General features: G+C 44.0%; 2 protein-coding genes across 2 annotated transcripts; one reads left to right on the top strand and one right to left on the bottom strand.

The window, feature by feature from the left end:
* Nucleotides 1-9,893: 9,893 nt before the first annotated feature.
* LOC121004399 (serine/threonine-protein kinase 4-like) lies at nt 9,894-114,012 on the top strand. Its single transcript, XM_040436597.1, has 11 exons — nt 9,894-10,061; nt 21,457-21,537; nt 23,833-23,961; nt 27,925-28,039; nt 39,553-39,717; nt 40,448-40,615; nt 74,071-74,208; nt 78,712-78,840; nt 79,734-79,929; nt 97,736-97,887; nt 113,462-114,012. The coding sequence occupies exons 1-11, from the start codon at nt 9,925-9,927 to the stop codon at nt 113,618-113,620; spliced, it is 1,569 nt and encodes a 522-aa protein (XP_040292531.1). The 5' UTR covers nt 9,894-9,924; the 3' UTR covers nt 113,621-114,012.
* Nucleotides 114,013-116,379: 2,367 nt separating this feature from the next.
* Nucleotides 116,380-150,278, bottom strand: LOC121004255 (potassium voltage-gated channel subfamily S member 1-like). The gene is made up of 3 exons (XM_040436416.1): nt 150,142-150,278; nt 146,134-147,125; nt 116,380-117,510 (listed from the first exon to the last, which is right to left on the bottom strand). The coding sequence occupies exons 2-3, from the start codon at nt 147,097-147,099 to the stop codon at nt 117,121-117,123; spliced, it is 1,356 nt and encodes a 451-aa protein (XP_040292350.1). The 5' UTR covers nt 147,100-147,125; nt 150,142-150,278; the 3' UTR covers nt 116,380-117,120.
* Nucleotides 150,279-262,701: the final 112,423 nt, after the last annotated feature.

The raw sequence follows: 262,701 nt of genomic DNA on the forward strand, positions 1-262,701 counted from the left end.
AGTACTTGGAGGTATGGGGGTTCCTGAGTGCTCTATTCTTCCTCACTTCCACAACCTTGGTGAGTAGGAGTTACCGAAGCAGCTGCGTGAAAGAGGGGGTGCGGAGGAACAGGAAGCACAGCAGTGCTGCCCCCAGGGATCTAACATTTGTCACCTATGCTGTGGATAAGGCTACATGCACACGACCGTATGTATTTTGCGGTCCGCAAATAAAAACAGATGGCATCCGTATGCAAATTTTGTTTTGCATGTAGCCCAAGTCATAGTTTGTGTGGGAACACGCCTATTAAGGGGCTCTCTTGGTTTCCTAAAGAGAGTCAACTAGACTGAGCAACGCAAGGGATCCAGCTTTATAATTAAAGTACCAAATAGTTGCTCACAATCTAAATTTAAAATTTATAAGTACAGTATGTTTTGGAGTATGGGAGGAAACTAGTGCAAACATAGGGAGAACATAAGATCTGCATGCAGATGTCCTGAGCGCTCACCACTGATCTACTTGTATGACGTGCTCTCCGTTATGATTTTATCTTGTACAGTCTCTGGGTCTCTCAAAGAATTTGAAAAGTGGAATAGCACAGTCCTCATTAAAGAGGACCTGTCACCGTTCCTGACATGCCTGTTTTAATAGCTTCATGCATTCCCCATGTAATAATAATTCTAGAGCATCTATTCTTATGTCTGTATGTTGTGCCATTCCTCTATTATTTCTACTAGACATTATGAATGAATTGCTAGCAGTCTGCAGTAAGGGTACAGAGGGGTGGTAACAAGTTGGGGGGGGGGGGGGGTACCTGCACGGTCTAAAAATGGCAGCACTGATTGGATAGAGTTATACTGTGCAGGGACACCCCTCAGCTTGTTACCATCCTTACTGCAGACTGCTAGTAATTCATTCATAACTTCTAGTAGAAATAATTCAGGAATGGCACAACACAGAGCCATAAGAATAGATGCTGCAGAATTGTTATTATATGGGGAATGCATGAAGCTACTAAAACAGGCATGTCGGGAACGGTGACAGGTCCTCTTTAAGTCAGGTAATCGGCTGAGGAATGCCCTGAGGATCATGAGGCAAGTTTAGTCAGGAATAGCTCACTTGCCAGTTGTAGTAAAAGAATCCAAATCTGCTACCTGAGGGGGTATTTTTTTTTACCTATGATAGTACTTGGATAAATGCAGTATTCGGTTTTGTTTGGCTAGGTTATTGATAAGTCCTCCCTTGACTTGCCTTTTTGGATTTGAGGTTACTAGGCTTCAGCTTCAGAAAAGAATTGCCAAACCAGACAGGTTTTTCACCTCCAGGCTTCTCTCATATGGGAAACTCTGCTCGGTGGACTCTGTGGATAGGGTATAAGTTGTCATAATGGGACCCCCTTTTAGTGGGGTTACTCTAAATCTAGTGTGCACCTTTAATAAAGTCTGATTTTTGCTTTTAAGGAAAAATTGGAGGAGATTTATCAAAAGTGGTCTAAAGGAAAACTGGCTTATTTGCGAATAGCAACCAATCAGATGCCACCTTATATTGTTCACAGCTCTTTTGGAAAATGAAAGGTAGAATCTGATTGGTAGCTGTGGACAACTAAGCCTGTGTTCTGGATAAATACCCCCCATTATCTGCATATTTCTCACTTGAAGACTCACCTTTTCATTTTATGTCTCCGACTCCATTAGTAAAGATGACTGCTCATAACTAACCTGATGCCTAGATTTTCAACATCTTGTCTTAGCAGTTTACTTAGTGTGGGCATACACATTATTAGGCCCTGTTCACATGTTACTGTTATCATGTATGTTGGGGAAAAACTCCTGGTGTACATGCTAAATGCATCCATAGACTTTGTTCACTTGACTAGTCCAAATGAATGTTATTTTGGCCTCTGTCAGGCTGGTATATATCGGTAAAACCCCAAAAAAACATGCTATGTGGTATACATTTTTAAATGGGACACTATGGCTGACATATCCCAGTGTAGGCCTATATAGTGGATAATTCACAGCTGTTGGCAGTATATGTGAAATGTATTTATTTTTTATTTGTTTTATGCTCTTATATAGCGCTGACATATTCCGCAGCGCTTTGCAGACTTTAGCCTCAAGCTGTCCCCGATGGGGCTCACAATCTGCGGTCCCTATCAGTATGTCTTTGGAAACCGGAGGAAACCCACGCAAACACAGGGAGAACATACAAACTCCATGCAGATGTTGTCCTTGGGTTTGAACCCCGGACTCCCAGTGCTGCAAGGCACCAGTTCTAACCACTTAGACGCCGTGCTGAGACGAACAGTAAAGGCCTCTTGCCCACAAATGTAAGGGCTCCGCTCCCCTGCTGCGGGCCGCATATGGTGGTTCCGCAATACACGTGTGTATTCCGCATCACGGATGTGGACCCATTCACTTGAATGGGTCCGCAAATCCGGAGATGCGGAACGGAAGCACGGCACCCCACGGAAGCACTACGGAGTGGTTCCGTGGTGTTCCGTTCTGCAAAAAAATAGAACTTCTATCTTTTTGCGGAACAGACGGATCACTTCAAGTTGAATGGGTCTGGATCCGTCCCGGCCGCCGCATGGACGTTGCCCGTGCATTTAATGCACGGAACGGAACCAATACGTTCGTGTGCAAAAGGGCTCAGTGTTGAGCGAACTTGTGGTTTCAAGTTCGGCATACAATATTCGGGTTATCTAAGAATTTTGTTACGGATTCCACTACCACGGACCATAAGTTATGGTTCGTGGTAGCAGAATCCATAACGGAATTCTTAGATAACCCGAATCTTGTATGCCAGACTTGAAACCACAAGTTCGCTCAAAACGAATCCTTATGCAAATGAGCAGTTAAAGGGGTTCTGCAGTTTGTTTAAACTGATTATCTATCCTCTGGATAGATCATCAGCATCTGATCGGCCGTTTGAGAAGGCAGCGGCGCTCCAGGACTAGGATCAACTGGCCTGGGCGCGGCTAAACTCTGTTCACTTGAATGGAGCTTAGCCCTGCCCAGGCCAGTTGATACTAGTCGTGACGTCACTGGGCCTTCGGTAAACAGTGAGAGCTGGAGCGCCGCTGCCTTCTCAAATAGCTGATCGGCGGGGTGTCGGACCCCCGCCGATCAGATGCTGATGATCTATCCAGAGGATAGATCATCAGTTTAAACAAACTGCAGAACCCCTTTAAGTGCACTAAGTGTCAGCCCAAGCCGATCTGTGCACCCTGGCTCCTTCTCTGCCAGTCCCTTCCTCTTTTTCTTGATTGACAGAACCAGGTTCCTGCCAATCAATAAGAGGAGGGACGGACTGCCAGAGGAATCACCGGGAGCTAGGGTGCACAGAGTGGCTTGGGCCAGTCCTCTGTGCCCTTAATTGCTAATTTGCATATGGATTACTTTTTCTCCAGAATGAAACAACTGATCACTAAGGCCCCTTTCAGACGAGCGAGTTCCACGCAGTAGCTCCCGTCCTGACCTCCCAGCACTGCCGGGGTCACATAGCATTATATTGATTTATGATGCTATGTAACCTTTAGACCCCTTTGACACAAGTGAGTTTTACGCACGGGTGCAATGCGTGAAGTGAACGCATAGCACCCGCACTGAATCATGACCCATTCATTTCAATGGGTCTGTGCACATCAGCGTTTTTGTTTTTTCATGCATCAGTTCTGCGTTGAGTGAAAATCGCAGCATGTTCTATGTTCTGCGTTTTTCACGTAGCCCTGGTCCCATAGAAGTGAATGGGGCTTCCGTTAAAATCGCATTGCATCCAGATGTAATGAGTTTTTCACTGATGGTTCCTAGGAGATGTTGTTTGAAAAACGCATCAAAACTGCACGGAAAAAAACTGAAACACTGAACACAATTGCAGACAAAACTGACTGAACTTTACTTGCGAAATGGCATGAGTTTTACTGAACGCATCCTGAGACAATCCGTATTGTTCGTGTAAAAGAGGCATATAATAACAATCCACAATCTCCTAGCAGCCATCAGAGAAAAACACATTGCATCTGGATGCCTTCCGTTTTTCACGCAAACGCCATTCACTTCTATGAAGTCAGAGCTGTGTGAAAAACGCACAATATAGAACGTACTGCGATTTTTCCTGAACACAAAGATGATACGTGAAAAACGTGTACACAGACCCATTGTAATGAATGAGTCGGGATTGAGTCCAGGTGCTATGCGTTCACTACACTATGCATTAGGGATCGACCGATTATCGGTTTGGCCGATATTATCGGCCGATATTGAGGATTTTGAACGTTATCGGTATCGGCATCTATTTTGCCGATATACCGATAACGTATTGGGAACACAGATCGCGCTGCTCTCAGCGCTCTCTGTGTTCCCTCCGCAGCACAGGGGAGAAGGAAGCAGTGTCTCCTCCCCCTGTGCTGCTGCTGCCGCTGCCGCCAATGAGGGGATAGAACATAAGAGGAGGGGAGGGGCTGTGGCCGCTGCGCCACCAATGAAGATAAGCCTTTCATTCATTCATATATACAGGAGGCGGGAGCTGGCTGCAGAATCACATAGCCGGCTCCCGACCTCTATGAGCAATAGCTGCGGTCCGCGGTAGTTAACTCCTCAGGTGCCGCGGATCGCAGCTACTGCTGATAGAGGTCGGGAGCCGGCTATGTGATTCTGCAGCCAGCTCCCGCCTCCTGTATATGAATGATCGAGAGACTTATCTTCATTGGTGGCGCAGTGCGCCCCCCCAAGTCCCCCAGTATTAATCATTGGTGGCGCAGTGCGCCCCCCACCCCCATCCCAATCCCGGCCAATAGTAAAAACATTGGTGGCGCAGTGCGCCCCCCCCCCCACCCACCCAGTATTAATCATTGGTGGCAGTGGCCACAGGATCCCCTCTCCCCTGCTCCTCCGATCGGAGCCCCAGCTGTGTAAGCCTGGGGCTCCGATCGGTTACCATGGCAGCCAGGACGCTATTGAAGCCCTGGCTGCCATAGTCAGTAACCTTGCTGCTGTGTGCACAAAGCACAGAGCAGCAGGGACAGTGTGAGATCCTATTCACCCTGATAGAGATCTATCAGGGGGAATAGGACAAGGGTTCTAGTCCCTAAGGGGGCTAAAAGTTAGTAAAAAAAACCCCACAAAAATATTAAGTATAAATGAAAAAGATTTATAAAAAAAAAATACACATTAACAATAAACAAAAAAAAATACACATTAACAATAAACATATTAATTTTCAGCAGATTTGTGTAGGAATTTTTTTTTTTCTCAAAAATGAAAATTCCCAGAATATCGGTATAAATTATCGGCTATCGGCCTGAAAGTTCACAAATTATCGGTATCGGTATCGGCCCTAAAAAATCAATATCGGTCGATCCCTACTATGCATTATACACTGCTCAAAAAAAATAAAGGGAACACTTAAACAACACAATGTAACTCCAAGTCAATCACACTTCTGTGAAATCAAACTGTCCACTTAGGAAGCAACACTGAGTGACAATCAATTTCACATGCTGTTGTGCAAATGGGATAGACAACAGGTGGAAATTATAGGCAATTAGCAAGACACCCCCAATAAAGGAGTGGTTCTGCAGGTGGTGACCACAGACCACTTCTCAGTTCCTATGCTTCCTGGCTGATGTTTTGGTCACTTTTGAATGCTGGCGGTGCTTTCACTCTAGTGGTAGCATGAGACGGAGTCTACAACCCACACAAGTGGCTCAGGTAGTGCAGCTTATCCAGGATGGCACATCAATGCGAGCTGTGGCAAGAAGGTTTGCTGTGTCTGTCAGCATAGTGTCCAGAGCATGGAGGCGCTACCAGGAGACAGGCCAGTACATCAGGAGACGTAAAGGAGGCCGTAGGAGGGCAACAACCCAGCAGCAGGACCGCTACCTCCGCCTTTGTGCAAGGAGGAACAGGAGGAGCACTGCCAGAGCCCCGCAAAATGACCTCCAGCAGGCCACAAATGTGCATGTGTCTGCTCAAACGGTCAGAAACAGACTCTATGAGGGTGATATGAGGGCCCGACGTCCACAGGTGGGGGTTGTGCTTACAGCCCAACACCGTGCAGGACGTTTGGCATTTGCCAGAGAACACCAAGATTGGCAAATTCGCCACTGGCGCCCTGTGCTCTTCACAGATGAAAGCAGGTTCACACTGAGCACATGTGACAGACGTGACAGAGTCTGGAGACGCCGTGGAGAACGTTCTGCTGCCTGCAACATCCTCCAGCATGACCGGTTTGGCATTGGGTCAGTAATGGTGTGGGGTGGCATTTCTTTGGAGGGCCGCACAGCCCTCCATGTGCTCGCCAGAGGTAGCCTGACTGCCATTAGGAACCGAGATGAGATCCTCAGACCCCTTGTGAGACCACATGCTGGTGCGGTTGGCCCTGGGTTCCTCCTAATGCAAGACAATGCTAGACCTCATGTGGCTGGAGTGTGTCAGCAGTTCCTGCAAGACGAAGGCATTGATGCTATGGACTGGCCCGCCCGTTCCCCAGACCTGAATCCAATTGAGCACATCTGGGACATCATGTCTCGCTCTATCCACCAACGTCACGTTGCACCACAGACTGTCCAGGAGTTGGCAGATGCTTTAGTCCAGGTCTGGGAGGAGATCCCTCAGGAGACCGTCCGCCACCTCATCAGGAGCATGCACAGGCGTTGTAGGGAGGTCATACAGGCACGTGGAGGCCACACACACTGCTGAGTCTCATTTTGACTTGTTTTAAGGGCATTACATCAAAGTTGGATCAGCCTGTAGTGTGTTTTTCCACTTTAATTTTGAGTGTGACTCCAAATCCAGACCTCCATGGGTTGAAAAATTTGATTTCCATTTTTGAATTTTTGTGTGATTTTGTTGTCAGCACATTCAACTATGTAAAGAACAAAGTATTTCAGAAGAATATTTAATTAACTCAGATCTAGGATGTGTTATTTTTGTGTTCCCTTTATTTTTTTGAGCAGTGTATATTGTGCTTACGTGAAAAAAGGAAGGTATCTGGATGCAATGGGTTTTCACCAATGGTTGCTAGGAGATGTAGATTGCTAGGAGATGCGTGAAAAACACATGCAATCCGGACAGAAGAAAACACACTCTGAACGCAATCGCAGAAAAAAACTGATTGAACTTGTGTGCAAAACCATCATTTTTTCTGAATCTGCATCGCTAGTGTGAAAGGGACCTTGGGCGCTGCCTCATGTCGCAGCTGTGCTGTGTTTTTGGTGCAGCAAAAAATGCACCAAAAAACACGTGGTTTTTACGTTTTCTTCCAGCAAAGGAAAAAAAATAAAAAATCACACACAGAACTGAATTACATTAATTACAAAATAGAGTTATATTTAATGTCTCCATCCAGCAGATCCTGCCCACCAAAAACGTAGCACAGCCACGATGTGCGACAGCGCCCTTAGTAAAAAGCATGATACCAGTCGGAACCGAAGCCGAGTTCGGTTCCAAGTTTTATAGTGGTTTTCCACTTTAAAAACACACCAAAGTGATTCAATGAAGTCTTGCGCGACTTCACAAAAAAACTAACCTCGGCTCATCGGAGCCCATACATTTTAATACTGTACAGAGACGGATCTCCGTACAGTATTAAACCGAAGTTTTAAACGAAGCGACTTCGGATGTAGCATCTGAAGCTCGCTTCGCTCATCACTAATGACGAGGAGCAGGTCTCATCATAAGGGTGAATTTACACGACCGTATTTTTGGTCCACATCTGATCTGCATTTTGTTGCGGATCGCACGTGGACCCCTTCATGTCCATGGGGCTGCAAAAAAAATGTGGACAGCACCCGGATGTCATCTGTGTGCTGTCCACATCCGTTTGCCCACTCTGGACATTATAGAACATATTTTGCGGACAAGAATAGGCATTTCTTCACTGGAACCCACAAAAAGTGCGGAAGGCACACAGACCACATCCGTATTTTTCAGACCGCAAAATGGATACGGTCGTGTGAATGCACCCTTACTTCAATGCCTCCTCCGGCAGTCCGTCCGCCTGACTGAAAATGATTCCAGCCCATAGCAGAGTAGATTTCAGTCATTTACACCAGCGTATCGGAGCCGATGGCCATGCCCTCACCTCCTTTTCAGAAACTGGCGAGAGAGGGGTAAAAATGGCAGTTCGGACTAAATCTAATCGAAAAGGCATTTAAAAAGTCACAAAACTGTGCTTGGCGTCTTTTTAACGCCAAATCCATGGCGTTAGGTGGATAAATCTTCCCCTTAAACGCCTTATGCGAATGTGAACACGGCCATATACACAGCATAGGTAATGTCTATACAGTATTTAGATGAAATGCCCCCTTTCTATCACCCTGCAGTCCTAGTGTTGCTTTTGGACATGGTCAAGCATTGTACCCAGGGATCTCAAGTCTCCCGGACGTTCAGGGAGTCTCCCTCTATTAGATAGCGGCTCCCTGACACCCACATGTGAGACAATATATCCCTGAAAGGTTTACTGATAGCAGAGCAGAGAGATAAGAGAAGTGACAGGACACAGTTTAGATTACAGGTTGAATTAACCCTTTAGGGTCAAATTGGCTTCTCAAGGAGAAATATATGTTAAAGGCACCCCTTCTTCTGTCTCATTCAGTAGCTATAGAACTATTGAGAGAGATGTATTTTTTTTAATATATTTGCACATTTAACCCTCCATCTTAATTATATTATTTACCCCAGTGTTAAATTCACCCCCCCTGGATGCTTGTTTTTTTCCTAAAGTGGGGTAGATAATTACACACAGGGTTTAAAAGAATAAACTTCCTGACTCAGACCAAGAGCCGACTCAGCGAGTCAGCAAGTGAATCCAAGCATCCGCGCATGCGCATCCTAAGCTTGGGTTTACTTGCTTCTTGTCAGCTCAGCGAATGAACCGAAGATTCGATTCATGAATCGGTTCATTTGAATGAACTGATTCAAATGAACCGATTCATGTGAAAGATCCAAACTTCCCATCTCTAGTTTACTCGCAGTAAACCTTTCCAGGAACCTGTAGCAGTGTCCCCTTCTCGGCGCGTGCACACAGTGCAAGAAGAAGCCGATGCTAGCAGTCCGCAACGGCGCATCAGGCTGAGCCTGTGCGCACGCGCGGGATCTCAAAGCGGGAGGGAGGGGAGGGAGGGAGAGGCGGCACTGAGGAGTAGAAGGCCGCGCTGGGCACGAACGGCGATGCGTGCGGCCGGGCACCATCCATCCACAGACCTCCCCTGCTTGGGCACCTTAATTCAATGATTGACAGGTTAGTAAAACCTGGTATGAAAATAAGAGGGGCACTCTCTACATACGGGATCACACACAGTCTGTATATTATAAGATTCGATATTTATTATCCTCACTGTAATTAATTAAAATGGTAAACTGTTACCCAACCATAAAACACTTAAAATACAATTCTAAAATTAATCCACTATACACAACTCCTCCTTAGAAAAACCTGTTTTTCGGCAGAATAAAGCCACAAATAGCTATTATAAGGCCACCTTAGAAATCAGAATGCTACCCTGGACATGAGCAGATGTTTAGCTCACAGGGCTTATAGGTGGTGACAGAATCCCTTTAATCATACACATAAATATGATAATTTGGGGCAGGGTAATGAGCCCAGTCCTCCACAACATAGAGCAAAGTGTGCAGATACTGCATATGTTTGGAAAATGTAATAAAAAGTTTGTGAAAGAAAAAAAAAGAAAACCTCCCTGAAATGAGTTTTTGCAGGTTGGGATGTCTGTGTACAGTAGGTGGTAAATGACCTAGCTGGCAGGCTATGCTGGTAGTTGTAGTTCTGAGGCAGCCCCAGTCTCCACCCTGCTGTACAGGAGGACAGCCACCTGCAGGAGCTCCCTGATAACCTATCTGAGGTGACATCAGAGCTGCTGCTGTGACTTGTGTGCGAGGCTGCTCCGGCTTCCTGTTCCTACTTCCGTTCTCTGGGGCATGTAAATGTTTGTGCACACTGCTGTCTGCAGGAACCGCAAGCTGCCATCGTCCTGTGCCTCAGGTACCTGCAGAGGAGGCTGCGTCCACCTACCTGGCAGCTGCAACATGGAGGCTGTGCAGATGAGGAACCACCCCAGGAGGTAGCACGTCCACCACTCATTGCTGACTGGAGATGTATTACATTGTATCATGTGCTCCAGCAGTTTTTATACTGTTTTTATAATGTCGGGATTTTTTATGAATTGGAGGCACAGACATCTGGTGGTCACAGCTGCATAGTCAGGGTCTTTTCTGCTTCTAGGTCTGTACTTGGTCCATGGCTGCTAGCTGCACTTTATTGCTTCATATATACTAGGAACAGAACTGCACAAGGCTGAACATGGGGTTAAAGTGTGTGGAGGTCTTCTTCATTTATCCCAAGAATCTGAGAAGAAGGTCTGGGACAGGTCTCTTTCTGTTAGCTCTGCTTCTTCAGAACTTTGCCCCCAATGAACATCTTGTTTTTTTTTTTATTATTTCATGTTTGCTATGTGGTCTTGTTTACACGGTCGCAGTAATTCCTCTTCAGTAGTGTTGAGCGAACCTCTATTTTCAAGTTCGACGTACGAGATTCAGGTTCTGGTTATCTAAGAACTCCGTTATGGATTCCGCTACCGCGGACCATAACTTTATGGTCCGCGGTAGCGGAATCCGTAACGGAATTCTTAGATACGCCGAACTTGAAACCACAACTTCGCTCAACACTATTCAGCACCGATTCGGTGCTCAGTGTGCGCTGAAACCACCTCCCATTGTTTTCAGTGGACAGCCATGCCAAGGGTTTTTGTGCAGGTCCATTGTTGGTGCGAATACCATGTGGAACCCTTTGCTTTTCACACTAGCGGCAGGACGGATCCGACAGGCTGTTCACCCTGTCAGATCCGTTCTGCCGCTATTTCGCGGTGAGAGGCCGCCGGACTAAAAAGTCGGACATGCAGTACTTTTAGGCTATTTTCACACTAGCGTTAGTGTGATCCGGCAGGCAGTTCCGTCGTCGGAGCTGCCTGCCGGATCCGCTGATCAGTGTGACAACTGACAGCAGTCTTGCAGTCTTTTTGACAGTTTTCCTTCAGTTGTTTTGCAATGCCGGATCCGGCACTAATGCAAGTCAATGGGAATTAATGCCGGATCCGGCATTCCGGCGACTGATCAGGCATTTTGGACAGACATAATAATGCTGCGGTATTATGTCCGGCCAAAACACCTGACAGTGACTGAATCGGCCAAGTAGATCAGATCTGTAGTAAAATGGTGCAGAAATTGGTCTGCAGTGTGGATTTTAAAATCTGCAGCATGTCAAGTGTTTGTGTTTGGGGTAACTCAGCCTCAAAATCCACAGTAACACTTTCGGATTTTGGTGCGGATTTGGTGCATCGAAAACCGCACAAAAAGAAAAATCCACAAAAAAAGTCTGAATAAGGCCTCTTTCACACTACAGTATGTCCATTTCAGTGTTTTGCGTTCCGTTTTTAACAGATCCGTTGTTCCGTTTTTTTTTGTTCCGTTGTGTTTCCGTTTCCGTTCCCGTTCCGTTCCGTTTTTCCGTATGGCATATACAGTATACAGTAATTACATTGAAAAAATTGGGCTGGCCATAACATTTTCAATAGATGGTTCAGAAAAAACGGAACGGAAACGGAAGACATACGGATGCATTTCCGTATGTGTTCCGTTTTTTTTGCGGACCCATTGACCTTAATGGAGCCACGGAACGTGATTTGCGGCCAAATATAGGACATGTTCTATCTTTCAACGGAACGGAAAAACGGAAATACGGAAACGGAATGCATACGGAACACATTCCGTTTTTTTTGCAGAACCATTGAAAGGAATGGTTCCGTATACGGACTGTATACGGACCGCAAAAAACGGACCGCAAAACGGAAAAAAAAAACGGTAGCGTGAAAGAGGCCTAAGCTTGTGTTTTTTGCTTCAGTTTTTTGTGCCGTGACGTTTTCAGCGCCATTTTTTTTCCTAAGTAGCTGTGTGAACTGTGTATTTTTCCTGGCTTTTTTTTCTCTATAGTGAGTCTAAAAACACTTGAAAAAAAATGCCAGAGCTACAGCATGCTGCGCTTTTGAAAAGAAAGAACGGCAAAAAACACCACCTAATAACAAATGGCAGCAGCAAAAAACCCTCGTGTCCTGCATTTCAAGTTTCCCATAGACTTCAGCTGGTATCTGGAGCTGGAGTTTTTCCAACAAAAAATACAGGTGCAATAAAACACCAATGAAAACCTATATGCGAAAGCAGCTTTAGTCCAGGTCCACTGTTAACATGTTCTTCTTGACTTAGGCCTCTTGCACACGACCGTATGGCTTTTTCAGTATTTTGCGGTCCGCAAGAAACGGATCCGCAAAAAATATGGATGCTGTCCGTGTGCATTCTGTTTTTTGCGGATCCATTGAAATGAATGGTTCTGTATACGGAACGCAAAAAACGGAATGTAAACGAAAAAAAACGTTTGTGTGCAAGAGGCCTTAGGGCTTGTTCACACGACCGTGCCTTTTTTTGCGGTCCGCAAATTACGGATCCGCAAAAAACAGATGCCGCCCTTGTGCCTCCTGCAATTTGCGGAATGGAACAGGAGGCCCATATAGAAATGCCTATTCTTGTCCGCAAAACAGACAAGAATAGGACAGGACTCATAATTTTTGCGGGGCCACGGGACAGAGCAATGGATGCGGACAGCACACAGAGTGCTGTCCGCATCTTTTGCGGACCCATTGAAATTAATGGTTCCGTATACGGAACGCAGAAAACGGGCCGTATACGGAACGCAAAATTCCAGTTGTTAAAAGCACAGGATGGGGGATAACTATTAGGCTCCATTCACACATCTGTAATAATGGGTCCGCATCCGTTCCGCAAATTGTGGAATGGGTGTGGACCCATTCATTCTCAATGGGGACGGAATGGATGCAGAGAGCACACTATGTACTCTCCGCATCTGCATTTACGGAACGCGCCAGACTATGTTCTGGACCGCGGCTCCCGAAAAAAATAAAACATGTCCTATTCTTGTCCGCAATTGCGGACAAGAATAGGCATTTCTATGGGGGTGCCGGCCGGGTGTATTGCAGATCCGCAATGCACTACGGATGTGTGAATGGACCCTTAGATCGATGATGGTCCTACTGCTGGGACCCCCACTGGTCACAAGAAAGCGTACCCCAGTGGCCGGTTAAGCATGTGCAGTGCCGCTCCATTCATCTGTAAGAGCGTATAATGAAGACAGCAGAGTACAGCGCTCACCTATTTCCAGAACTCCCATAGAGATGAATGACGTGGCAGCTTGCATGCCCTAGCTGCTGCTCTGTTCATTTGGGAAGCTCCGAGGGATATGGGATTCCGTTTTGCGTAATTGGTGGGGGTCCCAGGAGTAGGATCCTCATCAATAGTTATCCCCCTTATCCTGTGTATAGAGGATAACTTTTAACAACCGGAATACCCCTTTAATGTACACGGTCTAGCCAGAAAGCAGGGGAAATATGTAGCTTAAGGCTACGTCTACACGACGACATTTGTCGCACAACTACACTGCAACATTTGTAGCGCAACATCTTGTTGCACTAATGTCGCGCGACAATTTTTATAATGGCAGTCTATGGTGTCGCACTGCAACATGCTGCGACTGCGACGCAACAGTCGCAGAAAAATCCATCTCGAATGGATTTTCTGCGACAGTCGCAGCATGTTGCATTCCGACACCATAGACTGCTATTCTAAAAATTGTCGCGCGACATTAGTGCAACAAAATGTCGCGCGACAAATGTCGTCGTGTAGACGTAGCCTTATACCATAGGCAACTGAAAGGAAACTAAAAATGCTCCTTTGTGTCCTTTGCCCAGAGCTGATGGGACATTAGATTATCAGCAGTGTATTCGTGTCTAGTACTGTATATAGCAGGAGCATGTGCCCTAACTTGACATCCAGCTGTACTCCCATCATCCGTATAAGGGGGACTGTGTAGGAGTCTTAGTACAGGATGTGTCGTCATAATTGGAGCCTCTGTATTTCACTCGCACAATGGCCTCGCTGTGCGGCGTCCACATAGATACGGCACGGCCTGTCAGGATCTTCTTACATTTCAATAACTGGAAGATGGGGTTGTGTAATAAATTCTTGGGCAAGCCTCTTCACTTCTTCTTTTTTGCATTAGAAGCCGGAAGGTGCTATTTAAATACCAGTAAAATGCCCGGCTCGTCTCTGCCACTTCCTATTATATATTATCTATCACTTAGTGAGCACAGAGGGAACGAAGAGACCTTTCTGAACGCTGCTGTGCAGAGACCACAGGGGTGTGACATCCGGCGGCAGCAGCAACCCAAAGAAAAAGATCAAGGTCTTCAAAAACTCAAAAAAGTTTTTCCCCTGCTGTTTTGGCTATCACTTGGCTTACACCGCCATGTCACTACCTGATGTCAGCTTCCGCCTCGAGTCAAAGGGGCTGTTCACAGTTCGTTTTTGCCGTACGTCAAGTGGATACATTTACACACAGTAAAGAAAAAACGTATACAAATGTATGCAACTTTGTGGAAATCTCTCTTTTTTTAACATATACGTTTGACAGATGTGCATACAGTTTTTCTTAACAGAAAACATCCGTTTTTGGGAAACCTTTCTTTTTTTAAATAAAGATTTGAAGTATATCAAAGGAAGTATCTGGATAGAAACGGATCCGTTTAACAGATGATAAACATATTGTCTTACATTTTCACCCTGTAAAACGTGCTGAAACGGTGACAAATGCCGTCAGATGCACGCATTTTGGAGATAAGCTTGCCCAGTTATAGTCTATGGTATGGCTACGTCAAGCCATACGTTTCTGTACGTTTTTTCTGTTTACAAATGTATCCACTTGACATTCAAAAATGACATGTGAACAGCTGCAAAAGGGGAGATTTATCAAATCTGGTGTAAAGGCAAACTGGCTTAGTCGCCCATAGCAACCAAGGTCTGAAAAATAAAAAGTTGGAATCTGATTGGTTGCAATAGGTGACTAAGCCATTTCTACTTTACACCAGTTATGTTAAATCTCCTCAAAAGACTACACTTCCAGGAAATAGTTTATCTATCTAGCCACATGTGCACCATACTGTGCATCATTATTGCAATGTTTCGGGCTATTCAAAATCCATGCCGAGAATATCTATCTATCTCCATAAGCATTACCTATCACTTATTCCGCCTCTACAGAGAATGCAGTTAAAGGTATTTTCTGAGACTTATATACCGATGACCTACAGTATCCTCTGGATAGGTCACCAGTATTTGATCAGTGGGGTTCCGACTAAGGATGAGCGAATCAACTTCGGATGAAACATTTGAAGTCTATTCACATAATACTTTGTTTGAATACTGTAGGGAGCGAGCGCGCCGTACAGCATTAGAATATATTAGCTCCTATGAGCTGAAATTATTATTTTGCGAAGTCTTGCGAGACCGCATTATAACTTCATAAATCAATTTCTACTGTAAAAAAACATTTCCCGAACTTTGGTTCGTTTCCAAGTGTTGTTTTTTTTACAGTAGAAATTAACATGGTAAAAAAAAGACATTTGTCCATCCAGTTCGGCCTGTCACCGTACAAGTTGATCCAGAGGAAGGCAAAAAAAACTCTGTGAGGTAGAAGCCAATTTTCCCCACTTAGGCTACTTTCACACTTGCGGCAGTGTGATCCGGCGGGCAGTTCCGTCGTCGGAACTGCCCGCCCGATCTGCCGCTGACTGAAAGCATTTGTGAGACGGATCCAGGTGCGGATCCGTCTCACAAATGCATTGCAAGGACGGATCCGTCTCTCCGCTTGTCATGCGGACCGACGGATCCGTCTTGTACATTTTTTCACATTTTTACCGATCTGCGCATGCGCATGACGGATCCGGCATTCCGGTATTCTGAATGCCGGATCCGGCGCTAATTCATTCCTATGGGAAAAAATGCCGGATCCGGCGTTCAGGCAAGTCTTCAGTTTTTTTGCCGGAGAGAAAACCGTAGCATGCTGCGGTTTTCTCTTTTGCCTGATCAGTCAAAACGACTGAACTGAAGACATCCTGATGCATCCTGAACGGATTACTCTCCATTCAGAATGCATGGGGATAAAACTGATCAGTTCTTTTCCGGTATAGAGCCCCTGTGACGGAACTCAATGCCGGAAAAGAACAACGCAAGTGTGAAAGTACCCTTAAGGGGAAAAAAATTCCTTCCCGACTCCAATCAGGCAATCAGAATAACTCCCTGGATCAGCGACCCCTCTCTAGTAGCTATAGCCTGTAGATTTATGAAGTTATTATGCGAAGTCTCGCAAGACTTCACAAAGTAATAACTTCAGCTCATAGGAGCCAATATGTTCTGATGTTTCCCCAGAAGTCGATTCGCTCATCCCTAGTTCCGGGACCCCCTCCAATCAGCTGCTTCTGTGAGCGCCGCGGCCTTCTCTCTGCTTTTCCTAGGCCAAGTGACGTCTCATTCATCGATTACGTGACCTTGGTGCAGCTGAGCTACACCTGAAGTAAATGGGGATGAGCGCGATACCAATGTATGGCGCTGTGCTTGGTAAGCAGCGAAAAGTCCGTGGAGGTGTCTTCTCAAAACAGCCCATCAAATGCTGATGACCTATCCATTAGATGGGTCATAAGTTAAAAAATCCTAGAAAACCCTTTTAACTATAGTGTCTTAAAGGAAAATTCTTACCAATCATTTTTTTTTGCCAGCTAAAACCAAATTATCTATCTATCTATCCTTTTTTCTAATCTGTTTTTATTTTCTGATTGTAACATAGTAACATATACAGTCAGGTCCATAAATATTGAGACAACGACACAATTCTAACATTTTTGGCTCTATACACCACCACAATGGATTTGAAATGAAACAAACAAGATGTGCTTTAACTGCAGACTGTCCGCTTTAATTTGAGGGTATTTACATCCAAATCAGGGGAAAGGTGTAGGAATTACAACAGTTTGTATATGTGCCTCCCACTTGTTAAGGGACCAAAAGTAATGGGACAATTGGCTTCTCAGCTGTTCCATGGCCAGGTGTGTGTTATTCCCAATTATCCCAATTACAATGAGCAGATAAAAGGTCCAGAGTTCATTTCAAGTGTGCTATTTGCATTTGGAATCTGCTGCTGTCAACTCTCAAGATGAGATCCAAAGAGCTGTCACTATCAGTGAAGCAAGCCATCATTAGGCTGAAAAAACAAAACAAACCCATCAGAGAGATAGCAAAAACATTAGGCGTGGCCAAAGCAACTGTTTGGAACATTCTTAAAAAGAAGGAACGCACCAGTGAGCTCAGCAACACCAAAAGACCCAGAAGATCACGGAAAACAACTGTGGTGGATGACCGAAGAATTCTTTCCCTGGTGAAGAAAACACCCTTCACAACAGTTGGCCACATCAAGAACACTTTCCAGGAGGTAGGTGTATGTGTGTCAAAGTCAACCATCAAGAGAAGACTTCACCAGAGTAAATACAGAGGGTTCACCACAAGATGTAAACTATTGGTGAGCCTCAAAAACAGGAAGGCCAGATTAGAGTTTGCCAAACGACATCTAAAAAAGCCTTCACATTTCTGGAACAACATCCTATGGGCAGATGAGACCAAGATCAACTTGTACCAGAGTGATGGGAAGAGAAGAGTATGGAGAAGGAAAGTAACTGCTCATGATCCTAAGCATACCACCTCATAAGTGAGGCATGATGGTGGTAATGTCATGGCGTGGGCATGCATGGCTGCCAATGGAACTAGTTCTCTTGTATTTATTGATGATGTGACTGCTGACAAAAGCAGCAGGATGAATTCTGAAGTGTTTCGGGCAATATTATCTGCTCATATTCAGCCAAATGCTTCAGAACTCATTGGACGGCGCTTCACAGTGCAGATGGACAATGACCCAAAGCATACTGCAAAAGCAACCAAAGAGTTTTTTAAGGAAAAGAAGTGGAATGTTATGCAATGGCCAAGTCAATCACCTGACCTGAATCCGATTGAGCATGCATTTCACTTGCTGAAGACAAAACTGAAGGGAAAATGCCCTAAGAACAAGCAGGAACTGAAGACAGTTGCAGTAGAGGCCTGGCAGAGCATCACCAGGGATGAAACCCAGCGTCTGGTGATGCGTTCCAGACTTCAGGCTGTAATTGACTGCAAAGGATTTGCAACCAAGTATTAAGAAGTGAAAGTTTGATTTATGATTATTATTCTGTCCCATTACTTTTGGTCCCTTAACAAGTGGGAGGCACATATGCAAACTGTTGTAATTCCTACACCGTTCACCTGATTTGGATGTAAATACGCTCAAATTAAAGCTGACAGTCTGCAGTTAAAGCACATCTTGTTCATTTCATTTCAAATCCATTGTGGTGGTGTATAGAGCCAAAAATGTTAGAATTGTGTCGATGTCCCAATATTTATGGACCTGACTGTAAGAGCATAGGGGGTCATTTATGACTACATATATGCCACTTTTGTGCACGCCATGGTGTGGCAGAATCTGTGACTTCTTCCCTGCTCACGCCAGGTCTAAAAAAAGTAGACGTGGATCTTAAAGATCTAGGGCATCTTATCCCTGACTCACCAGGGCGATGGTTCTACTACTTACAATTACGCAGTTTCACTGGATCTCTGGCACCCGGTACGCAACTTCAATCCTCCTTATCTGACTTTGAGAAACTATGCCTGGCTACTTCTGCTCCTGGGCATTCTATATCTCTTATATATGCCATTCTGAACTCGGGAGAGATCGGGGATGACACAGAAGAATTCCCTGCCCCGGCTAAGAAAATTATGCAATCATGGGAATCTGAGTTGGGATACCCCCTAACGCCTGATCAGTGGAAGAGATCTCTTCTATTCACTCATAAGTCCTCGATTTCCTGTAAGATTCAGGAACTCAATTACAAGATCTTCTCTAGGTGGTATAGGACCCCGGTTAAGCTTAACCAGTTCTACCCTTCGGTTCCGGACATATGCTGGAGGTGTTCGAAATCTAGAGGCACCATGTTGCACATTTGGTGGGAGTGTACAGGAGTAGCAACGCTATGGCGTGACATTTTCACGCTATATGAACATCTATACAAAATCCGTATTCCTATGTCTCCCCAGTTAGCTCTTCTTTCAGTTTACCCGGGCAGAATTAAGGTGGTCAGGAAGGGCATCCTCAGATTTTTTGTCATAGCAATGCGCCAAATAATTCCTCGAGTTTGGCGCTCAACAGAAAGTCTCCTCAGAGTCACTTGGGTTGGAGCTTTGGATTCTCTGGCGCGCCTGGAAGAGTTGGGTGCCGAAGACCAGGGTTCTGGAGTTGCTCACTCTAAACAATGGGAAGCCTGGTATCAGTTCCGTGCATCGGCAGGTTTCTCGGGTTGGTTGACCTCAGGTTCTATTACCTAACTTACTCTGCTTAGTCTGGCTGCAATAAAATCTTGTCTGGACTACTAGTACAATCCCTTCCTCCCCTCCCCTCCTCTCCCCCCCTCTTTTCTTTCACCGTGTATTGATGATTGTTGATTTTTATCTCTGTACGCTGATATGATATGTGATTCAGTAACTTTCTTATGTTACTTATGTCTAAGTTTACATGGGTTTCAATAAAAACAAATTGAACCATAAAAAAAGTAGACGTGGCGGAGAAGGGGACGGGACGGTAGGCCTGTCTCAGTCATCATTTTTTATGCCTGATTTAGGCATAGAAAATGGTCTACATTTAAGACAGTAAGGAAGCCGGCGCCTCTACATAAACTCCAACGGATCCACCGCCAGCTATAGGGGACATTAGGACTTAAGTCTTAATAAATGTGCCCCATAGTTTTCAAGGCGGAAAAAAGAAACAAATCTATCCAGTTCAGCCTATTATTCTACAAAGTTGATCCAGAGGAAGACAATTTTTCAGGGAAAAATAAATGTTTTTATTTTGATTGCTGAACATGATTATGGGGCAGCCATCTTGCCTGAGTCTGGAGGCGACCTCATTGACATCTATGGGAGAGTTTTCTAGGCATGCTGTGGCCTGTGCAGAGGTCATTGCACAAGGAAGGAATAGATAAACTGTGATAATCACCTATTGTGTATAATGGATCCTGCTTTATCTTTATATAGAGGTATTATCTTTTATTGTAATCCTGCCTATGATGATATTGATGAAAAAGCTTTGTACAGACCAAATGGCGCTTATTAGGCTTAGGGCTCATGCACCCAGCCGTGCCCGGCCCGCAAACAGCAGGTCCCCAATATGCGGGCACCGGCCGAGTGCACCCCGCATCACGGATGGGTCTGCAATCCGGAAGGTCGGTGTGGAACGGAGGCACAGAAGCACTACGGAGTGCCTCTGTGAGGTTTCTCTCCGTACCGCCAAACAATAGAACATGTTCTATTTTTTTGCGATGTGGACGGATCACAGAACCGTTCAAGTTGAATAGGTCTGGATCTGTCTGCGGAATCCACACCGATGTTGCCCGTGCATTGGGGACTGCAAATTGTGGTCCCCAATGCACGGAACGGCCGAGCAATGGGCGTGTGCATGAGACCTTAGTGGCCACTGCAAAAACTGTAACATTTTAGGAATTTGTTTTTATAACTTAGTGAAATTCTAAAAGCATCAGTAAAGATTCTTCAAAATATGTTTAGCCTAAAAACATGATTGAAACAATAGGTCATGTTGTGGTGACACATTCCCTTTAAGCCGCCCATACACATGATATAGCTGTCAGCCAAAACCCTATTTCCTTTGACGCTATGTAAATACAATGGTTTACTTACCCTTTACTAGTAATGTGTTGCAGCTTGTGTTATAGTCCAGAGCTGCATTCACAATTCTGCTGGAATCAGCTAAGAATATTGTCATTATTAGACACATCCCTACTGTCTTAGCTAAGCTCCTTTAATGGCATGGGAAAGTTTTTCAGATAACTGTACCATACAAATCTACAGAGCAAGCTGTGTCTAAATGCAGATCAGGCCTATACAGTTTGAAACTGTTTTTGGACAAGGGTATTAAGGATGTATTTTTGCACCCATATGGTTGGAGATCCTGTGTAATTCCCAACCTAACAGCATCATAAGTGTCTGTCATGCATGGACGCATCAAAACGATAGTCCTTACTCAATGACTTCTGTGGGAGAGTTTTGTGAGCATGCTTTGTTATCTGCTTAGGTCACTGTGCAGGGAGGGGTAGGAGGTGAGCTCAGCAGTGGACCCTGGGTTATCTGCCTCCAGCTTTATGATAGGAGGTTGTTTCCTGTGATCCTCATCCTGCCTGTGATGATAATGAGATGACTGCTGAGAAGTGATCTGTACAGAAGAGGAAGTGTTACCCTATTCTGAAGCTTAGTGGTCATTGAGAAAACTGCAATAGTTGAGGAAAATGGTTTAATACAAATAAAGACATGGGCAATGGTGTCTTTGAGAAGTGTAGGAGTGCCTGTGACATGCTGTTCCTTTTTATATTGCATGTCTGCTAACAGAAACCTCTTTTCTACACTTTACTATAGGCAGTTAAAAAAACTAAGTGAAGACAACTTAAATAAACAACCGGAGGAAGTATTTGATATCCTAGAAAAACTTGGTGAAGGGTAAGTGAAGAAGTTTCAAATCTTTTGATATGCCATTCATCTGAAAAATAGAAATATACGCTATTCTGACCATCCACCTAATTTAAACAATAACATGATATTTAGCAAAAAAATAAAAAGCCTAAGGGTAGGTTCACACCTCCTGCTTCACTGATTCGTCAGGCTGTTCCAGCAGAGAACAGCCTACCGTCATATACTGGATCTGGCCTAGCCGGATACTGATGTTTACTGCTAGACCCCATTGACTATAATGGGATCCAGCCAGTTTGCAGCATGAGTGCTGGGTTTCAGCAGGACAAAAAACAGTACATGCAGCGTTTTTTGTCTGGCCCAAAACCCCTTAACTTATGCTGGAAAGCGTCTGGATCCCCACCGGAACCCTTTATAGTCAATGGGGTCTGGCAGTATCCGGCTAAGCCGAATCCGGTGAACTCTGAAGCTACCCTTACTCCTCTGAGGATTAGGCCTCTTTTACACGACCTTTTTTTTTTTTTTTTCATTAACGGGCCGTTTTTTGCGTTCCGTATACAGAACCATTCATTTCAATGGTTCCGGAAAAAAAAAGGAATGTACTCCGTATGCATTCTGTTTCCGTATTTCCGTTCCGTTGAAAGATAGAACATGTCCTATTATTGCCCACAAATCACGTTCCGTGGCTCCATTCAAGTCAATGGGTCCGCAAAAAAACGGAACACATACGGAAATGCATCCGTATGTCATCCGTTCCGTTTTTGCGGAACATCTATTAAAAATTTTATGCTCAGCCCAATTTTTTTCTATGTAATTACTGCATACTGTATATGCCGAACGGAAAAACAGAACAGAAACGGAAACAAAAAAACGGAACGGATCCGTGAAAACCGACCGCAAAACACTGAAAAAGCCATACGGTCGTGTGAAAGGGGCCTTAAAGGGCTTCTGTCACCCCCAAAACACATATTTTTTTTTTTTTTTTGGGCTTGTTAAAATCCTTATTTAACGACTATTCCCTATATAGGGCTCTTACCTTTTGTCTGTGGCTTCTTTTCCTTAAAAATCGATCTTTTAAAATATGCAAATCACTTCACTAGGCTACTTGCTGGTAGCCGCCGCAAAAAAACGCCCCTCCTCCAGTTGATTGACAGGGCCAGCGAGCGCTCTCCTCCTCCGGCTGGCCCTGTCAGCATTTCAAATCCCGCGCCTGTCTTCATTCGGCGCAGGCGCACTGAGAGGAGGACTCTCGCCTCCTCAGCACTCCCTCAGTGCGCCTGTGCCGATGACGTCTTCTCTTTCGGTGATGTCATCGGCGCAGGCGCACTGAGGGAGTGCTGAGGAGGCGAGCGTCCTCCTCTCAGTGCGCCTGCGCCAAATGAAGACAGGCGCGGGATTTGAAATGCTGACAGGGCCAGCCGGAGGAGGAGAGCGCTTGCTGGCCCTGTCAATCAACTGGAGGAGGGGCGGTTTTTTGCGGCGGCTACCAGCAAGTAGACGCCCTACTTGCTGATAGTGAAGTGATTTGCATATTTTAAAAGATCGATTTTTTAAGGAAAAGAAGCCACAGACAAAGGTAAGAGCCCTATATAGGGTATAGTCGTTAAATACGGATTTTAACAAGTGTTTTGGGGGTGACAGAAGCCCTTTAAGAGGAGAGAGCTGCAGCAGAAAGGACACGCCCTTGAGCTTCCAACCTTAAAGAGGTTCTGCACTTTGTTTAAACTGATGATCGATCCTCTGGATAGATCATCAGCTTCTGATCAGCGGGGGTCCGACACCCGGGACCCCCGCCGATCAGCTGTTTGAGAAGGCAGCGCCACGGCCTTCTCACTGTTTACCTCCGGCCCAGTGACGTCACGACTAGTATCACTGGCCTGGGCGGGGCTAAGCTCTGTTCACTTGAATGGAGCTTAACACCGCCCAGGCAAGTTGATACTAGTCGTGACGCCATTGGGCCAGCGGTAAACAGCTGATCGGCGGGGGTCCCGGGTGTCTGGCCCCCGCCGATCAGAAGCTGATGATCTATCCAGAGAATATATCATCAGTTGAAACAAAGTGCAGAACCCCTTTAACTAAATCTAGGAAACCAATTGGACTAATGAATGGTATAAGGTATTGTTCATACCTGGTCGTGTAAATGTGGATGTGCCCTGCATTGTCTTGTTTAAGAAAACATGGAGACAGATCTAAGAGAGAGGAGGAAGAAAAAGCTTTGTTATTTACTGTAGAACCCATTACCCATGATTCAGTACAGATACATGCCAAGCTGGCCAGTTATCCAAGGCCAGTTGCCTTTCATGATGTGTGTTCTTTCTTCCATAGGTCATATGGCAGTGTATTTAAAGCGAACCACAAGGAAACAAGCCAGATTGTGGCCATTAAACAGATTCCTGTGGAGTCTGACCTGCAGGAAATTATAAAGGAGATCTCCATCATGCAGCAGTGTGACAGGTATACTCAGCACATTAAAAAGATACAATCTTACTAAAGCCTAAAAAACGGCCAGACACTTCTGAGAGCGGCCTATCTCCCGGCACAACATGGGAAAAATCCAGCACGGTTGATGCTTGAGAGTTGTGAGCCCCCCAAACATTTTAGGGCTCATGCACATGGCCGTAGTCGATTTTGCGGTCTGCAAATTGCAGATCCGCAAAACACGGATACCAGCCGCTTGCGTTCCGAATTTTGCCGAACGGAATGTTCTGCCCTCTATAGAACTGCCCGGTCCTTGTCCGTAATATGGACAAGAATAGGACCTGTTCTATTTTTTTTGCGGGGCCACGGAATAGACATACAGTGTGCTGTCCACATCGTTTGCAGCCCCATTGAAAGGGTCTGCAAATAATGCGAATCGGATGCGGACAAAAAAATGCGGCCTTGTGCATAAGACCTAAATCTGTATACTTATCGTTAATATCCATGAATCTAGCAGGGTAGCTGTTCAGTATTCAGTATATTATTATAGTTTAGGGTAAGGTTTGCATTCAGTTTTATTTTGCTTTGCGACTGATCACATCGAAGACATCCGTCTCTGTAATCTCTCTATCCCACGGACCTGAATGATAACAGAAACAACTGACCATGAGGGAACTGATGACGACTAAAGCCTTCCATATACATAAGGCAATGATTGATCGTATTGTGTCCGATCCCACCAGTAACATGCCAGACTAAACTAGCCGACCAGGAAACCTTTTTTTAATAAAATTGACTATCTGGTCCTTGAGCACAATGGCAATAGGATAGGGCGTTTTGGATCTATTATGCCATACACATGTAATTACAGCCAACAATGGCCACGTTTTCTAGCCTGGCCAATCACATTTTTGATAGCCAGATGTCTGCCACTGGCCATCACGAATTATCGTTCTATTTTTTCAATTGATGATCTACCAATGTGGCCAAAATCTTCCATTTTGTCCATCTTCAGTCTTATGTAGGGATGATTTAAAGGGTTTTTTGAGATTACTATGGTTTTTAACAAACCTGTTCATGTCCTTACTTACCTTACATCTTCTTCATACTTTTTTTTTAATTTGGACTCTCCGGACCCGTTTTCACCATGTAAACCAATGACTCTGGTTTGTTTCCATCCTGTAAGGAGCACTTCCTGTTCCTGTATCCAACCAAACCCATGATGCACTTCTCTTTCCACTGCCACAACTCTAGCACCGTCCCTAACAACGCCCAGTTAGTTTATCTCTCCTCCCACCCAGCTATATAAACTCTCCCCCATAATTGCCCCTGCTGTTCCTTTGATACGCCCATGGACATAACATCACAGGAAATAGGAAGGAGCTACATGGACATGGTCATGTGACCACAGCCCAGATCGGAAGATAGGCGCAAAAAAGGTAAAAGAAATACATTACAAAATTACAGCTACCTTCATAAATGATTATTTTAAAAGATGTTGATGCAAATTTGGAAACCCCCTTTAAGTATGTCAGCATTTATCCCAGATCCATAGGAATGTATAGACAAATAGAAGCAAGTATCAAAAAACCCTAATCTCTTATTCATGATTTGGTGGATTAATCCTTAGAAAATCTGAATGATAATGTTCTTGCATGAAATAACCTGTCAATTATTCACTTAATTAATTCAATTAATTATTCAATTAATCATCCCGTAAACGAGCAGCAGCATGAATTCCTGAAGTAATAGATGTGATTTCCTTAGAGGGAATTTGCGCTTACTTTTCCCATTGCCCTCTGCTTCAAGTGTTTCTTCATATTTCTGGAGAGTGCTGAGGAGCCTATGGAGCAATTGCTGTCAGGACACAAGGGAACTGGGGCTCATTCAATATTTAAATCTTCCTAAATTATTAAGCCTTGACCTTTTTATACAGCCAAATGATTTCCTCTTCAGTTCATTTAAATGAGTTTCCTGTGAACACTTTTCATATGCACCTCATGCGGAATGTTACCACACACAGAAATAGAAATCTTCTATGTGAAGTGGATGAATTGGATTACTTTTAACACATGTCCTGGTTTCTCCAGGACAAACTCTGATCTTACATTTTTAATGCTGTAGTGCTCTTTTAGAATGTAGATGATATCATGTATAGGCCTCCATATGAGCGAATAGAATTTCAGGATAAATTTGATTCGCCTAGAAGCCGAATTTCCTCGAATGGATTTAACTTGAAATAGTATAAAAAACAAAAAAATGTAAAACTTTCCTCCTCCGTTTGCTCGCGACGGGCCGCTAGTCTCCATCTTGTTCGAAGACTTCGGCCGAAATCCTGTGCGGCGTAAAATTACATCACGCTGGCCGGCGTGATGCCGTAATCTCGCGCCACATAGGATTTCTGCCGAGATCTTCAAGCAAGATGGCGGCGGCCGGCCCGTCGCGAGCAAATGGAGGCTGTAAGTTTGATTAAATTTTTCTTTTATTGTTAATTTTACACTCGGATGTCGCAATCATGTATGAACGCCGCATCTGAGGGGTACAATGACGGGGGCGGCGCTATCGCAGCTCCGTGTCATTGCTCCCCCTACTTACAAAAAATTTGCTTCGTGACTAAGTAATTAGTCACAAAGCGAATTTTTTCGTGAAATTCTGTGAATTAGCCGAATCGAACTTTTAAGAAATTCGCTCATCTCTAGCCTCCACCAATAACTACAGCGCCATGTACCTTTCTTAACCTGTCCAGTCACAGCATTTGACATTAGAAATCCCATTGGTTTCACATCTTTCTATAATAGTTTTCAAACAGAGTATGTTTTTATTGCCTTTTTACCTGAGGTTTTATGCTACAGACCTCCTAGAGCCCCATAGCAAATCTTAGTATGGGTCCCATTGACTCGCCCAGTTTCCCAGTACACGTGTGACAGTTGCTCCCAGTCAACACAAAGGTCAATGCCCCAGATTTCTAATGGATTTCCTTTTTTTTTTTTTTATTAAGGGGAAGACATTAATTTATAAAAAATTGGAATTAAAAAAGTCACCATCCACCTCACCCAACTTTTTCCGACTTCTATGTAGGTGTTTCATGAATATGGTGCTCATTCCAAACACTATATTTCTCTATGTATTTACACCAGACAACTGGTAAAAATACATTGATAAACCTGTTTTCCTTCTATTATAAAGCTGGCTGCATGCAGCCACCACTAGTGCATAGGAATTTCTACAATTACCGTTTACTGGACTAGAAGCTAAAGAATCCCTTTGGCGGTTGAATGAAAATGCATTGTGTTCAGCGTCGGGCTCCCCTCCCCCCGGGCTCCAAAACAGTAGTGTGGTCTGCCTCAACTGAAGCTATGCCACTGGCAACTTTTCATTCATCACCACAGTGATGTGTCATCTTAATAATATCTCACATATGGCACCTGTCAAGTTCACGTCTCAACACTACAACCCATGTAATCAAAGAATTTTTGGGGAACCATGGATTCATCTGCACAGGAGTGTATATGCCGCTTATTCAGGGGTTTTAGCCATCTCGGGTATTTATGGCACAGCCCCAGAACATCCTCAGAAGGAAAATGTCCCCTACTTCGAGAGAAATGCATCTAGCTGTGCAGCTGAAGAGGAGGAATAATTAAGCTGAAAAATACATTAGGGAAACCCTAAAAATGTATGATTGTACAAAAGAAACACAGCCATTATGCAATAATTTTTTTTTGAAAACTCAGGTACACTTTCATATTACCTCTTTCATTGATGTGAGCTGCTCATTTTTGCTTCATAGAAGCATTTTTGTTTTTCACTTCTCTGCTACTGTTGCTTGCCTCTCATGGGCTATTTAGCTATTCTCCTACAGTAGCTATACAAACCAGCGTATTTCCCACTTTTCTTACTTGGATACCTCTTCTCCGCGTAGATTTCATTGAACAGTGAGCACACTTCACGCAAGCCAAATTTAAATTGTATAAGTACATATTCACCACTCTTCTTCCACAGCCTCCACGTTGTGAAGTATTATGGTAGCTACTTTAAGAACAGTGACCTGTGGATTGTTATGGAGTATTGTGGAGGGGGCTCTGTCTCTGACATCATCCGACTGCGGAAACAAACTGTAAGTTGAACACATACTTTAGCATTATTGGGTTTCTTTCTACAGGACTATGCAGTTATGTAGTTCTTTAATTTTGTATCCTCGGTAGTTAAAGGTTTTCTGTCACCCCAATTTTCGCTATTAAACAGGCTGACATTATAGATGTGAAAATGTCACCAGAATTTAACTCTGCATTTCTTTTATTTAAGTATGCCCCTGTTTTCGTGTAATTTTAACTTATTATATGCAAATGAGCCTCTAGGAGCGGGGGGGGGGGGCGTTGCAGCCGGCTTTCTCACTGCGCCGAATACTGAATGGGACTGCGCAGGCACGAGATTTACACGGCAGGCGGGGCCAGCAGGAGAACCAACGCTAGCCTGGCCCTGTCAATCAAGACAGAAGAGCGTGGAAATGGGGTGGGCGAACGGAGCCTCTAGGAGCAGCTGCAACGCCCCCCGCTCCTAGAGGCTCATTTGCATATAATAAAAGTTAAAATTACACGAAAACGGGGGCATACTTAAATAAAAGAAATGCAGAGTTAAATTCTGGTGACATTTTCACATTTATATTGTCGGCCTGTTTAATAGCGGAAATTGGGGTGACGGGAACCCTTTAAAGGGGTTTTCTGACTTTTTGTGTACTGTTGACCTATCCTCTGATCAATAGAGATCTGACACCCCCACCAATCAGCTGTTTAGGGGACAGTGGTGCTTGAGTGAGCGCTGCTGCCTCCTCGCAGCTTACCAAGAGCAGTGATGTCCACTGGATAGTGGCCGTGCTTGGTATCGCAGCTCAGCCCCATTCACTTGACCGATGAATGTGACGTCACTGGCCTAGAGTAATCTGCAAGAAGGCTGTGGCGCTCCGGTGAACTGGGAAAATTCTGAAGACCAAATGGGACTTCAGTTCTACTGTTGTGGCTTCTTCAAAGGCATGGACAACTACTGGTCTTTTTGCCCTGTGGGCTCTTACAATAAAATGTATGTTGGTATAGATACAGAGTGCGCTTTGAAAGAAAAAAGTCTTTACTATCTTATAAATTTATCAACTAAACAATAAATCTGGTTTGTTGTTCAGACACACACAATATAACCAGTTGTATGAGAAGCCAAATAAGACTACTTTCACACTCGCGTTTTGGCTTTCCGTTTTTGAGATCCGTTCAGGGCTCTCACAAGCGGTCCAAATCGGATCAGTATGCATTCTGAATGGAAAAGGATCCGCTCAGAATGCATCAGTTTGCATCAGTTCACTCTCCATTCCACTTGCAGCGTTTTAGTGTCCGTCTGATGAACCTGAGCCAAACGGATCCGTCCTGGCACACAATGTATGTCAGTGGGGACGGATCCTTTTTCTATGACGCAATCTGGCACAATAGAAAACTGATCCGTCCTCCACTGACTTTCAATGGTGTTCAAGACGGATCCGTCTTGGCTATGTTATATATAATACAAACAGATCCGTTCTGAACGGATGCAGACGGTTGTATTATCTGAACGGATCCGTCCATGACAAACCGCGAGTGTGAAAGTAGCCTAACCTTGGTAAATAGGAGAATGAGTTACAGGAAACAGAGGACTCCAGGAGAAAATACTAACGCAGAGACCAGTTGCTGGTCACCCATAAACACAGAAGAATGACGACAGACACTCCATCTAGTAAGCCCCAGTGCCACCACTCTGCCAAACATTATCTACACATTACTAACTGAAAAGTAAAGGTTTCATGAGGTTTTTAGGGCACGGCCACACGGTCAGGTTTCCTGATACAGTTCTGGAAGGCTAAATTAGGAGTGGATCATAAAAGGAGAAAAAGTTCAAAGGACAGATATGACTTCTCTTTTTTGAATTCACGCCTGGTTTTGGCTTCCACAATTGTAAGCAGAAACCAGAGAATCTGGCCATACCCTTATAGGACACCTCATATACATGCAAAGCTTCTATGTACATTGCCCAGCTTGCTGATGAATTTTACTTTGTTCTTTATTTATAGTGTCATACAAAGAGGAAGTACTTCTATTTTAGTTTACTTTTTGAGGTTTCACTTCATGTTTTCCCCTTGTCAGGTCTATGGCACCAGAGATATACGTTTAATGTCCCTGAAATGAAAAGCAAGTTTGATCTTAAAGAGGTTTTTCCAGACTGTAATATTGATGGTCTATCAGTATCCGATTGTCAGGTTCTGACCCCTGGCGCCAATCAGCTGAGCAAAAGGGTCACAGCGTTCCACGGAGTACTGCACCTTCATGCAGGTGACCGTATTTTGTTTTTATCCGTGGGCTATCTGCATTTTTTGCTGATGGCACCCTGACCTATTCATTTCTCTGGTAGTCTGGAGGAGCTATATGTTTGGTTGGTGACTTGATCACCAGTATTTAGAATATATGTAAACAAAGTGGTAATGGTGATTTTAGGTTAAAACATAACTTTTAATTTATTCAATATTAGAATAAGTCCCTAAATGCTATAATGAAAGATAAAGAAAAAGTGCATGATGGCACCAGGGATACAAATGTGCTTGGTGCACGGCGGCACCTTTAAATACAAAAAATAAATGGGTGCACGGCGGCACCTTGAATAACCAGTAGGTCCTACCGTTATGGCCACGGTCCTCTGGTCTCTGGAGATGTCCAATGCAAGAAGGTTTTGCTGTAAAGGAGAGCGGAGGGGGCCCGGCGGGGATATTAGTGGGTTAGGGGTACCTAGACAGCCCTGATATATGGGTGCTATCTCGCCCCTAGCGTCCTATATATACGGAGCACCCGTTCTGAAAAGAACGACCCCGTCCGGAACCTGGCCCTTTTTCTACTTGGCCCTATTGTGCCCTAGTGTAGCTAGTCCCTACACGCATGTTTCATTTTTTATATAAAACTCATCAGGGGAATGTTAGGCACACATAGAGGGGCAATGTGATCTAATGACATATAGTGTTGGTAACTTTTAGTCAGTAACCAACACATACATCATATGTTTAGGATGAAAATATGACACAAATGATACTTAGATGTATTGGCCTTTAATCAAGGCTCTAATCGTGTATCAGGGCTGGGTACTTGCCTAAGATATAAAGACAGAGTCGAGGGGGTCACCTGGAGATGGTCCGGTCCCTTTCTTGGAGCGCAGCGGCGTGTCCAGAGGCCGTGATAAAGCCTACTTGCCGGCAGTCGCCCGCTCCTATTTGAACATCATATGGCCTCAGAACGAGGCTTGGAGCGCAGCGTGATGACGTCAGCGGGGCCGTCGACGCGCTCACGCATGCGCTATCAGTACTATGAGAAAACACTATTCGGCCTCAGAAGGAGGCTTGGAGCGCAGCGCCGTGACGTCAGCTGGGCAGCCGACGCAACCGCGCATGCGCTGCCCATGCTGAAGGTAACCAGCATGGTAATAGATCTACTGACGTGATCAGATGCCGACACGTCATTTCTAATGGCTGAGGATTATGTCATCCGCCCGGGACATGTGTTATCCACCAGCCAATGTTTAGTTGGTTGCCAGGTGACCGGGACTCTGTGTGGCAACCATAAATTCAACACCGTCTATAGCAAATGCGGTGAATATTAATGTGACATTTCTTGCAATATGATTATATTAAAAGTGTTCTGGTCAGTAGTGCATAGGCACGGATGCATAAGGAGCAATACATAATGAATGAGTGCTCTTGTCTATCGGGGTGCACCTGTCAGGGTTTTAGCATCCAGTAGACAATTTTTTGAAATACCTCAAGGCAAATTATTTGGTATCAGTCGATGCAAGAATCGTCACAGGGACGCACCCTATATCCGATTATTATTATTATAATGGGCATGAAGGGTGCCCTATAGAGGGTACGGTTCCTGTGACCACAAGATGTATAAGGCATAGACCTTGGTGTACTTTTATCCTTTATTTCCGTGAAGTAGGTAAGCTCTGGGTAAGGATACCTGCCAGAGGGTGCTTATTGTGTTACGTCTATCCGTTGACATATGCTGTTTACATGACGTGTGTTCTTCTCATGTCTCATTCTGCCAGCCTGTCCAGGTCATATAGGGATATGTAGCGTTTGGGGCTCATTGGCTAGTCTAGTGCTCATTAAATGAAACAGCCGAAGCACAGTTGCTCATTTAGACCTTGGGGGGCTGTGGTCCGCAGCGTGTGGATCCAGCGTGCTTCATGTTGAAGGAGCATGCGATCCCAGTCACCTCCTCGCAAGGGGGGGGCGACTGCCTCGATGCCAATAGCTTTTATACTGTGTGGGTCACCCTGATGATATTCATGTATGTGACGTGATACAGCCGTATCTTTTTTATTGGTGATATCCCCCAAGTGTTCGCCAATCCGCCTGCGCAACTCTCGCTTCGTTTTGCCTATATATTCTAGGGGGCATTCACACGTGATTCTATAGATGACACCCCTAGTGCGGCAGTTTATGAAATCCTTAATTCTAAAAGGTTTTTGAAGGTTGATACTGACAAATTCTTTACATGTTTGTATTGTACTGCATGCAATACATCCACTACACCTAAAACACCCTAGTGGTTTCCTGTCTAGCCAGGTTCTTTTTGTAGTTGATTTATGGTGGCTATGTACCAGCATGTCTCTGAGGCTATTCCCCCTCCTGAACGTAATCTGAGGGTAGTCAAAAATCCTCTCTTTGATGTCAGGATCCATCATTAGTATCGGCCAGTGTTTTTGTAGAATCTTTCTTACATCACTGGCGGCTTCATCAGAGGTACCTATTACCCTGATTTTTTGTCTGGTATCTGGGGGTTTATTTCTTGGTACCAGTAGTTCAGTTCTTGAAGAAGTTAATGCCATTTGGTATGCTGACCTCAACACTGGATCAGGGTATCCTCTGGAGAGGAATCTAGTCCTCAAGATCCCTGCCTGTTTCACAAATTCTGCTTTTGTGGAGCAATTGCGCCTTAGGCGCAAATACTGGCCCCTCGGTATACCCCTTTTGAGCGGTAGGGGATGGCTACTGCTCCAGTGTAGTACGGAATTTGTTGCTGTTGGTTTGCGAAATATGGTGGTAGCCAACTCATCCGATCCATTTCTTTGGATCAGTATATGCAGGAAGGGTAGGGTGTTTTCATTTGTCTCGTGTGTGAAACGAAGTCCTAACCTGTTATCATTTAGTTTCTCAACGAGCGTCTTAAACGCTGATGTAGATGCGTTCCAGATGATGAAGATGTCATCAATGTACCGGGCCCACAGAATAATGGGCCCGGTCCATGATGACATCACCTCGCTGAAAACGTTGTTGGTCTCCCACCAGCCCAGGAGCAAATTTGCATACGATGGTGCACAAAAGCAACCCATCGCGGTGCCCCTGAGCTGGTGGTACCATTTGCCATCAAATACAAAAAAATTATGTGTCAAGATGTATCTAAGGAGTTTTAAGACGAACTGATTATGTTCCCTGAACTGTTGGCCCCTCATACTGAGGTAGTATTCTACTGCTCTGAGGCCTGCCTCATGAGGTATTATTGAGTACAGGGCCTCTACATCTATGCTTGCTAGAATGGATTGTCGGTCTAGTGTGATACCTTCTATTCTCTTGAGCAGGTCCATACTGTCTCGTGTATAGGAGGGAAGGGAGGTGACAAAGGGTAGGAGGATCTGGTCGACGTATTTTCCTAGGTTGTGACATATACTCCCAATCCCTGATACTATCGGTCGTCCTTTCAAGGGATTTGTCCCTTTATGTACTTTAGGGAGACCGCAGAATGTTGCCGTCACAGGGAATTTGGGGTATAAGAAATCCAATTCTGTCTCAGAAATGATCTTGTTTCTTTTGGCCTCTGTTAGGATATCAAGTAACTCAGCCAGGAAGGGGGCTGTCGGGTTACAGGTGAGTGTGCCATAGGTCTGTTTCTCTTTCAGGAGTAGTAGGCACATCTTACAGTAATCCTCTGTATCCATGATGATAATGTTCGCCCCCTTATCCGAGGGTTTGATAGTGACTGTGTCGTCCTTTTGTAGATTAGAGAGGATTTTCTGTTCTCTACTTGAGAGATTACCTGATTGTCCCGAAGCTGCTAATTCACCCAGGTCTGTGGTTACTAGTTGAAGGAATACGTCTAGACATGAAATGTCTCCAACTGGTGGCATTTTTTTGCTTTTTGCTCTCAGGGAGGTGAATGGTCCTTTCCCTTCCTCCTGGTTGCTGGTATCAGATAGACTGTTTAGTAGCTTCACATCCTCCAACATGTCCACTGGGATTCCTAGTTCGCGGCATTGGCGCTTGTCTCCTGATTTAAAGCATTTATGCCATCTTAGTTTTCGGATGAACAAATTTAGGTCCTTTGTCTATGAAAACTCGTTAAATCGCTGTTTGGGAACAAATGAAAGTCCCTTACTTAGTACAGTCATCTCTGCGGTGGATAGCGGCCTTTTGGACAGGTTGATTATTTGGGGCCCTGTTGCTCCCATTGTCTGGAGCGGTTCCTCAGGGGATATGAGATTCCTTGGTCTAAAAAATTGGATGGACCACCTCCAGGTTGACCTCTTCCCTTGTTGCCTCTTCCTCTTCCTTTTCTGTATGGGTTTCTCGTTTTATTTCTATTGGGTTGTTCCTGTTCACTATCTGAGATGTCGGTCTCTGTGGTGGAAAGGTCAGAGGCTGCCTCTTTTGCTATCGGTTTCTCACGTAGGACACAGTAGGCCTTATTCTCCTTAAATTCCGCCAGGTCGTGATTGAATTGCCGATGCTTTCTATCTCGTAAGAAGAACTGGAATTTTTCCACAGATGTCTGTAAAAGTTTTTTAGCGTTACTGAATTCAGGGTCTTGTGAAAACGTTTTTGTTATTTCGATTTGAGCTTTCAGTTTCTCGCTATAGCTTTCCAGTTGGATTTTCTCTTCCTCAAGCAGTAAGGTCATGAATTGTAGAGAGCTTGCTGTAGCTAGTTGTTCCCATCTACCGTTGAAGCCCGCGCTCCTTTGTTTAGGTACTGGGACGATGGGAATTCTTAGATCTCTTGGTACAATACCGTTTTTAATGTAATTGTCTAGGCTTTGTACTTCCCACCAGCTGGAGATGTGTTCGCGGTATAGTTTATTTAACTCCTTAAATGCTGATTTAAATGATGGTGTGAATTTTTTTTGGGTATATGATTTATTTGAGAACACTTCCTTGGCTTCTGCAAGCCATGCATCCGTGTCTATGCCCCCCGCCAGAAAACCTGCCATGTCACAGGGAGATACGTATAGTCTGGAGGAGCTATATGTTTGGTTGGTGACTTGATCACCAGTATTTAGAATATATGTAAACAAAGTGGTAATGGTGATTTTAAGTTAAAACATAACTTTTAATTTATTCAATAAAAGATAAAGAAAAAGTGCATGAGGGCACCAGAGATACAAATGTGCTTGGTGCACGGCGGCACCTTTAAACACAAAAAATAAATGGGTGCACGGCGGCACCTTGAATAACCAGTAGGTCCTACCATTCTAGCAAGCATAGATGTAGAGGCCCTGTACTCAGCGAGGTGATGTCATCATGGACCGGGCCCATTATTCTGTGGGCCCGGTACATTGATGACATCTTCATCATCTGGAACGCATCTACATCAGCGTTTAAGACGCTCGTTGAGAAACTAAATGATAACAGGTTAGGACTTCGTTTCACACACGAGACAAATGAAAACACCCTACCCTTCCTGCATATACTGATCCAAAGAAATGGATCGGATGAGTTGGCTACCACCATATTTCGCAAACCAACAGCAACAAATTCCGTACTACACTGGAGCAGTAGCCATCCCCTACCGCTCAAAAGGGGTATACCGAGGGGCCAGTATTTGCGCCTAATGCGCAATTGCTCCACAAAAGCAGAATTTGTGAAACAGGCAGGGATCTTGAGGACTAGATTCCTCTCCAGATGATACCCTGATCCAGTGTTGAGGTCAGCATACCAAATGGCATTAACTTCTTCAAGAACTGAACTACTGGTACCAAGAAATAAACCCCCAGATACCAGACAAAAAATCAGGGTAATAGGTACCTTTGATGAAGCCGCCAGTGATGTAAGAAAGATTCTACAAAAACACTGGCCGATACTAATGATAGATCCTGACATCAAAGAGAGGATTTTTGACTACCCTCAGATTACGTTCAGGAGGGGGAATAGCCTCAGAGACATGCTGGTACATAGCCACCATAAATCAACTACAAAAGGAACCTGGCTAGACAGGAAAGCACTAGGGTGTTTTAGGTGTAGTGGATGTATTGCATGCAGTACAATACAAACATGTAAAGAATTTGTCAGTATCAACCTTCAAAAACCTTTTAGAATTAAGGATTTCATAAACTGCCGCACTAGGGGTGTCATCTATAGAATCACGTGTGAATGCCCCCTAGAATATATAGGCAAAACGAAGCGAGAATTGCGCAGGCGGATTGGCGAACACTTGGGGGATATCACCAATAAAAAAGATACGGCTGTATCACGTCACATACATGAATATCATCAGGGTGACCCACACAGTATAAAAGCTATTGGCATCGAGGCAGTCGCCCCCCCCTTGCGAGGAGGTGACTGGGATCGCATGCTCCTTCAACATGAAGCACGCTGGATCCACACGCTGCGGACCACAGCCCCCCAAGGTCTAAATGAGCAACTGTGCTTCGGCTGTTTCATTTAATGAGCACTAGACTAGCCAATGAACCCCAAACGCTACATATCCCTATATGACCTGGACAGGCTGGCAGAATGAGACATGAGAAGAACACACGTCATGTAAACAGCATATGTCAACGGATAGACGTAACACAATAAGCACCCTCTGGCAGGTATCCTTACCCAGAGCGTACCTACTTCACGGAAATAAAGGATAAAAGTACACCAAGGTCTATGCCTTATACATCTTGTGGTCACAGGAACCGTACCCTCTATAGGGCACCCTTCATGCCCATTATAATAATAATCGGATATAGGGTGCGTCCCTGTGACGATTCTTGCATCGACTGATACCAAATAATTTGCCTTGAGGTATTTCAAAAAATTGTCTACTGGATGCTAAAACCCTGACAGGTGCACCCCGATAGACAAGAGCACTCATTCATTATGTATTGCTCCTTATGCATCCGTGCCTATGCACTACTGACCAGAACACTTTTAATATAATCATATTGCAAGAAATGTCACATTAATATTCACCGCATTTGCTATAGACGGTGTTGAATTTATGGTTGCCACACAGAGTCCCGGTCACCTGGCAACCAACTAAACATTGGCTGGTGGATAACACATGTCCCGGGCGGATGACATAATCCTCAGCCATTAGAAATGACGTGTCGGCATCTGATCACGTCAGTAGATCTATTACCATGCTGGTCACCTTCAGCATGGGCAGCGCATGCGCGGTTGCGTCGGCTGCCCAGCTGACGTCACGGCGCTGCGCTCCAAGCCTCCTTCTGAGGCCGAATAGTGTTTTCTCCTAGCACTGATGGCGCATGCGTGAGCGCGTCGACGGCCCCGCTGACATCATCACGCTGCGCTCCAAGCCTCGTTCTGAGGCCAAATGTAGTTCAAATAGGAGCGGGCGACTGCCGGCAAGTAGGCTTTATCACGGCCTCTGGACACGCCGCTGCGCTCCAAGAAAGGGACCGGACCATCTCCAGGTGACCCCCTCGACTCTGTCTTTATATCTTAGGCAAGTACCCAGCCCTGATACACGATTAGAGCCTTGATTAAAGGCCAATACATCTAAGTATCATTTGTGTCATATTTTCATCCTAAACATATATGATGTATGTGTTGGTTACTGACTAAAAGTTACCAACACTATATGTCATTAGATCACATTGCCCCTCTATGTGTGCCTAACATTCCCCTGCTAAGTTTTATATAAAAAATGAAACATGCGTGTAGGGACTAGCTACACTAGGGCACAATAGGGCCAAGTAGAAAAAGGGCCAGGTTCCGGACGGGGTCGTTCTTTTCAGAACGGGTGCTCCGTATATAGGACGCTAGGGGCGAGATAGCACCCATATATCAGGGCTGTCTAGGTACCCCTAACCCACTAATATCCCCGCCGGGCCCCCTCCGCTCTCCTTTACAGCAAAACCTTCTTGCATTGGACATCTCCAGAGACCAGAGGACCGCAGCCATAACGGTAGGACCTACTGGTTATTCAAGGTGCCGCCGTGCACCCATTTATTTTTTGTATTTAAAGGTGCCGCCGTGCACCAAGCACATTTGTATCCCTGGTGCCATCATGCACTTTTTCTTTATCTTTTATTATAGCATTTAGGGACTTATTCTAATATTGAATAAATTAAAAGTTATGTTTTAACCTAAAATCACCATTGCCACTTTGTTTACATATATTAATTTCTCTGGAGTCATGCACACCTCCGTATTTTATGTGGATCCGTGTAGCTGTTCCACATATTGTAGAACATACATTGCGGGCGAGAATGATCCTTTCTATTGATGGGAATGAGAAATATGTGAAATGCATATGGCGGGTATCCATATTTTGCAGATCCGTTGTTTGCTTACCAGTCGTGTGCATGAAGCCTTATTGTTTTCCCAGTCACAGCACTGTACGTTTCGCTGTGGCAGTGCCTGGTACTACAGCTCACATCAACGCAGTTCTATTGAAGTGAAGGGGATTGAGCTGCAGTACTAGGCGCGCATGCAACCAAATGGTTCCTTCATTCAGCTGATTGGCAGAGGTTTTATGGGTTCAAGCCCCTCAGTCAGATATTGATGGCCTATCCTAACACTGTACCGGGAGTCTTGGTATTGATAAAGAAGGGGGGAGTAGAGTTTGTACTGGGAACAGAAGGAACAAGAGAGGTGGGGATCTGGGAACTGTAGAACATTGCAGCATTAAGAACATATACACTGCTCAAAAAAATAAAGGGAACACTTAAACAACACAATGTAACTCCAAGTCAATCACACTTCTGTGAAATCAAACTGTCCACTTAGGAAGCAACACTGAGTGACAATCAATTTCACATGCTGTTGTGCAAATGGGATAGACAACAGGTGGAAATTATAGGCAATTAGCAAGACACCCCCAATAAAGGTGTGGTTCTGCAGGTGGTGACCACAGACTACTTCTCGTTCCTATGCTTCCTGGCTGATGTTTTGGTCACTTTTGAATGCTGGCGGTGCTTTCACTCTAGTGGTAGCATGAGACGGAGTCTACAACCCACACAAGTGGCTCAGGTAGTGCTAGGTTTATTTTTGTGTGATTTTGTTGTCAGCACATTCAACTATGTAAAGAACAAAGTGTTTCAGAAGAATATTTAATTAATTCAGATCTAGGATGTGTTTTTTTGAGCAGTGTGTATATATATATATATATATATATATATATATATATATATATATATATATATATATATATACTACAAAGTTGCTCATGATGCAATTCCACGCTATAATACTTAAGTCTCATTAGCACCATAGGAAACGAGCCTTCCATTGAGATTCCTCGAGTGACATTCCAAGAGCTAGTAGTATAACAGGCTGCAGCCATATAATGTATATGTTACCGATTTATATGACAAACACTATTTTATTCTCTCTCCCCAGTTAAAAGAAGAAGAAATAGCAACCATTCTCCAATCAACATTAAAAGGACTGGAATATCTTCATTTCATGAGGAAAATCCACCGAGATATTAAGGCCGGGAACATATTACTAAGCTCTGAAGGGGTTGCTAAACTAGCAGACTTTGGGGTGGCAGGTCAGCTGACTGTAAGTAATTTTCACCATACAGTATAATGATGCAAAAACTATCCACAATGAGGTCCCATCCATGATGCCATCTGTCAGTCAGATGATTATAACACATGTGACCTCCAATCTATGGGGCAGAAGCAGTGACCTCAGTAGACCAGTGGATATCAGTTTATTGTAACAGTAAATGGGTTGTGTGGATTCAGTAAGAACCAGAGCAGTACTGGGGATTAGAGAATTTAGCAGTACTTACCTAGCAGATCCGGCACCCCCGTTCCAGCTCTCTCCGCCAGGCTCTTTTTTTCCTTCTGCAATGGTGAATGAATCCACATTGACAACACGTGACCACTGTAAACCCGTCACTGTCCTCACTGGTACACCAGAGAAGTGCCAGGCTAAACCTTCCCTTGTGGTCTCAGAAAACAGAGTGAGAGAAAGTGGGTGGTTGTCTGAGGATGGGCATCCACTGAGCGACCACGGAATGTTAGTGTGCCACGGCATTCTGCCACGACTTGCCACAGTGTCTCAGCAAGTACTGATGAAGCACATGCCAAAAAATGTCGCAAACTACTGCAGTTTTACCATGTGGCACACAACTCTCCCGTGGCCACTAGGTAGAAACCCAACCTCCTGCTAATTAAAGACAACTGGGCCAAAAGGGAAAGTGCTAATATCCGAGACAAACCATAAAATAGGTCTAATATGTGGCTGCTCTGTATTGTTTAGCTGCAGTGTTATTTTTCATCAGGATACCATGGCAAAGCGGAACACTGTTATCGGAACTCCATTTTGGATGGCTCCAGAAGTGATTCAAGAGATTGGATACAACTGTGTTGCAGATATTTGGTCCCTTGGCATAACTGCAATTGAGATGGCTGAAGGGAAGCCGCCATATGCTGATATTCATCCAATGAGGGTAAGACCTATGAATTATGACTAGAATGGAAGGTAAAGGCGTTGTGCCAAGTATGCAACAGGATAGGGGATAACTAACTGATCGGTGCAGGCTTGACCACTGGGACCACCAATGATCCCGAGAATGGGGGTTCCATGTTCCAGTCCTGATGGAGCGGTATGCGGAGTGTGCGCCCTGACCATGTTCCAGCCCTGAAGGAGAGGTTTGCAGTATGTACCCCATGCCACTTTATTTAATCTCTGTGGGACTGCCGAAAATAACCAAGCTCTGTACTCGACCATCTCCGGCAACGGTGTAGAGGATGAGTGGAGTGGCAGGGTGTACGCTCAGCCTGTCGCTCCATGTGGACTGGTACGTGGGACACCCATTCATGGGATCGCTAAGTGTTCTAGCAGTTGGACCTCCTCAATAAGCTTTGGGTTGGGCCAAGTATGAAAGTTATCCTCTATCCACAGGCTAGGGCAGTGATGGCAAACCTTTTACACACTGAATTCCCAAACTGTAACCCAAAACCCACTTATTTATTGAAAAGTGCCAACACGGCAATTTAACCTGAATACTACAGTCCAATATAGTATATCTTCCATGTACTTTATAATTTAGCTAGAATATCCTGCCTGCATTCTGTGCACTGTTTGTGCTGTTTATAGTGCGCCCTGCGCTGATGAGTGGCAGGGAAAGTCTAAGGCATATTGGTACACCATAGACTTTTTCCAGGGTGTGGGTGTCCAGAGAGGGCTCTGAGTGGCACCCGTGCCATAGGTTCACCACCACTGTCTAGGGGATAACTTTCATACTTGGCACAACCTCTTTAAGACTTAAAACTGTATGTTAATGCAACATGGGTGACTTAAATTAAAGTTTCTATTTGAAGCCACTTCACATTTGCTATGTTAGAATATAATTTTACAATAATAATAATAATATTTCTTTACTTTATTAATATCGCACCAGTATATTTTCCACCAGTGTATCCAAGTCAAGAGGGTTTAGAATCTCATTTCCATCAGGTATAGATACACATAGTACATTCTGGGCCCACACAATGTGATCCTCATACAAGTAGTAACAGTGCCAAAGTGAATCCTTTTTTAGATGTAGGTAAGTTACTGTCCTGTAAGTGCTGTTTAGGGCAGCCTGTATACTCTAAATATACCACGGATATAAAGATAAAGGAATATATGTCTTTAAAGGGGTTTTCCAAGCTTTTAATATTGATGACTTCTCCTCAGGATAGGTCATCAATATCAGATCGGCAGGGGTCCGACTCTCAGCACCCCATCCGATGAGCTGTATGAAGAGAAGGTGCACGCCGTCTCCTGTCTCTTCCTGCTTGCCATAGACATAGCAGCAGTGAGCATGAAGAGAGACAGGAGACGGCACGAGTGCCATCTGAGGATAGGTCATCAATATTAAAAGCGTGGAAAACCCCTTTAGTAGTACACAATTTTATCTAGAGGGAAGAAATAGCATCAAATAGCAAGAGAACTAACTCAACCAGATAAATTCCCCACTTCTCTAGTTCTACCGTTCCAGAGGTGCCCTATGGTTTTTGTTTAGTGCTCATTCACATGACAAATTTTGTGCTTGGATATTTGTGCTGAAATCTACATGGAAATGGCCTCCCATTGTCTTTTAATGGGAATCCAATCTCCCGTCCATATGGGCCGCAGAAATGGTGCCAGGTGTCTGCACCTGGATTGGCCCTATTGAATGGGGTTAAACCCACAGGTCGGTATGCTGCATGCAAAATGCAAAACCATGGCAGAAATCCAAGGGGCGGTCTCAAATTTCTGTCATGGAAAAATACCCTTTCTTTGCTACAGCAATAACAGGCTTGTTTACCTACATGACTGTAGCAGCCAATGACTGCCCTCGTAAGTGCTTTACACTTCTTCACAACTTTATCCCTGACCTGTCTGGTGTGTTCCTTGGATTTCATGATGCTGTTTGATCACTAATATTCTGTAACAAACCTCTGAGGCCTTCACAGAACAGCTGTAGTTATACAGGGAATAAATTACATAGAGGTGGACTCTGCTAATTAGGTTACTTTTGAAGGCAGTTGGTCACACTGGATTTTATTTAAGGGTATCACGTCACACTTTTTAGGTTTTTATTTATTAAAAATTTTGAAAACTATGTATCATTTTCTTTTTACTTCATGCATACTTGCTACTTTGTGTTGGTCTATCACATAAATACCCAATAAAATACATTTAAGTTTGTGGATGTAACATGAAAAAATGTGGAAAAGCTCAAGGGGTATGAATACCTTTTCAAGACACTGTATGTCAGGGGTGGCCAACCTGTGGCTCTTGAGCCGCATGCGGCTCTTTGCTTCTTCAAGTGCGGCTCTAGCTGTGGAGCCGAGAAACAGCCAGGCCGGCTCACTCTCCACCCCATGCTCAGATCTCTTTTACTGATCAGGTAATGTTGCTAATTTGCAGGTCGAGCTTACTATCCACTATGTCCTGATGCACACAGTGTGAAAACATAGTACGTGGAGACATGCACTATGACCTGACGTTGTGCTCATCCGGTCACAGTGGAGAGCGTGTCAGACCTGCAGAGTAGCAGGTGCACGAGCAGTAGCCCAGTGTCTGATCAGGAGAGGGAAGAGATTTTTTTTAATTATAGAACTGAGCAATGGGGGTCCTGATCTGAGCAAATGGGGGTCTTGTTTGAGCATAGGTTGGTCAGGTCTGAGCATGGGGGGGGGGGGGTCAGATCTGAGAAGGGGGAGATCTGAGCATGGGGGGGGAGATCTGAGCACTGAGGGTCTGACACTGGGAGTCTGATTTGTGTTGTCTGATCCGAGCATTGGGGTTCTTATTTTGGGGGTCTGATTTGGAGGTCTGATGAAGTTTAGGGATCTTATTTCATGTCAGATGAGGATTGGGGATCTGATTTAGGAGTCTGATCTGAGGTCGGATGAAAAATATATTTTTTCTTTTTATTCTCTGGTAATGAAAAGTAAAAAATTAAATATTTTTATCAGACCTGAGATCAGATGAAAAATCTTTTTTTCTCTTATTTTTCACAAACCTAGGTGCATCTTGTAGGGCAAAAAATACGTTGATGTATAGTTTGTGGCTCTTGGTAGTCATACTTTTTTTTTTTTGGTCTTTGGGTCTGTAAGGTTGGCCTCCCCTGCTGTATGTTAAGGCTACTTTCACACTCTCGTTTGGTGCGGATCCGTCATGGATCTGCACAGACGGATCCGCACCGATAATACAACCGCATGCACCCGTTCAGAATGGATCCGTTTGTATTATCATTAACATTGCCCAAACGGATCCGTCTTGAACACCATTGAAAGTCAATAGGGGACGGATCCGTCTTATTGTGCCAAATTGTGTCAGTGAAAACAGATCTGTCCCCATTCACTTACATTGTGTGCCAGGACGGATCCGTTTGCCTCTGCATCGTCAGGCGGACACCAAAACGCTGCAAGCAGCGTTTTGGTGTCCGCCTCCATAGCGAAATGGAGGCAGAACGGAGGCAAACTGATGCATTCTGAGCGGATCCTTTTCCATTCAGAATGCATTAGGGCAAAACTGATCCGTTTTGGACCGCTTGTGAGAGCCCTGAAACGGATCTCACAAACCGAAACCAAAACGCCAGTGTGAAAGTAGCCTAAGATAGATATACATAAATATAGAACCTGTGGCACCAAAAATATAAAATATGCAGACTTGTACTATATAGGGACAAAGAATAGTAAATCATAATCACAGGAAGGAAACGGGTATCTGTCATTTATTATCTGAAGCAGGGGTCATTGTACATTCCAAAACTTATTGTCACATACTTACCTGAAGCAGGCCGGGGTCATTCCGTTGCTGTGACAACTTGCTCTGCTGACTGTCGGGCTGGTTGACCTAACAGGGACGTAGGGCCAATGAGGCTTGGTTCCTGCGTCACATGCTTCGTATTGTGGTGTATTATACTATTGTTTGGATTACTGTTATTCTGACTTTTGCATTGTCTCTGACCTTGCTCCTGACTGCTGATTATTCATTTTGGCCTTCTCTCCTGGCACAGACCCCTTCTGGTATTTGATTCTGTGTTTGTATCTTGTGTTGGTTCTCACATCTCTCTTTGGTTTGACATGGCTTTTGTATTGTGATCCGGTCCTGGTTTTGACTGTCTGGATTTGACCTCTTTTTGTCTGACTACTCTTTTATCCCATTAGGTTTAGGCCTCTCTAGTTAGTCAAATCAGGGACCATCGCCAAGTTTGTGGGCCACCATTTAGGGTGGATCGTGCAAGTAGGTAGGGGTGAAGTACAAGACTGTTCTCTACCCTATATGAAACTCGTTTTAAGTTTTGCAGAATAAAAACAAATTGATTATGTCACTTATTCTGGTATCTATGAGAATTTCTCGGATGACATCGCAGTTGGGTTCTTTTTGATACTACTACTGCATTCATTACTGGATGTCCTTCCAGTCCATCCTGACTGCAACGGGATTCATTCTCAAGCACAAATGAGAGTAGTGCCTTTTAGCACAACTAATCAAGGTGAGCACATAGACATAGAAACATAGAATGTGTCGGCAGATAAGAACCATTTGGCCCATCTAGTCTGCCCAATATATCTGAATACTATGGATAGCCCCTGGCCCTATCTTATATGAAGGATAGCCATATGCCTATCCCATGCACGCTTAAACCCCTTCACTGTATTTGCAGCTACCACTTCTGCAGGAAGGCTATTCCATGCATCCACTACTCTCTCAGTAAAGTAATACTTCCTTATATTACTTTTAAACCTTTGCCCCTCTAATTTAAAACTGTGTCCTCTTGTGGTAGTTTTTCTTCTTTTAAATATGCTCTCCTCCTTTACCGAGTTGATTCCCTTTATGTATTTAAAAGTTTCTATCATATCCCCTCTGTCTCTTCTTTCTTCCAAGCTATACATGTTAAGGTCCTTTAACCTTTCCTGGTAAGTTTTATCCTGCAATCCATGTACTAGTTTAGTAGCTCTTCTCTGAACTCTCTCTAGAGTATCTATATCCTTCTGGAGATATGGCCTCCAGTACTGCGCACAATACTCCAAGTGAGGTCTCACCAGTGTTCTGTACAGCGGCATAAGCACTTCACTCTTTCTACTGCTTATACCTCTCCCTATACATCCAAGCATTCTGCTGGCATTTCGTGCTGCCCTATTACATTGTCTTCCTACCTTTAAGTCTTCTGAAATAATTACTCCTAAATCCCTTTCCTCAGATACTGAGATCAGGACTGTGTCAAATATTCTATATTCTGCCCTTAGGTTTTTACGCCCTAGGTGCATTATCTTGCACTTATCCACATTAAATTTCAGTTGCCAGAGTTCTGACCATTCTTCTAGTTTTCCTAAATCCTTCTCCATTTGGCGTTTCCCTCCAGGAACATCAACCCTGTTACATATCTTTGTGTCATCAGCAAAAAGACACACCTTCCCATCGAGGCCTTTTGCAATATCACTTATGAAGATATTAAACAAAATTGGTCCCAGTACAGATCCCTGTGGAACCCCACTGGTAACATGACCTTGTTTTGAATGTTCTCCATTGACTACAACCCTCTGTTGTCTGTCACTCAGCCACTGCCTAATCCACTCAACAATATGGGAGTCCATGCTCAATGACTGCAGTTTATTTATAAGTCTTCTATGTGGGACAGTGTCAAAAGCCTTACTAAAATCTAGATATGCGATGTCTACTGCACCTCCACCGTCTATTATTTTAGTCACCCAGTCAAAAAAATCTATAAGATTTGTTTGACATGATCTCCCTGAAGTAAACCCATGTTGTTTTTCATCTTGCAATCCATGGGATTTTAGATGTTCCACAATCCTATCCTTTAATAGGGTTTCCATTAATTTGCCTACTATTGAGGTCAGACTCACTGGTCTATAGTTGCTCGATTCCTCCCTACTACCTTTCTTGTGAATGGGCACGACATTTGCCAATTTCCAATCTTCCGGGACGACTCCTGTTACTAATGATTGGTTAAATAAATCTGTTAGCGGTTTTGCCAGCTCACCACTAAGCTCTTTTAATAATTTTGGGTGTATTTCATCAGGCCCCTGTGACTTATTTGTCTTCACCTTAGACAGCAAACTTAGAACATCTTCCTCTGTAAAGATACATGCATCAAATGATTTATTAGTCATCCTTTCTAGTGGAGGTCCTTCTCCTTTTTCTTTTGTAAAAACTGAACAGAAGTATTCATTAAGGCAGTCAGCTAGCCCTTTTATTCTCTTCTACATACCTTCCGTCCTTTGTTTTTAATTTAGTTATTCCTTGTTTTAATTTCCTTTTTTCATTTATATATCTGAAGAATGTCTTATCCCCTTTTTTCATAGACTGAGCTAGTTTTTCTTCTGCCTGCGCTTTAGAAGTTCTTATAACTTGCTTGGCCTCTCTCTGCCTAATCTTGTAGATTTCCTTATCTTCATTGCTCTGGGTTTTTTTATAATTCCAAAATGCTAGCTTTTTTACTTTTAATGATTTGGGCCACTTCTGCTGAGTACCACAGTGGTCTCTTCCTTTTTTTGCTTTTACTGACAAGTCTAATGCAATTTTCTGTTGCCTTCAATAATGCACCTTTTAAGTAGTCCCATTTCTCCTGGACTCCATGTAATCAGTTCCAGTCTGATAAGGACTCATTTATGACTAATTTCATTTTTGAAAAGTCTGTTTTTCTAAAATCTAAAACTTTTGTTTTTGTGTGGTGGGACTCTTTCACAGTTCTTATATTAAACCACACTGACTGGTGATCACTAGATCCCAAGGTTTCGCCTACAATGACATCATATACCATCACCCTTTTTTCATTATTTCACAGTATATACATACTTTTTCTCCAGATTTTTTGTAATAGAGATAATCACAGGAATGACTGTAGTATAGTATATATAACAATATAAACTTTCAATACCACTGCAATAATCCGGCAGATTTTCGGGAACCAATGTTCCTGTGAGTGCTCGTCCCTAACAAATTGCCGGTTTAAAGGTACAGGTGAAACACTTGTCCCTCGGATGAGCCTGTCGTTCGTGCAGGCACCTAAATTATCGATTCTTGGCAGCAGATCATGCTGACTAAACAGAGATCTGCTGCACAGAATCAATGCAGCTGTATGAGGACGAGTGATCGCAATAGCGATCCTTTGTTCTTATACTGTGGAGGTGATCACGCTTCACCTCCATTGAACGAGCAGCCGACTGTCGGGAAGGAACGCTTCCTTCCGGACAATCAACTATAACTCGGCCCGTCTAAATCCACCTTAACTCTTGAACATCATTACTGTGTTCATAGGTTGCTGGATAGCTAAATGTGAATTTCTTCTGTATTCCCCTTTGTTACTCACAAATATTAAAGCAACTTCTTTGAGATCCACAAGAGGGAGACAGTGATCTACCAGTGAGCTGCTGTAATCCATACGGTAGGAGATTCTGACATGTTCACAAATACACTGAATGAAAGTAATCAGTGTTTATGGAAACTGAAAATATAAATTTATATTCAATTGCTAATAACCCAGATGAAAAACTAGAAATGGCAAATTTTAAAACCAAACTGTCAGGGTGGATTTGATTTAAATCAAAATGATTCAAATCATGATCTAAATCACTAGTAAGTAAGGCTTGATTTAAATCATAGTTTTCTACATAAAGACTAATTCTTGCTGGTATAACTTATAATATGCAAGTAGATGAAGATTTTACATATAGAAACCTAGAATGTGTCGGCAGATAAGAACCATTTGGCCCATCTAGTCTGCCCAATATACTGAATACTATGGATAGCCCCTGGCCCTATCTTATATGAAGGATGGTCTTATGCCTATCCCATGCATGCTTAAACTCCTTCACTGTATTTGCAGCTACCACTTCTGCAGGAAGGCTATTCCATGCATCCACTACTCTCTCAGTAAAGTAATACTTCCTGATATTACTTTTAAACCTTTGCCCCTCTAATTTAAAACTATGTCCTCTTGTAGCAGTTTTTCTTCTTTTAAATATTCTCTCCTCTTTTACCTTGTTGATTCCCTTTAGGTATTTAAAAGTTTCTATCATATCCCCTCTGTCTCGCCTTTCTTCCAAGCTATACATGTTAAGGTCCTTTAATCTTTCCTGGTAAGTTTTATCCTGCAATCCATGTACTAGTTTAGTAGCTCTTCTCTGAACTCTCTCCAAAGTATCAATATCCTTCGGGAGATATGGTCTCCAGTACTGAGCACAATACTCCAAATGAGGTCTCACTAGTGCTCTGTAGAGCGACATGAGCACCTCTCTTTCTACTGGTAATTCCTCTCCCTATACACCCAAGCATTCTGCTACCATTTCCTGCTGCTCTATGACATTGTCTGCCTACCTTTAAGTCTTCTGAAATAATGACCCCTAAATCCCTTTCCTCAGATACTGAGGTTAGGACTGTATCACTGATTTTATATTCTGCTCTTGGGTTTTTACGCCCCAGGTGCATTATCTTGCACTTATCAACATTAAGTTTTAGTTGCCAGATTTTTGACCATTCCTCTAGTTTTCCTAAATGCTTTTCCATTTGTTGCATCCCTCCAGGAACATCAACCCTGTTACAAATCTTTGTGTCCTCAGGAAAAAGACACACCTTACCATCGAGGCCTTCTGCAATTTCGCTGATAAAGATATTAAACAATATGGGTCCCAGAACAGATCCCTGAGGTACCCCACTGGTAACAAGACCATGGTCTGAATATACTCCATCGACTACAACCCTCTGTTGTCTGTCCCTCAGCCACTGCCTAATCCTTTCAACAATGTGGGAGTCCACGTACAGCCTTTTTCTACATAATTAAAAAACTAATTGGCGGCTCAGATGCGGACCCATTCACTTCAATGGGGCCACAAAACATGCGGACAGCACTCCGTGTGCTGTCCACATCCGTGGCTCCGTTCCGTGGACTGCAGAAAAATATAACATGTCCTATTCTTGTCTGCGCTTTACGGACAAGAATAGGCAGTTACATTGAAGTCTGTCCGTGCCGTTCCGCAAATTACGGAAATCGTGTTTTGCGAACCGCAGAACACGCAACGGACGTGTGCATATAGCCTAAGGCCTCGTTCACATTTCCATTTTTGTCAGCTTTTTTTGGATCAGTGGAAAAATCACGGAGACAGGCACCACTATGGTCTATAATCAAGCAGGCCCATTGAATTCTATGAAAGAACATAGACACAACATGGATGACATCTATGTTTGGTCTTTTTTTCATGGACCACTGATGACCATGGAGATGCACTGGAAAATAATTTTCAGCCTAGCAGTGTCCATGGAACACAGTTGACACACGGAGGGCAACAAATGGACACACAGAGCAAACAGGGATCCTTTAGGCCCCTTTCACACGGGCGAGTATTCCGCGCGGATGCGATGCGTGAGGTGAACGCATTGCACCCGCACTGAATACCGACCCATTCATTTCTATGGGGCTGTTCACATGAGCGGTGATTTTCACGCATCACTTATGCATTACGTGAAAATCGCAGCATGCTCTATATTCAGCGTTTTTCACGCAACGCAGGCCCCATAGAAGTGAATGGGGTTGCGTGAAAATCGCAAGCAAGTGCGGATGCGGTGCGATTTTCACGGTTGCTAGGAGACGATCGGGATGGAGACCCGATCATTATTATTTTCCCTTATAACATGGTTATAAGGAAAATAATAGCATTCTGAATACAGAATGCATAGTAAAACAGCGCTGGAGGGGTTAAAAATAAAATAAAAAATAATTTAACTCACCTTAGTCCACTTGATCGCGTAGCCCGGCATCTCCTTCTGTCTCCTTTGTTGAATAGGACCTGTGGTGAGCATTAAGTACAGTTACAGGACCTTTGATGACGTCACTCCGGTCATCACATGGTACGTCACATGATCTTTTACCATGGTGATGAATCATGTGATGGATCATGTGATGACCGGAGTGACGTCACCACAGGTCCTGGAATGAATGCTCACCACAGGTCCTGTTCAGCACAGAAGGAGACAGACAAGATGCCGGCAGCGCCAGCAAGTGGATTAAGGTGAGTTAAATAATTTTATTATTTTTTTAACCCCTCCAGCGCTGTTTTACTATGCATTCTGTATTCAGAATGAATTATTTTCCCTTATAACATGGTTAGAAGGGAAAATAATAGCAATCTACAGAACACCGATCCCAAGCCCGAACTTCTGTGAAGAAGTTCGGGTTTGGGTACCAAACATGCGCGATTTTTCTCACGCGAGTGCAAAACGCATTACAATGTTTTGCACTCGCGCGGAAAAATCGTGTTCCCGTAACGCATCCGCACATTTTCCCGCAACGCCCGTGTGAAAGAGGCCTAACAGATGAAATACAGATGGATCATTTCACAGATGTCAGACTGACATGGAATGTGAATGAGGCCTAAAACTACCTTCTTCCATTTTCACATAAGGGTGGGTTCACACTAGCGTTAGGTATTCCGTTATGGCTTTCCGTTATAACAATGTTCGGGTTCAGGTTATCTAATAATTCCGTTATGGATTCCACTATGAATCCATTATGGATTCCGCTACCACGGACCATAAATTATGGTTCGTTGTAGCGGAATCCATAACGGAGTTCTTAGATAACCCAAACCTTGTATCCCGAACTTGAAAACACAAGTTTGCTCATCCCTATTTAAAGGGCTTCTGTCACCCCCCCATTGTGCAATTTTCATTAGCCGACATTAGCTATTTGCTAATGTCAGCTGAGTGCAATCATACATGCCCTACCTTTTGTCTGTGGCTTATTTCTTGTAAAAATCATCCTTTTATCATATGCAAATTTCTTCACTACCAGCAAGTTGGGCGTGTACTTGCTGGTAGCCGCCGCATCTGCCGCTTCCAGACACGCCCCATCTCCTCTTGATAGACAGGGCGAGCGAGCGCTCTCCTCGTAACGTTCCTCGATCAGCGCAGGCGTACTGAGTGAAGGACGCGCGCTTGCCTGCGCCGATTACGTCACACTACACCCGGAAGAGAAGACTGCCGATTATCGCTGATGCCGGCAGTCTTCTCATTTACATGACCCAGTTGTCGGGCAGATCATTGGTAATGAACTTCCTACGATTGCTTGTTCCCATTAATAGACCTGTGTAAAGATGCCGCGGATCCCCCGATGAAACAAGCAAAATTCGTTTGTCAGGTGAAATGATCTTTGGTGCGGACACCTCAATCATCGTTTCCAGTTAGCAGATCGTGCTGTGTGAACAGGGGTGAGCGATGATAACAGCCATCATGCATCCTAATACTGTGGAGGTGATCTCTGCCTGTAAATGCAGATTTTCACCTCCACTGACGAGCAGGAGATTGTCGTGAAGGAACGCTTATGTGCTCGTCGGGGCAGCAGTATAAATGTCCACAGGGTGCTCAGATCATTTTTACGATGGGGTACACTGATTAGATGAGAAAAGTGGGTCATTCGGTAGGTAAAACCTCATTGTAGCGACAATGTAGTACAATATAATGTAATTTGCCTGCCATCCTTAATCACATTCTTGATCGGCTCCGTCTTGTTGGCCTCCACTGCTGTACAGTGCATGATTATGGCCCTTGGATCTACAGAATATATTTTAGATCTGTGTTAGGGCTCGTTCACAGGAACGTGTGCTGCCCGTTGCCGTATTGCAGATCTCATTTGCAGATCCACAATACACGGGCACCGTTCCGTGTGCATTCCGCATCACGGATGCGGACCCATTCATCTCTGGAGATGCGGAACGGATGCACGGAACGGAACGCTACGGAAGCACTACGGAGTGCTTCCTGGGGTTCTGTTCCATGCCTCCGCACCGCAAAAAGATAGAACATGCTCTATCTTTTTGCGGAACGGAGGGATCGCAGACCCATTAAAGTGAATGGGTCCACGATCCCCATGCAGCTAGGCCACGGTCGGTGCCCGTGCATTGCGCAATTTGCGGTCCACAGTATGGGCACGGACTTCGCATGGTCGTGTGAACGAGCCCGAGCCTGTCACCAGGAAATTTACTGTGAAAGCAGGCACAGTGGGGGAGATTTATCAAACTGGTGTAAAGGAAAGCTGGCTTAGTTGCCAATAGCAGCCAATCAGATTCCACCTTTCATTTTCCAAGGGATCTTTGAAAAATGAAAGATGGAATCTGATTAGTTGCCATGGACAACTAAGTCAGTTTTCCATTACACCAGTTTTAGTAAATCTACCCCAGTGTCTTCTAGGGCTCAGCTGAATGTAATGATATCTTTCACATTGCAATCTGTAGCTTACAGGGAATCTTTTAGCTTTGGAAAAAAAAACATACTAGAGTAAGCGGCGTATAGTGTAAGTGATGCTGAGTACGATTGTAATTTTTATCTTCATACTTAGAGGTTTTGCCATCTCAGACAATGGGGGCATATCGCTAGGATATGCCCCCATTGTCTGATAGGTGCGGATCCCACCTCTGGGACCCGCACCTACAATGAGAACGGAGCTGGGAAATGAACGGAGGGCGCACTCCACATGCTCAGCCGCCCTCCATTCATTTCTATGGGGCCGCAGAAAATAGGCGAGCGCTGGCTCGGCTATTTCCGTCTGCACCATAGAAATTAACGGGAGCAGGGGCCGCGCGTGCGCGGTGCGCTCCAATTCACTTCTATGGTAGCAGCGGGGAGCAGCGCTTGGAAATCCGGGGTCCTCCAGTCACAGCTCTCCCCCCATCCATTCTCGTAGGTGCGGGTCCCAGAGGTGGGACCTGCACCTATCGGACAATGGGGGCATATCCTAGCGATATGCCCCTATTGTATGTGATGGGAATACCCCTTTAAGCCTCATTCACACGTCAGTGATTTCAATCAATGATTGTGAGCCAAAACCGGGACTGGAGCCTCCACAGACAAAGTATAAGGGAAAGATCTGCACCTGTTCTGGGTTTAGAGCCGCACCTGGTTTTGGTCAAAATCACAGATGGAAATCACTGACGTGTGAATGAGGGTGGGTTCACACTAGCATTAGGGATTCCGTTATGTCTTTCCGTTATAACATGGTTATAACGGAAAAAAACGGAATCCATAAGACGGAAGGACGGGTCCGTTCTTCTACCCATAGACTTGTATTATGACGGAATGCAAAACGGAAGCCTTTAAAAGGCATTCCGTTTGCTTTCCATCCTAATAGAAGTCTATGGGAAAGCATAACGGATCTGTCTGGGTCCCGTTATGCAAGACGGAAAACAAAGTCCTGTCGACAGAACTTCTTCTTTTCCGTCTTGTATAACGGGACCCAGACAGATCCGTTATGCTTTCCCATAGACTTCTATTAGGACTGAAAGCAAACGGAATGCCTTTTAAAGGCTTCCGCTTGGCATTCTGTCTGGGCATTCCGTTATTTTCCGTTATAACCATGTTATAACGGAAAGCCATAACGGAATCCCTAACGCATTACTTACGTTCTGATGCTGTGCACCGTCAAACCAGCAGTAAAGTGCATTGAGAGGACTCCTGAACTCACACATACAGTCAGGTCCATAAATATTGGGACATCGACACAATTGGAACATTTTTGGCTCTATACACCACCACAATGGATTTGAAATGAAATGAACAAGATGTGCTTTAACTGCAGACGGTCAGCTTTAATTTGAGGGTATTTGCATCCAAATCAGGTGAACGGTGTAGGAATTACAACAGTTTGCATATGTGCCTCCCACTTGTTAAGGAACCAAAAGTAATGGGACATAATAATCATAAATCAAACTTTCACTTCTTAATACTTGGTTGCAAATCCTTTGCAGTCAATTACAGCCTGAAGTCTGGAACGCATAGACATCACCAGACGCTGGGTTTCATCCCTGGGGATGCTCTGCCAGGCCTCTACTGCAACCGTCTTCAGTTCCTGCTTGTTCTTGGGGCATTTTCCCTTCAGTTTTGTCTTCAGCAAGTGAAATACATGCTCAATCGGATTCAGGTCAGGGGATTGACTTGGCCATTGCATAACATTCCACTTCTTTCCCTTAAAAACACTTTGGTTGCTTTTGCAGTATGCTTTGGGTCATTGTCCATCTGCACTGTGAAGCGCCGTCCAATGATTTCTGAAGCATTTGGCTGAATATGAGCAGATAATCCATTGTGGTTGTGTATAGAGCCAAAAATGTTAGAATTGTGTCGCTGTCCCAATATTTATGGACCTGACTATAATGAAGTGGACTCAAAGAGGAGTCCTCTCAATGCATTTTACTGCTAGTTTCTGAGAGCACAGGGTCAGGATGCAAGTTAGACCTCATGCACACGACCGTTGTGCGTTTTGCAGTCTGCAAATTGCGGATCTGCAAAACACGGATGGCGTCCGTGTGTGTTCCGTTATTTGCGGAACGGCATGGACAGCCATTGATATAACTGCCTATTCTTGTCTGCAAAATGGACACGAATAGGACAGGTTAGATTTTTTTGGCGGACCACAAAAGGAGCAGCGGAAAGCACACTGAGTGCTGTCCGCATCTTTTGCGGCCCCATTGAAGTGAATAGGTCCGCATCCAAGCCGCAAATACTGCGGCTCGGATGCGGACCAAAACAACTGTCGTGTGCATGAGGCCTAAGTATGAAAATAAATTACATAATTGGACCGGACTCCGAGTCCCTCACTTTATACAGATTCCCTTTAGGGCTCATGCACACGACTACGCCGTGTTTTGTGGTCTGCAAAACACAGATGCGGCCTGTGTGCGTTCTGCAATTTGCGAAAAGGAACAGGCCGCTCATAATAGAAATGCCTATTCTTGTCCGCAAAACAGACAAGAATAGGACATGGTGAGAAGTGAGACTGATTGGTGGTGGTCTGTTTGAGAAGGCAGCAGTGCTCTTGGAAGCGCTGCAGCCTTCTCTCAGCTCACCAAGCACAGTGCCGTACATTGTATAGCTGTTCTTCTTGAAATCGCAGCCTACCCGTATTCACTTCAATGGGGCTGAGCTGCACCTAGGCTATGTAACTGATCCGGGTGTTGGACCCCCACCGATCAGATACTGATGACCTATCCAGAGGATAGCTCATCAGTATATATAGGTCTCGGAAAACCCCTTTAATTCTGGCGAAAAAGTACTTTTAATCTATATGCAAATTAGCAGTTATATGCACCACGGGCAGGCCCAAGCCACTCTGTGCACACTTGCCCCTCCTGCTTCCTCTGCCAGCCCCTCTCTCTCCCTGATTGACAGGGCCTAACAAGATGACTATGCAGGAGCATCAAGAAGAAAGGTAGGGGCTGGCAGAGGAAGCAGGACTAGCAAGGGTGCACAGAGTGGCTTGGGTCCGCCTTCAGTGCACTCACCTGCTCATTTGCATATGGATTAAAAGTACTTTTTTCTCCACAATGACTCAATGGATTGCTAAGTGAACGGTATCATTACATTCAGTGGAGCTAGTCCTACAGGACATTGGGCCTGGTTTACCAGTGAATTTTGTAGTGACAGACTCCCCCTTTAAGTGACCCATGCTTATACTTTTAGTGCTGAATGTGACCACAGCCCCTTTATGTTGTACTATCTTATGATTGAACAAAAAGGTTATACATCTTGGAGGCCAGAACTATCCATGTTCAAAATAGAAGACAATCTTGTACTTTGTATCCTAAATGATAACTTATTCTGATGACAGGTCCACAAGGGCAAATGATAACAAGTTGAATTACACAGGAGCCTGTGGCGAAAATAACCTCGCTACTGGATTTTGGAGGGGCCTGTTTGCCAGCCTCTTGCCTCAGGATTATGGCCTATATACTAACTTTGAAGGAGAAGATAGACTGGCCGCACAGCCTAAATCTGTGGAACTGTTTTGGGCAGGAAAGCCATGCTTGCGGTCGGCCAAATGTGACTTCCATGGAATTCGGTACCCCTGCTCGGATCTGGGTGTTTTTTGGATATGTTGTTCACCCAGATCAGAGCTATCCATGGATGTATATATTATGGGGATATGTGGGGTTTTGAGGTGTTTTCTGTGTTTTGGGGAAAAATGTGTGTTTTCTGCCTGTGAGTGATTAAGTTAGCCCATTATGTTTGGTAATTACAGTGGGATGCGAAAGTTTGGGCAACCTTGTTAATCGTCATGATTTTCCTGTATAAATCGTTGGTTGTTACAATTAAAAATGTCATTTAAATATATCATATAGGAGACAAACACAGTGATATTTGAGAAGTGAAATGAAGTTTATTGGATTTACAGAAAGTGTGCTATAATTATTTAAACAAAATTAGGCAGGTGCATAAATTTGGGCACCACAAAAAAGAAATGAAATCAATATTTAGTAGATCCTCCTTTTGCAGAAATTCCAGCCTCTAAACGCTTCCTGTAGGTTCCAATGAGAGTCTGGATTCTGGTTGAAGATATTTTGGACCATTCCTCTTTACAAAACATCTTTAGTTCATTCAGGTTTGATTGTTTCCGAGCATGGACAGCTCTCTTTAAGTCACACCACAGATTTTCAATTATATTCAGGTCTGGGGACTGAGATGGCCATTCCAGAACGTTGTACTTGTTCCTCTGCATAAATGCCTTAGTGGATTTTGAGCAGTGTTTAGGGTCGTTGTCTTGTTGAAAGATCCCGCCCCGGCGCAGCTTCAGCTTTGTCACTGATTCCTGGACATTGGTCTCCAGAATCTGCTGATACTGAGTGGAATCCATGCGTTCCTCAACTTTGACAAGATTCCCAGTCCCTGCACTGGCCACACAGCCCCACAGCATGATGGAACCACCACCATATTTTACTGTAGGTAGCAGGTGTTTTTCTTGGAATGCTGTGTTCTTTTTCCTCCATGCATAACGCCCCTTGTTATGGCCAAATAACTCAATTTTAGTTTCATCAGTCCACAGCACCTTATTCCAAAATGAAGCTGGCTTGTCCAAATGTGCTTTAGCCTACCTCAAGCGGCACTTTTTGTGCTGTGGGCGGAGAAAAGGCTTCCTCTGCATCACTCTCGCATACAGCATCTCCTTGTGTAAAGTGCGCCGAATGGTTTAACGATGCACAGTGACTCCATCTGCAGCAAGATGATGTTTTAGGTCTTTGGTGCTGGTCTGTGAGTTGACTCTGACTGTTCTCACCATTCGTCGCTTCTGTCTATCCGAGATTTTTCTTGGTCTGCCACTTCGAGCGTTAACTTGAACTGAGCCTGTGGTCTTCCATTTCCTCAATATGTTCCTAACTCTGGAAACAGATAGCTGAAATCTCTGAGACAGCTTTCTGTATCCTTCCCCTAAACCATGATAGTGAACAATCTTTGTCTTCAGGTCATTTGAGAGTTGTTTTGAGACCCCCATGTTGCTACTCTTCAGAGAAAATAAAAAGAGGAGGGAAACTTACAATTTACACCCTTAAATACTCTTTCTCATAATTGGATTCACCTGTGTATGTAGGTCAGGGGTCACTGAGCTTACTAAGCCAATTTGAGTTCCAATAATAAGTTCTACAGGTTTTGGAATCAATAAAATGACAACAGTGCCCAAATTCATGCACCTGCCTAATTTTGTTTAAATAATTATAGCACACTTTCTGTAAATCCAATAAACTTCATTTCACTTCTCAAATATCACTGTGTGTGTCTCCTATATGATATATTTAACTGACATTTTTTATCGTAACAACCAACGATTTATACAGGAAAATCATGACGATTAACAAGGTTGCCCAAACTTTCGCATCCCACTGTATATCACAGGTAGAGCCTATTGTGTTTTGGTAATTGTATTTTGTTGATTGCATCAAAGACAATGCCTATTCTGTTATTGAGTGTGTCACAGGCAATGCCATTGTGTTTGTTAAATGTATAGTTTTTGTGTTTAAACTGTAAAGGATTGGCTGCTATGTTATGTCCTCAGTTCCCAACCAGGTCCATGGAGGTGTTTCCCTTGTTGGAAAATGTGTATATAAGTCAATGCTTGTGTGTTCAATAAAGAGTTCCTGTTTTACCCTTCATCATGTTGAGGCTGGTGTTTGGGTAACTGATCGACACTGGGGATTGCTATACGCTGAAGATTTGCTATACTCCCCTGGCTATAACTACTAGCTCTTGTAAGAGCTTGTTCATGGTTCCTGCTCTCTGGATTTAGGAGAGGTTCACCCACTGGAAGCTGAAGCCCGGGCTTGGGTCCAGCGTGGGTGGAGGACGGTGAGACCCCAACCAAGCTGCGGCGGTTCGTGGGGTCTTTGGTGGTTATAGTGTCAAGTGGAGTGCTTGGAGTCCTCGGGAAGCAGGTATCTGGTTAGTCTTCCCTGGGAGGGGGAGATGTGTGGCGGTTTTGAGGTGTTTTCTGTGTTTTGGGGAAATTTTTTTATTTTCTGCCTGTGAGTGATTAAGTTAGCCCATTATGTTTGGTAATTGTATCACAGGCAGAGCCTATTGTGTTTTGGTAATTGTATTTTGTTGATTCAAAGACAATGCCTATTCTGTTATTGAGTGCGTCACAGGCAATGCCATTCTGTTTGTTAATTGCATCACAGGCAATGCCATTGTGTTTGTTGAATGTATAGTTTTTGTGTTTAAACTGTAAAGGATTGGCTGCTATGTTATGTCCTCAGTTCCCAACAAGGTCCACGGGGGTGGTACTCTTGTTGGAAAATGTGTATATACAGTTGCAAGAAAAAGTATGTGAACCCTTTGGAATGATATGGATTTCTGCACAAATTGGTTAGAAAATGTGATCTGATCTTCATCTGAGTCACAACAATAGACAATCACGGTCTGCTTAAACTAATAACACACAAAGAATTAAATGTTACCATGTTTTTATTGAACACACCATGTAAACATTCACAGTGCAGGTGGAAAAGGTATGGGAACCCTTGGATTTAATAACTGGTTGAACCTCCTTTGGCAGCAATAACTTCAACCAAACGTTTCCTGTAGTTGCAGATCAGACGTGCACAACGGTCAGGAGCAATTCTTGACTATTCCTCTTTACAGAACTGTTTCAGTTCAGCAATATTCTTGGGATGTCTGGTGTGAATCGCTTTCTTGAGGTCATGCCACAGCATCTCAATCGGGTTGAGGTCAGGACTCTGACTGGGCCACTCCAGAAGGCGTATTTTCTTCTGTTTAAGCCATTCTGTTGTTCATTTACTTCTATGCTTTGGGTCGTTGTCCTGTTGCAACACCCATCTTCTGTTGAGCTTCAGCTGGTGGACAGATGGCCTTAAGTTCTCCTGCAAAATGTCTTGATAAACTTGGGAATTCATTTTTCCTTCGATGATAGCAATCCGTCCAGGCCTTGACGCAGCAAAGCAGCCCCAAACCATGATGCCCCCACCACCATACTTCACAGTTGGGATGAGGTTTTGATGTTGGTGTGCTGTGCCTCTTTTTCTCCACACATAGTTAGTGTGTTTCTTTCAAACAACTCAACTTTGGTTTCATCTGTCCACAGAATATTTTGCCAGTACTGCTGTGGAACATCCAGGTGCGCTTGTGCACACTGTAAACGTGCAGCAATGTTTTTTTTTGGAAAGCAGTGGCTTCCTCTGTGGTATCCTCTCATGAAATCCATTCTTGGTTAGTGTTTTACGTATCGTAGATTCGCTAACAGGGATGTTAGCATATGCCAGAGACTTTTGTAAGTCTTTAGCTGACACTCTAGGATTCTTCTTCACCTCATTGAGCAGTCTGCGCTGTGTTCTTGCAGTCATCTTTACAGGACGGCCATTCCCAGGGAGAGTAGCAGCAGTGCTGAACTTTCTCCATTTATAGACAATTTGTCTTACCGTGGACTAATACACGGCAAGGCTTTTGGAGATACTTTTATAACCCTTTCCAGCTTTATGAAAGTCAACAGTTCTTAATCGTAGGTCTTCTGAGAGCTCTTGTGTGCGAGACATCATTCACATCAGGCAATGCTTCTTGTGAAAAGCAAACCCAGAACTGGTATGTGTTTTTTATAGGGCAGGGCAGCTGTAACCAACATCTCCAATCTCATCTCATTGATTGGACTCCAGTTGGCTGAAACCTCACTCCAATTAGCTCTTGGAGATGTCATTAGTCTAGGGGTTCACATACTTTTCCCACCTGCACTGTGAATGTTTACATGGTGTGTTCAATAAAAACATGGTAACATTTAGTTCTTTGTGTGTTATTAGTTTAAGCAGACTGTGATTGTCTATTGTTGTGACTTAGATGAAGATCAGATCACATTGTATGACCAATTTGTGCAGAAATCTATATCATTCCAAAGGGTTCACATACTTTTTCTTGCAACTGTAAGTCAATGCTTGTGTGTTCAATAAAGAGTTCCTGTTTTACCCTTCATCATGTTTTGGCTGGTGTTTGGGTAACTGATCGACACTGGGGATTGCTATACGCTGAAGATTTGCTATACTCCCCTGGCTATAACTACTAGCTCTTGTAAGAGCTTGTTCATGGTTTCTGCTCTCTGGATTTAGGAGAGGTTCTCCCACTGGAAGCTAAAGTCCAGTCTTGGGTCCAGCGTGGGTGGAGGACGGTGAGACCCCAACCAAGCTGCGGCGGTTTGTGGGGTCTGTGGTGGTTATGTTGTCAAGTGGAGTGCTTGGAGTCCTCGGGAAGCACTAGGAGCATCCATCAACGAAGGTACCCGGTCGGGGTGCCAGGAGATCTGTTACAGAGCCCTACAGGGATATTTGCTCCATCTTTATAAAGGAAGTGAGATAGATATAGATAGATATATATATATATATATATATATATATATATATATATATATATATATATAAAAATTATATTAGGGATTTATAGCAATTAAAGAGTACCTGTCACCTCTCCTGAAATGTCAGTTTCAGTAAATTCTTATTTTTTATTATTCTCCATTAAATAACAATTCTGGAGCATCTTTCTTATAACTTGATGTTGTGCCACTCCTCTTTTATTCCTATTGGAATGTATGAATAAATAGACAACTGGGTTTCACCATTCACCTTGTCAAAACGGCATGTGCCTGCACATTCTAACACTTATCTTCTAATCTTATCAGTGCTTTAAGTATTAGGGCTGATTCACATGACCATGATCAGCCTGGAAAACATGGTCTGTGTGTCGGCCACATCTCCCGGGCCGACTGCAGCTTCCTGACCCAAACTGACTGTATCATACAGTCAGTCTCTATCTGATCGTAGGGCAGTGTACTCACCTAATCATATGAGTACAGTACCATAGACCCACAATCAGATAGAGACTGACTGTATCATAAACTATTGCGATACAGTTTGGGTCAGGGAGCCGTGGTCGGGAAATATATGGTTATGTAAATTGTAGTGACGTACTGACAGAAAGAATGGTAACATCCAGTTATAAATTTATTTGTACATTTCCAAGAGGAATATAACAGGAATAACACAATTATTTTATGAGGAGTGCACGTATTAACTAAAACAGACATGTCAAGAGAGATGACAGATCTTTGCTTGCAGACATTTTTTTGCTAAAATGTCCTCAATAACAACTGCCAGGAAATGGAATAGGAACCTTTTCATATCGTATTTACACCTCCGTAACTTCTGTTATTAAAGAATTTTCCAACTTGTGATATAATCCAATCCCAGAAACATCAGCGCTGCAGTATGACTGACAGTTATTGATCTTTAGGTAATGGATCCATTTATGGACCCTGCAGTACTCTTACCGGCCATCCTCCTTATCTTGGGACTCTGCCCAGGATTCTTTATTGATTATAATCTGCTCAGATATCAAATTAAATCAGGTTGAAATATTAGATGGAGGATGAGCAGATGCATTCATGATGTTCACACAAGAAATTGTCTTTACCCGCAGCTTCTAGTTGATATAGCGCTGTTTTCTAGTCTGAACTCTGTACTACATTGAATATTAGTCTTCGTATAAGGGTACATTCACATGACCGTATGAATGGGTCTGCATCTGTTCAGCAATTTTGCGGAATGGATGCGGACCCATTTATTTCAATGGGACCGCAAAAGATGCGGACAGCACACGGAGTGCGGTGCGGTACAAGAATAGGCATTTCTATCATAGAGCTGGCTATGTGTGTTCCGCAAAATGCCCCCTGGATCTCACAGGCCGGAAGCTGTATGAGTAATACACACAGTATTACTCATACAGCCAATGCATTCCAATACAGAAGTATTGGAATGCATTGTAAAGGATTAGACCCCCCAAAAAACAAAGTGAAAAAAAAAAGTTTAAAAAATAAAGTTTTCCCCCCCAAAAATTAAGTTTCAAGTAAAAATAAACAAAAACATAATTTTCCCCAAATAAAGTTAAAAAAATTGGTAAAAAATAGGGAGGAAGGTGGGGGGGAAGTATACATATTGTGTATCGCCGCGTCCATATCGCCCGGCTCTATAAATATATCACATGACCTAACCCCTCAGATGAACACCATAAAAAATAAAAACTGTGCTAAATAAACAATTTTTTGTAACCTTACATCACAAAAAGTGTAATAGCAAGCGATCAAAAAATCACACGCACCCCAAAATAGTGCCAATAAAACCGTCATCTCATCCCGCAAAAATCATAGCCTACCCAAGGTAATCGCCCAAAAACTGAAAAAATTATGTCTCTCAGACTATGGAAACACTAAAACATGATTTGTTTTTGCTTCAAAAAAGAAATCATTGTGTAAAACTTACGTAGTTTCTAAAATGGGGCCACTTTTCTGGAGTTTCTACTCTAGGGGTGCATCAGGGGGGCTTCAAATGGGACATGGTGTCAAAAAAACCAGTCCAGCAAAATCTGCCTTCCAAAAATCGTATGGCACTCCTTTCCTTCTGCGCCCTGCCGTGTGCCCGTACAGTAGTTTACGACCACATATGGGGTGTTTCTGTAAACTACAGAATCGGGGCCATAAATTTTGAGTTTGGTTTGGCGGTTAACCCTTGATTTGTAACTGGAAAAAAATTAGTAAAATGGAAAATCTGCCAAAAAAGTGAAATTTTTAAATTGTATCTCTATTTTCCATTAATTCTTGTGGAACACCTAAAGGGTTAACGACGTTTGTAAAATCAGTTTTGAATACCTTGAGGGGTGTAGTTTCTAGAATGGGGTCATTTTTGGGTGGTTTCTATTATGTAAGCCTCGCAAAGTGACTTCAGACCTGAACTGGTCCCTAAAAATTGGGTTTTTGAAATTTTCTAAAAAAATTTCAAGATTTGCTTCTAAACTTCTAAGCCTTGTAACATCTCCAAAAAAAAAAAATATCATTCTCTAAATGATCCAAACATGAAGTAGACATATGGTGAATGTAAAGTAATAACTATTTTTGGAGGTATTACTATGTATTATAGGAGTAGAGAAATTGAAACTTGGAAATTTGAAATTTTTTACAAATTTTTGGTAAATTTGGTAATTTTTTATAAATAAAAATGAATTTTTTTTTACCCAATTTTAGCAGTGTCATGAAGTACAATATATGTAACGAAAAAACTATCTCAGAACGGCCTGGGTAAGTCAAAGCATTTTAAAGTTATCAGAACTTAAAGTGATACTGGTCAGATTTGCAAAAAATGTCCAAGTCCTTAAGGTGAAATAGGGCTGAGTCCTTAAGGGGTTAAAGCCTTTTCTAGTATCAATAAGAGTTTTGCTTCTGCTCCCATTTTGGTACAACCTGATGTCTCTCTACCTTTTTATTGTTGAGGTGGACGCTTCTGAGGTGGATGTGGGTGCGGTCTTATCTCAGGGTCCCTCTCCTGCCAAATGGCGACCGTGTGCTTTTTTCTCAAGGAAACTCTCCTCTGCAGAGAGAAATTGCGATGTGGGAGATGGGGAGTTGTTGGCCATCAAATTAGCTTTTGAGGAATGGCGCCATTGGTTAGAGGGAGCCAGACACCCTATTACCGTGTTTACCGACCATAAGAATCTGGCCTACTTGGAATCAGCCAAGCGTCTGAACCCGAGACAGGCCAGATGGTCTTTGCTCTTCTCTAGGTTTAATTTTGTTGTCACGTTCCGCCCTGGGGTTAAAAATGTGAAGGCGGATGCCCTGTCACGTTGTTTTCCGGGAGGGGGGAACTTTGAAGACCCGGGTCCCATTTTGGCTGACGGGGTGGTCGTCTCTGCTCTTTATCCTGATTTGGAGGCAGAGGTTCAGGCAGCCCAGGCAGAGGCTCCTGATGTTTGTCCTCCTGGGAGGTTGTTTGTGCCTCTCGCTTTACGACACAAGGTTTTTAAGGAGCACCACAATACTGTCCTTGCTGGGCACACGGGGAGTAGTGCCACAGTGGATCTCATTGCTCGGAGATTCTGGTGGCCGGCTCTTCGTAAGACGGTTGAGGGTTTTGTGGTAGCCTGCGAGACCTGCGATCGTGCCAAGGTCCCTCATTTACGGCCATCGGGTTCTCTCCTCCCGTTACCCATTCCTTCCCGTCCTTGGATGCATCTGTCCATGGACTTCATTACGGACCTGCCTCGTTCCTCGGTGAAGACTGTGATTTTGGTGGTAGTGGACCGTTTTAGCAAAATGGCGCATTTCATTCCCTTTCCTGGCGCAAGCGTTTGTTGATCACATTGTTAAAGGGAACCTGTCGTCGGGATTTTGTGTATAGAGCTGAGGACATGGGTTGCTAAATGGCCGCTAGCACATCCGCAATACCCAGTCCCCATAGCTCTGTGTGCTTTTATTGTGTAAAAAAACCGATTTGATACATATGCAAATTAGGACATATTAGCAAGGACATTTTGTAATCTTTGTTTGAACTTTTGTTTCAATCACCTGGCAAATTGCCATCCATGTCCTGGACATACAAGCGGTTCATTTGAATATCTCTTGCAGCCTCACTCTAGCCATTTGGTCCTATTAGGAGTACTCCAGATATATAGGATTGTGCGTGAGCTCCGCACTTATATACCTAGATTTACACATGTATGCATGTATGTATGTTGTATGATGGTACAAGTCATTTAATTTAGTGTATTAATAAAAAATTTTAATGCAAAAATACTGTGAGCCAGCCTATATTTCTATTGACATATGCAAATTAACCTGAGATGACTCCTGTCCCTGACTCATCTCACATACAGGACTCATCTCAGGTTAATTTGCATATGTATCAAATCGGTTGTTTTACACAATAAAAGCACACAGAGCTATGGGGACTGGGTATTGCGGATGTCCTAGCGGCCATATAGCAACCTATGTCCTCAGCTCTATACACAAAATCCCGGTGACAGGTTCCCTTTAAATTGCATGGCATTCCTTCAGACATCGTTTCTGATAGGGGCACGCAATTTGTTTCCAGATTCTGGAAGGCCTTCTGTTCTCGATTGGGGATTCGGTTGTCGTTCTCTTCTGCTTTTCACCCGCAGTCGAATGGTCAGACCGAACGCGTCAATCAGAATCTGGAGAAATATCTGCGTTGTTTTGTGGTGGAGAATCAGGAGGATTGGTATTCTTTTTTGTCCCTTGCTGAGTTTGCTTTAAATAACCATCGCCAGGAGCCCTCTGATAAGTCACCATTTTTTGGTGCATATGGCTTTTATCCACAGTTTGGGACATTCTCTGGAGAGGAGTCTTCTGGTTTACCTGATGAGGAGAGATTTTCCTCGTCTTTGTCATTTATTTGGCAAAAGATTCAGGGTAATCTGAAGAGGATGAGAGAGATATAAGCGTGTGGCGGATAAGAGACGTGTGCCTGGTCCGGACCTGAATGTGGGTGATCTGGTGTGGTTGTCTACAAAGAATATCAAACTGAAATTTCCCTCCTGGAAGTTGGGTCCTAAGTTTATTGGGCCTTACAAGATCTTGTCCATCATCAATCCCGTTGCCTTCCGTCTTGATCTTCCTCAGACTTGGAAGATCCATAATGTTTTTCACAGGTCCCTATTAAAACCTTATGTCCAACCCACTGTACCCTCCTCTTTGCCTCCTCCGATTGTTGTTGATGGTAATCTTGAATTTCAGGTCTCTAGGATTGTGGATTCTCGCATTATCTGCGGTTCTCTCCAGTACCTCGTTCATTTGGAGGGTTATGGTCCTGAGGAGAGGATGTGGGTCCAAGTGGCGGACATTAAGGCCACTCCTCTCATCAGGGCTTTCCATAGGTCTCATCCTGAGAAGGTGGGCTCTGAGTGTCCGGAGTCCACCCGTAGAGGGAGGGGTACTGTCACCGCCAGTTCTGTGAGAAGGTCTGGCAGACGTTCTTCTCTACCTCTTGCATGACGTTCTTTGTTTTGGTTTCACTTTGTCATCTCCTTTCCTTCTCCCAGGTGTCACTTATTTAGACTAATTGTCTCCCTTTATATTCCCTCCCATACTGCCTCACTTTGCGATTTATACTACTTCTTGGATGAGGTATTCACTGCTGGAGGCTGCTGCTGCTGTTTCCTCAGATAAGTCTTTTTCCTTTATTTGTGTTTCCTTGCTGGCTTGATTCGTATTAAGTGCAGGGAGCCGGTGGTCGTGTCCCCTCACTATTATAGGGTTTTCAGGTGTCACACAGTATTGGGTACGTGGGCATGCAATCGTCTACCATAGAGACCCTTGCATGGGCATAGCAGTCAGGGAGAGCTCTAGGGGTTTTATAGGGCTCACCCATATGCTCCTTAGTTTGGGACCAAGCCAGTCGGATGTTTATTTATAAGTTCCAGCTTTCTGCAACATCATCCGTGACACCATGCTGATATGGCGTTATTTGCTTATTTCCGTTGAGATGCTCTAACATAGCATCTCTCAGAAAACTTTCAAACAGTTTACCCACAACAGATGTTGAACTTACCGGCCTATAGTTTCCAGGCTCTGTTTTCGGACCCTTTTTGAATATTGGCACCACATTTGCTATGCGCCAATCCTGTGGGACATTCCCTGTCAGTATAGAGTCTGCAAATATCAGAAATAAGGGTCTGGCTATGACATTACTTAATTCCCTTAGGATACGGGGGTGTATGCCATCCGGTCCTGGCGATTTGTCTATTTTAATCTTTTTAAGTCGCTGTTGTACTTCTTCCTGGGTCAGACAGAACACTTTTTTAATGGGGAATTTTTACATTCAGCATTTCATCTGACAGTTTATTTTCCTCAGTGAATACATTGGAGAAAAAAATATTTAACAGCTTTGCTTTCTCCTCGTCGCTCTCTGCGACTCCCCCCTCATTACTCTTTAAAGGGCCGACACCTTCAGATTTATACTTTTTAATATTTATATAATTGCAGAACATTTTAGGGTTAGTTTTACTCTCTTTGGCAATTAATCTCTCGGTCTCTAGTTTGGCCGCTTTTATTTGTTTTTTACATGTTCTATTTTTTTCCTTATAGTTTTTCAGTGCTTCCATGCTACCCTCCTGTTTTAGTGTTTTATATGCTTTCTTTTTGTCATTTATTGCTTTCTTTACAGTTCTGTTTATCCACATTGGTTTCTTTTTGTTCCTTAACCTTTTATTACCATACGGTATGTACCTCTCACAATGAGATTTTAGGATGCTTTTAAAGATATCCCATTTTGTGGCTGTATTTTATTTTTGAGGACTTTGTCCCAGTTAGTTAGGCCTATGGCCTCTCTTAGTTGGCTAAATTTAGCTTTTTTGAAGTTTGGTATTTTTGTTCCTCCCTGTAGAAACGCTCTTTTGAATGATAATTGGAAGGTTATTACTTTATGGTCATTATTTCCCAGGTGTCCCCCAACCTGCACGTCTGTTGTTCTGTCAGGCCTATTAGTTAATACTAAGTCCAGTATGGTCGTCCCTCTAGTCGGGTCCTGAACCAGTTGGCAGAGGTAATTGTCTTTGGTTATTGCCAAGAACCTGTTTTATTTATGAGATATACAAGTTTCAGTTTCCCAGTCTATATCTGGGTAGTTGAAGTCCCCCATAATAACCACCTCATTATGATTTGCCGCCTTGTCTATCTCATTTAGTAGTAGATTTTCTGTGGACTCTGGTATATTAGGTGGTTTATAGTAAACTCCTATTAGTAATTTATTATTGTTTTTAGCTCCATGTATCTCTACCCACAGTGACTCCACATGTTCATGTCCCTCACTTATATCTTCACGGAGTGTGGGCTTTAGACAGGACTTTACATAAAGGCAGACCCCTCCCCCTCGCCGGTTTTGATGATCCTTTCTAAACAGACTGTAACCTTGTACATTAACTGCCCAGTCATAGCTATCATCCAGTTATGTCTCAGTTATTCCCACTATGTCATAGTCCTCCTCACACAGGCTTCTGGCATTAGTATACATACATTTGAGAGGTTTATGTATATTTTTTACCCTACACCTTTCCTTCTGAACTGTTCTAGTCCCTCCTTCCATTCCTCCCCCAGTCCCACTACCTTGCCCCCGGTCTCTATCTGCACTATCTTCCCCTCCTATAATGTAATTTCCCTCCCCCCCAGTCCCTAGTTTAAACACTCCTCCAACCTTCTAGCCATCTTCTTCCCCAACACAGCTGCCCCTTCCCCATTGAGGTGCAGCCCGTCCCTACGATAGAGCCTGTAGCCGATAGAGAAGTCAACCCAATTCTCCAGGAACCCAAACCCCTCCTTCCTACACCAGTTATTGAGCCACTTGTTAATCTCCCTAATCTCCTTCTGCCTTTCTTGTGTTGCCCGTGGTACAGGTAGTATTTCGGAAAATACTACCTTTTGAGGTCCTTGCCCTAAGCTTTTGAACTAAATCCCTGAAATCATTTTTAAGGACTCTCCACCTTCCCCTAACTTTGTCATTGGTTCCGATATGGACCATGACCGCTGGATCTTCTCCAGCCCCTCCCAGTAATCTGTCAACCCAATCCGCGATGTGTCGAACTCTAGCGCCAGGAAGACAGCACACTGTTCGGCGATCACGGTCTGTTCCCCTAATAATAGAGTCTCCCACTACCAGCACCTGTCTGGCCTGCCCTGCTCTCCTGGTCCCCTGCTTACTGGAGCTGACATTCCCCTGACTGGCAGAGGAAGTGTCCGGCTGCAGCAGTGCCGTCCCTGGACTGACATCCCCCTCATCTGCCAAACGTGCAAACTTGGCACTCTTCCCTCTACCCCGCTTTCTAACTGTTACCCAGCTAGCTACCTCACTTTCCTCAGCCTCCTCTCTGTCACCCTTCCCCTCATCTACCCCAAAGAGTGCTTGCTCGGTGAGAAGCAAACTCTCTTTTGGAAATTGTCAATGCCTCTCAGTGTTGCAACTTGCCCGTTTTAGAGACTCGATTTGCGATTCCAAATGGGTAATTTGCTTACATCTTGAACAAAGATATACACCCTCGAACGGCTGTTTCAGGACTGCATACATAATGCAAGATGTGCACTGGACTGCGTTGTCAATTGTGCAACACATACTAAATGGGGATTACACCACAAAAGCAAAGAATTCAATATAATGTAGTACTAAGAAACTGGCAATTTCAGTCCCCCACTGAAGTCCCTGAATCTAAAGTCACTTAATCTTAAGTCACACACTTACGCAACCACACTTAATCAACCACGCGTCGCGGTCTAACTCACGTTATATATCTGCTTATATAAATATAAATGCAGCTCACTACACCAGCCTGGTTTGTTTTCCCTCTGTATTTAAAAAAAGGTATTTTCCTCCCAGCATGTGCTGCTGGGCTGATTTGCAGCCAGGTGGGGTCAAATACCGGACTGGATTTTAATTGCCAGTCCGGGTTTTTGCAGCACCTGGCTGACCTTAAATAGGCAGCTGGGCTCAGCAGCAGGATCTTTGTGTTGGGATCTGAGACTTGGTACCAGGTTGGAGGGCTGAGACCCATGGGCCGAGGAAACAGGCCCCCTAAAGCCTGCCGTGGACTGCTGGAGGCAGAACTGACATCAAGGTGACTTGTCTTATATGAACTTTCCAATTTGTGTAACACCAAGATGTACTTTCCATTGTGTGTGAAGTAAACACCAAGACTGCAAAGTAACGCATTGTTTTGTGCATTTGCCTCAAGTGTGAATAAACACTGAAGTTTTGCGTTAAGAACTTGTCTTTTGCCTCTGTACTGCGTCCGCTTACCCTATCTACCAGACCGAAACCCCACAATTGGTGGAGGATGCGGGCAGGCGCAGTGAGGCATGCGTGATCGCCAAAGTATTGTTGTTTTTCATTTTTGCTCTGCTAAATTTCAACCGTGACCTTCGACAAAATGGAGGCCATAATGAAGGCTCTTGTGGAGGCTAACCAGCAGCAGCGAGAAACCAACCTGCAACAATGGGAGGCTAACAGGCAGCAGCAAGAAACAAACCAGCTTCTGTTACAACACATGATGGCTATACAGATGGCAGGAACATCCCAAAGTGTCCGGAAAGCGGTCCATGCGGCGATCCCCAAGATGACACGCTTAGATGACGTCGAAACCTACCTGGCAATGTACAAGAAGGTGGCCACAAGGGAGAAACTACCCCGAGACTAGTGGGCGGAGGTCGTCGCTCCGTTCCTGGCATCCGATTCTCAGCGGGTGTATTTCGACTTGCCGGACGAACAAGCGACTACCAGAAAGTAAAGGGTGAGATTCTGGCAAGACTGGAGGTGAATGTGTTGGTCCGGGCCCAACGGGTACATCAGTGGGGTTTAACCCGGCTGAGCCCGCGAGACCCCGGTATTATGACTTATTTCACATCTTGCAAAAGTGTCTACAGCCTGATGTGCTGGGTCCTATGGCTATGCTGGATCGACTATTAGCTGATATGTTCTGGAGGGCTTTGCCACCCCCTCTTCAGCACTGGATCAGCCAGGTGTCTCCTGGCAATGCCCTGGAGATGGTGGACCTGGTGGAACGCTATGAGGCTACTAAGAATCTACAGGGTTTGTTTTTTTTGGGAGGGGGGCAATCAAACCCCGGAAATCTCCACCCCACGCCCGGAGATTTGAGCCGATGAAACCCACCCGGGATGTACCCACTATGTGCCTGGCTCCGTTAGTCGGCTGGCAGTGTCAGGAGCCTGGCCATGTAAGGGCTGACTGTCCTCATCGGGTTGAGCCCATGGTACTAATTAGTTACCATCAGTCGCTTTATGTCAGGAAACTCTGTGCAACAGGTACCCTGGAATCTCTAGACCACTTATGCCAGGTGGAACTGGGAGACACTCAAGCGGAGACACTGCTGGACTCAGGGAGCATGGTGACCCTAGTAAGGGCTACTCTAGTGCGGTCCACTGAGTATACTGGCCGGAAAGTTGGGGTGATGTGCATCCATGGAGACTTAAAAGACTACCCCTCCGCGCTGTTGTCTTTAACCACGGTAGCCTGCAGGTGGACCCACGAGGTGGCAGTCACCACAAATCTACACTACGAACTCATAATGGGGAGAGACTTTCTGGGCTTCCCGACTCTATGGCCGGTTGTGAGAGTTACTGATACCTGTGAGTCAGGGGTAAACCCAGGAGATTGGCCTTGTTCAGGAGAAAGGCCAGAACCATGGGAACCTGAAGCCGAAGGGCCTGCAGTAGGGGTGATCGCCACTTCAGTGGAAGAGGGGCAGACAACCCCGCTGAGTGTAATGGTGGGAGACGTGGAGGACTTGCCACCGGGTCCTGAGTTGGCAGACCTCAATGTCTGTGGGGAAAATTTCGGTACAGCACAACACCGGGACCCAACCCTATTCCAAGCCTAGGAGAATGTGGTAATAATTGATGGGGAACCACAACAACCTGGGGCCGAGTAGATGTTTCCCTGTTTTGTGGTTCATCAGAGTATGCTGTATCGGGTAAACCAGCTGCGGGGTGAACATATTGAACAGTTGTTCGTGCCCCAGGATTATCGCAAACTCGTGTTAAAGTTAGCCCACCAACATGTTCTCGGGGGTCATCTGGGAATGCAGAAAACACAGGACCGGATATTACAACGGTTTTACTGGCCCAGTGTGTTCAGAGAGGTGGACGAGTTTTGCAAGTCTTGCCCGACCTGCCAAACAACTAGCCCCCAGCACCTTTTCCACAGTCCCTTAGTACCTCTCACGATCATCGAGGTACAGTTTGAGCGAATCGCTATAGACCTCATAGGTCCAGTACCGAAGTCCTCTAGAGGACACCAACACATCTTGGTCATCCTAGATTATGCCACTCGGTATCCGGAGGCAGTGCCACTGCGACATACATCGGCCAAACTTATAGCTATAGAGTTAATAGAGATGTTTTCCCGAGTCGGGCTACCTAAAGAGGTTCTGACTGACCAGGGGACCCCTTTTAGATCCGCGGTCCTGAGGAAACTCTGTAAGTTGCTGCACATCAAACAGCTATGGACGTCCGTTTATCATCCGCAAACTGACGGCCTGGTAGAAAGGTTTAACCAAACATTAAAAAACATGTTAAAAAGAGTGGTGTCTAAGGATGGGAAGGACTGGGACCTCCTTCTGCCCTATCTTATGTTTGCAGTGCAAGATGTGCCCAAGGCCTTTACTGGGTTCTCGCCCTTCGAACTGCTATATGGCAGACATCCTCGTGGTCTGTTTGGACATAGCCAAAGAGGCGTGGGAGCAACAACCCAACCCATATAAAAGTATTATTGAATACGTAACCCAGATGCAGGAACGTATGGAAACAATGTTGCCTCTTGTAAGAGAGCATATGGAGGCAGCTCAGCGAGCTCAAAGTCGGGTCTATAAACGGCAGGCTCGGGTCCGAATTTTTAACCTGGGAGATCGGGTTTTGGTTCTGGTACCGACCGTGGAGAGTAAGTTTCTGGCTAGGTGGCAGGGACCCTACGAAGTAATTGAAAAAGTTGGAGAGGTAAACTACAAGGTACACCAGCCAGGGCGGCGAAAGCCGGAGCAGGTATACCATGTAAATTTACTCAAACCTTGGAAAGATAGGAAGAACGGAACTCGCAACAGCCCGCGGCTGAGTTTTCTAGGGGAAGAGGTTCCGGCCCCTCGGTCTGATGCAAGGGAAGCGGTTGCCACAGTGAAGATTGCTGACAGCCTCTCCTCTAAACAGACTCAGGAGGCCAGGAAGTTCGTCAGCAGGAACACGGATGTGTTCTCAGACCTCCCCGGACGTACTTCCACAATTCAGCATGACATGTAACTGAGCCTCAGGCAAAAGTCCGGTTAAAACCATACCGGGTACCCGACAAGCCATCTCGGAGGAAGTGCAGCTAATGCTGCAACTAGACGTTATTGAGGAGTCTAAAAGTGAGTGGGACAGTCCTATAGTTTTAATGCCCAAACCGGACGGGACATTACGGTTCTGTAACGATTTTCGTAAACTAAATGAGATTTCCAAATTCGATGGTCAAAGTGTAAATTCGATGTTACAAAGCTATTAGATTTACATTTGCCAATTTAATGATCCAATGTTGTCCTCTAACACATTTGCACCACATTATATTCCATGAATGGAGTGTTGTCCTAATATGCTGACCTTCTTGAAAAGGAACAGTTCTAACAATAGGATGGGTGTACAGCATTGTTGAGGGGGGCATATGATTCATCATGAGTGTGGAATTACATTTTTGTGTAAACCCAATATGGGCTCTGGATCAGAACTTTTGTCTATATTCAAGAGAACAAAATTCAATTTGTATATTTTTTTTTTCCTAGGCTATTTTCATGATTCCATCAAACCCACCGCCAACACTTCGAAGACCAGAACTTTGGTCAAAACATTTCATAGATTTTATTAACCAGTGTCTAGTCAAAAATCCGGAGCAGAGAGGAAGTGCAACTGAACTGCTACAGGTATAATCCTTTTAATTTCTATATATAAAGCCAGTTTACAGTTCCCATATAGACTATGGATATTTATGAATAGCGACAGCATTGATCATTACTTTTTAAAGGATATGTTAAATAATGTAATTATTTCATTGCTTGATCGTTGACTGATAAGTTACTATAGGACAAATTTATATGTAACTATACTACTTAAGCCAGGGGCAAAATTGAAATGTGACATACTGTATGGTGTTTTTCCTCTCCGTAATGCAGCAGGTGTGGAGCCACTGTGCCAATGAATATATTTATGTTTCAAAAGGATTTCTTTATTCAAAAGTATAAGAGTCATAGATGTAAAGCAGCATATACAGAGTATACAGACAGCACACTTTATATGAAGCAGCTTGTACAATTGGCAATGACATCACAATGTTCAAAAGCATCAAAAGAAAAAAAAGAAAAAAAAAAAAAAACTGTCAAAAGGAGATCATATAAAGAAGACAAGGTTAGCAAACTAGGTGTTTCTGGTGCTTCTCATACAGTAGAAATCCCACAATTCCATGCATCTAAATAAGGTCTCGTAAGGTCTCCAGCACCTACAATGTCATACAGAGTCGAAGATCCACCGAGTAGGAGGAGGACATCCAAGGTTCCCAAGCTTTTCAAATGACTCGTACGTGTCCTGGCGAATAGCTGTAAGTCTCTCGTAGAGTAAGATCTTGTTGATTCTATCAACCACTGCCTGAAAACTTAGCTTTGCCGATCTCCATTTATAGGCAATATGGATCCTAGCAGCTAACAGCATGTGCTGGGATAATTTAAATTTGGAGAATGTTAACCAAGAAGGTTTGTCTCCAAGGAGACACAGAGCAGGTGACAGTGGGTAGGTACAGTCCAGCACAGAAGAGATCAGACTACAAATCTTGATCCAGAATTGCTGTACCAATGGACATAACCACCAGGTATGATAAACCGTACCATCCACCTCACATCCCCTGAAGCATAAGGGAGAGATTTCTGGGTAGATAGGATGTAATCTATAGGGTACTAAGTATACCCTGTGGAGTACCTTAATTGAGGTCTCCGCCAAGGTAATTTGCCACAAGGTCTTAGTCAAGGTCTGGGAACGCTGATGCCATCTAGATATAGAGAAATCCTCTTGGATGTCCTTCTTCCACTCCGTCATATATGGTAGCTTGGCCCCATCTGGTGTGGTGTTAAGTGACCCATAAATTCTGGACAGTAACCCCCGTTTATACAAGGAAAATGTAGTGGACCTCTCAAAGGGGGTAAAATCCAAGGTCAAATTATTAATCTTCAGGGAGTGAAGAAAAGAGAAGATTTGATTAGCGTTATAGGACTCATTTTCCAGGAGGATATATTTTTCTTTAAAGTCAGGTAGTGAGATAAGTTTGCTTCTGATCAAGAATCTGTGAAGAGAAGTAAACTTATTAGAGATCCACCAATGAAAAGCACCAGTGTGGAGTCCCGGTGGGAATACCGGGTTGCCAAACAGGTGAAGAAGCGGCGTATGTTTAGATTGAAGACCTGCTTTAAACCTAACAGACTGCCACAGTAACAATGAGACAATGGTGAATTGGAGCGAATGACCGATGGCAGGGGAATGGAATTGCAAAGCAGGGCTCTCCAGGTCCAGGGCATGAAGAGAGATTGTTCCAGTGACACCCACAAGGGGTGGGCCAAAAATAATTGAGCCAGACATGCCGCCTTGTAGTACTTAATAAAATCGGGAACTGAGAGGCCTCCCTGGCTTTTGTGTCTACACATCATGCACCTGGAAATTCGAGCACGTTTACCACCCCAGATAAATCTCATCGTATCAATTTGTAAACTTCGAAGATCACTGCTAGGAATGTGAACCGGAAGGGTTCGAAACAAATACAGTAGTCGGGGGTAGTACTACCATCCTAACTATATGTATTCGTCCAATCCATGATACCGGCAGAAAGCTACAATGAATATATTTAACTTGGGGCTACACCTTAGGGCCTTGTAAGTGGTCCCCTGGTATTCACCCTTTTACTTCCGTACTGGGATCTGGATGTTGCTACAGGGTGGCCACCAGGCTCTAGCTCTAGGAGCAGTCTTCGTTCAGGAGCTGATGAGCCAGGCAGGTCCAGAGTCACCAGTGCGTGGCACCAAGACAGCAAGCAGAAACGTGGTCAGAGGGCAAACCAAGGTCAAGACAGGCAGTTTGTGCAACACGGTAAAACAAGCAATAGGTCAGGACAGGCAGCACAGAGTCTATATGGTTATCAAGCAGAAGTCAGGACATGGGGGTTCAGAATACACAGTTGTGTAATACCTTCATAGGAACTAGACAAGCTAGGAACCTTATTGCTCAGGCACCCTCTCATAGGAAAAAGGTGGCATATAGGCTTGGGATAGATTATACTGTGCAGGTGTTGGCTCTTTAACAGCCAGGGTGAGTATACATGTGCCATAAGGGAGTGCGCACAAGCAGTAGGAAGGAGGTGGGGCAATCATGAGTGACACGGACAGGAGTGCAACAGGAGTGATGAGTATTCCAACATTTGAGACCACCAGGAGAGAAGAGATGCTAGCAGCCATGCACTGCTTCTGGACAATTAGCAGTACTGTGGAGGATGACAGCGCAGGGTTTTAAAAAAATCTAATAATGGGATACCAGGTTCTATACCCCCATGTGAACCAAAATGAAGGGCCATTAACAAGCAGCAGACATAGTCCATCCCCAACAAAAGCTGCTTGTTAGGGATCTCAGCACCTTGACATGTGGCATTATTAGTTATCTGTGATCATATGAGCTCTTACTCATGGTTGGGATATTTGAACTTATTGGGTAAACTTTGTGGTGGAAGAATCAATTACCTTGGAAAAATTATATCGGAGTGGGTTACTGAGATCTACATCTGTCCAGTTTAATTTGCGGAGGAGACTAGGCCTTATCCAACTGTGTTTTAACAAGGCACCAGAAGGGTTTTTGTGGGAAAGAGCCTTCAGGTTCAAGCAACTGAGACCAAACTGCATTCATACCAAGGTGTTTGTGAGAAAAAAAAGGTAAATTTTCTTGTGCACCTCTTCATTGGCTGGAGAACATTAGAGGGGTGGACTTGGCTTACCAGGTTTTCATTTTAGACAGACCAATGATAGCTGTCTCATAGTCCGCCACACAAAGCCAAAGCCTTCCCTCTTTTCCCAAAATGGGAGAAGGAAAACACAATGCCTCTTCAAACTCAGTCTGTTCCTTTAAGCAGGACCTAATACTGCAAGCCTCCATTACATGGGGCAGCAGCTGGAATATTGTTTTGCTTTAATTGCTTGTGCATCCTAAATGTGACAATTCAATCATGGGGACCTCTCAGAATGTGGATTTCCATCATAACCATGAGGATTCCCTTCAGTGTTTTTATTTCTGGGGAAATAAAATGTTCATGCACTCAGGGAAGTCGTGACTTCGGAAAACTAGGACATGATGTGGTGGGAATAGTATGTGCTACAAATATTTCACTGAATTATTTATTGACCTGAGATTTGGGCTCCGCCAAATACAACGCCCATTATATACAAGATAAATAAACCCAAGTGTTCTGAGTGGCGTCAGTAATGCCATCTATTATTAACGATCAGATGTGTTACTGCATTAGCTGGACTGGTAATGGTCACACCAGTGGTCACACCAGTCTAAAGTCACTAGGATTAGCACCATGGACCTACACCTTACACTCTTAGCAAAACTGATACCCTGGGGCAAATTTTCAAATACTAGACAGTGTCAACTTAGACAAACTGTGCCAGATTTATGACACTGATGCTGGATAATAAATATGATGCACCTTTAGACTGTCTAATGTAACATTACACCATCTATAAGTTGGATTAGTTAACATCACAATTATGTGCCAAAATTGTGGCGATTTCTGGCACATCTCAAAAGGGTTGTCCCATGAAAAATATTCTACATTTCCATAGAAGCACCTGGATCTGAACACTTCTGTATTTGCATGTAATAAGAAATTTTGTATAGTCGCTGAGTTACTCATTAAAATCTTTTGGTATAGCGCCACCTGCTGTTTTTTTCTTTTTCTTATTTCTCTTTCCACCTCAGTAACATCGCTGAGGTGGACGCACATGCTGTGTTCCATACTTCCAACTGCTATCAGCCATATCTATTGTTAAAACTGTGACAGTTCCAGGTAAGGAACTACAGCACGAAGGACACATACCCCTGAGCACAAAGGACACATACCCATGTTATTTCAGTATATGTACACTATGTAATAAACTCCAAAGCTTCCCCTAGTGGTGGCTGAAGGTGGACAGATTTTTGTACTCTAAAACTGAGCTCTGAACACTACAAAGATATAATAAAAAATGTATCAATTTAATCATAAATGTCTTTGGGATTTATGTGTACATTGTGTGATAGTTTACTAGATGAAGTAATTTTATGGGGTATTTATTTAATTAGCTTGTGATTTTCTTTAGGTTTGACATTTAGTATTATATTACTTTTATCTTACCCAGCACCCATTTGTCAAAGTTACCAAAGGAGCATCCATTTTGAAACATTTAATAAATGAAGCAATGGAGGCAAATATTAAACGTATTGAATTCCAGCAATGTGAAGTGGAACCAGAGGAGGAAGAGAATGCGGTTGGTATTTACTAAACATATCTATAGGGACTGTACACTGATCACCATATGAGCATTCACAGTGGATACGTGCAAACACATTAATGCCACAAAAACTTGTAAATCAGTGCAACTATGTCAAGCTTGTTGTCTGATCTTTGGCAGCAGCCATGTAAAACATTCTGTTTCCAAAGTCTGATTTAGGTAGCTACCCCTGCCTCACTCACAGCAGGAAATATCAGTACAATTTGAAGCACCAGTCAGCAGATTAAATACTTGCAGCCAATCAGCTGTTTGTAAACATGTGTATGTAGCTTGGAAACTCCCTCAGGTTTCTCATCATTTCCCTAACACTAAGGGTCCACAAATTGCTGATTTTGCCGACCGCACATGGCCGGCCCTATGATAGAAATGCCTATTCTTGTCTGTGATTGTGGACAAGAATAGGACATGCTCTATCTTTTTTGCGGGGCCATGGAACGGAACTACGGATGCGGACGGCACTGACCATTGGTTTTGCAGTTCAACCCATTCACTTAAAAGAAACTGAGCTGTGCCTAGATCCTGTGAACGATCATGGCCTAGGAAGAGGGCTAAGTATTTACCGAATGCCACGGCATCTTCATCGAGTGGATCAATGGGGGTCCTGGGAGTCGGACCCCCACCGATCTCATATTGATGTCAATATGATAATTCCTGAAAAACCCTTTAAGATTATCATCCCACTATTACCTGGAGTCTTACCCACAAATATCAGCCCTTAGGAAGATGTGTGACCAATTCACAGACAAATCCTCAGAAGATTAGCCCGTAGCCTATATATAAAGTTGTAATAATTCCCAATGCCAGCATATGACTTTTGCTGTTTCAAAACAAGTTTTTTGTGTTTTGTTTTTTTTCCTTCTCTTTTTAAGGATGAGGATGATGTTGATGCTGGCACGATGGTTCATACCCGAAATAAAGACATTGGGACAATGCAGGAGTTCAGCACTATGAGTGAAGGGGCAGATGGCACAATGGTGGAAAATGAACACCTAGAAACACAGCTTGGCACCATGTTAATAAACGAGGAGGATGAAGATGAGGACATTGAGTCTGGTACTATGAAACGTAAGCATTAAGTTCACTGACTCTTTATGCTTGGATTGATAGCTCTTCTAGGGTATAAAGTTGAAAATATTATTAAAGCGCCATTCATTCCCTAGCGCTGTACATATGAAAAGGGGTATATATACGAACCGGATTCCAAAAAAGTTGGGACACTATACAAATCGTGAATAAAAACTGAATGCAATGATGTGGAGGTGCCAACTTCTAATATTTTATTCAGAATAGAACATAAATCACGGAACAAAAGTTTAAACTGAGAAAATGTACCATTTTAAGGGGAAAATATGTTGAATCAGAATTTCATGGTGTCAACAAATCCCCAAAAAGTTGGGACAAGGCCATTTTCACCACTGTGTGGCATCTCCCCTTCTTCTTACAACACTCAACAGACGTCTGGGGACCGAGGAGACCAGTTTCTCAAGTTTAGAAATAGGAATGCTCTCCCATTCTTGTCTTATACAGGCCTCTAACTGTTCAATCGTCTTGGGCCTTCTTTGTTGCACCTTCCTCTTTATGATGCGCCGAATGTTCTCTATAGGTGAAAGATCTGGACTGCAGACTGGCCATTTCAGTACCCGGATCCTTCTCCTACGCAGCCATGATGTTGTGATTGATGCAGAATGTGGTCTGGCATTATCTTGTTGAAAAATGCAGGGTCTTCCCTGAAAGAGATGACGTCTGGATGGGAGCATATGTTGTTCTAGAACCTGAATATATTTTTCTGCATTGATGGTGCCTTTCCAGACATGCAAGCTGCCCATGCCACACGCACTCATGCAACCCCATACCATCAGAGATGCAGGCTTCTGAACTGAGCGTTGATAACAACTTGGGTTGTCCTTGTCCTCTTTGGTCCGGATGACATTGCGTCCCAGATTTCCAAAAAGAACTTCGAATCGTGACTCATCTGACCACAGAACAGTCTTCCATTTTGCCACACTCCATTTTAAATGATCCCTGGCCCAGTGAAAACGCCTGAGCTTGTGGATCTTGCTTAGAAATGGCTTCTTCTTTGCACTGTAGAGTTTCAGCTGGCAACGGCGGATGGCACGGTGGATTGTGTTCACTGACAATGGTTTCTGGAAGTATTCCTGAGCCCATTCTGTGATTTCCTTTACAGTAGCATTCCTGTTTGTGGTGCAGTGTCGTTTAAGGGCCCGGAGATCACGGGCATCCAGTATGGTTTTACAGCCTTGACCCTTACGCACAGAGATTGTTCCAGATTTTCTGAATCTTCGGATGATGTTATGCACAGTTCATGAAGATAGATGCAAAGTCTTTGCAATTTTTCGCTGGGTAACACCTTTCTGATATTGCTCCACTATCTTTCTGCGCAACATTGTGGGAATTGGTGATCCTCTACCCATCTTGGCTTCTGAGAGACACTGCCACTCTGAGAAGCTCTTTTTATACCCAATCATGTTGCCAATTGACCTAATTAGTGTTAATTGGTCTTCCAGTTCTTCGTTATGCTCAAATTTACTTTTTCCAGCCTCTTATTGCAACTTGTCCCAACTTTTTGGGGATTTGTTAACACCGTGAAAATTGGAATCAACGTATTTTTCCTTTAAAATGATACATTTACTCGGATTAAACGTTTGATCTGTCATCTACGTTCTATTACAAATAAAATATTGACATTTGCCATCTCCACATCATTGCATTCAGTTTCTATTCACAATTTGTTTAGTGTCCCAACTTTTTTGGAATCCGGTTTGTACATAACACAGACAATTGCACTAAGCATAAACAAGACGAGTTACAAACTGGTACAGAAGGAGAGAGGGCCATGCCTGTGAGGGCTTACAATCTACATGGTATGGGAGAAGGACACAGTAGGTGAGGGTAAGGCTGGTCATGGTGGTATAGAGGCAGCAGGGTCACTGGTTTTAGGCTTGTCTGAAGAGGTGGGTTTTTAGGTTTCTTTTTGAAGGATTCCACTGTAGGTGAGAGTCTGATATGTTGGGGTAGCAAGTTCCAGAGTGTGGGGGATGCATGGGAGAAATCTTGGAGGAGATTGTGGGAAGAGGTGATAAGAGGAGAGAAGGTCTTGTGAGGATCGGAGATTGCGTGTGGGGATGTAACGGGAAAGTAGCTCAGAGCTGTAGGGAGGGGACAGGTTGTGGACGGCCTTATATGTATTTGTTAGTATTATGAACTGAATTCACTGGGAAATGGGGAGCCAGTGAAGGGATTGGCAGAGGGGAGAGGCAGAGGAGGAACAGGGTGAGAGGTGAATTAGTGGGGCAGCAGAGTTGAGGATAGATTGGAGGGGTGCGAGAGTGCTAGATGGAAGGCCACAGAGGAGAATATTGCAGTAGTCTAGGCGTGAGATGATGAGGGCATGTATATGCATTTTCGCTGATTAAAAGTTGAGGAAAGCGCGGATGCGGGAGATGTTTTTGAGTTGGAGGAGGCAGGTGGTGGAAAGGGCTTGGATGTGCGGTCGGAAGGAAAGGGCAGAATCCAAGGCAGCGGACTTGGTTGACCGGGGAGAGTGTGCAGCCATTGATCGTGATAGATAGGTCTGTTGGGGAAGTTGAGCAAGATGGGGAAAAGATGATGAATTCTGTTTTTATCAATGTTAAGTTTTAGAAAGCATAGGCATTGTGAGCTTCTGGATAATAAGGTGGTGATGTCTGGACCAGAGAGGTAGATTTGTGTGTCGTCAGCATATAAGTGATACTGAAAGCCAGGCCAAAAGTGTAGATAGAAAAGAGCAGGGGTCCTAGGACAGAGCCTTGCAGGACACCAACAGTGAGGGAATGAGACAAGGAGGTGGTGTGAGAGTGGGAGACGCTAAACGTCCAGTCTGTGAGGTATGATGTGATCCAGGAGAGGACCAGGTCAGTGATGCCAAGAGATGAGCGAGTTTGCAACAGAAGGGAGTGGTCGACCGTGTCAAAGGCAGAGGACAGGTCAAGGAGAAGGAGGACAGAGTAATGTTTTTTGGTTTTGGCTGTTAGTAGGTCATTGGTGACTTTGGTGAGGCAGTCTCAGTTGAGTGGTGGGTTCGGAAGCCAGATTGTAGTCAGTCAAAGAAGGAGCAGGAGGAGAGGTGAGAGGACAGTTCAGAATGGACATGTTGTTCAAGTAGCTTTGAGGCATACGGAAGAAGCGATATGGGGCGATAGCTGGACAAAGAAGATGGGTCAAGTAAAGGCTTATTGAGGATGGGTGTAATGGTAGCATGTTTAAAACCAGAGGGGAAGACACCAGAGGTTAGTGATAGGTTGAAGAGATGCGTTAGGGATGAGATAAACACTGTGGTGAGGTTAGGGATGAGGTGGGATGAGATTGGGTCAAGGCACAGATGGTGAGATGTGATCTGGAGAGTAGAGTGGAGAGTTTTTCTTCTGTAACGGGTGGAGAAGCGGGTTTTGGGAGAAGAGGACTGAGCAGTTGTGTACAGGGTCTGTGGGGACTGTGTACTGAAGCTTTCTCTGATGTTGACTATTTTTTGTTTGAATTATGCGGCAAAGTCCTCAGCTGAGAGGAGAGGGTGGGGGCACTGGGGGACGGAGAAGGGAGTTCAAAGTGTTAAAAAGTTGTATGTGTATATATATATATATATATATATATATATATATATATATAGATTATATTATATTATATTATATTTGTGGTCATGGCTGCGGATAGTGAACCTGAACACGATGGTGACGGAATAGTCTATCTATCCACTTCCTGCTGACTTAACTGAACGGCTTGCATTGTGCCCATAGCCGTGAACGTGGGTAGGCCTATAAGGGGTAAAAAAAACTAGCAGGGTAGCTTTATTGAATACAGACAATTTATAAGGCTAAATTACAGAAAGCTTCAGAAATTTCGTTGTGTGGGTTAGGAATGTACCTGGTGAAGCACGACGATTGCCAGTGACCCATTTTATGGATGATATGGCAGGGCACATTGTGCTTAGAAGCTGCGGAAGCGAAACGAGCGCCCTGATATGGCTTTGGGGTCGAAACCTAACCCAGTTGCTAAAATGCGGATGTGGGATATGAACTGTGCTGACGTAAGGGGCTTGGCTTTGAAAGGTAGTAACGGACTATCAGGGGAGGAATTACCCAAGGTTGCTATCAACCTATTTAAAACATGGACAGGGCACCACTTGTTGAAAGTGTGAAAATATTTAACTTGAACGGAAGGCCCGGTTTGTGATGTTTTAGTTGATGGCAGATATAAAATGTAATGGTCGTGATTCCATACTAGTTGGCTCCTAGTTAAACCTTTGGTTTTAGGAGAGAAACCAGTGAATTCCCGTGGTCGTAGAAACCCATAGAAACCTAAATACATGGCGGCCTAGCCCAAAAGGATTACCGTCTAAGGAGTTGGAGAGTTTCCTGAACAGTTCCCCTGAAACATTTTGTCTGCTTGGAGTGGTTTTTCTGCAGCTTTTTTGAATACCCCTGAGAGTTGCCTTGATTGCAGGGGATGAGAAGATTGACCTACTACCTGGATCTTTCAACATTTGAATAGTGTTTCATCCCAGCCAAATATAATTTAATTGAATTATAAGAGAGTTTAAGGTGTTTATGACAATAAGCCAGAAAAGCCATTAAATAAGTGGTCTTATCTGTGTCGTTTCTTGGATGGAGAAGGGAAATTTTTTTGAAGATGTTCCAGCCAGTTTTGTAGTTTCTGTCCGTGTTGGCAGATAGTGACCTTTGCACAAGGGATTTGGCTGTTTATATGTGATGTCCTAATCCATGCGCAGTGTATTGAAGTCTGGAGGGGATAATCCCGTTTGCTCCGCTTCTGGCATGACCTGGAAAAAATTATGGAAATTAAAGCGTGATAATGTGTCAGCAGCTAAGTTCTGAAAGCCTTGGATATGTCTGCATGACACGTGAAAGTTATAATGTAAGGAAAGCCAGACTAATTTGTGAACAAAGGGCATGATACAAGATGACTTTGACCTGCCCTTGGTAATGATGTCCACCACTGCCTGGTTATCAGTGATGAATGTCGCTGGAGAATTAGCCCATTGCCTACCCCAGACTTGTGCAGCAGCTACAATTGAATAGATCTCTAATAACGGGGAAGGACCTTTAGGTACTTGTTGAGTGAAGATATTTCTGGGGGCCAATTGCCTGCGAACCACTGTTTTTTATATACAGTCAGGTCCATAAATATTGGGACATCGATAAAATTCTAACATTTTTGGCTCTAAACACCACCACAATGGATTTGAAATGAAACAAACAAACAAGATGTGCTTTAACTGCAGACTGTCAGCTTTAATTTGAGGGTATTTACATCCAAATCAGGTGAACAGTGTAGGAATTACAACAGTTTGCATATGTGCCTCCCACTTGTTAAGGGACCAAAAGTAATGGGACATAATAATAATCATAAATCAAACTTTCACTTTTTAATACTTGGTTACAAATCCTTTGCAGTCAATTACTGCCTGAAGTCTGGAATGCATAGACATCACCAGACACTGGGTTTCAACCCTGGTGATGCTATGCCAGGCCTCTACTGCAACTGTCTTCAGTTCCTGCTTGTTCTTGGGGCATTTTCCCTTCAGTTTTGTCTTCAGCAAGTGAAATGCATGCTCAATCGGATTCAGGTCAGGTGATTGACTTCGCCATTGCATAACATTCCACTTCTTTCCCTTAAAAAAACTCTTTGGTTGCTTTTGCAGTATGCTTTGGGTCATTGTCCATCTGCACTGTGAAGCGCCGTCCAATGAGTTCTGAAGCATTTGGCTGAATATGAGCAGATAATATTGCCCGAAACACTTCAGAATTCATCCTGCTGCTTTTTTCAGCAGTCACATCATCAATAAATACAAGAGAACCAGTTCCATTGGCAGCCATACATGCCCACGCCATGACACTACCACCACCATGCTTCACTGATGAGGTGGTATGCTTAGGATCATGAGCAGTTCCTTTCCTTCTCCATACTCTTCTCTTCCCTGCACTCTGGTACAAGTTGATCTTGGTCTCATCTGTCCATAGGATGTTGTTCCAGAACTGTGAAGGCTTTTTTTAGATGTCGTTTGGCAAACTCTAATCTGGCCTTCACCAATGGTTTACATCTTGTGGTGAACCCTCTGTATTCACTCTGGTGAAGTCTTCTCTTGATTGTTGACTTTGACACACATACACCTACCTCCTGGAGAGTGTTCTTGATCTGGCCAACTGTTGTGAAGGGTGTTTTCTTCACCAGGGAAATAATTTTTCGGTCATCCACCACAGTGTTTTTTTGTGGTCCCCTGGGTCTTTTGGTGTTGCTGAGCTCACCGGTGCGTTCCTTTTTTTTAAAAGAATGTTCCAAACAGTTGTTTTGGCCACGCCTAATGTTTTTGCTATCTCTCTGATGGATTTGTTTTGTTTTTTCAACCTAATGATGGCTTGCTTCACTGATAGTGATAGCTCTTTGGATCTCATCTTGAGAGTTGACAGCAACAGATTCCAAATGCAAATAGCTCACTTGAAATGAACTCTGGACCTTTTATCTGCTCATTGTAATTGGGATAATGAGGGAATAACACACACCTGGCCATGGAACAGCTGAGAAGCCAATTGTCCCATTACTTTTGGTCCCTTAAAAAGTGGGAGGCACATATGCAAACCGTTGTAATTCCTACACCGTTCACCTGATTTGGATGTAAATACCCTCAAATTAAAACTGACAGTCTACAGTTAAAGCACATCTTGTTCGTTTCATTTCAAATCCATTGTGGTGGTGTATAGAGTCAAAAATGTTAGAATTGTCTTGATGTCCCAATATTTATGGACCTGACTGTATAGCTGCGAAACCCCTGGAGGCAGCTGTGTCTGAGAAAACCGTAGGAGATGTGGGACTTCATTGGGGAATGAATAAGGAGATCCCGTTCCAGTTGGCCAGGAAGGTGTTCCACATGGCCAAGTCGACCATTGCTTGGGAATCCAGAAATACAGGGGAGTCCTGCTCTGTGGCTGCCGGAAGTAGATCTAATAATCTGGACATGAAGGCCTTACCTTGGGGCATAATTCTAGTTGTAAAGTTTAGCATGCCTAGCAGGGATTGTAACTCCTGTTTAGTGAGAATTCTGGAACCCACAAATTTGGAGATAATCTCTTTGATTTTGATAAGCTTCTCTTCTGGCAGTCTTGCTTCCATTTTTTCTGTGTCTATGACTATACCTAGGAAGGTTACTACCGTCGAGGGCCCTTTTATTTTGGATGGGGCGACTGGAATGTTAAGATTTGCAAATACTTGGAGATTATTAAGTTTACAGGGTTTAATGCCGGGTTGTTCTATCAACAGAAAATCGTCTAAATAATGAATGACCATTGGGCATTCACAATGGTTTACCAGAATCCAATGTAGGGCCTGTGCGAATTGGTCAAATAGCCAAGGACTGCTCTTAGAACCGAATGTTAAGCTGTTTGCGAAGTAGTAGAGACCTTCCCATTTTATTCCGTAAAATTTCCAAAGCTGTGGGTTGATAGGCAGCAGCTTGAAAGCATCCGCAATGTCTGCTTTGGACAACCATGCCTCTTTTCCCACCAAAAGGATAAGTAGTATAGCCTCATGAAGTGAGGAGTATTTCATGGAGAATTATTCAGAGGGGACTAAAGAGTTGAGGCTAGGAACATCTGAACCATGAGGCGCTGAGAGATCATAGATCAAACGTTTTTTATTTGAGATTTTTTTTAGTAACAATGCCGATAGGGTTGATTCTCCAATAATTAAAAGGAACCGTGGAGTAAGGACCGATAAGGAAACCTTTTTCCATCTCTGCCTGAATTAAGGAATCTACTGGCTTGGCATCTTTGACTGCTGACATGAGGTTGAGACCTTCCCAGGTGGACTGAGGAAGGGTAACGAGACCCGTGTGGAAACCCTCCGTGAAACCATCTAGCAAGAATTGTACATGGTGAGGGTTATGGTGATCACGAAGAAGTATTGCCAGCAGGTCAACGTTAACCCCGCCTAGTCATTTATTTTTGGACGTTCTTTGAGGGCAAGCCGAAAGGGGGTGAACTCTGAAGCAGGCAGAACAGACGTGGAGTGCTCTGCATTTGTTGTAATTACATGTTGCCAAATTATAGTTATTGCAGACCTGGCTGCTACCCAAGAAGACTATGGGACGACCCAATTTATCTGTGCCAGTGTTTTGCCTTTGTTGGAACCCTGAGGGGCCTGCCGAGGATCATCTTTGGGCCACCGGATAACTAAAATTCGGACACCATTCTGAGGAATGGAGAATCGACTGGCATGAAGCGCACGCTGGAGCTTTTAGCCCGGCGAAATGACAGCAGAACAGTTCCATATCCAGGGACGCCCAATTGGTGATCCGCTGGAACTGGGCGAGAGCTGCAGCGGCTTTTTCAGAAGGACGGTGGTAATCATAGAAGGCATGCCCGCCCTACTTATGCCCCAAGTCAATGATCCTATACAGGTATGTATCCACCGTCTCTTGGGGTGGGCTGAACAGATTATGTCCCTGAATAGACTAAATGCCAATACAAACTCTGGGATAGATAATTTTTTGTTCAGGCGGGCATTCCTGCATTTCAGAACTGTGAAAATCTTTTCGCAAGCGATTGTTTTATTCTCTGCTGTATCATGGGTGGCTATTAGAATGGAGGCTAGGTTCACATCTTTCCCTTCCTAGATATCTCTTTTGATGTTATCTGTCACGAAATGGGACTGAGCTACTTCAGGCATTTTAAGGACCCTACCTGGGGACATTGACTGGGACATGGAAGCGACTGGGAGAAGAGGCGTCTGTACGCTGGCTGTCGAACCTCTAGATTCCACCACCAGCAGCCTGTTCTGAATATCCGAGATTGAAGAAGATAAGTTATTAATTGTGGCATGCAATTGTGTCAAAGACAATTGTTTTGTTGACATTGACACTTGCTTCCTTGTTGAGGAAGATGATTCAGATATTAAGAGTCTGTATAACTCCACCTTCAGTTCGGCAATTAGTTTGGGAACCGTCCAGCTCCTTAGTGACACATTGCTGGCATGCTCTGATGCCGGGATTTCTGGAACAAACGAGGTTTCCTCGATATCTGACAGATGTGACATACTGAAACTGAAATAGGTAACTGTTAGCAGCTGCCCTTAAACTAACAAGCATCCCCTTAACCGTGGAGAACATTTATGCCCGTGTTTTGTGCCTATAGGTTATTATACGGCAGGGTGTTTATGCAGCCCGGTGAGAGGAGACGAAGTGGATAGAGTGTCTTACACTGGGAATGATGACCCGTGTATGTGGTAGACCCTAGTGGAGAGAGGTTAAATACCTGATATCCGAACCCGGCGACCAATACTTGGAATAAAGACCCTGATCCTGAATTGTATTGGGTGAGGCAATACCGCAACCGAAGCTTAAATGAGATAACCAATAGAAATTTAGAAGGTGGCCTGGCGGAAGAGACAGTTAATGGCAGAAGTGACAGACAAGCGAGATATGTGACCCTAGAGACAATCTTGGAGGAAAACCATTGGGATGAGATGACGTACGTAGTTGAAGATGAACGTGACTGAGCCACGTGTGAGACAAGAAATGTGAATTGACTTGAATACCCGGGAGAACCGAATGAAAGACGTGAATGAGCGATAGCGGAAACCGGTGACTATGAAGAAGCCTAAACGCCTGAATAACCGTGAGAAGTGGCTGTGCCCTAGATTGGAGCAGACATGAAATAAGAACTGGTTCCCTGGATGGAATAAGAATAAGATACTAGAAGCCAGGAAGTGACGTCAGTGGATGACAGACGTTATGTGATTACGCGAGCTTAGATGACAGGCGACCAATAGTGAATTAAAGTGTAGTTAGAATAGGTGACAGAAGACGGACGTGACCTAAGTAACGAGAAGGCGGAGTGCGATTGAGTAGTAAGAATCAGGCATATGAAGACAGAACGTGAATTTTGAGGCAACTGAAACTTGAGTAAGAGGGTGGCATGCGACAGACAAGGTATTAGGCTCAGATGAGATGGATGACGACAGACATAGATGAGCAAGGTGGCCTGCATGGCGTGAACAGGCAATGGACATTGACAACGAAAAGAGACCTGCAGAGCATAACAGGCGATGTACAGAGAATGCGTGGATAAGTGTCAGATGACCGAGATTGACGGAACATGGCCAGAATGTTAGTGACAGACATTAGCATGCGACAGACGTGATCTGACTAACGTGGACAGGCGAAGGAAAACATGTGTGGAACATACGCAGGAGATTGATTTGTAAGGAAGTGGCCTGAAAGAAACGGCGACAAACACTGGAGGGAGAGAAAGAGACCTGTGTTATGTAAACATTGATATGCAGGACACGTGGTCTGACGTAACGTAAACAGGGGATAGACATTGAGAGTGAGAAAACGTGGTCTGAATAACGTAGACAGGCGGTAGACAAAGAGATGAGGAAACATGGCCTGAATAACGAAAACAGGCGATAGACATTGAGATGAGAAAAACACGTGGCCTGAATGACGTAAACAGGCGGTAGACATTGAGGTGAGGAGATGTAGCCTGAATAACATAAACAAGCGGTGGATATGGATAAGAGGGAACGTGGCCTGAATAACGTAAACAGGCTATAGACATTGAAATGAGGAAAAAACGTGGCCTGAATAACGTAGACGGGTAGACAAAGAGATGAGGAAACATGGCCTGAATAATGTAAACAGGTGGAAGACCTAGATATGAGGAAAACGTGATCTGAATAACGTAGACAGGCGGCAGACATAGATATGAGGAAAACGTGGCCTGAATAACGTAAACAGGCGATGGACATTGGTAATAGGAAAATTGTCTTGAATAACGTGAGCAGGCAACATACACTCACCTAAAGAATTATTAGGAACACCTATTCTATTTCTCATTAATGCAATTATCTAGTCAACCAATCACATGGCAGTTGCTTCAATGCATTTAGGGGTGTGGTCCTGGTCAAGACAATCTCCTGAACTCCAAACTGAATGTCAGAATGGGAAAGAAAGGTGATTTAAGCAATTTTGAGCGTGGCATGGTTGTTGGTGCCAGACGGGCCGGTCTGAGTATTTCATAATCTGCTCAGTTACTAGGATTTTCACGCACAACCATTTCTAGGGTTTACAAAGAATGGTGTGAAAAGGGAAAAACATCTAGTGTGCGGCAGTCCTGTGGGCAAAAATGCCTTGTGGATGCTAAGGTCAGAGGAGAATGGGCCGACTGATTCAAGCTGATAGAAGAGCAACGTTGACTGAAATAACCACTCGTTACAACCGAGGTATGCAGCAAAGCATTTGTGAAGCCACAACACGCACAACCTTGAGGCGGATGGGCTACAACAATAGAAGACCCCACCGGGTACCACTCATCTCCACTACAAATAGGAAAAAGAGGCTACAATTTGCACGAGCTCACCAAAATTGGACTGTTGAAGACTGGAAAAATGTTGCCTGGTCCGATGAGTCTCGATTTCTGTTGAGACATTCAAATGGTAGAGTCCAAATTTGGCGTAAACAGAATGAGAACATGTATCCATCCTCTGATGGCTACTTTCAGCAGGATAATGCACCATGTCACAAAGCTCGAATCATTTCAAATTGGTTTCTTGAACATGACAATGAGTTCACTGTACTAAAATGGCCCCCACAGTCACCAGATCTCAACCCAATAGAGCATCTTTGGGATGTGGTGGAACGGGAGCTTCGTGCCCTGGATGTGCATCCCTCAAATCTCCATCAACTGCAAGATGCTATCCTATCAATATGGGCCAACATTTCTAAAGAATGCTATCAGCACCTTGTTGAATCAATGCCACGTAGAATTAAGGCAGTTCTGAAGACAAAAGGGGGTCCAACACCGTATTAGTATGGTGTTCCTAATAATTCTTTAGGCGAGTGTATATCTATATGAGAGAAGCGTGGCGTGATTAAGCGACAGATGGCGTAAGATCGAGACAGCAAGCAGTAATCAACGTGGCTAGATGATGTGAACGGTGCCTGAATGACAGACCACAAATCATGTATGATGAAAAGTGGCCTAAACGACGTGAACAGGCGTGCTATTGCTGTTAGAACTTGGCCTGGAGAGGCATCACACACAACCAGATATGAACCGTAGATAAGAACAAACAACATGTCCTTAATTATAGACAATATTTGAATACATGAGAAGGTATGACATGCTTGGATTAAATGGTACAAGAACCCACCATATAATGATATGATAAATGTCCTGTGCAAGCAGCAGTTATCCCCTATTAACTATATGAGATACGCTGTGAATCATTTAGTTTTTTTTTTTGTTTTCTTTATCATGAACCCCCAGTTCAGTAAAAGCCGTGACACCAACAGGGCCGAATTATTCTTAAACAAGTAAGGACCTGAGGACCCTAAAACTATATGCTTCTGGGCCCGAGCTGAACAATGCGATGCGGGAACACAGGCAGCGGTGGATTACCCGAAGTCGCGCCTGCCCATGATTGTGCTGCGCACGCGACCCATGCCGGGCAATGAATGGAGTTGAGCGGCATCTCGCCAGCCTCTGATGTGCCGTGAGCGCTGCACCAGCTGACCCCCCCCCCCCTCCTTCGATGTAGTTTGCCACCGGATGCGTCGTCCGCCTGCGCGTGCGTAGCATCGCACCCCCCGGCACGGATAGGAATTACTGCTCGAGTGGTAAGGTGGGGGGGGGACCGGAGGCTCCAGAGGCAGAAGGGTGGGCAGCTGGAGCGCCCACAGCACAAGCTTACCTAGCTGGACGCCCGCTTGTGACGCGACTGTGACGTAGCCCCTGACAAGAACAGCCTTTAGCACGAAAGACGCCCGTGTGGAATGAATGAGTTTATAGGGACTCCGCCCCTCCCACTGAAAAATCATCCTTGACAAAATATATATTATATTTTTCGCCCTATAAAGATGCACTTTTTTCCCCCCTCAAAGTGGGGCGAAAATGTCAGTGTCTTATGGGGCGAATACTAATGAGTGCATCCATCATAGAAGTGCTCATTAGTGCAGCTGCGGGAGTGGTGAATGCAGCGCTCCCTGTGCGGGCTCTGTACTCACCGCTTCTTGGTCTTCGTCTGCAGGCTGTTAACTGTGCACGGCGTGTGACCTCACGCTGTGTGACGTCTGTTCACATCATGGCAGGAAGAGTGCTGAATTTCAGGATCGCCACCCGTAACAGGAGATATAAGTTGTTGTTTTTTTTGTCTGATCTGAGGTCTAGGGGGTCTTATAAACATTGCAGGTCTGATCTGAGGTCTGGGTGTCTTATAAACAATAGGGGTCTAATCTGAGGTATGATTGGGGGTCCACGGGTCAGATCTGAGATTTGATTGGGGGGTCTTATAAATATAGGCAGTCTGAGCTGATGTCTGATTGGGGATTTTATAAACTTTAAGATTCTGATCTGAGGTCTGAATGGGGGTCCTTTTAACACTGAAGGTCTGAACCGATTGGGGTTCATAAGCACTGGGGGCATTATTAACATTGGGGCTCTGATCTGAGATCTGATTGGAGTCTTATAAACATTGGGGGCCTGAGCCGAGGTCTAGGGGTCTGATCTGAGATCTGATTGGGGTCGTAAGCATTGGGGGTCTTATTAACATTGGGGATCTGATCTGAGATCTGATAGTAGTTTTTTTTATAAACATTGGGGGTCTGAGCTGCAGTCTGATTGGGGGTCTTATTAGCTTTGGGGGTCTGAGATGATGGGATCTATTCTATTTATCCATCTATGTACTTGGTGTTGAGGCATATTAATTTGGATACTTTTTAGTGGTTGCAGATGATGTTTGCTCGACATTCTGTAGATGCTCTAACATTATAGGGTTTGTTTGAAATTAATTTAAGAAAAATGCACTCTTTTAGAGGTCTGCTAATTTGTACAGTCTGTAGAAATATTTAATGTGCATTTTATGAGCCAAATATACTTTCTAGTAGTTTACCAGCCACATGCATGTAGAGATTTGTATAAACATGTACAGACTGCACATTATATTATTAACAGCCCCTCCCCCATTGTACTGCCAGAGAAAATTATCAAGATTACAAAAGGGTTCTATTTTTCCTTTAAATGGTCCAAAAGAGCTATAAACTGAATGTTTGTATATCTCAAATAGCTGTAAGGTTCTGCCAATTTGCCTTAAAGGGCAAATGTTAGAGGCAGCCAGGAAACGGTGCCAGCAGTGTCTGCACATCAATTAAATTATTCAGCTGCCAGTACTAAACTTCTAACAAAACTGCTATTGCTGGTAAAGTTGCACAATATAGTTAAAGGGATTTTCTCATTATAGAATTTTATGACAAGTCCTGGTGCTGATTTTAATGAAGATATGAGATTTAATGTAATGCAGCCTCTCCATTTAAACCAGCATGAGTTAGGGAAACTTACAAGTAAGGCCGCTTAACTCCTAATCCAAGTCTGTCTTCATCTGCACACAGGTTCTTGGCCATTATTATTTCAATAGTATAGTATTTGGGGGCAGAAGCATTCACAGTATTGGTAGTAGCAGCAGGACGGTAGTATGAAAGGATAGGGATTTGTGTTGCTATCAAGGCTGGGGATATCTTAGCAGCAAACTCTGCAGTTATCAGGTGTAGTCATCATGTTGGTGAGGGCCAGATAGAGATGAGAAGAAGAGAGAATCAGAGAAGACATCACATTTGAGTCACTAGATTTATACAGGAGCTGTCATCTGTTCTGACATGTCTGTCATAGTAAATCCTTCTATCATCCATGAGATAACAGTTATGGGGCATCTGTCCTTCTGTTATTCATATTGGAAATGTATGAAAATAGCCTGGCCTACACTGAGAGTTTTTGAATGGTACAATTACCTCAATTACCTTGTGACCTTCATCTGTCACTTGATAATGTAGCCCAGGCCTATTTGACAATTGGCTGTTAGCATTCCCCTTGTCAATAGGATGTATCCCTACACAGCTGGATACTGTCAGTGAGTATTGGACAGTGGCAGACTTTGTGGGGGACACAACTCTTTGACAAGGAGCATGATAACAGCCAGTTAAGGAGGAACAGCAGAAAAAAACTAAACATAGTAGATAATTCTGAGGAAAAATGTTCGGAACAACCAGGACTTTTCCTAGAGCTAGCCACCCAGCGAACTAAGTAATCAGGATAGAGGGGCCATGGTAAGAGAGGTGAAAAAGAACCCATTGGTTACGCTGGCTGAGCTCCAAAGATCCAAAAGCTTCCAGAAGCATTCCACCAGTCTAGGCTTCATAACCGAGAAAGACACCACTCCTCAGTAAAAGACACATAAAAGCCCGCCTGGAGATTTCAGAAAAGCACCTAATGTACTGTCAGACTGTGAAAAACAATATTTTCTGATCTTATGAAACGAAGATTGAACTTTTTGGCCACAATTCTAAGCGTCATGTCTGGAGGAAACTAGGCACTGCTCATCACCTGCCCAATACTTTCCCTACAGTGAATCATAGTGATGGTAGCATCATACTGTGTGGTTTTTTTTTCAGCAGCTGGGGCAGGGCGACTGGTCTGCGTTGAGGGGAAGGTTGAATGGAGCTGCGTGACGAGATATTTTTAATGAAAACCTGATCCAGAGTGCTCTGAACCTCAGACTAGGCAGACGGTTTACCTTCCAACCAGACAATGACCCTAAGCCCACAGCCAAAACAACACAGGAGTGGCTTAGGGTCAACTTTGTGAATGTCCTTGAGTGACTCAGCCAGAGCCCTGACATGAACCCACTTGAATATCTTTGGAGAGACTTGAAAATGGCTGTCTACTGATGGTCCCCATTCAACCTGACAGAACTTAAAAGGATCTGTAGAGAAGAATGGCAGAAAATCCCCAAATCCAGGTGTGCAAACTTTGTGGTATCAGACCCAAGAAGACTGGAGGCTGTAATATATATATATATATTAGGCAGCATGGTGGCACAGTCGTTAGCACTGGTGTCTTGCAGCACTGGGGTCCTAGGTTTCAATCAGACAAAGGACAACATCTGCATGGAGTTTGTATGTTCTCCTTGTGTTTGCGTGGGTTTCCTACGGTAGTCGGTTTCCTCCCACACTTAAAAGATATACTGATAGGGATTGTGGGACAGCAAGGGATGATAATGTTACTAAAGCGCTGTGGAATATGTCAGATAACCAGGTGGCACAATATACCAGGACTACAGTGCTGTGCGCTGCCTTCTGATCTGTGGTGTCCTCACCTACTGTAGGAACAATAATCCTTGGGTTTAGTGTCCCTGATGTTGCTTATCCAGTCACTGCTTCATCCTCCTTGAAACTCAAAGCTCTAACTCCTCTCCCTGCCCTCTCCTCCACCTAGCGGGGGAACCAGACTGGGTGGATCTTCAGCAATTCTACTGGCCCCTGAGCTGTGCCTCAACACTTCGACAAGGGCTGATTTAGACAACTGTCTGCAGATATTTGAGCACCTTTATAGAAGTGTAATATATGCAGAGTATGATTGTATTATTTGGCCACCATGTGGTGAACTATAAAAGAGGATGTTAATAGAAGGCATCAACCAACCTACTGCTGGCCATGCTGATCACAGTGGTATCCATGGTGCCCACTTCTTTGGTGGAAAAACGAACTGAGATCCAATCGTTCTCCATACTGGTCGGGTGCGAGATCCTTGATTCTACACTTAAGGTACATATCGAATGTGACCTTTTTTGAGCAATGGACGTATCTCAGCTATTTTAATTACTGTAGAAAACTGTGTGTAGGTATTGAACCATTGGAAAAGTTTGTGATTAGGTCACTGCCAGTCCACCTTGACATTGTATTGATTAGTTGTTTCTTTGAGGTTTGTCCTTTTGCTTAGACTTTTGAGGTTTGTAATTGTATCCCACTGCAGTCTTTAAATTGTTCCAGGCATGCTCACCAATACTTGAGTCTGAAAGAGTATACTCCCATAGGAAGAAAAGCTTTTACCGTATCTCACAATAGGGACTTGTCAGTCGTAACCTTCTCCACTCACTCAAGGTCATATCAAAACAGACGTGTCTCACCAACTTGCAGGAAAAACATGGGCCTAATCCTTGTACGTAGAAGATATTGTAGATGCAAAATGATCAAGTAGTGGAAGAAGCTTGATTATTTGTGAGACAGGACATTTACATTAATTGTAATACAGTACTGATAACCAAAGAATTAATTGATTATCCACACACTGGGGTTACTTGTGTTGTACAGTTATTCATTTACTTTTATGTGCATTCTAGAATGTAAAAAATTGCACCATGTTTTTTTTCAAAGGGTTTCCAGAGACCCTAAAAAATTGAGCTGAAGGCCAGGAATGTTATAAAATAAAATAAAGTAATACCTGCACAATCCCACCCTCTATTCCAGTGTAGCTGCTTCAGTGGTCTTTGTTTTTGGTGATGCTGCAATGACGTGGCCAACTACCTCATGTGACCTCTGAGGCCAGTCATTGGCTGCAGTGTTCACGTATGTCATTGCTGCAGTTCTGGAAACAGACTGCTGGCCGCACCCGAGAGGTGGAGCTGGAACAGCTGGGGACTGAGCAGGTTAGTATTGCTTCTTTTTTACTTTTTAACATTCTCCACCTCCCTTTAAATTTTTGGGGGTCTCAGAAAACCCCCTTTAATATTTTTTCATATTAACATCATGGCTTCTGACAAATCCTGATGGACTGCATGGACTTACTGTATGGTGTTTAAGGTTTCCTTCAGTATCTAAGTATTTTTGATGGGTAGAATAGCGCTAGAGACTGATAATATAGGAACCCCTGTCAAAAATCATCAATGACCAGTGTGAATGCAGACTTACACCAGCCAACTTCCATGTACTCTTGTAAAGTTAATGTAATGTAGACACTACCATTTTACATTACAGAAATTAGCGAGCCTTCGCAACCTGCCAAACCATCATTTCTGGAGTACTTCGAAAAGAACGAGATCCAGTTGGGTGCATCCAGTAAAAAGACCCCAGAAAACTCTTCAGATTCATCTGAATTTAAAATACCTCTTAATGGAGACTACAGCTTTGTAAGTATTACTGAAATAATAATTTACAGGACAGTATGTGTGAGAGGAAATGCTGACAGAGATAAAAGGGGAAGTTTATCAAGACTGGCATTTCATTTGAAGTGAGTGAGTTATACGTGTCTTTAGTTATTAAGAGGTGCAGGACTCTTAATATATTAAGTACATCTCTGGCCCTTTGTGTGGCAGAAAGTCAAAAGTATGCAAGCTATGAGCTGGCTTAAATTTAAGCAATAATATATGACAGATTCTGGTGTTACTTATTGTAAATTTGTTGGGCTGCAGGAGGTCACTCCCTTCCTACTAAGCCCTGCTCAATCCAGAAAAGTGGCGAGTGCTGCATAACTGGGTAGTAAGTCACACATATTTTTATCAAAGTCTTACATGAAAATTTGAGACTTTTTGGCACCACTACTCTGGTGCTGGAGGCTTGATAAACTCCCACCAAAATTTGTTGTGTCATTCAACCCTTATGTTTACTAGCATTTTATTCCTCTGAGTAGGATCGTCCCAGGAGAAATCCAAGAGGCATCATCAATAGGTGCCATTATCTCTTGTGAAAACTGGTGGGTGGGCACTCCATTCAGCACAGAAGCATTCAGATCAGCATATTTATCCATTGTTGGAGGCCAAGCAGATTTTAGCAATATTGCTTAGGGCTTATATTTAAATTCTCTTTTTTTTTCCAATTTCCCAATTGCTGCCAGAATATCTTAAAGAGAACCTGTCACCACTGCTGACATGTCTGTTTCGGTAGCTACTTGCATTCCCTGTGTACCCTATTTGTCGCCCTATAAGACGCACCCCCTTCCCCCCATCCCTTCCTAAATTGGGGTGAATACTAATGAGGGCTTCTATTCTGGAAGCGCTCATTAGTACAGGAGGACCGGAAAGCGGTGAATGCAGCACTCCCCGGGCTCTGTACTCACCTCTTCCTGGTTTTCCTCAGCCACTTGCTGTGCTGTGACTTTGCACAGCATGAGGACGTCGGCGTTCTGTGACCTCACGCTGTGCACGTTGGGTCACAGCGTGCAGCAGGAAGAAGAAGAGCACTGATGTCAGAAGTGGCGACGTCTGGAGCAGGAGAGGTAAGTCAATTTTTGTTTTTATCTGATCTGAGCATGGTTCATTCGCATGGAGGTCTGATTGGGGAATTTATAGAGGTCTGATTGGGGGCTATTCACATGGAGGTATGATTGGGGCACTTGTGGAGGTCCCCCATGGAGATTTGATTGGAGGTCATTCACATGGAGGTCTTCCAGAAACAGCACCACAGCTTTCCACAGTTTGTAGGCTCCGACTGGCCCACCAGATTACTAAAGAATCCTCCAGTAGGCCATAGTTAGAACACAATAATGGACCCCAAATAAAACATGGCCCCATAAGGCAACTGATCAGGGGTAGATATATCATATGTGCAGTCTGTGCAAGTGCACGGGGCCCAGTAGGAAAAAGGGACCATCACCATCTTACGTGCACGGGGACCCTCTGCAGTTTGTTTACCTCTGAACCAGGTATCCTCTGAATCCTTATTGATGATAAGTCCATGTGCAATAACAACAAAAACAAAGGGGGACATACGCTCTATACACAGAGGGTGGGCCCTTAGAATCATTTCCTCAGCTGGACTTAACCCCTTAAGGACCGGGCTCATTTTCACCTTAAGGACCAGGCCATTTTTTGCAAATCTGACCAGTGTCACTTTAAGTGCTCATAACTTTAAAACGCTTTGACTTATCCAGGCCATTCTGAGATTGTTTTTTCGTCACATATTGTACTTCATGACACTGGTAAAATGAAGTCAAAAAAATTATTTTTTTTGCACAAAAAAATACCTAATTTACCAAAAATTTGAAAAAAATTAGCAAATTTCAAAGTTTCAGTTTCTCTACTTCTGTAATACATAGTAATACCCCAAAAAATTGTGATGACTTTACATTCCCCATATGTCTACTTCATGTTTGAATTGTTTTGGGAATGATATTTTATTTTTTGGGGATGTTATAAGGCTTAGAAGTTTAAAAGCAAATCTTGAAATTTTTCAGAAATTTACAAAAACTCAATTTTTAGCGACCAGTTCAGGTCTGAAGTCACTTTGCGAGGCTTACATAATAGAAACCACCCAAAAATGACCCCATCTAAGAAACTACACCCCTCAAGGTATTCAAAACTGATTTTTCATACATTGTTAACCCTTTAGGTGTTGCACAAGAGTTATTGGCAAATGGGGAGGAAATTTGAGAATTTCATATTTTTGTCAAATTTTTCATTTTAACCCATTTTTTCCACTAACAAAGCAAGGGTTAACAGCCAAACAAGATTGTATCTTTATTGCCCTGACTCTGCCGTTTACAGAAACACCCAATATGTGGCCGTAAACTACTGTACGGCCACACAGCGGGGCGTAGAGTGAAAGGTGCGCCGTTTGGTTTTTGGAAGGCAGATTTTTATGGACTGGTTTTTTGACACCATGTCCCATTTGAAGCCCCCTGATGCACCCCTAGAGGAGAAACTCCCTAAAAGTGACCCCATCTAAGAAACTACACCCCTCAAGGTATTCAAAACTGATTTTACATACGTCGTTAACCCTTTAGGTGTTGCACAAGAGTTATTGGCAAATGAGGATGAAATTTGAGAATTTCATTTTTTTGCTTAATTTTCACTTTTAACCCATTTTTTCCACTAACAAAGCAAGGGTTAACAGCCAAACAAGATTGTATCTTTATTGCCCTGACTCTGCCGTTTACAGAAACACCCCATATGTGGCCGTAAACTACTGTACGGGCACACAGTAGGGCGTAGAGTGAAAGGTGCGCGGTTTGGTTTTTGGAAGCCAGATTTTGCTGGACTGGTTTTTTGACACCATGTCCCATTTGAAGCCCCCCTGATGCACCCCTAGATTAGAAATTCCATAAAAGTGACCCCATCTAAGAAACTACACCCCTCAAGCTATTCAAAACTGATTTTACAAACTTTGTTAACCCTTTAGGTGTTGCACAAGATTTAATGGAAAATAGAGACACAATTTCAAAACTTCACATTTTTGGCAGATTTTCCATTTTAATATTTTTTTTCCAGTTACAAAGCAAGGGTTAACAGCCAAACAAAACTCAATATTTATGGCCCTTATTCTGTAGTTTACAGAAACACCCCATATGTGGTTGTAAACCGCTGTACGGGCACATGGCAGAGCGCAGAAGGAAAGGAATTCCATACGGTTTTTGGAAGGCAGGTTTTGCTGGACTGTTTTTTTTGACACCATGTCCCATTTGAAGCCCCCCTGATGCACCCCTAGAGTAGAAACTCCAAAAAAGTGACTCCATTTTAGAAACTACGGGATAGGGTGGCAGTTTTGTTGGTACTAGTTTAGGGTACATATGATTTTTGGTTGCTCTATATTACACTTTTTGTGCAGCAAGGTAACAAGAAATATATATATTTTTTTTTTGTTATTTACAACATTCATCTGACAGGTTTTATCATGTGGTAATTTTATAGAGCAGGTTGTCACGGACGCGGCGATACCTAATATGTATACAATTTTTTTTATTTATGTAAGTTTTATACAATAACTTCATTTTTAAAACCAAAAAAATGTTTTAGTGTCTCCATAGTCTAAGAGCCATAGTTTTTTCAGTTTTTTGGCGATTATCTTGAGTAGGGTCTCATTTTTTGTGGGAGGAGATGACGGTTTGATTGGCACTATTTTGGGGTGCATATAACTTTTTGATCGCTCGCTATTACACTTTTTGTGACGTAAGATGGCAAAAAATGGCTTTTTTTTACACCGTTTTTGTTTTTATTTTTTTACGGTGGTCACCTGAGGGGTTAGGTCATGTGATATTTTTATAGAGCCGGTCGATACGGACGCGGCGATACCCAATATGTATACTTTTTATTTTATTTATGTAAGTTTTACACAATGATTTCATTTTTGAAACAAAAAAAATCATGTTTTAGTGTTTCCATAGTCTAAGAGCCATAGTTTTTTCAGTTTTTGGGTGATTATCTTGAGTAGGGTATGATTTTTTGCGGGATGAGATGACGGTTTGATTGGTACTATTTTGGCGTACATGCAACTTTTTTGATCCCTATTTACCTTTTTTGGGAAGTAAGGTGGGCAAAATTTCAATTTTCTCATAGTTTTTATTTTTTTATTTTTATGGCGTTCACCGTGCGGGGAAAGTAACATGACCGTTTTATAGATCAGGTCGTTACGGACGCGGCGATACCTAATATGTGTAGTGTATTTTTTTTTTTTTATTCAGTGATAAATGTTTTTTTTTTTATCTTAACTTTTTTCACTTTTTTTTTTACATTTTTGTGACCCAGACCCACTTGGTTCTTGAAGATCCAGTGGGTCTGATGTCTGTATAATACAGTACAGTACAATATATATTGTTCTGTACTGTATTTTACTTACACTGAACAGATCTATGCTTTTAGCACAGATCTGTTCAGCACCATGGACAGCAGGACGCCTGAGCAGGCGTCCTGTTGCCATGGGAACCTTCCCCGTCTGCTCAGAACTTCGCAGACGGGGAAGGGTAAGCACGGGGCTGAGGGGGGCTCTCTGGGGGCTCTCTCCCTCTCCATCGGGGGGCTGCAAGGGCACAGCAGCCCCCCGATGGAGAGGGAGGGAGCTCCCTGACCGATGACAGTTAACTTTTTCCATACAGCGGTCCGTACAGATGTCAGCCGTTTATACCAGGGTGCCAGCAATGTGCTGGCACCCTGGTATAACCACTAGAAGCCAACGATCATTCATGGGGAGGCGGGCGGGGGATCGCGATCCCGCCTGCCGCACCGCCCGCCTCCCGCAACGCCCCCACCGCATGCGACACCCCCCCCGCACCACCCTCCGGCATAAAATCGTGCAGGGGTGCAGGGGGGGGTGAAAAATATTTATTTTAGCCACTCTAAAGTTTCTGATCCCCGCGGTCAGGGACCGCGGCGATCAGAAACTGCAAACAGCGCAGCAAACCGCAGGTCTGAATTGACCTGCGGTTTGCTGCGATCGCCGATACGGGGGGGTCAAATGACCCCCCCCTGCATTGTTACGGGATGCCGGCTGAATGATTTCAGCCGAAATCCCGTTCCAATTAACCCCTGGGGCGCCGGAATACAGATTTTAACCACCTCAGCCCCCAGTGCTTAAACACCCTGAAAGACCAGGCCACTTTTTACACTTCTGACCTACACTACTTTCACCGTTTATTGCTCGGTCATGCAACTTACCACCCAAATGAATTTTACCTCCTTTTCTTCTCACTAATAGAGCTTTCATTTGGTGGTATTTCATTGCTGCTGACATTTTTACTTTTTTTTGTTATTAATCGAAATTTAACGATTTTTTTGCAACAAAAATGACATTTTTCACTTTCAGTTGTAAAATTTTGCAAAAAAAACGACATCCATATATAAATTTTGCTCTAAATTTATTGTTCTACATGTCTTTGATAAAAAAAAAATGTTTGCGTAAAAAAAAAAATGGTTAAAAAAAATGGTTTGGGTAAAAGTTATAGCGTTTACAAACTATGGTACAAAAATGTGAATTTCCGCTTTTTGAAGCAGCTCTGACTTTCTGAGCACCTGTCATGTTTCCTGAGGTTCTACAATGGCCAGACAGTACAAACACCCCACAAATGACCCCATTTCGGAAAGTAGACACCCCAAGGTATTCGCTGATGGGCATAGTGAGTTCATAGAACTTTTTATTTTTTGTCACAAGTTAGCGGAAAATGATGATTTTTTTTTTATTTTATTTTTTTTCTTACAAAGTCTCATATTCCACTAACTTGTGACAAAAAATAAAAAGTTCTATGAACTCACTATGCCCATCACGAAATACCTTGGGGTCTCTTCTATCCAAAATGGGGTCACTTGTGGGGTAGTTATACTGCCCTGGCATTCTAGGGGCCCAAATGTGTGGTAAGGAGTTTGAAATCAAATTCTGTAAAAAATGACCTGTGAAATCCGAAAGGTGCTCTTTGGAATATGGGCCCCTTTGCCCACCTAGGCTGCAAAAAAGTGTCACACATCTGGTATCTCCGTACTCAGGAGAAGGTGGGGAATGTGTTTTGGGGTGTCATTTTACATATACCCATGCTGGGTGAGAGAAATATCTTGGCAAAAGACAACTTTTCCCATTTTTTTATACAAAGTTGGCATTTGACCAAGATATTTATCTCACCCAGCATGGGTATATGTAAAAAGACACCCCAAAACACATTCCTCAACTTCTCCTGAATACAGAGATACCAGATGTGTGACACTTTTTTGCAGCCTAGGTGGGCAAAGGGGCCCATATTCCAAAGAGCACCTTTCGGATTTCACAGGTCATTTTTTACAGAATTTGATTTCAAACTCCTTACCACACATTTGGGCCCCTAGAATGCCAGGGCAGTATAACTACCCCACAAGTGACCCCATTTTGGAAAGAAGACACCCCAAGGTATTCCGTGAGGGGCATGGCGACTTCCTAGAATTTTTTATTTTTTGTCACAAGTTAGTGGAAAATGCAGATTTTTTTTTTTTTTTTTTCATACAAAGTCTCATATTCCACTAACTTGTGACAAAAAATAAAAACTTCCATGAACTCACTATGCCCATCAGCGAATACCTTGGGGTCTCTTCTTTCCAAAATGGGGTCACTTGTGGGGTAGTTATACTGCCCTGGCATTCTAGGGGCCCAAATGTGTGGTAAGGAGTTTGAAATCAAATTCTGTAAAAAATGACGAGTGAAATCCGAAAGGTGCTCTTTGGAATATGGGCCCCTTTGCCCACCTAGGCTGCAAAAAAGTGTCACACATCTGGTATCTCCGTATTCAGTAGAAGTTGGGGAATGTGTTTTGGGGTGTCATTTTACATATACCCATGCTGGGTGAGATAAATATCTTGGTCAAATGCCAACTTTGTATAAAAAAAATGGGAAAAGTTGTCTTTTGCCAAGATATTTCTCTCACCCAGCATGGGTATATGTAAAATGACACCCCAAAACACATTCCCCACCTTCTCCTGAGTACGGAGATACCAGATGTGTGACACTTTTTTGCAGCCTAGGTGGGCAAAGGGGCCCATATTCCAAAGAGCACCTTTCGGATTTCACTCGTCATTTTTTACAGAATTTGATTTTAAACTCCTTACCACACATTTTGGCCCCTAGAATGCCAGGGCAGTATAACTACCCCACAAGTGACCCCATTTTGGAAAGAAGAGACCCCAAGGTATTCGCTGATGGGCATAGTGAGTTCATGGAAGTTTTTATTTTTTGTCACAAGTTAGTGGAATATGAGACTTTGTATGAAAAAAATAAAAAAAAATAAAAAATCTGCATTTTCCACTAACTTGTGACAAAAAATAAAAAATTCTAGGAACTCGCCATGCCCCTCACGGAATACCTTGGGGTGTCTTCTTTCCAAAATGGGGTCACTTGTGGGGTAGTTATACTGCCCTGGCATTTTCCAGGGGCCCTAATGTGTGGTAAGTAGGTAAATGACCAGTGAAATCCGAAAGGTGCTCTTTGGAATGTGGGCCCCTTTGCCCACCTAGGCTGCAAAAAAGTGTCACACATGTGGTATCGCCGTATTCAGGAGACGTTGAGGAATGTGTTTTGGGGTGTCTTTTTACATATACCCATGCTGGGTGAGAGAAATATCTTGGCAAAAGACAACTTTTCCCATTTTTTTATACAAAGTTGGCATTTGACCAAGATATTTATCTCACCCAGCATGGGTATATGTAAAATGACACCCCAAAACACATTCCCCAACTTCTCCTGAGTACGGCGATACCAGATGTGTGACACTTTTTTGCAGCCTAGATGCGCAAAGGGGCCCAAATTCCTTTTAGGAGGGCATTTTTAGACATTTGGATCCCAGACTTCTTTGCACGCTTTGGGGCCTCTAGAATGCTAGGGCAGTATAAATACCCCACATGTGACCCCATTTTGGAAAGAAGACACCCCAAGGTATTCAATGAGGGGCATGGCGAGTTCATAGAATTTTTTTTTTTATTGGCACAAGTTAGCGGAAATTGATATTTTTTATTTTTTTCTCACAAAGTCTCCCGTTCCGCTAACTTGGGACAAAAATTTCAATCTTTCATGGACTCAATATGCCCCTCACGGAATACCTGGGGTGTCTTCTTTCCGAAATGGGGTCACATGTGGGGTATTTATACTGCCCTGGCATTCTAGGGGCCCTAAAGCGTGAGAAGAAGTCTGGAATATAAATGTCTAAAAAATTTTACGCATTTGGATTCCGTGAGGGGTATGGTGAGTTCATGTGAGATTTTATTTTTTGTCACAAGTTAGTGGAATATGAGACTTTGTAAGAAAAAAAAATAATAATTCCGCTAACTTGGGCCAAAAAAATGTCTGAATGGAGCCTTACAGAGGGTGATCAATGACAGAGGGGGTGATCAATGACAGGGGGGGTGATCAATGACAGGGGGGTGATCAGAGAGTCTATATGGGGTGATCATGCCCCTGTAAGGCTTTATTCAGACGTCCGTATGCGTTTTGCGGATCCGATCCATCTATCAGTGGATCCGTAAAAATCATGCAGACATCTAAATGGAGCTTTACAGGGGGTTGATCAATGACAGGGGTGTAATCAATGACAGGGGGGTGATCAGGGAGTCTATATGGGGTGATAACCACAGTCATTGATCACGCCCCTGTAAGGCTTCATTCAGACGTCCGTATGCGTTTTGCGGATCCGATCCATCTATCAGTGGATTCGTAAAAATCATGCGGACATCTGAATGGAGCTTTACAGGGGGTTGATCAATGACAGGGGGGTGATCAATGACAGGGGGGTGATCAATGACAGGGGGGTGATCAATGACAGGGGGGTGATCAATGACAGGGGCGGTGATCAATGACAGGGGGGTGATCAGGGAGTCTATATGGGGTGATAACCACAGTCATTGATCACGCCCCTGTAAGGCTTCATTCAGACGTCCGTATGCGTTTTGCGGATCCGATCCATCTATCAGTGGATCCGTAAAAATCATGCGGACTTCTGAATGGAGCTTTACAGGGGGTTGATCAATGACAGGGGGGTAATCAATGACAGGGGGGTGATCAATGACAGGGGGGTGATCAATGACAGGGGCGGTGATCAATGACAGGGGCGGTGATCAATGACAGGGGCGGTGATCAATGACAGGGGCGGTGATCAATGACAGGGGGGTGATCAGGGAGTCTATATGGGGTGATCACCACAGTCATTGATCACGCCCCTGTAAGGCTTCATTCAGACGTCCGTATGCGTTTTGCGGATCCGATCCATCTATCAGTGGATCCGTAAAAATCATGCGGACATCTGAATGGAGCTTTACAGGGGGTTGATCAATGACAGGGGGGTAATCAATGACAGGGGGGTGATCAATGACAGGGGGGTGATCAATGACAGGGGGGTGATCAATGACAGGGGCGGTGATCAATGACAGGGGGGTGATCAGGGAGTCTATATGGGGTGATCACCACAGTCATTGATCATGCCCCTGTAAGGCTTTATTCAGACGTCCGTATGCGTTTTGCGGAACCGATCCATCTATCAGTGGATCCGTAAAAATCATGCGGACATCTGAATGGAGCTTTACAGGGGGTTGATCAATGACAGGGGGGTAATCAATGACAGGGGGGTGATCAGGGAGTCTATATGGGGTGATAACCACAGTCATTGATCACGCCCCTGTAAGGCTTCATTCAGACGTCCGTATGCGTTTTGCGGATCCGATCCATCTATCAGTGGATCGTAAAAATCATGCGGACATCTGAATGGAGCTTTACAGGGGGGTAATCAATGACAGGGGGGTGATCAGGGAGTCTATATGGGGTGATCACCACAGTCATTGATCATGCCCCTGTAAGGCTTTATTCAGACGTCCGTATGCGTTTTGCGGATCCGATCCATCTATCAGTGGATCCGTAAAAATCATGCGGACATCTGAATGGAGCTTTACAGGGGGTTGATCAATGACAGGGGTGTAATCAATGACAGGGGGGTGATCAGGGAGTCTATATGGGGTGATCACCACAGTCATTGATCATGCCCCTGTAAGGCTCCATTCAGACGTCCGTGTGCGTTTTGCGGATCCGATCAGTCTATCAGTGGATCCGTAAAAATCATGCGGACGTTTGAATGGAGCTTTACAGGGGGTTGATCAATGACAGGGGTGTAATCAATGACAGGGGGGTGATCAGGGAGTCTATATGGGGTGATCAGGGGCTAATAAGGGGTTAATAAGTGACGGGGGGGTGTAGTGTAGTGTAGTGGTGCTTGGTGGGACTTTACTGAGCTACCTGTGTCCTCTGGTGGTCGATCCAAACAAAGGGGACCACCAGAGGACCAGGTAGCAGGTATATTAGACGCTGTTATCAAAACAGCGTCTAATATACCTGTTAGGGGTTAAAAAAAACACATCTCCAGCCTGCCAGTGAACGATCGCCGCTGGCAGGCTGGAGATCAACTCTCTTACCTTCCGTTCCTGTGAGCGCGCGCGCCTGTGAGCGCGCGCGCCTGTGAGCGCGCGCGCCTGTGTGCGCGCGTTCACAGGAAATCCCGGCTCACGCGAGATGACGCGTATATGCGTCGCTGAGCGCAGGGCTGCCACCTCCGGAACGCGAATCTGCGTACAGCGGTCCGGAGGTGGTTAAGTCAGGACGTACCGGTACGTCCTGGGTCCTTAAGGACTCGGGAAATAGGGTGTACCGGTACGTCCTGGGTCCTTAAGGGGTTAAAGCCTTATTACACCTGCCAATTTTTGGGCAGATAATCGCTAACGAGCGTTCGTATGAACGCTTATTATCAATCATCTTGCAGTGTAATACTGCTAACACTCGTTCATTGGGCAAACCAAATCTTTTGACATGTTAGAAATTATCATTTGCAGGCGGCAGATGGTGGTGTCTAATCAAATGATCTGCCGTCGGCAAACCATTATACAGAATAGGAATGAATGATGGCATAGCGATTGTTCCTTTCCTTGTTGTGCAGGAGATTACTGCATTTAATAGCAGCAGTCTCCTCTGCAAGCGAGCAGGCAATTGCTGGGAGGGAACGCTTCCCTCCCAACACATCGGCTGTGTAATACAGCCTTAAGGATCTTCAGTCCAATATTTTGCGTCTGGCATTGCACATCAGCTCCATTGAAGTGAAAGGGACTTAACTGCAATACCACACACAATCTATAGGCAGGTGTGGTGCTGTTTTTTGAAGAAGGCAGCTACTAGGGATGAGCGAATCGACTTCGGATAAAACATCCGAAGTCTATTCGCATAAAACTTTGTTCTAATACTGTACAGAGTAGGAACTCCATACAGTATTAGAATATATTGGCTCCAATGAGCCAAAATTATTGCTTCAACTTGGAACCGAACTGAGTTCGGAAAAAGTTTTTTTTACAGTACAAATTGATTTATAAAATTATTACGCGAAGTCTCGCGAGACTTCGCAAAGCAATAACGTTGCCTCATCGAAGCCAATAAAGTCTAATACTGTACGGAGCTCCGGCTCCGTACAGTATTAGAACAAAGTTTTATGCAAATCGACTTTGGATGTTTCATCCAAAGTCGATTCGCTCATCCCTAGCAGCTATGTTTTTCTAATTCTGGACAACCCCTTTAAGGTTAACACATTTTTTAAATGATAGTCTGACTTCAGAAAGCCTTGAGAAAATGCTGTGATTGATGGAGAAAGATGCATCCAGTGACCACTGCAGGGAAAACGGGGTATGATTGCCAGCCGTTCAGATGAAAGGCTGCCCATGTAATACATGGATGAGGCAGGCCCACCAAACCGGGAAGCACTTTTTACCAGCTCTCTGCTCAGACTCACAGACAGGGGTCCGGAGTGGGGATTTCCCCTCTGTGACATCCATATCCCCAAATATGCATTTCCTGTCCGTAGGCTATGTCTGGTATTTAGCTGCAAAACAAGACCCAGCCCATGAACAAGAGTGGTGCTCTTCACCTCTTCACCTCATGCAACCGCATTCACATAAGTAGAGTTGTGCATTCATAAATTGTAAGTATAGTGTTTGCCGCTAATGTCTCTCTGAAGTTCTGGGATTCCTGGAAACAGACATTTTTAGGGTTAGATGAGAAGACAATTATTTCTATTTCTTATCTAGACACCTGACACATCTCATGCTGCAGATGTCATTACCCTGAGCACAGGCGCTCATGCAGTAATCAGATACAGCAGGTTTAACGCTCAGGATCAATACACTTCAGAGTTTTCCTTCTGCACTTCAGTAAAAACACCAGCAAATGTGATATTTTTTCTCTCTCCTTAAAATCAATCAGATTTATTTTAAACATAATGCACATATAGATTTTACCAAGGTCAGGCAAAAGCTTCAGTAAGAGAGAAATTTCAAGAAACTGCCAGTTCCACAGTTAAAGGGCCCAATCACCTAAGAACAGATGTGGCAACCATAAGAAAGCTTATAAAAAGAGGCAGCAATATTATGCACAGATATGTACATGGATATTACTGTATATAGATGTTACTGTCTGATATACACTATATGGTTAAAAGCATTTGGGACACCTACACACTACACCTACAGGAGCTTTTATGACATCCCATTCCAAATCCCTAGGCATTAATATGAAGCTGGTCCTCCTTTGCAGCTATAACAGCTTTTACTCTTCTGGAAAGAGCATTTGTGAGGTCAGGCACTGATGTTGGATGAGAGGGCCTGGTTCACAATCTCTGTTCGAGTTCATTCCAATGGTGTTTGATGGGGTTGAGGTCAGGACAAGTTTTTCCACACCAAACTCAACCAATAATGCCTTTATGGCGCAGTCCTGCTGGAACAGAAAAGGACCTAACTCAAACTGTTTCCACAAAGTTGGAAGCATAAAATTGTCCAAAATGTCTTGGTATGCTGAAGCATTAATATTTCCTTTTACTGGAGCTAAGGAGCCTTCATCAACCTCTGAAAAACAACCCCACAGCCTTATCCCTTCTCCATCAAACTTTACAGCTGGCAGAATGCAGGCAGGTAACGTTCTCCTTGTCCAACAGACTGCCAGATAGAGAAGAGTGATTGATTAATCTCTCCAAAGAACCCATTTCCACTGCTCTAGGATCTAGTGGTGATCACCCCGAAACAGCTGTCTGCAGATGAGGTGCTGGCTTATTTAATATCCAAGTCATGTCTCAAGGCTTATTTTAGGAGCTGAACATTGACTTATAGAATAGCTGCCTTACATCTGGTGGCATTAGGCTGCGTTCACACGAGCGTGTCCGGATTAGTTCCGGATGCGTCCCGGTGTGTTGCGGCAAACCCGCGCGAGTAGGAATGCAATTGCAGTCAGTTTTGACTGCGATTGCGTTCCGATGTTCAGTTTTTATCGCGCGGGTGCAATGTGTTTTGCACGCGCGTGATAAAAAAACGACTGTGGTACCCAGACCCGAACTTCTTCACTGAAGTTCAGGTTTGGGTTCGGTGTTGTGTAGATGTTATTATTTTCCCTTATAACATGGTTATATGGGGAAAATAATAGCATTCTGAATACAGAATGCTTAGTAGGTGATCAATTGAGGGTTAAAAAATAAAAAAAATTAACTCACCTTGTCCTCTTGTTCGCGTAGTTCTCCCGGTCTTTAGTTCTTTAAAAAGATGAACTATGGGCTAAAGGACCTTTGGTGACGTCAGATCACATGGTACATCACCGCGGTGATGTACCATGTGATTGGAGCATGTGATCTGACGTCACCAAAGGTCCTTTAGCCCATAGTTCATCTTTTTAAAGAACTAAAAACCGGGAGAACTACGCGAACAAGAGGACAAGGTGAGTTAATTTTTTTTTTTTTTTAACCCTCAATTGACCACCTACTAAGCATTCTGTATTCAGAATGCTATTATTTTCCCTTATAACCATGTTATAAGGGAAAATAATACAGTGTATAGACAGTCACCTAGCAACCATGCGTGAAAATCGCACCGCATCCGCACTTGCTTGCGGATGCATGCGATTTTCACGCAACCCCATTCACTTCTATGGGGCCTGCGTTGCGTGAAAAACGCAGAATATAGAGCATGCTGCGATTTTCACGCAACGCATAAGTGATGCGTGAAAATCATCGCTCATCTGAACAGCCCCATTGAAATGAATGGGTCCAGATTCAGTGCGGGTGCAATGCGTTCACCTACCGCATTGCACCCGCGCGGAAATCTCGCCCGTGTGAACGCAGCCTTAGAGGCAGAGCTTGTTAAGAGCTCATTTGCATCCCTTCCCTCCCAGGATCTAGTGGTGACATGCTTTATACAACTCCATCTGATGCTTGGCATGTTTCTTGATGATGTAAGGCTTGCATGCAGTTTACCCATCCATGGAAACCCATGCTCTAAAGCTCCCAGCAGTTTTTGTGCTGATGTTAATGACAGACCATGTAAAGTTACAATGCTCTGCTGACTCAATTACTGCAGAGTTGCTCTGGTTCCTAAATGCTTCTACTTTGGAATAATGTCACTAACAGGTGAGCTCTTTAGAAATGACCTTCCTTTCACAAATGTTTTAGAGACAGACTGCATGGATAGGTGCTGGATTTTATACACCTGTGGCAATAGGACTGGCTGAAACACCTGCATTCAAGAATTAAGAGGTGTCTCCCAATACTTTTTCCCATATGGCATAGATGTTGCCTGAAAGAACAGGTCATATACTTTGTGTGATGACATACCGATCATAGGGTCATACATTTTCCTAGTAATAGTAATCCAATTCCAATAGTAATCCAATTAGATAGTAATCCAATTCAAGAACACAACAATTAGCATTTTTCCAGCCAAATAGACTGGTGATGGAATAATTGAGTAATTCAACAGTGAAGCAAAGGAAAATGAAGTACTAAGCCCTTAGGCCCCTTTCAGAGGAGCGAGTGTCATGTGGCGAGTCTGCAGTACATCACCGGTCCTGAACTTCCACCACTGACGGGTCACATACCTTTATAATGATTTATGATGCTGTGTAACCCTTACAGTTCTGGAATGTATTGGGTAACACTGACATAATACTTCCAGACCTCTAAGGGAGGCACGGACAGAAACACCAGGGAAGCACTCCGTAGTGCTTCCGTGGGGTTCCGATCCGTGCTTCTGTTTCGCATCTCCGTGATTGCGGACCCATTCAAGTGAATGGGTCTGCATCCATGATGCGGAGTGCACATGGGACGGTGCCAGTGTATTGTGGACCCGCCGTACGGCCACGGGCACACAACGTTCGTGTGCAAGAAGCCTAATTCTGTATTTTGATTTTCCGTTTCTGGTAATGCAGCTCAGCCGCATGTATGGATACAGCAATGTGCCTGAATAGGTTTTCAGACCCCTTCATTCTGCTGATCATTGGGGCAGCCCCCACTGATCACGCATTGAGGGCCTATCCTAAGGATGCCTCTTATTGATTCTATAGCAATGGAATATAACATAGAACTCAAGTAATTTTAGCAGACATAATTCCAGTACATTACATGCCCTACCAGAGAGGAACATCTGAGTACAAGATATGGCAAATGGATGTTTTTGTTCTTTAACTGATTGTTTCTGTCTCTTTAAGCTAAACGACTGGGGCGTGTCTGAACTACAGACGAGGATGAATTCACTGGATCCATTAATGGAGAGGGAAATTGAAGAAATTCATCAAAAGTATCAGGCTAAACGACAGCCCATCCTAGATGCCATAGAATCAAAGAAACGCAGGCAGCAAAATGTCTAAATCCCTTTAAACCATGGCTGGACTTTTGATATTTTTTATAAAAATGTTTATTTTTCTAGACATTTTTTATATATTTTGCTGCAACTTATAAGGATGTATGTACATAGAGTGAGGCTGATAATGTGTGTGAGTTCATGTTTAATCAATTTAAAGGGATTTTAAAATGTGATTTTATTTAAATAAAGCATCTGCGACTTTCTAATGTATCAATCCGCTTGCTGTCAGTTAGTGGAAGCATTCTTGTTCACATCATGTCCAATTGACAAAGATGCATTGTTGGGTGTGTTGTCAGCTCTCTATTTTGTAGCAAGCCATGCACGTAAAGCCTCAGGCACACGACCGTATGTGTTTTGTGGTCCGCAAAGCACACATCTACAAAACACGGATCCCAGCCGTGTGCATGCTGCCATTTTTTTTAAAACTCCTGTAGAAATGTCCTTTCACAAAACAGACAAGAATAAGATATGTTCTATCTTTTTTGCAGGCCAGTGGAACAGACAAACGGATGCGGACAACACACTGTGCTGTCCACATCTTTCGCAGCCCCATTGAAATGAATAGGTCTGCATCCAGTCCACAAAAATGCGATCGGATGCATGAGGCCTTAGGTAGAGACAGATATGTTATTCACTTATATCATGCTCCTTTGACCTAAAACCTTGCATATTCATGTTGAACCACTCCCAGGGGCCGCCATAAAACAAAAAGGGGTATTACCATTTGATAAATTTATGGACTTTAAAATGATGTCATAAATGTCTGTTAGATATAAGTTCCACTTCCAGTACTCTAACGTATTGGGAGTGTGTGGGTCTTTTTCTTCTCTCTCACTCAGGACTATGATTATAGGTCTTTTGGTAACTGCTTAGCATTTAAAAAGTGTAGGGAGCCTCATGCACAGATAGCCTCTGAGGCCTCGTTCACATTTTCATTTTTCACTGACGTGTGCTATCCTTATTTTCTATGGACAGCACATGTACCCTTTGATCTTAGCAGTGGCGTAACTAGAAGTGATTGCACCCTACAGTAAATTTTTGAACAGGGCCCCCCCCCCCCCCAACAATCCCCTCCTCCTGTGCAACCCTCACTCCTGTGGCTAGTCAAGATCACTTTCTCAGACCAGGCCAGGCAGCTGCTCTGTCCGTTTCCTACATGTATACTGTATGTCATATCACCGTATATACTGTCACTGTACATAATGTAATTGTATAATACTGTTAATTAAATCTTTTAGTCCTTCTCCTGGACTGGCCTATTCTGAGTTTGAGCCCCATAGCAGCCACTTCCCCTGCTTCCACTATAGCTACGCTCCTGGATTTTAATGTGTTTGAACACATATAGGTAGCTTTTTACTGACAGTAGAGACATGCAGTACTTTGGTCTGTGCTGCAGACCAAACATACCGATTTGAAGTCTGAGTCAGTAAACGGTTGCTGACACAACACGGATGGAATCCATGTTTGGTCCGTTTTTCACTGACCACTGATCAGCGATTTTCGTCAGTGATTGTGAGCCAAACAAGGAGCAGGTCAAAAAATACAGAACAGGTGCAAATCTTTCCATTGTACAGTGGGGCAGATTTACTATTAAAAAGGTGCTAGTTTTTTGGCCCTTTGCATCACATTTACTAACTGATTACACTGTTTTCTAAACATTTTACGGCTCGCCTGAAAAGGGGCGAGGCTTCACTGGGAAAGAGGGCATGACCTAAATGTGCTAACATTTTGGCACATATTTTGGCACATACACCAACTTATAGATGGTGTAAACTTAGACTAGACAGTTTTTTTGGACCATTGGCACATTTTTTGGCGTACTGACAAATTTTAGGTGCACAGACAAAATTCTGCCATAGACAGATTTTTGGTGCGCGAATGGAATTCTAGAGTAAATGTGGTGCAGGATTTACAGCACTCCAAATTTCCTTTCGATGTCTGTTCCATTTTTTTGCGGACTGTATGCGGAACCATTCATTTTAATGGGTCTGCCAAAAAAACGGAAGTTACTCTGTGCGTTCCATTTCCGTATGTCTGTTCTCCAAACAAATAGACCATGTCCTATTATTGTCAGAATTATGGACAAGGATAGGACTGTCCTATTAGGGGCCACCTGTTCCGTTCCGCAAAATATGGAATGCACACAGACGTCATCTGGATTTTTTGCGGATCCGTTTTTTGCTAAATACATACAGTCGTGTGCATGAGCCCTTAGGGTAGTTTTACACTAGCATTATTAGTTCCAGTAGGCAGTTCCAACAGAGAACAGCCTGCTGGAGCTGTCTGGATTCGGCGTTGTTGGATGTTACAGCAATGCCCTCCAACCCCATTGGCTATAATGCCACTCCTCTCTGACACAGAAACTACGTGTGACAATCGGGCACAGGCAAGCATTTGTGTGTTCAGACAGTTTGTGGATGCACAAAGTGGCATCAGGGGCCCCATATGACCCCAGGACCGCTTTTGTAGTTGTTCAGCTGGTCACAGGACAAAATCATACAACCATTTTACTTAGACTCTCTTGTAACTGAAGAAGAAGTATTAATAATGTGATAGACTAGTTCCACAGGTCATCATATGCTACATAATTAACAGGTAAGCTAGCTCCCTCATTGGAAGTTAAGGGGAAACATGGGATTTGGGGTGCTGCCACATTACAATTTTTATTTTGCTGTACAAAAACTGCATTAAATTCATAAGTTTTTAGGGTGCTGCCACACCTAGGGTTTTGGTTAGTGCCCCCCTCTGTAGAGCAGTATTCAGAAAATGCATTGATTAAAAATCTAAACAAAAATGTCACTGAAAAACGCAAAAACCAATAGATATCTGTGGGACAAAAATGTCAGAAAATGAAGGAAACAATGCCATAGCATGGTGTGATTTCAAAAATGTACTTCCTGTCAAAAAACACCACTACAGCAAAATACATACCGGTATATGCTGCGTTTAATAATTCCCATAGACTTCTATGTAAGAACTGAAGCTGGCGTTTTGCCTAAAATATAACACCAGTAAAAAAGGCAGAACACTTAAAAAAGGTCACCCTTTGATACCACCCTTACAAGTGTTTTTTGAGGGTGTTTTTTTTTTGTTGTAGGAACAATGTTTTTCTTGCTTTTCAGACTATTTTTTTAAGCAAAAGGGTTGAAAAAAATGCTTGGAAACGGTCTTAGAACGCCACTACAAAAAATATGGTGTTTGTATGGCATTTTATAATTTCCTATTGGCCAACATGCACATCAATGCACAACAAGCTGACATTTGTAACGCAGACCATACCACATTGTCGGTTTTGGGGTGTCATTTTTTATTTTATTATTTTATGTTTCCTCTGTAAATAAAAGACCTCTGTCCCAAAGGAAAAAAATCTTCTTGCATTGTGCTAGTATCATAATGCTTCAGTGTGAGAGACACTTGCAGGGTAAATATAAATTTGTTTATCGCATAGTGTATGTATGTACATGCATAGTCACAGAAAATATATGGTAGTTCTCTCTGTATTTCCTACAGTTCAGTAAAATTCTCTGATTCTTTTTCTCCATCCACACTGGGTTCTTTGCTCGGCCTCCTGTCACTGTTTCTCACAGCATTCTCCAGAGCTTTCTGTCTTCGGTAGAAGTGTGAAAATTTGTTGAATATGATGGTTATTGGTAATGCCACAACTAATATTCCACCCAAGATGCAACCAGAAGCCGCTAGTTTTCCAGCTACGGTGGCGGGTACAACATCACCATAGCCTACAGTGGTCATACTTACTGTCCCCCACCACCAACAAGAAGGGATTGTGTCAAACCCTGTGTCTTCATCCTTCTCTGCCGTGTATGCCATTCCAGAAAAGACGGAGACACCAACAGCCAGATAAAGCAGTAGGATGCCCACTTCTCTGTAGCTGTGCTAGAAGAACACAAATGTACAATATAGTCAGATGGTAATAAAATACAAGCGTTTTGTACATTGCTTTTACAACTGCTTGTGGTCATATCTTGTCAACATGAAAGACTTACAACTTACCTGTACCAATTTAATCTTTCCACCCGATCCAGACTCAGTATTTTGAAGCTCACAGTATCCATGGTCTTGACTTATAGATGAGGCCTTTCTCACCTTTTTGCCTGTTTTGGGATAAATGATGCAAGATGACAAGCTTTTTTTTAAAAAAAAAAATATTCTGTAGGGAGGTGTGAGAAACCCAAGAGTTTTTTTTTTGTTAAGAACTGGCCATCTTGCACCACTAATCTCAGGATATCTTGAAACAGATGAAAAGGTAAGGAAGGATACATCTGTATCTTCAGATGCATTTTACTCACATCACGTAGTCCCTTGGATGAAGATGCTAGCTTGTTCATGTGAAATGTTTTAAGGGTGAATGAGAGGAGGTCTACAGTAATGAGCGTCATCCATAAGACAATGGATAGAGCTGTGTAGTTCGATCGCCTACTTCCAGCACGGGAGCTCTTTTCGAATAGTGTTGGTGTGGGGTGTAGAATCCCTGCCAATAAGATATTGATCTCCTATTCTGAGAATAGACCATCCATTTAAAAGGAGTGGACAACCCCTATAATGTTTTTCCCAAAGTCATTTTTATGATAGTACCAGCCACTCTGGCTGTTGTGAAGCACACAGAGAAGGGGGTCTCAATTCTGCTTGATTGTATTCCCTTATCTATTAGCAGTGCACATTTACTGTTACATTATCCAATAAGGAAGATCTTCTAGGACATATTGGCACTACAAAAATATGGGATTAGGACAGGCCCGAGCACTGTAAAAGTGCATTATTCTATCTATGATGGGTTCTTGTGCCATAAATCAACAGAAGAAAGGGGGCTCCTGTATGCCACACTGGCGGAGGGCTTGTATGGAGAGGGTTGCTGCGCTGAGCCCCCTCCATATGTGCCTGGTGTCAGCTGTATAACACAGCAGGCAGTTGGCCGCAATGACCAGGATTTGTGATGACACCAAAACCAGTCGGTTAACCCCTCAGATGCCTGGGGCCTGATGCAGCTTCCCAGGCCTGTCATGGTAAGTTTCCTTACCATGACAGGCCTGGGAAGAGCGGCAGAATCACATTCACCATAATAGATTTATATTATGGTGAATGGGACAGGGGGATCAAAAGATCCCAGGTTCTAGCCCCTAAGAGGGCTAGTAGTTATTGTTTAAAAAGTAAAAGAAAATATTAAAAGTTTAAATAACCCCCTCTTCCTAATTTTACAAATAAACATATATAAACAATGAAAAAAATAAACATAACAGGTATCATTGTGTCTGAAAATATTAAAATATTTTTCCTATGGGATGTGAACAAAAAAAAACAACACGCGATTCGCCATTTCTTGGTCACTTTACCCCCCAAAAATTTTATAACATTGACCAAAAAGTTGTATGTACCCCAAAAACTATACGAATGAAAACTACAGTTCATCCTGCAAAAAACAAGCCCTCATACAGTTCTGTAGACGGACATATTAAAAATGTTATGGCTGTCAGAAAATGGCGATGCAAGGAAAATTGTGTTGTTTTTTTTATAAAACAAAAAAGGTATGCAAATTTGGTATTGTCATAATCGTATTAAGCTACAGAATAAGAATGTCATGTCATTTTTAGTACACATGAACGCTGTAATTCAAAACCTAAAAAACCTTGTCGGAATTGTGAGTTTTTTTACATTCAACCCCACAAAGAATTTTGTTCCTGTTTGCCAATACAAGACATGGTAAATTAAATGGTCCAAGCAAGTGAGATAGGGGGCGGCACCACTACACCGGCTAAGCGCACGGAATCAATGCTGTACGTGGCTGGGGAGGACACACCCGAATGGAGGTGCTCAGCTGGGCGTAACAGGTAAGATGCAAATGGAATCAACGTAGAAGAGAAACTAGACAGCGGCACTCACCCATGTGTTCACAAAATCAGCAGCTTTATTTCCAACATAGCATCAGGCAGGGGGCGGCCAATTCTGAAGCACGCATTGAACAGCGGCGGCCGTTTCGCGCTACATGCGCTTCCTCAGGCTGTGCGTTAATGCGTGCTTGCGCATCGCTCCTTTTAATTGCTGGCGCAGGCTGTTGTCATGGAAATTAACAAGCCAGGCTGCGTCTACATAAAGAGGATGACTAGAAAGGATATCTGTATAAAAACAATACATGTGTAACAATCAAGGATTATAAACAATATGAGCAATACAAAAATGTGTTTATGAGTAAAGTACTAAAGGAAGGGGCTGAGATCATTCCTATCATTTAATCCAAGTTCCCCCAGGGCTTGTGTGCGTAGTATCCACCTAGCCTCTCTCTGCAGGAGGAGGCGATGTCTATCCCCCCCCCTGCAGAGGAGTGGACACAGTTTCTAAACCAGAGAAGGAGATACAACTAATATCACCACCATGGGCTCCTCTTACATGTTCTAAAAGCCTTGGGCATCCTTTCCCTGTCTTGATGGAGTTAAAATGCTCCCTGACTCGTTCAAAAAGACATCTGATGGTCTTACCAATATAGAAACGTCCACATGTGCACAGTAATAAATATACTACATATGTATTCTGACAGTTAATAAAGGTATTGACTTTGTGTTGGATACCAGCAAATTCTACACTTTTTCTGGGAATTACTAGTGCACAGTGAACAACTACCACACCTGAAGTTGCCTTTAGGTAGATTACTTTTGAGCCAATTCTTGCTCTTATCTGGTTGGAACCTACTCCTGACAAGTTTATCTTTGACAGTGTGACTCCTTCTAAAGGAAATCAAAGGTTTCTGTCCTGTAAGCTCATTTAGAGTTGCATCTCTCCTCAAAACATCCCAATTTTGGAATATAACTGAGCGAATACGCTCTGCCATGGGACTGTATTTAAAGGAAAATGCAAATCTAGCATCCTTGATCTCCATCTTACTTAAAGGAGGAGCCCATGTAAGAGGAACCCATGGTAGTGATATTAGTTGTATCTCCTTCTCTGGTTTAGAAACTGTATCCACTCCGCTGCAGGGGGGGGGATAGACATCGCCTCCTCCTGCAGAGAGAGGCTAGGTGGATACTACACACACAAGCCCTGGGGGAACTTGGATTAAATGATAGGAATGATCTCAGCCCCTTCCTTTAGTACTTTACTCATAAACACATTTTATATTGTGGCTGCGTCCTTGATTGTTACACATGTATTGTTTTTATACAGATATCTTTTCTAGTCTTCCTCTTTATGTAGACGCAGCCTGGCTTGTTAATTTCCATGACAACAGACTGCGCCAGCAATTAAAAGGAGCGATGCGCAAGCACGCATTGACGCACAGCCTGAGGAAGCGCATGTAGCGCGAAACGGCCGCCGCTGTTCAATGCCTGCTTAAGAATTGTACGCCCCCTGTCTGATGCTATGTTGGAAATAAAGCTGCTGATTTTGTGAACACACGGGTGAGTGCCGCTGTCTATTTTCTCTTCTACGTTGATTCCATTTGTAAATTAAATGGTGCCATAAAAATAAAAACGTATCCTGCAAAAAAATATAAACCCAGAAATTATTACCAGACCGCCTTTAAATCAATGTCAATTTATTACATGATTCCCAAAAACATATATAACCTACATGATTAAAAAGGGGTATGGGTGCAGGGAAAAGGCGACATCATCTGGAGGAAGAACATAGCGGACACAGAGTTCATGTATACGTCCATGTGCTTAAATACAATAAAGTGCAAACATATCACATAGCAGTCAATTGGACAGAGAACAATTACCCATGCTGTGCTTCCTCCAGGATGGCGCCAGCCCCAACGTGCATTTCGGCGAACCTTTGTCTGGGGGACACAGACTAAATACATCGACCAACCAGTCACCATGAATCCAGTGATTATCATAATCTATAAAACCTGTGGCCCTATGTGGTCCCAATTGCAGACAAGCCAGGAGACGCTAGAAAGTCACATGATTACACAAATCACGTGATTAAGTCACGTGATCACTTCCGTGAACACGTGATGATGACGTCGGCATGGGATCGTGACACCCAGTATCGCGAGACCATGCCCCCATTATCAGCAGTTACATTGCGCATGTCAGACCCAATAGTTACCAAGAACCACCGCATAGTATCGGGACCATCGTGTAAAAGGAATAGGAGAGACACAAAAACATAGGGAAAGAAAGAAGAAAAGGAGGGGGGGAGGGCGGCCGCCCTAGAGTTAAATGGATGAATAAGAAACATGATTGTTATAAGAATAATGAATTTTCATCACATGATTAAACACAAAATAAATAGATGAATGAGAGACATGATTGTTATAAAAAATAAAATTGTCATAATAATACATTTTCATTACATAATTAACGCATAAACAACATGAAAGTGCGCAACATAAAAAAATAAAGTTACCATTGTGATATAAAACCTGTGTAATAAAAATTATACTATGTGAAATCTTGTGGCTATAAAAAATACAATTAGTGAATAAATAGATTAAAGACAAATGTGTTAGATGTGTCAAACTAACTCATATGATATGTGATCAAAACATGTGACTGTGCGGATAAATTAATAAACAATTGTGTAACACACAGACCAGCAAGCTAATATGTGAGTATAGACAAAAAAAATTATAATTTCACACATGATTAATTAAGAATCAAATAGATCATAAAAAAATGTGGAAAATGAAAAAATATATATTTTTTTTTTTTAAAGTGAAGAATGGAAAAATAAAAATAATCCAGAATGCCTGGTATAGAAAAATAATTAATAATGCATGCAAGAATATTAGTACTGTCATCAATACTGGTTAGAAGTATCAAAACCAGCGATGGCAAAAACTCCTATTCCCATGACACTCACCCTATTTCCACTATGTCCATATGTCCCCTAAATATTCCATCCACATCATACTAACCTCGTATCCTCTGAATTACTGCTATTCGGATAGCCACAACACTGGAAATTAACCAACAAAGTGAATACAACATATATACAATATAAACCCCATGGATGACCCATAAAAGATAATTTGTGTAATAAAAAAATCACATAAACTGAATTAAAAACAAGATCATGGACAATGGAGACCCGGGGAAGTCCACTATGGGATAGCCTACAAAAATGATAAAAAACCGGTGGTTTTGTTTAGTCCATATTGATGTAAGGTATTTAGTTTCCAGATCCATTTGCATTCAAACTGCGCTAGTCTTTTTGAAATATCCCCACCACGGGCATTTTTCAAAACACAATCAATGGCTCGAACATTCAGACCCCTGAAATTACAAGCATGATGGGACTTAAAATGTCTAGCTACAGGTTTCAGAGTAGTCACATCTTTCTCATCAGTGGCTGACATAATGTCTCTGACATGTTCACATACCCTAACCTTCAATTCTCTTGTGGTCAAGCCCACATAAATTTTCGGGCAGGGGCATGTTGCATAATATACGACCACAGTACTTGAACATGTCAGACAGTGTGTTATTTGAAATGTTTTTTCATAAGTCGAATCATGAAAGGAGGTGGCTCTCTCCACAAGCAATGCATTTTCCACACAGATAGAAACCCCACCTTGGTTTGCCCACCCCTGGAAAAATTGTGGGTACTTGTTTCGAAACAAGATCCAGACAAGATGGTCCCTCAAATTTTTAGAACGCTTTGCCGTTACCAATGGGTCCGAAGTAAGATATTTCTCAAGAATTGGATCTGTCAGGAGGACCGGCCAGAAGTTTGGCCTTTGTCTTTCTGAAAAAAAGAAGATCCTGACGAGAACACATTTTTGCTCTTCTATATGCTTTTTTGATCGAACGTTGACTGTATCCGCGACTCTGCTTCAGAACATCTGCCTCTTGTTCAAACATCTGATGCGTTGAACATATCCTACGAGCCCTTAAAAATTGTCCAATCGGAATTGAGTTGATTATCTGTGGGGGATGGGATGAAGATGCATGTAAGTAAGCGTTGACAGATGTTGGTTTTCTGAAAACATTGGTCACAATAGAGCCATCTAAACCCTTTTCCAACTGGACATCCAAAAACTCGATGGCATTCCTATCAGACTTATATGTCAGTTTGAAAATTTTTGAGTTGCTATTTAACATCACAAAAAAATCTTGTAAATCTGATGAGTTTCCCTGCCATATCATGAATACATCATTGATGTACCGCGCCCAAAAAATGTTGCGGTTCATCGATATGCACTGAACTAACAGGAAAAGGTCCCTCTCCCACAGCCCCAGGAAAAAAATTGCATAAGAGGGCGCACACTGTGCCCCCATCGCAGTCCCCTGGAGCTGCAGGTAGAAGGACCCATCAAAGATTTAAAAAATTGTGTGTCAGAACAAAAGATAAAAGATCTAACAAAAAATTCCTCTTGCCAACATCTATATTTTCCTGTGTTAGAAAAAACTGAACTGCCTGAATGCCATCTTGTTGTCTGATGCTGGTATATAGGGACTCCACATTGCAATTTACCATTAATGTATTCTCCCCATGATGAATCCCCTCAATTTTCCGCAGAAAATCAGTGGTGTCCTTTACATATGAAGGAAGATTAGCTACAAAATTCTTAAACTGGGAGTCCAGGTATCGTCCTACCTTTTCAGTCAAGTTTCCTCTACCCAAAATAATAGGCATACCTGGAGTAACTCTGGCATTCTTACGAATCTTTGGTAGAAGATATAGAGTTGATACAGTAGGTTCTTTGACAATCAGAGCATCATAAAGAGCCTTGGATATCGTTTGGTTCTCCACAGCTTTATCTAAAATCTGGATTAGACCTCCTTCAAATGAATGCAGAGGGTTATAGGTTAGTTTCTGTTAGCATTCCTTCTCTCTCAGTTGTCTATAGGCCTCTCGTTCATAGAGAATATGGGGCCACACCACAACGTTTCCCCCTTTATCAGAGGGTTTAAAAACAACATCAGAGAGTTTAGATAAATGTTTTAAGCTCTCACGTTGGACCTTGGAAAGGTTGTCCCATGGAATCAACCTTGACATGTTTTCAAACTCTTTTGATACAAGTTTGACAAAGAGATCAATAGCTGGGCATAATGATAGCGAGGAAACTTTTTTGACTTACATTTAATGGAAGCCGGAATCTCCTCAAAAGTAGGCTGATCACATTCTCCCTGTAATTCCTCCAAAATTCGAACCGCTTGTTGTTCTTCCGGGGTGAACAAATTTTCTGAGTCCTTCTCCCTATGATGCCATATCTTTAAAAGAAATGAGCAGGCAAAGATATGCAAATCTTTTACCGCTATAAAAGAATCAAAAGCAACACATGATGAGAAAGTTAAACCTTTTTCTAGCAACGATGCATCAGTTGGTGTGAGGATATGTTCAGATAAATTAATCACCTTTAAACCATCCTGACGACCATCTTCCCTCCTCTCAAAAAACGTCCTCCTCTTTCCACTCAGGGGAGGGCCAGGAGGTGTTTTTCTTTTCTGCATTGAACCTGACTTTGTTATTCTGCCAGTTGATTCCTGGCTATCTGAAATTGATGATATAGATAACATGGAAGATGTACGGTTGTGGAAGGCCAGATTATCACTCCTCTGTGGGTAATTCTCTTTTCGCCTCCATTTGTATACTTGCTTTTGCTGAAAATCATTGCAATCCCGCACAAATTTCTTTGATTTAACATCTTGAATTTCTTTCTCCCACTTCTCAAAATTGTTATTGAGCATCATATCAAAGGCCGCTAAAGACTCTTGACTGCATTATTGCTTGAGAGCCGACTGAATCCTCTCAATATCAGTATCCAAAGATGTTAATGTCTAGATATTGTGATTAATCAGGAGATTCATAAGCTTCTTAGTTGATTCTGTACATACCTCTTCCCAACTGGACAGAAAGACTTCATTGTCAATATCAAAAGATGGAAAGACCTGTATTCACAAGCCTCTTGGTATCATACCCAGCTGAAGATACCGCTCCAAAAATGCTTTGTTCCACTACGTCTTAGTCCTTTTATGAAACAGGTTATTCAGAGTAGACTGCATTTCCTTAACATTTCCTTAACATTTCCCGGGTCACCACTACACACACCTGCACCGTTATCCTTAAAAATGACATGCAATGATGAAAGCCAGGATTGCTCTCTGGCCTTATAATCCATAACTTTTGTTTTGGCTAAATCTGCAAAAATAACAGAAATTAAGCAATATAAAACCAATTATCTTGCCACAGGATTCTGTATTCACTAACTAATATGCTCTCATAAGTGAAAAATACATATAAGCCTATGGTAAAAACCAACAATATTATAAACCAATAAATGATTACCAGACCGCTTATAAATCAATGTCAATTTATTACATGATTCCCAAAAACATATATAACATACATGATAAAAAAGGGGTATGTGTGCAGGGAAAAGGCGACATCATCTGGAGGAAGAACACAGCGGATACAGAGTTCATGTATACGTCCATGTGCTTAAATACTGTACAATAAAGTGCAAGTGCAAACATATGACATAACAGTCAATTGGACAGAGAACAGTTTCCAATGCTGTGCTCACTCCAGGATGACCCCAGCCTTTGTCTGGGGGTGGCATCATCTCTGGGGGACACAGACTAAATACATTGACCAACCAATCACAATGAATCCAGTGATTATCATAATCTATAAAACCTATGGCTCTATGCGGTCCCAATTGCAGACATGCCAAGGGATGCTAGAAAGTCACATGATTACACAAATCACGTGATTAAGTCACGTGATCACTTCCGTGAACATGTGATGATGACGTCGGCATGGGATCGCGACACCCAGTATCGCGAGACCATGCCCCTGGCATAAGCAGTTACATTGCGCATGTCAGACCCAATAGTTACCAAGATCCACCGCATAGTATCGGGACCATCGTGTAAAAGGAATAGGAGAGACACAAAAACATATGGAAAGAAAGAAGAAAAGGAGGGGGGGAGGGCGGCCGCCCTAGAGTTAAATGGATGAATAAGAAACATGATTGTTATAAGAATAATGAATTTTAAACACAAAATAAATAGATGAATGAGAGACATGATTGTTATAAAAAATTTAATTGTTATAATAATACATTTTTATTACATAATGAACGCATAAAAAACATGAAAGTGAGCAACATAAAAAAATAAAGTGACCATTGCGATATAAAACCCGTGTAATAAAAATTATACTATGTGAAATCATGTGGCTATAAAAAATACAATTAGTGAATAGATTAAAGACAAATGTGTTAGATGTGTCAAACTAACTCATATGATATGTGATCAAAACATGTGACTGTGCAGATAAATGAATAAACAATTGTGTAACACACAGACCAACAAACTAATATGTGAGTATAGACAAAAAAAATATTAACAATTTCACACATGATTAATTAAGAATTAAATAAATCATAAAAAATAAAATGTAAAAATTGGAAAATGAAAAAAAAGAAAAAAATATATATATTTTTTAAAAGTGAAGAATGGAAAAATAAAAATAATCCAGAATGCCTGGTATAGAAAAATAATTAATAATGCATTCAAGAATATTAGTACTGTCATCAATACTGGTTAGAAGCATCAAAACCAGTGATGGCAAAAACTCCTATTCCCATGACACTCACCCTATTTCCACTATTTCTACTGTTCATATCTCCCCTAAATATTCCATCCACATCATACTAACCTTGTTTCCTCTGAATTACTGCTATTCGGATAGCCACAACACTGGAAATTACCCAACAAAGTGAATACAACATATATACAATATAAACCCCATGGATGACCCATAAAAGATAATTTGTGTAATTAAAAAATCACATAAACTGAATTAAAAACAAGATCATGGACAATGGAGACCCGGGGAAGTCCACTATGGGATAGCCTACAAAAATGTTGAAAAACCAGTGGATTAATTTAGTCCATATGGGCGTAAGGTATTTAGTTTCCAGATCCATTTGCATTCAAACTGCGCTAGTCTTTTTGAAATATCCCCACCACGGGCATTTTTCAAAACACAATCAATGGCTCAAACTTTCAGACCCCTGAAATTACAAGCATGATGGGAATTAAAATGTCTAGAGTAGTCACATCTTTCTCATCAGTGGCTGACATAATGTCTCTGACATGTTCACGTACCCTAACCTTCAATTCTCTTGTGGTCAAGCCCACATAAATTTTCAGGCAGGGGCATGTTGCATAATATACGACCACAGTACTTGAACATGTCAGACAGTGTTTTTTTAAAATGTTTTTTCATAATCATGGAAGAAGGTGGCTCTCTCCTTTTTTGGACGAGCAATGCATTTTCCACACGGAGAGAAACCCCACCTTGGTTTGTCCACCACTGGAAAAATTGGGGGTACTTGTTTTGAAAACAAGCTCCAGACATGATAGTCCCTCAGATTTTTAGAATGCTTTGCCGTTACCAATGGGTCCGAAGTAAGATATTTCTCAAGAATTGGATCTGCAAAAATTAAACCCTCATATGGCTATATGAAAGAAAAATATAAAAAGTTATGGTTATTGGAACATGGGGGGAAAAATGCAAAAATGAAAATGGGCCCAGTAATTAATAGATTAAAGGAACACCAATCAGAAATGGGTATTATTTTTAAAAGCAATATTAAAGGGGTTGTCTCACTTCAGCAAATTGCATTTATCATGTAGACAAAGTTAATACAAGGCACTTACTAATGTATTGTGATTGTCCATATTTCCTCCTTTGCTGAACTCATTTATATTTCCATCGCATTATACACTGCTCGATGCCAGGCGTTATGACCAGTGTTCCCTCTAAGCCTTCGCAGCTGCTGAGCGGGGTCGGCTCAGAGCTGGGCACAGCGCCATCAAATGTGGGCGATAGGAAAACCTAAGATAATTGTCACTTCAAAGAGCATACAAACCTCTGCGCCATCCCATACAATACAGTATAACCCCTGCACCATCCCGTACAATATACAGTATAGTCCTCTCTGTTATCACTGGACATTGCTCTCCATATATAAACCATACAGGGAAAAAAAATCTTTGTTCCAGAGAACTTACATAGAAAAACTAATAACCAAGAGGCTAAACAAAACCCAGTTTCTGACCCTTATGTTAAAACATAACTTTCATTTGATTGCTTTAATACCTAAAGGAAAAAAATAATTAAAAAAAAAGCTGCTGTTTCTCTAGATGACCTTATAGTAGTGGTAATAGAGTCTCAAGGGTCTATAAAAGCAGCTACACTATTTTTTACAAAGCATTGAGACTCTATTAACACTACTATCAACATAAGGTCATCTAGAGAAACCGTAGGTTTTTATTTATTTTTTCTTTCTCTTTAGGTGTTAAAACATAACTTTAATTAGATTGCTCTAACACCTAAATGGGAAAAATAAGAATTTTAAAAACCTGCTTTTTCGTCTAGATGACCTTATGTTAATAGTTAATAGTAGTGTTAATAGAGTCTCAAAGGTCTGTAAAAATAGTGTAGCTGCTTTTATAGACCATTGAGACTCTATTACCACTACCATAAACATAAGGTCATCTAGAGAAACAGCAGGTTTTTAAAATAATTTGGGGGATCTGTGGATGACACATTGTTATGGGGGACCTGTGGATAACACACACTGTTATGGGGGACATTATACAGGGGTAATATAACTGAGGGGTATCAGGTAAATTATACAGGGGGTAATATAACTAAGGGGTATCAGGGTACACTATACAGGGGTAATATAAGTTATATTACCCCTGTATAATAATGTCCCCTGATACCCCTTAGTTATATTACCCCTGTATAATAATGTACACTGATACCCCTTAGTTATATTACCCCGCCCTGTATATTTTAACCTGATACCCCTCAGTTATATTATATAACTGAGGGGTATCAGGGTACATTATACAGGGGGTAATATAACTAAGGGGTATCAGGGTACATTATACAGGGGGTATTATAACTAAGGGGTATCAGGGTACACTATACAGGGGTAATATAACTGAGGAGGGCTATCAAGGACATTATACAGGGGTAATATAAGTTATATTACCTCTGTATAATGTCCCCTGATAGCCCTCCTAAGTTATATTACCCCTGTATAATAATGTCCCCTGATACCCCTTAGTTATATTACCCCTGTATAATAATGTACACTGATACCCCTTAGTTATATTACCCCGCCCTGTATAATTTAACCTGATACCCCTCAGTTATATTATATAACTGAGGGGTATCAGGGTACATTATACAGGGGTAATATAACTAAGGGGTATCTATCAGGGTACATTATACAGGGGTAATATAAGTGAGGAGGGCTATCAGGGACATAATACAGGGGTAAGGGGTAAGATAAGTTATATTACCCCTGTATAATGTCTGATAGTAGCCTAGCCCTCCTTAGGGCTCTTTCACACTTGCGTTATTGTCTTCCGGCATAGAGTTCCGTCGTCGGGGCTCTATGCCGGAAGAATCCTGATCAGGATTATCCTAATGCATTCTGAATGGAGAGTAATCCGTTCAGGATGCATCAGGATGTCTTCAGTTCCGGTACGGAACGTTTGTTGGCCGGAGAAAATACCGCAGCATGCTGCGCTTTTTGCTCCGGCCAAAAATCCGGAACACTTGCCGCAAGGCCGGATCCGGAATTAATGCCCATTGGAAGGCATTGATCCGGATCCGGCCTTAAGCTAAACGTCGTTTCGGCGCATTGCCGGAGCCGACATTTAGCTTTTTCAGAGTGGTTACCATGGCTGCCGGGACGCTACAGTCCTGGCAGCCATGGTAAGTGTAGCGGGGAGCGGGGGAGCAGTGTACTTACCGTCCGTGCGGCTCCCCGGGCGCTCCAGAGTGACGTCAGGGCGCCCCAAGCGCATGGATCACGTGATCGCATGGATCACGTCATCCATGCGCATGGGGCGCTCTGACGTCATTCTGGAGCGCCCCGGGAGCCGCACGGACTGTAAGTACACTGCTCCCCCGCTCCCCGCTCCTACTATGGCAACCAGGACTTTAATAGCGTCCTGGGTGCCATAGTAACACTGAAAGCATTTGGAAGACGGTTCCGTCTTCAAATGCTTTCAGTACACTTGCGTTTTTCCGGATCCGGAGTGTAATTCCGGCAAGTGGAGTACACGCCGGATCCGGACAACGCAAGTGTGAAAGAGGCCTTAGTTATATTACCCCTCATGTACCCTGATACCCCTAGTTATATTACCCCCTGTATAATTTACCCTGATACCCCTCAGATATATTATATAACTGAGGGGTATCAGGGTAATACAGGGGACAACAGAGGATTCGTAACACTGTGGGACAGGGGGGGTACATACTTATTTTTTTATATGCCCTCACCTTACCATCACCAGCTAGCAGGCGGCCAGGCGCGCAGGGTACTCAGATGCAGCGTAGCGTAGCGTGACGTGACGTGACGTGAACTCAGCCTGCGCCGCACAGCACGCACTCCCTCTCTGCCTCCGGCGGGTCCAAAACTCCACCCCCCTATTTGAATACTAGCCACCGCCCACCGGCAGCCCACAGCCAGGTATTGTAAATGAACTGACCGTGCGGCGGGCGGCGTCAGCCAGCAAAACAGACAGGGGAATCAGCTGGGGGCCGGCACAGCTGAGTGAGCGGGAGTTATAAAATTGTGAGCGGGGCCACAATAATTGCTGCGCGGCCGCCCACCCGCGCAGCTTAGAGGGAACACTGGTTATGACCACTCTGCAGTCCAGTAGCAATAGCCATGCTTGCACACTGTAGGAAAAGGCCTCTTTGGTGGCCAGGACTGTGGGAGTCCGCATAGGCTGGTTCTTTTTCCTATAGTGTGCAAGCACGACCTTTACTGCTGGATTGCAGGGTGGTCATAATCCCTGGATACGAGCGGTGTATAATGTGACGGAAAAATGAATCCAGCCAGCAAAGGAAGCAATATGGACAATCATAATACATTAGTAAGTGCCTTGTATTAACTTTCTCTACATGATAAATGCCACTTGTTGAAGTGAGACAACCCCTTTAATAGAAAACCATTTAATTTATAATTCTTTTATTTATTTTTTATCGCAACATTACTATGCCATTGAAAATGAAATACAAATTATTCTAAAGCAGTCAGCACAAATGATAACACCTCCTGTCAGTTTACTGCTGCTATGAGGGGAATATGTTATCTGATGGGTAATTCTCATAATAGTAGGTTTACAATTGAGGTACCAGTATGACAGCTCTATTGTTGTCTTGAAAGGTTAGATAAAGATGCCTACAGAAGAGCATTGCATTGATTAGTGTAATGTGCGATGCTCTAATGGAGTCAGGCTACTTTCACACTAGTGTTAATATTTTCCAGTATTGAGATCCGTCATAGGGTCTCAATACCGAAAAAAATCGGTCCCGTTTTGTCCCTATTTATTGTCAATGGGGACAAAACGTAACTGAACAGAATGGAATGCTCCAAAATGCATTCCGTTCCGTTTGGTTGCGTTCTCATACCGGAGAGCAAACCGCAGCATGCTGCTGTTTTCTTTCCGTCCTGGGATGTTGATCAAAACAGATCCGTCATGACCCACAATGCAAGTCAATGGGGATGGATCCGTTTTCTCTGACACAATCTGCTGACATAATAGAAAATGGATCCATTCCCCATTGACTTTCAATGGAGTTTATGACGGATCCGTCTTGGCTATGTTAAAGATAATACAACCGGTTCCGTTCATAACGGATGCAGATGGCTGTATTATCAGTAACTGAAGTGTTTTTGCTGAACCCCTGGTCTAACTATAAAAGTCAAGCAAGACTGTTTGCCATGCTAAAAGTCCAAGCAAAGTAGGAAGTTAAAGAACCAGGACAGGAAGTAGAATATATGGAGTTACTCCAAAAACTATATCCAGAAAACCATCCATTCACTTTTTAATTAAAAAAACAATTGCCACATGCACTTTTTAAATACATTTGCAAGAAAAAGTATGTGAACCCTTTGGAATGATATGGATTTCTGCACAAATTGGTCATAAAAAGTGATCTGATCTTCATCTAAGTCACAACAATAGACAATCACAGTCTGCTTAAACTAATAACACACAAAGAATTAAATGTGACCATGTTTTTTATTGAACACACCATGTAAACATTCACAGTGCAGGTGGAAAAGGTATGTGAACCCTTGGATTTAATAACTGGTTGAACCTCTTTTGGCAGCAATAACTTCAACCAAACGTTTCCTGTAGTTGCAGATCAGACGTGCACAACGGTCAGGAGTAATTCTTGACCATTTCTCTTTACAGAACTGTTTCAGTTCAGCAATATTCCTGGGATGTCTGGTGTGAATCGCTTTCTTGAGGTCATGCCACAGCATCTCAATCGGGTTGAGGTCAGGACTCTGACTGGGCCACTCCAGAAGGCGTATTTTCTTCTGTTTAAGCCATTCTGATTTACTTCTATGATTTGGGTCGTTGTCCTGTTGCAACACCCATCTTCTGTTGAGCTTCAGCTGGTGGACAGATGGCCTTAAGTTCTCCTGCAAAATGTCTTGAGAAACTTGGGAATTCATTTTTCCTTCGATGATAGCAATCCATCCAGGCCCTGACGCAGCAAAGCAGCCCCAAACCATGAGGCCCCCACCACTATACTTCACAGTTGGGATGAGGTTTTGATGTTGGTGTGCTGTGCCTCTTTTTCTCCACACATAGGGCCAGATTTATCATTACTCTAACAGCTCACTCCACTTTCACATATGGCTAAAGTCAGTTTTAGCAAGTCAGATTTATGATCGGCCCTTTAAGACTGTAATAAATGTGGTTTGACGGTAGCAGTTTATCCGTCAGTAAGCAGCTTTACAAAAGTCGCACGTCTTTACGAAAAAGTCGCATGTTCTATTAAAAAGTCTCATAAGATAATTATTCTTCCAATTTGTTTTCTGCCTGTTACGGGAACACTCCCCCAGGGCCTCTGGAGCCGGGACTATATACCATACCAAGGTGAGCTGGATAAAAGTTTTTTCTCATAAGATAAGCATGGTCCTAACTGGAGTGAAATTGCGCATTTTTTTGCGACTTTTTAGATAGTCCCAATAGTAAATCTGTCTAGAGATTAATTTACATAAGAAAACACGCCCACTTTCAGAAAACTGCCAAGCATAGTGCAGAGCAGAAAAAAGTCACAAATTTGTGCGCAGTTTTAGCGATTGTGCAAAAAATTTGCGACTTTTTCACTCCTTTATTCTGACTTGAGCTAATGATAAATCTGGCCCATAGTGTTGTGTGTTTCCTCCAAACAACTCAACTTTGGTTTCATCTGTCCACAGAATATTTTGCCAGTACTGCTGTGGAACATCCAGGTGCTCTTGAGCAAACTGTAAACGTGCAGCAATGTTTTTTTTGGACAGCAGTGGCTTCCTCTGTGGTATCCTCCCATGAAATCCATTCTTGTTTAGTGTTTTACGTATCGTAGATTTGCTAACAGGGATGTTAGCATATGCCAGATGCTTTTGTAAGTCTTTAGCTGACACTCTAGGATTCTTCTTCACCTCATTGAGCAGTCTGCGCTGTGCTCTTGCAGTCCTCTTTACAGGACGGCCACTCCTAGGGAGAGTAGCAGCAGTGCTGAACTTTCTCCATTTATAGACAATTTGTCTTACCGTGGACTGATGAACAGCAAGGCTTTTGGAGATACTTTTATAATCCTTTCCAGCTTTATGCAAGTCAACAATTCTTAATCGTGGTTTTCTGAGAGCTCTTTTGTGCGAGGCAATGCTTCTTGTGAAAAGCAAACCCAGAACTGGTGTGTGTTTTTTATAGGGCAGGGCAGCTGTAACCAACACCTCCAATTTCATCTCATTGATTGGACTCCAGTTGGCTGACACCTCACTCCAATTAGCTCTTGGAGATGTCATTAGTCTAGGGGTTCACATACTTTTTCCACCTGCACTGTGAATATTTACATGGTGTGTTCAATAAAAACATGGTAACATTTAATTCTTTGTGTGTTATTAGTTTAAGCAGACTGTGATAGTCTATTGTTGTGACTTAGATGAAGATCAGATCACATTTTATGACCAATTTGTCATTCCAAAGGGTTCACATACTTTTTCTTGCAACTGTATGTGATAAAAATGTGATGAAAGTGTACCCTTAAATCAACTTACAGTATAGCTTAAAGGGGTTTTGCCACTTCAGCAAATAGCATTTATTATGCTGTGAAAGTTTCCATGGTTACAACCACCCTGCAGTCCAGCAGCGGTGGCTGTGCTTGTACACTATATAAAAAAGTACCAGCCTACATGAGCTCCCACGCTCTTGGCCACCAGAGAGGCTGCAAGCACGAGCACAACTGATGGATTACTGGGTGGTTGTAACCATGGATACGAGCAGTGTATAATGTGCCGGAAAAATGAATCCAGACAGCAAAGGAGACAATATGGACAATCACAATACATTAGTAAGTGTATTAACTTTCTCTACATGATAAATGGATGCGGACAGCACACATTTAGCATTCGTGTGCTGTCCACATTTTTTTGCGGCCCCATAGAAATGAATGGGTCCACATTTCATCCGTAAAAAATGCAAACCGAAAATACGTTCATGTGCATGAGGCCTAAGTGTGTATACATATGTACATATCTCTCAGTCACTGATAGTTGACCGGGGGCGGTCTTAAAGGGCTGTCTCACTTCAGCAAGTTAATACAAGAAAGTTAATACAAGGCACTTACTAATGTATTGTGATTGTCCATATTGCCTCCTTTGCTGGCTTGATTTATTTTTCTATCGCATTATACACTGCTTATTTCCATGGTTACAACCACCCTGTAATACAGCAGTGGTGCTCGTGCTTCCACACTATAAGAAAAAATGCCAGCCTCTCTGGTGGCCAGGTCCGTGGGAGCTCACGTAGGCTGGTGCTTTTTTTCTATAGTGTACAAGCACGGCCATGCTGCTGGACTTCAGGGTGGTCGTAACCATGGAAACTTTCTCTGCATAATAAATGCTATTTGCTGAAGTGGCAAAACCCCTTTAAGCTTCCAACCTATGGTACCGTATGTGTACCCCATGAGGAACATATCATGTTTCTAGGGGGTACTTCTAATGTCCACATGCTATGTTTTTAGTAGGTACAGTGTATGATTATAGGTTTGGGGGTTCTTTAAAGGGAATGTCTCACTTTAGCAAATGGCATTTATCATGTACAGAAAGTTAATACAAGGCACTTACTAATGTATTCTGATTGTCCATATTGTCTCCTTTGTTACATAGTTAATACGGTTGAAAAAAGACATATGTCTATCAAGTTCAACCAAGGCATAGGTGGGGATGCAAATCCCAGAAGGAAGTGAGACTCAGATTTCTACACGTTTTCATAAGCATTAATGTTTTTTACTTTTAAGAATTCGTCTAAACCCTTTTTAAAACTGTCCACTGTTCCTGCTGTGACCATGTCCTGAGGAAGTCTATTCCACAGATTCACAGTTCTCACAGTAAAGAAGCTTTGACGCTTCTGGAGACTGAACTTTTTCTTCTCCAGTCGGAGGCAGCGCCCCCTTGTCTTTTGAGGGTATTTCACATAAAACTGTTTTTCACTGTATTTTTTGTATGGCCCATTTATATATTTGTATAGGTTATTCATGTCCCCCCTTAGACGTCTCTTCTCAAGACTAAATAAATTTAATTCTTTTAATCTTTCTTCATAACTAAGACCCTCTATGCCCCTTATCAGTTTAGTTGCTCTCCTCTGTACTTTTTCCAGCTGCAGTGCGTCCTTTCTATGGACTGGTGCCCAGAACTACATATTCCAGATGAGGCCGCACCAGCGTTTTGTAAAGTGGTAATATTACATCCCTGCCCCGCGAGTCCATGCCTTGTTTAATGCATGACAATATCCTGGTAGCCTTAGAAGCAGCTGATTGACTTGATTCATTTTTCCATTACATACACTGCTTGTTTTCATGGTTAGGACCACCCTACAATCCAGCAGCAGTGGTCGTGCTTGTACACTATAGGAAAAAGCTCCGGTCTATGCGCACTTCCGCGGTCCCAACCACCAGAAAGCCACCGCTTTTTCCTACAGTGTGCAAGCATGATCAACATTGCTGGATAGCAGGGTGGTCGTAAGCCCTGGAAGTGAGCAGTGTATAATGCAATGAAAAAAATGAAACAAGTCAGCAAAATAAAGCAATATGGACTATCACAAAACAGTAAGTGCCTTGTATTAACTTTGTGTACATGATAAATGCCATTTGCTGAAGTGAGACAACCCCTTTAATGTAGTTTATTTGAGAAGAGAGTAACTTGCCTTACAAACCTTGAGGACACTTAGATAATATGTAGGATATGGTCAAACCTCACAATTTACCAATTTTTACAATTTGGGTAAAACAGCCTTAGAAGACAGCTCTCCTTTCAATTAATAGGTACATTATAGTGGAGATAAATTTAACATTGTCTGGTTAATCTATAACTGAATGTATCAGACTGTACTTTATACTGGAACATTTTTGTAGTGGTATAATGTCCGCTGTTTCTTGGCTCCAAAAACAAATTATTCCACACTTCTTAAAGTAAATGTTGGCCAGATTGAAAGCACCATAAAAGCTTTGCTTATCTTTATTTTATAAGTTTAAACCAGAGCTGGATTGTAGCTCGTAGTTAAAGTGGAAAGAGTCATCTCAGCTTTTTTGTAGCATTCATTATATATAACATTTTTAATCAGTGGCTGCTTTTTCCCTTTTACTAATAGCCTTTCACTTTTGGTTTTAGAACCCCAATTCCAAAAAAGTTGGGGCTCTGTGTAAAATGTAAGTAAAATACAGAATGCAATAATTTGCAAATCTCATAGATCTAGTTCACAATAGATCATAGAACACATATCAGATGGTAAAAGTGAGACATTTTACCATTTCATGAACAAAATAAAATAAAAAATTATTTAAAACTTGATGGCAGCAACACATCTCAAAATGTTGGAACAGGGCCACATCTACCACTGTGTAGCATCCCTTCTTCATTTAACAACAGTCTATAAACGTCTGGGAAGTGAGGAGACCAATTGCTTGAGTTTTGGGAGAGGAAAGTTGTCCTATTCTTGTCTGATTTAGGATTCTAGCCACTCAACCGTTCTGGGTCTTCTTTGCCGGATATTTCATTACATGATGCGCCAAATGTTTTCTATTGGTGAAAGGTCTGGACTGCAAGAAGGTCAGTTCAGCACCTGGGTTCTTCTTCTGTGAAGCCATGCTGTTGTGATGGATGAAGTATGTGGTTTAGCATAGTCTTGCTGAAATATGCAAGGCCTTCCCTGAAAGAGACCTTGTCTTGATGGGAGCATATATTGTTCTAAAACCTCTATTTACTGTTCAACATTTATAATGCCTTTCCAGATGTGTGAGATGCCTACACCACAGACACTAATGCAGCCCTACACCATCAGAGATGCAGGCTTTGAAATGTGCGGATGGTCCCTCTCCTCTTGAGTCCATAGGACAGATTCATCTGACCACAGAACAGTTTTCCATTTTGCCTTAGTCCATTTTAAATGAACGCTGGCTCAGAGAAGACGCCAATGTTTCTGGATCGTGTTGACATTTGGCAGCTTAACTTGTGTGGATTGCACGGCGAACTGTGTTTACAGACAATGATTTCTAGAAGTTTTCCTGAGCCCATGCAGTGATTTCCAGTACAGAATCATTTCTGTTTTTAATGTAGTGCCACCTGAGGGCTGTAGATCATTAGTATCCAATATTGACTGTCAATCTTCTCCCTTGCACACATGAATTTGTCCAAATTCTTTGAATCATTTGATGACATTATGCACTGTAGATGGTGGGGTATTCAAACTGTTCCTTAATTTGTAGATGCAGTTTTTCACAGATTTGTGAACCTCTGTTCATCTTTGCTTTTGAGGGACTCTCCCTCTCTAACATGCTCTTTTTATACCCAGTCATGTGACTTAGTAGCAAATTGCTTCTACAGCAGTTTTTTTTTATTAGTACCACTTACTTTCTTGCCTTTTGTTGCCCTTGTCCCAATTTTTGGAGATGCTTCGCTGCCATCAAGTTCTAAATGAGTTAATTTTTTCATGAAATGGTAAAATGTCTCACTTTCAACATCTGATATGTGCTCTATATTCTATGGTGAATAAAATATGTGTCTATGAGGTTTTTAAATCATTGCATTCTGTTTTTATTTACACTCATTTACATTTTACAGTGTCCCAACTTTTTGGGGAATTGGGGTTGTACTGTTTATTTTGCAACATCTGTCCATTCTTGTGCTGATACATATTACAATGTTGCAGTCAATGTAAAGCAAATGTTCGAAAACGGGCTAAATAATAATTCTCCTAACAATGACAAAGCATGGTCTAGAATGTTAGAAGGTCTAGATGTTGTCCAGTTTGTCAGCTAGGACATATTGAAAAATAAAGCTATGACAGAAACAAATCAATTATATATATATATATAAAATCCCAAATACTGCAGCAGCACAGTCAGACGTTGTGCACTGGGTGCAATTCCTCACAGAGGCCGGCCCCTCCTCCAAGATATATACTAAACAAAATGACGAGGCAGCACTTCCAGCTTTAAGGTGACAGGGTGAAGACCCCAATAGACTTTAATCCGGCAACGTTTCGGCCTGCTCAATGAGGCCTTTATCAAGCTACATAACAGTGTATACAACCAGGTATATATACCCACAATCCAATACAAAATAATTACAATCAGTGATTACACATGTCATCAATCAAGTCACATGATCTCCAACTCCATCATCACGTGACTTTTGTGCATAGTAAACATTTGCAAAAGAGTCATACAAAGATATAAAAATTACAAAATAGTGATCATCCTTGCTTACAGTAGATATGTGCATTTCAATCAATATATGTACGTACATCCATTTTAAAAAGAGTTTATGTCCCCTGCATACATAACCTCAAGATGTACATAAAGTGCATAAGTGCTCCGTGCATAAAGAGTTAAAATCTTTTATTTGTGATGCAGCTGCATCATATCTAAACTTAAAATCAACCTGTTGGAGCTCACCATTCATGGACCCATAGAACAGACCGGCGTTGGCGTCCCTCAGTCTGCAGCGCGCATGCTCCGGGTCAGACGTCACTGGTCCCGCCCCCTACGTCGCCGCGCTCCTACGTGCCAACTCCATGGACCGCAGCGTCATCCAATGGAGCGCATCGCAGGACCAACAGCAACGAGGGGAGGAGGGCCAGGTCATGTGATACAGAAAAACGTCACGCTACATCAGAGGGCGTGTTCATGCTCCGGGTCAGACGTCACTGGTCCCGCCCCCCACACTGCCGCGCCCCTATGTGCCAACTCCATGGACCGCAACGTCATCCAATGGAGCGCATCACAGGGACAACAGCATAGGAGGGAGAAGGGCCAGGTCATGTGACACGGCGTAAACACCTCGCCGCACCAGAAGGCGTGTTCAGTGTCCAAGGAGATCTGAAAAATCTCAAAGCGGACAATCGCGGAAATGCCTGTAGTGACAGTGCGCAACCTTGCATGCTACAATAAATCTACAACCTCAGCGTATAAAAGGCGGACAGGGTGGAAAAAATGAAATCGACCCCCAACCAGAGGCGATCCCATCTCCTCCACCGGGTCCCCAACTATCAAAATCATTATATGTGCAATTACAATGGGACAAACCCTTCCCATCTATCTGCACCGCGAACTCTGACATCAGTATATATCCACTCGCTATCCGGCTTGTGGCAAGTGAACATTGTATATCAACTCATGTAGTTCGCTAGTTGTAAAATAATTTATAGAGGTCAATAGACACATTGCGCATCAAGTCGCCCACTTGGACACACATCCGCCACCGTCCATCTAATCTCCTCTCTATGGTCACTTCATTCACCGGCGTGTTCAAGGGTCCATAGGCGGCTCCATGTAATGAAACAGATAAAGGGTCATTGGGCTCATCTACAGATTTATCTGAAATAGATGAAAAAATGTATCAACTTTTGTTCAAGAAAGAGTGTACACTGTTACATATCCCCCACACCAAAACAAAATGGAAGAGGACCCCCACGTCCGGCATGCTGACTGCACTTCTACTATCCACATAGTTCCCATCTACATTCTGCATTGAGGCCATCAGGCTTCAATGTATGTAACCTGTGTATCCACATAATCTCACGTTGTTTAAGAAGCTTTTCCCTGTTACCTCCCCTTTTCAGTGGTGGGATATGATCTATCACCCTGAATTTGAGGTCCTTTTCCCTGTGTCCAGCTTCAATAAAGTGCTTGGGCACAGGAAGATCTTTCCTCTTTTGGCGAATAGAATATCTGTGATAGTTCATCCTGGTCTTAACATCACATATGGTCTCCCCTACATAAAGGAGATTGCAGGGGCAAGACAAGAGATAGACCACATATGAGCTATCACAGGTCAGAAAGTGCCGTATGTCAAACTGCGTATTTAACACTGGGTGTGTGAATATCTCCCCTTTAAGCATATAGCTGCAGTTAACACAGCTCAAACACGGATAACATCCGTATTTTTTGCGACCTATATATACGTCTGGACTTTAGCCTTATCACCAACCACCTCAGCTCTGACTAACTTGTCCCTCAGGCTATCTGCTCTCCTATATGACATTAGAGGGGGTACCGTGAATTCTTTCACTTTACCAAAGTTGCTGCTTAGTATGGGCCAGTGTTTTTAACGGCACCTGCTATTTTGTAACTGCCTTCAGTGTATGTCGAAATGAATGGCACCCTCGCCTGCTTGCTTACTTCCTTCGGACTCTCTGTTTTCAATTCATTCAATTGTCTATGAACCAGACTGGTTCATAGACAATTGAATGAATTGAAAACAGAGAGTCCGAAGGAAGTAAGCAAGCAGGCGAGGGTGCCATTCATTTCGACATACACTGAAGGCAGTTACAAAATAGCAGGTGCCGTTAAAAACACTGGCCCATACTAAGCAGCAACTTTGGTAAAGTGAAAGAATTCACGGTACCCCCTCTAATGTCATATAGGAGAGCAGATAGCCTGAGGGACAAGTTAGTCAGAGCTGAGGTGGTTGGTGATAAGGCTAAAGTCCAGACGTATATAGGTCGCAAAAAATACGGATGTTATCCGTGTTTGAGCTGTGTTAACTGCAGCTATATGCTTAAAGGGGAGATATTCACACACCCAGTGTTAAATACGCAGTTTGACATACGGCACTTTCTAACCTGTGATAGCTCATATGTGGTCTATCTCTTGTCTTGTCCCTGCAATCTCCTTTATGTAGGGGAGACCATATGTGATGTTAAGACCAGGATGAACTATCACAGATATTCTATTCGCCAAAAGAGGAAAGATCTTCCTGTGCCCAAGCACTGTATTGAAGCTGGACACAGGGAAAAGGACCTCAAATTCAGGGTGATAGATCATATCCCACCACTGAAAAGGGGAGGTAACAGGGAAAAGCTTCTTAAACAACGTGAGATTATGTGGATACACAGGTTACATACATTGAAGCCTGATGGCCTCAATGCAGAATGTAGATGGGAACTATGTGGATAGTAGAAGTGCAGTCAGCATGCCGGACGTGGGGGTCCTCTTCCATTTTGTTTTGGTGTGGGGGATATGTAACAGTGTACACTCTTTCTTGAACAAAAGTTGATACATTTTTTCATCTATTTCAGATAAATCTGTAGATGAGCCCAATGACCCTTTATCTGTTTCATTACATGGAGCCGCCTATGGACCCTTGAACACGCCGGTGAATGAAGTGACCATAGAGAGGAGATTAGATGGACGGTGGCGGATGTGTGTCCAAGTGGGCGACTTGATGCGCAATGTGTCTATTGACCTCTATAAATTATTTTACAACTAGCGAACTACATGAGTTGATATACAATGTTCACTTGCCACAAGCCGGATAGCGAGTGGATATATACTGATGTCAGAGTTCGCGGTGCAGATAGATGGGAAGGGTTTGTCCCATTGTAATTGCACATATAATGATTTTGATAGTTGGGGACCCGGTGGAGGAGATGGGATCGCCTCTGGTTGGGGGTCGATTTCATTTTTTCCACCCTGTCCGCCTTTTATACGCTGAGGTTGTAGATTTATTGTAGCATGCAAGGTTGCGCACTGTCACTACAGGCATTTCCGCGATTGTCCGCTTTGAGATTTTTCAGATCTCCTTGGACACTGAACACGCCTTCTGGTGCGGCGAGGTGTTTACGCCGTGTCACATGACCTGGCCCTTCTCCCTCCTATGCTGTTGTCCCTGTGATGCGCTCCATTGGATGACGTTGCGGTCCATGGAGTTGGCACATAGGGGCGCGGCAGTGTGGGGGGCGGGACCAGTGACGTCTGACCCGGAGCATGAACACGCCCTCTGATGTAGCGTGACGTTTTTCTGTGTCACATGACCTGGCCCTCCTCCCCTCGTTGCTGTTGGTCCTGCGATGCGCTCCATTGGATGACGCTGCGGTCCATGGAGTTGGCACGTAGGAGCGCGGCGACGTAGGGGGCGGGACCAGTGACGTCTGACCCGGAGCATGCGCGCTGCAGACTGAGGGACGCCAACGCCGGTCTGTTCTATGGGTCCATGAATGGTGAGCTCCAACAGGTTGATTTTAAGTTTAGATATGATGCAGCTGCATCACAAATAAAAGATTTTAACTCTTTATGCACGGAGCACTTATGCACTTTATGTACATCTTGAGGTTATGTATGCAGGGGACATAAACTCTTTTTAAAATGGATGTACGTACATATATTGATTGAAATGCACATATCTACTGTAAGCAAGGATGATCACTATTTTGTAATTTTTATATCTTTGTATGACTCTTTTGCAAATGTTTACTATGCACAAAAGTCACGTGATGATGGAGTTGGAGATCATGTGACTTGATTGATGACATGTGTAATCACTGATTGTAATTATTTTGTATTGGATTGTGGGTATATATACCTGGTTGTATACACTGTTATGTAGCTTGATAAAGGCCTCATTGAGCAGGCCGAAACGTTGCCGGATTAAAGTCTATTGGGGTCTTCACCCTGTCACCTTAAAGCTGGAAGTGCTGCCTCGTCATTTTGTTTAGTATATATATATATATAAATTTCAAATGCAAACTTCTGTTTAAATGCTAAATTTCTGTCTGGTTGTCAAACATGGGTTAAAAGACTGTCTCAGCGATAGGAAACAGGGGATAGATATTAATGGCATATCCTCATAGTCACAGTTACCGGTGGAATTGTACAGGGGTCAGTAATATGCCCTGTTCCTTTTAAGGCTGCTTTCACACTCGCATTTTGGGCGGATCCGTCATGGATCTGCAAAAATGGATCAGTTACAATAATACAACCGCATGCATCTGTCATGAACGGATCCATTTGTATTATCTGTAACATAAACATTGAAAGTCAATGGGAGACAGATCCGTTTTCTTTTGTGCCAGAAAAAAGGAATCCGTGCGCATTGACTTACACTGTGTGCCAGGACGGATCCATTTGTCTCAGTTTCGTCAAGCGGACAGCAAAACGCTGCAGGCAGCGTTTTGGTGTCCGCCTCCAGAGCGGAATGGAGGCTGAACGGAGCCAAACTGATGCATTCTGAGCGGATTCTTTTCTGATCCGTTTTAGACCGCTTGTGAGAACCCATGACGGATCTCACGAACAGAAAGCCAAAACGCGAGTGTTAAAGTAGCCTAATATGTTTGTTAATACATAGTGGAGTTTCACAACTTCCAGATCACCCTAAGCTCTGCAAAATAATCAATACAGAGGAGGATAATATAACATTGCAGAGATATTTGGGTAGGCTGGATACTTGGGTGGAGAATAGGCAAACGAAGTTCATATGTAATGCACTTGGGCAGTGGAAACAAAATGCACCAATATAATTAAATAATCAAACACTGGGTAAAAATGCCATTGAAAAAGACTTAGGTATATTGTTAGACAGTAAACTTTTGTGACAAATGCCAGGCAGCTTCTGCCAAGACAAGTAAAACAATGGGATGCATTCAAAGAGGAATTAGATGTGCAAGACAAAACAGTCTCCAGAGGATGGAGTCTCCAAGTTAATTAAGGGAATAATTGGCTTGCAGTACCAAGACAGGTTATCAAACTTGATTTTGTTTAGTTTGGAAAAAATAAGGGGCAATCTAATTACACTGTATAACTATATGAATGGACAACAGATATTTCCAATTATCAATTTATGATATCAGGACAACGAGGGCATCATCCATGTTTTTTGAGGAAACAAGGTTTCACCTTTAGCATAGACAGGGATTCCTTACTGTAAGAGCGGTTAGATTATGGAACTCTCTGCCACTAGCCGTTCTGATGGTTGATTCATTATACAAGTTCAAGAATGGCCTGGATCCATAACTTTCTAATTGCCACATTTAGGGTTGGTAAGGATTTTTTCTCTTTTGAAGAAGCACTCCCACAAAGAATTTTATTCTCTGACCTGCTAGAAAGGTATGGAATGACATTTTTAGTGAAGGTTCCCTCCTTCTCTTGACCAATGGCGGGAGAGGGTGGATCAGATATGCCTCATGGAGGAACTGGCTAGCTGAGCAAACAGATCTCATTTTAAGTTCCAAAGGCTATGGTCTCCATGGACAGCCTATAGAAACAATGTTATGAACACATAGGGGATTGTGTCCACACCACCTGATCATTTGAAGAAATCCTCTGATGATTGCTTCTGCTGTAACTGATCATGGGAGCAAAATCATACTTAACACTAAATACAAAAGGGGGATCCCGGGTCCGACTTAGCGACGTTCAACCTTCAAACCTTTGACCTGTTTTTATATTTTGTTCTTTTTTTTTCTATTTTCTTTTTCTTTTGCTTAAGTTTTATTCTTCGTTTTATTTTATTTTTTGTAAATGATTAACTCAATAAAAAGATATTTGTTAAAAAATAATTTTTTTGTGAAGGTAATCTTCTAACCTGAGACTGTATTTGTGAGTTATCACCACCTTTCTGATTCTCAGCTGTGTCATGTGACCAGCACTCTGCCTCTTTAACAGACACAGGGCAAGAAATTAGTTACTTCTCTATGCATTCCTATGAGACTGAAATTGAGGCTCCCATAGGAATACATAGAGAAACTGGCTTTCTGTCCACACATAAGATGATGTATTATTTGGAGAGTGAGAGTGTCAGTCACATGACACAACTAAGCATCAGAAGGGAGGGCATAACTCAGAAATACAGTCACTGGTAAGAAAATTATCTTCACTAAAGTTCACATCATGTACCTTTCTAACAGGTCAGAGAATAAAGTTTTTTTGTGGGAGTGCTTCTTTAATATGGGGCAATAGGCATCCTCCTTACAGGGTTTTTTGCCTTCTTTTGTAGACCATAGTCTAGGATTATGGCTTGGAATTGATGGACCCATGTCTTTTCCAACTTTATCAACTACAGTATGTAACTTTGCTATCAATAAGAAAAGGTGTCCAATATCTGTCCATGATTTGTGGTGCCAACATCTAGTAGCTCAATGATTTACTGAATTTTAGTCTATAAAATAAAATGCCTTTTTATATATAGTACTGGAAACTTGAGTAGAAGAGTTGAAAATTAATATCTGTTAATTTTACCTTAAGTGTAGCTCCAAGTGATCGAAGGCCAGTTGAATGTCTCGCCAATTTTAATACTCGAAAAATCCTCATTAGTCGAAACACTTGAACGACCTTCCCCACATTATCTAATTCGTGATCACTGCCAATGGTCAGATCTACCAAAAGAGTGAAGTAGAATGGAAGAACAGAAACTATGTCTATTAAGTTTAATGGATGTTTAAAGAACTTCTTGAGGTTGGGAGCAAGGAGCAGCCTAGAAGATACTTCAAATGTAAACCAAGAGATACAGAAATATTCCAGGTTGTGAAGGATTGGATCGTCAATGGGAACATCATCCTCATCTAGGTTTTGATATTCTGGCATGCTGTTGATACACATGGTAGATATTGAGAGGAGAACTACGCAGATAGAAATAAAACTGAAAATCTTGCTGGGAATGGAATAGCCAGGATTTTCCGTAGTTAGCCAAAGCCTTTTGCGCAAGTTGCCGCATTGTAAAGTGTTGAAACGCATGAGGTCATGGTTAAAGTCAGAAATCTCATCTACAGATGTGTCCACACTGCTCACCTCACTCTCTTCATCCCAGTTACGTCTTCTGCTTTCTAACTTACGTTCATGGTATCGATAACTGCAGCAAGAGTCTAGAAAAAACTCACTGATCCCCCAATATTCTATTTCCTGGGAGAAGGAGAAGGCACATAGGTCATCCATCATGTGCAGTTTACCAGTTTCATAAAAGTACAAGACGTATGGAAAAAGACCTGGATTTCGGTCAAAGTAAAACTCTTTAGATGCCAAGTCGTAGTCATCACAGATTTGTAGGATGGATTCTTCAGAGTCACAAAATAGTAAACGTCCAAGCCTAGTGTCCGGGAACTGTGATAGTGTGATGGAGCTGATTTTCTTCTTCAGTCCTCCAACATTGATATTAATGGAATAGTCCTTGAAATTTCCAATCCAAAAAGATTTACTTTTATGAACCATGGTGAATGGTTATTGCATGTCTGTATCTGATAACATAAAGCATAAAAATAATATAAAAATCAAATAGAAATATTTTACAGTGTAGTTAAATCTCCCCTCCCTCTCTAGGATTACTTTTCTATTAACTTGCAATCAAGAATAGGCAATGTTGTGTCATCTCAACCATCCTTTTTCAATGTGCTCTATTAGAGCACATGGATGTCCCAGGGAATAGTCTTGCTCTAGCAGACCCAGTTCATCCATGTATTACCTTAATTAACATTTATGTCTTAGCCGCAAGTTATGCTATATTTTCTCCGTGGTGGACTCTGCAAGCGAAATGAGCAGCTAACGGCAACTTCATATATACAAACTGAAAAGAATGGCGTGGTATTAAACAAGCAGGACGTGCTCAAACCCACATGCAGTTGTGCATATATATAGGGGAGCAGATCCCGGCAACTTCAACCAGCAATCTCAGTTCGCTGATGGATGCAGCGGCTCTCAAATTAAAGGGGTCTGGTGAATGTGAGACCACCCTGGATATGTCAAACTATGCTGCCATGTTTAATAATGGCCAGATAAGGTCATAAAAGGTCCCTATAGATCTCCTTTTATGGAAGTATATAGTATATGAGGTTTAATGGGTCCTCTAGTGAAGATGCAGTAATCATATGTATATATGTGTGTGGTGAAACTAACCTCGCCACTGGGTTTTGGAGGGGCCTGGTTGCCAGCCTCTTGCCCCAGGATTATGGGCCCTCTCATCAGCCCATGCTAAACTAAAACACCATGGAGTTTTAACTGTGTTTGTGGCATCTGAGCACTGTTTGGATTTTGAGCGCTCAGATCCAAGCCATCTGGTTTTAGTTTAGCATGGGCTGATGAGAGGGCTTATAATCCTGGGGCAAGAGGCTGGCAACCAGGCCGCTCCAAAACCCAGTGGCGAGGTTAGTTTCGCCACAATGGACAATTGTACAGACTGGCTGCAATGATGCTAGACCTGAGGTGAGGAGCTGTCATATCTAGTCTATCTTTACCATCTATAGATGAATAGAATGGACAGCAATGAATATTAGATGGAAGTGTAACAGTTTGATGATCATTGTAAATGATGACATGAGTCTCAGTGGTCAATGATAAACAAGATGCTCTATTATTCATTTCTGTTTGTAGTTTAGTGGATGCACATTGGAGACTGCATAGTGGTGCTGCAAAAGTGAACAGCTATAAAGTTGTATTGGATCAAATTAAAGTTTTTTTTTGTACTTAGATATTAACATCCTTATGATAGGTCATCAATATCAGATCATGGGGGGCAGAAACCTGGCACTCCCACTGTTCAGCTGTCTCAGGCAGCCAACGGCACAGAAAACAGTACAGTGGGCGGATGTGCACTGTGTAGTATCTGGTGCTGGCGTACTGCAGCTCAGCTCCTATTTACTTGAATGGGAACTGAGCTGCAGTGCCCCGACACGACCACTACAAGTGGGTGGAACCTTGTGCTTCAGGTACTGACCACTTATCTGATATTGATAACCTAGCCTGAGGATAGGTCATCAATATCTAAGTACCAGAAAACTCCTTTAAAGGTATTCTAGAAGATGAATTTCCTAACAAGCCATATGTAGACTGTCTCTACACTCAAACTTTCTTGTGTCCATGAATGTTCCTGTTCTCTACAGTCTTTTCAGTATTTCGCTTATTTTTATTATTCACATGTATGAACCATTTTAGATATAGATCTAATATAGATATATATTAGACATTAACAAACATTTGGGTGGCCACTAATATGTCTTACTCTTCCTGTTATTAATAACTGAGAAGATTTTCCATGTAAGAGTATGGGTAAGCTGGATGACATCCTGGTTGGGAGATGACCTTTTGGAAGGAGTGGGGGCGGGGGGTGTTACTAGCATGGAGTTTTTGTTATCATCATAGCATATGCTAGTCTATGTATGACACGCTAAGTATATCCTGGCTTGTGATGCCATGCATGCCTAGGGCTCACTATATAACAGGACTGATCTTTCTGTTCTGTATAGAATGCCAAATATATCCAGCATTGCTTTACTATATGTATGGTACACTGTGGTACGTCCATAATCATATGTATGGTCATATCATATGAGGAGAAATCACCATTTGCAAACAGTAGTAATAAGTGACAACTAAATAAAAAATGTAATAAATTTTCTATGGAGAATTTTTGGAATTAATCTCCTAAAATTGCTGATGGATTACTATCTATCTATCTATCTATCTATCTATCTATCTATCTATCTATCTACCTATCAATTTATTCTGTAATCTGTCTATCTATCTATCTATCTATCTATCTATCTATCTATCTATCTATCTATATTTATTCTGTAATCTATCTATCTATCTATCTATCTATCTATCTATCTATCTATCAATTTATTCTACCTATCTGTATCTATTTATTAATTTATCATATCTATCTATCTATTTTATTCTATCTATCTATCTATCTATCTATCTATCTATCTATCTAATTCAAGGGACAAGGGCTGTGGATTATGGATACAGGCTCAAGTTGCCGGGACCCTGCTCACTGCCCGCACTGCTTTACTTTGGATGTGAGGTGCTGCTGTATGTTCTATCTATCTATCTACACTGTATGTGTACATAGGTAAACCTATTAAGCTATCTTTAAACATATAAAAGGAAAAGCTAAATCACAAACATTTACTACATTCCGTTACATGATTATTTACTGTGTTGCAATAGCTGGTGGTGGGCAAAATAAAATGTGTCCTCTAATAATTATACAGCATATTCAGTATTACTTTTCACCCTTAAAAAGTTCTCCTCTGCCAATAAATGTAGAGGGCAATGTTTATACTCTTATACAGGTTTCTATTCAATAAATCCCAGTTATGATACAGATGTAGCAGGAGTGAGTTTGTCATTTAACAGAACTTATTGCGCCTCGACGTCATGTGTTATCTATAGTTTTCCATAGGACTGCAGGTAAACCTGTGCTGCAGCAATATATACACCAACAGAATAATAGGAAATTGTGTTTGGACTCACCCATACACGTCCACCCTCCTTCTTCATGGAACGTCAAACAGTATATAAAAATTGTCGGCAATCTTTCCTAAATCCAGTTTAAGACTTAAATAGATAATTGGGTCTAATGAAGGTGGATTACAAGCTGCGGCCCATCACTACTCATGACCCTGTGCACAAGGTTTGGGAATGAAGCAAGGAAGATTTAGCACCAGAGCCGAGCTGCTGTCGTGTGAGCCTCCTCCCAGCTTTCTTGAGCTTGTAGTTAGATCTAGTTACTTAAATATTGATGTACTGTACACATACTTCCAGGCAGCATCAAATCTGGATTGTTACGTAAATTTTCATGAGCCTGAGCTGTTAACCTCTTGATTGGTAAAGGATCAGACGGCTCTGTGCAGAGATAAAATGCATTTCTACCCTGAGGTTGTAGCCATGCTCTACAGGGTATAGGAACCATCTGTATCTATATCTGACATCATCCTAAGGGTCCATTCACACGTCCGTGTGTGTGGATCCGCAAAACACGGACATCGGCGATGTGCGTTCCGCATTTTGCGGTCCGCACATCGCTGGCACTTAATAGAAAATGCCTTTTCTTGTCCGCAATTTCGGACAAGAATAGGACATGTTCTATATTTTTCGGGATCGGTATTGCGGACCCGGAAGTGCGGATCCGCAATTCCGGATCCGGGCAGCACATCGTGCTGCCCCATAGAAATGAATGGGTCCGCAATTCCGTTCCGTAAAATGCGGAACGAAATTGCGGACGTGTGAATGGACCCTACATGTGAAGTTGAAGCTCAGGGAGGGAAATTAGGAAAATAAGATTATATTAGAATATTGCTCATTATACAATAGTATTGAGCGGGAGGTGCCATATTCGATTTCGCGATATTTCGCGAATATTTGCTTGAATATTCGTCTTATATTCGTCAAAATCGAATATTCGTCATTATTGTATTTATCGCGATTAATTTGCGATTTAATCATTCGCATATTGCGATTTTTAAGCTTAGAATTAGAAGTTATAAATTATAACTTCTAATTGCCTTATAACTTAATAATAAGGCAACTTTCCTATTCTTTAATCTTGGAGATCTAGATTTAACATGAATATAGCGCTATATTCTATGTCTTTGTTAATAAAAGAATCAAGATAGTGAAGTATTCTTTATTCTACATCAACGAAGATAGCGAAGTATTCTACATCAACGAAGATAGCAAAGTATTCTACATCAACGAAGATAGCAAAGTATTCTACATCAACGAAGATAGCAAAGTATTCTACATCAACGAAGATAGCAAAGTATTCTACATCTTCCTCAATTTAAGTTATGATCGCATTGCAATTGCAACTTAGGCGATTTTGATAATGGTGGTATTGGGAGAATTAATGGTCGGATATAACAATATAGTACTATATCTAAGAATAGTGGATTATAAATGTTGGATTCGCAATGCGGTTAATAATAATAGCAAATATTATCGCATTGCGATTACAAATTAGCACTGCTAGATTCCATATTCGTTAACTTCGTTAATTCTAGCAAGCTAACCCATTCCATTAGAGACCCAGCAGCAGCTACAAGTTTAAATCGCAATGCGATTAATATAACTTGAATTAATCGCATTGCGATTTCAACTTAGACCTGGTTTACTAAATTACTTTAAATTAGCGAGGATGACGAATATATTTATTAGTCAAAACGAAATATTCTCCATCTTCGCTAATTCAAGAAAGCCAACCATTGTAAACCAGGTACAAGTTAAAATCGTTATGCGATTTATTCAAGTTATATTATTCGCATTGCGATTGCAACTTGATTCTCACATCCGACAGTACATTCTAGCATGGAGGAGTTCCCATGGTGATGGTGACACTCCATGGGCACAGGAAGTAGATAGAGGCGGCAACGGGCACTGACTTGAGCGGGCAGGGAGCAAGGAATCCTCTCTTAAAAGTACTGCTTTTGGACAAAGCTAGGGTAACAATAAAAAAAAAAAAAAAAAAGAATATTTGAAATAACGAATATATAGCACTATATTCTAAATATTCGCGAATAAACGAAGTGCCGATATTCGCTTAAAAATTTTGATATTCGAATATTCGCGCTCAACACTATTATACAATTCCCAAAGCCTTTTGAAAAGAGAGCTTACTCTTCTTATATGCCCTAAAATGCTGTCCTGGGTGGTGAGAGCACCCCATTTAACAACCAGAACCAGTTTCGCACTCAGGAGCCCAACCCACTGCTGTACAGAACATGTGCAACTCCACTTTGTGTATCAGTTGGATTTGTTGTCAACTTGACAATCTGTGACAGGGACTGCATGAGACTGGCATTATCAGAAAGGCACCCTCTAGTTGCCTTGGTATGGGGAGCACACTCTTTGGCTATCACATTATACAGGGGGTGGACAACTTGGTTGGTTCTGCATTAGGTGCACACTTGCACACCTCAGCTGCAACTTATATAAAAAGAACTTGGCTTCCGAGATCATGCAACGTTTAGTCTGTTAAATTGCAGAAAGGTGGAGCTGTTAAAAATGAAAGATGGAATCTGATTGATTGCTATGGGCAACTAAGCCAGTTCTACTTTACACCAGTTTGATAAATGACCCCATTTGTTTTGAGCTGTACTAACTTGCTTGCCTTTCTTTCATTTTAATACATGCTATACCACATACCTGGCTGTGATTGACCACAGTTAAAGAGGTTATCCATTTTCAGGAGGAAAACTAACAATACTCGTGGTCCACCTGCAATAAAGAATGTATTGTTACTTACCAGACAGCTCCTATGCTGTTGCTCTGGTTCTTCCTGCAAGGCTTTGTTTACCTGGCTCCAGTCATTTCACATGGAGAAAACAAATGTTACATATGTTTGAAGTTTTCCTTTAGTAAAAAGTTCCAGCCTGCAACATTCATTCATTCATTTATGCATTCATTTTCAGACCACCTGATATTCAGTTTGTTACCTACTTCTAGTTTCAAACATTCCTCATGTGGGAGAATTCCTTTCAGTGATACATAAAATATTTGGTCTGTGTGTCCAGGATACTGCTGCCTTCTTCAGCTCTCATGTATCAGCACAGATTTATTCCTGGATGGATTCCTGCTTTCTATAACGCATGAGGGATCTCCTCTCCCTTATACTGATAGTAACCGATTCTGAGGAGTGTGTAATCCCTTCTCCTAAATAGTTTACTGTGGATGCTGTGCTTTCCCTTAACACTTGTACATCACAATGTGATTCTTCCCCTGCAACCTTCCAGGCTTCGAATGTTTTCTCCCCCTCTCCACACTCTAGTCTACTGTGTACAACATCTGCTCCCTACCTTCTCTAACATTGAGATATGGGAGGGGGAGTGCAGAGTGAGCAGTCAGAAATAGGATCAGTGCTAGATATAGTAGTGGATACCAATGCGTTGGGAAGAAACAAAAAGGGATCATGGAAATATTCATAGAAAAGATACTGGCTTCCATGACACTGTATTCAGCCCAGGGATTCTCTGTAATGGGGGCCATCTTTCATAGACAGAGCACCAATCTATGACCCCTTGGTTCCAATTGAAATCATAACTTCACTGGGGCTTGGTGTATTACTGGGGCTGTTGAAACCAGGGGAGCAACAGTCACAAATGATGACTTGGCTGCAGACAAGAATTGGCCTGTGAAGACCAAATTGCAAGGTGAGAGTTAGGTTTCCTTAAAAAGAGGATGGAGAGAAGGGTTAGTGTCAGCAAGCTAAAGAGAAATGAATGCCCTGTATGTGCCCATTAGCAGACTGCAACTGCCAAGCCTGATGTGCCCTCTTATAAGAGACTGTAGATATGTCTTATGATTCAACCTGTTGAAGTACTGTGACCCCCCCCCCCCCCCGTGTAGTGATTACATACACTATAAGAACAAAAGTATGGAAGAGGAGTACAGGAGCATGCCATTCTAAATCCATACGTCTTAATATGGAGTTGGAAGAAAAATCCAGCTCCACATCATAGCAGGAAAAACTTTATTCATGCGGTTAAAATCTTCAAATACAGGGCAGTTTCTTGCCAAGAAGGAGATGGATTATATTTATGTCCAACATCCCATCATATCCATCTTTCACGCCCTTCCTAAAGTCCACAAAGGGGTTTTTCCTCCACCTTTTAGGCCTATTGTTGCAGGAATTGGATCCTTCTCAGAAAGACTATCTGAGTGGATCGAGTCATTGCTGCAGCCATTGTGTAAGGGTCACGTCCACACACACACAGGGGGAAAGACACCCTCACCCCTGGCCCTGCCTACTTGCCTCACGAGTCCTGATGACAGGGGACAACTGGACGACAGTCCCTTACTTAGGATATGTGCAGGGAAGACAGACAAGACAAAATACGGAACGTGAACGGACAGGGTCAGAACCAAGAGAGCTTCGCAGTACAAAGGGTTAAGCAAAGAATGGTCAAGAGAAGCCGGGGTCAAATACCAGGAGGGTAGAGAAGTACCAGAGGAGTCTGCAAAGAGTAGTCAGGTGGGAGCCGAGGTCACAATACCAGGAGGGATGCGCAGTACAGGAGGAGCAGGCAAAGGATCGTCAGGGAACAGGATCAGGTGAGTATTCAGTAGTCCAACAAATAGCCAGGAACCTAGAATTAACAGGCAACCTGTGGCCAGCAGGCTGCCTGTATTTATAGTGGGGTCTGAGGGTCATGTGACGTGGCCAGTGTCACATGACCGACAGACAGACAAGTCGAGTACTGAGTGATGAGCTCGGCGCTCAAGGCCGACCTAGGAGCAGGGAGCCTCCCAGCTAGCAAAGCCGCCCTGGGAACGAGGCCAAACACAGATCCTCGCTCCCGAAGCTAAGCAGCAGGTCTGCGGCTGATGGGAGACCGATTGCGCCTTTGGCACCCCGTGACACATTGGTTCCACTCATTCCAGGTTTCATCAAAGATTCCAGGCCTTTTCTGAGTTTGAATGGAAAGTGAAATATATATGGATCACAGCAGATGTGGTGTCATTGTACACCAGCATCCCACATCATCTGGCCAAAATATCTTTTCAATGGTTTCTGTGTCTATACAGTGACTATTTGGTTGAATTGCAGGATTACATGGGGATTATGTTGGACTTCCTCCTTGCACATAATTTTTTCATGTTCAATGACAATTTTTATTTGCAGGTGTCAGGAGTGTCGATGGGGGCCAAGTTCTCTCCCTTCATAGCCAATATATTTATGGCATGGTGGGAGGGACACTTTCTCCTCATCGACACTCACCCTTTTTGTGATCGGATACAGTGGTATGGTCGTTACATCGACGACCTGCTACTTGTTTGGTCTGGTGATGTGGCGGCAATACCACTGTTTACAGATTATAGGAATTCCTGCTTGAAAGGCTATATCATTTAGTCTCCAACATGAAACCTGCACAGTCAATTATTTAGATTTGTGCCTTAGTGGGAATTCCAAAACCTCCAGAGTGGATACCTCCACTTTTAGAAAGGAACTAGCCGGCAATATTATTTTACATGCTACTGCATGTCATCCCCCCTACACCATATTTAATATTCCCAAGGGAGAACCAATCCGGGCCCGCTGTAATTGTTCTGATCGAAATATGTTTTGTCAGGAGGCCAATAATGTAACAAACAGACTGCTGTCCAGGTCTTATCCAAAAAAGTATATTTGTACTGCTAAAAACTCTGTGATGGCTATGGATAGGCAGTCTCTAGTTTTTCCTCAGAAAAAATTGCCTGACCATTATACCTGTCCATTTATTCCCCGGTGCAGTAATTTTTTCTTTTTCCGCTAATACACGTCACAAAAGGCTTTACAACAAATAACTGCACTGCTGAGTGGCAAATATATTTTTTCTTTTTCCGCTAATACACGCCACAAAAGGCTTTACAACCGATATATTTGCCGCTCAGCAGTGCAGTTATCTGTTGTAAAGCCTTATGTGGCGTGTATTAGCGGAAAAAGAAAAAATATATTTGCTGCTAAGCAGTCCAGTTATCTGTTGTAAAGCCTTTCGTGGCGTATATTAGCGGAAAAACAATGACCATCTGGCCTGCCTTGGGTTCAGTCGCTTAGCCGACTCCAAGTAGGCCAGATTCTTGTGATTCGTAATTACCGTAATAGGATGAATTTCTCCTTCCAACCAATGCCGCCACTCCTCGAACGCCAACTTAAAATGTAAATGTAAATGAAAAAGTAGTGAAATGATATAAAATACGTAAAAAAATAAATAAAAAAAATGGATTTATGAGGTGGAGTTCCATATGGAGTAGGAGTTTGAGGAGGCGGTGGACGTAGCGGTGTAGGTGGAAGCGGCGGTGGAGGAGGACAAGGTAGCCAACACAGGTGTTTGGTTTTAATTTTTTTTATTTTTTATTAGGGTACACTCTAAAAGAGCTAACGGTAAATTATGTGGTAGATTCACCGCATTAATATTGAAGTGTCACTGCCTGATAAGTGGTTTAAAATAAAATAATAAATCTTTATTGGAAATTCAAGTATAAAAGGGCAAAACGGTATTTCTCTTATTACAGAGACAGGGAGACCCAAAAGGTCAATATCTCAGGGCTAGGCGTAACTGCTCTGGATTATTTGATTTAAAAAAAACAGCAGACGATCTCAGAGAGAGGTTTTCTGCCCGTGGGTACCCAGATATGATCCTTAGGAATGCTTACCATCATGCACGATGCTCTGATAGGGCAACCCTCCTCACTCCAAAAGAAACCAAGATAAAGGATGAGGTTGTAAGGATAATCAGGACTTTTGATGCAGGTCATCAAATGGTGAGGGATATTATCACCCGCCATTGGGGTATCCTACGTATAGATCCTGATGTTGGTACCTGTGTTGGCAGTTATCCCTCTATTACATATCATAGAGGCAGAAATGTAAGGGATAGATTAGTGCACATGCGCACTGTGATGACCATTGTGGGCAGCAGCATCATTTCATGCAGTGCGCATGCGGGATATCGGCCAGTACACTGGATGACGTAAGAGGCTTACAGGACGGGCCAAGCAACAGGCTGGGGAGGGGTTATGTGAGAAGAAGGAAGAGCGGCCTGGGCACTTATAGCCCGAACGCCGCCCCTGGGCACTTACAGCCCGAACGCCGCCCCTGGGCACTTGCGAGCCCTCATTTACATATGAATAAAACTCAGTTTTTGCCCCTGGTGAACATCTAAACAAAAAGACAAAGGTACCATTTGACTGATCTATAGTTATGCTATAGTGCTATGTAAGTGGTCTGTAAGGGCAAATTGTGGTGACAGACTCCCTTTAATGAATGCAACAGCTTTACATGTTTCATTGACTAACTAAGTATGTGCAATGTGACATTTTATACATATTGATGTCCAATGTTGTACTATGCACTAGCAGTGTATATCCGTCACCGCACACCTATTGTTCGATTCCCCTCTCTGTGTCTGAAAATGGTCCACAAATTGCCTAGCAATTGAATAGGGGTCTCTTTATCCTCAGTATTAATCTACTCCCATTTATATGACAGCTCTACAGTCTATGTCTGCTGTTTAAGCTGCCCATCACCCTTATTCTATCCCCTCGATGTGTATTAACCACTCACTTTCTAGACTGGGTCTTATCCCCTACTGTATATTATAAGCTGCCTATACAGTGGGATGCGAAAGTTTGGGCAACCTTGTTAATCGTCATGATTTTCCTGTATAAATCGTTGGTTGTTGCGATAAAAAAATGTCAGTTAAATATATCATATAGGAGACACACACAGTGATATTTGAGAAGTGAAATGAAGTTTATTGGATTTACAGAAAGTGTGCTATAATTGTTTAAACAAAATTAGGCAGGTGCATAAATTTGGGCACTGTTGTCATTTTATTGATTCCAAAACCTTTAGAACTAATTATTGGAACTCAAATTGGCTTGGTAAGCTCAGTGACCCCTGACCTACAAACACAAGTGAATCCAATTATGAGAAAGAGTATTTAAGGGGGTCAATTGTAAGTTTCCCTCCTCTTTTAATTTTCTCTGAAGAGTAGCAACATGGGGGTCTCAAAACAACTCTCAAATGACCTGAAGACAAAGATTGTTCACCATCATGGTTTAGGGGAAGGATACAGAAAGCTGTCTCAGAGATTTCAGCTTCTGTTTCCACAGTTAGGAACATATTGAGGAAATGGAAGACCACAGGCTCAGTTCAAGTTAAGGCTCGAAGTGGCAGACCAAGAAAAATCTGGGATAGACAGAAGCGACGAATTGTGAGAACAGTCAGAGTCAACCCACAGACCAGCACCAAAGACCTACAACATCATCTTGCTGCAGATGGAGTCACTGTGCATCGTTCAACCATTCGGCACACTTTACACAAAAAGATGCTGTATGCGAGAGTGATGCAGAGGAAGCCTTTTCTCCGCCCACAGCACAAAAAGTGCCGCTTGAGGTGGGCTAAAGCACATTTGGACAAGCCAGCTTCATTTTGGAATAAGGTGCTGTGGACTAATGAAACAAAAATTTAGTTATTTGGCCATAACAAGGGGCGTTATGCATGGAGGAAAAAGAACACAGCATTCCAAGAAAAACACCTGCTACCTACAGTAAAATATGGTGGTGGTTCCATCATGCTGTGGGGCTGTGTGGCCAGTGCAGGGACTGGGAATCTTGTCAAAGTTGAGGGACCCATGGATTCCACTCAGTATCAGCAGATTCTGGAGACCAATGTCCAGGAATCAGTGACAAAGCTGAAGCTGCGCCGGGGCTGGATCTTTCAACAAGACAACGACCCTAAGCACTGCTCAAAATCCACTAAGGCATTTATGCAGAGGAACAAGTACAACGTTCTGGAATGGCCACCTCAGTCCCCAGACCTGAATAAAGTGACTTAATGACTTAAAGAGAGCTGTCCATGCTCGGAAGCCATCAAAACTGAATGAACTAAAGATGTTTTGTAAAGAGGAATGGTCCAAAATACCTTCAACCAGAATCCAGACTCTCATTGGAAGCTACAGGAAGCGTTTAGAGGCTGTAATTTCTGCAAAAGGAGGATCTACTAAATATTGATTTCATTTATTTTTTGTGGTGCCCAAATTTATGCACCTGCTTAATTTAGTTTAAACAATTATAGCACACTTTCTGTAAATCCAATAAACTTCATTTCACTTCTCAAATATCACTGTGTGTGTCTCCTATATGATATATTTAACTGACATTTTTTATCGTAACAACCAACGATTTATACAGGAAAATCATGATGATTAACAAGGTTGCCCAAACTTTCGCATCCCACTGTAGCTTCCCCCAATATTCCTATGCAGGAAGAGAGACATAATGATACAATATCACTTGGCCTGAGGGACGGACGGAGGCACGATGTTTAGCCACTTCTCCCTCATCGGCCCAAGCGGACAGCGCCTTCTCCTCCCCCTCCATTAGGGCAACAGTATATATGGAGTGGTATCTGACGGGCGCGTACGATGTGCAGCGTCCTACCGCCGGCGCCGATTTAGATACTACTTACTTATTCTCAGCCCTCTGCCCTGCTCCTGACGAAGTGTCCGGCCCAATGGACACAGAAATGCGTCGAGCGGGCTGAGGAGTAGTTAGTGCTTAGGTAGCTTTGCTGTAACATGCTCTGGTATCCTGTGAATGCCGGACTCTACTAGGGCCTTCTAACTGAGTGTGTCTCTTAGCGGCGTTACTGATACCGCAGTACAGAGTACACTGATAGGATAGAGCATTTGACAGCATTGTACTGTGCGGCATCCCACTGTTTTTGCTACTTTGGAGCCTGAATACACCTTCTGCTCCTAGGTATAGGGCCCCCTGACAGCGGCTGAACAATACCACGTATGTGAGGCTCTACCTTTCTCAGTGGGAAGGCACAGTACATAGACTGAACCAGTAGTGAAATCACCCCGTAATCACTGAGGGGTTGTTTTGTTTAGCACTGGTCTCAGCTTCTATGCGGATACTGGGACAGGTGTTTACCGTTATATACACCTACTCATGACCGCTAATTCGGTGTGGGAATGTACCAGTCACAATACACTGTGCAACAGAGTAATATATACTACACAGATGAGGGTCCTTTCAAACACAGCTAGCCCTCAGTAGTGCTGTGACGGTGATATTGGAAATTGGATAATATATGCTGTATCCCACTTTCCATACATTTACATCCCACTATTGCCTGTCTCTGTAATAAGAGAAATATCGTTTTGCCCTTTTATACTTGAATTTCCAATAAAGATTTATTATTTTATTTTAAACCGCTTATCAGGCAGTGACACTACACTCTAAAAGAGTGTGAAATATCCAAAATACAAGAATAAGCAATTGCGCTGCAGTATAACAATGGCTGGTTAGTGCCGGTATACATGTCTATTCGGCACAAGGTACGGACAAGTCCTGAGGGATCCATGCCTGGTTCATTTTAATGAACGTGAGCTTGTCCACATTGGCTGTGGACAGGCGGCTGGGCTTGTCTGTGATAACGCCCCCTGCCGTGTTAAACACACATTCAGATAATACACTGGCTGCAGGGCAGGCCAGCACCTCCAAGGCGTAAAGGGCAAGCTCAGGCCATGTGCCCAATTTGGAGACCCAGAAGTTGAAGGGGGCAGACCCGTCATTCAGTACGTGTAGGCGTGTGCACACATACTGCTCCACCATGTTGGTGAAATGCTGCCTCCTGCTAAGACGTTCCATATCAGCTGGTGGTGCTGGTTGTTGTGGCGTGCTGACAAAGCTTTTCCACATTTCGGCCATGCTAACCCTGTCTTCTGAGGTGCTGGCGGGGCCCCAGCTGCGTTGGCGACCTCTTCCTCATCCTCCACCGGCAGCGAGTCTACCAGTGTGCGCTTGTACTCGCGCATCTTATGATCACGCTACAGTGATGGAATTAAGGACGGTACGTTGCCCTTGTAACGGGGATCCAGCAGCGTGGCCACCCAGTAATCAGCACAAGTTAGAATGTGGGCAACTCGGTGGTCGTTGCAGAGACACTGCAGCATGTAATCGCTCATGTGTGCCAGGCTGCCCAGAGGCAACGAAAAGCTGTCCTCTGTGGGAGGTGTATCGTCTTTGTCCTCTGTATCCCCCCAGCCACGCACCAGTGATGGCCATGAGCTGGTCTGGGTGCCACCCTGCTGTGAATATGGTTCCTCCTTCTCCATCTCCTCCTCCTCATCCTCCACCTCCTCATCCTCCAGAACTGTGCCCTGGCTGGACAATTGTGTACTTTGGGTTTGTGGGTGCAGGAACCCACCCTCGGAGCCACTTGGGAATGACTGGCTGGAAACCCGACGAAATGATCCCTCTTCCTCCTCCTGTGCCACATCCTCTTCCATCATCACCAGGAGCGTTTTTTCAAGGAGGCATAGAAGTGGGATAGTAACGTTGAGAACGCCTTTATCGGCACTGGCCATGTTGGTAGAGTACTCGAAACAGCGCAACAAGGAACACAGGTCTCGCATGGAGACCCAGTCATTGGTGGTGAAGTGGTGCTGTTCCGCCGAGCGACTCACCCGTGCGCGCTGCAGCTGAAACTCCACTATCGCCTGCTGCTGCTTGCACAGTCTGGCCAGCATGTGCAAGGTGGAGTTCCACCTTGTGGGCACGTCGCATATGAGGCGGTGAGTGGGAAGGCCGAAGTTACGCTGCAGCGCTGACAGGCGAGCAGCAGCAGGGTGAGAACGCCGAAAGTGCGCACAGACGGCCCGCACTTTATGCAGCAGCTCTGACATATCGGGGTAATTTTTAATGAATCTCTGCACCACCAAATTCAGCACATGCTCCAGGCAAGGGATGTGCGTCAAACTGGCTAGTCCCAGAGCCGCTACGAGATTTCACCCATTATCGCACACCACCAGGCCAGGCTTGATGCTGACTGGCACAAACAACTCATTGGTCTGTTGTTCAAGGCCCGTCCACAGCTCCTGCGCGGTGTGGGGTTTGTCCCCCAAACAGATAAGTTTTAAAACTGCCTGCTGTCGTTTACCCCTGGCTGTGCTAAAGTTGGTGGTGAAGGTGTTACGCTGACCGGATGAGGAGCTGGTAGAGGATGAGGAAGCGGAGTAGGAGGAGGAAGCAACAGGAGGCAAACTGAAGCACCCTGCAATCCTCGGTGGTGGAAGGACATGCGCCAAACTGCTATCCGCCTCAGGCCCAGCCGCCACTGCATTTACCCAGTGTGCTGTTATGGAGATATAATGGCCCTGACCGTGCTTACTGGTCCACGTATCCGTAGTCAGGTGCACCTTGCCACAGACGGCGTTGCGCAGTGCACACCTGATTTTGTCCCCTACTTGGTTGTGCAGGGAAGGGATGGCTCGCTTTGAAAAGTAATGGCGGCTGGGCACGACGTACTGTGGGACAGACACCGCCTTAAGGCCTTTAAAACTATCTGTCTCCACCAGACGGAATGACAGCATTTCAAAGGCCAGTAATTTAGAAATGCTGGCATTCAGGGCTAGGGATCGCGGGTGAGTAGGGGGGTACTTCCTCTTCCTCTCCAGCGTTTGGGAGATGGAGAGCTGAACGCTTCCGTGGGACATTGTGGAGATGCTTGGTGACCCAGGTGTTGGTGTTGCTGGCAGATCCTCTGTTTGCGGGGTGGCAGGTGGCACTGTCACTCCAGAGGTGAATGAAGAGGCCGAGACTGCAGCAGAAGAGGAAGCAGGAGATGCCAGAGACCTTTTTTTTGGTTTTTGAGGTGTCTACTCCACTGCAGCTCGTGCTTTGCACTTAAATGCCTGGTCATGCAGGTTATGCTCAGGTTGAGAACGTTTATGCCTCGCTTCAGGCTCTGATTGCACAGCATGCAAACCACTCGTGTCTTGTCGTCAGCACATTGTCTGAAGAACTGCCACGCCAGGGAACTCCTTGGAGCTCGGTCCCTTACTGCGGTGGGCAGTAGCAGGCGTACTGTCTAGAGGACGGCCGCTCCGCTTTTGCACCCTGCTCCCTCTTCTGCTGTGCTGGTGGCTCTGTGCGACCACCGCCTCTTACTCCGAACTACATAGGTCACTCGCATGACCTTGATTCCATGTGGGGTCGAGGACCTCATCGTCCTCCACATCATTTTGCACCCAGTCTTCACCCCTGACTTCCTTGTCGGTCTGCACACTTTCGAAAGCCCCAGCAGTTGGCACCTGTGTTTCGTCATCATCCGAGACGTGCTGCGATGGTCCTCTCATGTACTCATCTTGAAAGATAAGTGGTTGGGCATCGGTGCACTCAATCTCTTCCACTTCTGGGGCAGGGCTAGCTGGATGGCCCTGGGTAACCCTGCTAACAGAGTCATCAAAAAGCAGAAGAGACTGCTGCATGACTTGGGGCTCAGACTGCTTGGCTGATTTGCAAGGGGGTGAGGTGAAAGACTGATGGACATGGGCTGCAGGTGCCAACTGTGGTCTTTCAGCAGGAGACTGGGTGGGAGACAATGTGAAGGAACTGGATCCACTGTCAGCAACCCAATCTACTATCGCCTGTACTTGTTCAGGCCTCGCCATTCGTAGAGCCGCATTAGGCCCGACCAAATACCGCTGCAGGTTCTGTCACCTACTCGCACCTGAGGAAGGGGTTTCACTTGTGCGTGTAACTGGCACAGATTGACCACATCCTCTCCCTGCAACAGGAGCTCCACCAGCAGCACCACGACCTGGGCCACGTCCCTTATTTGACGCTCTCCTCATATTTCTCGAATTTAGGATCTTGCCCTAAATGGGTGTTTAATTAATAGTAGAACAGAACGACAGTATGTAAAGGGTGTATCTCACACGACCTGAACCAGACTAGGCCTGAATTAAAGATTTCTTTGCCCAAAATGGCTGTATTTCAAATGCCTGAATCAAACCCCTGCATGTAAAGGGTGTATCTCACACGGCCTGAACCAGTGTAGGCCTGAATTAAAGATTTCTTTGCCCAAAATGGCTGTATTTCAAATGCCTGAATCAAACCCCTGTATGTAAAGGGTGTATCTCACATGGCCTGAACCACTGTAGGCCTGAATTAAATATTGGTGCACCAAATGGCGGTATTTCAAATCTCTGAATCTAACCCAAATGTATTAAGGGTGTATCTCACAATGACATATGCAGCAAGGGCTGCCAAATAAACTTTTTTTTGCCCAAACGGGTGTTTGTTTAATAACTCAATATGGCAGCAGTATATAACCCAGGAATTTCAAACGTGCTTATACTGCAAGGCCTGAAAATAGTGGTTTTTGGCAAAAAAAGTGTGTGTTTTAAAACCCCAGAAAATGATGGGTGTATTTCTAGCTTAAATTGCACACTGACTAATACAGATGTTGTATATTGCCAAAAAAGTGTTTTTTTGGTAACAGAATATGAAAGCTGTATATATTAAACTTGAATTTAACACTTGCAGATCAGGAAAATACAGTTTTTTTGGGCAAAACAGTGTATTTTTAAAACCCCAGAAAATGATGGCTGTATTTCTAGCTTAAATTGCACACTGACTAATCCAGATGTTGTATATTGCCAAAAACTTTTGATTTTCAATGTCCCAAAAGCTCAGATGCAGTGCTGGTGCACTGAGCTTGCATAAAATGGCCGCCACCGCCCACCTAACTGACTTATTAAAGTTATTTTTTTTTCGGTCACTGGGCTCAGGGCAGGATAAAAAAAATTGTGCCCTGCACCCACAAAACACAATGTATCTAGATCGTTGAGTTAGATTCTGATTTTGAGCAAAGAGTCTCTCCTATTCTCTCTCTGAAATCACCAGCAGCATCCTCTCCCTACACTAATCACAGCAGAGTGACGTGCAGCGCTACGTGACTCCAGCTTATATAGAGCCTGGGTCACATGCTACACTGGTCAATCACAGCCATGCCATTAGTAGGCATGGCTGTGATGGCTTCTAAGGTCAGACAGTTACCGCTTGTTGATTGGCTGCTCTGCAGCCTTTCAAAAAGCGCCAAGAAAGCGTCGAACACCGAACCCGAACTTTTACTGAAATGTTCGGGTTCGGGTCCGGGGTCCAAAAATCCTAAAGTTCGGTACGAACCTGAACTTTACAGTTCGGGTTCGCTCAACCCTAATCATCATCAAATAGGGAATTTTAATGTTTTCCAACCAGGGTTCCCATAACCTGATTTGCGGTTCACCAGGGAAAAAAAGACCTGTTATTTTAATGGTAGGGAAGGCAAACTGATTTCATTCTGTTTAGAGAAGCTTTCTGAATCAGTAAGAATATCCCAGCCAAAACATAGGGCTAGTCAGGAATTATGGAGCACTTTACCCTCCCCTATATAATATGCAATGACCCTCTTAGGTAGGGTACACATTCTTTTTTTTTTTTGTCAAATCTTTATTTTAATTTTTGACAGATATCATCATCCATTTGTATGACATTTGAAGGTATACAAACAATAAACATCTAAAGAAACAATAAAGAAATACTCCATAATCCTTAATTGTCACATATTGTAGCCAAAATATTTTGCTATAAAGTGCAGCTTTGAATGTCGCATAGTAAGAGAAAAAGACACATTACATGGCTTGTTCAACATGGACTGAAGCATACTTATAATGTAAACTCATTGACCCAAGAAGTGCTCACTTAGCCTTTAACCTAGACCTCCAATTAATTTTTGATATATGATATAGAATACCCTGACTAGTGCAAGATATCAATACAAGAGATTTTGTCTCAGTACTATACTAAGAACATAATTTGTCCTGCCCTATTCAATTGTCACAGTTAACATAACTCCTGTACCATTTCGACCATTTTTCCCATATTAGTAAGAATCTATCGTGAGAAAGAGTCTCCCAGCTAGTCATTTACTCTAACTGATATATCTCCTGTACCTTAAAAATCCATTCCCTCATACTGGGGATCTCCTTAGACAACCAATACTTCGGGATAAGAAGCTTTGCTGCAGCAATCAGTTGTGCGGGTAATGAATTGTTGGTCAGTTTATAATGACTATCTGGAAGATTGAGAAGTGCTACTAGTGGAGTAAGTGGGGATTTAATCATGCAAATCTTTTGTATCTCCTTTGAAATTGAGTTCCAATATCTTGTAATTTGTGGACATGACCACCATATGTGATGCATGGTGCCTTTAGCCTCACCACATCTCCAGCATTCGGCGGACACCGAAGGCGTAATAGAGTGTAATTTATCCGGTGTTCTATACCATCTCGTGACTATCATAAAAGCATTTTCCTGGATCTTAATACATCTGGAATAGCCATGAGAGTGTGCCAGAATTCTTTCTATGGTGTTATCGTCTAGAGGTTACCCCAATTCCTTTCCCCACTGTACTAGTAGGGTACACATTCTTAACATGGAATTCTTCCTTCATTGATCTTTTTAGCGGTAGACCTGGAATTTCAACCACTCCAGATGGTCCCACCAGAGTCTGTCTGATCGTATCATACCCATGTAAGTGCCTCGGTGAGTTGCAGAAAGGCCCCCCTCTAACACAACAGGACCTGATATGCACTGGGTCTCTAGAGCTTCTGCTCCACAGTGAACACATGACACAAGTCTGAGCGTTGGATAGCCGACACTGCGCTTAAAGGGAACCTGTCACCAAAAAAAACGCTTACTAAGCTGTCAATAGTACCTTATAGTGCTGCATAGTAGTTTCCTAATGCACTTTTTCATCATTTAGCTGCATCTAGCCTCCTTGAGAAATCGATGTTTTATACAGCTGCTGCCCCCTGCTTCAAGTCAGGTTTGAAGTCAAGGGGGCAGCGACCTAGGCGTCTCCAATGCTGCTCTCCCCGCCTCCCGCCACCTTTATTGACAAGCCGGATCTCAGTGCCGGGACCGCGCTCCGAGACCGCATGCGCAGTAAAGGGCTGCTGTAGAGCGATCCCGGCTCCGGCTCGTACACTCAGCCGTCTTCAGTTTCGCTACTGCGCATGCGCCCGCCAGCCTTACATACTAGCGCAGTTACAGAAGATGCTGGGCGCATGCGCAGTAGCGAAACTGAAGCCGGCTGAGTGTACGAGCCGGAGCCGCGCTACAGCAGCCCTTTACTGCGCATGCGGGCTCGGAGCGCGGTCCCGGCACTGAGATCCGGCTTGTCAATAAAGGCGGCGGGAGGCTGGGAGAGCAGCATTGGAGATGCCTAGGCCGCTGCCCCCTTGACTTCAAACCTGACTTGAAGCAGGGGGCAGCGGCTGAATAAAACATTGATTTCTCAAGGAGGCTAGAAACGATGAAAAAGTGCATTAGGAAACTACTATGCAGCACTATAAGGTACTATTAACAGCTTAGTAAGCGTTTTTTTGGTGACAGGTTCCCTTTAGGAGACTCAGCACCTAAAGGTGTTTACAATTAATATTAATTGAAGGCTCCCAATTATTTGCAGAAAAATCATTTATTTAGATTTATGCTGATTGAGAAGAATGACAGGTCTTATAACTATGTAAACAAAACGGTATCAAACAGTTTTTGACTTGCACAGTCTCTTAACCTTGATTTCTCCAGACGCATTGCACACTTGCATTAACCAATGATGAGCGGCAGGGGCAATATTCGAATTTGCGATATTTCGCAAATATTTGGATGAATATTCGTCATATATTCACGAATTCGAGAATTCGTGATCTCCAGTCATTATTTTCTTGATTACGAAAATCGGCAATTGGCAAAAAATTGCAATATGAAAATTTGCGATCAACACTATCCCTAAAGTCAAAGATATTGCAGCCTTCTCATTGGCCCACAAGCAAGAAGCAGTGAGGGATCATGGGTACTGATGAAAAAAATCTAGAATATTCGCGATTACGAAGATATAGCACTATATTCTAGGTATTCAGGAATTCTCGAAGTGCCAATATTCTTGATAAAAATTTGTGATTAGAATATTTCCTATAAGCACTAGCATTGACCTCGAGCACTGTTATCACAGTAGGCTCCAAGAATAGCTCACAGTCTCAAGCAGTTCTACTTGATATTGGTACACCAGGTGCCTCCTGTTATTAGCTTGCCTTCTCTGCAGACACATGCCACTTGTAGAGTTGCTGCTTTTCACGTTGTTTATCTGGTGTGTATGTGGTCTATAGTTCTGAGACTTGCCATGGGTAACCAACTGACTGACCTGGGGGTGATGCCACATTGTACAAGTTGCACTGCTCTAGAGTGTGCTGGTTCCATTCGGTGTCATTGACCCCTGGCCACCTGGTTGCCTCTGTCATCTTGCATCAAGTTATACTATGCTCAGCTCCGTACTCTGCCAACTTCCAGCCCATTGTATTATCCTCTCAATGCCTGCCCAGGGAACCACCTTTCCTTCACTGTGTGCCCTTCACCATAGCTTACACCTTTACCAAGTTTCTTTGAGGCAAGAATAGTGATAGGGATTTCTCAGGGGTGGAAACATTTTTAAGAAGTTTCCCTGCAGTAGTAAAGTTGGGAATTCTGGACAATGATCCTTCAGCTTACAATATTGATATGTTCTTGGAGGACCAATGTAAGAATGAAGAACTAGTAACTGGTTTTAAAGCATCCGAAATATAATCACACGATAATATGAAATAAAGATAAAAAATTAGGAGATAACTAAAACAGACAAAGTAAGTTCTTATATACACAGTATATAGGAACAGGAGAGGATTGGCCAAAGACTCCACGGGGAAATTTCCCAGTGGGCCGATGATCGGGGAAGCCACCTGAGCCCTCCTCATGGCCGCCAGCCAGGTAAGTAATGATCTGATGATCCCACAGTCAAGTACTTATACATCTGGCCGATGACCACAGGTGCCTTCCTGATTCCTAAATTCAACTGTATTTCCATCCTGAGGCAATTGGAGAAGGAGAACAGAATTTGACAGCTAGCACTGGCCACCACAAAAGGTCAGCTTCTGAGGAGGTATTTTGTCATGCTGGGGCATTATTTTGTGCTGCACTGTGGTATTTGGCTATGCTGGGTTGGTATTTTGTGCCACAATATGGTATTGCTGGGCCAGTCTACATATGTTAGCCCTGCCTTGTGTCAATTTAGACCCACCTACAACATGGGGCTAATTTTCTTTTTCCAGGGCCACTTTAAGTTCCCATTCCCAATCTGTATAGCAGCTGAAAGCCGTAAATCACCTTGTATAATGAGGACAGGAGCTTCATCAAGGCCTGTACAGTATACATAGTGTGCCAGAAAAATGAAATTTAACAGCTCCTGCTAGCACAGAATAAGCAGTATAATACATATAGTACTCACTCTACAGGTGTCTAACCAGTGGCATGACCATGCTGATTGGTTAGAGCTTCCAACCAATCACTCGAACAGCAGAATTTATACAATGTGGCATTGCATGTTAAACTTGGTTAAAGTTATAGAAAGAACCATTATATGTAGATAATTATGTATCCTGAGGCCATTGTAGCGAGGGACCCCTTGTATTCCTAGTGTCTGTGGTAAATAGTAGCATTCCCCACTAGATGGCAGCAATTCCATTCCTGTATTATACCTTTGTTTTACTAAATCCTCCTGCATAGCTGCCCTCAGTTACAGTTTCCTAAACCTTCAAATTAAAATCTGCATAAGGCCTTTTTTTTTTTACACGATTTTTCATTTCAATGGATCCGCAAAAAAAACGGAAGGAACTCCGTATGCCTTCTGTTTCCATATTTCCGTATTTCCGTTACATTCAAAGATAGAACTTGTCCTATTATTGTCCGCATAACGGACAAGGATAGTACTGTTCTATTAGGGGCCAGATGTTCTGTTCCACAAAAAACGGAATGCACACAGATGTCATCCGTATTTTTTGCGGACCACAAAATACTGAAAAAGACATACGGTCGTGTGCAAGAGGCCTAAGACACATCTTTCTATATCCATCTATGATCTTGAAAAGTAATAACATAATATGTGGGTGCAGGATTTAGGCACAGAAACTCTAATGGGGCACACAATGCAATTACCAGCAGGGAGAACATTTTAACTCTTTTTGCACTAATAAAATGTTTATTCTGAGTTTATTCTGTGCACAAGATTGAATTCTAGCCTGGATATTTTAAAGGGATATTCCTATATGTGACATTTATCAATAAGAAATGCAATAGATGTTCAACAGGTGCAGCTGTGTACCACTTCTGGTCCATTTAGGCTACATTCACACTACCGTATGTGTTTTGCGGTCCGCAAAACACGGATCTGCAAAAAATACGGATGACGTCTGTTTGGCATCCCTATTGCATCTGTTTTTTTTTTTGCGGATCCATTGTAACAATGCCTATCCCTGTCTGCAAAATTAACAAGAATAGGACATGTTCTATTTTTTTTGCAGGGCTACGGAACGGACATATGGATGTGGACAGAACACAGTGTGCTGTCCGCATTTTTTGTGGACTCATTGACGGAACGGACAGGGAAACAAAATACCTTGTGTGCATGAGGCCTTACAGAGAGCAAGCCTAAGGTGCAGCATGCTCTTCATTCACTACTATGGGACTTTCGAAAACAGCTGAGCGAGTGGTCTTGGCTATTTTCAGAAGTCTCATAGAAGTGAATGGAGAGTTAGCCTTGCCTGTCCAGTACCCCAGACCTGGGGTATCTGAAATCACTTTTTTTATTACGTTATATGTTATGTTCTGCCGTGTACTCCAGCAGAGGAGGTAGAGATATTTGCCCCCTCACAGTAATATGCACAGATATATGCCCCCTCATAGTAATATACCCAAATATATGCCCCCTCACAGTAATATGCCCAGTTATGTGCCCCCTCACAGTATTATGCCCAGATATTTGCCCACTCACAGTATTATGCCCAGTTAAAGAGGACCTGTCCCCTCTCCTGACATGCCTGTTTTAATAGCTTCATGCATTCCCCATGTAATAACAATTCTGGAGCATCTATTCTTATGGCTCTATGTTGTGCCATTCCTCTATTATTTCTACCAGAGGTTATGAATTAATTGCTATCAGTCTGCAGTTAGGGTACAGAGGGGTGGTAACCAGTTGGGGGGGGTTACAGGCAGCACTGATTGGATAGATTGAGTCTGTGCAGGTACAAACCCCCAACTGGTTACCTACCCTTTGTACCCTTACTGAAAGCTAATAGCAATTCAATTATGACTTCTGGTAGAAAAAATAAAGGAACAGCACAACATAGAGCCATAAAAATAGATGTTTCAGAATTGTTATTACATGGAGAATACATTAAGCTATTAAAACAGGCATGTCAGGAGAGGTGAAAGGTAGTGTTGATCGAGCATGCTCGGCCGAAGACCAGTTAGGCTCGAGCATCTCGATGCTCGGCACATGGCGGTATTTGGCCGAATACCGCATGTGTTCAAGCGCAATGCTCGAGTCTCCTCCCCGCACGTTTGTTGGCTGCTATGTGGCCAATAAACGTGCAGGTAAGTACTGCCCTCACTGTAATGCCATAGCCACGTTGGTTACTGGCATTACAGTGCTTGGCTGGCTGAAACGCGTCAGTGTTAGTCAGGGAGAGCTGTGCTGAAGAAGGGAAAGTTAGTGAAGGGAGTGAATTATTTTTTTTGTAAGTTTAAAAACTTGTCAGAGACCCAAAAGTCCTTTTAAGGACTATTGCTCTGTGTGGCAGAAGCAATGTATATTTTTAGCACAACCTGCGCTAAATTGCTAAAACTTTACAGACCCAAAAGTCCTTTTAAGGACTGTTGTGTTTGCCAGCAATATCTATTTTTAGCGCATCCTGCGCTGAATAGCGTACAATAGTTAGGCCGCTGCAGACAACAACATTATCTGCGCTACATCTCCTGTATAACGTGTGCACATCCAAAAAATATCAGTGACATCCAGTGTACTTTTTCTGTAGACGGTGTCCGCTGCGGACAGTGACATTACCTGGGGTACATCTCCTGTGTAACGTTTCCACATCCCAAATACCTGTGACATTCCCTGTAATTTTTTATTAGCCACTGGTGACATCAGCAATATTATCTGCAGTATATTTCCTGTGTGACGTTTCCACATCCCAAATACCTGTGACATTCCCTGTAATTTTTTATTAGCCGCTGGGGACATCAGCGACATTATCTGCAGTATTTCTCCTGTGTAACGTTTCCACATCCCAAATACCTGACATTCCCTGTAATTTTATATTAGCCGCTGTTGACATCAGCGACATTATCTGCGGTATATCTCCTGTGTGACGTTTCCACATCCCAAATACCTTTTTTTATTTTTTTGCGTATACACTTACAAATCCTACGCTACTGTACGTGTGACATACTTTCAAGCATACAGTACATATAATTTTAATTAGATAATAATCTTAATATTTAACCCTTTTTTTTTTTATAGGACATTAAACCTGTAGTCACCATAGAAGATCCCCCAGCCTCCTCCACAGTTCGTCAGAGAGCTTGTGACGGTTGGGGACATTGAAGTATTTTAGACAGCCTTTAAATTTATTTTTATTTTTTCTGCACGTAAATTTTTCCAGGGTTCCACAGTCTCCACCAGGGAACGTAAGGAAGAAGTCATATCTCATATTGATAGTGACCTCCTCCTCTAACTGGTGGAGGCATGGCTTGCCTTATGGCATACAGACCATCTTTACACCCGGTGACTGTGGGAAGAGGTCTATGCCTGTCTTTTTCTGACCTCAAAGGATCTCTTAGGAGATGCTCGGCATCAATGTCGTGAGTAGTGCAAGACATATTTTTAACTGCGGTTTTTATATCTATTAATGCATGCATACTAAAAAAGATAAAAAAGTTCTGACTAGGTGGCGGTCAATGAGGGGCCGCTTCAAAAAAGATTATAATATTGAACTTCAGGCCCCGAGTGGTTCTGAGGCAACCTCAAGGCCGCAATACAGATTTCATGCGGCTTTGGGTTTTCTACGCTGGACACTGGTATTAAGATGGTAATTTTTTTATATAATGTTAGTATTTGATGTGTAATATATATTTTTTCAACTTCCTGTTGGCTCCCTTCGACTAGAAGGGGTCACCCAAGACAAAGGAGCGTTTGGCTTCTCTCTCGAGCAGCCCTATACAGAAAGATGGAGCGACTGGATGGCCAATCAGTGAAACTTTTTTTTTTCCTCAGAACCACCAACAGCACTGGATCTGGGCAATTTTGCACTGCTCCAGTCCCACTCTTATCCTTCATCCCACTCCTATCCTCTATACCAGTGATGGCTAACCTTGGCACTCCAGCTGTGGTGAAACTACGACTCCCAGCATGCTCCATTTATTTCTACAGAGTTCTGAGAGCAGCCAAGCAAGGGGGGCATCTTGGGAGTTGTAGTTTTACCACAGCTGGAGTGCCAAGGTTAGCCATCATTGCCCTATACTATTCCCAGCACCCATTCCACTCCTATCTCCCATCCCATTCCAAGCACCAGTCCCACTCCTATCTTCCATCCCATTCCCAACACCCATTCCATTCCCATCACCCATCCCAGACCTATCCCCATACCCATACTCACCCCCCCGAGCATGTGTAACCTTCTCATTCCTTTTCTCCTACTCTTTCTCACTTTGTACCTCCAAACTCTTTTTGCACTCCTTCAACACTTGCTCAGGAACAATCCTCATCATCTGACCCTTCCTCTCACCACACCCCATAAAATTACTCCTGCATTCTTTCCAGGAGCCCTTAATTTTTTATTGGACATTGGGGTGAACATTGCCAGCCCACAGTGTCCACACCGCACAGGTCCACCCCCTGACCACAGTTCCGTCAACTTTACTTTTTTTTTGTTTTTTTGTTTATTTATATATTTTTAGAATAAATTTATGTTTGGATTCTACTTTAATAGTGTTTTTTATCTATGAAATTATTGCTGTAGACATTACAGCATTGCTTCTATTTCAACTTCAAGGAGCATTGTTGATACCCTAGTAATAAGATTATCATATTTGATTGCCTCATCACTTGGTTGATTTGAATACAGTTGGGCAGATTATTGGGTACGAACATTCCTGAGAATGGTCTTTCCCGACAATCTGCTCGTGTTGTGCTGCCATGCACCTGATGAACAACTAAAACGCTCATTCGTCAAGTGGAATGATTGTCAGTGCAGGCACATAAATTATGGTTTCTGGCAGCAAATCCTGCAGTCTACAGTGATCCACTGCTATGAAACAATGCAGATGTATGAGGACAAGTGATCAAAAAAGTGATCCAGTGTTCTCATACTGTTGAGGTCATTGCAGCATGAATATGCAGCACTTCACCTACACTTAATCAGCCGCAAATTGTTGGGAAGGAATATGCTGATCATCTGTTTGTGAATAAGCTGTAAAGGCTTTTTTCACACAAGCGAGTCCCTTGCAGGAATCACGCTCTGTGTGTGAGCATGAATCTGCATTCTGGACTGCAGGACGTTATTGTTATTGATAATGCTATGTGCCTCTGCTTGACGTTATTGTTACAGAATCATAGTGACATTTTAATGTCACTATGATTCTCTATCAGTAAGGTCAAACAGAGACAAATAGTATTATAAATCAGTATAATGCAGTGCTCTCCTGCAAGTCCAGAGCAGAAGATCACGGTCAGAAATGGAGTGTGATTAACACAAGGTACCTGCTTGTGTGAAAAAGCCCTTAGGCCTCAAGGTCATTATTTTTCTGTATTTTTGCATCAGTATTTGTGGTTTCAAAACACAGAAGAGGCACAATTATTTTAATTATAACTTTTCAATGATTCCACCTCGGCTTATGATCCAATACCGATGCAAAATACTGACCATGGGCTGAGAATCCAACATTGGTAAACAGTGCTACAAATACTCTGCAAGTAAAAATGCAGCATACGGGTAGGTTACCCGACACTGCTAGATTGTGAGGTGTATTTCCCTTTAAGCCAGTTAGGCCTGTTGCAGGCAATCATTATTACAGCCAGCAGAGGGAGCCCCCAGTTCAGTATAAATAGGCTAGGGCCTAGCCTAGGAAGTTAGTTAGAAGTTTCTGGAGAGAGTGCTGAGAGATTCAGGGCTCAGTTAAGAGTGCAGAGATTGCACTACTGGTGTGGAGGGTCATCCCCACCCAGCTTCCCAGGTTAGTTATACCTGAAGAACTCAAGAGATAGAGCCTGCCATCAGGAGGGAAGAAGACCTCTACCAATTATTTGCTCAAGGGTTATCACCAGGAATTAGGTGTCCGGACCTTGAGGATATTGCTGCAAGTAGCATAAGAGGGAATCCCTGAACCTAGGAGGCCTGTCTCGAAGTTAACCTTGTTGTAAGTAAAAGCCTGAACCACTACTGTTAACTGTATGGTAAAGTGTGGAATAACTTTGGAACTGTATTCTCTGGCTGTTCAGCCTACTACAAATCCATGCAGTAAAGTTGACCTGTTGTATGAATACCTGGACTCCTCCATTATTCCACCTATCACTACACGGTGTGTCACCGTTCAATTGGCACTGGCGTCACGACATTTATGAACTGCCTGTTCCAGTATTTACCCAGATTGAAGATGACAGTGAATCCCAGGTTAGTGGGTTGCCCTGCACTACGACTCCCCGCATACCCAAAGCGGCTACTGACCCCCTGGGATACTGCATCGCTCTTTTTGGCGTCCACGAACAGGATCCGCATGCTTCTGGAGTGCAGAGAAGTGTGAACTGTGTGCTTTAACTATTCCACCACCGTATTGCAAGGACTGTACCCTTTATTCCCAAGTCGGTGGATTACAAGTGTGCCTGGGAGGATTCGGAGGCGCTGTGCTGTGTTGCGCTACCCCCAGGAAAAGAAAATCGTGTTGTGGATTACAATTTATTCACTTGTCAACATCCCTGCTTGCTGTCAGGGAATGGTGACCAAGATGGCCACCGGCCGCCTGGAGTAAAGTTTCCCGCGCTGCTGAGGACCTTCGTGGGCGGATCCCTTCAAAGACACAGAGAATCCCGCCCCTCTTCATCATCGCACCGCCGCGGCCCTGCTTCTTCTACGTCACCGCGTACTCAGGACGTCCGGAGTCTCTCGAGATTTGGACTGCGCAAACCCGGCAATACCGGTAAGGACTTGTAACCGGAGGGAAGGGGATTGTTCCGGCCCCTTTAGTCGCCAGCGGCCACATCGTAATAAGCTAACATGTCAGAACCGGGAGTTCCCGAGCAGCCGGCCCCGGGAGAGCTTGCGGCTCCTAATCATCCTATAGCCCCCAGCATGATGCCCTTTACCATGCCTTACTATTTTGGGGCCCCATGGTTTCCCCGCTATAAAGGAGAGACCCATACCCTAAGAGACTTTAAAGAAAAGCTGCTGGCATTATTCAAACTGTACCCCATAAATGCCGACGAGTAAATGGAAATCCTGCTAGCACAACTGGAGGGAGCTGCCCGCAGAGAAGTATTATCCTGGCCTGCTGCTGAGCGGAGTACTCTAGAGCAGATATTCACCCGCCTCAGGGCCACTTTTGAAACCAGGACTGCCTCAGAGATAAAGATGCACTTCTTTGGCAAGAAACAGAAGCCCGGTGAGTTACTCCGTGACTATGCCCTATCACTTCAGGAGGCTTTAGGGGCTGTAATCCAGATAGATCCCAAAGAGGCTGATAATCAGGACCAGACCCTAAGGGAACAATTTATCACCGGGGTGTCTAGTGAGCAAATAAGGACCCAATTAAAGATGCTGTCCGCCCAGCACCCTAACAGTGCCTTTCTGGACTTTAAAGAACTGGCTATAAAAATTCTGGGGTCAGCAGTATCTACGGAGTTGAGCACCCCACCTAAGTCATCAGCCTGCAGGCCAAAACCGCTTATCACTAACCAAGCTCAGGCCGGTCAAGCCGTTCAAGCTTCAGCTACCGATACTATCGCCATGCTGACGGAACAGGTAAACCATCTCACTAAAAGTCTAGAGAGAGTGTGCAGAAAAATAGAGGAATGGGAAAAACCCATAATGTCAGAAGAAGAGTTCCTGTCACCTCCTAGGCCGTTCCCACCTCCATACCAAGAGACTCACCCCAGGGATCCTGGGAGGCGTAATAGAAATCGCAAGCGGCCCGTGTGTACATACTGCAAAAAGGTGGGACACACAGAATCCACGTGCTGGCAGTTAAACGGGCAACCCCTGAGGCTGAGGACCGCCCCTCGGGAGGTAGAACAATAGGTCCAAAAGATCCAAATTGGATGCCACGGTATGTAGGATCCCATCCCAAAATCAATATAGAGATCAATGGGGTCCCCTTTGAAGCCCTATTAGATACTGGGTCCCAGGTCACTACCATTCAGCTGCCTGCATTTGAAAAGTTCTGGGACACCGACCAATTGATCCAGCCGTCTGAATCCTGGGTAGAGATTATCGCCAGCAATGGCAAACCAGTAAAGATTCATGGATACTGGGAACCCACCCTGCAGGTGGGAGAAGTAACCTTACCGCAACAGGGGGTGATAGTAGTACAGGCCGGCGACAGAGGAGGACATCCTGTCATTCTAGGCACCAATGTCTTCAAAAACTGTTATTCAGAAATACTTGCCGTATTACACCAGACTTTGCCCACTGCTTCCTCTGCATCCAAGATTCAAAAGACTATTACTGTGTTAAGTGCCCAGCAGAGGTTTGCTAATGGGAAAGGAGAAATTTGTACTGCCAGGATCCGTGATATTAAGCCTGTGACTTTGCCTCCTAATTCTCAAACTCTTTTATGGTGTCGTGCTGTCCTGGGAGTCCAAGGCCGAGATTATCCAGCCCTGGTGGAACCAATCCAGTTGGAGAACTATCCTTATGTGAGAGCTGCCAAGTGCCTGGTGAACGTCTCCCAAGGTAAAGTACCTGTCCGTCTGATTAACCTGAGTGATCATCCTGTTGCGCTTACTAAGCATTACCCTGTTGCTCAGCTGTCCCAGGTGTCCTTCCAAGACATCATTCGTCTTCCAGTGACAGAAAAGCCGCCAGCTGCAGTCAGTGGATGTTCGCCGGTGACCCAGCCACAGGTGCCCTGGTGGGAAGAGCTCCATGTCGGGGACGAGACTACCCCCCAACAACAACAAGAAGGGATTATACAGCTTGTCAAAGAGCACCACCAGGCCTTCAGTAAGCATGCTACTGATTATGGAGAGGTTAGTGCCATACAACACACCATACCTACTGGCTCTCATCCTCCTATCAAGGAGAGATACAGACCTTTACCGCCTACTTCATATCAGACTGTAAAAGAGATGATCCAAGAGATGAAAGACTCTAATGTAATCCGGGACAGTCGTAGCCCGTGGGCGGCACCCCTGGTCCTTGTAAAGAAGAAGGATGGTGGTATCCGTTTCTGTGTGGATTATAGGAAAATTAATCAAATAACCCACAAAGATGCATACCCACTGCCCCGCATTGAGGAGTCACTAACTGCTCTGGGCTCCTCTGCCTATTTCTCCACATTGGACTTGACCAGTGGCTACTGGCAAGTACCCATGGCCCCTGCAGATAGGGAAAAGACTGCTTTCACCACTCCCATGGGCCTGTTCGAGTTCAATTGTATGCCGTTCGGGTTATATAATGCCCCAGGAACTTTTCAGAGACTAATGGAGCGGTGTTTGGGTCACAAAAACTTCGAAACAGTGCTGCTGTATCTAGATGACGTCATTGTGTACTCAAAAACATATGAGGACCATCTGAAACATTTAGCAGAAGTATTTGAAAGCCTTATCAAATATGGCTTGAAGGTAAAGCCATCCAAGTGTCACTTGCTCAAACCTGCGGTAAAATACCTGGGGCATGTGGTAAGCGGAGAGGGCGTGCAACCTGACCCTGATAAGCTAGCGGCTGTCCGTAATTGGCCGGTTCCTACTACCGTCAAGGAAGTGAGGGGTTTCCTTGGTTTTGCAGGCTACTATAGACGGTTTATCCCCCATTTTGCTCAAATAGCTGATCCTATCCAGGAACTCTTGAGGTGGCAACCCAAGAAAAGTCCTAGAACTCCTGTGCCCATTGAGTGGAATGAGGAAAGAGAGATAGCGTTCCAATTGCTAAAAAAGAAACTGACCGAGCCTCCTGTGTTAGGTTATCCAGATTATAGCAAGCCTTTCCATCTTTATACCGATGCTAGCAAGCGAGGCCTGGGAGCTGTGTTAGCCCAAATCCAAGAGGGAAAAGAGAGAGTGATAGCATATGCAAGCCGCTCCCTGAAAGGAGCTGAGAAAAATGACCAGAATTATAGTTCCTTCAAACTGGAGTTCCTGGCATTAGTGTGGGCAGTGACGGAAAAATTCTAAGATTATCTAGCCGCCACCCCGTTCATTGCATTCACTGACAATAACCCTCTGGCACATCTAAATACAGCTAAATTAGGGGCCTTGGAGCAGAGATGGGCCTCTCGCCTCGCCAACTATGGTTTCTCTGTAAAATATCGTGCTGGACGTACTAATGATAATGCTGATGCTTTATCTAGGCTTCCCACAGAGACAGCTCCTGATGATGTGCGAGATGCTTGGGAAGATGTAGAGATGCCGGCCTTCTATAACAAGTTTGCTCAACAGGATCACGCTCGAGCTACCAATGACAGAGCTGCAGTTCCTTCACCCTCCAGTAGGCCTGAACCTAAAGAAGAAAGGTGGGTGAAACTACAGTCTGAAAGTAGAGTGCTGGGTGAGTTGTTGGACTTCATTACTAGTGGCAGAGCCCCTGAGAGGATTCGGCGTAAGAGTGCAGATCCTGAGCTCATCAAACTGTGGAGACAGCACCATCAACTCTTCATACAAAAGGGCCTATTGCTACGGAGAAGCCTAGACCCAGTGTCCAACGAAAGAGTACACCAGATTCTCATACCCCGACGAGATGCAGGTATGGTGTTGGAGATGTACCACAATCAATCCGGTCACTTTGGGGTCCAAAAGACTGAGGCTAATATCCGCCAGCGGTTTTACTGGGTGGGCATGAGAGAAGACATTGAGAAGTGGTGTCGGGAGTGTGTAGCCTGTGCCTTAAAACGAAGTGAGCACCATGATCAGAGGGCACCACTGAGACCCATTGTAAGTACCCGTCCTCTTGAACTTGTCGCCATCGACCATGTGAAACTGGAGCCTAGTCGCTCAGGGTATGCTTATGCCATAACTATTATTGACCATTTCACTAAGTTTGTTGTAGCGGTGCCTGTGAGAGACCAGACAGCCAAGACTACAGCCGAACTGTTCTGGAAGCATTTCCTCCTGCCCTACGGATGTCCAGAAAAGATCCTCACCGATCAAGGACCTGCTTTTGAGTCCCATCTGTTCCATGAACTGTACCGCTTACACAACTGTAAGAAGATCCGGACAACGGCCTACCATCCTCAAGGTAATGGATTATGTGAAAAAATGAATCAGACCTTGATAGAGATGCTGAGGGCCGTACCTCCTGAAACCAGAGGAGATTGGCCTAATCTGTTGCCACAGCTCATGTTCACGTACAATCATACCATCCATTGTTCCACTGGGTATACCCCTTTTTATTTGATGTTTGGGCGCCAAGGGACATTGCCTGCTGATCACTCCTTGGACATACATGTACCTGATTGCATCAACCTATTACCTAATACCGACTGGGTTGCTGAGCACCAAAGGCGATTGAATGCAGCCAAAGCCATTGTTCAGGAACGGATGGACAATGTTAGAGACCGACAGCAGAGAGACTATGATCAGGCAGCCCATGCAGAACCCTTGACAATAGGGGCTGTGGTATGGTTAAAAAATAACCGTCGTACAAGTAAACTGGACAGTAAATGGGAGCAAAGTCCCTATGTTGTCACTGCAATCCCAAATGTTGGGACTCATACTTATGAGATCACCCGGGAAGGCAAGGGATCCCAAATTGTACACAGAAACCGGTTAAAACTCTGCCTGACACCAGAACCCAGTGCCGAGAGTTCTAGATCTGAATCCCCTGTGTCAGAGTCATCAATACAGCCCGAGGATCCTATGCAGGCTGTCAGTAATCTAAGGTATGACGCTGATCCCATGCATTGGCTTCTGACACCATGGTTGAACTTGCTGGTGCCTGCTCCGGCACCTACTGTATCTTCACCTCTAGAAGAGCCGGTTCAAGATGCCCCGGATCCAGTTTCCCCTCTAGTGGATCTAGTTGTTCCTGTTGTTCCTGACCAAGGTCTCACTGATGGAGACCCTCCTGTTGCTTATCTCTCTTCTACCTCGTTGCTAAGGGAGGAGGAGACCCCTGTGTTGAGAAGGTCCACCCGGATGACCAGGGGACGTCCGCCAGTCCGTTTAGGGGACTTTGACTATACTGGTGGTGTCTCCTCCCGAGCAGTTGCTACTGGTAATACCTTGCTTGACATTTGTGCGCAAGAATGGACTCCCCCACGTGAGCCCTTGCCTGTGATACACCCACAGGAGACCCCTGGGTAGTTCCGTTATTATACTGCCACCAAAGAAAATGGACTAACCTGGTTCACCCTAAGTCCGCTGTGCCAGGTCAGCGGCCGTGCCTAAGAAGCAAGAAGACGCCCCTTTTCCTTACGTCATTTGTTCATGAAGTTACCAATGTTATGTTTTCTGTGTGAAATAATTATTTATTGTATTTATAATAGAATGCTTATGTTATGTACCATGTTATGCCGGTTCAGGAAGGTGTGTGTGAGTACGAGGCCTTACTCACGTTAAAGTCTGGGGGTGTGCAGCATACGGGTAGGTTACCCGACACTGCTAGATTGTGAGGTGTATTTCCCTTTAAGCCAGTTAGGCCTGTTGCAGGCAATCATTATTACAGCCAGCAGAGGGAGCCCCCAGTTCAGTATAAATAGGCTAGGGCCTAGCCTAGGAAGTTAGTTAGAAGTTTCTGGAGAGAGTGCTGAGAGATTCAGGGCTCAGTTAAGAGTGCAGAGATTGCACTACTGGTGTGGAGGGTCATCCCCACCCAGCTTCCCAGGTTAGTTATACCTGAAGAACTCAAGAGATAGAGCCTGCCATCAGGAGGGAAGAAGACCTCTACCAATTATTTGCTCAAGGGTTATCACCAGGAATTAGGTGTCCGGACCTTGAGGATATTGCTGCAAGTAGCATAAGAGGGAATCCCTGAACCTAGGAGGCCTGTCTCGAAGTTAACCTTGTTGTAAGTAAAAGCCTGAACCACTACTGTTAACTGTATGGTAAAGTGTGGAATAACTTTGGAACTGTATTCTCTGGCTGTTCAGCCTACTACAAATCCATGCAGTAAAGTTGACCTGTTGTATGAATACCTGGACTCCTCCATTATTCCACCTATCACTACACGGTGTGTCACCGTTCAATTGGCACTGGCGTCACGACATTTATGAACTGCCTGTTCCAGTATTTACCCAGATTGAAGACGACAGTGAATCCCAGGTTAGTGGGTTGCCCTGCACTACGACTCCCCGCATACCCAAAGCGGCTACTGACCCCCTGGGATACTGCAAAAACTTTGCTCAACGTGAAATAGGTGATTTGTATGGACACAAAGGGGGTCATTTATTAAGACCGGCGTTTTAGATGCCAATCTTAATAACCCACCGGCATCTACATAACTTTGGCGCATCCACAGCCAGTCTAAATCTACGCCAGCTTCCATGCTGGCATAGATTTAGAACATTTTCTATGCCTAAAACAGGCAGAGAAAATTATAAATGAGACAGGCCTGCTGCCCTCCCCTTCCCTGCCCACTCCACACACCCCTTTTTTTAGAACTGGCATAAGCGGGGAAAAGCTGCAGGTTGCGGCGCAAATAACCTGTGTGCCGCACTCTGCGACAGATATACGCCATTTTGTCAAGGGACAAAATACCACAGTGCCGCACAATATATTGCCCCAAAAGCTGCCCCTCTGAGTTGGCCATCAATAGCGGCCATTTTCTCTCCTCTTCTTCCAGTTGTCTCTGATTAAGATATGGAGCAGGGTGCTTAGAAGGTGAGGGGGTAATGTCGCTGGCCGGGTAAATGAGTACCAGATTCTCACAGAGTTAATTACTACGGAATAGCTTATTATATACCCAGCCAGTTCCCTATAGACTTCTGTAGGACCATACTATTCTTGAAGATTACTATGTAGGCCACATAACCAAGAACAAGCAACCATGAGGCCCTTTTATGTCCAAGGTGATATGGGTTCTCTGTAAGTTGCTGCACATAAAACAGCTATGGACGTCCGTTTACCATCTTTAACCCAGGTAATCGGGTTTTGGTTCTGTTACCGATCGTGGACAGTAAGTTCCTGGCTAGGTGGCAGGGGCCCTACGAGGTACTCGAGAAAATTGGAGATGTAAACTACAAGGTACACCAGCCAGGGAGGCAAAAGCTGGAGCAGGTTTACCATGTGAATTTACTCAAACCGTGGAAAGATAGGGAAACTTAAACAGAAGACAGCCCACGGCTGGGTTTTCTAGAAGAGGTACCAGCCCGTCTGTCTGATACAAGAAAGGTGGCTGCCACAGTAAAAATTGCTGACAGCCTCTCCTCTAAACAGACTCAGGAGGCCAGAGAGTTCGTTAGTCAGAACACGGATGTGTTCTCGGACCTCCCTGGACGCACTTCCATAATCCAGCATGACATTGTCACTGAGCCTCAGGCAAAAGTCAGATTAAAACCATACCGGGTACCCGAGGCTCGGCGACAAGCCATATAGGAGGAGGTGCAGCTAATGTTGCAGCTAGACATCACTGAGGAGTCAAAAAGTGAGTGGGCCAGTCATATAGTATTAATACCCAAGCCGGATGGGACGTTGCGGTTTTGTAACGACTTTCGAAAACTTAACGAGGTTTCCAAATTCGATGCATATCCTATGGCCCGTGTGGATGAGCTCATCAAGAGGTTAGGACAAGCCTGGTAATTTTCTGTTTTGGACCTCACCAAAAAGTACTGGCAGGTGCCCTTAACGGAGGCTGCCAAAGAGAAAACTGCCTTCATCGCGCCTGACGGGGAGTGATATATAGACCACCTAGCCAAGTCAAAGAATTAGATGATCTACTAGTTGAGGAAATAGCTAAAATTACATTGAAGGGGGAAGTTATCATTATGGGAGACTTTAATCTTCCTGATGTAAACTGGAAAACCAAAATAGCTAGTTCTGCCAGGAGTACAGATATTCTAAATTCCCTACTGAGTCACACCACACAAAAACAAAAGTTAAACATTTTAGAAAAATTCACTTTTCTCAAATTAAATTAGTGGTATACGAGTCCCTATCAGATTGGAACAGTTTCAATGGAGTCCCGGACAAATGGGACTAATTAAAAGTGGCACTATTGAAGGCAACAGAAAATTGCATTAGGCTTGTCAGTAAAAGCAAAAAAAGGAAGAGACCACTGTGGTACTCAGCAGAAGTGGCCAAAATCATTAAAAACAAAAATATAGCATTTAGTAATTATAAAAAAAACGAGGATGACAGGCAAATTTATAAGATTAGGCAGAGGGAGGCCAAACAAGTTATAAGAGCTTCTAAAGCACAGGCAGAAGAGAAATTAGCTCAGTCAGTGAAAAAAGGCGATAAGAGATTCTTCAGATACATAAATGAAAAAAAGGAAACTAAAACAAGGAATTACTAAATTAAAAACAAAAGAAGGAAGGTATATGGAAGAAGATAAAGAATTATCTGACTGCCTCAATGAATACTTCTGTTCAGTTTTTACAAAGGAAAATGAAGGAAGAGGACCTCAGTTAGGAAGGAAGACTAATTAATCTTTTTATGCATGTGTCTTTACAGAGGAAGAGGTTCTAAGTCAGCTGTCTAAAATTAATACAAATAAGTCACAGGGGCCTGATGGGATACACCCAAAGCTATTAAAAGAGCTCAGCGGGGAACTAGCAAAACCATTAACAGATTTATTTAACCAATCGGAAAATGCAAATGTGATCGCACACTACATCCAGCACTCTGCCCTCCATGCTGGATGAGACATTGGTTTATATTTTGGCCAAAGCATAGTAAGCCACTCACCGCGTCAAGGTCGTCTCATGAGTGGTCCCTAACTCTTGTTCCTACCTGTTCATGGGCCATGACAGCCACATAAGTCTGCTTGTATAGAACCTACCATTAGCCATCTGGCTCCAGGAGAAGTATATGGTGGGTTCAGCATGCATGTTGGTACTTGCATCCCTGGATCCGATGAAAGCTGTAATGGCACCGGACGGGGTTACAAGCAAAGTGTACTTGGCTTGCATGCTGACCTGCATTCCCTGGATTTATTGTGGCTGTCATGGCCCATGAACAGGTAGGAACAAGAGTTAGGGACCACTCATGAGACGACCTTGACGCGGTGAGTGGCTTACTATGCTTTGGCCAAAATATAAACCAATGTCTCATCCAGCATGGAGGGCAGAGTGCTGGATGTAGTGTGCGATCACATTTGCATTTTCCGTTTATATATGTATTTCGCCATAGTGATCTGCACCTACAGGCAGGTTGTGCTGACCCAACCCCTTATTTTTTTCTTTGTAGTATATATTGGAGGCGTGGCGATCTCCTTGGAGTCATTGCACACCTGACCAGTTAATCTGTCCTTGAGGCTGGTTTTAAAGTCAGTATAAAACTGAGTCTGCTTGTATAGAACCTACCATTAGCCATCTGGCTCCAGGAGAAGTATATGGTGGGTTCAGCATGCATGTTGGTACTTGCATCCCTGGATCCGATGAAGCTGTAATGGCACCAGACGGGGTTACAAGCAAAGTGTACTTGGCTTGCATGCTGACCTGCATTCCCTGGATTTTATGTGGCTGTCATGGCCCATGAACAGGTAGGAACAAGAGTTAGGGACCACTCATGAGACGACCTTGACGCGGTGAGTGGCTTACTATGCTTTGGCCAAAATATAAACCAATGTCTCATCCAGCATGGAGGGCAGAGTGCTGGATGTAGTGTGCGATCACATTTGCATTTTCCGTTTATATATGTATTTCGCCATAGTGATCTGCACCTACAGGCAGGTTGTGCTGACCCAACCCCTTATTTTTTTATTTAACCAATCACTGGCAACAGGAGTCGTCCCAGAAGATTGGAAATTGGCAAATGTTGTGCCCATTCACAAGAAAGGCAGCAGGGAGGAATCGGGCAACTATAGGCCAGTAAGCCTGACATCAAAAGTGGGGAAATTAATGGAAACCATACTTAAGGAGAGGATTGTGGAACATCTAAAATCCCATGAATTGAAAGATGAAAAACAGCATGGGTTTACTTCAGGGAGATCATGTCAAACTAACTTATTGATATTTTTGATTGGGTGACTAAAATAATAGATGGCGGAGGTGCAGTAGACATCGCTTATCTGGACTTTAGTAGGACTTTAGATACTGTCCCACATAGAAGGCTTATCAATAAATTGCAGTCTTTGTGCTTGGACTCCCATATTGTTGAATGGATTAGGCAGTGGCTGAGGGACAGACAACAGAGGGTTGTAGTCAATGGAGTATATTCAGACCATGCTCTTGTTACCAGTGAGGTACCTCAGGGATCTGTTCTGGGACCCATATTGTTTAATATCTTTATCAGCGAAATTGCAGAAGGCCTCGATGGTAAGGTGTGTCTTTTTGCTGATGACACAAAGATTTGTAACAGGGTTGATGTTCCTGGAGGGATACGCCAAATGGAAAAGGATTTAGGAAAACTAGAGGAATGGTCAAAAATCTGGCAACTAAAATGTAATGTTGATAAGTGCAAGATAATGCACCTGGGGCGTAAAAACCCAAGAGCAGAATATAAAATGTGTGATACAGTCCTAACCTCAGTATCTGAGGAAAGGGATTTAGGGGTCATTATTTCAGAAGACTTAAAGGTAGGCAGACAATGTCATAGAGCAGCAGGAAATGCTAGCAGAATGCTTGGGTGTATAGGGAGAGGAATTACCAGTAGAAAGTGGGAGGTGCTCATGCCGCTCTACAGAGCACTAGTGAGACCTCATTTGGAGTATTGTGCTCAGTACTGGAGACCATATCTACAGAAGGATATTGATACTTTGGAGAGAGTTCAGAGAAGACCTACTAAACTAGTACATAGATTGGAGGATAAAATTTACCAGGAAAGATTAAGGGAACCTGTCACCTCGACTATGCTACCCTCACTGAGCGTTTCTAAATGTTCATTGTGTTACCCTAAACATAGAAATTACACTTTTAATTTCATTTGCAGACGAATTCAATAAGTATTATGCATTTTTGTACTTCCCGCCTTTTATGCAAATTAACATAAAAGAGTCATATCTTACTTGTGTGACCAGAGGAGAGTCATATTTTCAAGCTCTGACTCATCTCAGGTTAATTTGCATATGTATCAAATCGGTTTTTTTACACAATAAAAGCACACAGAGCTATGGGGACTGGGTATTGCAGATGTGCTAGCGGCCATCTAGCAACCCATGTCCTCAGCTCTATACCCAAAATCCAGGTGACAGGTTCCCTTTAACCACTTCAGCCCCCAGTGCTTAAACACCCTGAAAGACCAGGCCACTTTTTACACTTCTGACCTACACTACTTTCACCGTTTATTGCTCGGTCATGCAACTTACCACCCAAATGAATTTTACCTCCTTTTCTTCTCACTAATAGAGCTTTCATTTGATAGTATTTCATTGCTGCTGACATTTTTACTTTTTTTGTTATTAATCGAAATTTAACGATTTTTTTGCAGAAAAATGACATTTTTCACTTTCAGTTGTAAAATTTTGCAAAAAAAAACGAGATCCATATAGAAATTTTGCTCTAAATTTATAGTTCTACATGTCTTTGATAAAAAAAAATGTTTGGGTAAAAAAAAAATGGTTTGGGTAAAAGTTATAGCGTTTACAAACTATGGTACAAAAATGTGAATTTCCGCTTTTTGAAGCAGCTCTGACTTTCTGAGCGCCTGTCATGTTTCCTGAGGTTCTACAATGGCCAGACAGTACAAACACCCCACAAATGACCCCATTTCGGAAAGTACACACCCTAAGGTATTCGCTGATGGGCATAGTGAGTTCATAGAACTTTTTATTTTTTGTCACAAGTTAGCGGAAAATGATGATTTTTTTTTTTTCTTACAAAGTCTCATATTCCACTAACTTGTGACAAAAAATAAAAACTTCTATGAACTCACTATGCCCATCACGAAATACCTTGGGGTCTCTTCTTTCCAAAATGGGGGTCACTTGTGGGGTAGTTATACTGCCCTGGCATTCTAGGGGCCCAAATGTGTGGTAAGGAGTTTGAAATCAAATTCTGTAAAAAATGACCTGTGAAATCCGAAAGGTGCTCTTTGGAATATGGGCCCCTTTGCCCACCTAGGCTGCAAAAAAGTGTCACACATCTGGTATCTCCGTACTCAGGAGAAGGTGGGGAATGTGTTTTGGGGTGTCTTTTTACATATACCCATGCTGGGTGAGATAAATATCTTGGTCAAATGCCAACTTTGTATAAAAAAAATGGGAAAAGTTGTCTTTTGCCAAGATATTTCTCTCACCCAGCATGGGTATATGTAAAATGACACCCCAAAACACATTCCCCACCTTCTCCTGAGTACGGAGATACCAGATGTGTGACACTTTTTTGCAGCCTAGGTGGGCAAAGGGGCCCATATTCCAAAGAGCACCTTTCGGATTTCACAGGTCATTTTTTACAGAATTTGATTTCAAACTCCTTACCACACATTTGGGCCCCTAGAATGCCAGGGCAGTATAACTACCCCACAAGTGACCCCATTTTGGAAAGAAGACACCCCAAGGTATTCCGTGAGGGGCATGGCAAGTTCCTAGAATTTTTTATTTTTTGTCACAAGTTAGTGGAAAATGATGATTTTTTTTTTTTTTCATACAAAGTCTCATATTCCACTAACTTGTGACAAAAAATAAAAACTTCCATGAACTCACTATGCCCATCAGCGAATACCTTGGGGTCTCTTCTTTCCAAAATGGGGTCACTTGTGGGGTAGTTATACTGCCCTGGCATTCTAGGGGCCCAAATGTGTGGTAAGGAGTTTGAAATCAAATTCTGTAAAAAATGACCTGTGAAATCCGAAAGGTTGCTCTTTGGAATATGGGCCCCTTTGCCCACCTAGGCTGCAAAAAAGTGTCACACATCTGGTATCTCCGTACTCAGGAGAAGGTGGGGAATGTGTTTTGGGGTGTCATTTTACATATACCCATGCTGGGTGAGATAAATATCTTGGTCAAATGCCAACTTTGTATAAAAAAATGGGAAAAGTTGTCTTTTGCCAAGATATTTCTCTCACCCAGCATGGGTATATGTAAAATGACACCCCAAAACACATTCCCCAACTTCTCCTGAGTACGGAGATACCAGATGTGTGACACTTTTTTGCAGCCTAGGTGGGCAAAGGGGCCCATATTCCAAAGAGCACCTTTCGGATTTCACAGGTCATTTTTTACAGAATTTGATTTCAAACTCCTTACCACACATTTGGGCCCCTAGAATGCCAGGGCAGTATAACTACCCCACAAGTGACCCCATTTGGAAAGAAGAGACCCCAAGGTATTCGCTGATGGGCATAGTGAGTTCATGGAAGTTTTTATTTTTTGTCACAAGTTAGTGGAATATGAGACTTTGTATGAAAAAAAAAAAAAAAAAAAAATCATCATTTTCCACTAACTTGTGACAAAAATAAAAAATTCTAGGAACTCGCCATGCCCCTCACGGAATACCTTGGGTGTCTTCTTTCCAAAATGGGGTCACTTGTGGGGTAGTTATACTGCCCTGGCATTTTCCAGGGGCCCTAATGTGTGGTAAGTAGGTAAATGACCTGTGAAATCCTAAAGGTGCTCTTTGGAATATGGGCCCCTTTGCCCACCTAGGCTGCAAAAAAGTGTCACACATGTGGTATCGCCGTATTCAGGAGAAGTTGGGGAATGTGTTTTGGGGTGTCATTTTACATATACCCTTGCTGGTGAGAGAAATATCTTGGCAAAAGACAACTTTTCCCATTTTTTTATACAAAGTTGGCATTTGACCAAGATATTTCTCTCACCCAGCATGGGTATATGTAAAATGACACCCCAAAACACATTCCCCAACTTCTCCTGAGTATGGCGATACCAGATGTGTGACACTTTTTTGCAGCCTAGATGCGCAAAGGTGCCCAAATTCCTTTTAGGAGGGCATTTTTAGACATTTGGATACCAGACTTCTTCTCACGCTTTGGGGCCCCTAGAATGCCAGGGCAGTATAAATACCCCACATGTGACCCCATTTTGGAAATAAGACACCCCAAGGTATTCAATGAGGGGCATGGCGAGTTCATAGATTTTTTTTTTTTTTGGCACAAGTTAGCGGAAATTGATATTTTTAATTTTTTTCTCACAAAGTCTCCCGTTCCGCTAACTTGGGACAAAAATTTCAATCTTTCATGGACTCAATATGCCCCTCACGGAATACCTGGGGGTGTCTTCTTTCCGAAATGGGGTCACATGTGGGGTATTTATACTGCCCTGGCATTCTAGGGGCCCTAAAGCGTGAGAAGAAGTCTGGAATATAAATGTCTAAAAAATTTTACGCATTTGGATTCCGTGAGGGGTATGGTGAGTTCATGTGAGATTTTATTTTTTGACACAAGTTAGTGGAATATGAGACTTTGTAAGAAAAAAAAAATAAAATTCCGCTTACTTGGGCCAAAAAAATGTCTGAATGGAGCCTTACAGAGGGGTGATCAATGACAGGGGTGGTGATCAATGACAGGGGTGGTGATCAATGACAGGGGGGGTGATCAATGACAGGGGGGGTGATCAATGACAGGGGGGGTGATCAATGACAGGGGGGTGATCAGGGAGTCTATATGGGGTGATAACCACAGTCATTGATCACGCCCCTGTAAGGCTTCATTCAGACGTCCGGATGCGTTTTGCGGATCCGATCCATCTATCAGTGCATCCGTAAAAATCATGCGGACATCTGAATGGAGCTTTACAGGGGGGTAATCAATGACAGGGGGGTGATTACCACAGTCATTGATCATGCCCCTGTAAGGCTTCATTCAGACGTCCGGATGCGTTTTGCGGATCGGATCCATCTATCAGTGCATCCGTAAAAATCATGCGGACATCTGAATGGAGCTTTACAGGGGGGTGATCAGGGAGTCTATATGGGGTGATCACCACAGTCATTGATCATGCCCCTGTAAGGCTTCATTCAGACGTCCGGATGCGTTTTGCGGATCGGATCCATCTATCAGTGCATCCGTAAAAATCATGCGGACATCTGAATGGAGCTTTACAGGGGGGTGATCAGGGAGTCTATATGGGGTGATCACCACAGTCATTGATCATGCCCCTGTAAGGCTTCATTCAGACGTCCGGATGCGTTTTGCGGATCCGATCCATCTATCAGTGCATCCGTAAAAATCATGCAGACATCTGAATGGAGCTTTACAGGGGGGTAATCAATGACAGGGGGGTAATCAATGACAGGGGGGTGATCAGGGAGTCTATATGGGGTGATCACCACAGTCATTGATCACGCCCCTGTAAGGCTTCATTCAGACGTCCGGATGCGTTTTGCGGATCCGATCCATCTATCAGTGGATCCGTAAAAATCATGCGGACGTCTGAATGGAGCTTTACAGGGGGTTGATCAATGACAGGGGGATAATCAATGACAGGGGGGTGATCAGGGAGTCTATATGGGGTGATCAGGGGTGATCAGGGGCTAATAAGGGGTTAATAAGTGACGGGGGGGGGGTGTAGTGTAGTGTAGTGGTGTTTGGTGCTACTTTACTGAGCTACCTGTGTCCTCTGGTGGTCGATCCAAACAAAGGGGACCACCAGAGGACCAGGTAGCAGGTATATTAGACGCTGTTATCAAAACAGCGTCTAATATACCTGTTAGGGGTTAAAAAAAACACATCTCCAGCCTGCCAGCGAACGATCGCCGCTGGCAGGCTGGAGATCAACTCTCTTACCTTCCGTTCCTGTGAGTGCGCGCGCCTGTGTGCGCGCGTTCACAGGAAATCTCGGCCATTGCGAGATGACGCATATATGCGTGACTCTGCGCAGGGCTGCCACCTCCGGAACGCGATCCTGCATTAGGCGGTCCGGAGGTGGTTAAAGGACCTTAACATGTATAGCTTGGAAGAAAGACGAGACAGAGGGGATATGATAGAAACTTTTAAATACATAAAGAAAATCAACAAGGCAAAAGAGGAGAGAATATTTAAAAGAAGAAAAACTGCTACAAGAGGACATAGTTTTAAATTAGAGGGGCAATGGTTTAAAAGTAATATCAGGAAGTATTACTTTACTGAGAGAGTAGTGGATGCATGTAATAGCCTTCCTGCAGAAGTGGTAGCTGCAAATACAGTGAAGGAGTTTAGGCATGCATGGGATAGGCATAAGGCCATCCTTCATATAAGATAGGGCCAGGGACTATTCATAGTATTCAGTATATTGGGCAGACTAGATGGGCCAAATGGTTCTTATCTGCCTGCACATTCTATGTTTCTATGTATCAATATAAGGTCTTACCTTTTGGTCTGCATGGCGCCCCCACCACTTTTCAGCGACTAAGGCTACTTTCACACTAGCGTTCAGAGAGGATCCGTCTAGTGTCTGCACAGACGGATCCTCTCCTATAATGCAGACATTTGGATCCGTTCAGAACGGATCCGTCTGCATTATAGTTTAGAAAAAATTCTAAGTCTGAAAGTTGTTCAGACGGATTCGTCCAGACTTTACATTGAAAGTCAATGGGGGACGGATCCGTTTGAAAATTGAGCCATATTGTGTCAACTTCAAACGGATCCGTCCCCATTGACTTGCATGGATCCGTTTGCCTCCGCACGGCCAGGCGGGCACCCGAGCGCTGCAAGCAGCGTTCGGGTGTCCGCCTGCTGAGCGGAGGCTGAACGCTGCCAGACTGATGCATTCTGAGCGGATCCGCATCCACTCAGAATGCATTGGGGCTGGACGGATGCGTTAGGGGCCGCTTGTGAGACCCTTCAAACGGAGCTCAGAAGCGGAGCCCCAACGCTAGTGTGAAAGTAGCCTAATGGACATTGTGCTTCGTCCACATCATCGGTACGCTTCGGCTTACCTGAGGTTTGTTCCCCACTTTGCTACTCTAGCCGCGCCCTTGACAGGGCTCTTGAAGAGACGAAAATCAGTGATGGTTCGCTGGAATGATCAGGCGGAAGAGGCTTTTGATGCTTTGAAGTCGGCCCTGTGTGGGTCACCGGTTTTGGTGACGCCCGACTTCAAAAGGGAGTTTGTGGTACAAACCGATGCCTCCGAAGTAGGCCTCGGTGCTGAACTGTCTCAGGAAGTCAACGCGGAGGAACATCCCGTTGTCTTCCTAAGTAGCAGGCTCACCCCAGCCGAAACCAGGTACAGTATAGTGGAGAGAGAGTGCCTGGCTATCAAGTGGGCATTCGAGTCTCTCAGCTATTATTTGTTGGGGAGAAAGTTCCGCCTGGTGACCGACCACTCCCCTCTCAAGTGGATGAGCTAAGCCAAAGAGAGGAATGCTCGGGTCACCAGGTGTTTTTTGTCTCTACAGAACTTTACGTTTTCCGTGGAACATAGGGCAGGCAGGTTACAGGGAAATGCAGATGCCCTGTCCCAGGTACACTGCCCCTCAGGGTTGAACAAAGGGGGGAGGTTTGTAGGAAAGCGCAAGAGGCCATCATTGACGGAAAATATGTGTCACCGAGGTTCCTGGCCTCGGTGAGGTAAGAGCCGGTAATTTTTAGTGTCAGCGGCAGCTAGTGCTGACTAAGACTACTGGTTATTTAGTGTGGCTGTAAAGTCGATCTGGGCTGGCTCTTACTGGGAGCAGCCAAAGTGCAAGGTGGGTGGCTGTTCCCCATGTTCCAGGCCAGGTTTTGGTTAGAGAATGCCGAGGTCACCAGATGATGATGTAACCGTGTGCGCCTGTCGCGGCCCGATGACGTCGACGGTAGCAGAGGACGGAGCGAGTTGATTTTGAGAAGCGGACCCATGGGCGCATCAGGAGGTAACATAGACCATGACGTAGATGATTGGACAGCTGTGCGCACATGCGCACACAGGAGTGAGGAACGCCGAACGGTCTAATTGATGCTATGATCTACACAATTGAATACATATATGCATATATTATTCAGCAATGTCGGACGTTATGTGACGATCGGTTGGGCTTGCACTGTGATTGGATGACATTCAGGTGAGACATAAATGCATATTAGGCTAAAGAGGGTTTTGAAAAAGGTGTATATTCATTAGTCGGATCGTACCAGTACCTTGTAATTGAATAATCTGTATGGGGGTGGCGCACTTGTTTTTAACATAAATATGTGGATGTAATACAATGTGAACAGGCTTGACAAAAGCTGTTTATCAGCCGAAACGTTGCTGCTATGTGTATCATTGCTTTGAAGTCACAATAAAGTCGATGATGTGAGATGTTGCTGATACCGTTTGTATTCATCTCTTTGTTATGTTGTCACTGGGTACGCGGATATACGGTGCAGTCCTGCTTTCCCTGCCTGTCACGCTCGATTCAACCTCCTAATTCTGAGGCTACATTTGAAGTCTCTCCTTAATGCTCTACGTGTTTCATTGTTGTTACAAGAACCAACAACTCATCAGGAGCGGCGTGGAGAAGTACATCAGGATAGATTGTATCACTACAAAACCACATCGCTGTGTGCCTCTGATGGCGTGCACATAGCTGAACAGAGCCTCCGGCACTATGACAGCCGTGAGCGCGGCCGCCCAGCGCCAGAGCTAAATGGCAGTAGCCACACCTGGACGGAGGAGCCTGTTCACGGGGATGTCCATTCGTGTGATAGGCAGAAAGTACTAGGCTTCCCCCCGTGTATGAAGTTATCGGCTTGATCCCGGGTGAGGATAATGTGTATTTTTTTTCAAGGTAAATCACTGGCAGTTTCATAATCTGTCTCCTGTATGGGACAAAGCGTTATATAGTGATTGGGCATATATAGGGAGGTCATCATAATAAAAACCTGACACCTTCTCTCCAGTGAACAGTACTGGATATGCTATACTGGAATGTCATAACTGTATGATATCGGACAATGAGAAATGCAGTACAATGTGGCACGTACTACTGTTTCTTTTTGCGTGCATCTAAGAATTCCAGGCTCATAACACCTAAGTGTAGCCTAAACCATCATGCCCGCAACCCGTTTAGACTTATGGACACGAAGAGCCAGCAAGCAAATCTCTTAGGGTGAAGGAGAGAGAGAAAGGGTGAAGATCCCTATATAAAGCATGTGTACAAGATAAATTCATTTAGGCCCTTAGTTTTGAGGTCCATTCCGCCTCATTACGTAGTAGGAGATTATCAACATTGCCTCCTCTAGGGGGCGATCTCACATGCTCAATTCCCTGGAAGTTCATACAAATCAGATCTTCCTGAGTGGTATGTCATGTTGTGCTGTGACAATGGGGTATCATTCTGTCTGGCAATATCCGAAAGATGCTTCCCTATATGTCTCCTGATCTCTCTCTTCGTTTTCCCCACATACTGCTTGCAGCAAATACATGTGGCCAGGTACACCACCCCCACCGTTCTGCAGTTAAAAATATTATATTATATTAATATATATTTATTATAACCGGGTCCAGTGACGGAGCTGGTTATCATGTCACCTTTACAAATCACTTTACAGGCTGCACAGTTGCCACATTTAAATGTGCCCGGTGGTCTCCTTGGGAGCCACGTACCACTGATCGGAGTGTTAAACGTACTGTGCACCAACCTCTCTCTCAAATTTCGACCTCTTCTGTATGTGATCAGTGGATATTCTCCCACCAATTCACCCACAACAGGGTCCGATTGGAGAATATGCCATGAATCCTGTAGTCCTTCGTATCTCATTGTGAGCCACATCAAATGTCCCTATTATCCACATCTCACCCTCCTCGGGTGTTCTTTTTTTAGGACATAGGAGACTATCCCTGTCACAACTCGCAGCATGTTTGAAGGCCGTCCTTAGGGATAATTCAGGGTAGCCTCTCTGCCTGAATCTCCTGTGCAGATCATCTGCTGCTACCCCAAAGTCTGTCCATTCAGAGCAATTACGCCGCGCTCTGAGGTACTGACCTTTGGGGATACCTCGCTTGAGTGGCAATGGATGTCCACTATCCCAAAGAAGCAGGGAATTTGTGGACGTCGGCTTACGGAACATTATTTTCCTGGTTTGGTTTACACTAATGGAGAGGTCCAGGAAGGTGAGGGGAAACTGACTGATCTCTAACGTGAAATATAGTCCCCACGGTTGACGTTAAGTGTAGACACAAACCCCTCAAAACCCTCCTTGGTACCTCTTCACAGAATGAACACATCATCAATAAAGCTCATCCATAGTAAGATGGCTGAGGCCACAAAGACCACAAAGTGACCCGGTGACAGAGTGGGCCGGTGGGTGGCAATACCAGTACCCGCTGAAGAAGGGGGGTGAAAGAAGGAGCACTTGGTATCAGATTTGTGTGGCATCAGGCAGGTGGCAGCATCAGAGTAGTAGCTGAGGCAGGTAGCTAGAAGAAACCGGTCTCTTTTTTTCAAAGTTTGGGTGAGGCAGCATGGATGATCTAATCTGATACATCAGGCATTGGTGGGTGGAAATCCTGGCTGATCCACGCCTGATTCATCTTGAGAAAGGTCAGTCTCTCCACATTTTGGGTGGACAGGCGAGTTCTCATTGGGGTAACTATGGCCCCAGCCGCACTAAATACCCGCTCTGATGCCACACTACTGGCCGGGCAGGACAGCTTTTCCAGGGCAAACTCGGCCAGTTGCGGCCACAAATCCAGTTTGGCTGCTCAGTGGTCCAGCAGATCTTCACTGATGGCTGGCAGGGTGCACTCCAAGTATGACACCACCTTCTGGTTCAGGTTCTGATCTAGTGAGTAGTTGGTGAAGAAAGCTGCTCATCAGCGACTCTAAACTCAGGCTGCTGCTGATGGAGCTGATACTGCTCCTGCCATCCCCCCCTTCAGCAGCCATGGCAGTGGAACGTGAGCACAGAGGGCCCCCCCCGGTTAGACCTGGGAGAGGATAGACGATGGCGTAGATAGGCAGCGTAGATAGGCAGCGGCCAACTGACTACATAGGATGTCCCTATAGTAGTTCAGTTTGTCCTCCCTCTCAGAGGGTGTAAAAAAAGCCCCCCATTTTGGACCAGTAGCGAGGGTTACACAGGGGGACTACCTCTGTCTGCCTGTATCATCAATAAATTGTTTATGACCTTTATCTGTTCGTACAATCGGTCCAACATATTGAGGGTGGAATTCCAACGGGACACCGTTGTGCCGCTGCAGCTCAAGGAGGGTGTGCTTGGCGGTGTACAATTGGCTGAAGTGTATACAAAGTTCCTGGCCATTTTTAGGATGTCTTTGTAACAGTACAGCCTGGATCACAGCGGCTCCCTGTGACGATACGCTGACTTGCGCTCCAGCGTGGAACGCACCGGCCGTCTGCGATGATACGCTGGCTTGCGTTCCAGTGTGGAACGCAGCGACCGCCTGTGTTGTTATGCTGGCTTGCGCTCCAGCGTGGAACGCAGTGGCTGCTGGGCCCTCCTGTGACTCCGCCCACTTACCGTCCAGCCCTTAAATAGAAGACAGGTGCTAAGCAGGGTGTTCCACTAATGGAGTGCGCACCCTGCTAGCTCCACTGCATCTGAGGACTCTGTCCACATATCCAGACCTGGATCCCTAACAACATCGTGAAGGACTGTCTACCTTCTTGCCACTGACTTCCCCACTGCTGGCTTCCTAGCCAGGACCAACTAACCGCAAGTATATGCCTGTTACCTGCTCTGATTAATGTCCTGGAACTCTGAGTGGGGTGGTTCCTGACTGGTGTGAGACGATACTCCCAAACCAACTCTGAACCTACTGCATACTATATACTAAACTGTGGACATGCTATACTAACTCTGAACCTGCTGCATACTATATACTAAACTGTGGACATGCTCTGAACCTACTGCATACTATATACTAAACTGTGGACATGCTATACTACTGTAACTCTGAACCTACTGCATACTATATACTAAACTGTGGACATGCTATACTAACTCTGAACCTACTGCATACTATATACTAAACTGTGGACATGCTCTGAACCTACTGCATACTATATACTAAACTGTGGACATGCTCTGAACCTATGGCATACAATATACTAAACTGAGGACATGCTATATACTAACCCTGAACCTATTGCATACTAGATACTAACTCTGAACTGTGCACAAGCTTATACTAACTTGTGACTCCTGTAATACTGGGAGACCTTCCTCTCCAGCAGTAATACTAAATAGATGGATAGCGGTAAATGATTTTGTTACCCCAAACTCTCCGCTCAAGACTGCGAGAGACTCCTGGGGTACATACTGAGTAACCGCGAATCCCACAGCCAAGAACAAGGGCAGTGGGATAATAGTGCATGTCCATTGCTTCCGCAGTTGAGATCCTAACTGATCAACTAGGTGCGTTACATATTAGTGGAACCCACATGGATCCGGCGGAGGTTGCAGGTCACCTCGTCACCCTCACTAAGAGGGTGGAGACCCTCAATGTGACTATACAACATCTCCAGCTAGAAAACCAGGCACTATGGCAACTTGTCACTCAGGGGCCAGGACACCCCCGTGATGGACCAGAACCCAAGGTCAGCCCACCTGAGATATTCGCGGGTGACCGAAGGCAGTTCAGGGATTTCCTGAACGCGTGCAAACTAATGTTTGAGCTGCAGCACCGGACTTACCCAACTGACAGAACAAAAGTACTTACCATGATCTCATACCTCAGGGGGGAGCCCAGAGCATGGGCCAATACTTATTTAGAAAAAGAAGACCCAGTCCTGGAATCCTTCCCTCTGTTCCTTGAAAAAATGGCCCTTCTCTACGAGGACCATAGTAAACAGCTGACCGCTGAGACCGCTATACGCAGCCTTAAACAAGGGAGACGACCTGTAGAGGACTTTATTGCGGAATACACTCGCTGGGCCCGGGAGACTGAATGGAATGACCTCACCCTTAGGAATCAGTTTCGCCTAGGTCTTTCCGAGGCCCTGAAGGACGAATTAGCCCGAGGAGAATTACCACTTACACTTAATGCCTTGATGCAGAAGGCCACCACCATTGACAGACGGCTGAGGGAACGCAGAGCCGAGAGAGTCTCAGGCTTCACACCCAACCCAAGACCGTCCAGCCAGGGTCCTGCTGTAGAGATGATGGAGATTGGGGCGATCCTCTGACCGAGAGAGAGAAAGCCAGGAGACGTAACCTCAACCTCTGTTTATATTGTGCGTCTGCTGACCATACCGTTGACGGATGCCCCGCGATACGTAAGAAGTGCGAAGGTAAGAGCGGCACGTCTTGTACCTTAGGCAGTACAAAAAATAGTACTGGTGGTTACATATACACGTCTCTCACCTTACAGTGGGACCAAAACCGGATTATCGTTGAAGCCATGGTGGACACGGGAGCTTCGGGGAATTTTATCGATATGCATCTGGTTGAGCGAAATAAAATTCCCCACATGAGAAAAAACGTTCCGATATCCGTGAGTTTCATTGACGGTACCACTTCTAGTCCTATCCACAGTCAGACTCAACCCCTCATGGTGACATGTGAAAATAACCACACAGAATTCTTATCCTTTCATATCATACACTCTCCATTGTTTCCCGTGATTCTTGGGTTGCCATGGTTGCAAATACACCAGCCAACCCTCCTATGGAAACAGGGGAGAGTTCAGTTTATGTCACCTTATTGTATGGAGACCTGCTTTCCTCTCAAATCTCTCATGCACGTGGGAGTGAACCAGGTCCCCAGCCAATACGCAGACTTTGCTGAGGTATTCAGCGCAAAGAAGGCGGAATCTCTTCCGCCCCATAGATCTTACGATTGCCCCATAGACTTGCTGCCGGGTAGTGAGATACCCATGGGTAGAATTTATCCATTGGCACAACCAGAACTTGTTCACCTCAAACAGTACCTAGAAGAGAACTTACGAAAAGGTTTTATTCAGCCTTCAACCTCCCCGGCAGCAGCAGGGATGTTCTTCGTGAGAAACAAAGACTCAAGCCTAAGGCCCATCATAGATTACAGAGCCTTGAACAAAGTAACAATCAAAAATCGGTACCCCCTACCACTAATATCCAAACTCATAGAAAGATTACAAACAGCAACAATCTACACCAAGCTGGATTTGAGAGGCGCATACAACTTAATTAGGATCAGAAAAGGTGATGAATGGAAGACAGCCTTCCGCACTCTGTATGGACTCTTCAAGTATACAGTGATGCCCTTCGGGTTGTGCAACGCCCCTGCCACATTCCAAAATTTTATTAACGACATCTTTAGGGATCTACTGGACGTATGTGTAATCATCTATCTTGATGATATACTAGTGTATTCTGATAACTTACACGATCACAGGAAACATGTCCGTTGGGTTCTCGCACGGTTAAGTGTTCATCGCTTATACGTCAAACAGGAAAAATGTGTATTCGAGACTACCTCTCTTCCCTTCCTCGGATACATAATTTCACCCAAAGGTATCCAGATGGATCCCTCAAAAATCACTTGCATCCAAAATTGGCCGATTCCGGATTCCAGGAAAGCTCTTCAACGGTTCCTGGGGTTCTCAAACTTCTATAGGAAATTCATTAAAGATTTCTCCGCTACCACTAAACCACTAACCCGCTTAACTAGTGTCAACACGAAGTTCGTTTGGTCCAAGGACGCCCAATCAGCGTTTGAGTTATTAAAGAACAGGTTCACTACGGCACTGATACTGACTCTCCCAAATCCGAACCATCACTACGTGCTGGAAGTAGACGCATCCCAGGCAGCCATAGGAGCTGTTCTGTCCCAGCGAAGCTCTTTTTCAACTCCGTTACATCCTATCGGGTTCTACTCCCGGACGCTAAATACCGCCGAATTCAATTACCCCATAGGCGAAAAGGAACTCCTCGCCATAAAGTGCTCCCTGGAAAATTGGAGGCATTTACTTGAAGGATCAATACACCCCATCACAATTTATACGGATCACCGTAATCTACAATACCTGAAAACCAATAAAACATTATCAGGCCGTCAAGTACGCTGGAGTTTTTTTTTTTGACAGGTTTAACTTCCAAATTACATACCGACCAGGCTCAAAAAATGGGAAGGCCGACGCCTTGTCACGACTGGCTGAAATTCGCACCTCAGACACGGCCCCCACATGGATCATTCCACCGAAGAAACTCGTCCTTGCCACCATAACGTTGGAAACCCAGCTCAAGGATGCTCTAATTAATGACCATGCTAATACCCCCCCTGGTCTTTCGCAGAACCAACAGGGTCTCCTTTACAAGGACAGCCAACTGTACATACCACCCTCCCTCACCAATCAGGTGATCAAACTTTGCCATGATTTACCCCTCGCGGGACATCCTGGCATTGCTAAAACCACAACCCTGATACGCAGGAACTTCTGGTGGCCAAAGATGACCAAACAAATTGAGGAATACGTTTCCACGTGCGAGACCTGTGCCTCATGTAAAACTGACAGAAACCGACCTTATGGTCTCCTAATGAGTCTTCCCATCGCCAACAGACCCTGGGAATGGGTCTCGATGGATTTCATAGTTGAACTTCCCCTTTCCAGAGGAAACAACACCATCATGGTGGTAGTGGATTTGCTGACTAAGATGGCACACTTCGTGCCCCTCAAGAAGTTACCCTCCTCCAAGGAAACGGCCGTGGTATTCCTGTCTAATATTATTAAATTACATGGAATTCCTAGCCAGGTCATATCAGACAGGGGTTCGCAATTCGTATCCAAATTCTGGAGAGCACTTTGTTCCAGACTTCAAATCGAACACAGAATGTCTACCGCCTATCACCCCCAAACTAATGGGCAGACTGAAAGGGTGAATCAGTGTCTGGAACAGTATCTCAGATGTCACTGCTCATTTCTCCAGGATGACTGGGAGGGCCTACTTCCTCTCGCTGAATTCGCCTATAATAATTCTACGAATTCCTCCACATTACATACTCCATTCTTTGCTAATTACGGATTTCACCCTAGGTCTCTTCCTCAAACCAGCCTTCCCACAAACGTTCCAGCCACAGACGATTATCTGACCACTTTGCAAACTACCCTTAAGACGCTAAAAGACAACCTTCAACGGGCAAAAGAAAGACAGAAGTGTTACTACGACCGTCGTAGGAGAGAAAGTCCTCCCTACCAGGTCGGGGACTCGGTTTGGTTATCAACAAAAAACCTTCGTTTATGGGGTACCTTCCAAGAAATTGGGAAGACAATTCCTGGGTCCTTTTCCGATAGAAAGGATTATTAACCCCAACACGGTGAGACTCACCCTTCCTCCGCGATTACAGGTACATCCCACATTCCACGTGTCACTACTGAAGCCGTTTAGATCTAGGCCGTTCCCATCAAGTGATCCTCGACCCTTGCCTCCGATAGAGGTCCAAGGAGAAGAAGAATTTGAAGTTGAGCAGCTCATTGATTCCATAAGAAGACGGGGGAAGATCCAGTACCTCATTAGATGGAAGGGGTATGGTCCCCAGGATGACTCTTGGGAAGATGTGCAAAACGTTCATGCTCCCAGACTCCAAAGATTGTTCCATAGAAGATTTCCCAACCGACCCTCTCCTAGTGGGGTACCCCGGAGGGGTCCCTTAAGGGGGGGGTACTGTAACAGTACAGCCTGGATCACAGCGGCTCCCTGTGACGATACGCTGACTTGCGCTCCAGCGTGGAACGCACCGGCCGTCTGCGATGATACGCTGGCTTGCGTTCCAGCGTGGAACGCAGCGACCGCCTGTGTTGTTACGCTGGCTTGCGCTCCAACGTGGAACGCAGTGGCTACTGGGCCCTCCTGTGACTCCGCCCACTTACCGTCCAGCCCTTAAATAGAAGACAGGTGCTAAGCAGGGTGTTCCACTAATGGAGTGCGCACCCTGCTAGCTCCACTGCATCTGAGGACTCTGTCCACATATCCAGACCTGGATCCCTAACAACAGCGTGAAGGACTGTCTACCTTCTTGCCACTGACTTCCCCACTGCTGGCTTCCTAGCCAGGACCAACTAACCGCAAGTATATGCCTGTTACCTGCTCTGATTAATGTCCTGGAACTCTGAGTGGGGTGGTTCCTGACTGGTGTGAGACGATACTCCCAAACCAACTCTGAACCTACTGCATACTATATACTAAACTGTGGACATGCTCTGAACCTGCTGCATACTATATACTAAACTGTGGACATGCTATACTAACTCTGAACCTGCTGCATACTATATACTAAACTGTGGACATGCTCTGAACCTACTGCATACTATATACTAAACTGTGGACATGCTATACTAACTCTGAACCTACTGCATACCATCTCCTCACACTGACGGCGGCACCATGCATCATCTGGCGGGTAGCCCTATGTCTATGGAGTTTTGAACTGTGGTATTGTCCTACCTTACCCCTGGAGTGCTTATTAGCTAGGTAGGTTGGGGGTGATTATCCTTTATGCCCCTCCACGAGCCTCTTCACAATTTATCCCTATGTGACCCTGAGCCCTCGTTAATCTCAGATTTGTACCTTGCATCTAGTCGGCTGACGTCACCAATTGTGCCGCCGAGTGACCGTATGTAATTTGCCATGTGGCAACCATTTATTTATTAATTTGGGTCTGTTGTTGCGATATACGTATATATCTGTCAACGCATTTATTCACGCATTTATCATCGGTCTGGGCCTGCTATAGTTATTGTCACGGGCTTCCAGTCCTCACTATACCTACCCTGTATCACCCCCTGATGATCCCTCTGCTGTGGGTGAAACGCGTCGGGGTTGTAGGTCATCTTTTGTTATTTGTGTTTATATGTGCGTGTGTCTGTTTGTGTTTTTTATCCTCTAGGTGGACCCTGTACCTCCTTGCGATTGGTCACGAGGGCATTATACAGTGGACACCTTTCATTCTTTTTGGTGTTGTGCTAGTCATCCGCTAGGGTACCACTGGATACCTATCTCTCTCCACTCGTCACTTTACCAGGGACAGTTAGGAGGTCGAGATTAGGTACGTGGACAGGGCGTCCCCACCACCAGGAGACGTCCCTGGGCAGAGGACCAGCTTAGGGTATCAGTGCTAGGGATTTAATTCCCCACCACTTACCCAGTGCATCTGACTGTATCCTGGCCTCTCCCCTCGGATTGTTTGTGTAGAGTTTTGTTTATGTTAATGTCTATATTTATCATTAAATTTAGTCATCCTATGATTTAACAGGGTACCTTTGCTGGACTTTATGATTACTGCATACTATATACTAAACTGTGGACATGCTATACTAACTCTGAACCTACTGCATACTATATACTAAACTGTGGACATGCTCTGAACCTACTGCATACTATATACTAAACTGTGGACATGCTCTGAACCTATGGCATACAATATACTAAACTGAGGACATGCTATATACTAACCCTGAACCTATTGCATACTAGATACTAACTCTGAACTGTGCAGAAGCCTATACTAACTTGTGACTCCTGTAATACTGGGAGACCTTCCTCTCCAGCAGTAATACTAAATAGATGGATAGCGGTAAATGATTTTGTTACCCCAAACTCTCCGCCCAAGACTGAGAGAGACGCTTGGGGTACATACTGAGTAACCGCGAATCCCACAGCCAAGAACAAGGGCAGTGGGATAATAGTGCATGTCCATTGCTTCCGCAGTTGAGATCCTAACTGATCAACTAGGTGCGTTACAGTCTTGCAGATGGGTGGAAGACTTCAGGAAATGCTTAACAACCAGATTGAACACGTGAGCCATGCAGGGCGCATGGCTCAGCCCTCCTTGATGCCGCACCGACACCATGTTCTTCCTGTTGTCGGTCACCATGTTTTCGATTTTAAGGTTGACGCAGAGAAAGCTAGGATTCGATTTCTTGATGAAGGACACAGAGCAGTTCCTCCACTGTGTGACTCCGTTCGCCCAGGCAAACTAGGTGCAGAACAGAGTGACACCGCGGTGCCCTGCACATGTGGTTTGCTGGTGGGGCACTGTGAATTGTCCCTGCAGTGGAGGCTGAGGACAAGGTGGAGGATGAGGAGGCAGAGGTGGATATTGTCGCAGGACCAACGGCGTGAGAACGTGGAGGCGGAAGCTGCATCACCTGGCCAAGTTGCTGGTTTGGCTGAGCTGTAAAGGACATATATTGTCCTTGACCGTAGTTACAGCTCCACATGTCGGCGCTGACGTGCACTTTGGCAGACACCGATAGGTTCAAGGACTGGCCCACCTTCTGTTCTACATATGTGTGCAGGGCTAGTACTGCCTTTTTGGCAAAGAAATTACAGCTTGGGATTCTCCACCACGGCTTGGCACAAGCCATCAGTTCTCTGAAAGGTGCAGAGTCCACAACTTGGAAAGGGAGGGACTGCAGTACCAGCAACTTGGCCAAGAGCACGTTCAGCTTCTGCGCTGTTGGATGAGTGAACGCATACTGTTGTCTCTTGGCAATCGCTCTGGTGATCGATTGCTGACGGAATGACTGACTAGGAGGAGAAGGAGCAGGAGTATCAGGGCCAGCAGATGATGGGAAGGACAGACAGCTTCCTTCGGCTGAGGTAGTGGAGCCTTGACTGCCTGAAATCGGCTTTGTGCCACTGGGTGATGCGGCAGGCTTGACCACCACATTGGAGCCACAGTTCTCCCAGGTCACTTTATGGTGATGCTGCATATGTTGACGCAGGGCCGTGGTGCCAACATTGGCACCTTGGCCACGCTTCACCTTCTGCACTAACATTCCACAAATGGCCATGTTCACCTCCCCCGGCGGCTTAACAAAAAACTGCCACACCGCTGAGTAGGTGATTTTAACCCCAACACTCCGCACTGACTGACTGCTACCGCCACTGGCTGCACCACTACTTTCCAGGCCGGTACGCTCCTGCGAAGCGTGTGGTCTACCCTGGGCACGTTTTGCTCCCGACCTCCCACCCTGCTGACTCCCAGCCATGCTACAGATTTTCTGGCTCCACCGCTGCCTAACGGGCAAGCTGCCACCCTTTTCTCCCGATGATGATGAACCTCCTTTCTTACCCGGCTCCCGATTGCGAAGGGCTACATCATCATCGAGTACTGTCTGCACGTCACAGATGTCCTCCTAAACGGTCTCTGAGCCAGGAGCCTAAACGCTCGCAACACCAGCTTCCACGCCACTCTCCTCATCACTACTTGCCCACCTACCGGAGGAAGCGGCGGATGTCTTCTCCGGATCTTGGCTGGGCAGTAGCTGCTGACTGTCCTCTAGTAGCTCGTCCTCGCTGTATAGTGCAGCTGAGCCCACAGCATATAGTACTTCTCTGGCTGAGGTAACAGAAAAGGACAGAGGCAGGTTGAGGACAGCTGAGGGCACAGGGCCTGCTCCCGGGCCATGCCAACTAAGGGTTGTGTCTGACGAACCCACCAACTCTCGGTTGGGGGTGTCTGATGTCACTTGTGATGAAGTCGAAGATCGAGTCAACCATTCAATAACCGCTGGGTTGCTGGTCAATACACGACCACTAGCTGACACTGGGAGCTCAGGCCTCTCGAAGTGACCCCTGCTGCCACGCCCCCTTACTCTGCTTCGACCTGTGCAGTGCCTGTCACTTCTCTGTCTGACATACTGTTAGATCAAATAAGTAAATAAAAAGGAAATTAATACATGCCAAAAAGGGCTTTAATTTTCTCACTTCACCACACAACGGCTAATAAGTCCTTTTTCTTTTCCCCCACTAATACATGACAAAAATAGGCTTTAGAACATATATAACTGCACCGCACAAGGGCTAATAAGACCCCAAAAACAAGAACGGTTTGCTGGAATTACAGAGGTATCCCCAGTCAGTGCAGCAAGGTGTAATAGGATTGTTCCTATTACACAGGCTGTAAATACCCCTATTGAACCCTGTTCTGCTTCAATACTGTGTAATAATTCCTCCATATCCTTTCCGTACACTTCTAATGCTCTTTCCCTGAACTTCTATTGAGCAAAATATAAATTTTCAAGTGTTTCCTAGCACTGTCCCTAGTGCCTGCTAACATTTCTTCCTGCACTAAGTACACTGGAAAATGGCTGAATCCAAGATGGCTGAGGCTATTTATAGGGCTGTGACATCACAGGGCTGGCTGGCTGCTGATTGGCTGCATGCATGGCATTGTGGGTGATCCCTCGTTCCCAGAGCTCCTTGCTCCATGTCCTAACATGTGCAGCAGCCATTTTAGGAAAAAATGTGATTCGTTACCAAGAGGCGTGAGGAAATTCGGATTTGGTGCAAATTGAATAATTCCTGAAAGTCGGATAGAATTCCACTTCATCAGCTTAGATTCGCTCATCTCTACCTGTGATGTTGAAGATGATGTCATCACAGGTCCTGGCAGATGCACTGTTCTAACCTTTTAACCTGGGAACTACACTTTACACTGTGCAGTTCCCTTGCAGAACCTGTGATGACATCATCAAAGGTCCTTTAGCTTTAGGAAGATAGAAGGGAGCAATTAGGGGGCGTGGTCTGCCTATATGGTAGGCACGCCACTGTATGCAAGGTGTTAACACCCTGTAAATATATCCCCCACTAGATGTGACTGTTGTCACCCTCTCTATAAAGAAAGGGGGAGTTAGACCAGTCTGCGGTAAGTCTAAGACTAGACAGAGAAGAGAGCACATGCTGAGCATCAGAGCTGAGAACCAATCCAGCTCCGAATTATGTATCGACCAGAACAAGGCCAGAACAAGAACTTTATCAACCCGAAGAGCATACCAACATTGTCTACGAGTGGCTTGCAGTCCTGTGCAAGCTTACAAAAGGCAGAATACTGATGTGCCCAATGTTGCAAATATTGATATTAATTTGGGTCCAGCTCAGCCTCAGCAGGCCTCTGTTTCAAACTCTCCACCCCCTCTGACTGAGGATTCTTTTATCCCCAGGTGATTGTGGCACCTGGTCCTGCTTCAGGCCTGATGATTAATGGGGAAGACATGGAAACTCCTGCCATACATCTCCCTTAACAACTATGAGGCCTGTTACTGCCTCACTAATATATATATATATACACTCACCTAAAGAATTATTAGGAACACCATACTAATACGGTGTTGGACCCCCTTTGCCTTCAGAACTGCCTCAATTCTTCATTGATTCAACAAGGTGCTGATAGCATTCTTTAGAAATGTTGGCCCATATTGATAGGATAGCATCTTGCAGTTGATGGAGATTTGAGGGATGCACATCCAGGGCATGAAGCTCCCGTTCCACCACATCCCAAAGATGCTCTATTGGGTTGAGATCTGGTGACTGTGGGGGCCATTTTAGTACAGTGAACTCATTGTCATGTTCAAGAAACCAATTTGAAATGATTGGAGCTTTGTGACATGGTGCATTATCCTGCTGGAAGTAGCCATCAGAGGATGGATACATGTTCTCATTCTGTTTACGCCAAATTCGGACTCTACCATTTGAATGTCTCAACAGAAATCGAGACCTCATCAGACCAGGCAAAAATTTTTTCCAGTCTTCAACAGTCCAATTTTAGTGAGCTCGTGCAAATTGTAGCCTCTTTTTCCTATTATTAGTGGAGATGAGTGGTACCCGGTGGGGTCTTCTGCTGTTGTAGCCCATCCGCCTCAAGGTTGTGCGTGTTGTGGCTTCACAAATGCTTTGCTGCATACCTTGGTTGTAACCGAGTGGTTATTTCAGTCAACGTTGCTCTTCTATCAGCTTGAATCAGTCGGCCCATTCTCCTCTGACCTCTAGCATCCACAAGGCATTTTTGCCCACAGGACTGCCGCATACTGGATGTTTTTCCCTTTTCACACCATTCTTTGTAAACCCTAGAAATGGTTGTGCGTGAAAATCCCAGTAACTGAGCATATTGTGAAATACTCAGACCGGCCCGTCTGGCACCAACAACCATGCCACGCTCAAAATTGCTTAAATCACCTTTCTTTCCCATTCAGACATTCAGTTTGGAGTTCAGGAGATTGTCTTGACCAGGACCACACCCCTAAATGCATTGAAGCAACTGCCATGTGATTGGTTGACTAGATAATTGCATTAATGAGAAATAGAACAGGTGTTCCTAATAATTCTTTAGGTGAGTGTATATTGTGGGGAATCGATCTGGTAGTTAGGATAAGCAGGCGCAGTACAGAGGCAAAATACAAGTTCGTAATTCAAACTTCAGTGTTTATTCACACATGATGCCAAAAACAAAACGTCACTTTTGCAGTGTTGGTGTTACCCAATGGCAAGTTAATACACTGCTCAAAAAAATAAAGGGAACACTTAAACAACACAATGTAACTCCAAGTCAATCACACTTCTGTGAAATCAAACTGTCCACTTAGGAAGCAACACTGAGTGACAATCAATTTCACATGCTGTTGTGCAAATGGGATAGACAACAGGTGGAAATTATAGGCAATTAGCAAGACACCCCCAATAAAGGAGTGGTTCTGCAGGTGGTGACCACAGACCACTTCTCAGTTCCTATGCTTCCTGGCTGATGTTTTTGGTCACTTTTGAATGCTGGCGGTGCTTTCACTCTAGTGGTAGCATGAGACGGAGTCTACAACCCACACAAGTGGCTCAGGTAGTGCAGCTTATCCAGGATGGCACATCAATGCGAGCTGTGGCAAGAAGGTTTTGCAGTGTCTGTCAGCGTAGTGTCCAGAGCATGGAGGCGCTACCAGGAGACAGGCCAGTACATCAGGAGACGTGGAGGAGGCCGTAGGAGGGCAACAACCCAGCAGCAGGACTGCTACCTCAGCCTTTGTGCAGGAGGGAACAGGAGGAGCACTGCCAGAGCCCTGCAAAATGACTCCAACAGGCCACAAATGTGCATGTGTCTGCTCAAATGGTCAGAAACAGACTCCATGAGGGTGATATGAGGGCCCGACGTCCACAGGTGGGGGTTGTGCTTATCAGCCCAACACCGTGCAGGACGTTTGGCATTTGCCAGAGAACCCAAGATTGGCAAATTTGCCACTGGCGCCCTGTGCTCTTCACAGATGAAAGCAGGTTCACACTGAGCACATGTGACAGACGTGACAGAGTCTGGAGACGCCGTGGAGAACTATCTGCTGCCTGCAACATCCTCCAGCATGACCGGTTTGGCATTGGGTCAGTAATGGTGTGGGGTGGCATTTCTTTGGAGGGCCGCACAGCCCTCCATGTGCTCGTCAGAGGTAGCCTGACTGCCATTAGGTACCGAGATGAGATCCTCAGACCCCTTGTGAGACCATATGCTGGTGCGGTTGGCCCTGGGTTCCTCCTAATGCAAGACAATGCTAGACCTCATGTGGGCCTGGAGTGTGTCAGCAGTTCCTGCAAGACGAAGGCATTGATGCTATGGACTGGCCCGCCCGTTCCCCAGACCTGAATCCAATTGAGCACATCTGGGACATCATGTCTCGCTCTATCCACCAACGTCACGTTGCACCACAGACTGTCCAGGAGGTTGGCAAGTGCTTTAGTCCAGGTCTGGAGGAGATCCCTCAGGAGACCATCCGCCACCTCATCAGGAGCATGCACAGGCGTTGTAGGGAGGTCATACAGGCACGTGGAGGCCACACACACTCTGAGCCTCATTTTGACTTGTTTTAAGGACATTACATCAAAGTTGGATCAGCCTGTAGTGTGTTTTTCCACTTTAATTTTGTGTGACTCAAATCCAGACCTCCATGGGTTGAAAAATTTGATTTCCATTTTTTAATTTTTGTGTAATTTTGTTGTCAGCACATTCAACTATGTAAAGAACAAAGTATTTCAGAAGAATATTTAATTAACTCAGATCTAGGATGTGTTATTTTTGTGTTCCCTTTATTTTTTTGAGCAGTGTATAACAAAAGTCACCTGGTGGCAGTTCTACCTTAGAAAGTTCAAATACAGGCTTTAGATGGCCGGTTCCCCTGACACACGGGTCTCGCTCTCCAACCCAGCACAAGCCTCAGATCCCAGCACACAGACCTCTTGAGCTCCACTGTCAGACAGAGGCAATCCTCTCCACCTGGCAGTGCTGGAACGTGGGAAGTAGTCACCCACCCAGCACTTTGTACCAAGTACCAAGGTGTCAAACAGCAACTGCTGCTGACACATAAAAACCGGCTCTTATTCCACCGAGGCCAGGAACCTCGGTGACACGTACCTATCAGCCACGATGATTCCTTGTACCATATATATATATATATATATATATATATATATACATACATACACACAGTACAGACCAAAAGTTTGGACACACCTTCTCATTCAAAGAGTTTTCTTTATTTTCACGACTATGAAAATTGTAGATTCACACTGAAGGCATCAAAACTATGAATTAACACATGTGGAATTATATACATAACAAACAAGTGTGAAACAACTGAAAATGTCATATTCTAGGTTCTTCTAAGTAGCCACCTTTTGCTTTGATTACTGCTTTGCACACTCTTGGCATTCTCTTGATGAGCTTCAAGAGGTAGTCCCCTGAAATGGTTTTCACTTCACAGGTGTGCCCTGTCAGGTTTAATAAGTGGGATTTCATGCCTTATAAATGGGGTTGGGACCATCAGTTGCGTTGAGGAGAAGTCAGGTGGATACACAGCTGATAGTCCTACTGAATAGACTGTTAGATTTGTATTATGGCAAGAAAAAAGCAGCTAAGTAAAGAAAAACGAGTGGCCATCATTACTTTAAGAAATGAAGGTCAGTCAGTCAGCCGAAAAATTGGGGAAAACTTTGAAAGTAAGGGCTATATTGACCATGAAGGAGAGTGATGGGGTGCTGCGCCAGATGACCTGGCCTCCACAGTCACCGGATCTGAACCCAATCGAGATGGTTTGGGGTGAGCTGGACCGCAGAGTGAAGGCAAAAGGGCCAACAAGTGCTAAGCATCTCTGGGAACTCCTTCAAGACTGTTGGAAGACCATTTCAGGGGACTACCTCTTGAAGCTCATCAAGAGAATGCCAAGAGTGTGCAAAGCAGTAATCAAAGCAAAAGGTGGCTACTTTGAAGAACCTAGAATATGACATTTTCAGTTGTTTCACACTTGTTTGTTATGTATATAATTCCACATGTGTTAATTCATAGTTTTGATGCCTTCATAGTCATGAAAATAAAAAAACTCTTCGAATGAGAAGGTGTGTCCAAACTTTTGGTCTGTACTGTATATATTTGTGGTCATGGCTACGGCCAAGAGATATCCGAAGAAATCTAGGGAGAGAAACAACGGGAACAACCTAACCCAGCTAGGAGTGTCTTAGCTAACCTGATTAAATGGCTTGTTGTGTGCCCTAAGCCATGATCGTGGGTAGGCCTATAAGTGGGCAAAAACCAAGCCAAGTAGGGTAGAAGAGGAACTCGAATGCCATGTGCAAACTAATCCCCAAGCCAACTGCAAGGCATGAGGGATCTAGAGTAAAAATTTGGGGTGTATGAGGCAAGACCAGAAGGAGACCTACAACCCATCTTGTGGATGACAAGGCCAGAGACCATGATGCTCAATATTGCAGATACTGCCCCAAAGCAGATTGGAGGACCGGGAATACATTGTGAAAGGATCATAAAAACCAACTGAACCTTGTAAAGTTTTGGTAATAGTGCGAGTACTGGCAATGCCCTAGCCTCAGGAGATCATGGAACCGAAACCTAACTGCCTAGACTATGCAGGAAGAGGGCCAAAAAGAACCATGTAGATAGGAAGAGAATCCTTGAATATTCCACCAGACAACAGCTATCTGCTAGCAGTGGTCCACTGCGTTGTTCTATCTGTGTGCCCCTGAGAATTGTTTTAACGCTTGAGACGTGAAGACCGACCTACTATCTGAATCTTCTACCGTGAGGAAATGCTGGACCTTGTCCAAAACCCGATTCAACGTGGTTGTAGGGAGTCTAAGGTTAGTGCGGCAAGAAGCTATGAAGCCATAATATACAAGATTCTGTCTATGCCCTCCCATGAGTGAGGGAATGCAATGCAATGAAGCTACCGGCGAAAAATGAATTCCTGGTCGTGGTAAAAAGGCAAAGACTTTGCGCGGGGACCTGGTTGACAAGATATGATCGACTACGATCAGAGACTGAAATGCTAGAGGGAATTGCCCTACTTGTTCTTCCTCTGGCAGGACCTGAACGAAAGCATGAACAATTAAAGCAAGACGAAATATCTGCGTAAGACATGACAATGATGCTGTAGGGCGAACCGGACCATTTGCGGTCAAAACATAAAGTGAGCGATCAACAGGAATTATTAGGAAATTAGGGAAGCAGGTATGTATGCGATACATACGGGCCAAATTAGCCCAGATGCACAGATGGGCAATCAGCCCAGCAGGACTGAAAACAGTCGTAGGGCCCCCAAAGCCATGGGGCCGAATCTGTCGTCGGGCCCCCCGAATCCATGGGGCCGAATCTGTCGTCGGGCCCCCCGAAGCCATGGGGCCGAATCTGTCGTCGGGCCCCCGAAGCCATGGGGCTGAGAATTATGACTATGAAAAGTGACCTGAATAAGCTGCAGGTGAAATTAAACCATGAGCCTGACCGATGTGGCAGGCGATACCTAAGATAAACTACGTGGCCTGAATAACATGCAAGGGTGAAATATCGTTAGGAACAAGACCTGGGCCGACGTGGAAGGTGACCCCCAACATGAGTTCAACTGCATGACCTGAAAAGACGAAGGGAAACGTGACAGAAAATGGAGATAATAACGGACATTAACTAAAATGAAACCTAAATAACATAAGCTGGCAAGCAGGTAAAGATGTGAGTCATTCAAAACCAAAAGTATAGCTGCACAGGTGGACAGACAACCATTGGTCGGACCCCTGAAGCCATGGGGCAGAAGCAACCACCAGAGGCCCATGGGGCCGGGCAGCCGCCGGGATGCGAACTTTAAGAATTAAGGACGGCTGGGGAAAACAGGTTTAGTAATCAACTGGGACTCGATAACCTAGAAAGGCAAAGACATGGGGTAAAGCTTCTTAATGAAATGAGGCTGAAATGAACCGCAAGTACTAATCTGTAAAATATAAATGAACAAAAGAAAACTTCTAAAAGGTTTGCCATGGAAAATAGTATCAGATGGCCGTATGACCTACCAATGTCGATGACAATTGTGAAATCCTCTAAGCCGGGAGCCATGCGTGCGAGCCTCTTATGGCGGGAGCCATGTGTGCAAGCCTCTTATGGCGGAACAAGTATAGGATGACCGTGCGAACTACGAATGACGATGCCAGTCGTGAGGTCCTATAAGCGAACAGCCACTCGTGCAAGTCTCTTATGGCAGGAGCCAAGCGTGCGAGACTCTTATGGCGGAAAAAAGTATCAGATGGCCGTGCGAACTACAAGTGTCGGTGCCAATCGTGAGGACCTATAAGCCAAGAGCCACTCGTGCGAGCCTCTTATGGGAGGAGCCACTCTTTCGAGCCTCTTATGATTTTTTTTTTTTTTTTTCAATAAACCACTTATGCAGCACCAGAATGCCTTGGGGACTCGCATAACCATGACCCCCTCCAACAGCAAACCTAGGACACTAACCAGCCTACAACCATGTCGTACCACTAACAAACAAAACATGAGGCCGGATCAGTCATAGGGCCCCCGAAGCCAGAGGGATGACGTTGCGTGACGATAAGTAATTAAAACGTAAGCCGGACCTGATGGGATATGCAGAGACTTGAATGATTGGATTGGCTAGAAGGTGGCCTAAGGAACATAACTGCCAACAGGCGTTGAAAATATAGACATTAGTAATCCGAAGCACGTGCATACATAAAACACTAACCACCGCGAACCATAAACGTGAACATGAAATTGAAACAGAGATGGGAGAAAAAACAAGAGCCTGAGGCATTGCAAGTTCACTAAGAGAAGTCTCTTATCGTGACAAACAAATGAACAGCTTGTGAAAACATAGCAGGAAACTTGCTCCTATTGGCACACTGACCTCCGCTGAGGAGCTGTTTAGTGAACTGGGGCAGGAGACCAATCTGAGTGAATACGAACCAGAAGTAAAAGGAGACCAGTCTGAGTAATTGTGAACCAGGATTAACAGAAAGTAGGCCTATGGAATGTAACAGACCACCGAGGAAGGGAACGTAAGCCTGAAAAGAACGCAGTTATGTTTGTCAGGAGAGAGGTACCAGAGCGGTGGGTGCAGACTGCCCCGGTGAGATTATTGAGTGGGAACAGAGTACAACACATGATGTAACAACAAATGGGTGAATGCAGCTTTGGATGTGAGTGGCACCTAAAAAACATGGTATGGGTGCAGCTCTGAGTATGGGTAACGCATGAAAAGCATGGTATAAAGCAGACGTATAAATGCAACCTGAAAGTGAGAAGAGTATTGACGTGATGCGAAAGCAGACACGTGAACGCAGCTCTAGTAGTGAAAGGAGTATAGGACAAGATGTGAAAGCAGACATGCGGACGCAGCTTTGGATGTGAACGGAATATTACTTGATGTGACAGCAGACATGGAAAGCGGCTTTGGTGAGTGGGGTATACGACCTGGTGTAGCAGTAGAAGTGTGAACACAACTTTGGGTATAAGCAGAGCATGAAATTTGGTAAAACAGCAGCTCTGGTTGTGAACGGAGCATAACATAGATGTAACAGCGACGTGAATGCAGTTCTTGAAATGGGCCTGGAGAGAACCTGTAGTAGCATAGGACGTGTGAACGCAGCTCTGAGTGCGAGTAGAGCAAACATGATGTACCGATAGACGTATGAATGCAACTCTGGTCGTGGGTGGAGTGCAAAAAATGATTTGACAGCGTAGTGTGAATGCACCTCTGGGTGTGGCCGAGAATGAAATAGGAAGAATAGCAGCTCTAAATGTGAGTGGAGCATAAACATAATGTAACAGTGAAAGTGAATGCAGCTCTGAAACAAGCCTAGTATGAACATGTTGTGACAGCGGACGTGTAAACACAGCTCTCACAGTGAGCAGAGCAAACATGGTATACCAGTCGATGCATGAACGCAGCTCTGGTTGTGAGTGGAGCAAGGTGGGAACACCAGGGTGGTGCGTCCAGAGCATGAAAACGGGAGTAACAGTAGCAGCTATGGCTGTAAGCCGAGTAATACAACATGTAATAACAGCATGTAATACGGATCCGGCTGTCGGCTGGGTACAGAATGATAGGATCCTGGAATTTAATATGGTAGGATCCGCATGGGATTTTGATCATGGCAAGGGTCATTAGGTGAGGGTTTTGGCGGGAGATTTTCCCGCCAAAAGTGGTGGCCAGGGTGGCTAAATTTAGCCAGTGTTACTGGGGGAGGTGGATTGGCTAGTTAGGGCACCTATAGATGATGGTTGCTGGGCAGATTAATTGTTGATGCCCAGCAACAGTTAGGGCATTGGTTGTTGATTTATGGGGATGGGGTCTCTCTATGTATATATTGCGGTGGCTGTCAGTGATCCAGCTGTCAGCCAAACCGCAAGTCTGGAGCTGCACTCTGCCTGTCTGCCCCTGTGAGGATTCGCCTGCTTCCTGCGTTCCTGCCAGCCGTACCTGATGGATGGTTTCACGCTGCCCTGCGGTAGCCGTGCTGTGGAGGAAGGAGCGTCTGCCTGGTTTGAAGCGTGCCTGTCGGACCTGTCGCCTGCCTTCCCGGAGTTGCCTGGAGCTGGAGGAGCCTCTTGCGGTGATCGACCGGAGCCTGTGGACCCTGCTGCTGTCTTGCCTGCGCTGCGCTCTTCTCAGCTTGAGAGGAGGCAGCGCACCCGTTTTTCACCTTCTCCATCTAGGTCCTCTGCTGAGCGGCGGCGTCCAGAGAAGCGGCAGGCATCGGAGTCCAGACCCGGAAGTAGCGGCGCGGGCGTGATGGTCACTTCCGGTGGTGCAGCAGCCTTCTGTGTCCCCCGGAACTTTGATGGGACTGATGGTTCCGGCGGTCATTTGCTTCCTGGGTGCCCTCTGGTGGACGTTCAAGGAATTTCTTCTTTTCGTCGGCAGAAGTCGGAAGAGGGTCCAGGACTCGCGGACAGCAGGTGCAGCGTCCAGCTCTGCGGCTCCACTCCGGTGTTGAGCCGCGGGCGGATGCGCGCCAGGAAGATACCTCTTTGCCACCAGGAGTGTCATCGCTTTCCCCTCCCTCGCAGGACTGAGGCTTCGTCTGATGGTGAGTGCCCTTAGTGGCTTGCTCCGGTACTTACCTCCTTGTCCTCTGTCCTCTCCTCTCTTCAAGCTATGATCCCCGCTGTCCCTCTATCTGCCGTTCCGTCTGCCGTTGCGGATGATGTTACATCTGCTTGGCGGTCGGTCGGGCAGAGGGATGAGCAGAATTCTGACAGCGAAGGTTCCCTCCCTCTTCCGTTATTTTGTAAGCGGAAGGGGGTAGCGGAGACCTGTTACAAGGAGGCTCTCCCTTGTGAGATGTCCCCCTTAGGTTTTCATTTGCCTGTCTCTGTTAAAGAAAAAATTCGGCGTAATGAATTTGTTGATATTTTATCTCTTTTGCCTGCGTCTAAGGATTTTGTAATTAAATTGGATAAGCGTGATGAGAAGACTGAGGAGGATCGGCGTCGTCCGATTCCTCGGTCATTCAACAATTGGTTGCAGGCTTATTGTATTTTTTGTAGTGTCATTGGGGAGAAATTTCCTCAAAAGTGTTCTGGATTATTTCATGATTTAGACAATGTTTTAGAAGCTTATAAAAGTTTTGGAGGTGTTGGGTGGTTTTCTTATGATGAAGGTGTTAGGCAAAAATTGTCAGTATACCCTGGTATGCATTGGGGGGCAAAGGATGTGGGTTTGTGGCTCAATTTGTTGGTGCCACATCGCACGTCTTTTTCCGCTCCTAGGCAGCAGCCGTCCTCAACTGTTTCTCAGCCGTCTGCTTTGAGGAAGGGCACTTGCTTTGCGTTCAATGAGTCGCAGTGTCGATGGCCTTCCTCATGCAGATATCGGCATGAGTGTACATTTTGCGGAGGCAGCCACCCCATGGTGCGTTGCTTCAAGAAAGCAAATCTGCCCTCTCAGCCATCCGCAAGGGAATATGTTTCAAAGAGCCTGGACCGCCAGTAAGGTAGCGAGCATGGGTCCGTGGTTAGAGCAGTATCCAAACCGCATGATGGCGGAGTTACTTCTTAAGGGTTTTTCTGTAGGTTTTATTTTGCCTTCATTTTCAGGTTCTGGTTGTGAATGGGTTAATAACCTATCTTCAGTTAACCATTTCCCGTCTGTGGTGCGTGCGAAATTGATGAAGGAGCTGGAGGCGGATAGGATTTCAGGTCCTTTCTCTTCCCCTCCTTTTGTTAATTTTCGTCTCTCACCTTTGGGTATTGTACCTAAGAAGGAACCGAATGCCTTTCGCTTGATTCATCATTTATCTTTCCCTTATGGGGCATCTTTAAATGATGAGATCGATAAGGCCTTGTGTTCCGTTAAGTATGCAACCTTTGACGCTGCAGTGGAATATGGTCCCGCTCGTTCGGTCAGGGCGCTTTAATGGCAAAGGCCGACATTCAGTCGGCTTTTCGCTTATTACCTGTTCACCCGTCTTGTTTTAATTCTCTGGGTTTTCAGTTTCAGGGTTTGTTTTTGCAGCGTACTCAAGTTGTGTGCAGTAGGTGTTTCTGGGTGATGTAGTGCAATATACACTAACCTGGTACAGCTGACTCTCTGCAAGGGCAGGTATAGGTAGAAATAGTTTGTGACGCCAGTGCCAAGTAAACGGTGGCACGCCGTTTGCGGATGCAGGAATAAATTGAGGAAACGTAGTATTAAAACAGAACTCCAACTTTAGTAGTTTTTTCCAAGCAGAGACAATAAAGGAAATGCAGTTCCTCAGCATACAGTCGATTTTGCAATTCGGTCGATGCAGGCAATTCAGTACAGCAGAGTAATTACAGAGTGTTGAACACAGGACTTGCAGCACAGGAGCTTGCACTCTAATTCTGTCTGATCCTGGAATACAGCAATTCTTCACCAAGGCCCATTAACCTAGTTCTGGCTTTATATCCTTGGCTATGGCTTCTATAAGTACCTCCTCTGTCTTTCTGAGTACCTCTGGCTTTCCTGATCTTTGCCTCTGTCTCTCTCAGCTTCTGGAAACTTCCTCAGGCTCTAGAAACTTCTGAGCTGTGGTCTAGACTGACTTCTGCACTCCACACTAGATCAGGTTACACTGACTTTCCCTTCCTTGTCTGGCCCTTATATAAACTAGGGCTCCCTAGCTCCCTCTAATGCCTAAGAGCTGGAATGACACCCCTAGCCGGCCTGTACTTGCAAGTTTCATAGCAACAGGGAAATACATGCATTACATTACATGACATTTTATAAAACTGACATATACCAACTTCCCCATAATTAAGGAGGGACGACAGCACACCAAGTGACCTTTGGTAGTGACGGGTATTACAGTTCCCGTACACTACATACCCCACTGCTTTAAGCTGAGTACGACCTCGTACTCCATCATGGGTCTCCCAACTGGAATCTCTACCTGAAATAGAAAATAGAGACATGCAGGCATACATACATGTAATTCATCTGCATTTACATTACATCAGGTCCAATTGGCAAAAGTGAAGTGTGGTGACAAGGGGCGTCGTTCTCTTCTCTCAGGATAGTGAATGGAACGGGGGCGCTGACCTGGCACAGCGTAACATTAGAACCAGGATAGTCCATGACAATGAATAAGTCCATGATAAAACAGTAGAAAACGGTATAAAAGTTCTTGGAGGCTCAAATAACAAACATGAGTCCGTACCCAGGCTATTTCTTATTAAATCACAGAGGCTCTCATGCGGTGGAGTCCATCTCTGGGCACATTTCCTTAGTATGAAGTTGCACAATAAAATGACAGCATAATAACGGAACTACCCAGGGGTTTCCTGTGGGTGTAGCACAGGCAAGGGCTCACGTGGGGGAGTCCATTCTTGCGCACAAATGTCCAACAAGGTATTCCCAGTAACAACGGTTTGGGAGGAGACACCACCAGAATAATCAAAGTCTCCTAAACGGACTGGCGGACGTCCCCTGGTCATCCGGGTAGACCTTCTCAACACAGGGGTCTCCTCTTCCCTTAGCAACGAGGTAGAAGGGAGAGGAGCAACAGGAGGGTCTCCATCCGTGAGACCTCGGTCAGGAAACAACTGGAACAACAGGAACAACAATATCCACTACAGGGGGAACTGGATCCAGGGCATCTTGAACCGGCTCTTCTGGAGGTAAAACTACAGTAGGTGCCGGAGCAGGCACCAGCAAGTTCAACCACGGTGTCAGAAGCCAATGCATGGGATCAGCGTCATACCTGAGATTACTGACAGCCTGCATAGGATCCTCGGGCGGTATTGCTGACTCTGACACAGGATATTCAGATCCGGAACTCTCGGCACTAGGTTCTGGTGTCAGGCAGAGCTTCAACCGGTTTCGGTGTACAATTTGGGATCCCTTGTCTTCCCGGGTGATCTCATAAGTGTGAGTTCCAACATTTGGGATTGCAGTGACAACATAGGGACTTCGCTCCCACTTACTGTCCAATTTGCTGGTACGACGGTTATTCTTTAACCATACCACGGCCCCTATGGTCAAGGGTTCTGCATGGGCTGCCTGATCATAGTCTCTCTGCTGTCGGTCTCTAGCAAGGTCCATACGTTCCTGAACAATGGCTTTTGCTGCATCTAATCGCCTTTGGTGCTCAGCAACCCAGTCGGTGTTAGGTAATGGGTTAATGCAATCAGGCACATGTATGTCCAATGAATGATCAGCAGGCAATGTTCCTTGGCGCCCAAACATCAAGTAAAAAGGGGTATACCCGGTGGAACAATGTATGGTATGATTGTATGTGAAACATGAGCTGTGGCAACAGACTGGGCCAATCTCCTCTGTTCTCAGGAGGCACGGCCCTCAGCATCTCTATCAAGGTCTGATTCATTTTTTCACATAATCCGTTACCTTGAGGATGGTAGGCCGTCGTCCGGATCTTCTTACAGTTGTGTAAGCGGCACAGTTCATGGAACAGATGGGACTCAAAAGCAGGTCCTTGATCGGTGAGGATCTTTTCTGGACATCCATAGGGCAGGAGGAAGTGCTTCCAGAACATTTCGGCTGTAGTCTTGGCTGTCTGGTCTCTCACAGGCACTGCTACAACAAACTTTGTGAAATGGTCAATAATAGTCATGGCATAAGCATACCCTGAGCGACTAGGCTCCAGTTTTACATGGTCGATGGCGACAAGTTCAAGAGGACGAGTACTTACAATGGGTCTCAGTGGTGCCCTCTGATCATGGTGCTCACTTCGTTTCAAGGCACAGGCTACACACTCTCGACACCACTTCTCCATGTCTTCTCTCATGCCTACCCAGTAAAACCGCTGGCGGATAGTAGCTTCAGTCTTTTGGACCCCAAAGTGACCGGATTGATTGTGGTACATCTCCAACACCATACCTGCATCTCGTCGGGGTATGAGAATCTGGTGCACTCTCTCGTTGGACACTGGGTCTAGGCTTCTCCGTAGCAATAGGCCCTTTTGTATGAAGAGTTGATGGCGCTGTCTCCACAATTTGATGAGCTCAGGATCTGCACTCTTACGCCGGATCCTCTCAGGGGCTCTGCCACTAGTAATGAAGTCCAACAACTCACCCAGCACTCTACTTTCAGACTGTAGTTTCACCCACCTTTCTTCCTTAGGTTCAGGCCTACTGGAGGGTGAAGGAACTGCAGCTCTGTTATTGGTAGCTCGAGCCTGATCCTGTTGAGCAAATTTGTTATAGAAAGCCGGCATCTCTACATCTTCCACGCATCTCGCACATCATCAGGAGCTGTCTCTGTGGGAAGCCTGGATAAAGCATCAGCGTTATCATTAGTACGTCCAGCACGATACTTTACAGAGAAATTATAGTTGGCAAGGCGAGAGGCCCATCTCTGCTCCAAGGCCCCCAATCTAGCTGTATTGAGATGTGCCAGAGGGTTATTGTCAGTGAATGCAATGAACGGGGTGGCGGCTAGATAATCCTTGAATTTTTCTGTCACCGCCCACACTAATGCCAGGAACTCTAGTTTGAAGGAACTATAATTCTGGTCATTTTTCTCAGCTCCTTTCAGGGAGCGGCTTGCATATGCTATCACTCTCTCTTTTCCCTCTTGGATCTGGGCTAACACAGCTCCCAGGCCTCGCTTGCTAGCATCAGTATAGAGATGGAAGGGCTTGCTATAATCTGGATAACCTAACACTGGAGGCTCGGTCAGTTTCTTTTTTAGCAATTGGAACGCTATCTCTCTTTTCTCATTCCACTCAATGGGCACAGGAGTTCTAGGACTCTTTTTGGGTTGCCCCCTCAAGAGCTCCTGGATAGGATCAGCTATTTGAGCAAAATGGGGGATAAAACGTCTATAGTAGCCGGCAAAACCAAGGAAACTCCTCACCTCTTTGACAGTAGTAGGAACCGGCCAATTACGGACAGCTGCTAATTTATCAGGGTCAGGTTGCACTCCCTCTCCGCTTACTATATGCCCCAGGTATCTTACTGCAGGCTTGAGCAGGTGACACTTGGATGGCTTTACCTTCAAGCCATATTTGATAAGGATTTCAAATACTTCTGCCAAATGTTTCAGATGGTCCTCATATGTTTTTGAGTACACAATGACGTCATCTAGATACAGCAGCACTGTTTCGAAGTTTTTGTGACCCAAACACCGTTCCATTAGTCTCTGGAAAGTTCCTGGGGCATTACATAGCCCGAACGGCATACAATTGAATTCGAACAGGCCCATGGGAGTAGTGAAGGCAGTCTTTTCCCTATCTGCAGGGGCCATGGGTACTTGCCAGTAGCCACTGGTCAAGTCCAATGTGGAGAAATAGGCAGAGGAGCCCAGAGCAGTTAGTGACTCCTCAATGCGGGGCAGTGGGTATGCATCTTTGTGGGTTATTTGATTAATTTTCCTATAATCCACACAGAAACGGATACCACCGTCCTTCTTCTTTACAAGGACCAGGGGTGCAGCCCACGGACTACGGCTGTCCCGGATTACATTAGAGTCCTTCATCTCTTGGATCATTTCCTTTACAGTCTGATATGAAGTAGGCGGTAAAGGTCGGTACCTCTCCTTGATAGGAGGATGAGAGCCAGTAGGTATAGTGTGTTGTATGGCACTCACCTCTCCATAATCAGTGGCATGCTTACTGAAGGCCTGGTGGTGCTCCTTGACAAGCTGTATAATCCCTTCTTGTTGTTGTTGGGGGGTATTCTCGTCCCCGACATGGAGCTCTTCCCACCAGGGCACTTGTGGCTGGGTCACCGGCGAACATCTGCTGTCTGCAGCTGGCGGCTTTTCTGTCACTGGAAGACGAATGATGTCTTGGAAGGACACCTGGGACAGCTGGGCAACAGGGCAATGCTTAGTAAGCGCAACAGGATGATTACTCAGATTAATCAGACGGACAGGTACTTTACCTTGGGAGACGTTCACCAGGCACTTGGCAGCTCTCACATAAGGATAATCCTCCATCTGGAGTGGTTCCACCAGGGCTGGATAATCTCGGCCTTCGACTCCCAGGACAGCACGACACCACAAAAGAGTTTGAGAATTAGGAGGCAAAGTCACAGGCTTAATATCACGGATCCTGGCAGTACAAATTTCTCCTTTCCCATTAGCAAACCTCTGCTGGGCACTTAACACAGTGATAGTCTTTTGAATCACCCTCCTGGATGCAGAGGAAGCAGTGGGCAAAGTCTGATGTAATACAGCAAGTATTTCTGAATAACAGTTTTTGAAAACATTGGTGCCTAGAATGACAGGATGTCCTCCTCTGTCACCGGCCTGTACTACGATCACTCCCTGTTGAGGCAGGGTTACTTCTCCCACCTGCAGGGTGGGTTCCCAGTATCCATGAGTCTTTACTGGTTTGCCATTGCTGGCGATAATTTCCACCCAGGATTCAGGCGGCTGGGTCAACTGGTTGGTGTCCCAGAACTTTTCAAATGCAGGCAGCTGAATAGTAGTGACCTGAGACCCAGTATCTAATAGGGCTTCAAAGGGGACCCCGTTGATCTCTATATTGATTTTAGGATGGGATCCTACATACCGTGGCATCCAATTTGGATCCTCTGGACCTAGTGTTCTACCTCCCGAGGGGTGGTCCTCAGCCTCAGGGGTTGCCCGTTTAACTGCCAGCACGTGGATTCTGTGTGTCCCAGCTTTTTGCAGTATGTACACACGGGCTTCTTGCGACCTCTATTACGCCTCCCAGGATCCCTGGGGTGAGTCTCTTGGTAAGGAGGTGGGAACGGCCTAGGAGGTGACAGGAATTCTTCATCTAGCATTATGGGTTTTTCCCATTCCTCTATTTTTCTGCACACTTTCTCTAAACTTTTAGTGAGGTGATTTACTTGCTCTGTCAGCATGGCAATAGTATCAGTAGCTGACACTTGAACAGCTTGGCCGGCCTCAGCTCGGTTAGTGACAAGCGGTTTTGGCTTGCATACTGATGACTCAGATAGGGCGCTCAACTCAGGAGATACTGTGGACCCCAGAATTTTTATAGCCAGTTCTTTAAAGTCCAGAAAGGCACTGTTAGGGTGCTGGGCGGACAGCATCTTTAACTGGGTCCTTATTTGTTCACTAGACACCCCGTTGATAAATTGTTCCCTCAGGGTCTGGTCCTGGTTATCAGCCTCCTTGGGATCTATCTGAATTACAGCCCCTAAAGCCTCCTGAAGTGATAGGGCATAGTCACGGAGGGACTCACCGGACTTCTGTTTCTTGCCAAAGAAGTGCATCTTTATCTCTGAGGCAGTCCTAGTTTCAAAAGTGGCCCTGAGGCGGGTGAATATCTGTTCTAGAGTACTCCGCTCAGTAGCAGGCCATGATAACACTTCCCTGCGGGCAGCTCCCTCCAGCTGCGCTAGCAGGATTTCCATTTGCTGGTCGGTATTTATAGGGTACAATCGGAATAGTGCCAGCAACTTTTCTTTAAAGTCCCTTAGGGTATGGGTCTCTCCCCTGTAGCGAGGGAACCATGGGGCCCCGAAATAGTAAGGCATGGTAAAGGGCATCATGCTGGGGGCTGTAGGATGATTAGGAGCCGCAAGCTCTCCCGGGGTCGGCTGCTCAGGCACTCCTGGCTCTGACATGGTAGTCTATTGAGAGGTGGCCGCTGGCGACTAAAGTGGCCGGTACACTCCCCTTCCCTCCGGTTACAAGTGCTTACCGGTATCGCTGGTCTTGCGCAGGCCAAGTCTCGCGAGATTCCGGACGTCCTGAGACCGCGGTGACGCAGGAGAAGCAGGGCCGCAGCGGTGCGATGATGAAGAGGGGCAGGACTCTCTGTGTCTTTGCAGGGATCCGCCCACGAATGTCCTCAGCGGCGCGGGAAACTTTACTCCAGGCAGCCGGTGGCCATCTTTAGCAAAACGCTGTCCATTCACTGACAGCAAGCAGGATTGTAAAAAGTCCACAAAACCACACTCCAATGCGGCGATTTTCTTCCTCTGGGTAGCGCAACACTGCACAGCGCTTTTTAGAGGTTTTTGGTACACTTTGGGTACGATTTTCAGTCCACAAAGTCCACTTGAATAAAACAGGAAAATTGTCACTTTGGTCACAGGGCAACTGTATAAGGCACAAAGTTCACGCTTCTTGCACTAGAAAGCGTGCGTATCCTGTTCGTGGAACGCCAAAAGAGAGGTGCAGCGTACTCAAGTTGTGTGCAGTAGGTGTTTCTGGGTGATGTAGTGCAATATACACTAACCTGGTACAGCTGACTCTCTGCAAGGGCAGGTATAGGTAGAAATAGTTTGTGACGCCAGTGCCAAGTAAACGGTGGCACGCCGTTTGCGGATGCAGGAATAAATTGAGGAAACGTAGTATTAAAACAGAACTCCAACTTTAGTAGTTTTTCCAAGCAGAGACAATAAAGGAAATGCAGTTCCTCAGCATACAGTCGATTTTGCAATTCGGTCGATGCAGGCAATTCAGTACAGCAGAGTAATTACAGAGTGTTGAACACAGGACTTGCAGCACAGGAGCTTGCACTCTAATTCTGTCTGATCCTGGAATACAGCAATTCTTCACCAAGGCCCATTAACCTAGTTCTGGCTTTATATCCTTGGCTATGGCTTCTATAAGTACCTCCTCTGTCTTTCTGAGTACCTCTGGCTTTCCTGATCTTTGCCTCTGTCTCTCTCAGCTTCTGGAAACTTCCTCAGGCTCTAGAAACTTCTGAGCTGTGGTCTAGACTGACTTCTGCACTCCACACTAGATCAGGTTACACTGACTTTCCCTTCCTTGTCTGGCCCTTATATAAACTAGGGCTCCCTAGCTCCCTCTAATGCCTAAGAGCTGGAATGACACCCCTAGCCGGCCTGTACTTGCAAGTTTCATAGCAACAGGGAAATACATGCATTACATTACATGACATTTTATAAAACTGACATATACCAACTTCCCCATAATTAAGGAGGGACGACAGCACACCAAGTGACCTTTGGTAGTGACGGGTATTACAGTTCCCGTACACTACATTTTATTTTGATAGATGTTTACCAATGGGTTGTTCTGTGTCTTGTTTTTATTTTGAAGCTTTTTCCTCTTTTATTGAATGGGTTGTGTCTGTTCGGTGCATGAAAGGCGCTGTGACGCATTATCTAGATGATTTTTTGTTTATAGGTCCAGTTGATTCCCCAGTTTGTTCTGATTTGTTGGGTTCGTTTTTTCAGGTTTGTTCGGAGTTTGGTGTGCCTTTGTCTGCGGAGAAGACTGTTTATCCTGTTAATTGTTTAGAGTATTTAGGTATTACTATTGATTCAGTGAAGGGTGAGTTTCGTCTTCCCCAGGAGAAGGTATTTAGAATTTGTTCTGTGATTTCAGATCTGTTGAGTAGGAGGAAAGCTACGGTTAAGGAGATTCAGTCATTATTGGGTCTTTTGGCTTTCGCATCTAGAGTCATGCCGATGGGTCTGGTTTTTTGTCGTCGGCTAGCGGCTTTAATTGCAGGCATTCGGAATCTGGTTTTTCATGTTCGGTTGTGTAGGGATAGTAAGGATGATTTGGTAATTTGGTTGGAATTTTTTAGGAATTATAATGGTCGTTCTTTTTGGCAGGATCAGTTTGTGTTTGCCCCCTCTTTGAAGCTATTCACGGATGCAGCAGGGGCCTCTGGTTTTGGGGCCTTCTGGAATGGGCACTGGTGCGCGGCTGCGTGGCATTCATCTTGGGTGGATAATGGGGTAACAAAGAATATAGTGGTTTTGGAATTGTTCCCTGTTATTGTGGCTCTGGTTTTATGGGGTAGGTTTTTTGATAATAAAAGGATCTTTCTACACACAGATAATAAGGGGGTGTTGTTTGCGGTTAATTGCTTGTCCTCAAAGTGTCCGTTAGTGGTAAAGCTGTTACGCCATTTAGTTTTGCTTTGTTTGCAGTTGAATATTTGGATAAAGGCGCGCCATATTCCAGGTATAGATAATTCTATTGCTGATGCTTTGTCTCGGTTTCAGTTTCAGAGATTTCGCTCATTGGCGGCGGGGGCTGATTTGGAAGGGGAAGTGTGCCCTCCACATCTGTGGAATCTGATCTGGTCCTAGGGATGTCGTATCTTCAGTCGTCAGTAGCCCCAGCGACGTGGTCAGACTATGTCCGTTCGTGGAGTCGTTGGTGTCGTTTTGTGGAAGGTAGAGGTGGGTCTCCCTTTGTGAGTAATGAGGTTTCAGCGTTAGCATTTTGTCTGTCTCTCTTTAGGATTAGGTTAGCTCATGCCACGGTAGTTAGGATCTTGTCCGGTGTTTCATTTTTTCTTAGGATTCTGGGGGTTCCTTCTTTTCTGGAATTTTTTATGGTGAAACAGATGTTGAAGGGTTATAAGAGGGGTAATTGTTCTTCTGACAGCAGGTGTCCTATCTCCCCTGATTTATTGGTTGCTTTGTGTGAAGCTACAGCTGTGGTTTGTATCAGTGATTATGAGTCTCTGCTTTTTTCTACTGTATTTTTGTGCATGTTTTTTGGGGCTTTCAGGATAAGCGAGCTGTTGCCAAAGAGCGGCAGGTCTGACTTAGGGTTGTTGCTAGCTAATGTGCACGTTCATGCTAACTATGTTTTATTTTTCCTTCCTACTACTAAGACGGATCAGTCTGGACAAGGTTCTTGGATTCGGGTGGGTAGGGTCAGGTCAGGTGATCTCTGCCCGGTGAGTATGCTAATGCGTTTTTGGGAGTGCAGACCAGTCGGTGGTTCTTTGTTTTTTGTTCATCAGGATTTTTCCCCTTTAACACAGTACCAGTTTCGGAGGGTTTTGTGTAAGTGTCTTACTGTATTGTGTTTGGAAGATTTTCGGTTTACTTCTCATTCCTTTAGGATCGGGGCCGCATCCACAGCAGCTCAATTTGGTTTGGGCGCTTCTGTGATTAAGAGGATTGGGAGATGGTCCTCCAATCGCTTTAAGATGTATGTTCGTCCGTTTCCCGATGCCCTCTAATGTTGTTTGTCTTCTCAGGTTTCCAAGGCATCACCGTATGGATCGTCGGCCATTCTTTCGTTCACTGGGCCCAGCGAAGAGCTTCAGGAAGGTCGTACGGTGATAACTTGTCTTGGTCTACAGATGATGTTAGAGTCCATTGGAATGGTGTCAGAGGACTGCGCTGGGAGGGTATTATTGATGTAATTTTGGAAATGTGTTCGTTGTATCCGGACCCTGATATTATTATTCTTCATGCTGGTGGCAATGACGTGGGGAAGCTTGGGACCATGGAGTTAGCTTTCAGCATGAAGCGTACTTTGGTTCGGATGCGGCGATTGTTTCCGGTGTCACGTTTAGTTTTTTCAGAGATGGTTCCGCGGCTAGTATGGCTGTCTTGTGCGAATCTGAAATATCTGGACAGGATTAGGATTCGCATCAACAGAGTCATGGCAAAATTTATGCCCTTGGTTTGGGGTTTTTCATATCGACACGTGGACTTGGAGGGAGGTTTGCCCGGCCTGTATTTCTCTGATGGTGTTCATCTATCGGCCATTGGTCTTGACATTTTTAATTTGGGCTTTCAGGCTATGATAGAAGCAGCTATGGGTGGGGGGGGGCCCATGCCTCCTGCTTAGTCGGTCTGGTCCGTTGGGTAAAGTCGCTCACTGGAATGGTGAGCGGACTAGTTATTTGGGTATTTAGGCCGAGCTTATGGCTGGTCTAAACTATGGTATTAAGCTGGATGGTCCGAGCTTATGGCTGGACCGTTATGTGGTTATAAAGGTTATATTGGTACATGGTTTAATGTTTATTTGGTTTAAGCTGTTCTTTAATAAAGCTGGTCGTGGCCAAAATCTTCCACCATATAAAGGTGTCCACGTGTCTTATTTATTTATTTTAGTTGTATTGATAAGGTGATTGGATGCGGGTTTTGTATGATCTATAATCCCATGAGATGTAACAGCCAACAGGTGAACGCAGCTTGAATGTGAGACCAATCTGAGTGAATACGAACCAAGAGTAGGAAAGTGCTGGACAGTAAAGACGTGCAGATGCAGCATAAGACATGAAATAAAAGCAGAAAGTGTAAATGCCGCTCAGGATAACAGAAGAGCATAAAAGTGCGGCAGGGTTTTTAAGTACATGGAGCAGTGAAATACGTGAAGTCTAAAGATGGTGGTAGCGGGGGGAGACACATGGCAAGGAACAGCTACAGCAAGAGGCCTAAACAATAACAGCTGCGTCTGATCTCCAAACATGACGTCACGTGAAGCCCGGGTAACTCTTCTTTTACAGCAAACCAGCTGAAGTAACTTTTCATACGAGACGAACAAAGCGAAGTGAAACTTGTAAGATTTATAGGAACTAACTCCTATTACCAACAAACAAAGTTGAAAAGAAATAGAAGTATTTAGCCCCAACGAGCAAACCTGAGGTAGCAGATTCTGAGGCGAAGCCTCCCGTTCGCTAGCAAAGTCGGTTCCGACCGGCCAGGAGAGACGGCCCAACCTACTTACGTAGTATGGCGCGTGCATGCTACAGTAGCAGAGAGCAAAATAACAAGCTCCATGCTGCAAAGAAAGACTCCTACCACCAGAGAAGCTAGTTTGCTAATGACACCCAGCACCAGCTGTGCACCTGAGAACACACGCCTGTGGGTAAGGCTGTGGCTCGTATATGAAGAGCCTCCGCCCCTCCCACAAATGCAGGCTGACTAATCAGCCTTACCAATATATATATATATATATTGTGGTGATTTGAACGCTAAAGTGAATAAGGATCCCGTTAGAGGAGTATATTCGAGAATTCACGATTATTTTCCTGATTGCAAAAATCAGCAATGTAATATTTGCGTAATGCGCATGCAATACAGGCGTGGGTCACTTTTGCTACATTTTTCAAGCTGCTAGAAGTTTCTTGAGACTGGAGAAAATGGTTGGCACGGCAGAACATTACAATAGCTTTATATGCAGATACAGTGCTCCAATATATTCGCGATTGTGCAAATCGGCAATTAATGATGCGCATATTTTGGAGCAATACGTGCAACTTCGCATTTTAGCAGGTCTGACTACATATTACTGATTGGTGCACTAAGTATTGTTGTGAACTTGTGACATCACAGCACTATGTCTGTAGTATGTATGTATGTATGGACAGCAAAACCTATCACACTGCCTAACACCCTGCACTGGAACCTATCAGCTACACTATATCACGATCTAACCTACAATGACTATCTCCCACTAACTATCTTTATTATATATAAGCTAACTAATTAACTAGCTAACTATCTAATGTAAAGAGTTTGACACACCAAAGCACAGAGCACAGCAATGACACGGCTGTCTCTCTCATAAATGCAAAAAAATGCAGAAAATGGCTGCTGGGGAGGTTCTTATATAGTAAAGGGATAGGCAACTTTCCTATTGGTTGCTAGGGATGTTGCTTGTTTAAGTCTTTTTATTTTAAGGAAAGGGGGATGATTTGAACTTGTATTTTTAAAAAAATGATATTTGCAAAAACTTTTATTAACTTTTTTTTTTTACTTTTTTTTAAGTCACCTTGGGTGACAATAACTGGCAATCATTAGATTGCCTAGTGTGTTCATTGATGTCCATTGAACACTTCATTTGCACTATACCAATACAATGCTGCCATCTAGTGGCCTGTATTGGTATAGTCATCTAATAGGCACCGAAGTCTGCTTGAGGCTTCAGCCTATTAGATCAATGTAACAGGTTCCACGATCTCAGCCAGGGAAGGCTGTTACAGGAGCGGAAGTGCGCGGTCTCTGCTTTGCTAAAATAGCAGAAACCCGGTGGATATAGCTCCAGCTGCACGTGCGAGCGAAACCATGTTTGGGGACCGGACTTCCGCCCGTACTTGTAGGTCCTTAAGGGTTAAGGATTAAAGGGGTTAAGTTATACATGCAAAGCCTATTCAGTTATAATATTAATGCATTATATTGGAGATATTCCAATGGACATGTCCAGACCAGTGATGGACGAAGATTGGCCGGGACGGTTCGCGAACGCGAATTTGCTCTCAAATGTTCGCGAACCATGTGTTCGCGGCGGGCCCCATAGACTTGAATGGCAGGCGAACCTGAAAAACCTTCAGATCATATTTGCAGCCACCAAATAATTACTAGAAGTGCACAAATAGTCCCACAAAATGGACAGTGACATACCACATGTATTATGCGAATTTGCGATCTCCATTCATTATTTTTTTCATTGCAAAATATCGGCAATGTAATTTCTGCGTATGCGCAAAAATGGCGTGGCCTACTACAGCAACTGGTTTCCACTGACGTGAAGTTGGATTTTATCAGAAAAGATGGTTGGCAGCAATTTTTGCGACGTTGAGGAAGAACTCCTGATCACTGTAAGTAATTTGTCATTAAAGCAGTGTATTTGATTACATTTCACATGCATGTCAGAACAATCGCTTTATATGTAGATGGAGTGTTTAAATAAATGCGCCATTGTGAAAATCCCTAATGATGCGATTTTTTTTCGCAGTACACACAACTTCACATTTTATAAGGTCTCAGTAGATATTAGTGATTGGTGCACGAATTATTGTTGTAACATCACAGCACTATGTCTGTAGCATGTATGTATGGACAGCAGAGAAATATCTCTCACATGCACATTGCACATCCATTTTTCCTGCCGCACACTATATACCACACACACATACACACACAGTCTATAGATTATAGTTTGTGTCCTGTTGGTCAGGACTCAGGAGAAGCTTTATTTGTCAGACCGCCAGTATTTGCTGGTTCATTTAGAGTTACCCAGGGTGCACCATGGGGAGGCGAACCCGCTTTACAACCCATACCGTACCGTCCCTTCACTAGACAGGTACATCTCTGCTCAGCTGGACAATATTTGATTGCTCACTCAGACCCCACACACATAATATCGCAATACAATCCGATCTTCTAACCGTAACAGTAAATCGAATATTTCCCCTTCAAAGAATTAAATACTTTTTGCTGTATTTAAAATAAAATAAAATAACAAAACACTGAGACTAATTAGATATAAAAATATATATTTTATTGAAATACATGTTAAAAAACCATCCAAAACGAGATGACAAACGTATATATATAAAGTGCGGTACACCCTTGAGAGATATAAATAATGGGTATGACATAAAGAGGAATGTGGGAAGAGGATACTACAATTGACCTACTGGATGGGCATCTAACCAAATAAAGTGAAAAGTGCCATATAAATGAAGTACAAGCCCGTTAAACAACAGAGGTCATATCCCTACCCTACCAGATAACTAGCAAGTAGTACATAATACAATGTAATGTATACAAGTAACCACATACCGTTTGTAAAAGTGATATCTCCTACGTGCCCCCAGAGGAAGGTTTCCACCGAAACGCGCGTCGGGGTGTGCGGTCTTCCTGTGGGGATATCACTTTTACAAACGGTATGTGGTTACTTGAATACAGCAGATGTTCAAAATGCGGCTTGACAAACAGCATAATGCTGGCAGCCACTGCAATTATATATCCACCATAACACCACCCAATAACCCCTTATCCAATGTCCTAATTGTTGCTGGGGTCCCCTTAATTTCAATAACCCAGCAACAGTCACTATAGGACATCTTCCTAACCAATCCCCTGCTACCTCATCCTACCTAGTAACAGGCCATTTTTAGCCATCTTTACCACTTGTTTTGGTAGGTAATTTACAGCCAAAACCAGCCTAAGCCCCTATTGGGATAATCCTAATCCCATGCAGATCCCTCCATATTGTAATTTCTGTATATTTAAAGTTGTTATGATTTCTGAGTTGTTTGTCTAAATTCTGAACATTGTGTGATTACAGATGTTCCCATTCCCTCAGTCCGCCGCAGGCCTTCTACCGAGGATTTGGAGGTGGTGGAGGTCTCCGCGGGGAGGAGGAGGAGGATGAGGAGGCCAGACCCTCAAATCATGTGGATGCGCCACTCCCACCAGAGGTTGGCAAAGTGGTGGAGATTGAGGCGGAAACTGCGGGAGCCTCCAGCACCACTCCAGCTCAGAAGGGTAAATATGTGCACACAGCAATATGATTATGTATCCATAACATGTACATAAACATTAAAAGGGACAACAATGAAGGGACAACATAAAAAATACTCCACACAATGCACTAATTTGCTCTTAATCTGAATTGCAAGTAACTTTTTTTTTTTTTAATCCTAACAGTAATTAATAAAATATATGTGAAAATAAAAAAAGCTGCAGCAGGAGCACCAAAAAGCAATCAAAGAGCCCCGGGAGCAGCAGGAGCTGAAAATTAAGGAGCTGCAGCGCAAGATGCGTGCACAGCGCATTACATTTGTGCACAAGGTGCAAAAGTTGGATGAGCAGCACTGCACTGGGATGCAGGAGGTGGTAGACCTGCTGGACCAACTTAATATAAAAAAAATTGCCATAAAGGCATGTTATTTTTGTAAAATTGTTTATAAATAGTTTTTTCGTTTATAATGTGTGCTTTCGTTTTTTAAATATTGTTATGTTTTGGTGTAATTTTAAACGATAAGGTTACAGTAAGACCCCTTTAGTCCAGGGCAAACTGATCAGGATCAGAACAGACAGCAGCATCAGCAGGTAAAGGTAACGGTTGAGTATAAGGCCTACACATAACTCCACGAAACTCAGCAGGAACAGACAGCAGCAGGTTCTTAGCAGGAATGTGTTCCCAGGAATGGTCCACTACCAGACCGGTGCAACACCTAAAATAAACTTAAACACCTCTGACAGCAGCAGGTAAATGGTTACGCTGTAGTATAAGGCCGACACATAACCGCAGGTAAATGGAAGTACATTAGGCGGTCGGAGGATAAAAATGTAACTGTCGGCCAGTAAAGGCCCCAACATTAGCCAATAGGCATTCAACTGACAGCAAACAACTTTGTAGGATTCTGTGGCTGGAGGTACATTAGGCGGTCACAGGATAAAAATGTAACTGTCGGCCAGTACAGGCCTAAAAAATTAGCTAATAGGCATTCATCTGACAACAAAGAACTTAGGATTCTGTGGCTTGAGGGACATTAGGCGGTCACAGGATAAAAATGTAACTGTCGGCCAGTACAGGCCACATAAATTAGGCATTCACCTGACATAAAAGGCCTTTTATGCTGCTGTATAAACATTAGGCAAGGATTATTCTTTGTTCTGTGTGGTGGCGGATATGTGTGGGCTGGCATGAGGAAATTAAATTACACGTGGTCATCACAGGTGTTGAATTCCTCCGAGATCCATGCCCATTCATTTTTAGAAATGTGAGGTAGTCCACACTGTCGTGAGCTAGGCGAGTGCGCTTATCGGTCACAATCCCTCCTGCTGCGCTGAATGTCCTTTCGGACAGGACACTGGAAGAGGGGCAAGCCAAGAGTTCCATGGCAAATTGTGCCATCTCTGGCTACAGGTCAAGCCTGCACACCCAGTAGTCAAGGGGTTCCAATGTAGTCGGACACCTGTCGGTCTAGGCTTTCGCTGAGGCTGGATCTGGAGGGCGGCTGTCGATGGGTTGGGTGCAAGAATGATCTCATATCCGAAGTGACCAACACATCTTCAAACCGCCCTCTTTTTGCAGGCCAGGTAGGATTGGTAATAAAAAGATAGAGTCTCTGAAAAATATACTAGTCTCCTCTAGCGCTGCAAATCCAAAGACAATGTGGGAAAAGTCTATTACTTGACGAAAATGTATAGAAAAAGACTGCGCTGCAAGAGGAAAATCTTCTCTATGTATAAAGTTCGTTTTTTGAATCTTCAACTAGTAGGATCACATGCCACCTCACGGTCCAACATTAGTGTGCAAACCTGTAGATGATGAGAAAACACACTATGGTGTAGCAGGTTCCAAGCATCTAACGCTCCATGTGAACAGGTTATACTCACAGGATTCCTGGTAAGTGAAGGCGTGTAGAAATCTCGATGGTATCAAGGTAGAACTCTGCTAAAAGAGAGGACTATAGCGTAGTATGTCACAACACTTGGTCTGCCTGCAAACAGATTATACTCACAGGGCTTCACTTGTCAGGTGCGTATGTAAAATCTATTATAGACAGCTCAGATCCTGGATTACAGCTAACATCGATGTCCAAAACCTCCCAGGGAAAAGGTCGCAAGAGAAGTATGTGCGCACCAAAGGTCAGATAAAAACTATTTAATATTGGCAAAAAGTACAACTATAAAACATATAAAAATCTGGAGTATTGCCCGACCCGGGTTTCGCGATGATGCTTCGTCTGGGGCTTGATTGGTAATTGCATACCACTGTGTTTTAAATAGACAGGGAACCTCCCCTGGATCACATCATAGGCTCTTCCAAAAATACAGGTTAAAACAAATCATACACACAGAGTAAAACTAATACAATAAAAAGGACTGGAACCGAACCGGACAGCTAACGGCGAATATATTAAAATAAGCAATTATTAATGTCACATTCAATATTAAGCCCTTGTGGTTGAATGGTGCCCATACGAAACATCCACTCAACCTCTTTTTTATTTATTATGGCAATAAAATCCCCCCCTCGAATAGGGTTATGTACTAATTCTAAACCAGTAAAAAGGAGACCCTTCGGATTTTTGTCATGGTGAATCTTAAAATGTAACGAAACACTATGGGTCTCAAGACCTTTTTTAATATTACGAATGTGTTCCTGCACCCGAGTCTTAAGGCTCCGTGTAGTCCTGCCCACATATTGGAGGCCACAAGGGCACTCCAAAAGATAAATCACTCCAACATTATTGCAGGAAAATTGCCCCTTGATTTTGAATGTGGTCTCTTTTGTTTTTTTAGATATAATTTGATCTACACACTTTTCTCGTTGTTTCGGGATACGGTTTTTGCAGGGTAGGCAAAAACCGCACCATGTGAACCTGCCCTTATTAGTACTGGTGCGTTTTTTGTTGGTAGCAAGACTAGCACTACGGACCAATTTGTTGGAGAGATTGTCTGCTCTTTTGAATACTACAGGAGGCCTGACCGGTAAATCTTTACTAAGTACAGGGTCATTCTGAAGAATATGCCAATTTTTTTGGATCATATTTTTAATACAGCCTATTTTACTATTATACTGGGTCAGAAAAGTATACCTGAAATCTTTTTTTGTTGCCTTTTTATCATCATTAATCTGGGGCTTATTCTCAAAACGTTTCTGTTCAATTTCATCTTTACAATGGTCTAGAAAACCTTTTTCATAGCCCTTTTCCAAAAATCTATGTTTGACCATCTGCCCCTGTTCTCTGTAATCATCTAGTTTGGTACAATTTTTTGAAATACGTTGGAATTGGCTTTTGGGTATGTTTTTGAGCCAAGATGGATGATGACAACTTTTAAGTTCAATATATGTATTGACATCTACTGCTTTAAAAAAAGTCTTGGTTTTGAGTCTATCATCCTCTACAAAAATGACCAAATCAAGAAAATCTACAGAGATAGCACTAATATGATGAGTAAATTTAAGGTTAAAACTATTGACATTAATAGCCGCTAGAAAGCTATCTAGACCCTCCCTCTCACCTAACCAGATGAGAAGGCAGTCGTCTATGTACCTTCGCCATACAAAAAGCTGCCCCTTTCCTAAATCTTTTTTAAGGATCTGATCAATATTTTCCCTTTCCCACATCGTCATAAAAAGATTGGCGAGGCTTGGGGCGAACTTCGCCCCCATCGCCACACCAGAATGCTGAAGATAAAAAGTGTCTTTATATAAAAAATAGTTGTGGGTGAGGCAAAAATCTACACATTCCATAATAAAATTCTTTTGATCTGCTCCCATTTTTGGATCATTGTTGAGGGCTTCTCTAACCCCTTTCATCCCCAAAAGGTGGGGAATGCAGGTGTATAGAGACGATACATCAACCGTGGCTAACCACAGGGATCCATGCACTTCACCAATTTCTTCAATGAGGTCGATCACACTAGAGGAGTTTTTTAGGTAAGAGGGGGCCACAGTCACATATTTCTGTAAAAAGGAATCGATGTATTCGGAGACTCTACTGTTCAGGGAATCAATCCCCGACACAATAGGTCTCCCTGGTGGATTAACGGAATCCTTGTGGATCTTTGGTAAGAAATAAATAACCGGGGTGACTGGGCACTTCAAAAAGAGGTAATCATACTCTTTTTTATCTAACACCTCCTTCTCCAAACCTCTTTTTAAAATACTCTCCAGCTGCCCTTTGAACAAAATAAGTGGGTTGTTTTTCAAAACCAAATAGGTATCTCTGTCCGAAAGCAGTCTATCCATTTCCCTAGAATATTGTTCCACATCCATAATAACAACTCCCCCCCCCCTTATCAGCCGGTTTAATCACTATCCTGTCATTTTTTTCCAACTGCTTCAGTGCCTCCTTCTCCCCCCTAGAGAGATTCTGCTTTTTTGGTTTGTAATCCATCTTTTCTAGTTCATTTAGGAGGCTCCTTTTAAAGGCGTCAATGCACTCATTATTTTTGTTTTTGGGGCAAAATTTGGATCTATTGCGAAGGTCCGTATGTAAGACCCCCTTAGTATTCACAATATTGACAGGTGGGGATGGTGTGTTATTCATATAATATTTTGCTATATTAAGTTTTCTAATATACCTATGGATGTCGAGGAATAGGCTGAATTTGTTGATACCATTGCTGGGTGCATATTTCAACCCTTTTTGTAGGACCAATTTTTCTTCTTTGGACAGTAGATACCCACTCAAGTTAAAAATACCTATTTGTTCCCCTTGCTTTTCTTCCCCCCCGGGATTGGGTTTCCGTCCCCCACCTCTATGACCTCGGTGTAACTTCTTTTTTGGGGCGTTCTTATTGTCTCTTCGAATGTTTGGGGGGGGTCCCTCTGTACCCCCCGCATACCCTGATGGGGAAAATTTTGGCTCAGATCGCTCACAGATGTGTCCGTTACGGCCAAAACTCTGTCTTGATCGGTTCCTGTCCTTGTCTGTTCAATAGTCGTCTGCTGCATACTTTTATTTTCCCTAATAGATTTAAGAGGAATGACAGAGTCTGTTTTGATAATGTTTCCTCCACTATTCTTCTTAGTGTTTAAAGGACTCCTACAATTGTTCAACCTTAATTGATCCCTAGTGGGATATGTAGGGACATACTCAGATCTCGATGAATGGTGTTGTTCTGTATTATAATATGGACGTTGTCTATATCTTTTATTATTATAATTATAAAAATTATTATTACCCTGATTATAATATGGTATAAAATTCTCTCTACGTCCATTGGGTATATAATGTTGGTTGTCCCTATAACCATAAGGAATATAATGTTGATCAGGATATTCCTCAAAGCTTCTTCTATCATTGTAAGGGTCCCTATTCGCAAAAGGTTGCAGTGGATATTGTGAATTTATTCCAATATTACCTGTAGATACCTGTTCTCTATTCATCGCCTGTACAACAGATATATCCACACTCTTATCCATCAATCCCTTGTGATCCACATTAGTTGATGATTTCCATTTATATACCTTATTTTTCTGATAGTCCTCACAGACCTTTATGAACTTTTTACACTTTTTTGTCTTGACTTCTGCTTCAACTTTCATAATATTAGTTTGGCATAGTTTAGAAAGTTTTAAATATTCAGTAGTATCCTTATGAGGTGCTAAAAAAGCCTGTAATTTCTCAATATTGGCATTAATCTTTTTGAGTTTTTGTTTTCTTTTACATATAATGAACGTCATAGCTCTAAAGCTGCATTCATTCATTACAAGTTCCCACTCCTCTTTGTCCTCCTTGACCTCAGAGTTTAATGGTAATTGCCACCTCAAACCTTCTGGGATCATTTTTTCGGAAAGAAATTTCTCCAAGGAGACCACATCCCACATGGTTCTGATCTCCCTAGCAAAATCCCTCTCTAGGTCCGAAAAAAGGCTCTCCAAGGCAATTTTTTGATTAATGGCACCCTCACTAGGAAAAACTGCATCAATATCACATACCAAATTAGCACGAAAGTCAAAAATATCCATAATATAGTATAAAAACAGAGACAACCCACAACAACAATTCAGACAATAAAAAGATAGAGTCTCTGAAAGGAGGACAAAGAGGAGTGGGAACTTGTAATGAATGAATGCAGCTTTAGAGCTATGACGTTCATTATATGTAAAAGAAAACAAAAACTCAAAAAGATTAATGCCAATATTGAGAAATTACAGGCTTTTTTAGCACCTCATAAGGATACTACTGAATATTTAAAACTTTCTAAACTATGCCAAACTAATATTATGAAAGTTGAAGCAGAAGTCAAGACAAAAAAGTGTAAAAAGTTCATAAAGGTCTGTGAGGACTATCAGAAAAATAAGGTATATAAATGGAAATCATCAACTAATGTGGATCACAAGGGATTGATGGATAAGAGTGTGGATATATCTGTTGTACAGGCGATGAATAGAGAACAGGTATCTACAGGTAATTTTGGAATAAATTCACAATATCCACTGCAACCTTTTGCGAATAGGGACCCTTACAATGATAGAAGAAGCTTTGAGGAATATCCTGATCAACATTATATTCCTTATGGTTATAGGGACAACCAACATTATATACCCAATGGACGTAGAGAGAATTTTATACCATATTATAATCAGGGTAATAATAATTTTTATAATTATAATAATAAAAGATATAGACAACGTCCATATTATAATACAGAACAACACCATTCATCGAGATCTGAGTATGTCCCTACATATCCCACTAGGGATCAATTAAGGTTGAACAATTGTAGGAGTCCTTTAAACACTAAGAAGAATAGTGGAGGAAACATTATCAAAACAGACTCTGTCATTCCTCTTAAATCTATTAGGGAAAATAAAAGTATGCAGCAGACGACTATTGAACAGACAAGGACAGGAACCGATCAAGACAGAGTTTTGGCCGTAACGGACACATCTGTGAGCGATCTGAGCCAAAATTTTCCCCATCAGGGTATGCGGGGGGTACAGAGGGACCCCCCCCAAACATTCGAAGAGACAATAAGAACGCCCCAAAAAAGAAGTTACACCGAGGTCATAGAGGTGGGGGACGGAAACCCAATCCCGGGGGGGAAGAAAAGCAAGGGGAACAAATAGGTATTTTTAACTTGAGTGGGTATCTACTGTCCAAAGAAGAAAAATTGGTCCTACAAAAAGGGTTGAAATATGCACCCAGCAATGGTATCAACAAATTCAGCCTATTCCTCGACATCCATAGGTATATTAGAAAACTTAATATAGCAAAATATTATATGAATAACACACCATCCCCACCTGTCAATATTGTGAATACTAAGGGGGTCTTACATACGGACCTTCGCAATAGATCCAAATTTTGCCACAAAAACAAAAATAATGAGTGCATTGACGCCTTTAAAAGGAGCCTCCTAAATGAACTAGAAAAGATGGATTACAAACCAAAAAAGCAGAATCTCTCTAGGGGGGAGAAGGAGGCACTGAAGCAGTTGGAAAAAAATGACAGGATAGTGATTAAACCGGCTGATAAGGGGGGGGGAGTTGTTATTATGGATGTGGAACAATATTCTAGGGAAATGGATAGACTGCTTTCGGACAGAGATACCTATTTGGTTTTGAAAAACAACCCACTTATTTTGTTCAAAGGGCAGCTGGAGAGTATTTTAAAAAGAGGTTTGGAGAAGGAGGTGTTAGATAAAAAAGAGTATGATTACCTCTTTTTGAAGTGCCCAGTCACCCCGGTTATTTATTTCTTACCAAAGATCCACAAGGATTCCGTTAATCCACCAGGGAGACCTATTGTGTCGGGGATTGATTCCCTGAACAGTAGAGTCTCCGAATACATCGATTCCTTTTTACAGAAATATGTGACTGTGGCCCCCTCTTACCTAAAAAACTCCTCTAGTGTGATCGACCTCATTGAAGAAATTGGTGAAGTGCATGGATCCCTGTGGTTAGCCACGGTTGATGTATCGTCTCTATACACCTGCATTCCCCACCTTTTGGGGATGAAAGGGGTTAGAGAAGCCCTCAACAATGATCCAAAAATGGGAGCAGATCAAAAGAATTTTATTATGGAATGTGTAGATTTTTGCCTCACCCACAACTATTTTTTATATAAAGACACTTTTTATCTTCAGCATTCTGGTGTGGCGATGGGGGCGAAGTTCGCCCCAAGCCTCGCCAATCTTTTTATGACGATGTGGGAAAGGGAAAATATTGATCAGATCCTTAAAAAAGATTTAGGAAAGGGGCAGCTTTTTGTATGGCGAAGGTACATAGACGACTGCCTTCTCATCTGGTTAGGTGAGAGGGAGGGTCTAGATAGCTTTCTAGCGGCTATTAATGTCAATAGTTTTAACCTTAAATTTACTCATCATATTAGTGCTATCTCTGTAGATTTTCTTGATTTGGTCATTTTTGTAGAGGATGATAGACTCAAAACCAAGACTTTTTTTAAAGCAGTAGATGTCAATACATATATTGAACTTAAAAGTTGTCATCATCCATCTTGGCTCAAAAACATACCCAAAAGCCAATTCCAACGTATTTCAAAAAATTGTACCAAACTAGATGATTACAGAGAACAGGGGCAGATGGTCAAACATAGATTTTTGGAAAAGGGCTATGAAAAAGGTTTTCTAGACCATTGTAAAGATGAAATTGAACAGAAACGTTTTGAGAATAAGCCCCAGATTAATGATGATAAAAAGGCAACAAAAAAAGATTTCAGGTATACTTTTCTGACCCAGTATAATAGTAAAATAGGCTGTATTAAAAATATGATCCAAAAAAATTGGCATATTCTTCAGAATGACCCTGTACTTAGTAAAGATTTACCGGTCAGGCCTCCTGTAGTATTCAAAAGAGCAGACAATCTCTCCAACAAATTGGTCCGTAGTGCTAGTCTTGCTACCAACAAAAAACGCACCAGTACTAATAAGGGCAGGTTCACATGGTATTTTGCCTACCCTGCAAAAACCGTATCCCGAAACAACGAGAAAAGTGTGTAGATCAAATTATATCTAAAAAAACAAAAGAGACCACATTCAAAATCAAGGGGCAATTTTCCTGCAATAATGTTGGAGTGATTTATCTTTTGGAGTGCCCTTGTGGCCTCCAATATGTGGGCAGGACTACACGGAGCCTTAAGACTCGGGTGCAGGAACACATTCGTAATATTAAAAAAGGTCTTGAGACCCATAGTGTTTCGTTACATTTTAAGATTCACCATGACAAAAATCCGAAGGGTCTCCTTTTTACTGGTTTAGAATTAGTACATAACCCTATTCGAGGGGGGGATTTTATTGCCATAATAAATAAAAAAGAGGTTGAGTGGATGTTTCGTATGGGCACCATTCAACCACAAGGGCTTAATATTGAATGTGACATTAATAATTGCTTATTTTAATATATTCGCCGTTAGCTGTCCGGTTCGGTTCCAGTCCTTTTTATTGTATTAGTTTTACTCTGTGTGTATGATTTGTTTTAACCTGTATTTTTGGAAGAGCCTATGATGTGATCCAGGGGAGGTTCCCTGTCTATTTAAAACACAGTGGTATGCAATTACCAATCAAGCCCCAGACGAAGCATCATCGCGAAACCCGGGTCGGGCAATACTCCAGATTTTTATATGTTTTATAGTTGTACTTTTTGCCAATATTAAATAGTTTTTATCTGACCTTTGGTGCGCACATACTTCTCTTGCGACCTTTTCCCTGGGAGGTTTTGGACATCGATGTTAGCTGTAATCCAGGATCTGAGCTGTCTATAATAGATTTTACATACGCACCTGACAAGTGAAGCCCTGTGAGTATAATCTGTTTGCAGGCAGACCAAGTGTTGTGACATACTACGCTATAGTCCTCTCTTTTAGCAGAGTTCTACCTTGATACCATCGAGATTTCTACACGCCTTCACTTACCAGGAATCCTGTGAGTATAACCTGTTCACATGGAGCGTTAGATGCTTGGAACCTGCTACACCATAGTGCGTTTTCTCATCATCTACAGGTTTGCACACTAATGTTGGACCGTGAGGTGGCATGTGATCCTACTAGTTGAAGATTCAAAAAACGAACTTTATACATAGAGAAGATTTTCCTCTTGCAGCGCAGTCTTTTTCTATACATTTTCGTCAGGTAGGATTGGTACCCGCACCTGTTTCGCTGTGGGTGGAAATTCCTCTGCCGTTGTGCGCAACAGCAGAATGCAGCATCTTTTGCAGCAAGGCCTGGAAATGCTGCATTCTGACAGCCCTCTGTGATGCTGGTAACATGTCCGCCATTTTGTACGTGTTTGTATCGTTGCCACCCAGTACAGGTCCTTGACCTTTATGCTTTTTATATGGGGGTCCCTCTTCAAACACTGGAGCATTAATGCCCCCATTTGCACTAAATTGGAAGCGGTGGAGCGGCCTGGCTCCTGCTCATCGCCCAGGAGAATGTCATCCTCGGTCTCCTCCCCCCATCCACGAACAACACCAGGGATCCCCGAAGAGTTTAAAGCCTGCTCTTCTTGCTCCTCCTCCTCCCCCTAGGCACCATCCTCCTCTGACTCCTCTTCAGACTCCTGCACACTTGTCTCAAATGGAGTAGACCCCCTGGGAATTCATTCAGCATAGTGACTTCCTCATCTTCCAGCTCCTGCTCCTCGACGGCTTGATCAATGACATGATGCAATGCACGCTCCAGAAAGAAGGCGTAAGGTACGATGTCACTGATGGTACCCTGGCTGCGACTGACCAGTTTGGTGATCTCATTAAATGGCCGCAGAAGTCTGCATGTGTCGCGCAAGAGCAGCCACTGGCGCGGTGAAAAAAAACAAGCTCCCCAGAACCTGTACTGCCGCAAAGTTCGTAGAGGTAGTCATTAACGGCACGTTTCTGCTGGAGCAGCCTATCAAACTTATACAAGGTGGAGTTCCAGCAAGTCGGGCAGTCACAAATCAGACGTCTGATGGGCAAGTGGTGTCGCCTCTGACCGTCAGCAAAGCAAGCCATGGCTGTGTAAGATCTTCTAAAATGGCCGGAGATTTGCCACAAGACGTCCTGGACCCCGGGGTATTTGGCAACGAATCACTGCACGACTAAGTTCAGGACATGTGCCATGCACGGCACGTATATCATTTTGCCCTGTTTCAGTGCGCTCAGCAGATTTGCACCGTTGTAGCACACCACTTTACCAACTGTCAAATTCAGTGGGGTTAGCCACTGATCGGCCTGTGACCGCAAAGCTGAAAGGAGTGCAGGACCGGTGTGGCTCTTGGCTTCCAGGCACAACAGCCGCAGCACAGCATGGCAACGTCTCACCTGGCACGTCTAATAGGTTCTGGGGAGCTTGGGGGGTGCAGTGGAAGAGGCGGTAGCAGTGGAAAAGTCATCCAAGGAGGAGACGGAGGATGGGGTAGATGGAGGTGAAGAAGAGGCAGGCCACGGGTTACATGCCGGCCGTCAGAAGGTTTACCCAGTGGGCAGTAAAAGTTATGTACCTTCCCTGCCCGTGTTTGCAAGACCACGTGTCTTTGGTCAGATGTATCTTGGCACTGACACTGTGTTCCAGAGATATATTAACTTGCCACTGAACGTGGCCATATAGTCCAGGGATGCCATTTTGGGAGAAATATTTCCTTCCGGGGACCATCCATTGCTGTGTATCAATGGCCACAAATTTTCTAAAGGCCTCAGAGTACACCAATTTATATGGCAGTAGTTGGCGGGCTAGCAGTTCCTACAAGCCAGCGGTCATCTATTGGGCAAGAGGATTATCCGGTGTCATAATTTTTTTTTACGCTCGAACATTTGGGCCACGGAAGCCTGCCTTGTGCGAGATGAACGCGACGACGGCATGGTGGAAGGTGGAGTGGAGGACAAATGGGAGGAGAAAGGAGAAGGAGAAGAGGCAGGACGTGGAGCGCCGGGAGTGTGGCTTTGTGGGTTCTGACAGCATTGCTCCCACTGGGCTCGGTGATGGGATGCCAGGTGCCTTCTTAAAGCGGTCGTCCCTAGGTGAGTGTTGGGTTTACCGCGACTTATGCGTTGACAGCACAGACTGCAGATGGCAACACTATTATCAGAAGCTGCCACGTTAAAAAAAGCCCACACTGTGGAGCCATGTGCTGGCGTCCTGGAAGCACAAGATATGACCATGCATGGTGGATGGCTCGCTCCAGATACATTTGCAGTCTGCTTTTTGCCTCCTGTGCACTGTAAGTTCTGCCTGCTTCTCCTCCCTATCTGCTGCTTTGTCTATCCCTCTGAAATCCCCTCCTCTTCCTCCCTTGTGGGCACCCATGTGACGTCCATCGACATGTCATCATCGTCACCTTCAACACCACTGACATTAGAGATATCGGAGTAGGCAACAACAGCGGGGACCACCCTCCTTGGGCCGATCTGGGTACAGTTGTCAGACCGCTGGGTGGAGGCCGTTGCTACCTCCTCTTCCTCATCCGATGCCAAGAATGGCTGCGCATCGGTAAGGTCTGGGAATGGATGGGAAAATAATTCCTCTGACTCGAGTGGAGGGGCTATGGTGGTGGTGGTGATGGTGGTGCTGTCTTTGAGGGTGCACACAGCAGAGAGTTATGAGGGTGCAGATACAGAGGTTGAGGAGGGTGCAGAAGCGGAAGGCTGATTGAGCCACTCAACCAACTCTGGTGCGCCCTTTGAAGTTATCGCATGCGCCTTTTCCAACTTTCCACTTAGGCTCCGGCCACGTGCACCTGCCTGACCCCTACCATCCCTGTGTAACAGTCTGCCTCTTCCTCTGCCTGTCATTTTCTAAATGACCGTCTGCCTAAATCGTAGAGAAGAGCAGTATTTGTGGAAGAAGAAACAGTGGACATGAAAAAAAGTATACACACCCTTGTTAAAATGTCAGGTTTCTGTGATGTAAAAAAATGAGACAAAGATAAATTATTTAAGATTTTTTTCCACCTTTAATGTGACCTATAAACTGTAGCACTCAATTGAAAAACAAACTGAAATATTTTAGGTGGAGGGAAGAAAAAATTCAATAATGTGGTTGTATAAGTGTGCACACCCTCTTATAACTGGGGTTGTAGCTGTGTTCAGAATTAAGCAATCACATTCCAAATTATGTTAAATAGGAGTCAGCATACACCTGCCATCATTTAAAGTGCCTCTGATTAACCCCAAATAAAGTTCAGCTGCTCTAGTTGGTCTTTCCTGAAATATGCTTAGTCGCATCCCACAGCAAAAGCCATGGTCCACAGAGAGCTTCCAAAGCATCAGAGGGATCTCATTGTTAAAAGGTATCAGTCAGGAGAAGGGTACAAAAGAATTTCCAAGGCATTAGATATACCATGGAACACAGTGAAGACAGTCATCATCAAGTGGAGAAAATATGGCTGTTACGGCACACAGGAGATAGAAACACAGATAAATAAACATACAAATTTCTAGGCGAGAAGCTGGGGATCAAGGTCACCTCCTGATAAATCCCTACCAGCTCTCCCTATACTGCTAAGCCCACGTTCAGACCCTTAAGGTGGGAATAACGTGTCCTCGTGCCTGGGCTGAGAATACCCAAAAATCCCTAAGATGATGAAAGGGGGAATAGAGGCAGCCTACTCCCTCCAAACCTGGAGGGGCAGGCGTCTCTCTAACAGCCTAGACAGCAAACCACAAGAGAACAAAAACCAACTTATCTTCTGAGCAGGAACAGCCAATCCTTCCTTCCTTGCAAACACAGAGCCAGACAGAAGCTATAACCCGCAGGGAACACTGGGAGTGGGTGTGATTTAAACTGAAACCAACGACCCCACCCAGTGCACCTGAAGGGAGGCGGATCTAGCTTGACTCCAAAACAAAACAAAAGGCTAGATACGTGCTGCTAATCTGGCAGACCTCCGCACATAGCCTGAGCAGGGCATGACAATGGCACAACAGTGACATTACCAAGAACTGTACATCCCTCCAAAATTGATGAAAATATGAAAAGAAAACTGGTCTGGGAGGCTACCAAGAGGCCTACAGCAACATTAAAGGAGCTGCAGGAATATCTGGCAAGTACTGGCTGTGTGGTACTGTACATGTGACAACAATCTCCCGTATTCTTCATATGTCTGGGCTATGGGGTAGAGCGGCATACAAAAGCCTTTTCTTACGAAGAAAAACATCCAAGCCAGGCTACATTTTGCAAAAACACATCTGAAGTCTCCCAAAAGCATGTGGGAAAAGGTGTTATGGTCTGATGAAACCAAGGTTGAACTTTTTGGCCATAATTCAAAAATATATGTTTGGCGCAAAAATAACACTGCACATCACCAAAAGAACACCATACCCACAGTGAAGCATGGTGGTGGCAGCATCATGCTTTGGGGCTGTTTTTCTTCAGCTGGAACTGGGGCCTTAGTTAAGCTAGAGGGAATTATGAACAGTTCCAAGTACCAGTCAATATTGGCACAAAACCTTCAAGCTTCTGCTAGAAAGCTGAATATGAAGAGGAACTTCATCTTTCAGCATGACAACGACCCAAAGCATACATCCAAAACAACATGGCTTCACCAAAAGAAGATAAAAGTTTTTGAATGGCCCAGCCAGAGCCCCGACCTGAATCCGATTGAAAATCTGTGGGGTGATCTGAAGAGGGCTGTGCACAGGAGATGCCCTCGCAATCTGACTGATTTGTAATGTTTTTGCCAAGAAGAGTGGGCAAATCTTGCCAAGTCAAAATGTGCCATGCTGACTCATACCCAAAAAGACTGAGTGCTGTAATAAAATCAAAAGGTGCTTCAACAAAGTATTAGTCTAAGGCTACTTTCACACCTGCGTTTAGGTCGGATCCGTCTGGTATGTGCCCAGACGGATCCGCACCTATAATGCAAACGCTTAGATCCGTTCAGAACGGATCCGTTTGCATTAGCATGAACAAAAAAAACAAAAAAAAAAAAAATCTTTTTTTTTTTTTTTTTTGTTCATGATAATGCAAACGGATCCGTTTTGACTTTACATTGAAAGTCAATGGGAGACGGATCCGTTTGAAAATTGAGCCATACTGTGTCAACTTCAAACGGATCCATCCCCATTGACTTACATTGTAGGTCTGGACGGATCCGTTTGCCTCCGCACGGCCAGGCGGACACCTGAACGCTGCAAGCTGCGTTCAGGTGTCCGCCTGCTGAGCGGAGCGGAGGACAAACGGAGCCAGACTGATGCATTCTGAGCGGATCCGCATCCATTCAGAATGCATTAGGGCTGGACGGATCCGTTCGGGGCCGCTTGTGAGAGCCTTCAAACGGAACTCACAAGCGGAGCCCCGAACGCTAGTGTGAAAGTAGCCTAAGGGTGTCCACACTTATGCACCCATATTATTTTATTTTTATATTTTTTCTTCCCTCTACCTAAAAGATTTCAGATTGTTTTTCAATTGAGTTGTACAGTTTATAGGTCACATTAAAGGTGGAAAAAGTTCTGAAATGATTTATCTTTGGCCTCATGCACACGACCGTATTTTTTTGCGGTCCGCAAAACGGGGTTCCGTTTTCCCGTGATCCGTGACCGTTTTTTCGTCCGTGGGTCTTCCTTGATTTTTGGAGGATCCACGGACATGAAAAAAAAGTCGTTTTGGTGTCCGCCTGGCCGTGCGGAGCCAAACGGATCCGTCCTGAATTACAATGCAAGTCAATGGGGACGGATCCGTTTGACGTTGACACAATATGGTGCCATTTCAAACGGATCCGTCCCCATTGACTTTCAATGTAAAGTCTGGAGTCCCTTTTATACCATCAGATCGGAGTTTTCTCCAATCCGATGGTATATTTTAACTTGAAGCGTCCCCATCACCATGGGAACGCCTCTATGTTAGAATATACTGTCGGATATGAGTGAGATCGTGAAACCTCATTTCCGACAGTATATTCTAACACAGAGGCGTTCCCATGGTGATGGGGACGCTTCTAGTTAGAATATACTACAAACTGTGTACATGACTGCCCCCTGCTGCCTAGCAGCATCCGATCTCTTACAGGGGGCCGTGATCAGCACAATTAACCCCTTAGGTGCCGCACCTGAAGGGGTTAATTGTACTATCATATCCCCCTGTAAGAGATCAGGGCTGCCAGGCAGCAGGGGGCAGACCCCCCCCTCCCCCCCAGTTTGAATATCATTGGTGGCCAGTGCGGCCCCCCCCCCCCTCCTCCCTCTATTGTAATAATTCGTTGGTGGCACAGTGTGCCCCCCCCCTTCCTCCCTCTATTGTAATAAATCGTTGGTGGCACAGTGTGCGCCCCCCATTGGCCCCCCCTCCCTCTATACCATTAACAACATTGGTGGCTAGTGTGCGGCCTCCCATCTTCCCCCCCCCCCCCCCCCCCCGATCATTGGTGGCAGCGGGTTACTAGCAATAGTACAATAGTAAAGATTCATACTTACCTGGGAGCTGCGAGGTTCGTGTCCGGCCGGGAGCTCCTCCTACTAGTAAGTGACAGTTCATTTAGCAATGCGCCGCACAGACCTGTCACTTACCAGTAGGTGGAGCTCCCGGCCGGACACTAACATCGCAGCAGCAGCCTGGAGCAGGTAAGTATGAATCTTCTACTATTGTACTATTGCTACGTAACCATGGCAACCAGGACTGTAGTAGCGTCCCGGTTGCCATGGTTACCGATCGGAGCCCCAGCGATTAAACTGGGTCTCCGATCGGAACTCCTCTGCCACCAATGAGGGGGGGGGGGGGGGGGAGAGATGGGAGGCCGCACACTGGCCACCAATGTTGTTAATGCTATAGAGGGAGGGGGGGCCGATGGGGGGCGCACACTGTGCCACCAACGAATTATTACAATAGCGGGAGGGAGGGGGGGGGGCGCACACTGTGCCACCAACGAATTATTACAATAGAGGGAGGGGGGGGGCCGCACTGGCCACCAATGATATTCAAACTGGGGAGGGGGGGGGGGAGGGTCTGCCCGGGGGGGAGGGTCTGCCCCCTGCTGCCTGGCAGCCCTGATCTCTTACAGGGGGCCGTGATCAGCACAATTAACCCCTTCAGGTGCCGCACCTGAAGGGGTTAATTGTGCTGATCACGGCCCCCTGTAAGAGATCGGGTGCTGCCAGGCAGCAGGGGGCAGTCTTGTACACAGTTTGTAGTGTATTCTAACTAGAAGCGTCCCCATCACCATGGGAACGCTTCTGTGTTAGAATATACTGTCGGTTCTGAGTTTTCACGAAGTGAAAACTCAGCTTTGAAAAAGCTTTTATGCAGACGGATCTTCGGATCCGTCTGTATAAAAACTAACCTACGGCCACGGATCACGGACACGGATGCCAATCTTGTGTGCATCCGTGTTCTTTCACGGACCCATTGACTTGAATGGGTCCGTGAACCGTTGGCCGTGAAAAAAATAGGACAGGTCATATTTTTTTCACGGCCAGGAAACACGGCTCACGGATGCGGCTGCCAAACGGTGCATTTTCCGTTTTTTCCACGGACCCATTGAAAGTCAATGGGTCCGCGAAAAAAAACGGAAAACGGCACAACGGCCACGGATGCACACAACGGTCGTGTGCATGAGGCCTTTGTCTCATTTTTTTTACAGCACAGAAACCTGACATTTTAACAGGAGTGTGTAGACTTTTTATATCCACTGTATATCGCAGCCCTCAGTATTTGGCGGAAAACAGGTATATGGCACCTCTCAATCAGTATTTGGCGGAAACAGGTATATAGCACCCCTCAATCAATATTTGGCAGAAACAGGTATATGGCACCCCTCAATCAGTATTTTGAGGAAGCAGGTGTATTGCATCCCTCAATCAGTATGTGGTGGAAGAAGGTGTATGGCACCCCTCAATCAGTATTTGGCGGAAACAGGTGTTTTGGAACAACCTCACTCTGTATTTGGTGGAAGAAGGTATATAGCAATAGCACCACTCAATCAGTATTTAGTGGAAGAAGGTATATGACACCCCTCAATCAGTATTTGGCGGAAACAGGTATATGGCACCCCTCAATGAGTATTTTGTGGAAGTAGGTGTATTGCACCCCTCAATCAGTATTTGAAGGAAGAAGGTATATAGCAATAGCGCCCCTCAATCAGTATTTAGAGGAAGAAGGTATATGGCACCCTTCAATCAGAATTTGGCGGAAAAAGGTGTATTGCACCCCTCAATCAGTATTTGGTGGAAGAAGGTATATAGCATCAGCACCCCTCAATCAGTATTTAGTGGAAGAAGGTATATGGCACCCCTCAATCAGTATTTAGCTAAAAACAGGTATATAGCACCCCTTAATCAGTATTTGGTGGAAATAGGTATATGGCACCCGTCAATAAGTATTTGGCAGAAACAGGTATATAGCACCCCTCAATCAGTATTTGGTGGAAACAGGAATGTAGCACGCCTCAATCAGTATTTGGCAGAAACATGTATATAGCACCGCTCAATGAGAATTTGGCAGAAACAGGTATATGGCACCCCTCAATCAGTATTTTGTCAAAGCAGGTGTATTGCACCCCTCAATCAGTATTTGGTGGAAAAAGGTATATAGCAAAAGCAACATTCAATCAGTATTTAGTGGAAGAAGGTACTGTATATGGCACCCCTCAATCAGTATTTGGCGGAAACAGGTATATAGCACCCCTCAATGAGTGTTTGGCGGAAACAGTAATATGGCACCCCTCAATCAGTATTTTGTGCAAGTAGGTGTATTACACCCCTCAATCAGTATTTGGTGGAAGAAGGTATATAGCAATAGCACCCCTCAATCAGTATTTAGTGGAAGAAGGTATATTGCACCCATCAATCAGTATTTGGCGGAAAATGGTGTATTGCACCCCTCAATCAGTATTTGGTGGAAGAAGGTATATAGAAATAGCACCCCTCAATCAATATTTTGTGGAAGAAGGTAGATGGCACCCCTCAATCAGTATTTGGCGGAAACAGGTATATAACACCCCTCAATCAGTATTTTGCGGAAACAGGTATATGGCACCCCTCAATCAGTATTTGGCGGAAACAGGTATATAGCACCCCTCAATCAGTATTTGGCGGAAACAGGTATATAGCACCCCTCAATCAGTATTTGCCGGAAACAGGTATATAGCACCCCTCAATCAGTATTTGGCGGAAACAGGTATATGGCACCCCTCAATCAGTATTTTGTGGAAGCAGGTGTATCGTAGCCTTCAATCAGTATTTGGTGGAAGAAGGTATATAGCAATAGCACCCCTCAATCAGTATTTTGTGGAAGCAGGTGTATCGTAGCCTTCAATCAGTATTTGGTGGAAGAAGGTATATAGCAATAGCACCCCTCAATCAGTATTTTGTGGAAGAAGGTATATAGCACCCCTCAATCAGTATTTGGCGGAAACTGGTAAATAGCACCCCTTAATCAGTATTTGGCGGAAACAAGTATATAGCACCCCTCAATCAGGATTTTGTGGTAGAAGGTATATGGCAGCCCTCAATCAGTGTCAGCAGTAAGTATATAAGGCAAGCTGGACAGATTTTGATAAAGTGATCTGTTATAGTGCTATCAGTTTTGAAACTTAAGATGAATAAACGCAAATGTGTTAACGATCCAGACAATTTCTGCTGCATATGTTGCAAATACACTACTTATGATCAGCGCAAGAATCTGACAAAGCGAGTGCGTCTTGCAGCTTGGATGCATTTGTGCTAGTGGTGCAGAACTTCCTTGGGAACAGACGAGCTGCAAACTTTGCTGAATTAGTAGACAACATTCTTACAGCATATTAACAACTTGGCTGCCAAATGTCATTGAAAGTGCATTTCTTACATTCCCACTTTTTCCACCGAATTTGGGATGCAAACTCTGATGTAGATCAGGTAATTGTTGGAGTAAAACTCGTTCTGTTCAAAATTATTTAATGCTTCCCAAATGCTTAATTAATTCGATTTAGTATAGGACAAATTCAGGGGCGGACACAGACAGCAGAGGGCCCCTGTGCAAAGAATGTGCCTGGGCCCCCACCCCTTCCCCCTCTCAAGCCAAATTCTCAACATAACCTATTCCGTCCTAACATTACTTATAGCAATACAAAACATACAGGGTAAGGCTACTTTCACATTCTGTCTGCATTCAGCAGTGCGGGAGCATTCCGGCAGGCTGTTCTCTGCTGGAAGAGCCTGCCAGAATCACTAACTCAGATGTGAAGGTAGCCTAATACAGGTCCACATACCTCTTACATCCAGGGACGTCTTTGTTGATGTAGATGTTCTCTGTCCTCATCTTCTCGTTTCAGACCAGACCGCCATGATGATTTCTTTCAGTCATCTCTTCTTTCTGCAGGGTTTGACAGACAGACATCTTAGTTTCTAGTTTTCCATCATCCTCCCACCTAATCAACACCCCTCTAATACTGTGCCTGCTGTGCTCCCTATACAAGTTACACACAGATAGTTCCCCTTAAATAATTACTGGCACACAGTGTCCTAAATAAATAACTGCGCCCAGGAAACAGTGTCCCTGACACTAATAGTGTAAACATAATGTTCCCCAAAAATAATTGTACTAAGCTGATAACGTGCCAGGGTGCCCACCAAAGTAACAGTGCTCACCAAAATCCCACCAATAGAAATAATTATCTAGCAGACAACACGTAGTAGTAATAGTGCCCCTACAGTAATAATGACCCCACTGTGTCCCAGAAGTAATAATGCTCCCATAGTGCTCATACTAGTATTCAAGTTCCTCAGAGTCCCTCAACTGTAATAAAGTCCACCATAATGTCCCCAGTGGTAATAATTCTCTTTATAATGTGTAACAGTAGAAAAATGCCCCTTATAATGTGCGCCAGTACATAAAAGTGCCCTGTTGTGTGGCAGTATAAAAAAATACCTCCTCTTAGTGCCCCCTGTAGAGTCAATGTCCCCATAGTACCCTCATAATGTGTTTCAATGCCCGTTTGCCCAAAAAACCCTCTTAGTGCCCCCAGTTAAGCCAAGGTCCCCATAGTGCCCTACAATTTGTGCCAGTATAAAATACTCCTATATCGTGCGCCTCCCCTTGTCCCCATGGTGCCTGACAATGTGCCAGTATAAAATGCCCCCATAATGTGTGCCAGTATATAAAATAGGGTCACCAGTAGATGCCCCCATACTGCTCCTCCCTTCTCCATAGTACCCATGTGTTCTAGCATATAAGATAGGGCCCCATAGTGCTACTACCCCCTCCATAGTGCCCCCCATGTCTGCCAATATATAATATAGAGCCCCAGAAGATGCCCCCATAGTGCTCCTCTCCCCCCTTCTCCATAGTGCCCCCATGTGTGCCAGTATATAACATAAGGTCCCCATAGTGCTTCTCCCCCTCCATAGCACCCTCCATGTGTGCTAGTACTGTATATAAAATAGGGCCCCAATAGTACTCCCCCCTCCATAGTGCCCCCATGTGTGTCAGTATTTAAAATAGGGCCCCCATAGTGCTCCTCCCCCTCCATAGTGCCCCCCATGTGTGCCAGTATATAAAATAGGGCCCCACCAGTACTCCCCTCTCCATAGTCCCCCCATGTGTGTCAGTATTTAAAATAGGGCCCCCCATAGTTCTCCTCCCCCTCCATAGTGCCCCCCATGTGTGCCAGTATATAAAATAGGGCCCCAATCGTACTCCCCCCTCCATAGTGCCCCCATGTGTGTTAGTATTTAAAATAGGGCCCCCATAGTGCTCCTCCTCCTCCATAGTGCCCCCCATGTGTGCCATTACATAAGATAGGGCCCCCAGTAGATGCCCCCATGAGTGCCAGATAGGGTCCCTAGTAAAGTGTAAATAAAAAAGAAAAATAAACTCACATACTTACCTCTGATAGGTTGCAGGCCTAGTGCCTGTAGCCTATGAGAGGACTGGGGAAGGGAGACACCTCTCCCCTGCCCCGTCGCAGCATCCATCTGTATCGCTGTCCTAAGGACAGCAATATAGATGAATAGAGATGAGAGCTTCCACAATGGAAGCGCTCATCTCCCCCTGCTGCCGGTAGGAAGGGGCCCCCTCCTGCTCTGGGCCCCTGTGCAGCCGCACTGGCTGCACATGCGGTATGTCTGCCCATGGACAAATGGTTTTTGCCCAGTAACAGACGAAAAGTTTTTTGTTGTTGCGTGGTGTAATCCACTAGGGGGCCTTCTGAGCCTTCCTCGTGACCGCCAGCCAGGTAGGTAATGATCTGACACTTTTCTCCTGACTCCTGAATTTCACTGTTTTGCAATTGGAGTAGGAAGATAGAATGAGGCAGCTGGGTACCACAAAGGCGCAGCTTCTGGGGGGGTATTTTGTGCTGCAGGGACATTATTTTATAAGGCAACTATGGTGTTCTGCTCTGCTGGGGTAGTATTTTGTGCCACAATAGGTATTGCTGGCCCCACATACTTGTGTTTATTCTGCCTTCTTTAAATTTGGTCTCTCTGTAATCGCTTATAACTCTCCCTTATGTCCCATTTACTATCTGTTCTACTTCTACTTTTGTATCTCTGCCTAAGAAGCCCCATTTGCTGCCATACATGCCATCCTCCTCCAGGTGTCAGCTTGGACTGTTGCACTTACTCATCCCTATGCTATCTTATGCAGGAAGCTTTTATTGGCTTTTTTTCAGTTAAGCTCTCTGGTAAGTTATCCCTGAAGCTCCATTTGTGTTTATATATCCAAGAACAAAGTTTATTTCTGCACAAGTTATAATATAATAGGATAATGTAGGAGAGTCAAAAGTAACTACATCCCATACAGAGAATTGTTATATTGACAATTTAGTTTTACCCTATTTGCTGTAGGCTCAGATATGAGCCCTCACTATGAAGAGGTATTTGTAGGAAAAGCTTTCGCCGCAGTGTCTCAAAAAACTAGGTGAATGACATCTCATAATGTTTAATAAATCTATCAGCTGCCTGCAGGCTCCACTGGTCCACAGAGACCACATATGCTGGATCAACAGGACTTAATTTGCAATCACACATAATGGACCCTTTATAATATTTTGGAGTTGGATTGCCATATCAGTTAGAGGCCAGCTATAACACACGTCAGAATGTTCACTTTAAATTGCCAAGTTTCACTGCTAATGGTGTTAAAAATATGGTATTAATTACATTGTGGTAGCTGGCTTCAAAATTTCTGTATTTATGAAATACCGTCTGAGAGCGAATATATCGCCTGTCAGTCTATGGAAAACAAACTGCAATTCTATAACAGAAATATAGATGTGTGTGTATATCTATATTTCTATCTATCTATCTTTTTCATATCCGTGTTATGGGCAGTGATTATGAAATCACTGTGCCAACCAATGGATTTAACTTTGGGCTAAACCTAAGGTCATTATCTTGGCAGCACCCTTGCTTTCACCTTTTAACGCTATACAGGGATCTGTTCTTCATGACAGGGAATGTATTAAGCCACTATCACTTAGAGAAGACTTTGTGTTGACCTATGGGGGTCAAGAGACACTGGTGCGTAGCACTGAAGGGACAGTCAAACTCATATTCAGTAATGGGCCGAGGTCAGGGCAAGCATAGTATGTGAAAATTTGAGAAACAGGTCTGAGGTCAGGGCAGGCAGCAAATGGTAATCAGGCACAGGTCAAGTCAGGCAGGGTCAGAATCCAGAAATCAGGCAGAAATTGGTACACGGGCAGACAATCGGATACAGCACACTTTACCAGGCAGGGACTAACATACTAGTGAACCAATTGTGAAGGCAGAGAATGAGACAAAAAGTACAGTATATGCAGTGCATTCGGAAAGTCTTTAGACCCTTTCACTTTTTTCATATTTCGTTATGTTGTGGCCTTGTGCTAAAATGAAATATATATTCAAGTTTCCCCCCATCAATCTGCACTCACTTCCCCTTAATAAAATGAAAACAGAATTTTAGAAATAAAAAAGGGTGATGAAGCTGCACCAAAGTGTCAGACAACCAAAAACGTGGTGCTCACAGCTGTATAGCTACACCCACTCTACATAAGAAAATAATACAATTGTATAAAAATTGGGCACTCACTGATAATTGGGCCAATAATAAAAGCTAATTTATTAAAACTAATAAATATTAATAAATATTAAAAAACTACTGTATAGATAGCACAGCAGACTGTACAAATAGCTCAACAAACTAACAGCATAAATCTTATACCATATAAAATGCGAGAAAATGAACTACAGTTGCGATCATATGGTATATATGTAATCTTGCAATTATGAATTGCGCACAGTCTCTCACTTCATATGCGGCCGTACATAAAAGAATAGCCCATTCCAAACTCACTCTAAGATTCCCATGCAGTCACTCAGTGCGATGATTGGGTATTGTAATTTTCCCTTGATATATTGTATGCAATAAGTTAATGTCCCGTAGCAAGTGAGCGGCGTCCCGCTACACAAGCTATGTAAGCGGCGTCCCGCTACACAAAGCTACACTGAGAACGCAGCGTCCTAGAAAAGACGGCATATATGTACAAAACTCCGGTAAGACCTCTACTTTATGCTGTACAGTTCTGAGTTTATTGAACAATTTATACCTGTGAGACCAGCAACATATATCTCTGTGCAGCGGAACTTTGTGAAGCGGGACGCCGCTCACATAGCTTGTTGCATACAATATATCAAGTGAAAATTACAATACCCAATTATCGCATGGGAATCTTAGAGTGAGTTTGGCATGGGCTATTCTTTTATGTACGGCAGCATATGAAGTGAGTGACTGTGCGCTATCCACGATTGGAAGATTATTTTCTCACATTTTATATGGTATAAGATTTAGGGCTCATTCAGACGGCCGTATGCTGTCCGCAAAAATACTGAATGCTATCCGTTTTTTTGCGGATCCGCAAAAAAATGAAACATGTCCTATACTTGTCTGTGAAAATCAGGACATGGCCCCATTGAAGTCTATGGGTCCGCAAAAATACTGAATGCTATCCGTTTTTTTGCAGATCCGTTTTTTTGCGGATCCGCAAAAAAACGGATAGCATTCAGTATTTTTGCGGACAGCATACGGCCGTCTGAATGAGCCCTTATGCTGTTAGTTTTTTTGAGCTAGTTTGTTGAGTCTGCTGTGCTATCTATACAGTAGTTTTTTTATATTTATTAATATTTATTAGTTTTAATAAATTTGCTTTTATTATTGGCCCAATTATCAGTTAGTGCCCAGTTTTTATACAATTGTAGAATTTTAGAAATGTTTACAAATTTCTTTTTCAAAAAATGGACTTGAAATTTAGCTCTGGGGGCCTCCCATTACTCTTGATCATCTTTGAGATATTTCAACCCCTTGATTGGAATGCACCTGTGGTAAATTCAGTTGATTTAACATGATTTGGAAAGACACACCTTTGTCTATATAAGGTCTCACACCTGACAATGCATATCAGAGCAAAAATGAGAAAGAACTGCCTGTAGAGCTCAGAGACAGGACTGTATGGAGGCACAGATCTGGGAAGGGGTACAAAAAAAATTCTGCTGCACTGAAAGTTCCCAAGAGCACAGTGGATTTCATAATTGTTAAAGAAGAAGTTTGGGACTCTTCCTAGAGCTGGCTGTCCCACCAATCTAAGTAATCGAGGAAAAGGGCCTTGGTCAGAGAGGTGACCAAGAACTCGATGGTCCCTCTGGCTGAGCTAAGATCCTGTGTGCAGATGGAAGAATCTTCCAGACGGTCAACCATCTCTGCAGCATTCCTTCAAGCTGGGCTTTATAACAAAGTGGCAAGATCTTTTCCTCAGTAAAAGACACATGAAAGCTTGCAAAAAAGCTCCTAAGGCAAAAGAAGATTCTCTGGTCTAAAGACTAAACTTTTTGGCCTCAATTCTAAGGGTCATGTCTGCCCAATACCATCCCTAAAGTAAAGCATCATGATGGCAGCATCATGCTGTGGAGGTGTTTTTCAATTAAAAAAACAAAACAATCCAAGGAGCAATGGAAGCTAGAATACTTGATGAAAATAAACTTTAGGAGAAAACTAGTTTATGGCACAACCCCTTTAAGATTTGTATTAATATCTACATGGAAAACATGCCTGTTTTATTGTCTTCAATATATGCTGCTTTCAGGCTCTTCTTTACAACACAGCTATGACCCGTGATTGCATTTTTACTGGAAGTCTGAGGTGGTCTGAAATTTTTCCAATCTCATCAGAGGCCACTGTACTTTCCCCATGCTTTACACTAAAACTCTAATTACTGCCTACTATATATTAGGAAGAAATCATTTTCAACCCAGCAAAACTTTTTATGTAATTTCCACACGTATTCAAGGCATAATGAAGTAAATATGATACTGTAGATTTCAGGAAAATCAAGTGGCTAGGTTCCTTTTTCTACAGATGACTGCCAGTGTAGTTTACCAATGCATTAAGGACAAACCTGCAATTGAGTTCCTTGTTAGCAGACTCATTTGGTTTTCTGTATTACACATGGCTGATGTTATGTACCTACACACATTTTGCTATATTAGCTCTATCTCAAGCAGATTGTTTTAATTATTCGTTGTTGCTAACTATCAATTGCAAAATGCCAAAACGTTCCATTTTTTTCAATTTCTGCCAACTTCCCATGCCATGCAATGGAGTTCAGGTTAATAGGATCAGAATGGGTTAGTAGCCCTCATGTGGTGCCTCAGAGAAAGACAGAGCATGCAACATTTTTTCCCACAAATTTCACATGAATCCAAGAGAAAGAAACCCTCTTTACACCACAGTACGTGCCTAAAGATTTCTATAGACACTGCGTTACAAATCTGTTTAAGGCATGTCTAGTCAGACCACACATGGAGTACTGTGTACAGTTCTGGGCTCCTGTGAACAAGGCAGACATAGCAGAGCTGGAGAAGGTCCAGAGGAGGGCAACTAAAGTAATAACTGGAATGGGGCTACTACAGTACCCTGAAAGATTATCAACATTAGGGTTATTCACTTTAGAAAAAAGACGACTGAGGGGAGATATAATAACTATGTATACATATATCAGGGGTCAGTACAGAGATCTATCCCATCATCTATTTATCCCCAGGACTGTGACTGTGACGAGGGGGCATCCTCTGTGTCTGGAGGAAAGAAGGTTTGTACACAAACATAGAAGAGGATTCTTTACGGTAAGAGCAGTGAGACTATGGAACTCTCTGCCTGAGGAGGTGGTGATGGTGAGTACAATAAAGGAATTCAAGAGGGGCCTGGATGTATTTCTGGAGTGTAATAATATTACAGGCAGGGGCGTACATAGAAAGCACTGGGCCCCATAGCAAGAATCTAAATTGGGCCCCCATTCCCCTTTTATAGCCCCTCCCACTACCCATTCCAGGCCTCTCTCTTTGTTCCATGAACTATTCTTGCTGCTGCGTTTTATAATTTATGCCATCAGGGCCGGATTGGGATTACCAAACAGCCCTGGCACACAAAAGAGGTATAATAGATGCAGTGTGTACAGATGTATAGTGTATACAGCAGTGTACTGATATGTGAGGAACGTGGTATAATATATGCAGTGTGTACAGGTATATAGTATATACAGCAGTGTATTGATATGTGCAGTACAGGGTATATTATATGCAGTCTGTACAGATATATAGTATATACAGTAGTGTAATATGTGAGGTACGAGGTATAATAGATGCAGTGTGTACAGATATATTGTGTATATATAGCAGCTACTGACATGTGAGGTATGAGGTATAAATTACAGCTTGTACCTCACATATCAATCCACTGCTGTATATACAATATACCTGTACACACTGCATCTATTATACCTCGTACCTCACATATCAGTACACTGCTGTATATACTATATATCTGTACACACTGCATCTATTATACCTCGTACCTCACATATCAGTACACTGCTGTATATACTATATATCTGTACACACTGCATCTATTATATCTCGTACCTCACATATCAGTACACTGCTGTATATACTATATACAGTATCTGTACATATTGCATCTCTAATACTGTGTAATATATGCATACAGAACAGTGTATTGATGTGAGGCATACAAGGTATAATACTGTAGATGCAGTGTTTACAGAAATATGTGGTTAGTTATACATTATTGTCACTGTGTGTGTGAGGTACATGAGGTAGTGGTTACTATAACTGTCTGAAGTATTATACATGAGTGAGCAATGAGTAAAACAGGGCATGGGGGGAGGGGGGTAAATGATAAAAAGTGGAGGACCTCCTCTTACCACTCCATTCCAGTCTGTATGGATCAATGCAGAGTTGATTGTGAACTTCTAATACTTGCTGTTAGGGGTTGAAGGACCTGTGATGATGTCATCACAGGTCCTGGCAGATGTACCTTTCAAACCTAGGAGCTACACCATCATTGGTGCAGTTCCTTTGCTAGATCCTGCATGACCTGTGATGCTGAAGATGATGTCATCACAGGTCCTGGCAGATGCACTGTTCTAACCTGGGAACTACACTTTACACTGTGCAGTTCCCTTACAGGACCTGTGATGACATCATCAAAGGTCCTTTAGCTTTAGAACGATAGACAGGAGAAATGAGGGGGCGGGGCCTTTCCTCCACTGCGGGCCCCTCTTCCTCACGGGCCCCATAGCAGCTGCGTGGTCTGCCTATATGGTAGGTACGCCACTGATTACAGGCTATAGCTACTAGAGAGGGGTCGCTGATCCAGGGAGTTAGTCTGATTGCCTGATTGGAGTCGGGAAGGAATTTTTTATTCCCCTAAAGTGGAGAAAATTGGCTTCTACCTCACAGTTTTTTTTTTTGCCTTCCTCTGGATCAACTTGCAGGATAACAGGCCGAACTTGATGGACAAATGTCTTTTTTCGGCCTTATGTACTATGTACTATGTCTGTACGATCCTATGTGAGGCCCTAGGCTTCATTTTGCATCTGAATATGGTCTGGTTACCTGTAACCTTTTACTAAGTTGTCCAGATGTTTTATAAAGGTAATCACGGGCCAGCAGTTTATATTTTATTTTACTGCACCTATAAAAAAACAAAAAATGGGGGGCCTAAAAAATCACAAAAAACTATAATAGAACTACCAAGAGTATATGGGAAAATCACCACTAGAAATGAGCGACGCAATCTTCGGATCATAGATCCAAAGTCGTTTCGCGCCAAACTTCGTTTTAATGCTGTACGGCGATCCGTCTCCTTACAGCATTAATATGTATGGGCTCTGGCGAGGCGAAGTGAGTTTAACTTCAGTATTTGATTATTAAACTTAAAAACCATTTTAAAACAGGTATCCAAAGTAGGCTTCGGTACCGATTGGTACCTTGGTACTGAAGCTGACTTCGGAACCAAGTTTTAAAATGGTTTTCAAGCTCAAAAATCAAATCCTGAAATTATTCACCCGCGAGACTTCGATGAAAACTCATTTGCCTCGCTGGAGCACATACATTTTAATGCTGTACGGAAATGAACC

This window comes from Bufo bufo, chromosome 6 (genome assembly GCF_905171765.1).
Source record: "Bufo bufo chromosome 6, aBufBuf1.1, whole genome shotgun sequence".
NCBI lineage: Eukaryota > Metazoa > Chordata > Amphibia > Anura > Bufonidae > Bufo > Bufo bufo.

What these genes read in the sequence shown, in the direction of transcription:
- LOC121004255 (XM_040436416.1), bottom strand. Translation starts at nt 147,099, where the DNA reads ATGGTTCATAAAAGTAAATCTTTTTGGATTGGAAATTTCAAGGACTAT. An exon ending in CACTTGGAGCTACACTTAAG is followed by an intron (nt 117,511 to 146,133) that starts GTAAAATTAACA and finishes GTGTTCTTCTAG; the next exon opens with CACAGCTACAGAGAAGTGGG.
- LOC121004399 (XM_040436597.1), top strand. Translation starts at nt 9,925, where the DNA reads ATGTTTGTGCACACTGCTGTCTGCAGGAACCGCAAGCTGCCATCGTCC. An exon ending in CTAGAAAAACTTGGTGAAGG is followed by an intron (nt 21,538 to 23,832) that starts GTAAGTGAAGAA and finishes TTTCTTCCATAG; the next exon opens with GTCATATGGCAGTGTATTTA. An exon ending in TGAGTCTGGTACTATGAAAC is followed by an intron (nt 79,930 to 97,735) that starts GTAAGCATTAAG and finishes TTTACATTACAG; the next exon opens with AAATTAGCGAGCCTTCGCAA.